At 38.8% G+C, this 288,358-nt stretch overlaps 11 protein-coding genes across 16 annotated transcripts; 4 read left to right on the forward strand and 7 right to left on the reverse strand.

Annotated features, from left to right (window-relative positions):
* The first annotated feature begins 7,176 nt into the window (after positions 1–7,176).
* On the forward strand, positions 7,177–15,307 carry fam89a (family with sequence similarity 89 member A). The gene is made up of 2 exons (XM_084953500.1): positions 7,177–7,605; positions 9,661–15,307. The coding sequence occupies exons 1-2, from the start codon at positions 7,357–7,359 to the stop codon at positions 9,952–9,954; spliced, it is 543 nt and encodes a 180-aa protein (XP_084809626.1). The 5' UTR covers positions 7,177–7,356; the 3' UTR covers positions 9,955–15,307.
* Positions 15,308–23,525: 8,218 nt separating this feature from the next.
* Positions 23,526–28,249, reverse strand: arv1 (ARV1 fatty acid homeostasis modulator). Its single transcript, XM_084954230.1, has 5 exons — positions 28,092–28,249; positions 27,619–27,738; positions 26,554–26,707; positions 25,648–25,872; positions 23,526–24,833 (listed from the first exon to the last, which is right to left on the reverse strand). The coding sequence occupies exons 1-5, from the start codon at positions 28,185–28,187 to the stop codon at positions 24,709–24,711; spliced, it is 720 nt and encodes a 239-aa protein (XP_084810356.1). The 5' UTR covers positions 28,188–28,249; the 3' UTR covers positions 23,526–24,708.
* Positions 28,250–29,937: 1,688 nt separating this feature from the next.
* ttc13 (tetratricopeptide repeat domain 13) lies at positions 29,938–52,286 on the forward strand. Of its 2 annotated transcripts, none has more exons than XM_084953325.1 (23): positions 29,938–30,155; positions 32,488–32,582; positions 34,050–34,125; positions 34,217–34,287; positions 34,430–34,495; positions 36,494–36,586; positions 38,574–38,690; positions 38,774–38,884; positions 41,161–41,243; positions 41,357–41,498; positions 41,649–41,823; positions 42,798–42,954; positions 43,468–43,598; positions 43,685–43,817; positions 44,476–44,568; positions 44,783–44,866; positions 44,990–45,074; positions 45,494–45,603; positions 46,390–46,525; positions 47,596–47,675; positions 47,931–48,009; positions 49,405–49,484; positions 49,566–52,286. In XM_084953325.1, exons 1-23 carry the CDS (start codon positions 29,987–29,989, stop codon positions 49,678–49,680), a joined length of 2,481 nt encoding a protein of 826 aa, XP_084809451.1. In that variant the 5' UTR covers positions 29,938–29,986; the 3' UTR covers positions 49,681–52,286. The 2 variants fall into 2 exon arrangements, with proteins under 2 accessions (XP_084809451.1, XP_084809452.1); XM_084953326.1 differs by having other exon boundaries at positions 45,497–45,603.
* Positions 52,287–54,023: 1,737 nt separating this feature from the next.
* Positions 54,024–60,504, forward strand: selenol (selenoprotein L). Its single transcript, XM_084953908.1, has 9 exons — positions 54,024–54,228; positions 54,823–54,901; positions 54,987–55,040; positions 56,842–56,887; positions 57,071–57,198; positions 57,384–57,498; positions 58,262–58,384; positions 58,874–59,011; positions 60,352–60,504. The coding sequence occupies exons 1-9, from the start codon at positions 54,123–54,125 to the stop codon at positions 60,502–60,504; spliced, it is 942 nt and encodes a 313-aa protein (XP_084810034.1). The 5' UTR covers positions 54,024–54,122.
* Positions 60,505–62,013: 1,509 nt separating this feature from the next.
* Positions 62,014–65,814, reverse strand: clec11a (C-type lectin domain containing 11A). Its single transcript, XM_084953909.1, has 5 exons — positions 65,550–65,814; positions 64,599–64,713; positions 64,040–64,147; positions 63,813–63,896; positions 62,014–62,426 (listed from the first exon to the last, which is right to left on the reverse strand). Exons 1-5 carry the CDS (start codon positions 65,652–65,654, stop codon positions 62,014–62,016), a joined length of 825 nt encoding a protein of 274 aa, XP_084810035.1. The 5' UTR covers positions 65,655–65,814.
* A 6,902-nt stretch (positions 65,815–72,716) lies between these two features.
* On the reverse strand, positions 72,717–77,632 carry c15h1orf198 (chromosome 15 C1orf198 homolog). The gene is made up of 6 exons (XM_084953946.1): positions 77,286–77,632; positions 76,494–76,544; positions 76,286–76,411; positions 75,817–75,984; positions 75,097–75,450; positions 72,717–73,940 (listed from the first exon to the last, which is right to left on the reverse strand). The coding sequence occupies exons 1-6, from the start codon at positions 77,589–77,591 to the stop codon at positions 73,884–73,886; spliced, it is 1,062 nt and encodes a 353-aa protein (XP_084810072.1). The 5' UTR covers positions 77,592–77,632; the 3' UTR covers positions 72,717–73,883.
* Positions 77,633–79,095: 1,463 nt separating this feature from the next.
* Positions 79,096–82,463, reverse strand: LOC146372054 (gap junction Cx32.2 protein-like). The gene is made up of 3 exons (XM_084953869.1): positions 82,374–82,463; positions 81,392–81,525; positions 79,096–80,352 (listed from the first exon to the last, which is right to left on the reverse strand). Exons 2-3 carry the CDS (start codon positions 81,518–81,520, stop codon positions 79,693–79,695), a joined length of 789 nt encoding a protein of 262 aa, XP_084809995.1. The 5' UTR covers positions 81,521–81,525; positions 82,374–82,463; the 3' UTR covers positions 79,096–79,692.
* A 1,272-nt stretch (positions 82,464–83,735) lies between these two features.
* On the reverse strand, positions 83,736–86,008 carry gja13.1 (gap junction protein alpha 13.1). The gene is made up of 2 exons (XM_084953860.1): positions 85,789–86,008; positions 83,736–85,183 (listed from the first exon to the last, which is right to left on the reverse strand). The coding sequence occupies exon 2, from the start codon at positions 85,153–85,155 to the stop codon at positions 84,304–84,306; it is 852 nt and encodes a 283-aa protein (XP_084809986.1). The 5' UTR covers positions 85,156–85,183; positions 85,789–86,008; the 3' UTR covers positions 83,736–84,303.
* Positions 86,009–87,319: 1,311 nt separating this feature from the next.
* On the reverse strand, positions 87,320–91,430 carry LOC146372056 (gap junction Cx32.7 protein-like). 2 transcript variants are annotated; one of them, XM_084953486.1, is made up of 4 exons: positions 91,215–91,430; positions 90,281–90,432; positions 90,081–90,173; positions 87,320–88,317 (listed from the first exon to the last, which is right to left on the reverse strand). In XM_084953486.1, the coding sequence occupies exons 1-4, from the start codon at positions 91,324–91,326 to the stop codon at positions 87,712–87,714; spliced, it is 963 nt and encodes a 320-aa protein (XP_084809612.1). In that variant the 5' UTR covers positions 91,327–91,430; the 3' UTR covers positions 87,320–87,711. The 2 variants fall into 2 exon arrangements, with proteins under 2 accessions (XP_084809612.1, XP_084809611.1); XM_084953485.1 differs by having other exon boundaries at positions 89,988–90,173; positions 91,215–91,424.
* An 890-nt stretch (positions 91,431–92,320) lies between these two features.
* On the reverse strand, positions 92,321–96,768 carry hsdl1 (hydroxysteroid dehydrogenase like 1). The gene is made up of 5 exons (XM_084953487.1): positions 96,316–96,768; positions 95,041–95,486; positions 94,445–94,528; positions 94,083–94,238; positions 92,321–93,897 (listed from the first exon to the last, which is right to left on the reverse strand). The coding sequence occupies exons 1-5, from the start codon at positions 96,533–96,535 to the stop codon at positions 93,826–93,828; spliced, it is 978 nt and encodes a 325-aa protein (XP_084809613.1). The 5' UTR covers positions 96,536–96,768; the 3' UTR covers positions 92,321–93,825.
* A 251-nt stretch (positions 96,769–97,019) lies between these two features.
* tbc1d32 (TBC1 domain family, member 32) lies at positions 97,020–189,217 on the forward strand. Of its 4 annotated transcripts, none has more exons than XM_084952538.1 (34): positions 97,020–97,107; positions 97,719–97,884; positions 98,027–98,191; positions 100,945–101,122; positions 101,362–101,433; positions 101,868–101,993; positions 102,274–102,352; positions 102,749–102,852; positions 102,944–103,005; positions 103,246–103,390; positions 103,556–103,615; positions 105,081–105,174; positions 106,247–106,384; positions 107,884–107,973; positions 109,921–110,069; positions 110,485–110,612; positions 111,209–111,410; positions 114,836–114,915; positions 115,388–115,526; positions 116,916–117,003; positions 118,792–118,910; positions 120,528–120,647; positions 120,910–120,998; positions 132,678–132,800; positions 136,933–137,041; positions 140,116–140,215; positions 140,305–140,430; positions 147,614–147,697; positions 157,886–157,955; positions 162,712–162,827; positions 167,706–167,860; positions 170,738–170,878; positions 177,239–177,427; positions 188,528–189,217. In XM_084952538.1, the coding sequence occupies exons 2-34, from the start codon at positions 97,730–97,732 to the stop codon at positions 188,630–188,632; spliced, it is 3,900 nt and encodes a 1,299-aa protein (XP_084808664.1). In that variant the 5' UTR covers positions 97,020–97,107; positions 97,719–97,729; the 3' UTR covers positions 188,633–189,217. The 4 variants fall into 4 exon arrangements, with proteins under 4 accessions (XP_084808664.1, XP_084808666.1, XP_084808665.1 ...); XM_084952540.1 differs by having other exon boundaries at positions 157,889–157,955; XM_084952539.1 differs by having other exon boundaries at positions 97,023–97,107; positions 97,722–97,884.
* The last annotated feature ends 99,141 nt before the right edge of the window (positions 189,218–288,358 follow it).

Genomic DNA, 288,358 nt, shown 5'->3' on the forward strand with positions numbered 1-288,358 from the left:
AAACAAGAAAAGAAAAGTTTAATCATGTTAAGGTAGCAGAAACATAAACCAAACCTTACAGGCTTCCCCACAGAAACCACTGAAGACCAATTTATGTGTCAACAAGTCAATATTTAATCAAGCATGTCTCTGAGTAAATCATAGATTTAACCTGATAGTGGTTTCTTCAGCCTACATCAGACAAATGTCCTTTTGATCATTATTATATTAAGATCGCCAGCGAAAATGTTTTAGTTTTGTAAGACTAACATTATTTACTTAAATGCAGTTTACTTCAGATCACTTTAACCATCTGATCAAAAGTACTCTGGATAGTTTGGGTTTTTTTAAATAGCACAAACGCTTTAGTCATACTCAAGAGAGAGAATGGGAGACAGACAAGTGGGTGTAGCAGAGCTGGTGGGTAAACAGAAAGACGGAGAAGAGGATGAGGGCAGAGGTCAGGCAGCGTGAGGCCAGCTGCTGATCATGACTACGCCCTCCTGTTCCTGCAGGAAAGACTGGAGCAATGCCAGGGGCGTCAACAAAGCATGTCGACAGCAGCATGTCAATTACCTCAGTCTGCTGCTGCAGCTTTAATTGCCATCTGGCTCCACAGGCACAGAGGAAATACTGTTGGGAAAAAGGCAAGGGTGGATTTTATATTTGATTCTCAAGAAACTACTATGCTTAAATATCTAAAATCTTGTACTTGAATGCACAACAGGTTCTACTGAAAAATACGGTAAACTCTATTCATTGGGGTGAAGTTTGTTATTGCCAAATTACAGCTGACACTAAAAACACCACTGAAGATGCAACTCTATGCTTTTAGCTATGTAAAAATGATCAAGAAAATATACAGTAGTTCAAACCAGACCAACCAACCAGAATCAAGAAGAAAGGAAATTTAAGCGACTTTGAATGTGGTATGGTTTGTTGGTGCCAGACGGTCTGGTCTGAGTAATTCAGAAACTGTTTATTTACTGGGATTTTCCCACACAACCATCTCAAGAGTTTATAGAGAATGGCTAGAAAAAGAGAAAAGTTGCAGTGGCAGAAATGCTTTGTTGATAACAGACATAAAAGGAACATGATTCAAGCTGATGTGAAGGCAAGATTATCTCAAATATGTTGTTTCAACCAAGATATGCAGAAAAGCATCTGTGAACATGCAAGACATCCAACTTTGAGTGGTGACAGTAACAAAAAACCACACTGGGTACCACTCACGTCAGCTAAGACATGAGTCTTAGGTGACATAAGTGGCACAGGTTCACCAACAGAGGACAGGAAAAACATTGCCGGTTCTGATGAGACTTGGTTTCTGCTGTAAGATTCAGATGGTAGGGTCAGAATTTGGCATAGACAACATGAAATCGTGGCTCAATCCTACTTTCAGACTGCTTCTGGTAATGTAAAGGCGTGGGCAAATTCTGGGCGCATGACGCCTATTTCCAGCAGGATAACATCAAATGGCCTGGAATCTGATGTGGCAGAATGGGAGATCTGCAGCATGGACGTACACCTGACAAACCCGGAGCAACTCTGACACTATCGTGTCAATATGGACCAAAACCTCAGAGGAATGTTTCGGGCACCTTGTTGAATCTGTGCCACGAAGAATCAAAGCAGTTCTAAAGACAAAAGAACTAGCAAGGTGTACATAATAAGGTTAAGGTGATCTAATACTTGCTTACAGTCCTTTCAGCACTGTCTTGTTTTCTTCTTAAATCCTTCTTAAATATGATTCTTTGAGTGTTTATATATAATGAAAATCTACTGATATATACAAATATCAGAATCTTTTACATTGAACTCAAAAAAACAGAAGCGTGCAAATGTTACAACCCATAAATGCACGAAACTATACAACAGTTTTAGCTGCTTGTATATACTGCTGGTTTAAAGACACTTTTGGAATTTGGTCTGATTTTTAAGTTTGTTTTATTTTATCCTTAAAAGTGGATTTGCCAACTACAGTGTAGGGGTTATGGAAGATCTGAAAGCAGCACTAATAAGTCATATTAGATTCACTGTTTCCTGTCTTCGTTAGAACAGAAAGAGGCTGTTTAATCACTCTAGCAGCTCCAGAACAGGACGATGTAGTGTAAACAAAGCTCAGCTGTGGTATTATCTGACCAGCCTTTGAGTTTTTCATTGCTATTTATTGCTAATGTGGCTTCCAAACTTTTTATAGTTGTGTGTGTTATGTGTGTGTGTTTAATTTATAATACCACTGTGTAGAATATTGCCACTGCAGTTACTGTAATTCAGTCTGTTTCCATTCCCGTTTGTCACAGGGAGGAAACAGTCACCCCCGTCCACCGCAGAGGGCCTCTGAGCAGAGGAAAAATCCATGACAGCAGTTGTTAGTCCAGGCCAGCCCTCTTTCCTGAACTTCTGTACATTGACACGCTATAGGGAGTTGAATTCCTGCAAACACACCCCGACACACACGCACACTATTTCCTTTCAGGTCTGTTGTTTCTCCCTGACAGTGATGCATTCCAGACAAGCTCCAAGTTCAGTGCAATGTCACTCTGTTGGCTGCTGTTTGTTTAAGAGCTATTGTTTCATGTAGAGGTGCAAGTAATCCCTCTGCAGAAATCAATTTAAACTTACTCTTGAACTGCTGTTTTAACAGCTTTTGCCATTTCATCAACTGTCACTTAGAACTGCTGTGGTTAAAAATATTTCATAATCTCAGCAGTGACAGCTTGTCCAATGTTCTGAAATGTACCTGTTTCCAAGTTAAATACACTCTTTTAATATATTTCTATTCTTCATGATGCTAAATCTTTCTAGTGTAGGGACACATGAGTATCTTAATAAGTTAATTTCTTAATGTTTTCATATATGTCGCATACATTAATATATAATATATATATTGTATTGTATACCTACACTGACTGCTCGGTCTAGCAGGCGCAAAACACCAGCAAAACACCAGGTAGACTGAGCAGTCAGCCAAGACTGCAAGACTAGGCTGACCAAGCTGTGTACTCTAAGTACAAGATCCATAGGGTTCTGGGGTCTATCACACCAGGCAAGACCCCAGGTGCAGGCAGTGTAAAGATGCCCCTGAGACAATTCAGCACATAACAGAAGGGTGCAAAATGATAGCAGCCAGGGCATACATGGAACACCATTACCAAGTGGCCGGCATAGTATACAGGAACATTTGTGCCGAGTGTGGCCTGGAAGTGCCGAGGTCAAAGTGGGCGACACCCCCTAGGGTGGTGGAGAATGACCGAGCTAAGATCCTGTAGGACTTCCAGATATAGAAAGACAAAATGGTAATGGCTATAGTGGTGGTAGAGAAGCGGAGGAAGCTGTAGTAATCGATGTAGTGATACCGAATGACAGCAACATCAGGAAGAAGGAACACAAGAAACTTGAGAAATACCAAGGGCTCAGAAAAGATGTGGAGGGTGAAGGTAACAGTGGTCCCAGTGGTAATCGGAGCACTAGGTGCAGTGACTCCCAAGCCTTGCGAGTGGCTCCAGCAGATCCCAGGAACAACATCACAGATCTCTGTCCAGAAGAGCGCAGTCCTGGGAATGGCTAAGATACTTTGCAGGACCCTCAAGCTCCAGTCCTCACTGCTCAAGCTTGAGGGATAGACGGCCATATGTGTGTGTGTGTGTGTGTGTGTGTGTGTGTGTGTGTGTGTGTGTGTGTGTGTGTGTGTGTGTGTGTGTGTGTGTGTGCATGAAATGTATGTGTTCGTTAAGCTTAACTAATTTCCTCAATAACAGTTGTTTTAGTGATTTATTGCATAATATGTCATATAGACACAGACCGATATACAAAATGCTTAAAATCTACAAAGAAAAATACAACTGAAAATTTTGAGGGGAAAAAAGAACCAGAATAAAGCTCCTTTGGTAGCTTTTGTGCTGCCAGCAGTGAGCTCAACATAAGCTGATATCTTTAGACCATTATTAGCTGGATCCAGTAAATGACGCAAACTCATTGTGCTTTTCGAAAGGCAGATTAACACCACCCTGCTAGGGTTACATGCCTCCCTAGGGGGTTGCAATCATATGCCTAATCCTTTGATCTCAAGAGGTAGTGATGATGATGATGGTGCTGCTGCTGGTGGTGGGAGCTTACAGAAGGACCTCTCTGTTTATAAAAACCCTGGACAAAACAGATTGTCCTTGATTGGCCTAAAAGGCTAAACTGTACAGCTGTGAACGATCAGCTGATGGCTAATTGTTGTAAGAGCAGGGTTTTGACGAGGAGGACAATGAGGACAAGGTTTTCACAAAGACATCCTGTGTTGTCTCAAAGTTATTAAATATGAATATACAAATATGAAGCCTGATTTCATGGCTCTTAGCTTTCTTATAGCCTCAGTTTCCTGTTCCTAGCTGACAGTAGTGGCACCTGGTGTGGTCTTCTGCTACTATAGCTCACCTGCTTCAAAAATTTGACGTTTTGTATGTTCAGAGATGCTCTTCTGCATACTTTGATTGTAAGAAGTAATTAATGGAGTTTGAGTTGCTGCCTTTCTATGAGCTCCGTTCAGCCTATCTATGCTCCTCAGACTTTGACATCAATAAGACAGTTTCACTCAGAGAACTGCAGCTCACTGGACATTTTTTCTTTTTCGGAGATGGTTGTGAGGGAAAATACCAGTAAACAGGCAGTTTCTGAAAAACCCAGACCAGCCTGTCTGACACCAATAACCATTCCACATCCAAAGTTACTTAAATTGCTTTTCTCACACATTATGATGCTTTATTTAGCCAGCTTTAATCTGTCACATTTTTAACAAGGATGTATGAATATTAGAAGGATCTAAAAATTGTGTTTGTTTGCTTATTTGTTCCCATTCTCCTGGTTATTTTTAATGATGTCCTCCATGCAGGGCTTAATATACTGGGAGCAGCGAATTCATATAGGTCTTTCATCTTACCTCGGCTACTAAATGTTATATGTTATAAACTAACATAAGGCTGATATCAGTCATTGTCACAAAACTTGAAGCAGAAAATATTTCTAAAAAATGTTTAATCTAAAGTAACTGCCGGGTCTATCAAAATACTTTCAAATTTAGCATACTTTGAATAGTTTTGAAAGTAAATGTGTAGCAGAACGTTAGAACCTCATATATATTCACTTTCTGTGCTATACAATGTGCCAAGAGAAGCACAAGTTATCATAAAATCAGCATTTTTGGGGGGCCACTTGCAAGCAAGTAAGTTCATGCACAATTAAGACCCTGACTGAGTCTCATAAGGGCATTTAACACTTTTAATGGTTATTATAAGAAGCACATTAGCAGAAGTAGAGAAAAGAATTTTAAGATTTCATTAATTTCAGTACAGCGAATAGGAATACAGGGCTTCAGGCTTCATCCATCTGCCTGTGTGTGTGTGTGTGTGTGTGTGTGTGTGTGTGTGTGTGTGTGTGTGTGTGTGTGTGTGTGTGTGTGTGGCACAGCACATGCTTCTTTCTTTCTTTCCGAGGAGCGTGTGTGATGCTTTTGTGCTGATTTCATGGTTATTGTTGTGTTATTGTTGTGATCGGGCTGCAGGCTGGGGGGTGGAAGTAAGGCCCACCATCTGTCCTTTATTCGCACTATTGTCTTTCACACACACTACTATCACGACCTTCAACCCCTCTGCCTACAATAGGTCACCTGGACACACTCTTCAAATAAACCAACGGGCAGACATTAAAGTTTAATGCTAAAAGAAAATTTGGAGTAGAGATATTTACACACAATGTGTGATTTCTTTTTAAGTGTAGAAGCAATTTTTTACATATGTGAAATTTCTAAGATTTTTTTTCAAATTCAGGGGTAAGCAGTTGTTCAGTATTTTTAATATAATCGCGCAATTTGTTGTATTAGAGTAGATTGTGTACAAGTGTACATTTAAATGCCATCTCATCTCTTGTCTGTTTAAATTGTATTCTTTGTATCTGTTCAAAGATCTGTTCAATAAGATACACGATTTCCTATAAATATATGTGTTTTAAATAAAAGTCTGCATGTTTTATGCATATACGTGTTGGCAGGGAAACGCCCAGCAGCCACTGTGTTAAAGGACAGGAAGCGGATTTTACTCTTCGGCCACGATCCGAGTTTGGACACTTTACAAGAATCACCAAAACATAACCAGAAGTTCTTTTCAAAGTAAAAGCCGGGGGACGTCGTATAGAAGTTTAATAGAATAGAAGAATGGAATCTCCTTCCACTGTCATTGGACATGTACAACGAAATTCTGGTAACGCCACACCAACTGTTCAAGGATTAAAAATATCAATTGTATGACAGCAAGAATAAATAACAGACCAGAGGAGTATATACAAACAAGATGAATATATACAAAACTGGAAGGCATAAAATAGAGAGGCACACATTAGAGGACATGGTTGCAAAGTGCTTGAAAGTAGTGCAATGGAGAAATGGAGAAAATACCCATATGATTGTAATAGGATCTCTAAGAACAGCATTTAAATTTTGATTATTGTTCCATGTTTTTATTTTTTTTTTCAGTGCGTGTGTTCTGTTGAGTTGTATGTTTGTAAAAGAAATACTTGCAGGAGTGATTTTTTTTCTTGAGAATGGTATAAGATGTTATAATTATGATCCTAATTTATAACATAAGGGATACATCGTAATTAAAAAAAAGAGGTGTGAGATGCAAAGCAGCCACCTGTGGGAGAATTCTGCAACAGAAAAAAGGTAGTACAAATATAACTTATAGGAAAAGAAAGGCTTCTATTAATCCTGGTTCGAAGCAGGACAGCATGGTGGTGCAGTGGTAGCACATTTCAGATATGTGGTTGACTCTTAAAGCCAGCTGCGAGTGCTTGCTCTCCTTGTGCCTAGCTTGTATTATCCAAGTGGTCTCCTCCCAAAGCATCAAAACATGCTTTTCATGTTAAATGATGTTTCTAGATCTATCAGCATCTAAAGGTTAAACCCTACAATGGACTGGCGATCTGGGATGAGAACGTGTTGCACCCAGTGACAGCTGGTATGGGTTCCAGCCCTTCTGCAACCCTGAATTGGATAAGTGAGCAAGAAGATGGATGGATATTACAAGGCAAAGTTTTCACGCTTCTCCTTATAATATTACGGGCAGAAAAAAACCAGTATGCTTTAGCAATTCATCACACTTTTTTTTAAGCTGATGTGCTTTTATTTTGACGATCATACCGGAATTCCAGCGGCTTCACTCCGGATAACTGAACGTGGCGTCGTTGGCTGCCCTGGGGTGAGAAAAGCACGGCTGTTGCTCCGTTTGTTCAGTGTGGGAGACTGCTGTGTGATAACAGTGTTTGTGGCGTCTTTGAACTGAAAAAAAACAGGACTTTATAGACACTAGCTCTCCCCGCTTCGTAACACATAAGACGATGAATGGTAAGTCAACGAACGGCACGCTGGGGGGAATGGCCTGCATCGAGGGTCTACCGCCGCTGCCGAAGAGCCTGAGCGGGTTGCTGAACTCAAGCGGCGGCTCCTGGAGAGAAATGGAGAGGATGTACGTGAAGAAAACCATGATCCAGGACGACCTGAGCAGAGGCAGGAACAATGCCGATAACCTGCTGGCCAACAAGCCGGCCAACCTCGATGCAGCACTGGCTCTGCTGCGAAAAGAGATGGTAACATTTTCAGAGTGTTTTCCTTTATTTGTCGACAGGAAAGTGGTCCGTTTACCACTGCTGGTTTAATCCTTGCACGATTTACATTCACAACCATTCAACCAAAATCCCTAAAGAAACTGTAGAAGTTTTCTTTTTTCGGCTTTTGGACAAACTTGTGTGCATTTTAGCTGAGAAATTAAGACTTTTTGAAAACAATAGTCTTTTGATTGATTCGGCATACAAAATTAACCCGTTCTGCATTATATAAATAAATTATGAAGTTAAAAATATTGATTTCGATTTTTGCTATAGTATGTCCTGTCTGTTTGGGATTTTTGTTCAGTGAACATACAAATTATGATCACTGTCCTTTGTTATCACTTCTGTTAAGTGTGTTTTCTCCTTGCTCTGTTTATTAAAGACTCGCTAGTTAATTAACTTAACATGCCACCCAACCACCTAGAAGCACTTGAGGATAAAAACTAGATTTTTTTTAAAATGGACTCTGGTGTTAATAACAGCCTATATAAGAAGAAGGAAAAAAGGGGATCAGGAACAGCTTTGCATTGGATGAGACAAATTAAGCCATTAGGCTTGTGCTGATTTGGATTCTAAGCTCATTTTAATACCTTTTAGCTTCAGTATAAAAGTTTCTATTGTGACATAGAGAAACCAACACAAAATCCTTCAGTGAACTAATACCTGCTATCACATTTGCAGAGATGTAATCAGAGTGAAACTCTTACTACACACTGTTTTACACTCCCTTGCCAGCAGCAAGGATTTTCATACCATGACCAGACCAGATTTCCCAGCAGTCTTGGTTAATGCTTAACAATAGCTTGTTTTCTTATGTGAAGTCACGTAGCTGAAAGAGGTTAAACTGCTGCTGAAACTCTAGGCATTTGGATTTCCCTAAATCTTTCTTTCCTAAATCCCACTGACTCTTTATGTCCTTTAGCCTTGGCAGAGCAGGTTCCTAACGTTAGACTTATTACTTTGCTGCTGTTAATGTATTACTGTGGGGTTGTTGTAGTTAATAAGTTGTCAGTGTCCTATATTTTTAAAGACTCTAAGCTTGTCCCTGTGCAGTTTTAAAGGGCACAGTGTTTGGTGTACGTTTTAGCTGCCTGTGATATGCTTGACCACTGAGTGTGCGGTGACTCTGAGTTCAAAATGCACTGTCAGCTCAGCTGCAAAAATGCCCTTTACACACCATCATCGTGGCCTTGACACACCAATGTCACAGAGTCAGCTGAGGCCACAGGCGAGGATTATTTTTCTTACTTTGTTCTCTTTTTGTTTCTTTGTTAGAGGTTAAATTCAGTGACTGTTTAGGTATTTTAATTGAATAATTCCTTTACAGTCACTCTTTTGTTGCTTATCTTTCTGTTTATGTGCTAAACGGTTGAGAAATAAATCAGATTTTCACTAATGCCAAGTTATTAAGGTGATTTGCCAGACAGATGTTTTTGGAGCTAAAACAATGAATTCATTCATCTATATTTAAAAAAATAAATTGGCTATTATGCCGGTAAAAGCCCCACAGGCCCATTTAATAATAAAATGGGCCTGTGGGAACCCTGGAAGATTTACTTCCTGTAGAAAGATCCTGGTTACTGAAGGCTCAGAAGTATAAGACTGAGCTTTTTTTTGTAGGCAATATTGGCCACTGAAGGATGGTTGGAGGGTTTAAGTGGTGCAACTGGTGTAAACTTGCTAGGCTCCATGTTTGTGTCCTTACACCCAGTTTGTTGTGGCACTACACTATAAGGGCACCTGCTATGCATATGTCCGTGAAGTAATTTAGAAAATGAAAGCAGAGCCGCTTGTTCATGTTTCCTGTAGCTGTTTGTGTTCATGTCAAGCGATTATAATCCCAGGTTATTAGACAAAATGACACGTTTAAAAATTTGTAGAAAGTTATCTCTGGGTTTCTTAATTATTAAACTGTGAACAATTAAAAAGGCAACAAGCTGCTGAAAAGTAATCTAATAAGCTAATGAGTTAGCTGCAGCTGTACTTCCCCGTTTTTTTTTTTTTTAATGCTAATCCCTATACTGCCCCCTGCAGGTGGGTTTGCGTCAGCAGGACATGTCCCTGCTGTGCCAGCTGTGGTCGCTCCACGAGTCCATCCAGGAGTACAAGGGGAGCTGCCAGGACCTTAGCGCAGCCTCCAGCCTCAGCATGATGGAGAATGGCTACTTTGACGAGGATGACGAGTATTACCCGGAGCCTGGTTCCACTCCCACCGGGGAACAGCCGGATGGAGACATTGGAGATGGGATGGCAACAATGGGGGCAGCCAAGAATGGGAGCGGCAGTGGCAAAGGGGACAGCTGGGACTCCTTTCGCGTTAACATCTGAGGCCTCGTTGTCAGCATTTTTCTTAGTGTGGATGCATATTTTTGGGTTGACAGACTGGATTAGGCTGGAGGAGAAACCTTTTTGGCCTCCAGGGAGTGAGTGGCTGGTGAGAGACAACAGACTATGGCGTCTCGTGGAACTGTAAAAATCCAGCTACCTTAAACACCTCCTCAGGTCAAACATCCGCCTGCTTGTGTTGCAGAACGTTGTTTCTGCAGCGTGACCAGGAGCTTCATCAAACTGCAGATCTGAGTGATCAGATATTTTGAGAAGTTACTCTCTTAACAACCTCTGAAACACTCAGGGGTTGGGATCAATTGTATCCAGCGACTCGATATAGTCAAAATCCGGCAATATATATATATATACACACACTTCTTTTTGTAAACAGCTTTATTGCTGCTTCTACGTCCGTTTGTTTTGTTAGACAGTCACTTTCTTTTTGGCTGAACTTTTTTTTTTTATTTTTAATTTACATATACAAAAATATATGAACAAAGTTTTATTATTTATTATATAATATAAATAACAAAATATTTGCTTTCCTGTTACTCTATTGACGTTTTCTACTGCACCGTTCCTCAGCGTTTACAGGTTGGAAAGAATCCCAGAAATCCAGAGCTTTGCAATCAGCATTGGTGCAAAAAGATGACCGACTCTGTGGACATATTAATGGAGACAGTGTGTGTGTTTCTTCTAAGTGGTGAAACAATTAATTTACATCAACCCCTTGGGGTCCAACCAGAAGTAGTAGTATGGAGAAAGAGATGAGGTCCTCATATCCAGTGAGTTTGTGTGCAGGTATGAGGTCTTCACCGTCCTGCCTTTAGGTGGAGCAGATATCTGCTCAGGAAATGTGAAATCTTCAGAATGCTGGAAACAGTTTTAACTGTTTGCAGAGATGAAAAACCCCAAGCCCAGCGTGCTGCGTTGCAGATATAGTGCTTCAGCACTTTACAGGCATATCAGACATGTCTCTGTTCTCAGACTTTGTAGTGTTCAGGACACATCTGCCTGAATTTAACTTTCTGCTTTAATATTAGCTATCTGTAAGATACATTTACTTAAAGATTAAAACAGAACTCAGTTTATTTCTGGATCTTGGTTTCATTGTATTTATCAATTTAAGTGGGGGGTCCGCCCCAATCAAGGGTTGGCTGGTTCAAACACTGAACATTCAGATATTAGTTTCTTGAGGGCAGTATTAACATGAATGGAAATGGAAAGACTACCTAAGTTGAAACAAGAATTATTCTTCAAAATAATAGAATAATAGAATTATTCTATTATGGATGATAATGAGCATTAAAAGAAATTATGAAGCCACATACAAATATGGCCAAGAGCTGAGCTGTGATCTGGTAGCTGGAACATTTTTCATTATGGAAACAAAAAATAAAAAATCTACACGTTTTCTCACTTTTTCATGGTGCAGTTTGTTTATAGACACTTTTTTTTTTTTAAATGGGACCTATTGTGCTGATATCACTTCCATGCTGGCTTTGCATGATTCACAGTTTACAGTAATCTTTCTTTGAGTTTAAAAAACAAACAAAAAAAACCCTTGCCCTTCATGGGGATTTCTTCCTGACCTCCTTTTTTATTGATTGATTTTGTTCCTTTTAGAAACATTTTTGCATAATAGGTCCCTTTTAACTTTCTCTGGTCCCTGTGGCCTTCAAATATCACCCACAGTGTAAATAAACATCTGTAGCTCTAAACCTAGTAGCAACTATCAAATGAACACCCGGTGCTTTATACTCTTATGCATCGAGATCTTAACCAATCTCATTTTAGCGTCATGTGCTCTGTTAAGTGTGACAGATGCCCGTGCAGGATTAAGCTCATTTTTAAGTCATCCTTGAGGAATATAAATCTGATTATATCAGCATTTGGTCATCTTTGCATACGTTATAGGGGCTCTTTAACGATCTCTGCTTCCATTACAATATGACGGTGGTCATTAATTAGATAGTAACAAAAAAAAGTGCTTGTGTTTTTGCTTTGGTTGGTTTTTTTAATCAGAAGAACTTGCCTTCATTGCCTCATCTATAATAAAAAAAAAAAAAACAACTAAGTTAAAATTCCTTCAATCTAAAATCTAAACGAAATCTAAAATCTTGACTGTTTAAGACTTTTGGATGTGAAAATCCTCTTAGTAAACACATGAATGGTCTACTCAGGCTTCCTAAGTATCTAAACTCTGCAGCAAAGGTCTCAGCTAAGCCTGTAGCACACAACACAGCTACAGACACAGCACAGCAGCTGTGCTGTCAATCATAAATTGAGTTTCTGAACTCGCCATCGCTTTGAGAAGATATCGAGGGTTCATCTTTGCACAAATGTGCTCATATTTCGTCACCTGTCTGTACGTCAGTCCGCTATTTGAACACAAACCAAAGAGAGTACGCCACTCAGCATTGTATTTGGTTGACGTTGCTGATGTAGGTGGGATCTGGCTATGTTGAACTTAAAACTTAACATCTGGTGTCTTGACGAATGTCGTTAGGAGTTTTTTGGAGCTGATGAATGAAGGACATTTGGTTCGCTTTTTGAACAGTTGGCCGCCTTCTTCCCAACTCAAAGACCAGCGTTTTCAGTTGACTGAATTAAAATGTCACCGACCAGTGAAAGTCTAGAGGATTGATTTATGACAAGTATGTGAAGAGTCAGATGTGTCGCAATAACACGTGGATATGAAACCATGTTTCCACAAACACAGTAACCCTTGATCTTCTAACTTCTCTCTAAAATCTGTCGACATCGAGAGTTTCTAACTGATTTAACCGGAGTAGTCTGACGTTTTGGGAAAATGTTTCAGTTACATACTTCATCTGTCAAACGTAAGGTCAAACCAGCACAATCACCAGATGGGGAAGTAGCTAGCATTACTATGTCTTACTGCCTCCATTTCCCAGACATGGATTAAGCTGAGATAGACCATAAACTTTTTCCCCTGGAGGTCTTCCTAGGATTTAGTCTGGGAGGAGGTTTAATCCGTGTTGGAGAGTAACAAAATCCACTGGCAAGCACTTTTAAAGTTGCCACTTTGACATAGTTTTGTTATCCATATAACCTGGACCTGGTGTGTAAAGTAATTTTAAACATTACCATCACATGGGGACACAAAGTGAACAATGGTTGATTGTTTATTGAGCAGGATGAAGTTTGGGGTGGAGCAAAGCTAAACTCTGTTGTCACCATAAAAGGATGCAAGTTCTCCTTGAGGTTTATCATATATCTTTTTTTCCTGATCTAAGCTTGGACAAACTTTTTTTTTTTGCCTCTTGCATATGTAACTACTCACTTTTATTGTGAACCTTTCCATAATGCATTTGCAACTTTCTGACTAGTCTTATTATTTAACAGAATCCATTGACTTTGGTTCCAGTGTTCTGATAAGTTGAAATGATTGTTCTCTGTTTCTCTCTGTTGCTTTTTATGATCCACATTTAGTGAAACTTAACTTTGTCTGTGAAGTACACCTGTATGCGACTGCTGCCAACATTTCTAGTCGGATTACACATTTAGGGTCAGGTAAAGCACCTGTTTTACTACTGCAGTCTACTGCTAATCTGAAGCCGAAAGCACGTTTGATTAAACGGTTTTAAACCACCGACGTTTAAGACACGAGTCACATCTTGATCCCAGGTTTTCTATTAGATGTCTACCCAATTAGTGCCTTTTTATAAGATGTTTAAGATGGGAATGAACATATACCATAAGTCATATGAACTGATTGGCCTGTACTTTGGTTTTTAAAGCTGCTACATGTGGAATTTGAAACATAATGACTTTAGCAATCTCACAAAACTCATTCTGAAGCTGTGCCAGAAATAAATGAATGTCATGCTGACATGTCGCTCTCCTCTAACTCCAACGAGTCCCTAATTTGGATCTGTTGTTAATTATACTCTTCTCTGTCAAAAGATTGTTTGGAATTTTATTGGCAGGGATGCAGCTGTTGGGAACGGTGTACTGCTGACACCCACTGAAATTTGAGTTGCTCTAGTAAAAGTGAGACATCTCTCTTCCTGTTTTGGTTGATGCTTTGAAGAAATTGTACACCTAAAAATAAAAGGACCCTAATGTATGGCGGTTACTTCTTCAGAATACAACTTTAAAGTACACGTAGCAGTTTTACCTTCAAGAACTTGTATCAGCCTTACAGTCAGCTGAGGCATTTGCAAACCGAGCTAGGTGGTGCACTCCTCACTTGTTCTTCAAGTCTGTTTTTTGCACTTGTTTGTGCCTGTTGCTGTGTTAAATCCCCAAAACTACGACTACCTGACCCTCTTTGAGTTTGTCACTACTACACAGGTGCATGGTGCTCTTTGTACGCTTACACTATTATAGCTTAACCCAGCACAAGAGAGCTAAGAAGAAGCTTTAAATTGAACACCAGCAAATTGTACTTAATATTGTACCGTTGCCACGTGTGTTGCCTGTTCTGTACACTAAAATATGCCCCTTTTTCACATGATTATTGGATGTGTAACATGGAGATTTCATCTCAGGGTAAACTTAAAAAAAAAATTGTTTTTTTTGGGTGGTTTTGACTCCTGACAAAATAGCATACTTCCCTTAAACAATGGCTCTCGAACTAAAGGTGAACAATGCTATGTCACACCCACTTACAGTGAGTCATAATTATGATTCAATGGTTTGGTGCAAGTCTCATAATCAAAGGGCAAACTTTGCACCAACTTTGAACAATCAGGAGGCGAAGACGCCAAGTGCAAAACAACCACAAACGCTTGACATAGTTTGACTTAAGTGCGGATTGCTGCTGCAATCACAGTCACGCCTGAGCGTTCACACCCATGCTGTAGTGGTTGTGAAAAGCGTTTTGGAAAACCTAGTGAGGGTTGTGGCACTTGAATGGAGAATAACTTGAACATTACTTCCAATGAGGAAAAAAAATAGCTGAAGGTGTGTAATGTGTGTGCGCCTTTTCTGCAGCTGACCAAATCTGACCTGTGTCCAAACCTGGGTTTGAAAACGTGATTGAGCCAAGACAGTTCATTATTTTACAAGTGACATGTTTATCAGTAGGCTTGAGTATGCAGATGTAACCTATTGAGGAAATCAGAGAAGTAAATGCAATTTCATTTGTGTTTGTACTTTATATCTCTCATCGTAATCGTTCATTAACTTGCTTTAGTGAAAAGAAGGATTTTATGTATTGTTTTTTTTGAATAAGTAACATTCGGAGAACATGTGAAGGCTGTGTTGCCGCCATCTATCATTCCTCCTGTTCTCTTATCCATGAATGACCACACTGCTGTTTGTTTGGACAGTACTCTCTCATAGTTATACTGTTATGAATTTAATAAACCGGTTCTGTACTTTTCAGGTTTTTGGAGTGATGTTTCTTATGAGGGAAATATTGATCGTGCCTTCAGACTTCTAAATTAAACTGACATGAATAGCAGATCAACAATTAAAGCACAGTTATGTTTTAGTAGAATTTAATTTGATATTTTGGGGAGATATGGGAGCTATGGGTATATTAATGATTGTACCAGATCCAATGACATCCTCTCCAGGTGTTTCTGAGATAAAGCATTTATAAGGATTGTGAAAGTGAGCTTATAGGAACCACGTCCTTAGTTCCATGACACAAGTGGCTGTAGATATTATGCTCTTGGTTGTGTTTTCTATCGATCTCTATTTTCATCTTATAACTGAAAAACATCTGGAGAGCATTTCATTACATCTGGAATAAACGTTCACTTGGACGCAAAAATCAACAGGTCAGGTTCATCAAAGGTCAAATCTCTCTCATTTTTAAGTTATTTGCCAGGCCCACTTAGAGGGATTTATGTATATTTTTTTAACATCCAGCCCAAAAGTTAATTTGGACTTGGGGCTGAACTGGTTAGATTTTGGTCATCAAATTTTATTATGACCTCACTCCCGAGTGCAACTAGAGACAATTTCAGTACATTTGGAACAAATGATTTTGGAAGTAAAGGTTTGAATATTTCACCTTCTTAATCTACTTACTTACATACTTTCATGTATGTAAAATTTAATGTTCTAATGAGATTTTTGGCTGTTGGTCAAACACATAACTCAGGAACAGAAGGAGGATTGTGACCATATTTCATAATTGGTATAGTTCACTGAATTGGTAGCACCAACCTTCACATTATACATTTCATTTGGACAGACTGGCTGGCAGACACCTGTAATGTGATCATTCTGGTTTGAGCAGAGTAGCCAGCAGCTCTGTGGGGCTGCAGATGCTTTGAGTAATGCAAATGTCAGCATGCTGACAACAGCAATGCTAAATCTCTCTTATCTAGCATAGTATTTTAATACACTATCACTCAGCATAAAGCCCTAAGCACACAGTACAGGTAAAGTTGTTGAGATTGTATTTACAGTAAAATTTAGAGTATGTATTAAATTTTGTAGTGATACCTTTGTTATTTTTATATATTTGTTTTTGCTTCAAAACCTAAATTGTGCTGGTGAAACATTTAATGTGCTTAAATACAGCCTGCATCAGGAGATTTTCTGGATAGCAATTCATTTCAAGCTTGGTGGTCTTGTACTACCATCATCCTAGGCTAGGAAACATCCTGTGGTACCCTCGAACATGTGTTCCAAATACTGCTCTAACCTAAAAACTTTAATCCACTTGTGGCACGACTGGATAAGTAAGTTGCTTCGTCTTTAATTATTATCTCAATCTGTTTTGAAGTTGTTGAGACGTTTTACTTTCGATCAGTGTTACTGGCAACCTGGCAAACTAACAAGTAATCATGTAGGTATGCCACAAACAGGCTAAAAAAATAAAACATTTACATTTGCACTATTTACACCCAAAATCTTAAAAAAAAATCCAACTAATAATCTAGGAGAAACAGCTCTTTCACACCAAACTGCGCTTCCTTGCCATCTCCCTGCTGCCCTACTTATTTCTTGTTCTCAATGCATCTCACTCTGACCTGCATTTAAATGCACCAATCTGCATTTTGGTCTAGAGTAGCTGCCATGCCTGTGCAGTTCCAGTGTAATTGATCATTACTGCAGCAGGATGTGGTGGCTTTGATGTAGCAGCTTCTCCTGCTGGGAGGTTGGGATGAATTACTGATGATGATAACACTGTTTATATTTTCATACTCAGAGTCTCTATGTAAATTCTCACCAACCTCCCTGAGAGACTTAAGAAATGGGTCATGCAACAATATCTCGGTTTCATACAGCATGTGCACCATTTTTTTCCCGTTGCCTGTTATCACAGTTGCTGTGTATTTGCCCAGTGTGGTGTTTATCTAAAAATCACATGATCTGACAAATCTGATGGCTACTTTTTAAACAGCAGACTCTAGATTTTAAGACATTATTTCAAACATGTTAGAATAATACAATTAAAGCACAAAGAAAATAATGATCAAAGTAAATTACTTGATGTGTTCACAAAGGAGTAAAAACAAGCATTTGCTTATTTAATCCTACCCTATCCTGCACTCGGTAATCACTTTACTTCCTGTTTGTATCCTGCTCTATCAAAAATCCTGCATTTATTTAATTTTATAAACCCAGATATATATATTTACAGATATATACAGATGTACACATAAAAAGTAACAGGTCAAAGCCTTTTCCCCCCATTACTTCAAAAAATTGTCATGCTTCAGTTCATCACTCAGTCTGTTTCACAGCTTCACTCCACATAGAGAGATCAAAAACTTTCTATTACATACGAAAACAGAGATGGTTTAAATATAACTTCCCCCTCAAATATTATCCACCATCCCTGTAAAAAAATGTTTTGGATATTGTGAGGAACTAAGTAAGTAGGAAGTAGTTTATTGTTTTATACAGAATTTGTACAGTGTGAAAATGAACCACACTGGTGAATTTTATTGTTTTGGATTTTAAGAGTAGTGTTATAGATAATCCATGATATTTTGTAACCATTATTATGGATTATCCTTCTGGTCCTTTTTTGCAATATAAATAATTATGCTAGTAGTATTTATAAATATTGCTCCAAACCTCTAAACAGTCATCTGAATATGGTGTAACCAGTGTGCAGTAGAGATTGTAGTAGAGTAGTGATTTCTGGATTTCTGTTTTATTTTATGCAGTTTTGAAATGCTTCTCAAAACCTCACTATGTATATATTCTATCTGAGACTTCTGACTTCGCCTATTATCACATCAAGAAACTTATTTTCACGAACTCTTCAGTGTCCATGTTTTATGAATCAAGAATGGTGTATTCCTTTTACAATTCACAAATATCCAAATTTTACTTTTACTTACTTTACTTTTTTTTTTTTTTTTGTGCTGTCAAACCACTTTTGTACTTTGCACATTTTCTTTAAATTTGCCAGGTGTCCCCCAGGTGTCTGTACTGGGGCCAAATCTTTTCATAATTTATGTAAAAGATATTTGTCAGCATCGGCTATATTAAAAGGATTTTTTTCCCCAGATCGTTCTTGTATGTTCTTGGGGAAATTTAAAGGAGCTACTAATAAGTGATAAACTAATTAAACAGTGCATTTGACCAACAAGTGATCATTTGAGGACTCTTGTATTTGCCTCGATGTTTTCCATTTTTATTCTACAAAAAGAAATACTTTACTTTTCTCAACACTGTCCTAAACTAAGCATTTAAGTACATTTTACTCAGTCACCCAGCATTACAAGCAAAATGATTTACATCTGAGTGCATTAAGGAATGATAATCCCATACAATAGAAATCATATTTTAACATTAGTACAAGTTATTTCATACAGTGAGTTACAGTATTATTCATTCTATCCAAACTGAAAGTGCAGTTTATTACTGATACATGCTGGTGATGGTTTAACCTTTGAATTTCTTGATTTTATTAAAAGTACATTTTATTGTCTCTTTCTTGTACTATGCTGTGTTTAAAGTGTCTTATAATTAATTTTGCCAGATCTAATCTCAGTCTACAAAGCATTTGTCATTTAGCAAATCTTTGTGAGATGTTTAGATTGTTTGGCACTTATCCTTTCGTGTCCATGGCCATCGTGTGCATATCTTTGACTACAATTGCTGGAAATTCCTACATGGTAAAAATTTCCTTTATACAGATTCCAATAAAAGGCGGAAAAGCTCAACAATTCCATTTATTGGAAAAACAGACATAACACATGAATATGACCACAGTTCTAACAGAACAGCATTTCTGATATTATTTATTTATTTATTTATTTAACCACCCAATGTAAAGGTAAAAAAACACAACAACAACTGTAACATTTTGGGCTTTAAATACATCGATCCATATAAACCAATGGGCTAAAAAACAATACAATTGCATGCAGGTGACCTGAATAGCAGACTGTGGTGGAACAGACATGATCCAGAGGCTCCATGCCATATCCCCTTGAATCTGTTGCCAGCCTCCTCTTGTCAGACACCTCAAAAGGTCCTGTCTCTCAACTGTGATAGGTCGGAGCTATTGTGCGGCGTGAGGGCCAGCTCATATAATGCCAGGCAGGTGGTTTTAATGTTACTCAAATTGACTTTTACAACTGAAATCAAACATTTTTGTATGTTTCTCTGTGTATTTGAGGACTGCCACATTTACTTTAGTAATGAATTTAGGGGGAAAAAACAGTTTACTTCCACCATTGCATGATCATATTTTGTTGTCATTGTAGCAGCTCCCACAGGTAAATGGTGTAGTTGCACATTTGTGTTAATTAAGTAATGATGAAAGTTTAGTGAGTCATTTCATTATTTTTACAGTGCTATTTGATGTCCTGTTTTTCTGGTGTATTTTCTCTGTGTGAGCATGCTCTGCATACACCGGCCTCAGTCTGTATCGTTCGAAGCTCATGTTGTCTCTCTGTGCTCTGGTCTTGTGCAGGCTGTGTGAGCGTCTGTTAGGAGATTACAGCAGATTAACATAATCCGGACTGAGAGAGCAAATCCAAGGTGCGCATCACTCTCTCTACAGGGAGGGATGAGGCAGATTGCCACATCAGTGGGATCGGCACAAGGCAAACAGCATAACAAACATCGTGAAAGCTGTGTTTATAGTGAATATTGCAAAACTAGTGGTGATGTTTTTGAGTTAAAGTTGCCAGTTGGTATATTTCTGCTTCTAATTCTGTAATTCTGTGTTGTAATATGTGTTTTTCTTTGCGTAACTGACGCCCACAGAGTTTGTTTTTGTTATACTGTGCTCCTGCGCGCTCCTCCTTTCCTTTGTGTTGCTCTTTTCAGTCCACTGATCCCAGTGAGGCCAGTGCATACCACACTTGTTTGTGTTTCTGGCCTTGCTCTGTCTTTTTCAATAAAAAGCAAATGACTGCAGGTTTAATACACAGCCTATTTCCTGGTAATGTTGTATTTCCTCAGTTGAATATGCATAGTGGACCTCATCCAACTGTTCTGCTCCCCACAATTATAATTTCATGCAAACGTTCAAGCTAGATCCTATCCTGGCTTTGGTGATTTCCACTGTGAGGCTAACTTTGTGATCTGCAGTGATTCGACAGATTGCCGTGGAATTTGGCATATTTTCCTCTGGAAGAGAGCTTCAGTGTCTTTCAGCCCCAAACTCTGTCTCATGGACAAATACACACAAACGAATGACACACATATCTGTCTCAGCTCTTTGTGTTGAGTACTAACAATGTAACAAATATGCTAACACAGTTAGCTAAAATAGCAATGGTGACAGGCACTATAGCAGCTAACACAAACGACACACAACCTCAATTCAATAAAAGTCAGGAGCCTGTGAGTAATGTAAATAAACAGAACGTAATGATTTATAAATCCCATAGAAAACATATCAAATGTTTAAACTGAGAAAATGTATCATTTTAAGAACAATAGTTCATTTTGAATATGATGGTAGCAACATGTCTGCAAAAAGTTGGGCCAGGGGCCATGCTTACCACTGTGTAGCCTCTTCTTTTGAAAAGTCTGTAAACATTTGGGAACTGAGAAGACCAGCTGTTGGATTTTTTAGGAGAGGAATATTGTCCTATTCTTGTCTGATGGAGGATTCTCACTGCTCAGCACTCCTGGGTCCTCTTGGTCATATTTTTCATTTTATGATATGCCAAATGTTATCAGTTGGTGAAAGACCTAGGCTAAAATTCAGCACACAGACTCTTCTACAGCCATGCTGCTGTAATACGTGTAGTATGTGGATTAGCATTGTCTTGCTACTTATGCATAGCATTCCCTTAAAAAAAACATGATCACAATTGTAATATATAGTACTCTAAAACTTGTAATAAACCTGTCAGGGTTGATGGTGCTTTTCCAGATGTGCAAGCTACTAATTCCATAGGCACTGATGCACCACTATAGCATCAAAGACAGAGGCAGAGTGTTAATAATAAACCAGATGGTCCCTCTACTCTTTAGTCTGGAGGACTGCATATATTATTTGCCTATATTATATTATATAATATTTTATATTTTATGTAGACTAGAAATTGATGTGAAAAAAATCATGCACCATTCATTTCTTATAAATTTTATATTGTACCAGGCTCTAAACGTGATTTCAGGCATATTAACATGGAAATCGATGGAGATTGACTAACTCCTTGAACGGCATTTTCTTTCACTTTTATTTTGTTTCATTTGTGCAAAAACAAAAAAACAAAAAACACATTTAAAGAAGCACAAAGCCCTCCTAAAACAATAATCTAACATAAGGAGGTTTCCAACTGATCAGCTTAGATATTAAATGTGCCACCTTTTTCATTTATGGATGGAGGAATCCGCTTTAGCCTCAGTTTATACCTTTCAGTGCAGAATTAGTTTTACTTCTCCATATTGTACCTGGCAGGTAAAATGACTTCAGGCTTACTACTGTTACAGTAATCTGATTAGTAAGACTCAGATTAAACCACTGCACACCACAGTAAGAGACCAGCACTTTCCACCATCACACAGTCAGTGGTTTGTTCACAAAGATTTTGTCCAAAAGTCAGTGACAAAGGTGTGTTTGTGTTTATTTAGGATTTTGTCTTCCTATTGAACTTAAATCTAAAGACAGAACAGGTGGATGTGGCATTTTAACAACATGAACAGTGTTGTGTGTTTTGTGACTTTAAGGATTAGAATTTGAGATCAAAACTTGGTCATGAGGTAAAAGCAGAAGCAGGCCCGAGCTTCTGTTTTTATGCAAACAATGTATAGACTACAGGGTGTTTAAGTTCATCTGGCTGACAGGTGACACATTGTGAATGTCTTACATGGCAGACGTAGTGCATAGGGTGCAGCATTCATAAAACACAGATCCACCCTTGGTGAGGACACTTAAAACATTCCACATCAGTGTGCTGTCTTTCCAACTATTCAGAGGCTTGTAACAACAAGCGCCCGCGTGCAGAAGCAACACGTATACAAACAGTGAAAATATCTCATTAAGCTCTGGGTGAAATACAGCATATTTTGTCTTTTTATACCCCAATATGACAAACACTCTAGAGAACATGTAGTACAAAAACAAAGTATCTGCATGATGTTTCCTATGCACAGTCTGGCAAACTCGCTCTGCAAGTTTATTCTACATGATTTATTACAGAAGCAAACTCTGTGTGCCTGACAAATGTTAAAGGGTTTAATGTTGCGGTTGAGCTGGAGATTGTCGCATTTGGCGAAAGGTTGGATAAGCCATGGAAGGGTCGCCACTCTGTCACAGGGGTAACAAAGAGAGACAGACCACCATTCACACCTAATTTAGAGTCATCAGCTAACCTAACCCCACTAACTGCATGTCTGTGGACTGTGAGGGAAAGCCAGGGTACCCACGCAGACGGTGAAAGAACATCAAACCGCCCACAGAACGACTCCACCTGGCCAGTGCATTTAAACCCAGAATAATTACGCATTTTAAATCTCCGCATTCATCATGTGAATTTTGCGCAAGAACTAAATAACTGTTTGAGAGGCAAAGAGAGAAAATACGTCCTCAGTACTTTGAAATAGCTGGAAATGAACAATTATTAATTTATAGGCGCTGAACTGAATTTTAAGACAAAAAGAAGAAACAATTCCCCTTTTGAGGTCAGCACAGGGGTTTGTGCCTTAATACTGACAAACAATAAAAGTTCAAGTTACAAAAAGCTGCTGAATTTTTTAAGTGGAAGAATAAGTTTTATGGCTTGCTGTGGCAAACATTCCATCCACTGTGAATGAAACTCGAATTTTTTTACTAGTACCCAAAATGTTAAAGCTTTAAAATGCACAGTCCAAAAAACCCTGTGGCTATATCCATCGTCTATCTACAGTCTATGATACAGCTTAGAGTTCAGACTCTGTGTCTCCTCTTCTGCTTTCAGTAAAGTAACACAAACAGCACTAAAACAAAAAGGAGAGAAAAGCTATTTTGCAGCTACTAAACTGATTCTATTTGTTTGTGGTAATTGTATCTTTAGACCTTACATCATTGAATATCTGTCACATTATCTGTGACTTTGATAAGGCGGCATCATTCATCTCACACTCACAGATGTATCTCTAAAGAATGCCTGATTGCTTTTCCCAGGTTCAGATCCATGTTTACGCACTGTAGGCAAGTGTGGTGAATAAAGTCCACTCAGTTCACAGGTGCTCCGTCTCATTTCAGAGTTTGTTTTATTGATTTAACAACAGAACACACAATGTGTCTGGAATGTGTCTGTGTTTATTTCCAGACACATTCCAGCGACAGTAGGCGGAGGTTTTGTGGAGCGTTCCAACTGCAGCTGGTCAACATGTTTTTATCATCATTTCACATCACACATGTGACAGCAGTGATCTCCTGCAGCTTGATCTTTGAGGATTTCACATTCTGTGCATCACAGCCACATGATTCAAACATTGTGCATTTAAATTTAATGACACATATTTTAAAATGCAATTTCACCGGCTCTGTCCTCATAAAAGTGTAAGATTCGCTTACTTGGGGACATTGGAGTGTTGATCAGATCACTCACATCATAGTAGGCTCTGAACACATGAAAGGCATTTTCAATATTGTTATTTAAAAAACACCATTAAAAATCTTTGCTATACTAGTCAATTATGACAAAAATCCCAATAACGTCATCAAAACAAAATACTGGATCTTAGTTGGAACTACATGAGCAGTTCTCTCATCAGCAACGCTGCAATAAATACCTGCAAAGTCACCCTGTTCCTGTACACTCCCATATGTGTGTTTAGGTTAATTTTGGCAAACAGTTCACCAATTAGCTCAGGAATGTGAGGACTGCTGCGTGCCCAAACTGAGAAGTAGCTGTTGTCAAATTACAAACTCGGGGTCTGTGTTTGTGTCATTCCTCAAGAGTGGCTCAGGAACTGGAGCATGTTTAACAGGAGCTTGGATCAGGAGATGTCTGAGTGACATTCGTCTCCCTCTGTGACTTTTTTTGCACAACGTACCCCAGGTTATCCATATTAAAACCAAATGAAAACATTTCTCCTGTATGAAAATGTCTCTTTGCCTCTACGGAGAGCACAAATTCTCAGTCTGTCATGTTGTATCACATAAACTCAACACAAATCTGGCCTTTTTTTGACATGCAGTGTCAGTCAGGTTTCTAGCACACAGGAGGAGATGTGTTTCATACCTTTAAATAAACACAAGACACATGGCTGGCATTACTAGCCAGCAAAAGCAAAACAGTTGAAAGGAACTTGAAGAATTCAGCTTTGAACATTTCCCCTCTTGAATCCCATGTGTAGAAAGTCCATGATGTTGGTCACTCATTCCTCCCTGAGGCAGGTGACACTTCCATCTCATTAAAATGTCAACATGTCCTGGACGCTCCACGAAAGCTTCTTACAAGCCTGAGCCACGCAGGTCTCCGACAGCAGGCCTACACAAACGGCCATCAGCGACAGACGTCTCCTGCTGTTCAGGATCACTGGAGAGGAGATCAAATTATTAATGCACACCCTTTTTACATGCTTGCTGTGTTATTGGAGTAATCTGGAGTAACAAAGAGAATGTGCAAACCAAAATAGTGTGAACTTAAATGGTGAGAAGCTGAGAAGGCACCTGTTATGTAAAGAAAGGAAAAACGGCCACACAAGCTGGACGTGATGCGACATTAACCAGTAAGAAAGGTGAATTCAATACTTCGTTCACTGCTCAGAGACTCGCCGCCAAACACGCAGATTTTTGTTTTCACAGATGCTGAAGAAATAATGACATGAAAACCAGAAACATGGACCTAAACCTTTGTGTTATATAATACGTTTATCTTCAAGTGCTGGGTCCTCTGAGGTCAGGATCACAGCAGCAGGGAGTAAGCTGCCAACTGCTGATGCTTTGAAACAAACCTCTTCCATCATTTCTCATAGCTGAATCGAATGTTAACCCTAATTTCTTATGAAATTATGTTTGACCATCAAGTATTCAGCCTAGCCAAAGCATAAATAGTATTTCAGATATATATATGACATATGGCTGTGCTCTTGTCACAAGAAACGTCGCAGCGAGAAACTCCACATGTTTGATTTGGCAGTTTTACACCAGATATCACTCCTGACGCAACCTCAAAGGGGATTGCGACTAATTCTACATTCATTTTATGATTTCAACTTTGGCACGGGGAGTGCGGATTATCACCTTTAGTGGATCTTCGCAATATACTGCATAAACTCAGTTACAGTCATCTCCACCACACTGCTGACAGGGCAGAAGCAAAGCTATTTGATCAACAGCGGATCTCTTACCTCTGATCGCCTGTGAATTTGAGGTGAGCACAAATAGTTTGATGAGGCCCAGGCAGAGCGGGGAGTAATCGTGCTCCCAGATGACAGCGGGGATGAGGAGGACTTTGCCGTAGCACGACAACAGCAGGGCTCTGAGGAGCAGGCAGAGCTCCATGGTCTCACCCTGCAGGCAGCAGACCACCACCCAAAGGAAACACAGCACTCCGCCACAGAACGCTGACAGCTCTGAAGGTCCAACAGAGACACATATATAAGCCAGATCATGTAGCTTATATACTGAAGATACATGAAACGGGAGTCAGTATGAGAAGATGGAACCTGGGTACTCAGGTCAGCCACAATCAATTGGGACAAGTAGGTTACCCATGTGACACAAAAATATTTTCCAGTAAATAATATAATTTTATATGAAATCATTTTGATGACACTAAGTTGGTCTCAGTGATGAATTTCACACAGCTTTTGGTTGTAATCATAGATGTGTATCGTCGTGTCTGGATGTTTTCCATATAACATTAAGTGCTTATAAGCTTATAAAAGTCAAAGAATAATTCTCTTTGCAGTTTTGGAAAATAATAGGCAATCTAAAGATGTCATATCGGGCTCTGTGACATTATGAAGACTTATTCATTATTTCCTGACTAAATAAATGATTTTTAATAATGATTTTTAACTGATATTAGAATAATCTTAGTTGCAAGCTGACCCAGAATAGATTCACAAGTACTCGTATATATGCAGTTGCTCAAAAATATCCTTTCTAAGACAATACAAATCCAATTTAAGTAATAATTTAATACTTTACTCAACTTCCAGACACCGTTAACTCTCACGTGCTCCCATTTCATTGATGTTTCCTTTGCTCTGTGATAACACACTGATAGAAACTGTGTCTTATCATCTTACCAAGAGCAGCCAATCCAAACATGCCGTAGAATTCCCATTCCTTTGTGTATCTGATTATATCAGCAGGGTCACTGCTCTGCTCGGAGCCATGGAGCATGGACCACCTGAGGTAGGCTTCACACAGCAGGGAAAACACACACAGCTTCCAGTGGATCTGCAGAGGTAAAGATTAACATGTAGAAACACGTGCATGCTGGTCAGAAGTCATGATAGCACCTGCACAAACGAATACGTGCAAGCCAAGACACACCAAGCACAAATCTTATCACTCGTGCAATAAAGATAAATCGCATTTCATCTGAAACTATCACATTTCAAGAATTTATTTTTTTTGCTCAACCATCTCTGATTTGCCTAGAATGTTTTTTAAATGTGTGTGTGCAGTTCCTTTTTTAAAGGCCCGTTCACCTACTTTTAAGCCTTTTTCCCCACCTTGTAATCTAAGGCAATGCTTGAACATGTATATCCATTAGACTATTAAAGATACAAGTCACTGGTCTCTCTTACCATCAAAATGAATCAGGATCTGTAATTTAGGACAAATACCTAAAAAGCCAGACTATTAACTAGTTAAAATGTGAAAACAAACAAAAAATAAATAAAAACTGGAGTCTTCCTTTAAAGTTCCACATTTGAACAAACACTAATAAAAAACTTCAAACTACAAAAGACCGCAAGTGATAATTTATTAGACTCTTCTAAGTCTTGAAATGGTAGATACAGCAGGTCTTGACAATGAAAAATCTGAGGTATTGTGAAATTAAATTATATACCATAAAGAAATTGTCACTACTTGTTTTTTGCAATGTGAAGGGTTTTTTTTTTTACCTGTAAAATGAAAATGCTTGATTTTTTTTTTCAATTATTAACCAACATTGAGACATTTTAATGTGTCTGTAATCTGTTTGTTTGTGGTAAGAGTGGTGAGAGAGGCCACTGAATAATATTTTATATATCAAGCTAAAGTTTCCCAAACTTTAGATCATAAAGTTTATATGCAGATCAAAGATGGTCAAGCAGAATGTCCATATTGTTTTGCGATGGAATGACCCATAATTTGCTTACATTTAGTCTTGTGTTGAACAAAATGTGCCTGAAAGCCTGTGTCTTGCACAAAATGGCATCGATGAGGATGATGACTGGGTCATATTCAATGTACTTGTCCACTGGCTTCTGGCAGGACTCCTGGAGAAACACACAAGCAGAGTTTATGTCAAAGTCCTGCTACAATGTCTCTCTTTATATCACCTCCCAGATCTACTTTAAGAAGCACGCAGTCCATGTTTAGAAGCTGGCTCCAACTAAGGCGTGATGGTGATCACTGTAATTAACATCTAAGACATGAAGTTTGCTTGTTTACTTGCTATTCAGTAAAAAAGGCCAGAGATCAGTGCAGTCACCGTTTCACTCATAAACCATTTAGCAGACAAGTTATTTCACTACAAATGTGTCTAGTTGCAACAGGAAAAGGTAGGAAGCTGTATGATATCTGGTAAGTAGCATCCTCATCGCACAAACGGTGTAAATTTTCAACGCACACATATTGTTATCTTCAGGATCCCGTTGCTGTAATCCCTGTGGAGTTCCGCTGCTTTTTCGTTACATTCAATACATCTAAAATCATCTTTTCCCATCTTTCATCTGTACACAGCTACGAGTAGCATGCTAGTACCAGGAAGTAAACCGGTAATAATAATTTCAGTGGATCTCCTTCAAAATAAAAGTATGTCTTTGCCAGGTTCTGAAGGAGTGTCAAACGCCACTGAAATACTGCTAAATGACCCTGCGGCAAAAACAGGAAAGAAAAAAATAGGAATTGTGAACAAGTAAACCTGAAAATAAAAAAGCATCAATGGACACAAACCTATTAATATTATTTGGTAGATTGGTAAAATATATTTGATGAGCTGATTAAGATGTCTCGAGATAAATAAGTGTGGTTTTAGCAATGTATGTTTTTTCACATTTACTCCGTATGCTGTCTTTACATGAGCATTGCAGTTTGAAATCACAGTGGAAAGGCTCAAAACCTTCAAAGATTGTCAAACTTAAAAGAAGACCATTGTTTATGATTCAAACAACTTTTTTAGATTTAAAAATAATTACATTTCCCCCTGTTTAGTAATGCTGGATAAACATGAAAAGTTAGTATTGCATCAACTGAACTCCAGCTGTCTTCAACACTTTGCATCCAACTCATTCGGTGCCCCAACCCATATATACGACACTGCTTTTCCAAGTTAAAGTGCAGCTGACAGTGTGTGTTGGAGTGAACCTGTTTTCACGCATGCAATATTTGTTTGTTTTTGTGTTTTCTTTTGTTTTTATGTAATGATAGTTTTACAGAATATGATTTTACTCTGTCCAGAGGATGAATGTATATGGGTATATTCACTGCAGATACTTTTAAAAGAATATACAAAGAATTTAAGCTCTTTTCTCAATATTTTATGTGGATCAAGCAGAATGGACAGGACTAGAAATTAATACATCAGCTGGACAGCTCAGACTAAGCAGTTTGGAGAAAGATTTAGAGAGGCAAGGCACAGCTTGGACTAGACAGGAGAAGAAAAAGCTGTTTTCTCAACATAACTGACCAAATGTAAAATTAGCTCTACCAACCCTCTACCCCTATTTAAGTACTTAAATACACTACTACTGTGCAGCTGCTCTATTAATAGCTTTTATTCTGATTTGTTTCATTGCACTTTGAGACAGAAGAGAACATTATACTATTGCCTACGATGTCAGAATTGGTTTATGAAGACAGACTGCATACTCATACTGTTGCGAGTTGCGACTAACCTCAAACCACAGATTCAGCCCATCACAATGTCATACGATTACTAGTTATTGCATAAAGCTGTGGATCATGTGAAAAGACTGACGTCTTCATTTCATGCGACATTGCTGTCTGAAATAGTAGAAGTTGAGAGCTATATACGTGACACTAGACCACAAGGGGTGATGGGGTGTAAATTCCTCATACCAGCTCTAAATTGGACTGGGAAGACTGGATTCCACCCTTTACAAAGGCATGGCACGCAGGTCAACTGGTCAAGAAGTGGAGTACATACATAATTTTAAAATTTCAAAACCAAATTTTGAAAAATGTAAAAAAAAATAATTCGAGTTGTCTAAACTTAAACATTTATAAGTTATAACAAAACATCTCCTTTTGATAAACAAATTATCCTAGAAAATTGCCTATACTTTTATATTGAATCTCATAACGGAAAACCGTGATTTCTGGCTTGACGCTCGCGGAACCGGTTTGACAGCCGCAGAGGGTGTTGGGAAATGTGGTTTAATAGCTCCCTCCGTTTTGCGGGCTTCTTGTTCGCGTCCCGCAGATTCGCGCGTGAGGGGGGCGTGCCCGTTTGGGTCGAACTGCAGCAGCTTCCGCCCTGTGGCGTCACACATGTAGCACAACATGGCCCCTGCCAGCCGGGCTGTTGTTGTGGTAGCGCTCTCACTCTTGTACCTGTGCCGGGCGATTTTCTCCACCGAGTTCTTCTCCACTCTCACTTTATTCAACAACGACCTCCACAAACAGGGATGCAGCTCGCTGTCTGAATGGGAGGACTACGCTGCTGACTGCGGTAAAGTCTGCCTTTTCGCTGTTACTTTGCCACGTCCTCCCTGATACAACTGTCACTTGGACCCGGCTAGCCCAACCGTTTAAAGGCTAACGTTAATACGCCAATAACAGCAAGCGGTGACAGCTCGAAGGGATCATTAAGAGTAGCCTTTCCTGCCTCAAAAATAGTCTTTTTTTCCGCCAAATATGAAAGAAAACAGAGTTCAAACACAGGAAGTGGAGTTCAAGTGTAAATAACTGTAAAGAAACTTAAAAGTGCTTATCGAAAAGCTCACTTCAGTCAGCAAGCTGTATGTTTTACCTTAAACAAAGAGAAGTAAACCATACTCCAGCCAAAGAACGCGCAATTTAATGTCGTCTTCTGCAGCAGTAAAATAAACATTTAAAGAGGAAAACTGAAAAGTTTTTTATAATTACAATGTCCTTTCGCTGCATTCGGCATGTCAGTAACTCACCCACTTCTATAGTTAGACTGACCAAAGCTTGTTGCAGTAACTATAACTGAGCTAAAAACCTATACAACGTGTGACAAAGACATTTTAGTTCATTGAAATATTAATTAAAACTAGAATTTTGAACAAAAAGACAACCAACTGTAAATGTGTTACTTTCACTTGCTTAAAAACAAAAATAAAAAGGAACTGACGTAAATTTAGTTACATTTGTCATTAAAGTGTTTTGTGTGCAATCGACTCTTAGTTGTTTTTTGTTTTTTTCCTACAGTCTTTAGTTTACCAATACAAGCCTTTCATCTCATAGCCTGTTTAGATAGTTAAATGTAAGGAAAAGCAATGCGTCACCTGACTGGTTTGTTTTGCATGATGGCACATCTGACTTTAGAAGAAGCTAAGATAAAATCTGTCTGTATGTAAATGAAATGCTTGTTTACTTTAACGCAGCCTTTAAATTTGGCAGGTTTCTTGTAAATGTTGCTGCAGGCTCACAGTAGCCACCTCATCTCTCTCTAGCAGCAACACCTGCAATATGCAGGGGCGAGTCCTAAACATGAGCCCAGCATGTACTCCACTAAGCTTCAGTTACTCATTATTTTTACATATAGTATAATAAAAAAATTATATCTACTGATAACATGTGAACATTGATAATAGAAAAATGTAGCACGTTACATTACATGTGAACTCAATGTGCTTAACATGGAATATAAGGGCCATTAAAAATATACAAGGGACCACTAAGAGCCTGATCTGCTGGCTGCTGGGGGAAAATGTTATGTTTGATGCCAGTTAAGAGTCGCAACAGCTGAATACAGGCGTGTAGAGATGGGGATTTTCTTGCCTACAAACCAAACCAAAGAAGCTTTGCTATACTGCTGAAGGAAATTTAGCAGAATTGTAGCAAAAATATTGTTTAGTGCTTTTAAAAAATGTGTCTTGTTTTCTCAAGCATAAAAATATTGTTTTTCTTCATCTAGTGTCCATATTTAACTGAAAATTAAGGTAATGGAGACTGATATGCTGAACAATGCTTACATACGTTTTCATACATCCACGAAAAAGCCTATACACAGACCATTAAAAAAACAACTTTAAATGCTAAACTCTTTACCTGCATAGTTTGTGTGTGTGTTTCTTAAGTTAGATTCACTAAAATGTCAGAATGCCTTTTTGTATTTGGAACGTGTACCAAACAAACATACTCTTTGCCCACGTTTAGTTTGTTGGAATTATTACGGACACCTCTTGTTTTCCCTGTGTCACTGCATAGATAATATAGTTGTACAAGTTGAAATAAACAGATTCTTAATGATTTGTGAAATACGAACCACGACATTGTTTCTTAACTTTTCACAGTGTTTTGCTTGCTTCTGATTCAATCAGAAGGTTCAGTTCTTCTCACCGAAGGGCTCAATGTGGTGGTTGCTGTTACTGTGAAAATTACACCTAAAATGTACAAAACAAAGTAAAATAACACAGTGGCTTTACACCCCTACGTTTACAATGAACCATGCTGCATGCTCTTTTTATGTGATGGACAAAAATGGTTGTGGTTAGTATTCATTTTGTACATTTGCAGCACTTAAAGACTGTCACATGCACATCATCGATCATCGTCTTATGATTTAAAGCTTTTGCCTTTTGGTCTGAGGGGCTCCGAAAATGTCCTTGAGAGCACTTTGTAACAGGCTTCATGAGTTTGGATTTCAGTGTGTGTCAGGTCAGGCCTGCTTAACTTCTCAGATATTTTTCTTTCTTTGAAACTTTACAATGTTTAATACGATTTAAAAGACATAGTAGCTTAATGGTCTGAAATACCCTGCCATTATGAACCGTTTTGTTTCCAGTGATAAATACTTTGAATCTTTGTCTTTTCAGAGTCTTCAATTTTACAGTTGGAAGACCCAGACTGTGAGGAGGGAAGCAACCCGCCCTGCGAGTCTGTGTTCTCACTTAATGCAGAGAAGATCTTGGTGAGATTTCAAACACTAGTCTAGATCTAGAGCAGTCATGGCCTGTAACGGTTTCCTTTAGAGTTAAAAAAAAAAAAAAAAAGTATATATAGTCAAGGTTAAACCACAAAACACAGGTGTGTGTAAGCAGTTTATAAACCTTTTGAAATCTGTGTTCTAATGTTTTTTATGTTTTTTCCAAAGCAAGACACTCTGGTTATGTTTTAGTTTTACACATATTTTGTCTTCAGCGAGAAATAAAAAGTCTTAAGTTTCAGTGTTGATCAGATACTTAAGCTCACAGTGATGGGTGTGGTTGCTTTTGGTGCTTACACATGTAACCACACCCTAAGGTGCTGTTGGAGTGTGATACTGACACCCTATAATTCACCTCTATATCACTGCACACTGCAGGGCTTCAACTTACCATTTAAAAAAGCCCAAATTTAATGACTTGTATTCACTCTTGGTGAATTTTGTAATAGAATGGCATTCACTGATTGTAGTGATCATATTGGATCTATGTACTTAACCCCCCCCCCCCCCCCCCCCCCCCAAAAAAAAAAATATGCAGTTCCTATGCATGAAAAAAAAAACCCAGAAGAGTACGGCACAGCTCATGGTTGGTGCTCTTCACCACAAGCTGCAAGATAGCTTTTTGGGGTTGGTGAAAGTGGTTAGTGAGTTGATAGACGCAACGTCGGTGCTAAAGACGTTGTGACACACACACACAAAATTGCAGGTGGCGTGCTAGGTGCAGAAGCAACTGAAGACAAACCTGATCTAAGGGATCTGTGATGAAGGCTGCAAGATGTTTAGAATCAAGATTTCTTTTTTAGGGCGTGGGGTGGGAGTAGTGCAGTCCCACAGTTTTATGTTAGGTGAGATTTGATAAGGATCCCCAATAAAAGGAATGGGGCAAGTGCATGCCTTGTCAGTTGCCTTGTAAAATGCTGCCGCAGCAACATTTCCATGCTGTCCAATTTGGATACAGTAATTCCACTGCAGTGCTGCCGTTTGGGTTAACATAGCAAATACAAGATGGAAAAAAAGAAGCATTGTTGTTATTGCAGTAGTTTATTTTGCACATCGAGTCTGTGGTTGGAATTCCTGTATGTGCTAAATTTCCAGTTACAGGTCTACCTTGAAATCTTTATGCCTGCATTTGGAATTTGAAATAAAAAGTTGCTCAGAGTAACCCTGAGATATTCAGCAGGGCACTTAAAATTGCTCGTAAAAATATCCTTAAAAAAGCTGTTAACAGTTATATTGAAAATGTCATTTTACGCAAGTTGTCAACACGTTCTAAAGCTCTCCAATGAACTGAAAACACAGGTGTCGACAGCATTTAAGTGTTGTCTTTTATGTTTTTTCTCCACTCAATCGTTGCCTTCACACAGGAAGGAAATGATTATTTTGTGCCTCTCTTGACATTTCTAATTTCTCCTTCTTGTCTTTTTTTTTTCTTCTTGTCGCCATCTCTTACAGAATCAGGCCAAATTGTTTATAGAACAGAAAAAAATACCTTTTCCTGTAGATAACCAAAACACAAATGAAGAGCTTGGTAAGTCAGCATGTTGTTCAAATGCTGTTCAAACACCTGATTGATGCAGCTAAAATTCAGCTTTTCATTGTCACTTTTTCTGTCATTGCAGCTATAGGTTATGTTCTCATAGGCAATGGACTTTATGATGAAGCCATTAAACACTTTTCACTCTTACTGCAGGTATGTGTGTGCATACATGTTACCCTATACGGCTCTGCAAAAATTACCTTTCAGTTAACCTTTGAGAGATGTAGAAATTCTTTTGATGCCAAACAAAACACCTTTCTTTGCGTATTCTGAACATTTGTTCTCTTTGATACAGGGTGACCCAGAGCTGGTCAGTGCCATCTACGGGAGAGGGATAGCTTATGGGAAGAAAAGTCTGCAGGTAAGTGGCAGCTGTAGAATTCAGCACCAGTGTAAGACTTTATCACCCACAAATATGAGTCAAACATGTTGCTGGTTTTAAGCGAGCCTGTTGTCTATAAATTAAGCGATTGAATGGATCTTCTACATATTGAACCTTTTTATATGATGTTTTTGTTGTCTGGATTTCTACCTGCCCAAGAACAAATGATGCAAATTAGCATGTGGCTAACTGGTTGAAGTGTGTCTTTCCTGCAACCCAAAAAACTACAAAGCAAATGTTTCTTTCCCAGGATTTATTTTCCTTTTATACCATCTCACATTTTTATGTATTATTTTGTTGCACTTTGAAAGGTGCTGTAATAATACAATTTACTTATTTATTTACTAGCCATTAAAATGCATTTAAAGTGGGCCACTGGTTATAAGCAACCTTACTGGCGACCTGATATCCAAGTGGTGAAAGCAGAGAGCACGTTAAACTCACAGGTAAATCTCTCTTTGTGTGCATGTGCATCTTTACTGTCGCTTTCCACTAAAAGAAACAATGCCACAAAGTGAGCTTAAAAAGCAACTTTTCTTGTATTGTGGGATACAAGTCTCAGTAGCAGAGGTTTCAGATGTAACCGCTCTTGTTATTTCCACAAAGAGATGAGGAGTCTGTGAACGCATCTGAGGAATACTGCTTTCAGAAAGAGGGAGGACTGTTTTACACTCGATGTGAGATCTTCCTTCTATCCTCGAAAAATTCCCAGAGTCCCTTAGGCAATAGTCACACAGGCCTAGAGACCTGTTGGCAACCATCTGGTCAGGAGAACTTACATGAGGAAGGCATAATTTCCCTAGAGGTTGCCAGGAAATATGTAAATGATTATGCATGAAAGATATTGAATTAAAATGTAAGTAAATAATGTTTTACACCTAGTTTACTAGGATGCCCGTCAAAACTCCCAGCCTCTGAAATGTTTAAAGAGCTCCAGCAACAAAGTAAAACCCAAATCCTGTAACCAGAGCAGATTTTTTTTAAAATTCTTTCACTATAATTTTTGGGAAACAACTGTCTGCAATGACTAAATAGGTGAATCAAAACAAACACTACTAATATTCTGCTTTCAGTGTTATGCAAAATGGTTTTTAATGCAAGCTAATCTGTGATTGAAGCATAATTTAATGTTGCAAGAAGGGAAATAAACCAATAATATAGTGTTTTCATTACTGAAGCAGTTATCCATCTGCATATCATCTTAGTCATAATATATTTCTGAACTGTCGTAAAAGATCATTAAAGGCTGTGGCTTAGGAGATAGAATGAGTCCTCTACTAATAGGAAGGTCAGTAGCTCTCTGCATGTGTAGAATAAGTCCTGTGTGAATGTAGACTTTATAAATACAATCCACGTATTATATTTACTTGGGAGAGAATATTGCTGGTATTTTATCAATGTGTCAGAAACACTATTCACTACTGTGCTGTGAAGGACTTGAGCTTAAACTTCAAGCCCGATGACTCATACTTCAGACTGTGCACACACACTTTGTTTAATGGACAGCCTTTATTTGCATTTGTCAGATGTTGAAATATATTTATTCATATTCTCGTTTTATGTTCTGCCAAGTTGTTCTCAAAATCAGATTTAAAACAATTCTGACCTCCGCTGAGTTCGGGCTGCACAGAGAGTTGCTGTGTGGATGTGTTTTGTTGGACACCTTTGGGGAGGTTTGTGGGTTTTGTTTTGGTTTATTTGTCCTCAAATAAAAAGAATCCTGTATTTTGTTGACAACAGCAGTTTCAGGTAAATGCAGAGTGATTCAGTGTGACATTCAGTGAATGCCAATTCAGTCTGCCAGGATGCTGCGGTTATGGTAGTCTGCCCTCCAGAATAGGGGGGAGAAGAAAACTGCTTAGAGTAGTTTTTGTGTTTGGTGTTGTTTGTGGCTTTGTTCCAAGTTTTGTGCGCAATATGTTAACGTTTATGTCAACAAAATGTAAGTGCCTCTCTCCTCTTGTGTGTCCATGCCAGGATATAAAGAATGCTGATTTGGCATTGTACGAGCTCAACAGAGTCATCACCCTCGAGCCCAGCTGGCCAGAGGTCTACGAGCAGAGAGCAGAGGTGAGAGGTGACTCTGTGCCAAATGTGATCTATTATTAGTGTTCCTCAGCACTGATATATTTTATGGCTTTCAAGTACTGCAACAAGCTAAGACAACAACTGTTGGTAGCAGTATAATTGAGCTGATTACATGTAGTTGCCTTCCTCCTGTTTTGTAGCTAATTTCTCTGCTTCTAATTGTCAAGTTTCGGATTAATTTTGAGCTTTAATGTCTAATCAAGACCAATCTAATCAAGCAGTCAGAAGTTGTACTAAAGAGAATTCGTGTTCCATGAACTTTTTAGGTTCAGTTTTGAAGTGGATTTGGTGACTTTTAAAATGCATTGAGCTGTGTTGTTTTGGTTTTTCAGACTAGAAAATACATCACAGCCAAATGAAAAAGATCTGCAGTCAGTGAGTCATCAGCCAGACAGAAAATGTGAATGAGCTACAAATGTGCTCCAAGCAATCAGTCACCTCTCTCCAAGTCTGATGAGCTCCTCCTGCTTTGATTTTCTCCCAAATGATTTATCTTGACTATTGAAGTTGGATCAGTTTGGAAAGCACAGAGTTTTTTAATCATAAAACATAATTTGCATTATTCACGAATAACTCCCCCAAACAGGTTTTGTAGAGTTCATCTGCTTTCACACACACTGCATCCTGGAACCTTTCTAGGCATTACCCAGCAAGATATACTTGATAATGCAAATTAGCCTGGCAGCTTCCTACTGCAAAGTCTCTGTGATATCCGATTATTTTGATGTAAGACTAGAGGATGTTGAATTCGCAGCTAGCGAGCTGCTTTGCCTCCTGGACATTTTACTCAGCCTGCACCTAAACCGCACTGAGTTTTTTCAGAAGTGAGAACGTGCCAGGCACAGACTACATCCTGTTGTGCACAACATATGAGAAATGGTGTCTTTATACGAGTCTGATTCTCTTAACATGTTCAGAAACAGCTTGAAACACATCCTCAATAAATGTTAGCAACTTTTCATATAATCATGGTTACTGATGAAGGTGATCTCTTTATATTTGGACAACACATATAGAAGTAGTGAATGTCATCGGTCACATTTGGAGCAGCTGCCTTTTACTACAAATAATCGACAATGCATTGTCATTTTGAAAGAGGCAAAATATAAATTTTAAAGTGAATTCAAATAAGTTTTAAGCTACAGTATAGCAAATAATATTAGGCAACAGCAATATTCAATAACAGTTGGGCACATAAACAGTCACCAGACATGGTTAGAGTTGTGGCAACTCTCACAAGATTAAAGAAAAGAATTCCCCCACTGCAGGTTTCACTCTGCTGTTTTATTTACCATTTCCTCTTTGTGACTTTTATACCATTTGAATTTAAACACTACGCAGTGAAAAATGTAAATAAAAACAGAATTAAATGCTTTGCAAATCTCAAAACCCATAAACCATATTTTATTACCAGTAGAGCATAGAAAACCTATCAAATGTTTAAACTGAGAATAAGATTAGTTTACTTTGTGTTTGATGGCAGCAACATCCCATGTCTCTAAAAAAGCTGGGAAAATGTCATGTTTATTGTTGTGTAGCATTCCTCCTTCTTTTAACAAGAGGCTGTAATCCTCTGGGAACAGAAGCAGTCCCGAGTCTTCTTTGGCATCATTTTCATTTCAGATGTGTCAAATGTTTTCAGTTGGTGAAAGGTGTGGGCTGCATGCCAGTTCAGGACCTGGACTCTTTTTACTATGAAGCCATGCTGTTGTATAATCTGCACTGTGTGGTTTAACATTACCTTGCAGAAATATGCAAAGCCTGTCCTGAAAATGATGTCATCTTTTGAGCACTGCAGTGACTGAATCATGCCTGTTTTTCATGAAATAAAAACAACAAACTTATCTTTATTCCCCCAAAATGTTCTTTCGATGTAGTGTAAAAGCAAAGAAAATAATTTGGTTCAGCAGTATTTTACAACAATAAAATTAAAAAGATGAAACGTGCAATTCGGTGCTTGTGTGTTTAGATCCTGTCTCCTCTGGGTCGCATCAGTGAGGCTCTGAGTGACCTGACAAAAGCCATCCAGCTACAGCCCTCAGCTCGTCTCTACAGGCACAGGGGAACGCTGCTCTTCATTTCAGAGGTTTGACAGTCAGATGCAGCATGAACGTACATATATGCCTGTATGTTTCCATGTGATGACTCTGTGCTTTGCTCTCTGTTCAGGACTATGTGGCCGCTATGGAGGACTTCCAGCAGTCTTTAGAGCTTAAGAAGAATCAGCCTATTGCCATGCTGTATAAAGGCCTGACCTTTTTCCACAGAGGCATGCTCAAGGTGAGCTGTTCACCGTCTCATATTCCCAGTATGGCCTTGTCCATATCAAAGATAAATAAACAGTGTGATATCACTCACTGGTTAATGAATTACTGTTTGGAAGACTCGTGGCCTCCACCATCACATTTTATTGTAGCCAGATGTGACCACAGATAATGACATAGTGCACTGATTAGCTGGTTTTGTTAGCAAAGTGTATCTCTAATTCTTGTTATAAGGAGTATGGATTCCACTGTATGTTATAGCATTATCAAACTTGACAGTCTGGAGTTTTGCTCTTGTTTTTTTCTACAATCAGATATATCAGAATTTCACTAACAGAGTTTTTGTTGCACAAACATCCTGTTAGTGCATGATTACACCTCATTTGTGTATCCTGTCTATATTTATCTTTTCACTTTTAATTACCAAAATATTATTTGAGTCAACAACATCAAAGAGGATTTAATTTAATGCAAACTAACAGGGTCGTTCTCAGCTCGCTGCTGGAAACAGTCACAGAAATGCATTCAAATGTCAGCTGACTGTTTGGGGTTTTTTTTTTTTTGGGGGGGGGTGTTTAAATATTATATTTGCGACTTACAGTGTCAGGAGATGAAGGGAAGGAGATGAATAGCTTAATACAAGCTCAAGCTTATTGGGTTTCATGCATATTGTGTTCTAAGTTTGTCTAAATTTCTGCAGATTTAACTTATTTACATATATGCAGCTGTGAAGCAGATGGAACCACATGCTTTGGTAAAGTTATTCAATTTGCTTTAACAAAAGTCAACTTTGTTAAAGCTGACTTTTTTTTTCATTTTCTTCCTGGCCTCTCTGACGGATGAGATTGTTGCTGTGTCATACCAGAGTTTTCTGCTAGCTGTTTGTTGTGCTTGGTGATGTTTAGCACGGTCATGTAATTAGTATGTTATTTTAAAGTCTGCCCAAGCCAAGTGCATTTTTATTTCCCACACACTGACTAATGTGTGCAGAGCAGCACTTGAATCTGCAGGTATTCATCTACAAGACATGTAGATGCTAAACATAAAGGATTTCCTGGGGGAATCCCAGCTGCAGCTCCTGCAGGCAGCTGACAGTTAACTGCAAACAACAACATTAGTGCTTTTAATGATAGTTGCGAATGTCATTGTAGAAATAATTGCTTACTCTAGATGAGAGAGTTGTGCCCATGCTTTTTATTTGCATGCTATGCACTAAGGTTGGGCGATATGTACATTTTTTGACATGTACTGTTTTTGACATTGACTGACATTCATCAGTCCCATATATGACGATAGGCGATATATCTGCACAGGCAACTTTTTGATGGGCGGAGCAATGTAATCATGCACGGACTGTTTTGCACGTTTAGAACACAGAAGAAGTCCAAACTTGGAGGAACTAGTTGTCCAAAAAAATTGAAAGTCAGCAATTTCGGATTTCTTTGGCTTTAAACTGGATTAAAGAGCCAAACCTGAGGATGTAACTACAACCACCGCTTGTGCAGATGTATATTTAAATAAAATGTTTTGTTTTCTATTTCTGAACATAGGCTGCTGCCTTTCTTTCTTTCTGTTATGAGTTTGAGTAAATAAATCACTCCATTTGGGGGCAGTCTGAGGAGGGTGCATTTGCTCCCAGCTGGAAGAGGGTGACGTTAAAACAGCCCTTTTTTTTTTTCTCCATTGACTGCTTCTTTTAGCTTCAACTGACATTATTAGCAAACCTACTCATGGGCAAATAAATAAATAAAACGACCAGTGAAAGGCTCAACCTATCGTCGATGGTTGATAAATTCGTCCAACTGTCCAACCTTACTATGCAAAGAGTGGCTGGACCAGGCTGAAATATCTGAACAGTTCTTAGTTGGTTTTCTATGGCACTTGGTGTGAATAGTCACACATGGTGTCTGATGATCCCCTGTCTCAGTCTCTCTGTTGCATCACTATGATACTGATTTCATGCTTTCTTTCTTAAATATCTCAGTTGGATATATTTTGTAATAACGTTGTGCTAAACACCTAAAACTATCAGCATTACTGTCACCTTTGCTTGTAAAGCTAGGACTGTAATTATAGTAAACAGTTTAACTGTTAAACTAAGTGTTAAACAGTTACTGCTAAACTCCAGCATTTAGCCATGTCCACACTGGGGTTACATAAGACAAAATCTGAATGTGTTAAAGTTCTGAACCACCTGCTGACTCAGAATTTCTGGTCTGCCGTGTTCCTTAATGCATTTCCTCTCAACTGTGTTGTCAATGTATGTGAAAGGTTGCTTTTTTTCTTTATCAGGAAGCCATTGAGACCTTTAAAGAAGCACTGAAACTGAAGTCTGACTTTATAGATGCCTATAAGAGCCTCGGACAGGCCTACAGGTACAGGCACTCTGCAGCATGCTTTCTTACTCCATGCATAAATGCAGGATGTCACTTTGACATAGGGTATTTAGCCAAATATCAACAGTTGCTTTTCCTCTTCCTTCTCCCAGAGAGCTGGGTGACTTTGAATCAGCCATGGAGAGCTTCCAGAAAGCCCTCATGCTGAATCAGAACCACATCCAGTCTCTCCAGCTCCGTGGCATGATGCTGTACCACCATGGCTCTCTGCAGGAGGCCATAGGCAACTTCAAGGTAGAATTATCCACAACGAAGTAAAACAGGCTGTCCTTACACCCCTCTCTGCAATTTTAGGAATTTTTAATTTACACAGGGTTTGCTAGCAGCACAAGGAAAGAAGTGGTAATGGATTCATATGCAATGTAATTCTCTTGTTTTCCTCAGAGGTGTCTTCAGTTGGAGCCTTACAACGAGGTGTGTCAGTACATGAAGGGGCTGAGTCACGTGGCCATGGGGCAGTTTTACGAAGGCATCAAAGCTCAGACTAAAGTCATGTTGAACGACCCTCTGCTGGGGCAAAAAGCCAGCTCTGAATACCTCAAAGTTAAATACCTCAGAGGTGGGTTTATATACGCACACATGCATACACATTATGACTGATCGCAGATAAAGAGAAGAATGCTGATTCAAGATCAGTCTTATTTTACAGGGTAAATAAAAAGTCTGCTCTCCAAGTCAGAGCTCTGCCAACAGGATAAACTGGCAGATGAACAAACCTCAGAAACCAGTGACTGGGGTGATTTATGGCAGCTACAACTGTCAGCTTATAAGACTGCCGCTAACATGCTTAGGATACCACGTGACACCTGGAGACTTCCTATAGAGTCCATTCAAGACATGTTTTCAAAGAACCTAGAGCACAAGAGTTGTTCAGGCATAGGTGTGCAGTCTATTACAGAATCTGTACTGAATGCATTATTACTAATTGTTTTAACAAAAAAGGAAACGAACAGTTATATTTTAGATTCTCCAAAACGTCACAGTGCTTGTTTTTTCATGTATTTTTCATATTTTCAAATGTTCAGAGTTTCTTTGAACATTGGAGACTTTCATTAAAACAATTGTTAAAGTACAAAGTTGAGGAAACAAGGGGGGAGTGAAATGCAGCACAGCTGAGGTCAAGGCCACCAGATGTGACATACAGAGGAGTATTTCCAGTGTATTACTTTTGCATTAAAGAATAGCATTTTCTTCTGATTTAATTTTCAGGAGAACTATTGCATTGTTAAAAAATCCAGGAATGTTAGAATTTGATGGGCTTTTTAAAAAACAAACCAAAGAAAAACCAGGAAATTAAGGCTTCTGAAAGTCCCCCTGGTTCATCAGAAGAAAGCATTCATTCATTCAGTCTCATTTGTGCTTGTGCCCTTTTTTGTATTATTTGGCCATGATAGACTCTTCTGTATACCTTAACCATGCCTTTTCTTTATTTTTAGCTTCAGTATCCTTTGACCTAAACCACCACCTCATAATGCACCACCTCTGGTCTTTTTACTTGTCACATAAAGGTCCTGTTTACTTGATTTCTTCCAGAGTACTCTCGTTACCTGCACTCCCACCTGGATATCCCAGTAGCAGAGTACAACGTGGACCAGGACTTACCGGGAAACTTTAAGAACCACTGGGCCAAGAACCTGCCTTTTTTAATAGAGGACTATGAAGAACAGCCTGGCCTGCAGCCACATATCAAGTGGGTTTGTGGGACTGTTAACTCTGACCATAACGATCAACTGTAATGATGCTGCGATGATGAAGTGATTAATCTAGCTATTCTTTATATAAATGTCAAGCTTTTTCTGAGGCTTAAGCAGAAATTATTGTGACAGATTACATTTATTTTCACATTTCAATCTGAATTTAATTTAGGATGCCCTACACTTCACCTTAAGTCTGTCATCATAAGAAAATCTAGGAAAATCAGGACCATCATAACTGTGGTTTCCTGAGCTTCAGTTTGTAGCAGTTTTCATGAGCTAAAACACGAGGCAGCGTTTTGTGGTTGAAAACCAACACCTGTCATGTTTTCCATATGCCACGAAAGCTCCTGTGTTCATCAAGTAGATGTTTTTATGCATGCATGTCAGCAGGCTCAAACTACTTCATCTGTTTTGTGATATTGTAGAAGGTTGACAGCCAGTGTCTAGGAAAAAAATGTGCGTTCGTTTCATGAAAGCCTTATTCTCCACGTCTTTCTGGTTGGCAGAGACGTGCTGCCACAGAACTTCGACAGCTACAGCAATGAAGTTCAGAAGCTGATCTGCACGGCCGACCATCTGGGGGCACTCATGCAGTACGACACTCCTGGTTTCCTACCCAACAGAAGAATACACAGAGGTACCACCGAGACAATGCCACAGTTTGAAAAGATCATCAAGTGTTAACAAAAGCCTAAAAATAAAGAGCTGTCTGTGCTTCTTCAGCCATGGGATTAGCAACCTTAGAGGTAATGCAGGCCATGCATCGGACATGGAGCAACTCCAAAGTGCGAGTCAACGGCAAAACCAGGCAAATGCAGTGGAGAGACATGTTTGACATAGCAGTCAAATGGAGGAGGTGAGAAACATGGTGCAAGTTTCACAAAATAAAAAGGACTTTGTACCAAATTTATATGAGATCACTCAGGTCAAATTTATGGAGGCACCATTATATGTTTGACATCTACAGGATTGCATTGCTGTATTTCCATTGGAAAAGAGTGGCATAATGAATGAGTGGCATAATGCAGAGACTGCAGGGAATTAATTTTGGCATCACTCTTTTTTTAGCGCATGTTTAGCTTGGACAGACGTTAATGAGTAAAACACCTAGAAAAATGTTTCTTTCTCATTCCACAAGAAATTGGGTGTTGTGAAGAGGAACTATGGGATCTTAATTATCTCCAGGAAATGACTCTAAAACTGAAAACTGAAGGAATAGGAAGGAGACAGATGCTGACATATGATGTTTCAACTGTCCTGCATTGCAAAATGAAGTCTAGACTGAAGCTGACACGTGGCTTAAGTTTCTGAGGTTTTTACCGTGTGAGCACTAGAAAGAACTCAGCAGTCAGGTCGTTTGTCACATTTCACTGTGGTTTACTTATCCTGGTAACTAGCCTGTTCTCACCAATTCTGTCCAAATTCAACAAGTCACTTTCCCACTAGAGTGTTTGATGTGTGGTTAATTAGATTGCAGTGTTGAAACACTAAACGGGCCTTTCCTGTACTCGTAGGATCGCCGATCCAGACCAGCCAGTTTTGTGGTTAGACCAGATGCCTGCCAGGAGTCTCAGTCGAGGCTTCAACAATCACATCAACCTCATCAGGTAACAACTTGGCCTCGAAGACGGCGTCAAACACTCTCATGGGTTACAGGATTGAATTTCCATATGGCCTCACCTTGTAGTGCAGAAACATTTATTTCAATTTCTTGGAATATGATGTATCTCTATCATTCTGTTCCCTGTGAGAGCCTCATTCTGAGAAGCTCCTTGAAAAGTAGTATATTGAGGTCTGTTTTTTCCCTCTTTATTTGTCCAGGGGGCAAATTATCAACATCAGATACCTTGCCTACTTTGGCAACATACTTGACTTCATCAAAGACAGAATACTGGTCTACCACGGGTAAAACCTGAATCACAACTCCAATGACTTTGCAGAATTCCTTGAAGCATCATCTATGGCTTAATTGTTCTTGCAGTGTTCTTGCTGTTTCTGTAACCAACATGTTCTTATTGTCTGTCTCAGGGCATACAACCCCAGAGGCCTCCTGGAAGTCCGCCAAGCTCTAGAAAATGTGAATAAAGTAGAAGATTTGCTTCCTATAATGAAGGTAAGAAGGATATGAGAGAATCTAGTTCAGGTTGCACTCAAGGATTCAAGTGGATATTAGTTTTAGTCTACTAGTAACACTAGTGATATTCATTACTTCCCAGTTTTGTGTGTGAACTTATATCTATAGCCTAGATCTGGAGCCTAGATCTATATGCTGTTGATCCAAAAAATCACATCAAACATGACTGACAGAAACCGAATGAGAAAAAAACATAAAAGTTTAAGCACATGTATTACATTTTTCTATATTAAATTTAATCAATATTTGGTTGTCATGTAATTTAAAATATATTTTAATATTGATGAATGTTTGCCCATAAGAGACCTTTTTAAGCAGCACAACATCCTGTTTTGTTTTGTTTTTTTGGATGGGTGTTTTCTTTTTGTTTTTTTGTTTGCCGTGTTTCTTTCCTGAAGCAGTTCAACAGTAAAACCAGAGATGGCTTCACAGTCAACTCGAAGGTGCCGAGCCTGAAGGACCCTGGGAAAGAGTACGATGGCTTCACCATTACCATCACTGGAGACAGGTGCAATCTGCCGTTCTCTGTGTTCAATATTCTAAAACAACACTTTCTTCAACACTAACATTTCATATAAAAATTAAATATAAATATTTGAACAGGGGAATAATAATCACAAGGGTCTCCTAGAAGGTATATTTCATGAACAGTAAAGTATTTACATACGTAGGTATGTATACAACACAAAGTTCAATCAAAAGGTGCTAGGAATATTCTTCTTGTGCACAGATAAGGAGCAGTAACTGTCAGAATTTCACATGTTTTACAATCAGCATTGGGAGCGCTGGATTTTTTTAATCATGCTGTGCAGCATCAGTTTGTCTCAAGTTCTGTTGTAATATCTTGAGGACTCCAAGCCAGACCATTTGCCAGAAATGAACTGAATTAGAATTATTCAGGTCATTATAATAATAATTATTATTATTATTGTTATTAGCCATACCTGCACAGTTGTCTCTTTTCACTGGTACTATTCATCATTTGTAGCTCCCCGTGACTTTGTCCTTTCACTTTGACTGAAATCAAATTTTAAAAATGGCAGAAACAATGGGAATTTTCTATCTCTGAAAAAAGTGACTACTTAAAAAAGGAGGGCAGTTGAAATTTAATGTTTTCATTTAATATGTGCAGACTCATTACTGCAAAAACCAGTAACACCTGTTTTTTAACATGTGCTCCACAGTTGTTAGGTAGATGCTTTACACGTCTACACACATAACCAGATATTTCCAAGTTTTACCCTCTGAAGTGTTTTTTTCTTTTCTTTTTTTTGTAAATTTTGTTTTATGTCAGGGTGGGAAACATGTTATTCTCTGTAGAAACGCAGACAACTGAAGAGCGGACGCAGCAGTACCAGTCAGAGATAGAGTCCATCTACAAAGACCTCACTGCCAAAGGAAAGGCATTGATGTTATCAACCGAACTTGGGGTAAGATTCCTGCTGGTAATAGAAAGCAGATGGTGGTACAATGTGAAATATCCATTTCTGGACAGCTTTAAGTAGATGACATCTTAAGTTAACAAAGGATGTTCCTTTCTCTAAAGCAATACCTGCAAATAAAATGTTGTTTTTGTGTTCCAGCTTTGGTTCTAGTTTTTTTTCTTGCGGTTTCATATCTCTGATATTGTCTCTAGTGTCTGGGGTTTGGACATTTGGCAAAAAGATTTTTTTTTTAAATATATTTTCTGAAGAATAAATAGAAAATATTTACAAGTTGAATTCTGTTTTAAGCAGTATCTAGCAAAAAGGTTTTGTATCGAGCTAGAAACAGTCACAGCTGCAGGAGAACAGATGGAGCTGTCAATATAAACATAAAAACACATTAAGTTGTATTTATTATTTATTAGAGTAGCAAGGCTGTTTACAATCTCTTTACATAAGAGATAAAGCTCACTTTAGAAAAGACAAGGCAGTGTTCAAAAGCAAAACAAAACATAAGCCTCATGTCTGTTTTTTCCTCAGCGTCTTCCTCTCCCCTCTTATTCCCACTCTGGTCCTCTCTACTGGAATCACATATTTTACTTGTCTAGACAAGCAAACTATGAGTAGAACTGATTAATTATCTGTCACTGTTGGATTTAGCTGAGTTTATTTGCTGCCATTCATTTCTGTTGATGGTTTTCTGTCAAACTGCCGGAATAAACAGAACAAACCATTCAAGCAGTTTGTCTTGATTAAAAAACCTGTGCCGGCAGCCTACCGTGACTTGTCTGCTAATTTATACAGACAGCACAACAGTGGTCCTGACTAAACAACTAACAAACAAGAACTAAACAGGATGTTCTCACTCCTCTGTAACAGAGACCTGGAACAATGTGAACATCCCTCCTGGCTTTCGCTCTTTGTTCTGTTTTATTATGTCTGCAGCCTTCTCTGCTTTCACCCCGTTAAGATAAACCGTAACTGAAGACAGCACACAGTGCAGCAGAGGTCACGACTACATTAACCCTTTGTTCACAACTGTACAGCTGATTCTGTGATGATCTTTGTTCTTTCAGGATGCAGATGCAGTGTGTAACCTGATCCTCTCCTTGGTTTATTACTTCTGCAACCTCATGCCTCTTTCCAGAGGATCCAGGTAATTTCAAAGTCAAATAAGCCCACAGGTGCAATGTGAAGCATTTCTACATTTGAATGATAAATGGGAGAGAGAGTTTCTTTGTAGCTGTCATCTTAGTTTGGAAAAAATCCCAGAAACAATGGCCTAGTAAGACTGAAAGATAAATGCAGGATAATAATATTAATGTTATTTTAGTCTGTGGTCTTGAAACTTGAAACTCTTGAAACATGTCAGAGGAAGTATTCAGCTAATGAAGCATCACTTTCTCCTCAGTGTGGTGGCTTACTCAGTGGTGATGGGGGCACTGATGGCCAGTGGGAAAGAGGTCATTGGTAGGATCCCGAAAGGAAAGGTAAATTAATGTGAATCTTACTTCAGTAGAAGAATATATAGCAAGTTTTTATTGACTTAACACTAATTCTGTATGACATTTGTTATATATGGAAGTAATGCATAGGACCAAAATGCAATTTTTTTTAGCAGATAATTAAACATTTTAAATGTATTTTTTTTAAAATGGGTAACAAAAATTTGAAAGTTGTCCATTGTCATTTACACTGGTGCTTATTCTACCCTATGTTATGTAAGATTACATTGCTTATACGGTCTAGAATGTGTTTCTAGGTCTCAAGTCGTGTTTAAATGAGCACTATGTACATGTAGGTGCTGATTTACCTGGTACAGAAGGACTGCAGACATCATGATTTCCTCTTGCAGGAGTGGTGCAACATTCAGAGATTCATTTTTTTTGTGATTTGTGGTCACTTCATCTTCTGTACAATTTTGGACCATCATCACTTCAGCCAAAGTCCAGATGGTTTCAGTGGTCCAGAGTGGCAGCAGAGCAAAAGTTCAGTCTTCAAAATAACATATAATCAGACTGGAAAACTTTTTCCTCATAAGAAGGAATAATCATTAGTTCTGCACCAACCTCCCTTGATGACATATTTGATAACAGTCCAGGAATAATCAGTTTAAATCCGTTTAGTTCTTTTTGCCTGATTAGTGATGACATCAGTGTCTGCTGCCTTCACCTGCTTCTCATATGTTAACTAATAAACATGTTTAATTAAACTTCAGGTCATAGTTTTCTTCAACTTTGCAGTGCTTTTTTGGTACTTACTTTAATAATTAGAGATTACAAGTGCTGGGATGTATCCGCTGAATTGAAAGTGGGCCAGGGGTCAGTCCTTGTGGTCTTTCGTCTATGATACATCCTGGTATCGCTGATCTCTGTCTCCTGCCGTTTACTGCACGTAAGAGAGGATTGTTCGCGTTCCTTGTTCGTGTTCAAGTCGAGAGTGAAAGCAGGTGTCTCACAGATGGTATGAACAGTTGGCAGCCATGCTGTGTTTTTCATCATATTGTTGCTTTTTAAGGAATTTTCCAAAACCCTTCATGATTTAGTCTGACCACATTGGAAAGAAAGCGGGCTTCTCATTTTTGCTACACAGCGTTTAACTTCTATAAAGTTATCTGTCAGTTTTTAGAAAAGCTTTCTTTTTTTGTAAATCTGCACTGCAAAGAAAGAGCAGGAACTGTGGCTTGTTTAACTTCAAGTGTGTCTTGGAAAGCATGGTGCTCAAGTTTATTTACACGTGTCTTTATTTATGGAAATGTGGCCTTCGCTTCAACTACTGTACCTATCCTTTAAGCTGGTTGTGGTTATGTGGGAGTTTGGGGGGGTTGTTTGTTTGTTTTTGCTTGATTTAAATATATATATATATATATATATATATCTTTTCAGCTGGTAGATTTTGAAGCCATGACCACACCCAGTCCAGATAGCTTCAGTAAAACAGCAAAGAGCTGGATGAATCTCAAGAGGTACAAAGAGTAATTATTTCTCTGGTGTGTTATTTGTCTGCTTCAGAGGCACATCATCTGACATTTTCTCTTCCTCTCTAGTTTACCAAGTTGGTACCAGAGTCTTCCATCTGTAGCAGAGTCCTTCCCGACAACCAGAACAATGATTGAGGTCCTCAACACAGACTCATCTTCACATTGTCCAAAAAAGTCTTAACACGACTTGTGCACTGCAGAGAGGTCTGTTTAGGAAAGTCTTAATAATAAAGCTTCTGCACTGGGTAGAACCTAAGGGACCGTCATCTTCTACATCCCAGTCAACACTGGACTGAGATTGGCAAAAAACATCTCGGCACAATTAATTAGGAATTAATTATTTAAAATGTAATAAGGGTTTTGGCAAAGTAGTAGTGTGAGCTCTTTTTGAACCTTGAAGGAAATGAAAGGCTTTTAATGCAAATTCATGGGATTGCTTTACTCTTTAAAGAGGTGACCCCTGTTTTAATTTACCAAAAGTTGATCTTACTGTTTTATCCAAATCTTTGTTGTCTGTTGTTTCTCCTTAAATCCATGTAAAAAATCAGCTTCTACTTAAGAAACATGGTTTGAAGGGTTTTCAGAAATCTTAGGTTGACGTGCTAAGTCACCTCTGTGCCACCTGTTTTAAGTTGCCTGTTGTCAGGCAATTCAACATTTTTCTTTTCTACTTCTTATAGCATAATTTCAACTCAAAGAACTCTAAGGATAAATTTAGGTGCTTTTGTTATTACTGGCCGATGTTAATTTCTTAGATCCACACTCTGTGTTTGTGGAAACGATACTGGATGGTGAAAGCAGGATGGTTCAGTTTGTTTGGGATGCAGAAGAGATTCTGTCCACCTTTGCTCTTTCTCTGCTTTATAGGCCTCGTGCCTCAGACACCCAAAGCACAACCAACGGCATCTGTCCATCAGTCGGTATGAACAAGCTTTCTTTGCAGAGTCTCTACAAATCTCTTACTTTAGGTTACCAAGAATGTGAAATGGCACTTTCTGGTTTTATTTAACATTAAAGATTGCAATTGGCACTTTAAACATTTTCTGTTAAACCACTGCTGTGGAATCCAACCTTTCAGCAGAGAATGAGTCTGGGGGGTTTTAAAAATATGGAACAAAATTTTCAGGGCTATTGTTTGTCAGCACTTGAGCAAGTGTGATTTCTTTTATTATTTTCTTTTTTTTATGACGAATAACAGCAGTCAGAGATTTTAGAGAGCTTTCAGAGCCATTTGGTGCTTTTTGAGTAAAATATCAAACATTCACCAAATCTGCAGGTATCTTGTCGTTATCAGTTTTGAATCTACCAAAATTACAAAAAGTCAAAAAGTTTCTTGACTTTTTCTCTGATCTTTTATAAGTTCAATCATTTTGGGGGTTTTTTTCATTACAAATGTATTAGACCATCTGTCATTAAAAACAAAAAAACTCTTAGAAATCTCCCCTGAACTTGTTTAAAACAAAAAATTAAATACACAAAGTTTAACCTGGCCCAATCAAGCATAACATTCAACCACTAAAACATTTTTCTTCCATGGAGCAACAATGGTAAATGATTGCAATTTGGTGTTATAATCAAAAAATAATTGCTTTACTATTTTATTGCTTGTTTTTGTAAACCTACATTTACAAATTGATGGATAATGATAATTATTTATATTATTTTGCATTAAAAATATTGATTAAGCTCTTGATTAGAGAGCTTTTGCATTCTGGCGATCTAATAAATATGTTAAGCACATGTAGCTCTAAATGGCTAACATAAAACAATTTCACCATAAATAAAACCACAAAGAAATCAAACTAGCTTAATGAGAAGAAGCTTCTCTATAGTTTAAATCATTAGCTCTTAAACACTACATTTAAATTTTAAAGTTTATGAATGTAATCTGACTTACCTGACCAGAAGCTCCAGATGATCGTCCTCTAACATCTGTGACTGTTGTGCCTTTAAAGATTCATTATGGATGGAGGAAAGCACACCGCATTTATTTCCTTCCTGTCTTCCCTCGAACTTGCATCAGCTGCCTCTCTTACATCGGATATTAGCTCATAGATTCAGTTTTCTTCCTCATCACACCTGAGAGCAATATCTTTGGGATGTGTACCTCCACATGTCTTAAAGATTAAAATATTGTCTTTGATTATTTTAACCCCCCTTGATTATTACATATGTAACAAGTTCTTGTTTGAGTTTTTGATATCTGGAGAAAATCTGGTCTGAATTGGAATGTACTTCAGTTTAAATAATAAGACTGATGGTGTGGTCTTTTTTTTTGTTTGTTGGTTTGTTTGTTTCAGAAAATCTGGGTGAATCCTGCAGGATTTTTTTTCACTTAGGTAAAATGTAAACATGCAGTAACCTATGGAAATAAAATTCTTTTAGAAAAGAAAATTTAAGCACAATGATGAACAAAATGAGAAGGTGTGACTCACCTGGACTAATCTATCATATTCTGTGGCCTTTAATGCTTAAAGACACACCATTAATAGTCATATCAATACTGCAGTAGTTCTTTTTTTGAATGTCCAGAACAAAGCAGTCTCTCCAGTGTTTAATTGGTTTTCTCACTTCACCAAAACGTCAGGTCCTTCGGGTTTTTTTCTTATCGATGGTTATACTAACTGGTTGTTATTTTCTTTTCTGTGCTGGGTGTCCCAGTCATTTATTTCTGCAATGGGCTTTAGAGTGAGGAGTGCACAACTTATCTAATGTCTTCAGACTTGAAGGAGGGACTTTTTATGAAATGAATGTTCAGCAGTTAATAAAAGTGTTTGACAGTTTTAACAGTTTGTGGTGATTTTTTTTTTTTTTCCTCACAAGAAGTTCACAAACAATTTGGTCAAGAAGAAAGAAAAATGCATTCATGTTTTGGTGTGGCAGACCGTCAGTTCTGTCCTTACAACGTATATATATTTAAATTACATGTACCAAATGAAAGTGAAGTCAATAAAGAAGTGTGCGTCTTCCTTTGGCTGATCGCTCTAGTGGTCACCACAGCAGATCTGGTTTTCCTCTTTACCTCCTGCCTGGCAGCTCCATCTTCAAAATCCTTTGTCCAGTATATTCACCATCCCTCCTCTGCACGTGTCCAAACTATTGAACATTCACATCTCACAACTTTGTCTTCAAACTGCTCAACCTGAGCCGTCCCTCTGATGTGCATTTTGGTCACTCCCAGTGAAAATCTTAACATCTGCATCTCGGCCTCCTCTGGCTCCACTTTGTGACTTTTTGTCAGCGTCACTGTCTCCGAATACATCATACCTACCGTCATTGTTTTAATTCTTGGTACTGTCCATCTGTCACAAATCAGCTCTGACATCCACCCACTCTACCTTGAAAATACTCTTCTTCACCGTCTCTTATGTTCGCATGCTCATTTTCTACATTTATCAGCTCTTCACAGGACTCTCCCACCTTCTCAGCACACTCTGACTTGTTAGCACATTTCTATCTCTCTCTTTGATCACCCTAACCTTCCGTTCTTTCTCTCGCTGATTTTGAATTATGACTGTAAAATATCTGATCTGCTAGTTTAAGTTTACTATTATTACAATTATTTAAACAAATACAGTTAAAATGTAGAAATCACTCCACTTTCCCTTGAGAAAAGTATGTCATTATTGTATTATCTGGACTAAGAAGTATTTTCTTTACTGCAGTTCAATTTCATTCACTTAAATTTGTTTTTGGTAGCGTATGTGGGCTTCCATATAGGGTGGACAGGTCATGCTTTATAGGCTCAGTTTCCTAGACACGGATTAAGCCTAGACCCAGGATAAAAGAAACATTCAGGGAAGCTCTCCAATGGAAAAAGGCTAAATCCATGTCTGGGAAACCAAGCCTGAGAGATTTGCATTCAGATTTAATGAATGCAAATCTCTGTTTTTGCACTGAGGCTCCTGCAGTGTTGTGCATTAAGAGTCATTTCACACCTTCATCATTGTCAAAATCTCTGATCATGTCAACAATCCTGGTCGACAAGCCAAGTCTATCGAGCATGTTAGGTCCATCATGTCTGTTTACCTTCAGTCACATTTGAACCATCTAAACTAGTAAGATTACTGTTTACCTTTTGCCATGTTGCCCCCTAAAAAGCTGCTTATTAACTAAGCCGGTGTCATCTAAGGATTTCATCACTATCACCGACTGTCAGCTGCAAATATCAGAACCTCAAAGGTCTTACAGTAAACACTCTTTACTGTATGCCCATCACAGACAGCATTCATAATTGATGCTGAAAGTGCTCAACTGAATACACCTCCACTGACTGTTGGAGCTTAATGTGGCTGATTGACTGGCTGATAAGAAGCAAGATGTTTGTAAGAACAACAAACGAGCCGGTGATTAAGTATGTTTGTGTATAGAACTGAAGAGCAGCTCAAATTCATCTGCAGTTAATGTTTAGTTTTGTTGCACAGCTGAGTAGAAAAGCTTCTTTCAGAAATTACTTTCTCTTGCAAGTCTCCCTGCTCACCACTAGGTGCTGCATAAAGGTTTTCAGAGTCAGACCCACGTGATTTTGTCACATGGAAGATGTAGTTTGCATAGCATCGCTGCACTATAGTGCAGGTGACTACAGATTAGTTGTCAGAGTGGCTGTGGGCTGATGTGGTGATCATGGCTGAGGATGTGGCCGTGTCAGAGGAGATCTTAACAGATGGTCTCACTCTGCTGGTGAACATGAGCAAAGTTCTCCTACAGAACGCCAAGGAGGAGGCAGCAGGTAGGGCTGATCCTAGTCGCAAACCCTGTTGAAAACTTTTCACACTTTAATGTGTGTTGCTACCAGAATATCTAAAAACTTCCTAGAAATGTATTTTTATGCTTTGTTAAAGTTTTGTTCTGCCTCTTTTGTAATTCGGTATATAAAATATGCAAATTATCATTTAACTTTTTTTTTTAAATGGAAACTTTATTACTGGGTAATAACCCTGTGTGTGTGTTATGGCTGTTTTACAAAGAAGTAAAACCACACACAAAAAAACAAAAACGGAACAATAATTATGTCTATGTTTGTCTGCCGAATTGAAGAAAAGATATTTTTATAATAAGCTGATGCTTTATCTTCGTTGACTAACTGCTTTATAACAGTCCCTAACCTTAAGAGTATAAAAATGCAAGAAATTTGAATGTCTGGGTTTCCTATTGAATATTTTATAACTTGGCTTCTGGAGCTTTGTTAAAGCCTTGTTACTGGATTAAAGGGGCCTGCTGGCATGAAGGTGGTGTAATGTAATCCCCGTCATGCCTATTGCCAACACAATGATATTGCACAATCAGCTTGACCCTGTAACTGTGGCCCTTTGTTCTCATGCAGACTCTTTGGAGAATTTTGTCCCACATAAAATCACCACTTTATTCGGCCTGATCACAGCTGGAGCTAGATTCTACAGCAGGTAGGATTTGGCCATAGACGCTTAAAGAAGCACATTTCTCTGTGTCCTTATGAGAAAAATAATAACCGTTCAATCTGTTGAGCAGCATTGAAGTTAAAAAGAAATGTGAAGCGGAGGCTGTTTGGCAGAAGTCTTATCAGTAAGTATGTTTAAATAGCAAGCTGAAATAAAATGCCATTTATATTTTGTGTGGGTGATATAAGATTTTTCTATCCTTATTCCTTCTAGCATTTGAATTCAATGACACCATTATGCCATATTAAATCAATTTAATGAAATGATGTTTATTGAGGCAAACGTATGAGGGAGACCGTGATAATCCCAATACACTGTGGAACAACTGAGAGAAAACACAGATGATGAAACTCTTCTTTTGTCCCACTTGTAACTGAAAACTTTGCCAAAAACATCCTCAAATTTTTAAGACTTCTCTTTTTTATTATTAAGTCAGCTTCTACTTCACAAACCGCAAATGACGAAAGGCTCTTCACAGCTATGGTTGCCAAATAAATCTTTAACAGCATTTAGCCACATACCAAGCTGAAGTTATTGCTTTATTAGTTTACAACATTTACATCATGTAACATAAATCACCTACAAGTGATCTCGAATAAAAACAGCTGGAGAAAAGAATAGCTCTTATTTACTTTAAGATAAATCCATCTGCAGACCCAAGACGTGTCAGTAAGTGTATGTTGCTTCATTTTTGTTAATGCTGAAAAGTCTGGCCCTTTGGGAAACTGCTGTATTCTGCAACCTACAGTCTTGAGCAACCCCTCATGTTTATATTCTGCTGTAACCTCCTAGGACAGGGGTCCCCAATCCCAGTCCACGAGGGCCGGTGTCCCTGCAGGTTTTAGATGTGTCCTTGATCCATCACAGCTGATTTAAATGGATAAATTACCTTCTCAACATGTCTTGAAGTTCTTCAGAGGCCTGATAATGAACTAATCATGTGATTAAGGTGTGCTGATCCAGGGTGAGATCTAAAACCTGCAGGGACACCGGCCCTCGTGGACTGGGATTGGGGACCCTTGTCCCAGGACCTGGCGTCCACATATGTGGACATCACATTTTGGGTTATTTAGACCAAAATTTTGCTCTACAAGGGCCTGATATCCACTTATAAGGACATTACACTGCTACTGTTCTATCGAATTTTTAAACGAATATCCTCATATGTGGCTCTCATTTTTCTTAGAAACAAAAAATCAGGTAAAAAAATAAAATCTGGTAATTCTTTGTTTTTACATTCATCGGGCCCCAATATGCCCAAATATCAAAGAGAAATTAAAAATGCACGCCGTGGAAGAGTTCAGGTCTTAGGAGGTTAAAGCAGCCAGACTCTCCTGTAATGTTTTTTCTTTAGACATTTTCTTCTTCATTTTCTCTCATTTTTAGTCCAGTTGTTGCATCTGACCAGTTTCAGAAGTATGTTTAATCATAAAAGGGTACATAACAGATGAACCATTGTTGTGTCTACACACAGTAGAGAACTTAAAATAAATAACTAAATAGTATCTTTAGGCACTTTGTTACATCTTTATAGGAATCTGAAAAATGCCCAAAATAACACAGCTTAAAGAAATTCCAAGAACGCTGCCTAAGAGAATTCAGGCTGTGTGAAGAAAAAAGATGATCATATCACAGATCGACTTTCAAGCTAATTAAAATTGTAAAAACTCTGTTTTTGCTCATACATTTGCTTATATTTCAATAGACTGATGCACCCTTTTAGACATTTTCCTAGCAAAATATGAAAAAATTAGGAGCGATTTAAGACTTTTGCACTGAATTGTAACTCCTTAGCGCATCATGTATAAAACACGCAGTATTGGCTCAGCTGCACTCAGTGCTGTTATGATGCTGACTGATAGATCTTGGATGAACGACAGTGGTGCTGACTGAAGCTCTATCACCAAACTTGTGTGTTTTTCCAGCCATGCAGCAGTGAGAGAGCAGGTGCGGGAGCTTCAGCAGCTGGAGGTCTGTACAAGTGCAACTTGCAAATTTCTTCTTATTGTTATATCATCCTTATTTATTTATTTTTGAGCTACACAAACTTAAAATTAAGCTTATCTGGTTGAAATGAGTTTAAACTAAACCCATGACCAGTTCCTTTTGAACACTTTAAACTGTCTATTTCTTTGTGTGTGTTTGTGCTTGCAGAAAGAGTGGGACTCTTTCCTGGAGAGTGTGGACAAAGATCTGCAGACAACAGATGTGCAGCTGTCTGGAGGAAAGACGGCCGACAGTCTGAGCCCAGAAACTCTATTCACCGATGGAAGAAGTGGAAAGTAAGTTTGCAAACCAGGCCTGAATGTAGTGCACCAGCAAAAACCAGTTCAGAGCATCAGCTGGTTTGAGGTGATGTGTGTTGTTTCTTAACTGACCAACCTGGGAAGACCATGTAGGTTTTTTTGTTCCATGAAAACCAGAGATTGGTTTCATTAAGATGTGTTGTCTTGTGTTGTATTTAAAGGAGTGTGACTCTCAGTCAGTACCTGGGTCAGGGTCAGAACCTGCTGCTGGTTCTCCTCAGACATTTTGGATGACTGCCGTGACGAGACCACGTGACCGAGCTGAAGGCCAATCAGGTCAGCGTACCTTTATTCTTATTCCACTAGAAAAAACCATCGCCATACTGAATGAACTCCAACACTGAAAAACCACAGGCACACAAAAAACAAAAACACACTGTTACTTTTTTATGAAGACAGAATTGGAAATTGAATTACTAATTTAGTCATTTAGTAATCCACAAATTAATTGTTAGGATCAGAACAGAGAAAGCCAAGATTAAGGTTTAAATTCATGAAGGCCAGTTTGTGATGTTAATAGTGGGTTTAAGGTGTATCGGGGGTTAAAAAAAGTCACAGAAAAACAACAGTCAGCTCAAGGTCTTTTTTATTGTAAGGTAGAGACCCTAAAATAATAATACAGAGAAAACCCCAGTAATCAGAGGATTACTCTGATTACCCCCGCCCCCGCCCTGTGAGCAAGCACATGGCGACAGTGGGAAGGAAAAACACCCACGACCCAAGTTCGCTCATAATATTTTACGTCTTTTTATTTCTGCATCTTTTTTATAAGCACTTAGTTTACAAGGAAGAAATTTTTGCTGCAAGCACTGAGATCCCAATGAAGCCACAAACTTCTATCTTTTCTTAGCAAGACAGCTCATAACATTGTGCTGAAATACCCCTTTTACCTCTTTGAGGCTTCATTCTGTCTACAAAAGATTCTAAGATGTTTTTCCATAGTGACTGTCTTCACTTAATCTTGCATCCAAAACTGGTTTAAAACTGTTTAAATGTGTAAACAGTGTTTATCAGTAATTAACATTGTGCCATCCCGCAGGCTCTGCTGGAGGCTCGGTCAGTGCGGGTCTTGGTAGTTTCTTTTGGCAGCGTCGAGGGCGCTCAGCTGTGGTTGGAGCAGACTGGATGTACCTTTGACATTCTCTTGGATCCACAGAGAAAGGTTAAGAATTTTTTTTCCCCCCGCTCTGATCATCTGATTCAAAAACTGTAACTTTAATTATTTGACGATGGAATCTTCTGCTTTAAAACAAATTCAAATAAAAACAGTCAGTCCGTCTGCATATTTTACTACATTTTATATTTATATTCAGCGCTGGTCGGGAGGTGCATAAAATCTAAATAGGCCACTGTAATTTATAGAAAGTAGATTTGGCTGTGACTCAGTACAAACAAACCGAGGGACCCGGAGGATTTAGCAGCTGTTTGATGATGTGTCATAAAAGCCCAGCGACCTCAGCCTCCAAACCATTTATTCTGAAAAGTCAACCACCAGATGTTAGCTGGAGTCAAGTGGAAACAACCAAATATGAAAACAGAACATTTTCCACATGCCACACAAGCAATCCTCAGTCGCAAAAAATGTGACGCTGATGCATGCTACTGACTGTATAAACCGCATGTGTTCTTAAATGTCTCTTTTCTGGCACAGATGTACAGAAGTTTTGGCCTTGGCTCATCCTACGCCAAGGTGATGAAGTTTGGTTGCCTGCTACAATACTCAGACTACGTAGTTGCAAACATAGACTTCCCAGATTTCCCCCATCGTCTGCTGGAAGACATCTACCAGGTAAGAATGCACAAGTCTGTGAAAACCTTTGACGAGACTCTTGTGATGACACATTGAAGAAATCCTAGAAATCTATCCAAGGATGGATTTACATGCACGAGTATCTTGCATCCTTCTTCTATCCCTTGGATATTAGCAAAATGAAAATCCAAGTTGAGTCCCTGAAGTCCTGTGAGATTAATATTTTTTATCTTGTATGCATAAGATCAATGTTGAACATTATAATTAACAGTGTGCATAGAAATAAAATGAAAAAATGCCCTAACACCCTCAGATGCACTTAGCCACCTTATATGGAGACAGCTTGTGATTAAACTGAACAAAAGCACTGTAGATGTCTCTTTGGTTGAAGTCTATCTAACTGCTTTGGTAGATAAATGTGCTCTTTCCAGCTTCTTCTATTCAAACCTGAGGACACTTTACTTTAAAAGTGAAAATTAAAACGATGACAGAGGTGAGGCGGTGAGAGTGTCAGTTTGTAGAAGTCAGGATATGGATCAGATTCTTTTCTAACAATAACTTTAGAGATAAACATCCAGTGCCATCATTAAGTCCTTCTCTGCTTCAGGTCATTTTCATGTTCTTGGTTTTGTATGTGGCCCTAATTACAGGCTCATGTCTATATCTGTCTGTGTAGCTGCATCAGCCTTTTAGAGAACACGAAACCTCCGTGATCAGGGTTGGGAGGCAGCGAAAAGTCCTGTCTTGCAGAACACCAGAATAATATTTTCTGTTTCTTAAAGCACTTTTCACAAACTATATAAGAGCAACTACTACTATTTAGTCGTCGGTTATAACCAGAAGCGCTTGGGAGGTCTTTTGGTCAGTTAAATGCATCAAATGCATCAGGTGAGACATGCAGACAGAATAAATGCAGGTCATAATTTGCATAGAAAACAATAACATATTTATTGTGTTTTGTCCTTTGGAAGAAGAGGGCATGTATAGTACAAACTATAATGTTTAAGCTGAAACAGTCGGGGTTCCTTTAAAGGAAAAAGTAATTTGGGGCTATTTATGGGAGTCCACAGGGTTCAGTTTAAAACTGCAATACGTTTTTATACCACTTGGGGGCAGTGACACATTCATATTGTCCTTTTAATGCAACTTTACTGATTAAACAGTTATTTATTTATATAGGTGGCATGTTATGGAGCAACATGTTCATTATTTTTTACATTATTGCTACTTTAAATCCCCGGGTGACTCTTTCCTTTTAAAAAATTAATTTTAAATACTCCATAACAGACAGGACTGTAAAAAGTCATACTGACCTTCAAATTGTACAGATTTAACCTCAAGAGTGGTGATAATTGAATAATGTGTGTTTGTCTTTTCAGCTAGGAGGTGACTTTTTGCTGGACAGTGCAGGGAAGGTACTTCTCTCTCATCCATCTAAAAACCCTCTGGACAGGCTGACCGTGGAAGACGTCTTGCAGACCGTGGACTCCGCAGGACAGTCCACTAACTCTGCTCACAAGCAGAAGCTGTGAAATTCATTCAAACACAGCCTCAGGGGTACAAGTCGCTAAACGCATCGCTGACTCCTCACAGCAAGCGCAGCTCTTTGGCTCGCGTTCATGACGTCACACCTTACACTCATGACATCATGAAGGGGTGCGACTGATGTTCCAGTGCGAGGCAGAGACATCTGCTCTTCTGTGTTGCGTCAGCGTGGCGATGCAGCATTTCAAATAAAGTAGTGGATTTAATTAAAACAGAATTTGACAATATATTTGTATTATTTAAATTTAACAAAGACTGAAGATTTGTTTCAGAAATATTACCTTTTAAAGGTGCATTTAACAGGTTTGGATTTTAGTGACCTCAAGTGACAGTGAACGGTAACACAGTTTGAATTACATCATTACCCACAAATCAGACAGTGATATGACACTACTGCAAAAACATTTTTATAACATATAATCTATGGGATCATAGTAGTTTGATGATAAAATCACTACCCAGATAAGGCTGAGCACTAAAAATATGATGAAAAAATATACTGACATATTAATTTATGGTCAAGTATGTACCCTTGCTTTATATTTTAAAAATGTGACATTTATATACAAAGTTTCTCCACATATGTGAGAATTTAGGCAAAATTTAACAAGAACTATGACTTATTTTGTAGCATAAAAAAGGAATTTACCTCTATATTTCTAAACAGTTGTGATATTACAAAGGTTTTGTCTTGGTATGAAAATTAAAACTCATTTTAGTCCACTGATTTAGTAGTACTATTTAAAAAAAATGAAAAGTACCACGCCTTATGAGTGAAGCAAATCTCCCTTTTACCTGTTGAACATGTTGAACAAACTATAATCAACCTTTAGTAAAGATTTTTTAAAAAAACATCCAGGCTTTTATCTACATATCTACTTTTATCTATCTTTATGCATGGACTCTGGTTCAGGATACATTTGCACACAGTGATGTGTCATTTTAAGGAAGTAAAAGAGGGTTCGGGGTGGGACTGCAATAACAGAAGTCACACCCAGCACTAGACTTTGTTAAAACATCTTCAGCATGAAACATAGAAATGCTGCTTAATTCCACTTTAGCCAGAGTACACACTGATTCATCCCTTCAAGTTCAGTATGTGCTGATCCTGAAAGGAAAAAAATAACTCCAGCGTTCCATTTTTCTCTTTTTTGGAAACTTGACAAATATTTAGAATTCCATGAATGAAATCACAGCAGAGTCCAGACTGGCTTTAACTCATATTACTGCTGCTGCATGAATAATGTAATATTCATAAGTCTGATAAAGCCTTATTCAATCAGTACACATCTTGTATAGAAATAAAGGATTTCTGAGACATCGCTGTAAAACACTTTAAATACTATAAAGTATTTCCATTCAGCAAGAATCTACTTAAACAAAGCTACAAAGTTTTAAATGAAAATAAATTATTAGAAAATTGAAATGGGCTTTGTTTTCTAATGAGCTGCTGGTGTTTAATGTCATAAAGAGAGGCTGTTTGGAAAAGGTTCCTTTTAAAGAGCCACCCTGTCATCAAATTCGCACATATAGTTCATGGTTCGATCGCAGTAGTGGTCCCACCAGTCGCCATCATCTGACGACATCGCCACGCAGTTCTCTCGCCTCCCTCCATCTGGCTGGCTGGACAGGAAGTGCTTACGCCACTGGAAGTACGTGACCCGAGTTCCATCGTCAAAGAGGTACAAGCCCTCAGAGCGGAGGTCGTTGACTCCCAGCCAGACCGGCCAGTTTCCAGGGTGGAAGAAGTTCTTTACGTAGTCAGCCAGGGCCTCTTGCTCCTTTCGATCACGGGGCATTGCCATGCGTCCTCCACGTTCTATGCACTTCCTGGATGCTCCGGCATAATCTTCCAGGCTGTTGTACACCAGGTAACACTTGTATCCAATCCGTTGTCCCTTCTCGCAACCTTTGAAGCAGAGAAAAAACAAGACTGGTGCGTTTTCAGACATTTACCACAAGTTTCTGAATTGGCCACTTGAAGCGGACTCCAATAGAAATAAACATGTAACATGCATGGTTTTGGTCTCTATGGCTAATCTTCCCCTTCATTGTAACTGCATGGAAGACTAAGTTTATTCATTTATTAATTTTTTAAAATTGTGGTATATCTTGAACTTATGGACTATTAAGTGCATGGCTGCTTTGAGTGGTTGTGAGTAAATAAACTAAACCTCTTGGCTGTTTGTGGAACTTTTTAGAGCATTTTTAAAACAGCTATCCACAATCTAAAGATGCAGCTTGCTAACATTAGCTGCTAATGTAGCATGCTATCGTGTTGTCAAAATATGATCACTTCTGGTTGAGGAAACAAAACAGAAAAAAAAAACACATACAAAAACATGCTTTCTTTTGAAAGCAGTCAAACAATTTGTTACCATTTCGTAACCTTACAAAGTCATTGTTGAAAACATGTTAGCCAGGAGAAATTAGCATGGCTCTGTTATCTCCATTTTTAGCTGAATTTTGGTCTCTACCGTCTCTTAAGGGAATCTGTGTTTGCTGAATTTTTCAGCTTTATGCAAATGTTTTTGTCTGCTGGTTGGTCTGAACAGGGAGAATATGTGGGTTTATTTTCCAATGAAAATGGTTACCATGCAACCAGAAGAGTGAATCAAAATAGATTCATAGCCTGAATAAAAACATGCTAAAACAAGCCAGAGGAGTGCGGGAAATAGTGGTGACTGTTCTCTCTTTGAAACGCTGGTTTGATTTCAGGCTTGAGAACTGATTGATCTTCCTCTTTTGTATCAAGTCCCAAAACCAAACCAAACCAATGTCACGCCTCTTGTTATTACAGCTACTTGGTTGATGCCTGAAGTGCTGAGCCATCAGCACGATTTTTAGTTTAAATGCATGAGTGCACCTCACGTACCCTTTAATTTTGCTCAGAGTTGACAGAAATGCTGTAAAATTTCAACACACCTTGTTGATACAAACATAGGCTTATTTGCATAATACTGAACAGTTGATATGTTAGTTCCTGCATGTTGCATCATGTGTCCATGTTGCCATTCAACCTTCCCTTTTTTGCACATATCCACTGTCCTTCTCTGGCCTTCAGATTTTATTACCCCTGTTAATTAGTATTTATCCTCCAATGAAATTTTTAGGTGTATTTTATATATGTTTTTCTCACTATTTTCTCATTACTGATAGTTTAACAAATAATTTAACGCTACAAAACATAAAATAGAAATCTATATTTATACTATATTTAGTCTGCTATTTTAAAATGCCACAGTGCAGGATGGGATGCTTGAAGTAGATCTAAGGAAAAATGATACACATGTACCTTCGAGTCTTCCGATCTCCTTGCGGTTATCCTTGCTGTGTTGGTAGACCTCCTGGATGCTGTCCTCCAGCTCACCGACTTTAGCTGCCATTTGAGTGATGAGGAGCAAGAGAAAGAGGGGAACATAAAAGTAGGTCCCATTAGATCTAAATCAAAAATAAAAGCTCCCGTGGTACAGCATTAATACCCCTACTCTTCAGTTTCATCATCACCATCACCAGTCTTACCATCCATCCTGGAGAGACGATCCATCAACTGGCTGACTTTAACATCCAGAGTGTAGTGACCGACATTCAGCTTGTGGATGGCTAGGTCCATACTGGCCAGTCTGGATACTGTGGGCCAGAGTAGATTGGAAGTGAGAGCACAGTATGATATTTTATTTTTTTAAGAAAGAGAACACACAAAGGAAGGCTACCGGCATACAGATATGTGACTTTCCAAAATCTGGACACTTCTTACTCCAGAAACAAAACCGAAAAGCCCTTAATCAGCCTGTCAAGAATGTCCAATGATACGGCCATCAGTCTGTGGATGCACCCTACCAGCCAACGTTGATAGCATAACTTATCTCTGTACTCTTTTTATTTTCTATTTTCTATTTGGGTTCCCTACCCACCCCTAGAGTTTCTTTTATTTTTATCTCTTTTTTCTCTCTATCAACTCTTGAGGGAGATACCTTGCTGAGATGAGGCTTAAAGTTATCATGATGGTGAGTGACATCACAGATTTCTGACTCGTATGACCAAAACAAACACAAATTTCAACATTTCTAAAATAACGTACAGACATAGTTGTATGAGTTCTCAAAGTCCGATACTGGGCTGGTTGGCTCTGCTTCAGGTTCCGGTAGAATATCGGGAACATCGCCTCTTGTCCTCTTCACCTCTGGTTCATACGCCTGATGGAACACACACACACATAAAACTCCCAATCCATCACATGTAAGTGTGTTTAGTGTCTTGGCTTTAGTGGTTAAAGTAAAACCAAACCCAACTTCATTTTCTTCCCAAAACAAACTTATTAGGGTTGTATCCAAATTCCAGTTTAGACACATCTGGAGCTGTTTTACATTCATATTTTCCTTATAGCAGAAAGCAGGAGCATTCAATATCAAGTCAGGCCAAGAATTCCTATTACACTTATAGAACACAGAGGAGCTCAACCAAGTTTATCACTTTATATTTAGATTTAAGAGCTCAGTGGATAAAAATGTTACCGTTTAAAAGTTGAATATCTTAGCTGGAATTCACATGGTGTAGACTTTGATCGACAACAGCAATATATTTACAAGTATCAGCACGTTCCTTCAGTGGCTTATGGCATGGTGGAGGGAGAGGGGTGCTTTATTTTGAAGTCAAACACACATACAGACAAGTCCAATGAAAGAAAAACCTGTCGGGTTGATCTGCTTCTCTGGGTGTGTCATCATCAGTTCTTCACATGTCCTTTCCATTACATCATAACTTACAGTAGATAAATCAACACAGATTACATCATGTTTTCCACTTTATTCTTACATAAAGATAAAGAAAGAAAACAACAAAATCTGCCTCAGTGTGTCTTAATTGCCTCATTCACTGAAACACTCACAGTCACTCATATACATTTACTACATATGAAAGGGATCAGAGTCTCAACCTAACAAACAGGCATGGCAGATCACAGTTAAGAAAATGCACGACAGTGAGAGCAGCCTCTAATAGAAAGAGCACATACAGCATATGAAGTCCTGACCTGTGCTGGTGCAGCGCTGCCTGTCCCCATAGGAACACACACTCCCAGAGAACATAAACACAGCAGAGCGAGCGAGGTTGCAGCCGGTCCCATTTTCTGCTTCATAGTAACTCTGCTTTTCCTTCAGCAGCAAAAACTCCCTCTGTACCTCCTAGTCTCTCTGTCTCTCTCCTTCCACTGTCTGGGTTTCTCTCTCTCTCCTTCACTCCTCTTTCACTGGAAGAGCAGTAGGAAGGCAGTAGGAATCTCCCTTTAGATGTGTGAATGGGAGCTGGTGTACAGCCCTCTTTAAAAGGGGGGGGGGGGGGGGAATCACAGGTATAAAACAGGAAAGTCAAAATAAAGCCCCTGTTGCCTGCCTGCTGCCCGCTCTTCTGTCCTCCTTCAGAACAAGAACCTCTTTCAAACAAAGGAAAGCTCTTTGTTTTTCCTACTACCTCCCATTTCCACTCTTTGTGTGCACACTGTGGATTTACAGGTCTCTGTCCGGTGGAAAACATGTACAGTATGTCTAAAACGTAAACAGTTCACGAACCGAGAAAAACAGCTTTGTTACCAGCTTTGCATTAATGTATTTGAGGATTTACCAGGGCTTTTATAACATACTCAAACTAACAACAAATATATGGGATCATCCAAAGTTTATGATTGAATTAGGTTAAAATAAAAGCTTCATTCTTCCTGTCTTTTCAGTAACTGCTTCTTTCTGATTTTCCTGTCCTTGAGTTAGTGTGCAAGAAATGTTTGATTGGCCAGCAAAAAAATGGGCATTTTATTTCAGTCCTTGAAAATGTAAATAAAAACAGAATGCAATCATTTGAAAACCAAATTTTTTAAATCTACAAACACAAATAACACATTTGTGAAATGAAAGTTAGGATGGGGATGAAAGTACACTGTAAAACCAAACATCTGGTGGATTATCTCACATATAAAAAGAGAGATGGGTGTAGGGCAGAAACCGAAACTGAATGTTCATGATGTTCAGGCTCTCGTGCAAAGCTGCATCAAAACCAGAAATGATTCTGGAGTAGAAATCTTTGGCACGGGAACATTTCTGAAAACCACTTGTCTTTGGACTGAAGATGAGGCGCACAGTTTGAAATCGAGCATTTGTGATGCTGTCGGCATGCTCGCGTCACCGGAGATCTGCATCTGTTCAGAAGTTCCATTAATGCAGAAAATGAAATATGCAGGTTTTCAAGCAACATATATCGTGATCGTTAGCTTTCAGGAAAGATCATGAAAACTGTTATGTCTGCTGTCCAAACTTGTGACGCACTGAAAGCATTTGGAGCATAAAGAAACACAAATAGAGCCCCAAAACTGTTGAGTGACTGAAATTCCATATTAACGGAAGAAACTGGTTGCAGACTATACTAATAATTGAGCTACCAACTACCCAAATGCTGCATTTCCTTCCTTGAGATGCTCTGCTAGGACTTTACTGCAGCCACCTTCAGCTGCTGCTCATTTGTGGGTCTTTCTGTATTTCGCAACTGAACTGTGCTTTATGGGGTTGAGATCAGGTGACTTGACTCGGTAATTGATGAATACCCCTTTTCTTTGACTTAAACTCCTGGGTTGCTTTTGCAAGATGCTTTTGGTCAGTTTTGCAGCATTTTTTGAATCAGAGCAGCGTATCGGCCCAAACACTTATAGTCCCAGCTGCCCTGTGTGTACCCCAGGTTTTCCCCATATGACAGCTGGGATAACCTCCAAGGCCCCCCCTGAGCTGGATGGATGAATGGATGTACGGACGGATGGACAGACGAACTTCAAGCAGTCACCTACAAACACTAGTGATCTGGTTCCACTGGCAGTCATGTTTGAACATGACATAACGCCACCTCCACCATATTTGACAGATAATGCGGTATGCTTCAGATCCTGACCTGTTGCTTTTCTGTTATCATTCTGGTACAACTTTTTCTTCGTTTCATTGATCCAAAGACATTTTCCACACCTATGCAGCCTCTGTTAGATGTTTTCTGACAAAGTTTAACCTGGCCTTCTTGTTCTTGAGTTTTGTCGACAGATTACACCTTGTTGTAAATTTGTATTTTTATTCTCGAAGGCATCCATTCATTGTAGACTTAGACAATAATATTCTGAGCTCATCCAAAAGTGTTCCTGACTTGGTTAGATAATGTGAAGGGAATTTCTTGACTAAGCAAAGAATTCTTTAATTGTCTTCTGTGGTCTTTCAGGCCTTTTGGTGTTGCTGAGCTGGCCACTGCATTCCTTCTTTTTAAGGACGTATCAGACTGTTGATTAGGCCACTCCTAAAGTTCCTGCTATGCCCTCATTGGGTTTATTTGGGTTTGTGAGCCTAATGATGGCCTCCTTCACGTACTTCAATATCTCTTTGGACCTCAAATGCAGTGGTCCATTGGGAAGCCACCACATGCTAGATCAGCACTTGGAATAAACTTCAGATCTTTTATCTCCTTAATTTTTTTAATTAAAAATAATGAGAGAACAGACATCACCTCACAGTCGACTGCCAATTAATTTTGAGCTTCTGAAAATAGGGGACTATGCATAAAAATGGTTGCAACTATTAAACAGCTGATGGACGATTTTTGCCAAACATCTTGAATTAAAGCTGAAAATCTTACATAACGTCTTGAGTGCTTGATTTGAGACCTGTTTTCATGATTTAGTGATATCATGGCATCACATTTAAAATTCTTATGGACTTAACTATTTTTAGCTAAGGGTTTTACAGTTTGCAAGTCATACTATATATCATATCTACACAAACAGCCCTTTTATGAATTTGGCTAAATGTGTATAATATAAAAGTTGGACAGTTTTCTAGTATAGTTAAATACATTGGTGGTAATAGAAATATAATTTTGTGAATTTATTTAGGAAATTGTGATATAATGACGAACCTGCCACTGAAGAGAAACCTTATGTAAGTGGCCATGTGTGTGTCCATGTGTGTTTGGGCCTGCAGCAGGAGGTATGCCAGTTAAAATGCCACAAGAATCCAGCAGAATTTCCAGGGAAGCAAATGAGGAAAGGCTCTGCGATGTGGAGACTGGGTGGAGCTCAGACGGGGACTGTGAGGGACAGTCGGGTCTGAGTCGGCAGGACAGCTGCACATGCACAGCTGTTTCAGTAACACAACTGATTCCAGACATGTTTCCAGACCTCAGTTTTGAGTGGAGCAATGGTCTGGAAAAATAAATGAGAGCAAGAAAATCCTTGCTTTGACCTAATGGTTCCTTATCGCTGGTTTATAGAAACAGTGAATAAAACACAATGTATTCAAATGCATCATTAGAAAAATGTCTTCCTTTTTGCCTCATGGAAGATTTTGAAGCACACACTTGGGCTTGAGGAAATTGTCACTAAAACGTTTTTACTATATTCTCAAAGACCAAACAAAAACACCAAAATAATCCTCTGTAGTAACAGTTCTGCAGAATAGGACTGAAATGCAAACATTGCTCACTTATCATGGAGTATATCAGCAGTAAAATATCTGGATGACTCAGTCAAATTTCCACCTAACCCTGTCATGTCTGACCTGGGAGGGAAAAAACATCAGTCAGGAACAACACTAACAGTTACTAGATTATTTCTTTTGGCTCTGCAGAGATGACCTTTGGTTGTATTTTTACTGAATAACGTCCGTAGAGCTGGCTGCTTCATTAGTCTGCGAGACATAAGGTAACAAACTGTTACACAACAAGAGTCCTGTTTCTGTTTTTGTTGTAACTTTAATACCATTCAATGATTTTCATTCACCCAGATTTTTGATGAAAAAATACATCTTCACCCAAACATTTCCTGTACACAAAGCAGCCATTCAGGGTCTGGAAGCACTGGGTGGTGCTTCAGTGAGGCAGCCGGACTGGACAGAGGTGCCTCAGTCCAGAGTGTCCACAAGCACTCATAATACATAATGTGATAAATGGGCAATATAAGATAGTTATGAGTCGACTCTGACCATTTAATATTAATTAGTTCTTCAGTCATGCATTGTAGTCTAATTATGGATAACATAAAAGTGCAGATTGAAATCTGCTAACAAGTCTGAGGGAGTAGCCGACTACTGCTTATACAGCTTTTTTATGACTGCACAGGGAGCTGTGCAAAGACTGAAAGTGCCTCAAGTGATTTCACCTGACTCAGTGGGACTGAATGTTCCCCAGTTTTGCTCAACTCTGCTAGATGCTGAGCTGCATTCTGGGTAATTCTGGTGCCAAATTTTGACTAGGAGGACGAAGCAAAAGCAAAATATCTCTGGCTCTGCACATGTGGTAGAGAGTGTTATCTACCATTTGGAAGATTGGTGGTTTGATCCCTGACTTCTCCTGTTTAGAGTCACCAATCAATCAAACATGCCTGGCTTTGGATCATGGGAGAAATTTCTGAGTTCTCAGACAGAACCCACACAGGCACATGACAACATGCAGACTCCACAAAAAGGTCCCAGCCGACTGGTGGATTCAAACCACCAGTTTGTTGTGGTTTGGTCTGACAGTTCAAAGTTTCAGATACTATTTTTGGATAGTAGTATATTTCAGATACTATTCAACAACTGAGGTCGTTCAGGCATCTCACTAGGATGCCTCCTGGAAGCCTCCAAGGCAAGATGTTTTGGACATGTCCTACCAGTAAGCAGACCCAGGACTGGAGAGATCATATCTCTCAGCTGAGAGGAGAGGTGGCTGGAGTGAGGGAAATCTGGGCCTCTGTGTTCATGTGGCTTTTCCCATGACTCAAAGCTGGATAATGAGTAGAAGGTGGGTGGATGGATTTTATCAGCTTTCTTGCAAAATTGTTATAGTTCTGTATTTTCTAACTATTTTTTTTTAAATTATTGTTTAATTGAGTTAAGTTTAGTTTCAATTCATATCCAGAGTGGTTTTGCTTGTTTCTGTTTAGTTTTTATTTTATTTTATTTATTTACTTTTTGGTCTGTCCTGTCTGGCACTGTTAGCAATCAGAATTATTGCCTGAAAGCCAAGAAAAATGCCCAACAGATTTATTTTCAAAGTAGATTGTACGGCTTTTGCTATACTGGTCCACTTGATTGTCATATTTTATTCTACCTTCATCATTAACATTATTATTATTTATTTATTTCATGAGTTATTGCAGTCAGAATGGACAGGACCGGAGGACAGGAAAGAGAACGAAAGGCTGGGAAGATTGTGAAGGTCGTGGGGGGAAACAGAGGAGAAGAGGAATATAGAGAGCAAAGACTGAAAATCTGCTTGATCACCTGCTGAGAGACAGAAAAAAACAACAACACAACTTTGTATTTTTGACAAAGTTGTATTTTTACTCAGTTGTATTAAGCATTTGTATTCTGTTTTTATCCTATTGTACATTTTATTCTATTTATTCTACTGTATATAGTATTTTATTTTATTCTATTCTGTACAGTTGTGTACAGTATTTTATTCTTATTGTATTCTAATTTTTGCTATATAACTTTTGCACTGTCCTGCTGTGACAAAACAAATTTCCCACATGTGGGACTAATAAAGGTTATCTTATCTTATCTTAAAAAAAAAACCAACGGATTTCTTCCAGCAACAAGGGACTTCTTCCAGGAGAATAAGATAGCTCTTCTGGAACATGCTGCGTATTCCCCTGATCTAAATCCAATTAGGAACCTTTGGATGGATGGCAGGGGAAGTTCACAAAAATGGACAACAGTTGCAGACAGTAGATGCCCTTTGTGCAGCCGTCTTCACCAGTTGGTGAAATGTTTCCACTCACCTTATGGAAATGCTTGCATCAGCAGTAACAGTGGAGCTACTTGTTACTGAGTTCATGTTCAGAACTTTTGATCAGCTGTAAAACAGCCTGTTTCAGTTTAAGTGTTGTTTTCAATAAATTGCATGCTCAACAAAAATCTTTTGTCTCACTCCCATTTCTTTTTGTTGCATGTTGAAGCTCTACTTGGAACCTTGTTAAGATCCAATCATGCAAAACATAATTTCTTAAACTTTTGATTAGGATTGTATGTTTAGAGGCAGCAGCCAACCAAGATAATGTGTGTCTGTAAGTACCTGTTTGTACACCTGTGTGTGAGCGCAGTTATGTTCATAAAGTTTCTCCATGTAAGTATTTAATTGTGGGTATGGGGAGCCATAGCCCTGCCTTCCAGGTCATGAAGTAGGCATGGTGGAGACATGGGCCCAAGATATTCAGAGGCCCCGCAGAGCACAAGAGCCCAAGGAGGACCACCGCAGGGGCAATCGTGCCACCTACCTAGAAAAGGGCTGAAGAGTGTCCCGGATGGGGGTCACCTAGCAGCCACTGTGCAGAAGCCACAAGGGGCTGCAACAACGAGCCCGCAGGCTCCACCAGCAGCTGGCTACGCCAGGGCAGACCGAGCCCCAGGCCCAAAGACCCGAGGGCCCTCCATGCACCGGAGGAGGCCCAACAGAGCCAGGGGGACCAGGGGCTTTTTGTCATCTAATATTAGTTTAAGTAAACTATAATAACCATGCTTTTTTGCCTGGACACAATAAAATTGCTAACAGCCTGTTCACTTAATATAAAGATTTTTGAAATCTATACAAATATGCCTTAATGAAGCTTTAGATGACCATTGGACTAAAACAGGAAAGCAGCTTTACATTTGCTGTACAGACTTTACTTAAGTTAAAAAAAAACAATTTAGGTCCATCAAACCCTAGCAACACTGACAAATGTTACTTTACCTCAGTGCGAGAGAGCTGAGTAGCTATGCCTACACCAGCCCTTCACAACATACATAATGCATGAAACAGAATATTGCTCTTGCTTTCCTAAAATACACGCTGCATTGTGGTTGCTTTGCACCCCGGAGGGAGATGGTAGATTTAGGTCTAATGATTCTGAACGGGGCTGATGAGATGTTTTATCAGAGCAGCACAAAACTTCCTTCAACTGCAGCATCCTTCTCTCTCCTCCCTAATGACATGATGGATTAGGAATCATAGATGGAGAAACACCGAGTTCTTTTTCACCACTTTTTCTGTTGTAGGTTTTTACTACCATAAGCTACTGCAGTGACTCCTTCCTTTTCCTCCACATGGAAACTTTCATCATCATGGTCTTTACTATTTGAGGAAAATATTATTTTTGGGTGTCATGGAGCCATTAGAAAGGAATGTGGTTCGTGATAGAATGAAAAAGATAAGAGCCAGGTTTAAGTACAATTTGTTTATTTCCTTCCAAACTGTGACCCCAAAATGCATGAATGTGATGCACGTGTGTAACAGAAGATACAATGAGCAGATAAATATAGAAAACCATGTACTAAGCATTACATGTAGATCTGACACAAGTGCCACCAAACACTATAAGCCTGCCCATTTACCTACGACACAATAGTTGAGTGTGAATCATTTCACACTATGCACACTAGTTTTGTTCAGCATTATTTTGAGGTCAAAGGTGAAAGTTAGGAGGTGTGAAAGTGTTGCCAAGTAGCTGAATCCATGCAGGACATCTGTAACTGGTTCCCATAGCAGCCCGGACATACAGCCCATGACTTTTCCATGACTAAGTCTGAGCACTTCCCAGTTCTTCCCTCCTGTGTGTTTTTTTCCAAATACCAAACAGAACAATGCTGTGGTTTCTATTTAGCTACATTTAAACCAACCATCTATTTCTATGTACGTATAAAAGCTTTAAATACATTCTGCAGTAATAAGAGATGTAACGGTAAAATCCCAAGATTTTTACTGTAGTAATTGCACTGTGTGGGTCAAGACTGCAACATCACGCGCTACTCTAAATTTCTTAGGTTTACAGGAATATATAAGCATAAATAAAAAGAACATGAGCAATAAAGAATAACAAAAAATATTAACTTAAACCTGGATATGGGTTTAGTGTTTTGTTCCATGTTGACGAATAAAACTGTTCATTTGATAGACTCGTGTCTAGGAGCTACGTGTGAAATCAACTGTGCATTCACAACACATGTACACAACAGAATCATCAGGTTACTGCAGCAGGATTATGTGACCAGCGTGTACATCAGATCGATAAACTTATTGATTTCAATTTTTCTCTGAGTGGATTTCCAACAGACTTCATATCAAGTGGAAAATGTGGAAGTGTTTGGCAATTCTATGGACTTGATCCTATTCTAAGAAAGGAGAGGGGGAAAATCCACCAGGAAAGGGGCAGTGAGATAATGTCTTAACTACCCACTGAAGATGATTACAAGAACATAATGTGGTTATTTTTAAAAAATGGTGTCTCCTAAATCTAGACGTGGATGTCTGTGGTCATGGTAGTGTGGTCCTTCTTTAAAGTTATGATGAGGATGACTCATTCAGAGCAGTGACTGGGTCCTGCTGTGGTTTACCAGTTGTCTAGGAAGTCGAATCCGGTCTTCAGGATGTTGCTGCTTGTATTAAACTGAAAGGAGAGAAACAGAGAGATCCTGATAAATAGCAGTGAGGTAGACTGCGTTTGAGCTATTATTGGGCTACCAACGAAGAAGTCATAAAAGACAAAGACCTTGCTTGGTAATGCCCCTCCCACTGTCCTACTCTCGCTAAAGACTGGCTGACACGGGAGGCTTGTCAGGTGACATGGACCTCACATGGGCTATTAAAGCTTGGGACTCTTTCTTTAATTGCACATGGCATCAGCCCTCTTTAGGGTTTGTGTTTGCCTCATGTAATTAAGCCAGTTTGTGACAGTTTGTCTATCATATTTTTTTAATCATCTCTGTCCTGTTCAAGCCATTCAGTATTCTACCTGCACGCTTCATTACTGTCACTGGGCTTTGTATTTTTGGCTTTTTTGCAAACTGCATTGTCATGCAGCTAAAGTCCTATGTGATTAGGTTCCAACACAAGACCATAAATAACATATTAGTCTTCTGTTACAAAGGAAACAAAGGTGGTCGTGTTGGAGAAAGGCCAGGTTTGAAAGACCAGTGATGTCTCTTGGCAGAATAAGTCGTACACTGTCATTATGTGGCATCTGCGTCGATCCTGTAACACATCAGTCTGAAGCCTTAATACAGAAACATGGGTCAGTAATAGACTTTAGCCACTATGTCCAACACCAACAAAATGAAAATGTAGCAACTACATGTTAATTCTCAGCTCCAACGTTATGACACAAAATGTCAAGGTTTGCTGTTAATATCCAATATCAGGTTTCATCCTTATCAATAACACTGAGTCCTCCCTTTAATGGAAAACTTATGTTTGTGTCAGTACAAACAATAATGAAGCAAAACTAAAAACATAACCATTTTCTGAAATTAAGTTTTTTTAAAAAAAAAAAAAAAGTTTTCTAAACTATACATGTAAACCCGATCTTTAGAAAGCCTGGATCAGGTCAAGAACCAATATTATCACGGGCCTGTAAATACTGGGATAAACAGATACGGTATGACCTTTTTAAAGCATATCTCATGCCCGGTCACCTTAAAATCAAGCAGCAGGTACTTCAAAGAGCTGGGCCTTTTAGTTTTAACTTTAGCTAGTGTTTAATAAAATCCAAAGCAAATGCTTAATTCAAATGTACTTAGTACTTGCAGTCTCTAAACGGAACTTACCTGGGTAAAGGTGGGGCTGACGTCAATATTGGCTGAGCCCTCTTCCTCCTTCTCTTTCTCCTTCGTGACATTTGAAGGCTTGGACACCAGGTTGGAGGCGAACATTTCATCGACCGTGTTGCTGACGGATGGCAGGGTGCTCTGAGATCTCTCCCAGCCTGCATTTGTAGATGGGACGCTGATAGGTGGGGGCGGGTTTGGAGAAATGGAGATGGATGCCGGGGTTGCGCTGACAGCGGTGGGGATAGGAGGTGGTGGCGCAGGAGGCTTGGGTGCTCTATGCTTGGTGGACCTAGTGGGAGCTGGAGCGTGGTGCTCGGCAGTTTCAGGCTCCTTGGGGCTGACAGAGCTATCCTGTGGGAAAATGTAAAGAAAGCAGCATTGAAGGATAATGTTCAGAAACAAACCTGGCATCAATTTTACATTTTCTTTTCTTTCCTTTTTAAACTGTAGCTTGTTTACATTTGCCATCTGCTTCTACTCGTGGAGGCGTCACTGATGCCAGATATTGCAGTTTCAGGCTAGATTCTATTTTAAGACACAGTCTGATAACACATGTTAAGGCTGGAACTTTCCATCTGTTATTTATCAGAAACGTTACAGATCATAACAAATGTTTTTGCCTGAGAATTCGGCATCATCCATAACCTTTTTTGAAGAAGTTCCAACCTTCAGATTGTAATCAGTAAATGGGATGTGATGGTATTTTTACGTGCGTACCTGTCGGAGGTAGGATGGGAGGGGTTTCTCTCCTTTCTCTATAGACTTGATCTGGCTGGGGGTCAGGGACTGGAAGTCAGCTTGCTCACCCTCCAGCCTGGACCTCTCAGCACTGATCTTCCAGAAAGATGACTCCTCTTCTGGTCTCCGGCCCTCGCTGACCGACACCTTCCCAACCACACAGAAACAGTTATGCACACAGTCCTGCATTCTTAAGATACTGTGAAGACCTATTTTAGGTGTTCTACTTAGCTCTTGTTAAAAATGTAAGCAAAGGTGAAGGTTTTTCAGAAAGAAATGTATCTGAAAACTTTTTTTGTACACAAAATTAAACAAACATCGCCACATCCACTTTATGCTCGACTATTGCAAAATTTTCACTCATTTTACAGTCCTATTACAACACCAAACACTTCCCTTCCAAATGTGCATGCTGAATCTCTGCTTCAAACATGAGGCCCCATCATACCTTTGTTCCTGCTGCACTCTTGCCAATCTGACCGGAATGAGTAACCTTCGCCGCTTTTGAGTCAGACTGGGAGGATGAGATCCCCTGGTCTACAGGGCCTGATGTCAAGCTGAAATCCATCTGACTCTGAAAGATGCGAATGACATGTAAGGGAGGATATACTTTATGTATCCAGAAAACATAGACATTCCTGTTAATTTATTTTTACCTTTGTTTCCCATGAAAAAGGTGCAGAATGCTCATCCTGCCAGGTGATATCCTAAACACAGAAACACATGCTGTGATTAGTTTCAGCTTACACAGTCATTGTGCTCACTGCCCCCATTTAAGGGTATTTATACTAGGTTAGCTGGCTAAAGTAACATATGATGTGTGTATTTTCTATAATCTAGCGCCAACAAATACCTTGCCTATTGTAAGACTTCCTTTTGATACACTGGTTTATCAGTTAAAAGGCAACAACTGATACTTCCTACCTGCCAGTTTTTCTTTATAGGAGTTAAACACTTGTCAAAATCTGCTCATAGCAGCCTTGATATCATTTAAAAAAAAAAAGTGTTGCTGTTAACTGATGTGTATGTTTTGATGCTTACTATTATAAAACAGTAAATATGTTATTAGTTACAAGTATTTAAGGCCCATAAAAGGCGAACTGTCTTTGCAAACTCTACTTTTTTTCTGCATTTATCTTTTACAAATCAACGATTACATTAATAATGAAACTCGCATAAATACAGTGGCTCTTACCATATATAAAAATAAAGCCAATGTCATTTTAAACCCTTTAAAATATACAATGTTTCACTGTTAAATATTTCTATTCATTATACAATGACACAACACCATATTTGTCGCCAGCCGTCTCGCCACAGTGACGTTTACCAACATATTTTCGAGGCTACGTGGCTCTCGTTAGCAGGCTTTTCTTGTTAGCGGGCTATCCTCGCCCTAAAACACACCTTAAACACACAAAATCCAAACTCTAATGTCTTTTAAGTACCTCTTCTCCGAAGTGAACTATCTTCTGACCCGTTTGAATGAGCATTTTAGGGTAACAGACCACTTCTTCACGCTCAACTCTGTGCATAGCGTATCGGGCTCGGATATGAGGATCCATCATCCAGTTGTCGATGGCGTTGTCCTGCTCTTGCGGCGTCATTTTCTCCCAGGACGAGCCGTGCTTGGCTTTGATTTTCTCCCTCTCCTGCATTATTTTCTTTGCCATGGAGTTGATGGAGGAGAAGTACTCCAACTTCTTTTCCTCCATCCTGTGGGCATCGAGCCCCGCCACGGTTGCGGCGGCCATCTTTAACTGGGGCCAGCTGTTGTTATTGTGAGAAAGAGGAAGCCGGTACTCGTCGCTGAGTGGGCGTCACCATAAAATCCATACGGCACCACTGGTCAGATTTAAGGGCTAATAGCGCCATCTAGTGTTCTAGTGTACGTGTATTTGTGACCGGCTAATCTCTCTCTCTCTCTCTCTCTCTCACCGTGTATATATATATATATATATATATATATATATATATATATATATATATATATATATATATATATGGCAACCTAATACATATATATGTATTAGGTTACATATATATGTATTAGGTTGCCAGCCATACATAAAGGGCCAATACATAAGAGCTTTGTACATGTACATTACTAGATATATTAAAATGATCAACAGGGATTAGCATAACATAGCATAAAGGCACAAGTTGCACTGGATAACATAAAGAGGAAGATATAAAGAACATTAGTGGACAGGGTAGTCAACTTACCTCATTGTGAAAAATGTTTATTTCTTATAAAACAAGCTGTATGGTGATTTTAATTGAGGATTGCCTAAGTAACACAATGATATTTTTCACCCGTGGTTCTCTTTTATGTGGCTCATATAAAATAACACAGTAAGAACACACAGCATGACTTATCTAAGTAGTGCTTTTTCTAGTCCACCTCTTTTCAACACAGTAGGCCCACAGCAACAACTCTCATTATTAAGAAGGCCTGTGTAAGTATAGTTGGATTCTTTGAGCACTTTTCTTTTCCTGCATCCTTATGAATTCTGCTTCATGTCTTTCCTCAACCTCATGAAGTTGTTTTGGGGGCTATTCAAACGCTTCATGTGTCCATTAAACCTGTTGTGTGTTGTTGACCACTTGGGGGCAGTGGGAACAAGCTTTAAAAGCTGGGCTTTATAAGTTGTGGCCAAATTTTTTTTTCTTTTTTAAATTTCCTTTATCTATTTACCCATCTTATTTTCCACATACTGCTTATTGTTACACTTATTTGCCTTGTATGTCTACTGTACAAACTAAACTGGAATGACTGACTGTTAACTTTCATAATTTCAAATAAAGTAAATAATAACCATTTTTAAAAAAAGTTGTGGCAAAAACGTCGGCAAACTGCTGTTTCTTTACTCCTTTAGCTGCTATGCATTGATTTTAAGAACTGCAAAGTTAAATCATGTGCATGCTTTATTCATCTAATCCATATGGACGACAAATAAAGAACCCCAGAGCTGCAACAGTCATTTGCATCCTCTTTGTAAAGTTACAGAACTTCATAATCACATACTACTTTTAATTTGATCTAATAGTCTACATCTGAGTATTGGTATTTATTTCTCCTCACAGATCTGAAATTTGTCCTTGATGTTTTACTTCTTCTCAGTGAGTCATTTATAATAAATCAAATGAAAGAGTTTCCAAGACAAAGATAATTAAACATAAACAGAATTTTAAAACAAAATTCAAAACATAAAAAATATTTTTTCTCAATAATATTTATTAAGATTACAGGTACAAAGACAAGCTACATGAAGTCACATATATTAATATATAAACATCAAAGCAAACCATTTTAAATGACATAAATGTACATTTCCAAAACATCCATGTCTGTAAAATCATCAGTACATCAGAGAAACAAAGAAAAAAGACATTTATAAAGCAAAGTAGTGCTAACAGTCATACCTTCTTAGCGCTACAAAATGGCTTTTAGTAAATGCAAACTGCAGCAGTTAAAAGATATCAGCAGTGGGTTCAGAAATCTAGTCTTTAAATATTTAGCCCATGTAGTCAAAGGCCACACATCAGACTTTTCAACTAATACCAAAACATGCACCTGTAATATTATGTACAAAACCAAAAGTAAGTTAAAAAGAGACAAAAACAATTTACTCCAGTGACAATATACCAAACATCAGATTGTTTTAGATGTTTCAGATGTGTGAGTTTATTGCATGAATTTTAAGCATTTAAAATAAATAGCTGTGAAAGATGTTTGTTTTCCTTTTTTACAAATGTGTGCAAAAGCTTCTTGCAATGTATCCCTATTAGCCTCTTTGTTATTTGCCCTAGTTAACTGTTCAAATACTGCACATTGGATCAAAGCCGCACTTCTCAGGCTGTGCTGTGACTGACATCATTGAGGCTAAGTTTCTGATTTTTCAACATGGTGTCACTGGTGAAACGGGGGTGAAGGGGAATGGCGGTCATCGGCACTGTTTTGGCCTTTCGTCTGGATGAGCGACAACACAGCAGGTAGAAGATCTCAACCACGTTGAGCACAAGGGACAGGCAGGATGCTACCATCATGAACATGATGAAGATGGTCTTCTCAGTGGGTCGAGACATGTAGCACTCAACAGTGTAGGGACATGGGGCTCGGGAGCATTCAATTAGTGGGTCCATGACGAACCCATACAGATAATACTGCCCCACAATAAATGCTATCTCCAGGAGGATCCTGAACACTATGGAGACCATGTAGTTTCCCAGCAGATTACCTTTAATCTGCACCTTTCCTTTCTCGTTTGTATACTTTGGAGCTTTTGTTATTTCACTGCTAGAGTGGGTCTGTATGTATTCTCTCAGCTTTTTCTCTTTGTGGATGACATGCATGACATGACCGAGGTAGATCAGTGTCGGTGTCGAGACGAAGATGATCTGCAGGACCCAGAATCGTATATGTGAGATTGGGAAGGCGTGGTCATAGCACACGTTCTTGCAACCAGGCTGTTTGGTGTTACAAACCATCTTGGACTGTTCATCACCCCAAACCTGCAATGTTCAGATGACAATGTTTATTATTATTAAAAAAAATTTTTTAAATTAAGGTAGTACATTTAGTCACACAGCAGCACAAATCCTATACACTGAAGTGCAAAATCAATGTCCTAACATATAGTAAGCAAGCTGATTTTACTTAACTTTCATACTAGTTTTATAAATGAACTCGTTTTACAGAGTTATCTGTGCTTTTTTAATTGAATAACTGGTACACTTGATTTGCCTGAGTATGAACAGTGCAGACTGGTAGATGGAAAGAGTCACAGACCTGGTACAACTTAGGTTAAAATAATTGATTTGGAAATTTTCTTAGCTTAACCAAATTTTCTAAGTGCATTTAACTTGTTCAGTATGCATATGATCCATATGTACATATAAAGACTATAATATATATAACAATTATGAAGTTAATTTGAATTATTCTCATCTTAACTATTGAAATAATCAAATTATTACAGACCACTGCATTGCGTTTACACTTTTAAAACAACAAACCAAAAATATATTGTATATTTTACATATTTTGTAAAGTATTACTCTGTACAATGACCAGGCTATAAAATAGAATTAGGCTATATATCTAGAGCAAGATCAACTTTAATAATAAAACTTCAATGTACCAAACCAGTGTTTTTTCACTGTCAGTGCAACCTAGCAAATTTATATTCAGAAAAACGTGTAATTCTCATCTATCTATCTATCTATCTATCTATCTATCTATCTATCTATCTATCTATCTATCTATCTATCTATCTATCTATCTATCTATCTATCTATATAGATATATATATATATATCCACTGTAATCCACTGGTTGTGAAGAAAATTTACTGCTATCAAAGCATTATTTGAATTTTAGTTTCAACGCTGTTTTTATGCGGACTTTTGTTATACCCACCAGAGGGCGTTTGTTTGTTTGTTTGTTTGTTTGTTTGTTTTTAATCTGAAAGGCCAAAACTCACAAAAGTACCTAAGGCATGTGAGTTATGTATAATTCTTTCCCCCAAAAGATGAAAAAGTAAAAGTGGACCTTCTCTGCTCCAGCTCCAAGGATCATGATCCTGAAGATGAAAAGCACGCTGAGCCAGACCTTCCCGATGACCGTGGAGTGGGACTGGACCTTATTCAGCAGCGAAGACAGAAATCCCCACTCACCCATGGTTTCTGAAAACAAATAAAGATCCTTAATGACTGATAAGATGTGAATAAATTTGAAGTTTCATCAAATCTAGCCTTCGGCAGACCATTTAGAAAATAAATGTTTTGCTGAGGAGATCATAGTTTGTTTATTTAGTTGTTGCATATGCAGTACACTATATTCAAATTATATCTAACTGAGACAAAACCCTGAATTAAACTGAAATTTTAGAGTCAAATGACTAAACTGGCCTCAAATTTTGAGTCTTTCAAACTTATAGATTGAAGTATTTTATTATTTAAATTATTAACTTGTAGTTTGTTATAATCAATCAGTGGAAATGGTTAAACATCACCAGTAGCAGCAGAAAGTCTGCCCTGCTTCTAAGACAATCACATGTACTACTATCCCCAGTAACTGTTTAGAGGTTAAAGTAGGAGCTGTGGAATAAATATATTTGATTGGATTTTAAACAAGAATGTACAAGCAATGGATGTTTGTATATGGCTTTCACTATATTTTTATCATATGAAAGAAAAGCCCTTTAGTGCATTAACAGCATAATAACTGCATATCACTGATTTATCCAATCTGAGAAAATACAGAAAAATGTAGTTAATCAGATGTTTACTGTCACAGATTATGTATAGTGTGTCATTTTGTCTCACTAACATACACTCCCTAATAATAATCAGTGCTCATCAGTCAACACATGACAAGATGCATCTTAAGATACCTTAATAATGAGATCATGACATTGTTTGAATCTTATTCCAATATATTTATTAAAAGTTTAGCCTGTTTACAGTTTATAATTAAAAATAAATGCCTTGTAAATGAGGAGGATTTTTAAATAAGTCATTCTGTAGCTTACCTTTGAGTGTAACAGCTCTTCTTGCAGACAAGCGAATCAGTCACCAGTTGTAGAGCTGAATGGCAGCGAGCGTACCAAACCAGACTTGTCTATGATACCTTGAACTTTAGATTAGATGGAGTTGTGCAAGCGTGTGAGCTGTCACGTTGTCATGACATCTGGAAATGAGAAATCTCATGTAGACAAAATTGGGCTGAACATGGAAAATGTTAATGATTGCCAAACCTTTAACCGCTTGTACTTGATTTTTTTCCCCCTCTGTATTGGTTTCATAAGATGATACAGTGGTAGTTATCACTGTATGATAAGCTTCTTTAACATTTCGAATTCAACGACATTTGTCAGTTATGCATTTTTAGTCAAACAGTAACAGAGTCAACGACTAAACGGTGCAAAGAGATTACAATGAACATGAACGTTCAGTCAAGCAGTGACGCTGCTGCATTTTGTGAGGACTCATGTTCGTTTTGTCATTAAAAAATGCTGAAAGTCCGAACAAACTGAGTAAGTTTAGTATTATAAGCTTCACAAAGACTGAGATATTGAACTGAAATATGCTGAGCTGATATATTTGATCTATAATGTTCCACTTTCTTTCATTTTTTTCATTATATTTTTATTTTATGTAGATGTTCTCATTGTCTTTAGATAAACTTTGAAAGAATAGCCGGATCGATTACCAGTCAACCTAACAGCCGCACCCCATTCTGAAGAAATACCAGATTATAGATGAAAAAATTAGTCAGTCGCCACATGATTCATATGTAACATCCTTGTATTAAACAATTATTTACATAAGTTTAGCCAAATGTAAAATTATTGCATTTCAAAATATGTTAAACAAAACTATCAGCTATTATCACTATTATCAGCTCTGGGAGGCTTTGACTGTCGTTATTTGCCAGTTTCTACACACTGTCACTTCAACTAACGCCACTTAAATGGTCATTGCACTAGTTTTGCACAAACTGTAAATACTACTTGTCTTAAATTCTCTAAATATCGAATACTTTTTTCTCTTTTTTTCTCTTTATCATTATTATTACCGCTATTTTCTGTTATTTTCTTCTTAATTTAACTGCACACTTCTATATGCTCATGTAAAGCTGAGGAGCACGAGCCAAAGAACTTCATGGGTAAATGTGGCTACACTGTTTATCTGTACATGACAATAAAACTTGAAACTTGAAACTAGAAAAACTAAAACTAAAAAACTAATGAATAATGAAAGTAATTATTAGTTGTAGATATGAAGTCACACAAAATGTGTGTAAATCATGGTTTTTCAAAATAAGGGCTTATGAACTGAAAAGTGTGAACATCTAAAGACAAGAGATTGATAGAAGCAACGTTTCTTCAAGTTCAAGTCATTTATTTCAAACAAATAAGCATACAAAAAAGCTGCTTACACATAACAAACAACATCATTTTTATCTTTCAGTAGGTAAATCAACTCATAGAAAATGAACAAGACAATAACTTAGAGAACATGACTGGGCATACAGACAGTTTTTCTCATTAAACTGTTACAATTTTTTTCATGTTGTCAGCAGAATACTGATGGCAGGATTACTAGTAGTTTACTGTTTATTTGACAGTTTTCCTGCTATAATCTACTTTACAGTAAATTGCTGTATTTGTTGATTTGCAGTATAGAACTGGCAGCTAAAGTTTGCTTGTATAATATAAATATGTTAGTATTGCACCTTTTTGTAATAGATTTTCAGGCATATACAAAGGAATGGAAGAAAATACTAGAAGAATATATAAGTAAAAATACAACAATGTATTCTGTGAAGACTTTTCTAAGCACATACTAACATATTAATGCAGAACGACAAAGCTTTTCTATTGTCTTTCAGTCCCTTGGATGTATCTGAATGCAGACACCGAGCAAGATAATACATTTTAATTGTCACAGACGTGGTTTTTAATGACCGCTCAGGAGCCGTTTCTCATCCTTGGCCCCATCCAAGCTCCCTGCAACACTGTGGCTGGCTTCAAGATCTGCATTCATCCTGTTCTGCTTGAGGGCTTCCTCTGCAGTTGGCCACCTTGGACCTGAGAGGCTAGCAGGATATTCTGGAGAGGTAAACTTATGAGGGCGACGTCTACACCTGACCCTTTTGCAAATCAGGTAGAACATCTCAATGACGTTCAGAACCAGAGAAACACAGGCCACCACCAGCATGAAAATAATGAAGATGGTTTTCTCTGTGGGTCGAGACATGTAGCACTCAACAGTGAAGGGGCAGGGCTTTCTAGAACAGGGGAACATGGGGACCATGACGAAGCCGTACAAATAGTATTGTCCCACAATGAAGCCGGCCTCAATAACTATCTTGACCGCAAGCTGGGTCAGATAGCTCCCCAGTAGATTCCCCTTGATTTGCACCTTCCCCCTTTCATCTGTGTATTTGGGCCTTTTGCACTGGGTGCCACCAGGGCTGGAGAGCAGCTCCCTCAGCTTGTTCTCCTTGTGGATGATGTGCATGGCGTGGCCCAGATAGATGAGTGTTGGCGTGGAGACAAAGATGATTTGGAGCACCCAGAAACGAATGTGCGAGATGGGGAAAGTATGGTCGTAGCACACATTCTCACAACCAGGTTGCTGAGTGTTGCAGACGAAATCTGACTGCTCATCACCCCAGACGCTTTCAGCACCTGCACCCAAAACCATGATTCTGAACAGGAAGAGGACGCTCATCCAGATCTTGCCAATCACAGTGGAGTGGGACTGGACTTTTTCCAGCAAGGTTGACAGAAACCCCCAGTCTCCCATCTTTAATGACAGTGTTTAGCCTCTATTTCTGAAAAAAGAAGGCAAACGTTGTAAAGATATAACACCACACCTTATTTCCGAAACATTAACTACAACTTATTCTTTAATCAATAAACTGCTGGTGAATGAAAAGAGCTTACAGCTCTTTAGATAGATCATTTTATCTCCTAAAACCTGAGAAGGAAGAAGAAATTACAGTATTCTGACCCTTGAGCTTTTGGATCAATATTTTCCACACATAATCATTAATCATTAGAAAACGGAAGAACAAGAGACTCAGTGTCATCAGACAAATGAGTAAAAGTGAAAAAAAAAACCTTAAAAAATGTTTTTTTAAAATAGGTACATGCAAATTTTTATGCATACAGAAAATTAAGCTATAATATGATTAAAACTATACCATAAATAAAATTAACAAAGAAATCTGATGCTGTTAATGTAGTCAAAAAAAAATAGTAATTATAACTGAAAACTAAATTAACAACCAGCGATGTACTTACGATAAAGTAAGAAATGAATCTTTAGTGTCCTGTTTAATGTCTTTCTCGAAAAATTCCAATATAATAACAATTTTCTCTAATTGATAAAATGATCGGTTATCTGAAGCAGAGGAGAGAAACTGTTACATCTTACCTGTTGATCTGCTCAGAGAGGACTGAGTCTCGTTGAGAAAGATCACCAACTATAGTTGGACCTTGGATTTCTGTCCTCTGATCAGCGGCTGAGTTATGCAACACACATCTGTGAGCTAACAAGAGCAGGAAAAGTTTAAGAAACACCAGACCAAGAGGGCAGCGGGTGTAATAATTGACAAGTGTTCAGTTCAGTTGTGTCAGTGAACCGCCACTAAAGTTTGAAAATAAATAAAATAGGAATGTGTGTATGTGTGTCTGTGTGTGTGTTTTCATGTATTTACATTTTTTGTGTGTGTTATATACAAATGAGGAAGAGGAGGAGTAGCATGATGAGTAACTGTATTAGTCTGAATTGGGAGGTTAGTTTGAAATTTGCACTCTATGTGAAACCATTAATCATAAATGTGTCAGAAGAGAAGAAGGTCTTCTTTCAGCTGCACAGTCGGCGAGCAAGAGATGCCACTTTAAAATAGCACTGGAAGTTGAAAATAAGGTGCATGTGTTCAAAATATATGTATTTATCAATTTCATTTATTTGTGTATTTCACACACAAATGAGAACTATGCACATGGATGATGAAGTACTGTGTAATTCCCAGTTGGGAGGCTAGATTGGAATTTGCGCACCTTGCTAAAACATTTGTTGATTTAGTCAGAATTGTGTCTGATGAGACTGTAGATAAGGTTCAAGTAGATGAACTGGTAAGTTTAGTGACTCACAGTAACATTCATAACCAGCTGTTTCCTGCCAGAATCATCAAAACATCACACCCTGCAACCAGGAAATTAGTCATAATCTGTGGGATTAGAAAAATTGTTTACTGTCACTTTTCTTATGCAGGTCAAAAGCTAAGCTAAAGCTAAGTGGTAGTAAATTAAGTTTTGTTAAGTTTAGGCAGAGATAGTTTAGCTCTAATCTTTTTTCTGTTTCTTATAATTGTACATTTTTCTGATGCTACTAACAACAAATGTGGCTGCTGTGGCTCAGGCAGTAAAGGAAACTGCCTATTAATCGCAGAACTGATAGTTCAGATGTGCAAATAAAAACACTGAACTAACTACCAAATACAAAAGGAATTGTCCATTACATTTTAAAGAATAAATTGCATATATTTTTTTCATTAGATTCAATAAACACTAAGTTTTCAAAAAAATTGAATTTTCCAGCTTTACAGGGTTAATATATTTTAGGTCATTATCCAGATCCAGATTTCATCAGTTTTGTAAGCATTACACAACTGCTACTCCATATACACAATTATACATTAACGGTCCAGTTTTAATTTAAAAAAAAAATTAACTAAAAAAAAAAAAAAAAAACAACAAAAAAGCAAATGTTAATATTGTGTTTATGTATCTTTGTAAGAACTGGCAACCTCTCCAGAGTGCAACACCACCTCTTATCTCATGACAGTGTGAATAAACGCCAGCTACCCATGATGCTAAGCTAGATAAGTGATTGAGAAAATTGATGAATGGAGGTTTTGTTCATTTTAAATTGAGGAAATTATTGTACGGGACACTGCACATAAAAATTATTTGAACATTTATTATGTTTGTTCCATTACTTTTACATACAGGGTGGTTCATAGTATAAGAACAGGACAGTTACATTTCAGTCACATCTGAGTCTTTATTGAAGGTTTATTGAATCAGTATTAAACATTATTAAAGGTATCAAAAGTGGAAAGCAGTTCACTGTAATCATGTAATGTATTAACAGTAAACTCCAGTTGACTATTGTGAAAAAAATGTCATTTTCTGCAGCCCTTTGCATGTGACTGAGTCTTGTTTGCAGAAGCTGGCCATTTCCCTCCCACCTGCTCTATTTAGTGCACACACAAACACACGTCTCCAAAGCCTCCAGAGCATACAAATACTGCCAGGAACCGCATATACAACCTATTGCTGGGCTTATACGTCAGATGTGGATCTCCCCCATGTTGTTGTTCTCAGGTGATCCATTTCTAGGAGCCTCACTGACTCCACTTGTGATGCCGTTCACCCCTAACTTTCGTCCTTGCAGCTCCAGCTCCAGGTTGACATAATTCTGAATCATCTCGTCCCGGTTTTTAAAAGCCTTCCTTTCTGAGGGTGGAGGAGTCACTGGGGTCACAGTGTAGTCCTGTCTCCGCGCCATGCATTCCTTCACAGCTTTCACACACAGATAGAACAGCTCCACCAGGCTGAGGACGAGGGAGACACAAGCCGCCACCAGCATGAACCAGATGATGACCGACTTCTCTGTGGGCCTGGACAGGAAACAGTCCACCTTGTGCGGGCAGGGGAAGCGGGTGCAGACATAGCGTGTCTGTAGGGAGAAACCATAGAGAAGGTACTGACCCACGATAAACAGAACCTCGAGGGCAATCTTGGCCAGGAGATGGAGGACGTAACTGCGCAGGAGGCGGCCACGGATGCTGATCTTGCCACTGTTTTTGGTGTACTTGGGAACTTTATAGGCCCTCCTAAGGAGCAGATTGGTTTGGTCATCCAGCTCTTCCTGCTTCTTCATCCTTTCCTTCATCTTGGATTAGAAAAGCAAGAACACAGAGTTAGACATTTTCCAGGAAACAGATAAACCTTAATTCTGGCAGTGTGAACAAACTCTCACAGTTCCAAAATGTTCTGCCAAAATATGGCTGAACAGTTACTCCAAACTGCCACACTGTTCCAAGCTGTGTTTTCATTAACATTTTGGCTAAATGTATGAACACAATATAAAATATCAGAGCAATGTTAGCATATGGTGGAACAGCTAATAATGTGCGTTGGAGAAGCACTGAGAAGCTTTTTTGTTTCTTTAAACTAGCACTAGAGATTTGTCCTGCTAAGAAAACTCCTTCTTAAGCCATCAAGAAATGGTTTGACTATCAATCCATTGTCTTTCGCTTCCAGTTCAGGGTTGCGGGGGTGGGGGCCTGGAGCTTGCCCCAGGTGTCCACCCGGGACAGGTCGCCAGGCTAACATATAGAGACAGAAAGCTATTCACACCTATAGGCAATTTGGAATCACCAATTAACCTAACCCCACTAAGTACATGTCTTTGGACTGTGGGAGGAAGCCAGAACTCATGCAAAAACAGGGAGAACATGCAACCTCACACGGCACAGGCCTGGCCTGATGCTGGAACTGAACTCAGGACCTTTGTGCTTTCAGGCAACACTGCGCCGTCATGCTGCCCCATCCAGAGTGCACCCCACCTCTCATCCTAAGGTAGCTGGGATAGACTCTATTCCAGCTACCTTTCATGGGACTGCCACCCAGTCCCATGAATGTTTGGCCACCAAGGTGAAGAAAACATGAAATCAAATGTTGTGTTTACACTGGATCATTTCCAGCAGGGCTTGTAATATAAGCCCTTTGCAGGTTCCTTTTTTCAGCCAAAACAAAAGCTTTGGAGACTTAAGTCTACTAGCTGCACATTACCAGCAAATGTTACATTGTAAGTTTGGTTTATGTTTGACTTGGTTAGCCTGCAAAAGTGTCCAGGTCTTTATTAGCAAGTTATTTACTCTAATGGAAACCGGAAATATGGACAAAAGCACTGGACCACACCTCTTAATGTTTGAATTTTCACTCCAAATGCCACAGGTGTATAAATTCAACCACCCAGCCATGTAGTCTGCCTTTACAAACCTTTGTCATTCTAAAGAGATCACTGAATTCAAGTGTAACTGTAACAGTAAACTACTGTTGCAACAAGCCAGTTGGTGAAACGTCTTCCCTTTCCGTATTCTTGCAAAATAGAAACAGACTCAGCAATAAGTCACCAACACTCTCACTTACTCGATAACTACAGAGCTTCAAACCTGGAGCTGTTCAAACCTCTGGCATTAATATTGCAAAAACTGTGTGCCAGGAGCTTCATGGCATGGAGCAGCTCCTGTAGTCAAAATGTGTTGATGTCCCAGGGCTTTATTCCAAATATTGTTGCCATGTTAAAGCACACATAAAAAGACATACTCATAAGGTGGAAAGAATAAAAGCTGTTATGTCTGGGATGAAAAATAATGACGCCGTCTTAAGCTTCCTCTTTAAGTGATAAACATTAATGCTAACGATGACGCAAATTAACTTCCCATAAAGGGTGCTAAAAGGATCTTCTCTTCCATGCATTTGCCACTCCCTTATAGGTGTGGCATGCATGACAAAAAGCAGTGATACAATTGTACTGCACGTACTGCAGCGACACACCTTCTTTTCAACGTGGATAACATGAAGGACGTGACCAAGATATAACAGCTTTGGAGTCGCTATTGCAATAATCTGAAGAAACCAAAAGCGCACGTGAGAGATGGGGAAGGCCAGGTCATAGCAAACGTTCTCACAGCCGGGTTGCTGAGTGTTGCACACAAAGTCAGACTGTTCGTCTCCCCAAACCTGAATGAGATCAGAGGAAAATTAAAAATGTTATTTAAAAAAAAAAACACCATAAAGCTATAATCCTGGTTTTCACTCAGATATGTCCTATAAAAACAGCACCAAACCTTCTCAGCACCAGTTTGCAGGACCATGATGCGGAAGATAAAGAGCACCGTGAGCCACACTTTGCCGATCACGGTGGAGTGGCTCTGCACTTTATCCAGCAAGTGGCCCAGTAGATCCCATTCACCCATTTCAATCACCAGCTGTCCTGCTTCTGTTAAAGAAGGTACAGATGAAATAAACACGGAGGCAGATAGACACAGCAGTCGAAGGCAGTCATTTCTGAAGGGATACGTGGGTGATCTCAGACGTGTATATATTATTACAGAGAGTATTTTGTAACCTGACTTGCAGTTGTTAAGGTCAGAACAGACAGCCTCACTCACAAGGCCAACTTTTTATCACTTCTTGCAGCCTTGTGACTGTGCAGATAGAGGCCACGGCTGCTGATTTCAAGTCTCCAAAACATACTTATCTGCTGAACACTGAAACCTTAGCCTTGGTTACCGCCAACCGCCGCCAAGCATAATTCAAAGAATTCCAGAAACTGAGCTTAAACTGTTCATAAAGAAAGTTTTTGCAGATTTCATTTTAGATGATGATTTTAAAGCTGATACTGTTTCACGCAATATTCGGTGACGCTTCTGTGGCTTTTCTAGCCCACATTGCATTATCTTTGGATTTTAAATTACTCTAAATACATGATTTTTTGCAGCTGGCTTGAAGTTTTGCCTTTGCCAGCTCTGATCCACATTTGCATGCTTACTTACACTCAGTGTCTCATAACAACAACCATTAAATAAAATTCAATGATGAAACGCAGTTATCCTTGCATAATGGTACAAATAAAACCCAAGTCATAACAGAGACATACTCCAACATCAGTCCATTAACTATTATTTTTCTACAACATGTGCATCATTATCACTGATTTTCTTTCTTTCTTGAATGGTGAAATCAGAGATAGACTGCATCTGTATATAAAAATCAACTTACCAGCTGACCAAACTGAAAAATTGAGAAGAAAAGGTGTCTGAAGAGAGCAGTACCTCAAGAAGATGAGGAGAAGAGAAAGTGAAGAAGAAGCTGTCCTTGTTTTATTGTTCATTCAGCGACTTATCTGGAAGGACACCATCCTAACCACAACAGCAACTCCTTGTCTTAACAACAATTCAGACGTTCTGCTGAAGTGTAACCAGTCATTGGTTTATAATATAATTTCATTTTTGTTGCATTTCAGCTTTGTTGGACAGTGAAAAGAGAACGTGATCGTCTGCTGTACGTTTTCTAATTCTTTTTAATATTGGGAAATAAAGGAAGATTCAGGAGATGAACTAATGCAGAAGCTCGTAAGCATGACTGACACTTCAGGGAAACGGTGTGAAAAATGCGGTTAGCTGAAAACCAAAATTAAGAATTGAATCATATGTAAAAGTCCCTTAAATGAATCTTTCAGAGCTTCCTACGCAAGTGAAACATTTTCTCAAAATCAACAGTGTTTAAATTTTGTTAGCTTTCCTGTCAGTATTTCACTAATGTCCATAATCCATGTGGTCTTTTTCAAATTATTGCCCCAACTGTGAAAAATTGCACACGAGAAACTGGGAAAAAAACTCGATAACCTCTCTGAAGGAATGACCTTTTACCTAGACTTAGCTGTATGAGTTTTTTTTGCTGTTGCTTATAGTATTTTTGCTCAAGCAAATGTTCGTCTTTTCACCAGCACAGTATTCAGACTCTGGCGTCATATTTAAATCCTACCAAAGAAGGGTTTGCACAGCACCGTGTCTGTTTACTACAAACCACCACACTGCGGGTTCATGAGGTTTACAAGTTTCCTCTAAGGTTTACTCTGACCCAGGTCATCTGTGGGGGTTACAGACTGAACTCTGGAAGCCTGCATCGTCTCTGCTCTGTAAATAATTTACTCCGTACTTACACTTTAAAGAGAAAAACAAAGCCTAGCCTTCACCTTATTGATCAGTCATTGTATCAGAGAAGACAAACATGCACAAGTAAGGCAGAGGGCTCAGGTTTTATAAAAATATGGTTCAACATAAAAGACAAAAGTTACAGTACACATATGAAAACAACGTCACAAGTAATGTTGGAATGGAGGAGTTTTATTGGTCTGATTATGTGCTACAATAACACACATATTTCACATTCCAGCAATCAATTAACATAATTAATCTCAATGTGTTCAAATATCACACAAATGATTAACTAAAGCAGACCTATTATATTTTTCCACATTCGTTTTCTCATATATGTGCTGTAATAGTTTAGGTTATTCATTCCAACCCACCTGCTGTTCAAATCTTGTGTTTGTGAGGGACAGCCAATTAGTTGGCTTGAAAGGAGGAGTAAAAGTGGTTGAATCAGTAACGAGATGGAAATTAGCATAACAGGTCCACTTTAAGCAAAATGCTCTCATATCAAATGTCTTAAATATTGTTTCTTAATAAAATAAAATACCATAAACTTTGGTACACCTTTAAATTGGAGATGCTTGAATATCACACTTCATTCACTCGTCACACACTTATCTGTATGTAAACACTTATATATATATATATATATATATATATTTTTTTTTTTTTTTGCAACAGATAAACACCACACTGTATTGTAGAAAGCTTGACATTTAAACTCTTTGTTTGATTAGACCAACAAATCAAAAAAGCCGAGGATACAATCTCGGAGCAAGAACGAGTTGAAATATAAACTATTTTTTTTTACTTTCAACAAACATGTTTGTAGCATCTGGATGAGGTTTCCCATACAGCTTTTTTACACAAACACATCGATGAAAAGGCCATCACATATTATTAGCCTGTTATCTTTGTTTTTGGCTCTGTGTATGTGTCAGATGGGCGTGGTCAGAGCAAAAAGTTTTTGGTTAGAATGAAGTCACATGGATGTAGATTAATAGCAGATAAAAGCAAACCTTATCACAGTGCAAGTCAAAATACTTTCTTAAACGTATTCTTACATCTAAATCAAGCCTAACTTCTTAAATTTAGACTTGTGTATTTAGTGAATTTGTTTATACTCGTTTCACTTCGGCTGTGTTTGTTTTATATTGCTCTTATTTGTCTCACATTTAAGGTGAGGCTTTTGACATTGTCTGCACTTATACACAATGTTCTCTTCCACTGAAGTGTTTCTGAAGATACACAGGAGGTAAAATGAGTTTCACTGCAAACTGAATGGAGACTCGTATAAAATGGTTTCTGTGCACAAGACCAAACAAAGTCTTATTGTTAGGCTCCAATAATAATTGACAAGCTTGTAAATCTAACCCAAACACAGGTCTGGAAATAATTAAGGTTGTCTGGCTTCAAAGTAAATGCTGGATGTCACAGATTCATCAGAACCTAATCTAGTAATGCAGGAGCAATGTTGAAAAAATGTTTGTACTTTTACTCATCATTTTAGATGAATTCCACTGCAGGTTCTTTATTAACTAATACCCAATCAATAGAAAGAAAACGGTAGTGTCAGCCTCATCAGAGCATCAAAGTTCAACAGATTTAATAGCAGAAGAAGCTGGAATGCAACAAGATTCGTGTAACAACAAGACCCAGTGCGTCAGATTAAGCTCTTAGCTTGAGCTAATGAGCACTCGTGATCCGAGAACCCAGATCCACTCTGGAATGCATCTCATCAATCCGTACTGTGAAGACAAAAAGAGAAGAGAACAGGATATGGAAAAAGTATTTAATGTTTTCAATTCTGGTTTCACAAAAGCTTTAACAGTATCAGAGATCATCTCACTCAGAGTAATATACTTCACATTTTTTACATTTTCTGTGATGCTGTCAAAATAAAAACTGATGACATGATTTCATTTCAACTGACCTGCAGGGTATGAGGCCAATATCCTGTGGTCCTGTTTGAGACTCCCAGAGTGGAGATGGCATGGCGAGCATAAACTTCTGGCTTTGGTACAAACCAGCCTTCTCTTCGTGATGGTGATGAAGATGATGATGATGGCTGCTGCTCACTTGAGGCTATCTAAATGGACATGGACAAAGATGAAGTTAAGCAGCTTGATTTCATCGATCTCCCTAGTTTGATAGCCAATTTCATACATGACGTGCAAACACGACAAGCCATACATTAGCAACTATCAGAGTAATAGCAGTGGGGATTGTGGATCCAGCCAGACTTTTGCTGCCAGATTTCAGGTCTTACAGAACAGCTACTGTTAAGATATTTACCTGGAAGGGGATCAGACTCTGAACGAATATGCCTTTGCTGCTGTACTCAAGGTGAAGAGCTCTTGACAAATGATCCAGGTATCCCTGAATTGTCAGAAGAAAGGTTGCTGTTGTCAGGAAAAAATAATGTTGTTGTGACTGGGACTATAGCCAGCACACAGAAGAAATGGAGATGACAGTTCAAAAACCTACATAATTTACTTTAAAGAGTGGCTCACTCTGCTGATTCTCAAACCTTTTTCTGGCCGACACTACTTTACATACTAAAAAAAGTTACATTTTTAATCAATCATTAACAAACAATCAAGGTTCAAAACTGAAAACAGAAGACTAAAACTTATTTTGCATAAATCCTGTTTGTTCAGCTTAGTTTTACAACATATTTTTCTGCAGGTCATCCACACCCACCAGCAGTGGATCTACTTGCCACAAATCAAGAACTAATACTTTAAGGGGATAGTAGTAACAACAGATCTTCAAATCGATCAGAGACATCAATGTGCTCTTCATCATATTACAAAGGATCTATACAGGCTATAGATATGTTTTACTGGCACGTCTCCATGCCTGCAGACTGTAACAGTGATTTGTCTCACAGTTGAGGCGGTGAGCGTCACTCTTCCAAGAAGAGGTCTGCAGCAGGCACCCGATGATATATTGACCACGGCACCTCTGCTGCGATCCACCATCCCTGGCAGAACCAATCGGGTCATCAGAGTAGTGACTGCAATGTTCCTATTCACCAAATCCAAGAGGTGCTGTTCGGGCACTTCAATCAGGCTCTGGGGTGAAGCCAAAGATTCATCGACACAGTTTACCAGGAAGCCAATATCTTTACCCCTCAATGCTTCTTTGATGGGCTTGCAGGCCACTTGGTCCAGGGAGAAGTCAGCTGAGACCACAAGAGTTTCCACTCCATAATTCTGGGAGAGGTATGCACTCATGTCTCTAACAGAGGAGGGATCCCGAGTGACAAAGATGATGCTGATGGCATGCCTGGCCAGCTCCTCTGCGTATGCTTTGGCTACAGGCTCCGATGCACCTGACAGAAGAGATGACAAAGTCATGCCAGAGAGAACAAAGTTTGCAGCAACATTATAGACATTGAACCAGTTACAGTGCTGTGAAAAAGGATTCGTCCCCTTCCTGATTACTAAGCTTTTTGCATATGTTGTCACATTTAAATGTTTCATCATCATCATCAAACAAATTTTAATATTAGAGAAAGATAACCAAAGTAAATTTAAAATGCAGCCTTTAAAAGATGATTTAGGACATTCTGCTTACTGTATTATGTTCTCTACCAGAAAATCTTGAAGTAAAATATCTGGTCATCAGTTCGTACCCTGAAGCTCAAGCACACTTGGGTTATACAGCAGAACAATGATCCAAAACACCAGCAAGTCCACCCCATAAAGGTTTTGAAAGGGCCTAGTCAAAGTCCGGATTTAAATGCTTTGGAGTGACCTTAAACAGGCCGCTCATGCTGGAAAACTCTCCACTGTGGCTGAATTAATACAATTCTGCAACGACAAGTGACCCAAAATTCCTCCAAAGTGATGTGAAAGACTCATTGCCAGTTATCACTGATAGATGGTACTTCTTGCTGTTAAGGGGGGCACAACCAGTTATTGGGTTTAAGGGCCAATTTTCTTTTTCACAAAACGCAAGGTAGGTTTGGATAGCTTGTCTCCCATTCACACATGCAACCATGATTTAAAAACTGCATTCTTTATATACTCCTGTTGACTTTGGCTATTGTTAATGAAATAGATTCATGAAATATGAATGTGAAAATATGAATTTAATGAAATAGGGTTTGCTTCAATTATGATATAACTGAAATTAACTCTGCTGCGGCCCATCCTTACCATAAACGACAGCCCAGTCACCATATCTCTGGGTCAGCTTCTTACTTGGGATCAATCTGGGCAGAAAATGCACCCTAACCAACGTGCAGCAGTCGCTCAGCAGGATCACTGCCCTGTTGGCCGTGTACAGAGCACCGACCAGCGCCAGGGTTTCAAAGTAAGAGTTGCACGTACGAGAAATTTCTCTGTACAAAAACTGAAAGCTGTCAACCGCCGCCATAGCCCACGCTGGTGTTGCTGAGATAATTTGCTAACTAAAGCTTATTCGGTGATATAACGCTGGGACCTGTACGTGATTAGGTTAACGAATACTTCAGACGTGTAAATGGAAGCTACAACTAACCCTACATAGTAAAATTACTAATAAAAGCTGTAAGAATTCTCGTTTAAGAAGCAGGTATGTCTCCTCTGCAACACCCGGTGAAAGCAGCAAAACATTGGGTCACGTGACAGTGTAGAACAGCAGTGCTGCATTCAAAACCGTAACAAAAAAATCCGTCTAAATACTTTCACCTCATGTTGAATGATTTTTAAACATATTCAATAAGGTTGAAATATTCTTTAATTATCACATGACAAACAATAAAAGCAAGTATAAACTCTAAAATTAACCCAAAGACAGTCTAAATATCCAGATTTTTATTATGAAAGCCAAATTCCGATTATCGTGGAGATACCATATGGGGGTCTCCCACAATGCACCACAGTTAACACTGGACGTTTCCATAGAGATACAGTTGTGGATGGCAAAGCGCTAGCTCGATGAAGCTCTTTTATATGCACAAAGACAAGGTGACTGATTTAAAAAGCTCTGTGCGTGATGGATTTCGTTTGCCTTCGTTGCTTTTTAGTCCAGCTTCCGTTTTAGTTTAATTTTGGCACTTTTGTTTTTCAGCTAGCAGTGTTTCAATAATAGCAGCGTCAAGCTAACAAGAGAAGGGACATATTCATTGTTGTTAGCAGCAGAATTAAACCTTTGGATTGCAGGACAAAATCAAATTGATTGTACCGTTATTTTACATTCAATCACACATTTACGTGGTGTACACTGTCATCATTGCTGTGATCGCCTGTTTTTCCAGATAGGTAGCCAATTTTCAAACCTGTTGGTGATGAAATTTTTTCCTCTTCACTAAATGAAACCGAGAAGGGGATAATGATAAAGGATGTACGTTTTAGTAACGTGCTGGAGGTAGAAATATACACATGAGCACGTTTTGGTTCGTCTGTTGTTAAGTAACTTAATCTGTTACCTTACAGAGTATTAGTTTATATAGTTTCCTGTTATTTTCGCCATTGGATGAGCAAATGTGTATTTTATGCTTTAGTGAATGGAAAGAAAAATGCCTCCTTTAGTCTCTTCAAAATCCCTCTGAATTAAAACCTTTTTGTTTTTGACACAGCAGTAGCAGAGATGTCTGAGTTGTTTGCTGAGGATGAGGTGGAGTTGCAGTCCTTGGTTAAGCAGTTTCTGAGAAGCATCAGTGACAAGATCTCTAGTGCTCCTTCACCTGAATGTGCTGAAGAGATCCTTCTTCACCTAGAGGAGACTGACAAGAACTTTCACAAGTGAGTCCATCATCAAACACCATAGCATTAAATTTAATGATCGGATCTAATAAAATAGGCTTTGTTATGTTTCTATGGGTTTGTGTTGTTTTTAGTATATATTTACAGTATAGGTGTGACTTGGTTACTTCTCTTCTTTCAGTTATGAGTTTGTGAAGTACCTCCGTCAATATGTGGAGAACGCTTTAGGATCTGTGGTTGAAGAGGAAACAAACAACTTGACCAGAGAAGATGGACAACATGCAATTGGCTCGGGACACGACACTCTGATTCACGCAGTGACACAAAGGACTAGATACTCAGCTGAGTGAGTGTCTCTGAATATCTTTAGCATCTTTTTCTATTGGCCCGTATTCATCATGTTTATTGTGTTTCAAACCTACTTCATTGACCCTCCATACTTACTTTCAGATATGCTGGAAAACTCCAGAACTCAACCTTCTTACTAAAAAGAATTTCAAATTCAAAACTTTGTTTTTTCTTTTAGCTGCACCTTTTAGGGTCATCACAGAAAACCTGCCTCCATCTCACCGTATCACTTCCCTGATACCAGCCATCTATATATCCTCCCTTACTGCCATGAAATTCCTCTTAAAATAGAATTGCATTGACTGTCTTCTCCATCTTCAACATCACTTTCCCAATAAATTCACTATCCCACTGGGTAAATGGTCTGGTACTTCTATACTGCTTTTCTGCTTTGTATTTATTTTTTAAATTCATTTTTGCCCCTGCATCCTGTCCAGCAGTGAGGCAATCAGAATTGTTGTCTGAAGGTCAAAGAATGCCCAACAAATTTACTTTCCCAACTGGACCATTACAGCATTTGCTATAATGGTCCACTTTACTTGATAGTCATATTTTATTAGGATTTTATTAGGATATTTTATTTTGATTTATTACAGTCATAACGAAGAAGACCGGTGGACGGAAAAGGAAAAGTCGAAAGAAGTTGAGGAGAAAGTTATGGAGAAGGATAGGGAGAGAAAAAATGAGGAGAAGAAGAGGGATAGAGAGAGAAAAAACACTGAGAATCTGCTTCAAGACCTGGTGAGGGAAAAAAATAACACAGCAGAGAAACCACAGCAACAGCTAACATATGCATAAATAACAGTAAATAATGAATAATACATTTTACTGAACAGCACGCAGTACCAATAATACAAGATATTTTTAGAGGCAGCAGCCAACTACAATAGTGTGTCTGAGTATCTGTTTGTACACCTGTGTGCGTGAGCACGCTTGTGTTCAAAAGGTGTCTTCGTGGAAATGTCTAGTGTTTGTGTGGGACACCACAGCCCTGCCCCCCAAGAATCACCAATGCATCAGTGGGTGGGGGCACCAGCCACTGGCAGGGCATGTGGCAGGGCAAAATAGGCCCCCACACCTGACCTGATACACAAACAAACAGGCACACACAGACACAAGCATGCATTCCCACCCTCATGCACACATGTAAAAATACTCACACACTCACTAACATGGAGACAGTACACACACTCCCCATACACACTTTATACTCTCAGGTCCAGGCACCAATGCCTAAAGAGGGGCGATCAGCCCCTAAACCCAGGAGATGGTCCCTTTCACTCTTTTCTGCTTTAACTGAGCACTTTTTAATCGTAATCACACACACTCAGAAATCTTTCTAACATTTGCACACACACTCTGATGGAAGCGTATAGGCAGGCGATCAAGCTAGCAGCCTCCAGATTTGCATGTGACTCACTTTACCTCCTGAGCCACACACACATGCGCTCAGCTCCATCTCAGCTGTCCAGCCTCAGCTGTCCTGTCGATGACCTTCACTCTGTCACCTCTAGCGCCACCTCCTGACTTTTCTCTTAGCTACCCTTTCTAATCTGAGCAACATAAGTGGTCTTACTGCCATCTCATACTCTAAACCTACCTTTTTATTAAGGCTGCTACCTTAATTCTCTTCTCCACCTACTCCACCTTACCTGCACACTCTCTCCTTACCTTCTTTTGTGCACTCCCCATTGATTTGGATCATAACTCCACCTCTAGTACCTCTATTCCTTGCATCACCATTCACCTTTCCATTTGCCTCACTCGCTCACACATTTTTTTTCTGTCTTGATACCGCTGACTTTCATTCCTCTTCTTTCTACTGCACATCTCCGTCTCTGTAGGCTCTCCTCTACCTGCTCTCCACTCTCAATACAGATCACAATGTTGTCTGCGAGCAACATAGTCCACAGAGACTCCTGCCCAACCTCATCTGTAAACCTGTCCATCACCACAAACAAGAAGAGGCTCTAGTACAAATCTGTGTCCTACATTTTCATATAAAGCTGCCACCGGTGTTCTTGTACACAGGGGGCATTTTGGCACTTCAAAAGAGGTTTTAGTGAGATTCAAAAGATAAATGTTAAGAACTGAAAGTGGAAAATGGGACTTAAGAACCTCTGCACATGTCCTTAATAGTAATTTGTCAAATTTGTACAAGCAAATACTTGACTTTCTGCTCTTAGCTCATTTCTCATCCACAGTCTCTATTTTTTACACTGAATAAGCCAACTAAACTCCACTGTTTTGAACCTGTCAGTGCCATCTTGGGTTTACTGTTTAGAGCCTGGGTGTACCGAACTCTCATGGTGACTTTAAGTAGCAGTTGGATTTAGTTAGTTGTATTTAATTTCAGTTTTAAGAGGATTTATTATTCTTACTGTCACGTGTAGCCATCTCCCATAATCCCATTCTTAGCCAAAACCCTGGATTAATGTTCTTTAATAAGAAGCTATCCAAGGCCATCAAATGTATTTGTGGTATTAAAGTTAAGTTGTCAGTTGTTTGGCGGTTATTTTAAAAAGTGGATAAATCTCATTTGTATTTACAGTATATTTCTTTCTTTTTTTCCATATTGGATAACTGCACCATCCAATCTCAGCGCTGAATTTCCCTGCTTTCAGCTATAAATTGATGCAGTAATTACCTTTCACTTGAGTTTCACATAAAGCAATGTTTAGGCTTGCTGTGACTCATGCAATCATATGGGTTGACCTGGTTTAGCTCATTCACTTTCTCTCTTTATGACAGGTACCAGCAGATGATACACACCTTAAAAAACACCATGATAACAGTTGTGGAGTCTTTAAAAAACAAGTCTGAGGAGGACCAGCTGAGAAAGGAGGAGACGCACCAAGAGAAGCAGCATAGGCAGTCCAACATCCAGTTCACTGACAACTGCTCTGACAGTGGCTCGTCCTTCAGTCGGGTTAGAGAAAACTGCTTACAAATGATGCCGATAAACTCTTGTTTTATTAATTTATTGCCTTTATGTTGTATTCTGGCCCCAATTTCTGGATGACATTAATTGCACAAGTTTCTTTCTTTCCATGATACATGGAACGGAGGTAAAAATCAATCTTTAGACATAGAGTGAAGCTGTTTTTTGCTTTTTGGTGGGTAATGACACTTTTTTTTTTCCATTTCCTGTCTTTTTTTCATTCCCAGAGTTATGGATTCTTTAGACAAGAGCAGCTGCAAATTTTGGCTGAAAAGCTTGACTCCAGCAAACCCAAAGAGGTAAACAACTTAGACATATCTTTTGGTTTCTTTTAGGTCACTGGAGGATTCTGTAGCACAAATCCATCTTTCCCAGTTAGATGATCAGGTCTCTTCAAAGAGTTGCAGGCAAGAGCGAGAACTATGTCCCTTTTATCTTTCCGTAGATTTCTAATCAGGGTTTTTTTCTTTGTCTTAATCTTTTACCTTGACATTATCTTCACATTTATCCATGTTGGAAAAACTGGAGATGGTCTCTTTTAATTTTTCACTCAAACTGATTTTGAATCAGTTTGAGTGAAACGGTTGCTGTTTATTGGCACAGTTAGCACTTGCAAGTAGGGTTGCAAGTAGACATTGGTTTTTGTAAAGGGTTAACCAGCTAAAAGGTTACGAACCACTCCTCAGCATAATTGGCAGTGTAGTCCAGGTGCTTGATGTGAGTCTGTGTGTAGGTGCGTTGGGAGGCTCTGAAGGTCCTCTGCCGTGCTCCTACATCTGATGTGCTTAGCTGTGAGAGCTGGAGCAGCCTGCGTCTGAACCTCTGCGTAGCTCTGAGCGAGCCGGATCCCGACCTCAGCGTGAGTCCTGAGCAGCCTCATCTGCACACTGCAGTAAAATAAGTAGCATTAATCGTTTATTCATTAATAAATGAATCAATAATAACCATGTTGTTGTTATTAACGATTTTATGCTTTATAATTGAACATAGCAAAAAACCTGTTCCTCATTTCACGGATCCTTAATCTTCTTTCTGTTCTTCTCACTGAATTTTCTTATCATTTAAAACGTAGGTATCATTGATTGATTATATAAATGGCTGTGAATGTACGTTCACGCGTGTCATCTCACCTCTGTCAGGATAATGCGCTGCGATTCTTTGCTAAAAGCCTCTCATCCTCTCCTCTGAATGTGACACGAGAAATTTACACAAGCCTGGGTAGGTAACTCTCAATGGAGCATTCTGGGTTTTAATGTACCGTGCTGGACTGTTGTGTTTGAATTAAACAAAGATGTTTTTTAAAAAGTAAAATAAAAAAAAAAGTATATCTTAAAGGGTCACTTGTTTATTTACAGAGCAAATGAAAAGCAGCCTGTTATTCAGTGACACATGGGAAGTAGTTTTGGTTTTATGTTTAGATGGAAGGAGATGTTTGGTTTGTGGATTTTATGGGACGAGGTTACTTTCAGGAAATTTCCAAGCAGAAAATGCAACTGTACTAATGTGATCCATGTTACTTACTGTATCTTTGAGTGGTTGTAGCTCACTGCTGTATATCCAAAATCCATATTATCTTGTGTGGCTTGTAATAAGAATTTGCCTTTTAATGTGCAGCTAAATCTGTGGAGTCAAGCTTTCTGTCCCATAAGCTGAGCTTTCCAAGCGGCTCAGCTACCATTGACATTAACAGGCCTGAGATCAGTCGTCTCCTCAAGCAGGTACAGCAACTTTTCTACAAGAGCTTCTTAACTATATCATGGTAAAAATAAAGTGCACACACTGTTTTTCTCTCTGTGTGTCTTGTTTCAGATTCGACTGATGAATGATTTTCAAAAGGAGGTGACTAACTTCTGGATACGTCATCCAGAGAAGTGAGTTGTTTTTATCTTGTTTCTTGATTGTGTGCCCAACCATCACGGACTATCCAGATGCTACTTTTCAAATCTGATGTATAAAAAAAGAACACTTAGTACGTTTTTAAATGATTCATTTTAAGAGGGTATGAAATTTGACCCACAAATACATATCACATAATATACGTAATTATTTATAGAATGATGGAACGGACTGTGAACTTATTTTGTGTTTTTGTTTCTCTACCTTGCTTATAGATACATGGAAGAAGTTATAGAAAACACCTTTTCCCTGCTGTCCTTCCATCACGAACATGGCTCACCAGGAACTGAGAGAGTCCTGGAACCAGTTCACTTACTGGCTTTACTGGATGTAAAAGCCACTTGGTTTAAAAAGTGGATGGTGTGTATGCCCACAGTTTCAGATTTACACAGACTGAATTTTTGTATGAACCGCTGTGTTCGTGTGTTGCATTTTAATGTTTTGATCTCCATCCTCTCTTGTTTATATTGCACTCTGTAACGTATATTTTTTCTGGTTTTCTCCTGGCCTCTGCCTCCCTCTCAGCATGGCTACTACAGCAGGGCTGTGATTCTCAGACTCCTGGAGAGAAAATACAAGTCTGTGGTGAGTGGTTTACTCAATAATAAGGATCTTTCACTGCTTTGTACTTCTGAAAGGTCTGAGACAAGAGGGGAGCAAATAAACATCAAAAGGATTAACCCGAGTCAATACTGGATATTTGAGGACAGTACAGATAGATATTATTAGGGATTTAAAAAAAAAAAGTCAATATCAAGATATTCTCTCTCACATGCTCTCTGTCCATATATATGCATATAGTCAGAGCTAAATTAAAAGGGAATATATTACCATCTGCTAAGCTGTGATACTACTCTCTGTGCTTCAAATGATACTGAGTGTTCTGTAAACACTGCTGGACAAAATATGTCTTTACAACATTTCTAACAACATTTCACATATTTCTTTGCTTTGTGGTTGAATAAAATACATTTTTTTTTCTGTTGGTGCATATTTGACAACAAAAATCCTGAAATTATTATATCTGTGAGATAGTGGCTGATAGTATCAGGCAAACATTATATTGGCCTGGTTCTTGGGTCATCCAAAAGGCATCAAAACTTGCATCTAAAACAGACATTGTGCTCATGAGAAAGCAAAGCTGTGATTGGACCAGAGGAAACTGGTGAACTGATGACAATCTTGGTTTTTCCCAAACAAATCCATTTACCTGCAGAGCCCAAGGGTGACCTGTTTCCATATTGAAATGCTGTAGTCAGCCTCCAAAAGTTGATTCTGTTCATCTGGACGTAGCGTTTTCAGTGGGAGAAACGTTTCGCCACTCATCCAAGTGACTTGCTCATTCTCAGCTGACTGCAGGTTTTCCCAATCTTATAAACAGTACATTTGCATAATGACAGAAAATGCTACAGTCAGCATTTTCTGGTTTGGTTTTTGGGCCTTATTGAGAACCTTTACTACCTTTACTAAGATGTAAACTTGTTGAAAAGCTAAAGAGATTGTCCAAAAGACTGGCTGTATCTAACTGCTTCTGACACCTCCTATGAAAATGGTCCTGTTTGTGTCATTTTGTGGGGTGCAGGTGTAAATCACAGCCAAACAGTTCAGTGTACTGGTCTTTTAGACAAAAGGGCACAGAACAGGAGTGGCACTTTGACATTCAAGAATTGATTTTTTTTTTTTTTGAGCTCAAACCTCCCTTTTAACTGTTACAGTGACTTTAGAAGAGTTACTGTGGAATCGCCGCTGAAACTTTCTCTAAAGAAACTGCCAATATCTCTCTGAAACTCTTGCATCGCAGGGCATTAAAATTCCCCACAGTGCTTGGATTTAGATTAAAAGCATGGCTTCTAGTTTTAAATCTCTTGATTGGATAAGAGGAGGTTGCACTGAGATTCTGACTGAATTTTTAAGTAATTGTTCAGTTTTTGGCCTGTTTATAACAGCAGTCTACAAATTTGGCTATGCACATTAGCCGTCGTCATTTTATTCAGCTAATTTAACATGCTTAGCATCTGAAGCAACATGCATTATATCTTTTCTTTCACAGGCCGTAGCAGCTCTTCAGCAGTGCATCAAGTACAATGAGTCCTGTGAACGTTTCACAAATGAGACAACTGAGTCAGGGGAGCAGCGGAGCATTGGCAAGTTAAAAAAAACACTCCCTAATCTCATTATTTCTTCATCAGGTTTGTGTACTCTCTCAGGCATATTCAAATACCAGACTTCACTCTGGGCCTCTCCCTGTGTGCTAAGCATCAGCACATTTGCAGTAATGCTGATTTAATGTGTCTTGTGAAACAAACCAAAAAATAAAACTCTCAGAGTGAACTACTGTGAAAGTCTAATGAGAAAGTAATGCTTCATTTGAAGCCGTACCTAGACTTTGCCATCATTTATTCAGCTTCTTTTATGCACAGACATTAAAACATAGGTGGACAGAGGAAAAATGGTGGAAAGGACAAGTTATAACACTGACAAATTGGCATAGCAACACTTCAGGAATACATTACATATTACATGACGCAGTCCAGTTTTGAATGACGTTCTCAACAATGTGTACAAACAAGAGGCAATACTGGAGATTATCGACAGCCCTTTGCATCACCATTAAGTGTTTTTTTTCTCAAATTTTAGGAAACATTTTTTAATGAATTCCTTCTAAGTTTTTTATGAAATTATCTGTTTGTGTCAAGTATTTGATCCAATTAAAAATAACATGGTAATTATAGAGTAACATGGACATGGTGCATATCCATTTGCAAAGCTACGTGCTAAAATGGAATAAACCAGAATGAATACAGGTGCAGATGGGGCACAAGGGAATGCAAGTGGAGCCTGTTATCTCCTGTAAGCCAGCTGGCTCCTTGAGACTGAACATTGTGACCTTGTCTTGGATAAGTTGCGATATGCCAGTTCCCTCGCCACTGATATAGTCCCCATAAAAGACAGTTTTTTTCCGAGCTGTGCCTCTTTTGGCTTTTTGCTCTCTAGAGACACTGCAAGCCTGACACATTTTTTCACCTGTCAGTCTCATTGTAATTCTGAGGCCTTTGATATGAACAGTGTGAAAACTGTGTCCATCTCAATGCTGCCACATTTTTTTTCACATTGTTTTCTTCTCTTTTTCTCATTTTAGTTCCTTAAATCATCTGTTACAATATCAGTAATATATTGTAACAATGTATCACTTTGATTTTTCTCTTAACGTTTCAGGTTTGGTACAGAGGAGTGTTTATTCTGGAAAAGAGCTCGAGTATTGCTGCTTTGTTCACTCTCTGTGTGTCCTAGGGAAGCTCATCATCTACACCAATGGAAAAAAGCTCTTTCCCATCAAAATAAGGAAATACAAAGGTTTGATGGTGCAGGATTATGTTACATAACTCAACGTGTCGTTTGTTGTATCATCTTGACACTGATCTTGAGAGTTTATTGCCATGTACAGATCGTCATATCTCCCTTAGTAGATGTAATATAGTGCAGTGTTTATAGTGCAGAACTGTGTCTGATCAGCATGTACTAATCCTCCCTCGATTCCTAGGAACAGAGATTTCAGCCCTCCACCCCACTGTAATTACTAATAAAGTTACATAATAGTTACATTTCACTTAGTCAGTTGATTAAAGCAGACTCATCATCTGACTTTCCTGCACTGTAATTGATTTACTCATTAATAACTCCTCTCAGGACATTCGTGTACAGTCAAATTACCCCTGTTTTGTAATTTTATCCAACATAGGTTACACAACTAGGGTGTTGACCAGCAACTCATGGATAATGACCACATCTTCAAGTGTTGACATGGATACCCTATCTGTTTGTGTGTCATAGTTTATCACCTCCTAAAGCTTTCACTGCAGTTTTTTAAAAACATGTAATATGACATTTTAAAATCTAAGTGCGGTATTCTACCAGGATTTTTTATTTTTGTATTTTTGTGAGAGCACCACTGACGCCAGGTGTTCACATATGTAGCTGTCTGGAGTCTGGAGTTCAATCAGTTCAGCATAACTTCAATTCACTATCCTGCCACACAGTCGCAGTCTGTTCTGCCTTCAGATTTTTAGCAGTATATTCAGTGTCTAGTGTTTTCAGTTTAACATTTTCTTGTTATAGTTATAGTTTTATTTAATATAATGTATATATAGTTATACCATGGCGCTTTATGTACTCATGCTAGGACTATACAACACTATAATAATAATGAGAAACCAAGCAATACATTGATTCCTTATGAGGAAGAATTCGGTGACTGTGGGGAAACAAGAGAATCCCCTTTTTTAAGAGTTCTTCAGGTTGTCTCACAGGTTACAGGGGGAGACAAAGATGTAGAGAGAAGGGATGAACATAGAAAGAAAGGACACAGTGTTTGAACTGTAGACCATCTGCGCCTATAGGATGATACTGGGAGATGAATCATTCAAGGTTAATGGCATGAAACAGATGTGCAGTGAGAAAAGGAGAGATCTGAATATCTTTTTCTTAGTTTTCGTAAATGTTTTTAATTTTCTTTTTTTTATTCAGAACAAAGTCCTACTCCCAAATATTTTCTTTTATTTAAAGTTTTAGAAAAGCAGAAGCTCTCTTTATTGTAGTACCTGCAACCAGGAACTGTTGGTGATATTTAGGCTTGTAATGAAATGTCATATTAAGACACTTTTAAAAGTCTGTGGATACTAAAACCCACTGTGCACATAATATGTTAAGTGAACTACACACAAGGGGCTGATCCTTGTCTCTAAGGTTACCTTAACTTTTGATATGGACTATTTCCTTACCCACCTAATATTTTTAGTCGCTGTCTAGACACGGTGACTATCAACTGATTGATTGATTTATTATGTCTATTTCAGATCCTGTTACCCTGACAGACCTCGTTGTCATCCTGCTTAACATAATGTATAAACACCCTAGACCTCTGGACAGGGATTGCTCACACACAGGTAGGGCATGCATACGCACACGCAGGTATATAGTAGAATTTCAGCTTCCTTACTGGTCTCTGTTCAGATAGGAGAATTTCAAATCAACTGCTGAGGTAGGTTAGTGACCCAACATATGAGATGGAAAAAGAACTCCTCGGGCCATATCTTTTTATCTCTTAACCTTGTACTGAGTCGTGTAGTACTTAATTTGTCTCCTTGAAGACTTTATTGCCCCATTCATTCTCATGAATTACGTTAGAGAAATGTTGCTCCAGTGATCAATATTGTTCCCCACCTTGACTTTGTCAGAGGGTAATCTCCTTTGGCTGAGACAGAGAGTCATGCTGACTAAGACAGATATTTATATTAATATTTTACCTGCTGTCTGATGAAGATCACATGAAGCATTCTTGAGATTGTATTTTGAGCAGCAATATGATACAGCACAGTGCACTCTGCGAGAGATTTAGTCTCGAATGGAGGGCAAGATGTTTGAATTTAAAGCCCCATTAGGCTAAGTTTCCAGCTATAACACAAACATGACTTGTAAATCTTCACTTTTGTAATTTTCTCTTGTTACACAACATTGAACTCTAGTTATACGTGGCTTTTAATAGTCTTAGAGTTATGTGCATGTAGTATTAAAAGCAACAACATTCTTATAAAGATTGGTCCCAGATATTCATTTATGATCCTCATAGACATCAGTGGAGATCTGTGTTCTCTGTATCATTGGGCATGTATTGGCATATATCAGAAATAAAGTACTTCTCAAAAGTATTTACAGCGCTTTACTTGTTCCACAGTTTGTCATGTTAGAGCCTTAGTCCAAAATGGATTCAATTAATTTTTCACCTCAAAATCCTACACATAGTACTCCTTAATGACGAAGTGAAAAAGTTTGCTTAGAGTTCTTTTGTTTATTAAAAATATAATAACAAGAATATACCACGTATTTAAGTATCCACAGTCTTTGCTCGTCACTTTGTTAAAGCGCCTATGGCAGCAGTTACAGCCTGAAGTCTCTTTGGGTATGATGCTACAAGCTTGGCACATCTATTTTTTTTGCAGTTGCTCCCATTCTTCTTACCACAACCTCTCAAGCTCCATCTGGCTGGTTGCATTAGTACACAGCCATTTCACAATAGTTCACTCAAGGACATTCACACAGTGGTCCAGAAACCACTCCTTTGTTATCTTGTCGTCCTGCTGAAAAATGAACCTTAGACCCAGTCTGTGTTCAGAGCCTTTTGGAGTACGTTATCATTAACTATGTCTGAACTTTTCTTCGTTCATCTTTCCCAGTTCCTGCTAACAAAAAGCATCCACACCACCATGCTCCAGTGTAGGGATGTTAATGGCCAGGTGATGAGTGGCACCTGGTTTCCTCTAGACATGGCGCTTAGCATTCAGGCCAAAAACTTTTGTTTCATCAGACCAGATAATTTAGTTTCTCCGGGTCTGAGAGTCCTCCAGGTGCATTTTGGGAAAAAACTCCAGGTTGGGTGTCATGTGTCTTTTACTGACTGGCTACTGTCTGGCTACTATATAGGCCTGATTGGTGGACTGCTGTAGAAATAGTTGTTCTCTTGTAAGGTTCTTCTCTCTCCATAGAGGAATGCTGAAACTGTGTCTGTTTGAGGTGAAAAATGAATTTAAGCCATTGTGGAATAAGGCTGTGATATGAGAAAAAGTCGGTGGATATATGCATATCTCAAAATAGTGGAAATACAAGTTCATTGGCCACTTTGTTTGGTACAACTTGCTAGTATTGGCTTGAATCATCTTACTGACATGAAAGCACCACAAAATGGTCATTGATTGTATATTTAGGTGATCTAAAAGTGTAAACCTAGTGGGCAGATATAATCCTAGTGGGTATTAATGTAATTAGATGATTTCATATCCATTTAATTCAGCTAATTAATGTCGTTAAATGCATATTAATTTATTTACTTTCGGTAGGTTCAGACGTCCTGTCGCCCAGCACCCTTGTGATGGAGGTGCTTTGGATGCTATGTGAACAGACAGAATGCGCTACAGAGTGTCTCTATCAGACTCCAGTTATAGAGAAGCTACTAACTCCTGTTATAGCGCTGCTCAATGGACAGAAGGTCACAAGCATACCTACACGCACCCACACACACACACACACACACACCATTTGCAGATTACAAAAAAGGTTTTTGATTCATACAGTTTCAAGTGTAAAGTGTCCAACCATGACTTTCTACTCATAGTAAATAAGCATGTAAACTACTTTCCTTTTACATTTTTAGTGCAATCATTTTCAAATGTAGACTCCTCATCTTAAGGGTAACATAGCTGTCCTCTGCGTAAGGACTTGTCATCGTTCAGCCTTCCAGAAAATGGAATTACAGAAGCTTTGGTTATGAAATGTAGTAGTTTTTTCTTCAGTTCCATTATTGTGAAAGATAAAAGTGTTATTTCAATGTTGAGTATCTGTTCAGGTGCCAATTTTCCTGAAGCAGTTGGTAATTTTGTGTGTTTATTTTCTGTGCTTTGCAGGCTGAGTTAAAGTCTCCTGCAGCAACCCTGAGTCTCATTGCAGATATTCTGGCTCGTATTGCAAACACAGACAGAGGATTAGCGCTCTTCTTATTTGAGAAGAATCTCGTCGCAGCCCACAGTGAGAGGTGAGATGTTGTGATTAAATTCGCAGCGTCGTTTTGTCGTTCTTGATAGTAATGAATAAATTACATTTTCCTAACTTAGCTGGAAGATTTTAATACAGAGTTAAATTTGCATAGCAAATCCTGCTTATTCTGCACCGAGAGCAGATTGGAACATGAGGGTGCTGCTGGTTTGTGAGCAGCTGGGGTTATATTATACTGCGTTATATTCTGTTGCCTGACAGTGACTATTCTGCACTGTAGTTTCCTTCAGTCTGTCCAGAAACACATTCTATTGTTGTGAATGACCAAGAATGTATTTACCAACCACCTATGGCTTCACTTCTGTATGCTGGCTCATTAAAAATGTGAGTGTATGAAAGTGCTTTGGAGACCCCAAATAATTTTTGTTGCTCAAGGAATTGATGTAGATGTAACCTGGTTCTGAAAAGTACCAGGTTGTGACTTTATTCGTTTTATCAGTTGCTAGTTTCAGGTCTTATTAAAGACCTCCAGTGTAGGCATGTAAAGCCACAAATTGAGATTGCTATACTTACAATCTAAAAATCTCATGCTGTGGATCTATAATAAACATTGTCTTTTTTCACCCTTGTCTGCAGAACCTTTGCTGCTCATATCATCGTACAGTTCACCCAGAGGCTGCTCGACAAGGAATTGCCATCGTTGTGTGAATCTGATATGCCCCATTCATTATGTGGAGCCTTTATTTTAGTTTGTCGGCAGATGTACAACACCTGCGAGGGTCTGCAGGTTCTACGACCCTACGGCCTGCACAAAGCTTTAGCTGCTGCGTGGAAAAAGGTACATGTAACTCATTTGTGTTATTTGCAGAGACTTTATTATCTGACATGGAGCTATTATCAATTCAAAGATTCAGGATTCAAGATTCAAAGTGTCTATTGTCATGTGTCCAAAAAAAAAAAAAAGGCATTTCTTTGTGCAATGAAATTCTTTCTTTGCGGTCCACCCACAGATGCCGATTAATATATACAATAGAAATAGACCAGACAAAATACAAATAGTACAAATAAATAAATGAAGACAGAAAAGGAGACAAAATATTGAAGTGTGAAACAGAGATGTGTGCAAAAGAGCTATAGCTTAATAATTAATACAGGTTAATTATTATTACTGTTCAAAAATAGGTCAGCTGTTCAAGAGTCTGACAGCAGTGGGGAAGAGGGAGTTGTTGAGTCGGGATGTTCTGGATTTCACACTTCTAAACCTTCGTCCCGATGGCAGAAGTGTGAACAGTCCGTGTTGGGGGTGTGTGGGGTCTTTGAGGATGGAGGCAGCTCTCCTCTGGAGTCTGTGATGGTAGATGCTCTGCAGAGAGGGCAGCAGAGTCCTGATGATCTTCTCTGCAGTTGTTATCACTCTCTGCAGGCGTTTGCGGTCCATAGCAGTAGTGCTGCCGTACCATGCAGTGATGCAGCTGGTCAGTGTGCTCTCCACAATGCAGCTGTAGAACTTGCTGAGGATCTCGAATGTAGGCCAGCACCACTCTCTCTAAGCACTTTGCAGTGATTGGAGTGAGTACAACTGGTCTATAGTCATTCAGGCAGGTGGCATGGCTTTTCTTGGGGAGAGGGATGATGGTTGTGGTCTTGAAGCATGTGAGGACAGTGTTCTGGCTGAGGGAGAGGTTGAAGATGGAGGTAAGAACCTCTGCCAGCTCATTGGCACATGCTTTAAGGGCCCGTCCCGGGATGTTGTCTGGTCCTGCTACCTTACGGGGGTCGATCCTCCTCGGGGCTTTGTGCACCTGGTCTATTGAGACCACTGGCGGGGGGTGGGGGTAGGGGTTGGGTGGTCTGGGGGTTCTGGCAGGTCCAGGTGATCTGGGGGGTCTAGAGGGTCTGGGGGGGTCTGGGAGGTCTCAAAGCGGGTGTAGAATGCATTGAGATCATCCAGCAGACCGCCTACAGAGCTGATGGTGCTGGTGCTGGTGGTGGCCCTATACTCTGTGATGTGCTGCAGGCCTTGCTACATCAGGCCTTGCCAACCACCTTCTCTCTGTACTGCCTCTTAGCCGCTGTGATGGCTTTCCTCAGTCATACTTCGCAGCTTTGTACTCCGTCTCATTTCCTGATCTAAATGCGAGAGACCGAGTACGCAGCATGTGTCGTACCTGACTGTTGATCCAGATCTATATATTATTATAGAATAATATATGTAAGATTACAGTAGTGGATGCTCATATTATGGGCAACCAGTCAGAAGAATGTAGGATTAAAAGGAGGATGAATAGCTCTGTAGAGCTGTAGGGGTGCACCAAGGCCCAGTATAAGACAAATGAAGATTAATTTGAACTTTGAATCATGTGAAACTGTTCTGCCCAAACACAAAACCATGTGTGTTTGGAAATAAACCAAACTCTACACCAGCTTTTCTTTAATAAATCTTGCTTTGGTAAAGGGAACAGTTTATAAACACAGTGCAGTGGGGGTTTTTTTTGGATCACAAATAATACAGCAGTGCTTTACTGTATGAAAAGTGCACTCAAGAATTTCACATCCTGCTGTTTTGCTGACTTGAAACAGTTTAAAGAAATCCCTTTTATTTCATCAAACATTTATTTTTTTTATTATTTTGTACTTTTTTATTTGACTGGGTGTTCCATAAAGACCAAATCTCTTTTATAAGAGAGACTTGACCCAGATAGCAGATAAGCTACATGTCATAAATGCAACACATAAAACATAAAGTGTAAAGGGCACAACATGTTGAATTATATACAAATTATTATACAAATACCCACAACAAAAAACAGTAGTGTTGTATAAGGAAACCAATCACGTCTTGGAGACATTTGCTTGACTAACTGAGCCATGACTGGATAAGAGATGATGGCCCAACTCAGTTTCTGAATCTTTTATCTAAATATGTAAAGGAGCGGTGTCTGTATGTAATGATCAGATCCCTGGCTAGAATATTTATGCTGTATTTCATTTACTTGATGAATGCCACGTTCTCGCTTTATTCAGTCAACACAGCTTGAAAAGCACCATCATTTCATGCAAATGGTGGGAATTAACTAACCTTTGTAATGTGCTTCATTTAGTTCTTGGAATAGTGTTTCTGACTCGACACAGCATCAGTTATCTTTAATCTGCAGTTTGTGTTTCAAAGCTAAACCAGAAAATATCGAAACAAAAATGAAGCTCTGCTGCAGTTCATTTACAGGGGCGTCATAGAGAAGGTTTCAGTGGCGCTGTTAGCATCCCTGGGTTTTTGTCCCAGTATGTTGAGTTTTTGGTTGCTTTGTGTATTTTCCGGGTTTTTCTTTATGTATTGATAGTCTAGAGTTTTGTTACCTAATTCTGCTCTGTGCTTTGCTTGTATTCTACTTCAGTTTTGCCCCCTTGTCTCCTGTCCAAGACTCACCTCCGTAAAGCCCCTGTAAATCAGTATTATCTCCATGTTTGGTTACTTTTCTGACTCTGTGTCAGTCTGTGTTTCTGTGTTCCTTTGTTTGTCTAGTTTTTGTGTCCTGTCTCCCCAGTCTGTCACATCTCATATGTAACCAGTAAATGATCGAATCCAGTTAAGTCTGAGTTTCTGTTTTTTCTATTTCGGTTCCCGAGCTCCAGCAGTAAAGCTGTCTGAGTTGAATTCGTGTCTCCACGTCTGCATTTTTGATCTGGAAGCTATCAGCCACACCTTGACGCATAACAGGCAATCCTTCTGCCAAGCTGGGGACGTCAGTACTGCCCAGTGACTGGTAGTGCCTCAGTAGCTGTGAAAGCAGTTCCGCCCCACAACCTACCTGTTTATTTTCAAAACATCTGGTATAAAAATTAACGTGTATGAGACATTGTTTTATTACTTTATTACTGTCACAAAATGGATCGTGTTCCTTTGAAAGTCTCAAACGCATGCCCATATTTGTTCATTGGAGAAACAAAACGCAGGTTTAATCCTGACTGACAGTGGGATCAGCTGATGCTCGATGTTTACTCACCTTCTTGTTTCATGTTAAGCAAATGCGATCCTGGTGTTTAGAGCACTTATTCAGTCTGTCAAGAACCAAGTAAACAAATGAACACATTCTTTGGGATTTTGGATTGCTTAATTATTTATTTATTCATTGTAATTTAAGGATGTAAATGTGGTCTAATATTTCAGGTGATCCTCATGTTCACAAACTCAATTTAATGTAGAGTAATTAAAGAGTAAATAAAGTATATTGTGTAATAATACTTTTTTTAAAACTTTATTTCTAGACCAGCTCGCTGTCAGAACGGGTTCAGACTCCAGTACCTGGAGCTGGCGCTGGATCATCTACCCAAGAGCTGCAGAACATGTGAGGCCGCACATCGTAAAATCCAACTTTAAATAATTTTATAAAATGTCTATATTTATCACAGCAATGAATGAGGACACCATCCAGTAAAATACAAGAGTATTGGAGTCCAGCAGTATTTAATCATGTCTTTTTTTCAGTGTATCTTCAACATGAAGCAATCTAAATAAAATACTAGAACACCATGTAAAATCTAATTGTAATACAATAAAGTGACTCTATAAAATGAAATTGCCCCATAAGTTTAATAAAGCAATATGAAACAAACTAAAAATGGATAACTAAAAGTAGAATAAAAACAACATACACAGAAAATGTCAGATGATATTAAATGGCTCACAGTAAAGTACAGTGGTATCTAAAAAAATGTCTTTATGTGTAAGGAATTGACTCCTAGTGATTTTAATATTGTGTTTCTTGCAGTGGGAGTACAAAGCACCATCATTTTTCTGTCTTTCTTGTTTGTGAACAGGCTCATTTGGGAGGAGACATTATTGGACAGTCTGTTGAATTTTGGTGCCACTCCAAAAGGCCTTCTGCTGCTCCAGCAGACAGGAGCCATTAATGAATGTGTCTCCTACATGTTCTCTCGCTTTACCAAAAAACTTCAGGTAATAATATACTTAACTGTTGGTTGTTAATTTGTGATAATTGTCCTGCTTGTGTTTCCATCATACTAATTATGTACAGTAATGTATCTCCAGTTTGCCAGTGAGGTCTGCGCGCATTTTGATTGTGTTAAGCTTGAGGTTTCCTGAGCCAAATGCTCTGTAACAGCAGCACTCTGCTGCACATTAACACAACTACAGTATATGAGAGTAGCCACGTGGATGCTGCCAAATTCAAATGTAGTCACTGAGAGGCCAAAGTGTAGCAGTGACGAGATCAAGTGGGCTGTTGGGGAGTGGCATTATGAATTCACTTGCTCCATGAGATTCAAATTCCTCCAATCAAAACGGTGCCAGCAATGCAACGTCAGATTTAAAATAGCATTCTTTAAAAATTGCACGTGGTCACAAAACGAGTCATTGGGTTATAAAGGCACTGGTAGTAGTTCGAGGTTATCGTCCTGCTTTCATCAGGGTGGGTTTTCAGGTCCTGATAAGCACTGCTGATGACATAGTTACATTAATGTTTTATTGCATTTTATGGAAATCCTTTGGCAGTCCTTATTGATCCTATCAAAGTGCCAAAGTAATTGCATGCCTCTCAGAATCTTGCGGGTCATGCTGACTTGAGTTAGAGAGATACAAAATGAATAATCACTGATGAGACAAAAAAGAGGAAAGAGTGATTATTGCAGTGCGTACAAATATTTGTGCAGAAACTATGGATGCACATTGTATTAAGGATTTATGTTGTATTATTCCCTATGCAGCAGACATAATCTTTGTCAGCTTTATTCATTCTGCTGGCTCATGTTATCAATATCATAATTCATTCTTCACAAGATGTGGTAATTTGTTGATCCTGCTCCTCCTCAAGGCCACAATCATAATTCCCGAGGACTCCTTAGTATTCACAGCACCCTGCTCGACACTGAAACACACTTTCTAAGATTCAAATTGTAAACACACATACACTCAGGCTTGCTGCAAACCTTAGCTGATCCCCTGTGGGCTTAATTTACTGCCATTGTTTACGCACTATTGTAATTGCTTCTCTAGTTTAGCATTTCAGTTTAATTATGGAATGTAATTATATTTTGTCTATTTTTAGTTGTGGCATTGTGTTGTAATTAATGAAGGGCCTGCACACTCCAAAATCAATTTACAATTTGATTTCTCCACAGCATGTTTAGCTACATTATGTTGTGCCTTTCCAGAATCCCAGATTTACTTACACATCTCCCTTTATGATACATTAGTACTACATTTGACCTAAACTTTTTCCATCCTTTTTCTAAACACTCATTCATTTTTTACCTGATGAGCAAAAACTACAATAGTGAAAGGCTGAAAGATTTCTAGGGGTATGAGATTTCTGTGTGTTTTCTGTAGGTGAGCAGCTGCGAGAAGTTTGGCTACGGGGTGATGGTGACACAGGTGGCAGCAACTGCTCCGGGAGTTGTGGCTCTGCACAGTTCAGGTACTAATGCAGTTACTTGGACACAACAAACACTTGTCAGCTGTGATGCTCAAGGCTTATATTATAAGTTGTTGTTGTTTTTGTGTTGTCGGTATAAAGGAGACTTCAGGCAGCTTAGGGAGAAATGTATTTGTCAAACTGTTTTTGTCTGGGTAAGAAAGAGTAAGAAGAGGTGTGCTCTTTTTTTTTTTTGGAAGGATTAAGATGGTGTGTGATGTGAGCATCATTCAGGCAAGAGAAAATGTGATTTTATTTTCAGCAACACATTTACAAGTAGCATGGTGAATCATAGTTAAATGGATTCACATATCAGTTGTATACTGATACTAGGTGTATCCATATGTAAAAGGCTCCAGGAAATACCGTACTCGTGTCAAAAGAGGTCAAAAAATGAAGCCAGTGAACAAATATTTTAATCCTGCATTCTTTCTATGGGCCAGAAGGGGTGACTCAACTGGTTATGGAAAAAAAAAGTCTGATTTCTTATCAGCCCTTCGCATATAACAGCACCGCTGCGCTCTGAAACCTATTCTCTTCTATGACTTTAGCCACGCAAGAACAGTTCCCTGCTGTGTTGAGCAGCGCTGGCTGTGGAGCACTCATGTGTTCCATGATGTGACATACCTTTGTGCCATCGATAAAAAGGCTGACTGACAGAAAGAAGGATGACCTCGAAAAGTGATATAGTCCAGGCAGAGCTTACAAATTATGGGCCGTTTGCTAAGCCTTGAAGTCAGTGCAGCGCACACTGCTTTCTATGTGAGAGAACCATTCTGTGAGAAAAAGACTCTACTGCTGACTTGATCTATGACCTCTGAAAAACAGTTTATGATTTCCATAACTATTCAATCATAAAATTTTTTGTAACATTACCTTTTTGTAAATAATGTTAACCTTACAGTCAAAAACAATACTTTAAGGAAGGCCTGCAGTGTCATTTAGAAGTCTACATTCACCCCCAGCTTGTCACCAAGGCCAAAAGCATCTGCTTGAGGTTTCAGAACTGGACTTCGCTAATCAATGGGTGCTGTTAGGGGGCTATGTCCTTGTTTTATATACAATAGAGTACATTCTCCGGGTTATACAGCACTGATATGCAAAGATTAATTGTATATCTGTAACTCTAGAAGTGCAGTATTTGCAGTTTTCATAGTTTAAATTTGTCAGTGTACTCTGTTTTCATATTCTTCTTCTAAGTATAAAATCCCTTTTGTTATATTTGTCTTGTTAATTTAACTGAAATACACTGAAAATTGCTCACAAATTAATCCCGTGATGCACTGACTATTTCTTCTTCCATGATACTAATGTTATGTCTTTACTTCATCATTTATGTGCTGTAGTGTATCCCCAGTTTTCCAGCGAGGGCTGCATACATTTTGGTTGCATTAATGTTTTTATCCAGCCGTTACATGCAAGCTTGAGGTTGCTGAGTCCAATGTTCTTCAACAGCAGCACTCTGCAGCACATTTTAAACAACTACAGTGTAAAAATATAGCCAATCAGAAGCTGCAAAAATGTAGTTACTGACAGGCCAAAGTGCAACAGAGAAGAGATCAAATGGGATCAAAGTGAGTGGCATTATAAATTTACTTCCTCCCTGAGATTCAAATCCTCCAATCAAAACGGTGCCAGCAATGCAACGACAGATTTAAAATGCCATTCTTTAAAAGATCGCACACAATAACAAAGTCAGTCGTTTATTTATTAAAGCACTGTTAATAATTTTAGTTGCTGCTATTTAAAATAAAATGTTGGTACAAAAAAATTCTCCATGTTCTGTCTCAGGCTTTATACGGGCCCTGGTACTAGAGCTGTGGTCTGTTCTTGAGTGCAGCAGTGACGACGTCAGAGTGGTCCGTCCCAAACCAACTCCCATTGACCCCATAGATAGGAGCTGCCTTAAGGTATTGTGCGTGTGTGTGTGAGAGAGAGAGAGAGAGTGAGAAGGAGAAACTTCCTGGAGCCCAAAATGCCCCAATTTTTAGATATCGACATGATAGTACAGACACAGATTTCTTAGAAGTTTTGCTTTTCCATCATGTTTTTAGCTCATTGGTTACAGTGGCACGGTGGTTAGCACTGTTGCCGCACAGCAAGAAGGTCCTGAGTTCAATTCCACCATCAGGCCGGGGTCTTTCTGTGTGGAGTTTGCATGTTCTCCCCGTGTTTGCGTGGGTTCCCTCCGGGTACTCCGGCTTCCTCCCACCGTCCAAAGACATGCAGCTTGTGGGGATAGGTTAATTGGATAATCCAAATTACCACCAGGTGTGAATGTGCGAGTGAGTGTGAATGGTTGTCTGTCCCTGTGTGTTGGCCCTGCGACAGACCTGTCCAGGGTGTACCCCGCCTCTCGCCCTATGACAGCTGGGATAGGCTCCAGCGCCCCCCGCGACCCTGAAAAGGATACGCGGAAGCGAATGGATGGATGGTTACAAAGGTGTTTAAATTGATTCCAATTATTATTAACCCAGGACTCAGAATAGTGGTCCATGTGTTGCTGTGATACCAGCAGCCATGTAGAAAACTGACTTGTAAATATTCATATTTAAGAAACTGGCAATAGTGATTTTGTTAACAAGAAAGGCTTTTTTGCTCAGAACTGATTGGTTTATGGGTGTCTGGGCAAATAAGCCTCACTTTCATAAGACTGCATTTTTAGTTATGTTTTTGGCAGAATTTCTCTCAGGAAAGCTTCAACATTTCATTTGAAGCTCCAGTGTGCGCCTGTCTGTGTGTGTCTGATGCTTGGCCTCTGACAGCAGCCAAGTCATCTCTCTCAGAGAGACTAGCCAAGTGAATACGGACAGCCAGTGATGTGTAAACTGTGTCCTGCCACAGGCGACTTTAAAGCCTGCCTTATCAGTGGGTTATACATATATACTGAGCTCAAAGGAAAACTAAATATACACACACCAGCATTTTGGTGAATTAACTCGAGTCTTTGCTTTAATCTGTGCTAAGTACAGTAGGAGGTTTGGTAGTACATATGAAGATAAGGAAGTACACACATGCACAGAAGCATCAGAAGACACATGAAAGTATAGAAATTTTTATTTTAGAAAAAAAAATCCATCGTATGTTGTTTTTTTCTTTACGTTTCTTTGAAGCTGTTTAATATAATCTAAGTTGTAGCTCGTTTGTGCAAATGTCTGTTTTTTTTTTTCCTTTGATGCTTTTGATGATATGTTTTCCCTCTTCCACCAGACCCAGTGAAAAGCGCAGGGAGCTTTCCTGTAGTTTAATATTCTTCAGGCTGCAATAGGTTTCTGCTCAACCACTCTGCTCAGAATTGTGTATATATGTCTTATTCAGTTTTGAGAGTGTGGTAAACCATGTTTTATCTTTGCAATCATAAATTCTTTTTACATTTTGTTTTGCTTTGAATACTACAGATAGTATTTGTCATATTATCTGTAGTGTTTGTAGTTGAATAGTGTTATATTATTATTATGTGTCTTTAAAAGCAAATCCATTTTTTCTCTCTAACAGCTTCTGTATCTGTTTTACTTTCCTCTTTTCAGTCCTTCCTGTACTTGGTCAACCTCCTCTCTTCTTCCCAGTCGGTGTGGGAGCTGCTGGGCCGGCAGCCTTTGGCCAACAAAAGCGAATACACCCTGAGGGAGATGCCAACCTCCATACCTGTAAGCGTTTTTTTTTTTCTTCTTTTTTTTCCCCACACACTGCAGTTCTTTTTTCATCCATCTGAGGGCATGTTTGCACTTTTTATTTGGCCTCCAAACACCACCCACACATTTGTTTTACTTCAAACGCATTCAAATAAACCCCCCTCACACTGAGACTGATATATGTTCTCCACCTTACACATTGTAAATTTCCACACTGTTTTCGTTTTGCACCCTAACCGCTGCATTCTTGTTCAAAGCTTCTTATTTTACTCCACAGGATTTGATTGACAGACTGATTGCCGTGAATTCGGATGTGAAGATTCATTCTCTCTTCCGCTACGAAGAGAGTCACACATTCGGCCTGAGGTGGGATTGATTTTTTTTTTTTTCATATTACTTAACATCAGTGGGGAAGCACACGATATCGGATTATCACCTGGTGACTGCACACACACTTCAGCCTCTGGCAATAGGAGACTGGCATGGTTCTTTATACTTTGATTACCCAGCATTGAAAGGCTGATGAAAGGATTTCTCTGGATAAGAGAGAAATAAGCTGGGCTGTGTGTGAGTGAGTGAGTGAGTGTGTGTGTGTGTGTGTGTGTGTGTGTGTGTGTGTGTGTGTGTGTGTATTTCTATGAGAGCAGTGTGAGAAGGGTGGTGAAGGAGTTGAAGAAATTCCTATAAAACGAAAAGGTGTTTCAGATTTGATTTGAGTTTTAAGGTTCAAAGTAGAGATTGGCTTGCAGTAAAGGCTGAAGTTAATACTGAAATACTGAGCTGAGAGGATTTAATAATGCCAGAGAAAATCTGCATTTTGTATCTTATGGGCTAGGTATGCATTACAACAAAGATGTGTTGTAAATGTGTGTGAGGAGAAATAAAGCAGTGTGTCTGAGCTAAAGAATGCTTTGGTCGTTACATACCCTGGTACATGCGTGTCTTTGCACAGTCCTCCGATGGCAGCTGTGCGTCCCTTTTCCTTTTTAAAAGCTTTGTGAATCACAATAGCTTCAGCTTGTTTGGAGTTTTGCTGACTCACTCTGTCTGTGCCTGTCACTCAGCCCACTCCTGCTAACATCCTGAAGCAAACTGAAAGGAACAAGATGCTCTGTTCATTTACCACCTAGACTGATGGAGTAACTGACAAACTCTGTGCTCTTCAGTGGCTTGCTAAATTTGGTAAATATAGCACTTTGCCTATAATCTGCCATGCTATTATTTAGTTACTAGAGTACTTGCTTTAAATCAGTGACTCTCAAACGTTTTCTGGTCTGCCCTACTGCAGAAGCTAAAAAAATTCAAGGCTTTTAATCAGTGAGCCAAAAAATACATGTAAATGGTAAATAGTCTGGTTCTTATATGGTCCTTTTCTACTCTACTCTACAACTCATTCACCCATTCATGCAAACAGTTCTATACTTTCTATGCATTGCAACTTGGAGTTAGTATCTCGCCCAAGAATATTTTTGCCTGGAAAGTGGAGCAGCCAGGGTTTGAACCATTAACCTTCCAATTAGTAGATTAACTGCTCTCCCTCCTGCAATAAAGCCAGCCATGTAGTAATATGTGTAGTATTGAAGTTTAATTTAAGTAAAATAATATCCAGGATTATAGTCATTCAAGCTGCTTTCACTTCAAATTTCTGCTCTGCTCCACTTTTGGGGCCTGCCCCACAGTTTGAGAACCACTGCCTTAACCAAGCAACATCTGGAAAAATGTCCTATGTTATTTTGTGCGCCTAAAGAGAGCAAGCTCAGTGTTCTTTGAAGTTATGCTCATTAATTGTTAATGAATTGTAAATGTTTGCTTGAGAAATTTGGACAGTAAAAAAAATAGATTCAATCATCAAAATATCTCTAATATAGGAAGTAAAGGCATCTTAGGTAGTAAAGGTTTAAAATATACACACACACACACGCACACACAAACAATTGAACCCAGAAGGCTCATTACTAACACATCATCACCCACAATGTGACTGTTTCTGTTTTCATTCGATCTTCTGATTATCCTTTGCCTGAAGGGATATGACAGCGTGGTACATGAATTGTGCTTTATTGATCCCAGAGGGGAAAATTGCATCACTAAAGCAGCATTTACACAGGAGGACACTCCTCTGATTAATAAAAAAAAGTGTATAAAAGACAGAAAAAAGTAAGAATAAGAAGCATAAAAAGTGGCAGATGAGTGTAAAAATGGGCCAAATTTTTAAAAGTTTTATTATATTGTTAGGGAAAAATATATTTAATACAGATATAGTGCAGTATACACATTATTTATGTATAAAATACACGTGAAAATGTCAGCAAAAGCATGTGAGAGGTATTTGAGATAAACAGAATAAAACCATGTGTGAATAAGGGAGAGAGTGAGCTTTTGATAGTCATTATGTAAATGCAGTCTTTTTAGAATTTCCATTTAACAGAAGAATACATATATTATATAAAGTGTTTTCGAATGTCTTCTGGTTATGTCATTGCAATGGCTGATTTTCTTACATCATTAAGTTCTGATCAGTAAAGAAGCAGAAATGACAGCTCAAGTTTTATGTGATATCATGTAGTGTGGTTTGGTCAGATTTAACTGATACTGGCTTAGCAGCAGTTAATCTACAGCTACGACTGCATGAGATCACAAACTGACACCTGTTTGCTTCAAAGCTGCTGGAAAAAAACATTTATCTCATTAAAATGGGTTCATATAGGAATTTTGTTAGTTACAGTAGGAATCTGATGTATCTGTGTTTGCTCACCTAGTTTCATATTAATGGAGAGAAAGATGATATCAACAAAAAAATTTAAATAAAAATGTTATTATCATTGAGAGAAATCAATATTTGATCCCCAAGCAAAACATGATTTAGTACTTGGTGAAGATACCCTTGTTGGCAAGCACAGCAGTAAGATGTTTTCTTATATTTGGTCAACAGGTTTGCACACATCTCAGTGGGGATTTTGGCCCACTTCTCTTTACAGAAACTGTGTAAATCCTTTAGGTTTCTTTGCCACTCCATGACCTTAATGACTTTGTTTTTGAACCCCTTTCTTGCCTTGGCGGTATATTTTGGGTCATTGTCATGCTTCTAGACCAATTAATGACCCATCTTCAGTGTTCAGGCTGGGAGAATGAGGTTCTCATCCATGATTTTTCAGTACATGGCCCAGCCAACTGGCTTCTCAATGCAGTGAAGTAGTTCTGTGCTCTTAACACAAAGCAGTCCTATAGCATAATGTTTCCACCTCCGTGCTTGACTTTGGGGATGGTGTTCTTTGGGTCACAATCAGCATTTCTCTTTCAACTCCACGGATCGAGTTGATGCCAGAGAGCTCAATTATGTTTTCATCTGACTGCAGCACATCCTCCCAAGCCTTCTCTGAATCATTTAGATGTTCACTGACAAACTTAAGGCAGACCTGTACACATGCTTCCTTGATCAGGAGCACATAGTCAGTGTTGCAAGATTTAGTGTATTACAAATGGAGCTACAGACCAAGAGTGATCGATAGTTGATTTACGTTTTTTTCCATTTTCAAATAATCACACCAACAGTTGTCACCGTCTCACATGCTGTAGGTCTTGTAGCCCATTCCAGCCTTATACAGGCCTTGTCCCTGATGTTTTTTTGAACCGCTCTTTGGTCTTGGTGGAGACGTTGGCATGGAAGAAATTGATTCTGTCGAGTTAAGAAGAGAGTTAAGATCAGGAGTATCTGTGATTGATTGGTTGTAATTCATGTGCTACATGGCCACACAGCCAGTCTGGAGCCAGAATTCTGTCTGGGTTGTAGGGGATCAAACATATATCTAATTCAGTGACATGCTCAATCAATTTGTAACTTTCATGTAATGTGTTTTTTCTAGCTTTTTGTTGATATTCTGTTTCGATCTATTAAAATGAAACTACCATACAAATTATATCATTCCTTTGTAGGTGAGCAAACGTACAAATTCATCAGAGGATTACATAAATACTCACTGTCACTGTACATAAAGGTAAATAAACATGGGCTATAAGCACCAGAATCCAGCAAGCTGAGTCAGGCTGATGCCACTACAACAGGATTGTGGGTGTGTAGAGCTGATGGCAGCTGGAAGGGAAGGGCTCCTGTTATAGTCACTGCTACAACGCAGAAAGAGCAACCTTTTGTTGCTGTAGAGAGGAGATATAGACCATACTGCAGCTGTTTAGAACACACATCTGTCACAGAAACTAGGGGCAGGCGCCAGTGCATCATGCGGGTATCTGAAAGTTGTCCTTATATATATATTGGCTTACATTGTTACTGACACACTAAGTCTAGGGTGACAAACCCATATTATTTTATAGGCACCATGCAGCTCAGGTGTGCTGGATGAATAAAATCACTGCAAACCATAATAAAAGGTTTAATTTATTTTGCTATTAGCAGATAATAAAAACACATTCTGAAAATATTCCAATTTAATGAACCATGCATTTACAAATCATGTTCAAGCCCAGGCAGAAATATATCTTATTAAAGGGGTTCATAAAATAAACAAAAGCAAAATAGAACATATTTATGATAAAAAAAAAACCATATTTTTTAAAAAATGTGTTTCTATATGTTCATATTAGACGTTCTCAAACCTTTAGTGTTTAGCATGGAGTTGATTACTTGCCCAATTACTGTGTGGTGGACAACAACGCCCCCTGCAGTGTAAAGATAATTAAGCTCTGCAGGCTATTCTGAAAAATAAAAAAACTAGTGACAAGAATGTCTGACATGTACATTAATTCACAACACGATTAATTAGCATATTATGCACATTGTTTATGCACTTGTGAATCTCCCTAATTGTGTATTTCCCATTAGCTGCAGGTTATATAATTACTGGTTTTGCCACCTTTATCTTTTTTCTGTGACTCTTTGCAAGAAAGCTATTAGATTCCCTCCAGATATCCAAGGCAAATTTCTTGTTAAAATTTTAATCCTTAAAAGCCTTTGTTGTCATGGCTGGATTATTAAAAAACAAGACTAACCCTCGGTCTAACATTCATACACGATGTGCACTGGTTGTGTTTTTAATAATGTAGCTGCAATAATAGAGTTTTTTCTTTTCTTCAAACCACACAGCAACTTTATGGGTTCTTCATTGTGGATAGTATTAGCTTTTCTATGCATCAGGTGCACCTGATGGTGTTTTATCTGCTCCAGGTAGCTTTTCTTGCATAAATAGAGTTACAAAATACAGCAATAAAAAGTTATGGACGACTGTCTAAAGCTCAAACTAGACATTTAGATGTTTTGTTTTTTCAATTTTGAGACACACAGTTTTATTTTTTTTCTCTCAATTAAAGAAAAACAGACGACCGGGCAAACAACTGGCTGTCTGATTTAAAAAAAAAAAAAAAGTTAAATAGATATCCCGAAAGAACATTTACTTAATTTTGTTCTGAGCTCGTTATCAATAGCAGAGAGTGATTATCCTCAGCAGCACCTTTCGCCTTCTGCCTTGTATTCATGAGGTTTATTCATGAGTTTCTTGTCATGCAAACCTTATGTAAACCTTCCGATGAGAAATAGAAACTCTGCTTCACCTGAGGTCAAACGCAGACATATTACCACCTTGTGTGATTATGTGGCCACAGTAGATGAGAAAGTGAGGGGAGCAAGCCTTATTAATGTGCTCAGGTGTTGATATATCACGTATGCCACATAATGAATAATAGATAACACCTTCAGGTGGTTCTTCTATTTTTTTCCAGTCTCTTCTGGATATCCATTCACTTGAAAGGAACAAATAAAAAGTTGTTTGAGTTTTGTTTAACATTATTATGAGATGTTGAGAAATGTGCTCATTGTGGTATATTTTATGGAGGTTCTCTATTTTTAGAAGCAGCATATTTGTTTCCTGCTATTCTCTGTTTACTGTGGTGTTCTTCTACTTTTTATATTGTTAACAAATCTCTCAATACTTTTGAGCTTTAATACCCTGACTCAGTCCAAGCAAAGCAATATTTATACTGAACCCATAATTTTTTCTAAAAAGATATGATAATGTTACTGTGGAAATGTTAGAGAAATGTTATGTTTCACTGCTATTGTGAGCTTCAGGTGTGCACACTGAATAATTATAAAAACATTATAATATTTGGAATTGAGCAAAAATAAGAAAACTTTTTATGGCCACTGTGATGATAGAGTATTACAAACACGACAGAGTTTTTAGATAATATTAGTATAGAATATTTTGTTATATAATTTATAATAAATGTACACCCTTCTATTCTATATTAAAGTATAGAATAATAGAGGTATACTGAGCTCCTTAAAGAAACTCTCAGAATCAAATCTTAGGAGCTTATTGGAACTATTACAGCTTATATTCTCGTGCGCTAACAGTTTTAAATCAGCCTCCAGGAGTACAACACAACTTTCGGTTCTTAACAGACTTTAAATCTTTTTTTTCTATCACATTCAGTGCAGGTCTGATCACTGGCACTGCTGTCAAGCAAGCCAAAAAAAAGAAAGAAAGAAAGAAAGAAAGAAAGAAAGAAAGAAAGAAAGAAAGAAAGAAAGAAAGAAAGAAAGAAACCACAATTCCCACCCCTCTTGATCTTCACAAGCTAATGAGAGCTAAAATCCCCCAACCCTTTCCCTTGTTGCTAAAAGCCTCTTTGTTGTCATGGCAACTGGCTCTCATCCCTCTGTTTTTTTTCTCTCTCTGTCTGAATTGTTTGGATGCCTTTATTCCAGTCTCTCCTATTCAAGGCTCTAAACATGCTGCTGTGGAGCTTCACACATTTCAACTGATGTGATTATATTTTAGTATTAGTGTGAATGTGATCTTAAAACTTAAAAAAAAAATGCCAGCAGTGAAAGAAACGGTTATTGGTGTCTTGTAAACTTGCATCACTGACTGTATATATACTTTGGGGACACCACAAAGCTGTTGCTGTCTTTACTGTATCTTGAAAGACTACTAAATAAAGACTGATACATGGGAATCAGAGGTGCAGATTCTCCTAATCACCATCATTTTTAGAATTAACGTTATATTTTATTCAGTTTTACTTTTTAAATTTATTATTAGTAGTTTATTGATTTAGTTAAAAAATCTCATTGAGATTAAAAATCTCATTTCCAAGAGAGACCTGGCATCATGGCAGCAAAAGTCTAAAATACATGTACCACATAAGTACATAACAATTAAACAAATACAATATCCCGTACAAACATGTTAAAAATATACAAAAAACAATCAATTAAGAGCGACATTAAAAACAATCACACTGACTAAAATAATTATTTTCTCATCAGTTGACCCTATAAACTAATAAGGAACCTGCTTACTGAGTTCACAGACTCAGTGAGCATGGGGCATTTTCCTGTGGACTGCTATATAAACGCAGTTGTTTTTGCAACTTCCAGTTAATGCTAAAACTTGCTTTCTTTCTATTGGCCTGCAGAGGGCAACTCCTACTGACTAAAAACTTTCGCAGTGTCAATCAATAGTTTGTTTTTGTAGTTTCCTATTAAATCCAAGCTGATCTTGATTTTGTAAATTATAATTCCATCCAACATCAGGTGTCTCTTAGGGTGGGCTACCTTGCTTTGCTTGCGACATCTGGGTTGCTATCAAACAGGAACCCATGAAAAGAATCACTAACTGAGATAAATGACCCAAAATTATCTGTTTGGAAGCTGCAATAAGAACTGGTTCATTCCTAAGGAAGGCTGGTTGAGTGCTTCCTGTTATCATCACCTTTAGCAGAAAGGAATGAAAGGAAACCTGTCTCATAATTAATAGCAACACACAATCAGATCGTTCATGAAATAATATCATCAACATGGCCCACAAGTGACACAGATTATATAAATGTCACGTTTTCCATTTCATGCCATAACCTGCTGATGTGTTTTGAATATTCAGGTAATGTTAAACTCAAAATGCTCTCTAAACCAACATTATGAGCTCTATTACTATACATACTATCATATATTACTATGTACTTCCCCATTAAAATGATCAAAGTGAATTGGTGGATCACTATAGCTCAGTTTGCATTAGTTAAACATTGCTGCTTTTTAGCCTTTAAGATTTTCTTTAATTAGCCTTCACAGAGTCAGGAGTTATACTGGATGGTCTCTTCAGCATGAATGAAAAATAAGAGTGGACAGGATGAGAAACTAATCTCAATTTATCAAACCTTTCATTTCACTTTTAAGGTTATGTACTCCCTTATACTTAAAGATTTTAGCCTTGTTAATGAAGTGATATTTTTCACTTGTGGTTCTTTTTAAAAAGACCACCACGTTAGCAACTCATGTGACTTCTCCATTGACCTCAAGGATACAAGGATGGAGTTCTATAGCCATTATTTCATGTACAGTCTATGGATAAATCCAAAGGAAAACCTTTTAGAGTGTTCTTACCAGAGTTTAAGAACAAAAAGGAATAAGACATTTAATTGTTTTTGTACAGTTGGCATAAAAAGAGTCCTAAGGTGGAAAATGCAGTAGAGATTGCTTTGTTTTAATGATGGATTAGCAGCTTATGTCATGTTGTTACTGTGACTCGTTTGCGGTGCTAAGGGCCAAATGAAGCTGCTAACTGATATTTGCAGGTGTTCAGCCTGTGGGGCTTTCAGAGTGCGGCTCTAATATATGCAGCTCATTAACACGTGTTTTGACTTGTGGAGAATGGGTTAGATACTAATTTTCTCTCAACTTTTCACTGTATGTGCGCAGAAGTGGAAAACTTTGTTTCTGGGACGAGCTAGTTGTTGGTCTACACCAGTCTCTAAGTCTTGTTGGCCACATCTCAGGAGATTTTCTTTGTTTGCTGATTCTTTTGATTGAAAATGTATGAATTCGTTTAACATTTCATTTGGCAGCAGCATATAAATATTGATGTCTTAGATTGTTTGATTTCTCCCTCTGACTTCAAATGATAGAAATCTCCCAAATAGCACACCCATAAAGTTGACCATTTGCATCTTACCTAATGCATGACTAATCGATCCGTAGGACGCTCATCAGTCATGCTGTCAGGCAGATTACTCCTGGCTTGCTGTAATTGGTTTATACATAAGTCTTGTGATGCATGTAGGTGTGTGGGCACATCATCAAGTAAGCAATCATCTGTCACAAGTGGGTGTTTTTACCGCTCGCATGTCTTTCAACATTAAATGAAGTGTGCCGCAGACGTGGTCACCATGAATGACAATAAGACTGAGGCGTGAGGTGAGATGAATTACAGCGTTTGAAGTGAACAGATGCCTCGCTTCAAAAAGGGGCATAACAAGTCTGAAATAATGTGGAATAATCACATTTTGAGTGTGGCCATTAGCTTACTCTCCTGATCTTTTTTTTTAATTGCAAATTGCAATTAACACCAAATTACTAGTGCTGTCCCACTGCTTCACTTTGTGCCACTAAATAGCCATTTATACATTTCTGTCCTAATTACATGGTTTGGGTTCCTGTGAAGTTAACTATGCTACTTTAATTGTGGCACGTGCCATTTAAACTGTTCAGTAATGTAATAGCGACCTCCATAGTATAGTGGTTTGCAGGTTCATCTGACAAGTAATAGATTCCCGGTTTGATCCTGGGAGGAGGCAGCAATCCCTTTGGGGTTGTGTCAGGAAAAATCATCCAAATCAAACATGCAGAGCTACCTGCTGTGGCAACCCCTAGGGAATAAGTGAGCAGCTGACCACATGTTACGATTAACTAACACAACATAAATTCACTGTCATTATAAATGGCTGGCAAGGGCTTTGTTATGCCTTGTGTTTCCTTAGCTTTAAAGTTTAGAATTTATGTAGTTAACTTTTTCTTTTGTGCATCCTTAAGTTCACTCGCTTTACTCACTTTCCTTTAGAACTGCCTTAATTGTTCATGGCATAGATTCAGAAAGGTGATGGAAACATTCCTAAGGGTTTGGTCCATATTGACATGGTAGCATCACGCAGTTTCTGCTCATCCATAATGCAAATGTAAACGGTTTAAACTTCTTCTGTCTACATGCCTAAATGCAATGAGTTGCTGCCATGTCATTGGCTAATTATGTGTGTACAGGCTCTACTTTAAGGTTATAGTTCCTGTGAAGTATCTACACTGCAGTTAGTAGGGCTGAAGTAACTAGATATATTTATTTTGCGGAAACACAAAATCTTCATGAAGCGGTCTCCCTTAATGAATTTAAGATAAATTTGAATGACCTGGAGGCACTTTTAAGTTGATAGTCTCTGATGTTTCTCTATTTCACATGTTTTTCACTGTGTGGATATTGTTTGTATAACTGTTGTGTAACCACTGCTGATTGGCCTGCTGCCTATCTTGGCCGGGACAAAAGAGACTGAAATGTCAAGAGTCATGTTTTCCTGATTAAATAAAGGTTAAATAAGTAAAAAATACATTTTGTAGAATTACATTTAGCTGCTGTTGAAGACAGTTTATAAATGATTTATTAGAAAATATTTAGCAACCGTTGAAAAAAACTACTATATAAATAGTGCCTCGGATTGCTTTCTGTGATAGTATACTGATGTTATTCATCCAGAAGCATGCAGTTAAAAAGACTAATGCGACACCTGGTCTTCAACACACTTCAAAGTGGAATATCAAGTAGACAAACTGAAAGTAGGTTTTGTCCTCCATTTATTTCTTTCAAACTGAGACGAGGTCACAAGGCCCAGTAGACTCTCAGCCTCTTGCTGTGCTGCTGTCTGAAAGAGTGAGTAGAGCTGTCAGTCACACAGGAGTCCAAGAAACTGTCCAGCTGCTAAAAAGGTGGCGTTTCTCACAAGTTCTACGACACTCAAGAGAGACTCAATATGCCGAGTAATGTCCACAGATACCTGTCGTCTCTGAGCACATAAACACACAAATGCATTTTCAAAATTGAAATGACATTTTGTGAAAAGTGAGAGCCAGACAATTTTAAAAGTCCTTTTTAAATGTTTGAAAATAATTTTGACATTTCTGTAATTTAGTGTTTTTGATGGCTTATTTTATAAACCTGGTTCACTAAAAGCTCTAGCACTGAAGAAGAAATTCTGCAGTGCAGACTGGGATTATTAGCTAATTAAAACAGTTTCATAAAAACACACTGACATCACTTTTCTTTTCTTGCATATCCTAAATTGCTGCAGAAAACATCAAAATGAAGGTCGGAGACCTTGTTATTTTATATATGATTAAGATCTTAAAGGGCATCCACTGTTGGCAGTGAAAACGGCATCCTCTCTGGCACTTCACCTCATTATACCGTGTTACGGTTTTTGGCATCCTCTGGCTTTCTGCCTGTTATACCTTGCTATCTTGTGAAGTCTCTGCGTAGTGTAGTCCTCTCAGTTGTGCCAGTATGCTTAAGCATTTCAGTTCGCTACTCAGGTATATAGCATGGAAAATCTCATTTTGAAAAAACCAATTAGCGGGAAATTTAATATGAGGGACCAATTTTGGCAGAATTACAGTAAACATTAACTAGATTGTTATGATTATTGGTGCGTATCCTTGATGTACATATGGGAAAACTCTAATACGCTCTTAAATCCAGTATAATGCAAAATCAGCTTTGGTACTGAAGGGATAAAGTGGTGAGGGAGTGAAATTTGGTATTGGTATTGTTTTTTTTCTCATTTTCTCTACTGGTCATGAACCTTGGCCTTAAACACAGAGTTTTCTTTGGCTTCTGCTTCTTTACTTTCTCAAAAAGCTCCTGGATTTGAGCAGCCTGTAGGAGTCTGGCTTCATTACCAGCAACTGAAAATCAACCATGAAACCTTTCCTAAGGGTTGCTACTTAACAAAGCTTACAATTGGCTACAGCAAGCTGATGGGGGAAAAATTATGTTGGGCAACCTAGTACTTGCAGACATAAAAGGCCGGGGGAATTAGACAACAAAAAGAATAAATGGGGTCTTTGCCTGCACGATTTTACCCTGCTGTATAGTGTGGTAGAAATTACAGTTTGTTTTTCTCTGTGCTGCTGTTCTGCTACAATATCTCAGACTGCCAGGCCTCTCTGTATTTTGATGTCTCTGTTTTTGTTTGTGTGTGTTGCTGCAGACTACTTAACGTGCTCTGCTGTAATCTGGACTCCTTTCTGCTGTTGGAGAGCCAATATAACATCTGCTCCATGTTGCTGCAGAGTCAAATGCGGAACGTCACTGACCCAGACTCCAGTGAGGGGTATGGACTCATAAACACATGCTTAAAAATTTCTGGCAAGTTATTTAAGAGTTTAGTCCATTAATATTTGGATGATAACACAATTTTTGTAATTTTGCTTTTGTACATCAACATCAACAATCAAGAAAGCCAATCATTTTCGGAGGCTCAGTTTACTCAACTCAACCATGAGAGGTCTGTCCATTGTTATTCCAAGACAAATTAAGCAAAATAAAGGCTCTTTAGTCAGGTAGCTGTTGACTTGAATCAATCAATCAAGTCAGTATGAGGTCCCGTGATGTGTTGATTCACATCACTGATTCACCATTGGGCTAGAAATCCAAAGTGAATCTAACAGAGACACAGCGAGTAAGAACTTTAGGATTGGAAAAATTGACATATTGTTAAAATTAAGGAATTTCACAATACAAATAGATAATGATCCAGAGCGCACTGTAAAAAAAACCCCACCAAAAAAGAAGGCATAAAAATGGGATGCCCTTCAATGGTCAGTTTAGTCACCTCCTGTCAATCCAAGCATGCTTTTCAGTTATTAAATACAAAACTCAAAGCAGAAAGACCCACAAACCAGCAACCACTTAAGGTGGTGCTGAATTTGTGGGTCTAGTGTCATGGAAATGGTTAAAAGAGTCTTTATATTTAAAATTGTTACTTTTGAGCATCTGAAAATTTGGGACAGTGTTAAAAAATGGCTAAAATTTCTAAACTGTCAACTCCAAACTAAGTCTGTACTTAAATCACATCTTGATTGTTTGACTTACAAGACACTGTGGTGGTGTAGAACATTATAAGGATTGTGTCATTGTCTCAATATTTATGGACCTAACTGTTTCATTTTTTTTATTGTTCATAATTGTTGATAATTCTCTTCAGTCTTTTTATCAGGTGTTTGTTTAGCTTTTGTTAAACTGAAGTACTAGTTTGTATTTAAGTTAGTAATGATAGAATATATGATTAAATTACTAATATTATTACTTATTGCAGTTCATATACTATGTTGTTGTTTATTTTTTTTCTGTGCTTGAAATCTGAGTCAAAAGTATAAACAATTCAGTATTTAAAAAACTAAAACCAACTGTTGAGTTAGCTTCTAGTGAGTTAATGAGGCTAGCTCGCCTTTTAAAGGGCGAACACTTTCTCATTCAGAGGTGTAATATAATGTGATTTTTTTTTTCAGTTACCACCCACATCTCCTTGTTACATAGAATAGAATAGAATAGCCTTTTATTGTCATTGTATATGTACAATGAAATTCTGGGCGCTCTACCCCAACTGTGCATGGAAAAAAAATATACATAGTAGGATGGCAAGAATAATAACAGACAAGATGAGTATATACAAAGAAGAAGAATATATACAAATCAGGAAGAAGGCACACAAAAGGGAGGGACATCTTTCAGTGTTGGTGACACACATTTACTAGGTCCTGAGAAATAATGGTCCTGTTTTAGAGATCTAAAATGTCTACGTTGTGATGCTGGAAAGGTGACTTTACATCTCATTTGACTCTTTGTGTTTACTTTTGTATGCATTCACTGGTTACATTCATGCGTTAAACACAACTTGGTAAGGTTTAGACTGTTTGGTTAGGTTAAGAAAGAAGTTGTGATTTAGGATTAGAGCATGCACCTAATCACTAATGGGCAGGGTACAGGTGAAAAAGGACACTGTGTTCATAAATGACTTATCCCAGTGGACAAAGCAATGCTTACTGGCACCCCAGGACTTGGGTATGGAAGCCCGTTTCCGCCACTAAATAAAAACAAAAAAGCTAGTATCCATAACTCGAAATTTCGAGTTATTTTCTCGAAATTTCGACTTATTAACTCGAAATTTCGAGAAAAGTAACTCGAAATTTCGAGAAATATAACTCAAAATTTCGAGTTACTTTTCTCAAAATTTCGAGTTAGCTCTGCCAATCAAAAATATACGTGAATGAGGTCGCTTTCTTGTTACCCGGAAGCATATGGCGCAGGGGAACGCGCACTCAAAAACGGATCCCAACAAATTGGCGCTTTCGCGAGTACGTTTGCTGATAGTAACACCATGTGATTCAACTAATAACACAGGGATTTCATCATTTGTGAAGCCAGGCTGAAAACACTCAGCAATCTGTGCATTCACGACTGGATGTAATACCGGTAGCTTAGCTGTAGCATTTGTAGCTGAGGGCTTCAGCTTCCGGGTAACAAGGAAATGACGTCATTCACGTAGATTACTGATTGGCAGCGCTAACTCGAAATTTCGAGTTACTTTTCTCAAAATTTTGAGTTAATAAATCGAAATTTCGAGTTAATATGTCAAAATTTCGAGAAAGTAACTCGAAATTTTGAGAAAATAACTTGGAATTTTGAGAAAATAACTCGGAATTTCGAGAAAATAATTCGAAATTTTGAGTTATGGATCCTTTTTTTTTTTTTAGTGGCAGAAACGGGCTTCCATACTTGGGAGACGTCACCTCTGGAATAAAAAAATTGCCCTAACCTAAATTCTTTCTTATGGCAAGCAGAGGGTGACTGCTGTGCCATTCAAAACCAAATAAATCTACAAGAAAATTGCATCGTTGCTTTAATATGACCTTAGCAGACATTTTCCCAATGAGCTTACATTCTCAGTCGCTACTTGAAAGCCATGTTTAATGAGCCCAGAATTGAGTAAAATAGATGATAAAACAGTCAGCCAGGGCTCCAAAACAGGACTTTACAAATCACTGAGTGGTGTCACAGTGGTTATAGTGGCCATCATTTATCTACAGTCTATGAGCTTACTGTAAAATTCAAACATACGATGTAAAATAATTTCAGGAAAAGCATGTTTACTTGAAATCTGAAGAACTCCAACAACAAAAAGCGCTAATTTCAGCGGAAGCTGTTTCATAATCTCTCTATGCCCACTCGGCTGTCACAGTCACTCTCATATTTGAAGGTTTTGTTTCTCTGTGAATCACTTCGATATGACAGAACACTTTTGAAATTAATCAGTGCTCAGGATGAGAAATTGTTCGTTTGCCTTGTGACAAATAAAATAAAGCAGAAAGAAAGGGAAAAGGCCCTTTCCGAGAGTTTATATTCAAGAGCCCTTTTCTGTTGTTAATTTCTGGCAGAGTCATTGCTGTTGGTTTGAATGGGAATGGCCCTGAAATGCCAGCTCGCATGGCATGTCTGAGTGCTAGCTCAATTTTTGAGAGTGATGAGTCGTTAATTCATCCTTCCATCTCCTGATCTCTTTTCCTCTCTTTTTCTCATTGTTATTATGAGCGTACTATTTCTTTTCTATCTTATTCTCATCCCTTTCCTTCTTCTCCATTCAGTGTCATCTAAACGTAACACATTTTTGGCATTTCATGACTGACTTTTTCTGTTGTAGTTCTTTTGCCCGTCTCTTTATTCATATTTTGCTTCTGACCTTTTCAATATGAATAACACCAGGATTTATCAATCATTTTCTTTTACTACACTTCTTTTAGCCACGAGGGTGTATATATTTTTTTTTTCGTGCTTAAAAATGTATGCAAATTCCCTTTTGTGCCAAGCAGGCACGCAAAAAGAGCACCATATAAGAGAACAGTCCTTTTTATTACTCATTTCAAGTCCAAATTGCTGCAGCTGATAGAACTATCCAGCATGGCTGACACCCTTCAATCCGGAAGTGCCTTTATAATTGGAATATTCTCTGATCTAATCTGAATTTCTAACTTGAAAACCCTGCTATCTTTTCTAACTTGCCTCACAGCAGTGTACAGTTTAAGTTATTGAGAGGCTTCAAACTCTGTGTAAAGTACTTCACAGGACTTGAATATTAAAAACGCATAGAGTGACTTCCAGTGTGGTTCCATTTTCATTTGAAGGGTAATCTTGCCTTGGAATGTTATTTCAGTAATTGCACATGCCATGTAGGCATAATTGGCCAAAAGTTCCTTTTATATTTATATATGTTTTCTCTTTAAGTCATAACTAGAAATACCTATGCTATACAAACTACTGAAGATGCATGACATCAAGGCTGATTTCCATGTTCATTGCTGAGCTCTTCTTTAACCTCCCTTCAAAGAGGGTTTGCTAAACGTCCGGAAACTTAACTTGATTTAATAAATGTCAGTAAAATAACCTCCAGTCTTCTCTGTTCTTCTCAGGACTATCATCATAGACAGTCTGTCAGTGGAGAGGAACCATGTGCTGGTTCGTGTTAGTGTCGTTGGAGGACCATCTGAGAGGAGGCTCCCTCCTCGAGACTTGCAAGAGGTGAGCTTTCCTTTGAATTGCATGGAATTAGTCATACCTTTCTACATGCTGATTTGACTGTTGCTGCCACTTAAAATTGGTTTTTTGTTTTGTTTTTTGTTTTGTACAAAACTGGCCCACTGGCCCTGGCTAACCCTTCTCACCAGTTTTTGTAGTCAGCTTCTGATTGCAGAGTGAAGTCAACAGGGAAAAAAGTTACAGTGGATTCAGGGAAAGAGAGGACCTACTGGGCCAGTAACACTGCTGTTGTTTTTTTTGTTGTTTCATAGGATCATCTTGTCCTTTTTTTTGTTTCACAGCCAGTAAACATGGACACCGCAGGACTCAAATACACAACCTGCAGCTAGGAGGTTACAGTTCAAAAAAGGCACACTTTAGTGGGCAACAAAGGTTTAGGTACATAGCAGATCAGACAGGGGAAAAAACAGAGACAGGACCCAGGGAGAGCAGGCACAGTAACACTAAATGGCCCGGCAGCTTTGAGTATAAAAAACCATACGAATAATAACAAAGGGACAACATAAGCTGAGACTTGACTTGTTTTTATTTTTCCCTTCACCATTCCTCAAACTCAGTATTCCCTCTGGTCACAATCCGTGCAAAAACCCATCCCTCCACTTCTGTTCTGCACTTCTGCTACTCACAGTTTATTACAGATGAAGTGTCCTACTGATTACCATCAGAGCTTCAGTTGTTTGAAGCCTGCAGGTTTATTTGCTTATTTACTCAGCATATTTTGGGATAGAAATAAATTATTTAGGTGTTGTTTATGCAGAACTGCAAACAGGAACTAATTTATGCTGAGGTCAAGGAGAGGATATGAAATATAATTTGGAAGAGGGGGAAGGTGTAAATTGTTTCCGTCATGTTTCACAGGTCTCTCTTATGCCCTTCCCCTGTTACTTGTAGAGAATATAAGAAATAGAAAGCTGTTAAATAAGTTCTTAATTTGTGTGAAGTCTTCAAAACAAATAAAACAAGTTTTTTAGAGGCATGAAATGAAGTGATTCACTGTAAATGGTACAAGTCTATTACTCCAAATGTTTAGAGCTGAGCCGTATATATTTTGTGTTCCGCTTCTTTAATGTAACAGCAGAGCTAGACGTGTTATGTTGGGATGATGCCTAAAAACAGACACATACTGGCAGCAAAGTTACTTTATAAAATGAGCAGAGAGGTTTACAGTCAGACATCAGTATAAAAGCAAAACACTGAGCACAAAAGCCTCTGTGCAACTTTACTCAGCTGTGCACACATGCAGAGATCTGCAACATCAAACATCAACTATTTTCTTTTGTATCTAGTATCGTATTACATAGCATAATGTTACATTCATTACAATGCAATGTAATTTAGGATTTTAAAGAAACTGTTTAATGCTGTGAGTGAAATTCCCAAAAAATCCCAAAAAAGCAATAACGAACAAACGAAAAATACAGTTGTATTGTGACAGCCCTCTGCCCTGCCTGCTGTGTGTGTCCATCTGTATTGTTTTGCTTGTTCCTTTAGTTTGAGTTAATTAGCACAACTGGGAGCACCCGGTCAGTCTCCTTGGGGCATTTAAAAGCTGGCTTTTGCTCTCTGTCCATCCACCCAGCACCGTGCTATCTTTTTGGTTGGCTTTAGTCTGATTATTTTAGGTTTCACACTCACAACACCACACACCTACCATCCAAACACTCATCCATCTGTTGACACACTGATAAAACTGACTAGACACCTTATAAAGTTAACTGTGATTGTTTATTTTTGGTTGATAAATTGTGCAGTTTTTAATGTGCCTCTCCCATTACTTATCATGGCTCATGAGCCGAACCATGACAGACACTCTGAGGAACCCTGTCTTATACTTTTTAAAAAAGTGACTAGAGGTGCACTCAAATTGAATGTCCATGAATTTAATGAAACCCAGCTTGGTAGTTTTTGTGTAACCTTGCTGGCCAACAAACAGGATTGAAAACTTACCTCTCCATCAGCTTGCTAATAATGTAAGGACACAGAAATTTAAAGGCTCGTTTTGTTACCTACAGTAACAGCAAGGTCTTGTGGGGTTTGTCTCTGTGCCTTCAAGTGCTCCTGTTTCCTGTCATATACCCCCACCCCCCAAAAAAACCAAAAAACAAAAACAAACAAACAAACAAACAAACACACAAACAAAAAAATGTCATTTAGCACTTCAGGTTTGGCTGTAGCGGCAACTGTGATCCTGAATAGTTGTCTGTCTCTGTAATTGACTAGCCTGCCAATAGTGTAGCCAGTTCCAATATCATGCTGCTCACATATTCATTACAAGTTCTCAAGCTGCATACAGATTGTGTGCCATTCCAATTTTTTCCAACATCTTCAGACAAGCACATCATTGAGTGGTAGACTCAAATACCAACAGGGATTATCATGAGTGTAGGGCACAGACAATTGGATAAAGAGGCCTGCTTTCTAAACTTCATTAACATTTAGAGCATATTATTTTGGCAAGTCACATGCTGAGTTATGACCCAAAAGTTATGGTTCTTCAGAAATAAGTAATGAGAAAAATAATGAATGCGGCACTAAATGGCAGTGGGTTATACAAATAAAGAAATAAATGAAGGAGGAAAAGAGGGGAGAAAAAAACAAAGAGAGGGGGAAATAAGTGATGGCACATAAATATAAACAACCATTTTATGAACTGCTACCAGCTCAGAGCAAAACAATTGCTCAGTAATGAATTCATCAACACTGTTTAACTGCACTACGCTATTCATAATTTTCCGTGTTTCAGAAATACTGTCACCATACATTATCATCAGAAAGATAAAGTATATTCCATTGAATTACAAACAAATCCTAGCAGCCCTGCATAATAATGTGTCAAAAATTCAGAAAAACAGCCATAAAATAGTCAGAGTAAGACAAAGAGAATAAATGGAAATAACGTGACTCATGCAAGTCTGCAAGGACTTGCAGTGCTAATCACCACATCTTAATATGTTTTTGTTATCATGACATTGTAACCGTGTGGATTTAAGCATAACGTATTAAACATTGTAATAAGTGGGCATCAGGTTTTGTTTTTTTTAATCTGCATGCTCTAGGGAGAAGGAGAACATCCTTACCCCTGGCCCTGGTTTTCATGCTATCCCGTACCTCGCTGCTACACTTTGGATCCACCAGACATCCTACATACCTCACCGGGTAGGAGGAACATTGATGAACTCACTAATAATATCTTAGTGTTATTGTGATTTTTTTTTTTTCACCTCTAGTCCTTTGTCTGTCTTCAGACTCCGAGATCAGTGCGTTTCTGTCTTCATGGAAAGATCCAAAGAATGACGGAAGCTGGATGGAAGCCTGCCGAACGTTGTACTGTAAAGTCATGGCGTCAAAACCCAACGTGTTAAGTGGAAAGGGTAAGCTGCTGGCTCTCTGGGTTTCTGTTTCTCTCACATCTAGTTAAACGCATCACATTTCTAATACACTACATTCCCCCCTGTGTTGATTGTAGAAGAGATGCTCTCGCAGCAGTTGAAAAAAGTGCAAATTATCTTTTTACACTAAAAATGTTTCTCTTAAAGTGTGAGAGAATTTTTTATTTTTAAAAAGTATAGAAAAGCTAACTGAAGGGTCATGAAGAGTAGTTCACAAACTGTGCTGGGTATGACTGAGCGTTACTTCTTGAGGATTGGTGATAATGTATTTCATGCTATTTCATTTCAAACAACAGTACCAGAAAGGAGACTAACTTGTGGATTTTAGAAAGAAATGGCTAGTGGTAACAGTCACACCAATTAGAACATGTAACACCGATTTCAGAAAAACCTGTGAAGAAGCTCGTCGAATTAATGTCATTTTTGAACTATTTTGTACCTACAGCTTAATTCACCTTCAGTGTACCTGCTCCATTTGCTTTAGCTATTTTTCTTTGCCTCCAGGAATGTGGAGAATGATGACAGATCTCAGTATAATTTCTGTGTAAATTTGGCTGCCACATCAGATTTGCAATTTAAAGAATCTTTTTAAAAAAAATGACTGTTGTTGTTTCTTAGTTTCTCCTTAAGGAAAATATTATTTGACCAAAAAGATGAAAAATGCAGGGTTTGAATTAAAGGAGTCAAACAGTAAGACAAAGGCATATATTAACACTGTGCACCCCATGGAGGATTTCTCTTTTTGTTTGAGAGCACCAGAGTAGTTTATATCTAGGAACACAAGGAAGAAAAGAGTGTGAAAAGCTGGTGGAGTGGATGGTTTGATTGTGAGTGTTTTGTGGATCAGGGATGAGGGGACACATTTAAATTGTAGATGGGAATACCAAGGAGCTTACTGGCTGAAAAAGTTAACTTTAAGTTTGTTCTCAGTGGTTCAACTGTAATGATGTAAAAAATAGACAAAAGCAGAAAAAAACTGCTCCGCAATGCTTCGGTACCGAAGAAGAAGGTTGGAGAAGCAGGTAACTGTGCGTCTCTGTTAACAGACAACGCTTCGAAGTGTCACTGGTATGTCTACGATTTCAGTATTTGAAATGTTAAGATGGAGAAAGTAAGACACAGAATACTAGGGGAGAAAGACTTTCTCCCCTTTCTCTGCTGTTACTGACAAGTGCAAGAATGCGCGTGTTTTCCCCGTGTTTTAAGCCAAGAGTAGTTGTAATTTATCGTTTGTAGTGAGAAATGGAGTACATAGCCCTGTGGGAGTGAGAATAATGGTGGGTGACAGTGAATTGTCAACTTTAACTGCTTGTGCTCTGCTGGAGAGGAAGTTATGGACCCAGCGGTGCTGCAGTTAGTTGATTACTTAATGGCATGGATTGATGGTAGGAGTAAAGTTTATGTATGCATCTTGAAAGGTGAGCACTTACACCTTCTAATCACATTGAAATAAGCTCTATTGGCTTTCACATAAGCCATGTTGTCACAAATATTTATGTTTCGTTAATGCCAAGGATAGTTTGGGCAAGAACATTTTAAGCCTCCTGAAAGCCTTCATAGATAAATCGAATTTAACTAAGACTAAAGAAGTGACTAGATTTGGTGTTTGCTGTTTTATAGTAACAGATTTGCTTGACTGACAGAGTGATTAAGTGACTGTAAATAACACATAAAGTGTGAGTGTAAAATAGTTGTTTAGTAACACCACCAAGAGACCACCACCCTGATCTAAGGAATTATTTAAATAAAATAAAAGTATTATTCTCTTTCCACTGTTCTGCATCTGTGTGATGCAGTTATTCTGAATTCAGTACCTATATAAATGGGAAAGCTAAAACTAATTTCACTGGTCACTGGGACACGACTGAAGCTTCATGTATAGAATCAAGAGTCAAATCTAATAAAAAAATACTTCAAAGGTTTGGTGACTTTGCCCAAAATAAGGTTTAAAGGGACTTTTTCCCTGTAGATTGTGCTTGTACATGTTTATAGCTTCATTATCAGAGTATTTTCGGAGCAGGGGCAGGACAGCATCTTTAGTGTTTAAGAATTCTTCTTTAGTCGTTTTTTTTTAAGGATTCTTTGACTCTCTATAATAAAAAACACCTTTATTTATCTCCCTCGGATTGACATTAGAGGTTTTGTCACATGATGTCTTTAGAAGGAAAAGAGTTAAATGTACATCCACTAGCAAGGAGCTCAACCCCCAATGGAAATGAAAAATGTTGATTGATAATGAAGCACTGAGCTAAGCCAGAGGTGGCAGTTTGGAGAAACTGCTGTAAGGATTGGCGGTGAGCTTCGCATATCCCTTGATATCGTAGCGAGAGGATGAAAAATTAAGAAACAAAGGAAAGGGATGATGGTAAATGGAAGCAAAAGCAAACAAGTATGAACAAACAGTTTAACTGTGTTAATTTGCCAGACTAGCACAGTTAAATTACTTTAAAATCATTTTTATCCTTTGTTTTTTCTTACTGGTGTGTTTCATTTCATCAACTTTTTTACAGGACTCTTCAGCAATCTGACACTGTTAATCAGATTTCACTTGATTAGCTGATTATCAACAAGTCTAAACACCTCACTAAAAGCAGAAATTTGTGCAGTTTACTGCTACACTCTAGAAATGTGGTCTGAACAATGCTCAGAAAAACTCCAAAGCTTGATTCTCTTCATCTGGACGTAGCGTTTTCAGTGGGAGAAACGTTTCATCACTCATCCAAGTGACTTCTTCAGTCTCAGCTGACTGCAGGTTTCCCCAATATTATAAACAGTACATTTGCATAATGACTGAAACCAGCCCACTGAACGAACAAAGGCCTGGGAGGCCAGTTTCTTCATTATAATTATGCAAATTCTCATGACCGTTGATCAACAACCACTGACCAAAACCCACTGATCAAAGACCACAGATCAATGGCCATGAGTACCATTCACAGAGAGCTGGGGAATGGCTGCAATCACAGCATTGTAAGATGGCGAAAGATGTACCCTTAGGCCCCCTCCTCGATTCAGAGATGGTCTTTCCCTTTTCACGTAAATGGCCTCCTTGACTCCGCGCTCAAACCAGCGTTCCTCCCTGTCCAGGATGTGTACATCCTCATCATTGAAAGAGTGTCCACTGGCCTGTAGGTGTAAATAGACTGCAGAGTCCTCGCCCGACGAGGTAGCTCTTCTGTGTTGTGCCATCCGCTTCGCCAGAAGTTGTTTGGTTTCCCCGATGTATAAATCCTGGCAATCCTCCTGGCACTTAACAGCGTGCACTATGTTACTCTGTTGATGTCGGGGGACCCGATCCTTGGGGTGACCAATTTTTGGCGTAGCGTGTTTTGGGGTTTAAAAGCCACAGAGACGTGGTGTTTAGAAAAAATGCGTCTCAACTGTTCCGATACTCCTGACTTGTACGGGATCACTACAGGGATCACTACAGGGATCACTACAAAATGCTCAGAAAAAAGAAAAAAGAGTGAGAGGGACATCTAAGAACCTACAGGCCTCATTTACTGTAGCAGGATCATGAATATTAAAGTTCGTGACAGTACAACTGGAAAAAGAACAAGTATGGCTTATTTAGAACGGTTGCCTCTTCCCTCTAAAAAGACCTTGACAGTACGACTTAGTGTTGCGAGTTATATTTGAGCAAACCACAAGGCTTCTGTAACAATGTCCTTTGGACAGTTAACACCAGAGTAGAGATGTTTTGTTGCATATCAGCACAAACTTATCATACCACCTGGTGGTGGAGGGGCAATGATTTAGGCTTATTTTGCTGCCACACGACTTGGGAAACTTGCAGTCATTGAATCGACCATAAACTCAGTGTATCAGAGTATTCTGGAGTCAAATCTTAGGCGCTTTCTTCAACAGCTGAAACTGAGTCATGCAATTGGATAATCATCCCAAGCACAGCAACAAATCTACAACAGAGTGGCCAAAAAAGAAAAGAAGCAAGGTATTGCACGGGCCAAGTCAAAGTCCAGATCTTAACCTTATGGAAATGCTGTGGATTGATCTCTTCACATTAAAGAATGCCTGTAAACCTCAATGAAGTGGAGCAAAGCTGTAAGAAACACTGGCTCAAAGTTCCTCCACAATAATGTCCATGTGACTGATAAAGTCACACAGAAAACAATTATTTCATGTTATTGCTGCTAAAGGTTTTTTTACAAGCTGGTGAATCATGGGGTGGACTTAGTTTTTCACAGGACTGCAGTCCTATGAAAATATGACTACATAAACATTGATGATCCAGATTCAGGAGGGAGACCACCTCTGTGTGTTGGATGCACAAGGTCAAATAAATAATCTTTCTATTGACTTGATGGGTGTAATATATGCTAAATATATTAATAGTGAAAAGAACAAAAAATCCAGATGACACAATCTGAAGGTTTTCAGGGTTTTTTTTTTTTATTTAGCCTCCTTTTCTCCTGATTGCTTTTATTGAAATTCAGGTGCACTTCACACTTTTCCTCACCAAGATTACATAAACCTGATGTCCATGAACCTTTTAAGACTCATCATCAATGTCGTTGACAGCCACTGTGAAATTGCACCTACGCCTACTTTTCCTATGTAGGAGCAAATAGCTGTGATTCAACGAAGACAAAAATATATTCAAATGAAGGAGGGCTGACAATCTTGTCATTAATGCATGTACTGCACAGTGATTGCCTCCTTTCATCAGTACACTGTTGAAGCCTGTAAAAGCAACTACTCCACAGCTCATTTGAGGCTTTTCACTGGAAGACCACGATCAAGATTTATTATCATTTAGGCTTCTCTTTGCTGTCGAAGTGCTATTTCATGTGTCACATCATTAACCACGTACAACCTGGTATTTCACTTCTCGAGAAACATTCAGTGAAGGAAATGTTTTATCTTTTATGAACTGACTACTAAATGAAACTGATTTCCTGGGAAGTTTATTCAACAGTTACTTGCGTCTATTTCTGAATATGAAGACACTGTGATTATCACTTGTCTTTGACAAGCTTCTATTCAGCTGGATGATGATATTGATTATGCTATCTCTTGGTTGAAACACTTACAATTAGAACTGTTTCATGTTCAATACCTTACTATCTTGTCAGCTTATCGATTCCCTAATTGGTTTTCCTCAGCAGCATATCAATGAAATGCATTCACTTGTGCTCAGAGTTACTGAGCTGCGGAGTGAATAGGTTTGATCAGCCCTTTTAGTCTTCTCTGAATTGGCAGCTTGTGAAATGATTGGAAGGCTGTGCCACTGTGTTTACAAAACACCTTACACTTAGTTCACATATTTAGTAGTATAACAAAAACATGCTTCAAAAAAGGTAAATAAAAGTATTTTATACCAGGACACAAACAGGAAAAGAATGGACGGTAGGTGGAAAAATGTTAATCAAAGGTAGCTAGTGTGAAATATGAGCCATCCAATCAAACAAACTTCACACAGCAGCAGACAACAGCCCAAGGGACTAGAATCCATCCAGGAATTTCAAGGAAGCTATAATACCTACTTTTCCCAAATCCATTGAATCCAGAAACAAAAATAGTGGCAGCTGCCAGTGCTACCCCTCAGCTGCTATTAGATACACGTATACATGTCGACTTGTTTTCAAGTTATCTTATTCACAGAATTTTTTTAGAACACTTGACCTCTGACCTTGAGGTTTTGAGATTTCAACTCCTCCAATATTTTAAGTAATTGCACCTATGGTATCAATATGGAAAATCCTACATCGCCTCATTGTCGAGTTATCACATTCATTAGATTTTCAGAAAACTTGAACTCTGACCTTGTGGTCAAAGAGACTGGAGTTTGAACTCGTCCAAGACTTTAAGTAGATATACCTATGGTATGAATGTAAAAATTCTAGGTGACTGTGTTCTCAAGTTATCACATTCACAAGATTTTCAGAAAACTTGACCTCTGACCTTGACCTTGAGGTTGAGATCACTGAGATAACAAGTTCATTATTGTTAACATTAAAAGTTTGTGAACGTTCTCATATTCATAAACTTGCTTGTCCACACCGCCCACCTGCCCAACTGCCTTTTATGGCTGAGGTGTAAAAAACTCTATTTGATTCGAATTCGGTCAACATCCTCTATAAGGTTATGGTCCTGTGCACCCCTGGATGACTTCCTGTGCTTTAGCCCAATCTCACTTTGACTGCTTGCATTTCTGCACATGCACGTTCACCTCGGATGGCAAACCTACGCAGAGCATCAGCTTTCAAACTGACTTGACTTCATGGCAAGGGTCATGACTGGTGGTGAGTTTTGGGTCGAACGGGAGTTTACAATGTCAAAGTTGGCACATCAGATCAGCAATGTGGTGCATACTAATGTTTGACTTTCACAAGGTTGTGCACCATGCATTTGTCCCTCTGGCTCAGCCTGTAAATGCAGACTTCTACTGTAACATCCTGAGGCATCTGAGGCTGAGCATTTGGCAGAAAACGCCTGAACTGTGATGTGTGCTGTGGTGTGCCAGCACAAAGCGCATTGAAAAGACAGGAGTTCTTTGGCCACAAAACAGACTAAAACAAACCAGTCTATTCATTTGGCCTACTATGAGTTAAAACAATAGGTTAAACTCTTTGGCCTGTAGAAGGTTGGTTTTGTATCGTCTTTATTTACTGTTTCTTCCTACCTCACCACGCTCTTCCTCTCTTATTTCCACAATTAGATCTTCAGTGACTGTGGGTGGTTCTTTGCGCAGATGTGTGAAGTGACACTAAAAGCCATGCTGACACAGTTTACTGAGTGACAGTCGGGGCCAGTGAATCCACAGTTGATACAAGATGTACATTTTTTGTGTTGTATTACAGTGCATGTAATTTTTTCGCTGAGCTATAATTTACTTTGTCAGAGACATCCTTATCCTAGAAGTGAAGCAGGTTTGTTTTTAAACTTCTATTATATATTATCTTTTATTAGTATTTATAATGCTAATGACTTTATGCCAGCTGAGCACACTGTACGTCTTACATGGAAAGTATCTGTCCAATCCACTTACAGTTGCTTAATAGCGTAGAAAACAGGATGGAACCAACAATCTAAAAATAGTTGAAAGCTGACATTTGACTGTTTACATTGGATTTCCTTTGAACGCAATATTTAATGCAGACCTGCTATCTTGTGATTTTTTTATGTGCCTGCTTTTTCTCCTCAGTGCTGGCTGACCTTCTGGAGAAAGTTGTAGCCCATCTATCCAATTCTGCTTCAGAGTGCTTCTTCTCTCCAGCTCGGTACAAAGGTCAGTAAGAAGAGCAACCCCCCCCCCCTCCATTCTTACAATTTAGTCAAGGAAAATAACTAAAGGGCACTTTGTGGATCAGTGAAGACAGACATACGGTACAGGGACGCAAAACGAACCTCTGTGCTCTGCTCTGTTTACTTTATTTCTGGGTTATGAAAATTATGTAAAGGTAAATTATGGTTATACTCCAAAGCATATACAGTACACACTGTGTATAAATGTTTTAACACCTAATTAACACCTTTAGTGCAGTGTATTTCATGTAAGTTTGAACTTGACACTTTGTTTTCTGTTGTGGGTTGTTATAGCCTTCTACTCCAGTCGCTACTGAAAGGGCCTGTTGGCTCAGTCAGCTGAACTGAAGCCTGCTCGCGCTTCAATGTGGAGATCTGGTTTGTTAATAGTCCTGGTGAACTGAACCGTGGCGATTAAACTAGCCCTGAGGATAGGAACCAAAGCTGGTGATAACAACTGTGTTCTGTGCTCTGTCTTGGTTGTTGAGTTAACTAATGTGGAAATAAAATTTATCCAGCAGTAAACCTGAGTTTGCGGTGAGGGAAGCATCTTGTGCAGTACAGCACTTTCCAGCAGGAACTTCGATAGAATGTAAAATAAAACATTTTGTGTATTTTAAAATGACCTTCAGTGTGTTTTTGTTGTTGCCGCACTAATCAACCACTTACTACTAACTGCAATGGTAGTTTATTGGATTGGAAAGTGTGGCGATGCTCGCCACCTGGTCTCCCTTCTTGCTTGTTGGTGTGGGCAGGTCTCATTTGTAGGTGCTGGAGAGCTGCTGTGGCTCATTTCCATCAGTGGCACTGGCAATACCTGGGCTCATTCTGTCAGTGCACTATAAAGGCCCTCAGAACCCAACTGTGTAGTGGCTCTCCTCCCTGAGACACATTCTGGATTTTAGTTTGGGTTTTTGCACTAAACAGCATTGTGTACACAGTCTCTTCAAGCATGCACTCACTTAAGCCACTAATTATACTGACTATACACATGGTTAGTTTAGGTTTTTCTCTTGTTTTTTTAATTTAAAATAAATAGTCTTTTTAATTGGCATTTGTCTGTGCATCTCCTGTTTTGTCATGGTTGTATGTCCCGGTTCGTGACAGGCTGCATGAGCTCATCTGGTGGGAGTGTAGTACTGTAGTATGTCAGGCATAAAAACGTGGTTTTCATGATGGGAGGAGTGTAGAGTAAGTGTAAATAAAACAGTTTAGAGATGGAATATTTCCAGACAACAGACTAAATATTATATTTTAAGAAACTCCAAATTTTGCACTTGTCACAGGGTCTGAGTTGGAAGATTTTGGTAAAGCTTTGTCCCTGAGGTAGTTGAAAAACCCCAGTTGGCTAAAGCGTTGGGTTTTTTTGTTAACAGACATGCTTATCTATTTAGTTGGTGTTATTTTTTCATCTCATTTTTAGTGCAATTAGCACTTTCAGTAGTAATCCATAGCAATGTGTTGTATTTTTCACATTGTCTGTGTGTAAAATACATATGTAAGCATGGATTACACAAAAGATCCTGCACCCCAAGCTGGAAGGCAGGATAAAAATAGAAATCCCTGGAAACAATTCTTTCTGCCATTAAGAGCAGCTTTTTCCACCACATGCTAAAATGTGTTATGTTTCTCAAATCGAATGAGTGAATGATTTTAGCAGGTTGGAGTATTTAGTAGCCAGTAGGCTAAACAAGCTGACTGATAGCAGTCAAAAAGGCATAATGCTAATAACTAAATGCCGCATCTTTCTACCTAGAAAGTCCCTAAAGGTAATGTGCAATAAGTATCCAATTAGCATATTTATTTGTTCCAGTTTACATGTTTTTTATAAAATCAAGTTAAGTCAAATCATAGGTCATTCATGACCTTCACCTCAAAGACACATTGCAAAGTTGTACTTTAACATCATATTTAACATACTAATTGGTGGAAGGATAACAGTTTGAATTTCATCAGTGACTGTATGGCTCTGCTGAAATAATGCAATCATCTGGCACTTAGTAAACATTGATATAATTATAATAGTGTGTCATTTGTTCAAGCACTCGAAACAAGTGCAGAGAAAGACTCAGAAAGACTCCAAGACTCAGCAATTTAAAATTAAACAGAGGTCCAGTTCTATAGAAATTAGGGTGTGGGGAAAAAGCATGAATGGCTCACACACTCAATATAAATTAAAAACAAGCAGCTGTTCATTACGGAAGCAGATTTACCACATTTCTGGTTTGCATTGTTCAGCATTGTTGTTTATGTGTTTTGGTTTTTTTTAAACTCACTCGGCCATTGTTTTGCACGGGTTAGAGGTTTTAATTAAGATGCAATTAGTTCAGACAGGCCACTAAGTCAGTGATTCCCAGCAGATCAGCTGATGGTTTTGCTGATACCCTTTGTTGAATATTCGGCCAAGTGTGCCATAGGGTGCACTATTTAAGCTGCTTTAGTCAACCCACAGTTGTTGTGCATCTACAAGCCAGCCTGCAGTGCACCTCCATGTCTGCTCCTCCTTTTTATTCTCTGCATGACCCTGTCATTGCTATTGTCTGTGCTGGCTCTCGCTGCTGCTCCCCTGCCGTATTCCTTGCCTGTACATGAATGGAAGGGTGGGGAGGTACTATATGAATTGTTGTGGAGACATTTTGGCCCATTCTTCTTTACGACATTGCTTTAGGTTGATTGAGGTTAACAGCTACATGTTTTTATGCAGAACTAACAAAGCATTTCAGTGGGTTTGGGGTCTGGACGTTGACCGGTCTATTGCATAACCTTAATTCTTTTCTTTTTCAGTCATTGTAGATTTACTGTTGCTGTGCTTGGATCATTGTTGCTGTTACACAACCAAATTTCAGACATCTGATGGATAAATGGGCTTTTCCACCACCGTGCTTGAGAGCATGTCTTTTTTTGACCTTTGAACTTTTTTTTAACATTTAACATGCTAACTGAGGCCTGTAGAGTCTCTTGGATTTTGTTTTTGGCATCCACTCCCAAGAAAATCATAGCACTGTGTTAACACAGCTGAACGCTCTAGACCAACAAACTGTCAAAACATTTGCTTTACAGAGGTGTTCACACTTAATCAAGTGCATTTGATTAGCAGCAACTGGCTGCTGCTTGCACTCCTAATTCCAATGAAAGCAGTAACAATGAACAGGAGTTCATCGAGTTCTTTGAAAACTTTCGTTTTCTGTAGGTTGAACTTAGTGGTTGCAGTCTCTTGTCCTGGAAATCATCTTGGACATTTCATGGACAATATAGTCTGGCAAATGCTTGGTGGTATCAAAATGCTATTTGTTGTGAATGCAGGTGTGTGTGCTCCTTGTTGTTCCTTTCTGATGCCACATGAATTACAGAATAGGGGAGTGCAGGTGGGGAGAGCTGTGTCTGTAAAGATCAAATGGTAAAACTGTTTTCTTCAATAATCTGCTCAGTCAAACGAGGCTTGTATTTCTCTGTGGGAGACTTCTGTCCATAGGTCTCGCAATAATAACACAAACACACAGGCCTGCCACCCATTATTGCGTTACTCAAACACATTTGACTTTCTTCCGCAGCCAAATTGATTTTTATGCATATGCTTTGTTTATGGCAATAGCCAGTTTCCCATATGATGACAGCATGCACTATAACCTCTGTAATACATGTATTATATTATGTGCAGGCAACTGTTAATACGCATTGTAATTTTTTTTATTGCTAAAGCTGAAAAATATTATCAGAGGCAGGTCAGAATATTTTGGATGCTTTATTTTTGGCAGGTTTAACAAAAGCGTACAGTTTGGCTTTCCATACTGAATGCATACTCCATTAATCATAGTTGTATTTTAACCACAGTCATTGTTTAACAGTAAATTTAATTTCCCTCTACTTAGCTAAATGTGGCTCAATTATATTCAGCAAGGGCACTTAAGCTATTAAAAGAAGTGGGTGTGAAATACTGAAATAACATTAACAGTGCATTAGCTATTAATCTGCACTCCAGAAAATTTCTGACAAGTGCTGATTATTTTTACAGTAAAGAGATTTTCTGAATCATTGTTTGAAATTTTCTGTGGCTCCGAACACCTGTAAAAACACAAGATTTCATTGTAGAACAACATTTTGAACTTACAATATTCTGATGTCTGACACTGACATGTTTATTATGATTTCATTTTTTATTTGTTTTTCTAAGGACATAATATCAATAATCTTTCTTTCATACACATTTTCTAGAAGTAATTTTCCCACCTCTTTGTCAATACACAAACAATGCGCAATTTGTCTGTTCATAATTACCAGAAGATGTGATGACATAAGAGCTTTTTGGAGTATTTGGATACACCCACAACCCAGGTGTTGCCAAAAGTATCCTTTGAATTTTAGTCTTGAATGGCTAAATCTAAATTACTGGGAGGTGATCAGCAGCACACTGCTGCTAAAATGTGAATGAAAACCATTTCACTGTGGTCTTCTCTAATGATTACTCAACATATAAAACCAAGATTTGTTTCACTTGTTGGAGTTGGTAGATAGGGCTAAGTTTATGTTGCTTATTTCAAGTGCTTTTCAAGGGACATAAAAAAAGATATAAGGACACACAGGTGGTATAAAACAATACAGGATTTAAAAAAGAAGATAAACAGAAGATATATAAAATAAAATTGATTAAATGGAAGAATATAAAGGTACAAGACTTGTCTTGAAGACACTGCACTATTTGAATAAATAGCTTCATATTTTACCTGGTGACAGTAAGGTTTTAAGCTGCAGTTTAGAAGATATGACTTGGTAGAAGCTTGAGGTTTTCCAGGAGTGAGAATCATGTGAAAAAGAAAGTTTTCATAGGACTCTATGCTCTATACCAGTAGTTCTCAAACTTCTCACAATGAGTACCACCTCATAAAATATATGGCTCTTGAAGTACCACCCTTATGACTGACATTAAGTTACAGTAGTATAGGCGTATTTAACACCATATACAGTTTACACTAGACAATTTTATTTCTTATATGAATGTTATTTATTGTAACTGTCATAAACAGGATGTGACAAGTGACAATAATAACAACTGTACTGCATTAAAACATTCACAGCAGATGGGATATCCAGTCTTTAAGTAATGACGTATGAACCCTGTTTCCGGGTCCGAACTAATCGTTTATTAAGGTTGTTGTGTTTTTAACATGTTTTAATGCTTTGTATCTTGTTCTGTTTAATCTGTACAAGCTCCTAAAAAAGTCAGTGATCACTGTCGGCCTCTCTCAGTTTTTATTACCACTGTTAAAGCTCAGTTTTTAAAACCTTACGATGTAGCTACAGCCCAGCCCATGCAGCAGTAAATTAATGACTAACCTCGTATTGTGGATGGATTATCTCAGTTGTTCTCCTGACTGAAGTTTGGTCCGTCTGCAGGATCCTGCCATGCAACTGCATTTGTCTCTAACCATTGAGTGGAAAAAAGTTGGCGTTCATCTTCCAGCTTCAGTGTGTTTATATTATGCTAACTATAGCTGTGTAGCTAGCCAATGCGTAGCACATCATTATATACGAGCTAGCCCAACTTCAGTAACCCTGTAAACGTCACTACTGTTTAGTTTTCTGTCTTCAAGTGATAGCAGAGCTGAACGTTTACATTTTTCCCGCGTACCACTAGAGGGAGCCCACGTACCACCAGTGGTACGCGTACCACAGTTTGAGAATGACTGCTCTATACTCTATGAAGTAAAACCCATGATTCCCTATGATTTAGTAGCTTGTATGATCTTTGAAATACTTATTTTCTGTATGACTTCATCAGTCTCTCACATGGTTATGGAGAATTTTTAACTCATTCTTCTTTACAATGTTGCTTCTGTTCATTGAGGTTTGAAAGCATTCATTCATGCACAGTTCTCTTAAGGTCATACATGCACTTGCTTTTTGCACAGGGTATGAATGTTTCCAAGCACGTTATCAAACACGTGCCATTTTTTTCGGAGCTAAAGCTCTTGAGCTTTTTTTCTCAGAGCATAGTTTGGCCTTGGGTGAAAATTCTGGGACATCCACTTCTGGCATTGCATTACCTGAACGCTCCAGACCATCAACAAGTTAAAACTTTGCTTTTACAGAGGTGCTCACACTTGCTGATGATCAGTGAATCAATTACATTTAATCAGCAGCACCTGGCTGCCGCTTACCCTCTAAATTCCTGTTGAAGCAGTAAGGGTGTTTGTACTAAATTAAAATAATTTAGAGTGTGGTTAAGCCTACAGTATAGATTTGGGCGGTTTGACTTGTACAGTTTGGAATTTAACTGTAATTGCCATAAGAATGAACATTCTTCATGCGCGTGGTGTGTCATGCAATAAAAAGTTTTGAAACCGTGTTCAAATTTGACAGACTTTATAAGTAACATCATCCTGAATATGTCTGAGCTTCTAAAGAAAAGCTGTCAAGATAATTCATGAGAGTAAAAGCATTCACTTGGATCTATGAATTAGTAGACAGTCATTTGTGGCAGGGAGACAGCTAATAAAAGGCAGCATCTGTCTGTAGTGCTGTGTCTGTCAGCAAAAAGGCCTCACTTCTCTGGAGACTGATGAAAAACCTTAATTCTGGGTGTTTGTTTTGATGATTTATTTATCTAAATTCACAAACACACATCAGAGTTGTTTGCACTTCCGCTTTCTTTCTTTCATATTGCCTCACATTTTTGTAATACTTCATTTTTAGGATCAGTCACAATCTTATTTGCATAATTTTTTTAACACAGAGCTGTTGTGGAAAATAGTCCACCTACATTTTACACGTCAGATTGTTGATGCTAATATTTTTAAGTCCTTTTCTTTTGGAGAGATTGCAGGCTTGAACTTTGTGATGTTTTTGACACACTTCGACCATATATGATGTACTGGAATTCACATCTGTCAGAGTTACATTATAAGAGAGAGGCATAGATTTCTGTTCAGGATTTTTATATATACATACATACTATGGGTGAATTCAGTAACAGCAACAGCTTTCAGGGTAAAAATAATTTTAAATCCGTATTTTTGGGCAAATATTTTCTCACTGGTGATACTGTAGATACAGTTTTTGTGTACCTATGACAAATTAAATTTCAGTTAATTTATGTAATGCTTCAAATTAATTGGACAGATAAGAGCCTGAAGATATTTTAAGATGGGTTCTGCATTGTAAGGCTTGGTTCTGTATAAACATTGACTAAATACACACTAATTTTGTTGCTAAAAGCTAGATTTATGTCCACACAGTGTAAGTGACACAAGTACACAGAAACAGAGCTTTTGCCATTTTGACCTGTGGTCTGCTTCAGTTACAACAGCCCATAAAGGAGACCAGATAGCAGTCAGGACTCTTGTTGAATTCTGCAATCTGCCGGTTACATTTGTGTGTAATTGTCTGCATGTGACATGGAAAAATGCCCAGTGGTGTTTAGCATTGACTAGTCAAAGCCAATCTGCCCAGCTTGACGCTCCCATTGTATGGAGAGAGCAGGCTCGTTTGCCAAGTGTTAACTGCTTTCAGTTCACCGTTCAGAGTTGTATCTCATCACCTGCCATGGCCCTGACTCCTGAAGGCAGCTGTCCAGCAATCTCATTTATCTCAGCTTCCTGTTGAAATTGGGTTACTACATCCCATGAGGAGCATCTTTTTATGTTCCAGAGATCTATGCTTGCTCAGATAAAATAATAATTTAAAAGGATTTTTTTAATCCACATCCTCAAACTTTTTTAAGTCTCTGCTTTTAAGTATTGCATAAAAAACATCAAAATTGCATTCCCTTTCCCCCATTCTGAGATGCTGCAAGTTGCTGTAAATGGAGGTTAGTTAGAAGAAATTGTTTTTATTATTGTTATTAATCTCATGATGCATTTCCCTCTTCTGGCAGTGTTTTAGGTAGATGTCACGGCAGAAACCTCCCAGCAAGTGCAGCAGGGTTTGAATGACCTGCTGCAGCACTTGTTGGGTTTAAGGTTCATATTAGAGTTACAAGGTGCTTAAAGGTGCTCCTTGTAGGCGGTCTGACATTTGCTGGCTGTCACAACCAATGTGCTGCTGCCATCCCCAAACTTGATGAGTGTTTGAGTGGTTGTCAGACAGTTAGTTATAGGAGATATAGGCTCCCTGTACTTAGTTTCTAGCACTAAAATATAGGAGGTGCTTTTGAAACATGAGGTTCTTCAAGTCTTTTTCACGTGTGAACTTAGAGTTTCAGAAAAATCAGGTTGTGAAATTTTCCATTTCTCTGTCCTCACATCTATCATGGCAAATAGCCTGCTTCAGACAGGTTCACACAAGTGCAAATACTGGTTTAGGTGAGCCCACTGCCTGGATGGAGTGGGCAGGAAGCAGCGCGCTTGCTATTGCTGAATGTACACCGTTAGCTGTGTTGTTCTCACACTGGTGCGATCTGAAATCTCGCGGACATGGCAGGTTAAACGTTTGATACCGTTGTGTCGGACTTTTGCATTCTCTGTCTAATGATGTCTAGAAAAGTTAGAAAAGCAGAAAACTTTCTGAGCATGTTAGCGTGAGTTCAGTGATTCATTTTTTATTTTCTATTTTTTTTATTTTTTAGTTCACGGTTAATCAAAATTTCCTTGCTTTTTTTAAATTGAGCTTTTTAATTTGGTCCTGCCTTTATTTTTACAGCTGAAGACATTCTTGGATATATTGTCGTAAATGATGTATGCTCATATCTCTAAATGGGTTTCATAACTACCTCTCACTCCGTTAAGTCCTAACACTTTCAGGCTTCTTTATTTTTAATATTGCTTTTGTTTTAATTTCTCTGAAGCACAGAGTCTGGGAACTAAATCAACTCAGAGCTCCAGATTCATGATATTACTCTTCATAAGCTTCACAACTACACCTAAACAAAGTACAAATTGTCATAACTAATCTCAGAGATAAATCAGATGTGCCACCTTTCATAGTGTATCTTGTTAAATGATTGTGATTATAGTTATTAAAAACTGCAAAATACACTCTGGTGGCTTAATGCTGAGGAGAGAGAAATGGGCAGGGAGGGAATAAATACAACGAGAAGAGGATTCATCTCCATTAGACAGTAATTGCCATCAGCTAGAGGTTTTCACAGATTTTAATATATAGGGAGAGAAGAGTGAGAGAAATGACAGAACCAGCTATCCCGGCATAGATTCGTGCCCTCATCAAAAGCCATTTTTTCTCAATTAATCCAAGATTTGATGGCCTGTGTTTAATCCACATTGGTCAGCTTTGATATTTGGATGGCAACAATGTTGAATTATAACTCTGATATGTAGATTACAGCTACTGTTATCATCATTTCCCTTGCATTTTTCTGCACCATTAGCCTGTAAATTGAATTGGAGGTTTTTCCTGCCACTGATGGTGTCTGGATAATACTCATCATATTAATTGTTCAAATGTTCTCATCATCCTCCCATAAACTGTCTGAAGCTGGGGATCCATTTGCACAGATGTAATAATATCGGTATTCCCCAAAGCCAGGAAGCAGTGGAAACATTTTCCAAAACAAAATGTTAGTCCTCCCACTGTTATTACTTCATTTGTCGTTCTATCCGCACAGTGACAACTGCAACTCCAAAGACGAATATATTTTTAATGATTTTGGAACAAATACTGGCACTAAGTAAGAGCCCATGAGAGCTGATTGCATGCGAGCTGTTTTTGTTTTCACGACTCTAAAACTGGCCTGTATTTTCAGTTGCTGTAGCTTCACCATGTGACTCACAGAGAAAGAAAAGGTCTTGAGATAAAGAGCGTTCTCACTTCAGTTTTCACTTCTTTTTTTCAAAAACCCTGCCACAGCCCTAAACTCCTGAGTTATTGCTCTGCTGCTCTACACTGTCAAAATGCTGCTGTTAAATTACCCATGGCTGACTTTTACTGATATTACCCAAGTCACCTTGATGTCACAATAGCTCGCAAACATCACAATTAAAGCCAAACGACTGTTGTAAAACTGCCAGTTACAAAGTTACCTAGACACAACATTACATCTCTGGTGTCTTAAAAAGTAGCAATTCATGATATGCTGTCATGTTTTTCCATTTCCCATTGCAATAATATAAGCTGTTAGGAATGTATAGGTAGTTTTCCACCCAAACCTTCTTTTATATACCCTCTCAGTGAAATGCATTGCTTGGTAACAACCACATCTTTTTTTCATCCTGTTTTATAGCAGAGGAGAAGACTGTGAAGAATGCTGTATTATCATCTGTGGAACAGCTGGGAATCAACACCTGTCTGAAGTATGTAAAGGGATTTTCTTTAGCTCATAAACCCTTATTTAATTAGGCTTCTTACAGCAGAAGGAGAGCCTGCTGCGTATAAACTATTTCAGTAAAGTCTTAGAATTACTCAACTGTGAGCTTCATGGAAGTAACTACCCTAAAGTATCTCTTAAAAAGAGTCTAAATCACTGCGATGGGACTAACGTGCATGTACCTTAATTTTTATTTTGTAGTGTCTGCATTCACAATGAATGTGAGGAGAAAGTTACATTTCATATTGGATGGGGAAAGCATAGTTAAAGACTAGAAGCTGTGTCTCACTCAGTTTGAATCTTTTTGCAGTTACTTTTGCTTCAATAATTAGGCGCTGATGAATGTTGACACGGTCTTAATCAATTGTTTCAATAACCGCGTCTTCACCACTGGGCTCCACGTGAAAACACGCATCACCACTTTTAACGCAGTGGTGTGTTTTTCTGCTCAACAATGACATCTTTGACTTACAATGATAATAGCATGCTGATGTTCAGCAGGCATAAAGTTTACTGTGTTCAGCATCTCAGTTAAGCATGTAAGCATGCGGACGTTGGAGAAATAGCACGAGAAAGTAGAGCTGATGTTGAAGATGGAAGTTGGTTTGGTTTTAACAGAATAGCAAGGCTCCGTCATTAAAGTGGCCGTCGGAAAGTTAATTGCATAATCTTACCACCCTGAACCTCCTATGACCTGGCATCAACAAATGTGGGCATCACATTTTGGGTTGTGCACAATACTAAACTCTATAAGGGCCTGATATCTGTTACGAGGACATTATACTGCCACTGTTCTATCGAAATGTAAAACAAATGTCCTCAGATGTGGATTTCCAGCCATTGTAGAGCAAAATCAGGTAAAAAGATAATTGTTTGTTTTTACATTCATCAGGTCCCAATCAGCCCAAATAGCAAAGAGAAATTAAAAATTCATGCCATGAAAGAGTTCGGTTCATAGGAGGTTAAAAAAGAACGATCCCACTCCCTCAAGTCTAAACATTTCCTACTGACAGTGCTTAAATTGAGTCTCCAATTGATTTGTGATTTTTTTTAAGAAAACGATGTCTTACTTTTTTTTTTTCTTTTTTCAGTTTAATATGGGTATAGGGATACGATGCAAAATATCCATGTTTTTCCTTTCTTGCTCTACAAACGCCTTCTAAAGATTTTCAGATCCACATCAGAATTGACTCCAAAAGTTAATCACTCCTAACATGAGCCAAACTGGTAAAAATTTTCATGCCAAACCTTCAATTACTTTTTGAGTAATCCTGCTGACAAACAGGCAAACAGAACCAATCTACATATAAGCCGCTTGGCAGTGAAAATAATGGCTTTATCTGCCTTTAGTTTTCTTCGCTATGGGACTCCATCACTATGCAGTTCTGTTTGCCACTGCAAAGTAAAAGGAAAATAAAGTCTTTCATTTTTCAAAACATCAAACCAATCCTTTGCTCTACACTTCCTAAAGAATTTGTCTGCTTTTATATCTCCATTATAGACCAAATGAATACACTCATACATGTTTTCTTTTGCTCACCCCAGCTCAAACCTCTGTAGCTACTCGTTTGTGAATAAGCAATATGCAAGTTTATAGCTCATCTGGTCGAAGGACTTAAGTTTTTTTTGTTTCTCAGTTCAGCAGCTGGAGACACTTTTGTTAGCTGACATTAGGAAAATTGTCAGAGCTGACTGATGTGAGATATATAAGTTGAGTCAGTTTTTATTTTTTACCTCACATTAATACACCCTTAGCTGACCGAAGTGCAGTACATGCTATACTATAATTAACACTCACTAAATCAACAATAAATTTGCACTAAAATACAGAACAAAAACATAAAACATCCTCAAATTAAACAAGAATAAATGAAAACACAACCGTGCTTGCACAATAAAAACTAGGAAATCATGCTCAACTGAAAGCTGGAGAAAATGAAAAGGTTTATAATTGTGTTTTATAATGACTGAGTGACTGGGCAGGTTGCCCCTAAATATGCCCCACAAACAGCTGAGACGTGGTTTGCGATACATGTAGCAAAAAGTGAGGTGTTGTGGCCTTACTTGCCAACCTTGAGACCTCAGAATTAGGGAGACATTCAAAAAGGCTGTTGGGGGGGTTGATAAATAAATTTTACAGTGTTTATTTATCGGATAAAATACGTTAAATGTCACCGTTATTATTGGCCGGCCCGGAAACAGCGGGGGTGTCCAAATTCAGAGGCTGCTTCCACCTGAGGACCCGGCCTTCGTGGTCAAAAGAAAGCCGGGTAGTACGTCACAGGCTCCCTCGGTGGAGTGAAACTCAGTCGTCTGCTCCTTGCTATCTAAAATATAACCGGGCACTGGCGTAAACTCTCGACCGTCTCACACTTTGTTTAATTAGTTTTCTGTTTAACGTTTATTCAGCTGTGTGAAAACCCCGCAGGAACCCTCCCGAGGGATTAATAAAGTTAAATTTAATTTAATCTAATCTAATAACTTTAATCTCAGCCAAACCGATTTACTCATGAACAAATAAAACACTGAAAAAGCCAAACAATAACACTTTTAAATTATCAAAGTGACTTATATATATCATGTTTAACCCGAGTAGTGAAAGACCGCGGGGGTTTGAAGATGATGTGTCGGTCGGCTCAGATATTTGAAGTTTACACAGCTACATTCTCACCTGAAAATATGTTAAAAGTTTTTTTGCGACCCAGAAAGAGAAATAAGAGTAATATTAAAACCAAGTAGCTGCCCCCATTGTTGGAAACTGGAATTGGCTGGACCGCGCTATGAATTCTGCGATATGGTTTTTCAATTTTGTTGCCCGGGTGGAAAATCGGGAGAAATTCGGGAGAATGGTGGCTCCGGGAGATTTTCGGGAGGGACACTGAAATTCGGGATTCTCCCGGAAAAATCAGGAGGGTTGGCATGTATGGTTGTGGCAACATCACTAACCTTGTCAAACACCTCAGAGTAAATCATATCACAGAATATGACGAGCGTATGTTGAGACGAACTGAAGAGGAGGACAGGGACAGGTGACGTCTCTCACGGAGTCCTTTAGTGATGCAGGCAGGCAAGGTGTTCAAATAGCGCACAACTTCAGTTTTTTTATTTCTATATGATGAACTCTGCATTATTAAGTGATAAGAACAAGTAATCTGATGTCCTGTAATCATTATGACGCTATAATTTGAGATACAATAAATAAAATAAGTTTTTGTACAAAGTATCGGTATCGGATCAGTATCGTCGATACCACCCTGAATATTACTTGGTATCGGATTGGAAAGGAAATCAGTGGTATCGCACATCACCAACCTCCAAAGAATTACAAAAGTCTAATTAAGAGGTAACAAAGTTTCGAATTACTCTCTCAAAGTCATGTGGACGAGGTGGGCCCTAATTTTACTGAGGAGCTTTAAGTAAAAATAACCTTATCTTAACACCAGAGATAGGTGAGTTTAAAAATGCACTTTGTTGAAACAAACATGTTGCAGAATAGAAAGGAATTACATGATATTGCTGCCCTGTACTTGTGCAACTACTTGTTCTGTTCTTTATTTTTCCCACAATAGACCCTCTGACTTGTGTTACTGTTCTCACACTGCTTGTTTCTGCCTTTAACGACACCCCGCTGCTACATTACACAGTGAATATAACTCTTTCTGAGCACCTACTCCGAAGGGGGCTCTGCAGCTGAAAAGTTTCTGTGCCTGTCCAGGAGAACAGAGTGCCACATTTTTTATTCTGGTATCAACACAGAGTGCAAACATTACCCGCAGAGTGGTGGGTGTTATAGGATTAAAGGTTGTTGAACATGAAATTATAATTAATCTTTTACTTGCGACACTGGACTTCTTGGATAAAGTTTTGAGGACTCCTCTGGGGTATTTGCTTTAGACTTCAATGTTGCTTTATCTCTGAGTTTGATATAAAGTATCCCATTGGGCAATGTGACTTTCATGAGTGATTCTGGGAACTGAAAGAAAAATGTTCATGCTGAGAAATGATCTTTTTTTTTTTTTTTATTAATATTTTCACAGTACATTTTATAGGATTCATTTCAGTAATTTAAAATGATGGGGGAATAAAAGAAGAGATATGAAAGAGATGAAAAGTAATAAAGAAGTAAAGTAGTAAAACAGAGCTATTATTCCAACATGATTTTATTCTTGAAATCTAGCAGCATAGCTTTGCATGTTTCACAGTTCCAGATAATTCTTGTTAAAATTTAACTCTGCATTCATTAAACCAGTTTTCTTCCAATTGGTTGCTTCTTACAAACAGAAGGTTTGAACAGCACAGATGTGGCGGCTGTACCTGAGTACACTATATTAAGGATATCCCTTCTCACTGACATAATATAGAGCCAATAATAGAAAAAAAACTGAAACAAGGTGCGGTTGAAGCTTTAACTCACAAGCATCATGTTACAGACCTCGTTATTTGATGCTTTGGCCATGTTCACTATAAGAATTAACAATGCAGGAACCCCAGCGACACTTAAAAGTATTAAGAATTATACAGGAGCTGATCAGAAATGGAAACCCGTGCCATGAAGCTCTCGGTGTGCAGTGTTTGAGCTGGTGTTAAGGTCAGAGGATGTGTGGAGCATTTAGTGCGACTTTGACAGCACTTGGAAATGTGACCAACTTACTCGACATGCTTTTAAAAAACAAAGGAAGACTGATCTATAAAGGGTTTGCACTTGAAGATGTGTGTTTCATACATTTCATTTACATTCACAGGTATGGGATTTACCTTAGGCTGCTGAAAGAAGAAGCTGCAAATGACCTAGCTCTGCTAATGAAGCATGTGAAGATCTTCTTGTCCATGCAGAGAGTTAAAACTTCATCAGAACTCAGTATCCTTTACAGAGTCCATGCAATAAGAATTCACAGTAAATGGACACACTGTGGCTGTAAATGTTAGTCACCCATCTGACAAATGTTCTTGTGTCATAACATTTTATTTTTGCATTTGGTCAGTTCAAAACCCGAATTTGGAAAATAAGAATGTTTTTTTTAGTTATTTGTGTCTGTTTTGTGTCAGTGTATCACCGAACCTCTGCTTACCTTTGGTTGGTGAAATGATGGCCTTGCCCCTCCATGATGTTCCTGACATCATGCGGTGATTGCTGAAATTAGGTTTCAATGTTTCTTCTTCAGACATAACGTTCTACACTGTATATGAATATTTTTGTAGAGAGCAGCAGTTTCCCCCTTCTTATTCAGGGTGTTTCTTATAATGAACATATGAACAAAGATTGTAGCAAGTTTTATAGGTTTCACAGCGATGGTCTTTGTAGGACATCTACTGTTCAGGAGAGCAGTCGTCCTGAATTTCCTCCATCTGTCGTTGAGCATAATTCATACCCATCAGTATTTCTTGAGCATAACCTTTTTCTAAGCTGACTTTGTATGCCTTTATTTATATGGATGAGCACCATTGCAACCCACGCATTCAGATTACTGCAGAGTAATTACTGCAGAGTAATTACTGCAGAGGTTCACTGTATGTATATAATGCACTATTATTTTAAATAAGCAAAACAGAAGTTTTGCCAACTCTAAAGATTTCACAAACTTTTTCTTTGTGCCACTCTGGCTACTGAGGCAACAGTATATGTGTGTGACTGTAGTAGCAGCTATCTAGTGTCTAGTGTGAGAACGCCACAAGTCGCCCTTTTAAAAGAAAGAAAAAGAAACCGAGAGTGTCACGTCTCACGCTCTGATCAACACAATATAGATTATCTTGCTCCATCTGCTCCTCAGTGAGTAGTTCAACCTTCTTTTGTCCCAAATACCAACTGACAGGCGTCCTTTTTCCTTCAGATAGCTTCCTTTGTAAGCAGACAATTGAAACATGAAAACACAGACAGAAGATAAAGAGCCCTCACAAATATAAAATGCTGACATTTTGTTTGTAAAGAAGCTACAGTACTAGACCAGACTGACATTTGAGTTGACAGCACGAAGCTCGTTTTTGATTATCTTTGTGTTCAGATGGCAGCTGTAAACAGATTTATGCTAATGTTTCTGACACAAAACACAGTGTACCTATTTAAGCTAAAAGAATTAAAAAGGGAATATACTTAAAAATTTGCAAAAACTTTGGTCTAAAGTTTACCCAAAGAACTGAAGTACTTTTTCAGGTAAACGGAAATAATTTTAAATCTAAGGTATAGACGTTGATTGAGTTAGTATTTTATTTCGAGGATTTTCGGTTTCGTTGATGGTGATTAGGTAATCGCAGATGAAAATGTTATTCCTGTCTTTGGGGTAACTGATTTATTTATAGCTGTCCGTTTAAAAATGATATCTTTACAGAATCCATTACAAATGCATGAGGTCTGTCTGTCAATCACTATCAAAGAGCATGCATTTGTCATTGAGGGTTGAGCCAGTGGTTAAGCTAACCAGCTCACACTGTTGCATTATAATTGTATTTAAGTATTCACACTGTAGTTTAAGCTTTCAACCGCTGTCATAAATTTATGAATATAAAACAGAGGCAATATATAGTTCTTTTGCTTAAGCAATTCAGTGCCGAGCAGAGATGATCAGGAGGATCTGCATAGGTTCAAAGTGAGCATTAGAATGGGGGGAAAAAGGGGCTTTACTGTAAGTGACTTTGAATGTGGTTGCTGATGCCAGATGGGCTGGACTGAGTATTTTCAGACACTGTTGATCTACTGGGATTTTGCTACACAACCATCTCCCGAGTCTACAGAGAATGGTCCAAAAAAGCAAAAAAAAAAAAAAAAAAAATTGTCTTAATAATGCCACAGGTCAGAGGAGAATGGCCAGACTGCTTTAGGCATAAACAACATGAAAGCCTTGTATCAGTGGTTCAGCCTGCTGGTGTGGCGTATTGATGTGTTTAAATGCAACAGTATTTCTGCTGTCCGTCCCTACATGAGCACAGTGTGCTCATCTTCTGATGAGTGTTTTCAGATTGATAATGGCACTAATGTCAGTAAGCTTAGATCATTGGAAACTGGTTTCTTCTATGCGACTATTCTATGAGTTGGCTGTTGTCAAATAGCCTCCACAGTCACCAGACCTCAATCCCATAGAACACCTTTGGGATGAGGTGGAATGGGAAATTAACATCACGGAAGCGCAGCTGACAGATCTGCAGCAACTGTGCCATGCTCTTATGTCAGTATGGCCCAAAAATCTGAGAAATGTTTGTTAATTCTGTGCTACAAAGAATTAAGGCGGCTCGAGGTGTAATAATACAGTGGTGATTGTGTGACCTCCAAATATTCTTTAAATAATGAAGTTCTAACCAAGGTTGTCCAGACATTTCCATTAACAGGATAAGGCAAAATTGGGACAGACTGTACCCGTTTGACCACATTTCAAAGTGAAATCCTCACACTTTCACTGTCACCAATAACATGCCTTGCTGACTTTAAAACAGGCTACAAATAAATGCCAAACCACTCCACACATCTAAGCCGAAAAAAGACGTTTCTTCCCATCATGCACTCGCTGACATCCTTAACTGATAATCAAAGCCGATGGAACTATCAGCATGCATAGTTAGTGTCAAGTTTCTGTGGATTTGGTCCTCATTATTGAGCTTTAATGCAGACAGCCATCCTCCAGTTCTTTTAACTGGGTATCCACAAAGGAGTCCCGTCTTTGCCTTTTCTTAACAATGATATAAAAATCTCAAATGCTTGTCATTCAGATGCAAATCTAAGGCAATTTCCTCAGTCTGTTACAGGATCCAGGCAAAACATGGCAAAACACGAATATGTTTCTGTATTAACAATTTTGAAATTGGTCGAAAAAGTAAGAACTTTGGGTTCTTACAAAACAGACACTTTGGGTTTCGGTTGTTTGTCCCTGTCTGCTCACTGAACAGAGTTTGCTCAGGATAATGCATTACTGGGTTTTTTGGGGTTTTTTTTTAACAGCTTTATGACTTCTTATCTGCGTTGGTTCAAAGGTTAAGCATTAAATATAAATTTAGTTATTTAAAGAGGTGCTTTATGGTTATTTTGAGCTTCACGTTTATATTCTTGGACTCTGTTAGAGTAGATTTACATGATACATTAAAAAAAGCAATTAGAAAGCTGTTGGAGTCATTCAGGTTATGATCTGTCACAAAAAAACATTTTAGCTCCTCAGCAGTGAAGCCACCTGTCTTCTGATTGGCTTCCCTTTGCAAACAGCATTGAACAGCAGGAGGGAGGGGCTTCTACGGTCATAGACCAAGCCGAGCGCCTGAGATGACCAAGCATTATGGCAAAATCCCCAGTTTTGCCACGATACAGAGCCAAGACCAGAAAAAACCCCTGTCTGAAATGGAGCATTTAGAGCCATCCGAAGCCTGAGCTTTTGGCTCAGTGGGAATATTTGTACACTGACCTCATTATTTGAAGCTTTGGCTGTGTTCAAAGTGACCGTTCACCACAGTAACAGTGTATATCTGACAAAAAATAAGGAAAACGATCATAAGTACCCTTTAAAACTATTACTAAGAAATGAGAATGTAGATTCTTAAAGCAGATCAAGGCTGCTGTTGTCTTTTTTCTGGCATTGGTGTGAAGAATTAACATCATTTTACAAGATTAATTCGTTTAAAATTAACATGCTGGGAAGGTACATGCTTTTTTCCGTAGAGTTCACAGGAAATGAACTAAAAGTAATAAATTTCAATGTAATAAATGAAGAAATTTGCTCATTTAGTCTTTTTTCTCATTAAAACTTTCTCCTGTGATATCTTTGTGGCAGAAATGTAGAGAATCTTTCGGTGGGAAGATGTAAATAAATCTCTCTGTGTACATTTTAACCTAAAGAAAAATTTAACGGTGACAGTGTTCAAAGGGAGCAACTCAGCAGAAAGACATAAAAAAGCAGCAAGTGTTGATAGGCCTGGGGTTGTTTTCTGGAGACGAGCCAGTTTGTGTTCTCACTCCCGATTAATCGGCCCACAGTTCTCCTGGAACAGGACAGAGACTCGCATATCAGCGCAGTTATTTGCTGCCAGCAGGGTTTGAATGAAATTATCAAACGTCTAAATGACCTGAATTTAATGAGTAATACTGCAGAGCCTGAATAAACCGCTCGAGACGTACTTGATGAAAGGAAGCTTTAACCTTGGAGCCTGATTGCAAATCCTGTTTGCTGTTTTTCTTTTTTTAAAGTATGCTGCTCAGTGTCCGTGCAATGTTGCGTTCACAATGTAAAGCAGCCACTCCTGCTTATTAAGACAAAAATCACAAGAATTATATGTTTGTATCAGTTTGCCAGTGGCTGTGGGTTAAGATTTTTTCATGTAATACCTTCAGAATCTGACACTAGACAGAACTGGGTCTTCACAGTCTGTTTTTTCAGCTGTGACAAAGCTGATGGTGTATTGTGGTTAATTGATTGTTACTCACTCTGTAGATAACACTCACTGGCATCAGTGTCAGCTGACATCAAACTGGTATTAGCTTTGCGCTTTATTCAACCCATTATGAGCGCTCGTGTCTTCTGACACAGAGACAATATTTATGGATCCTTTAAAACACAAACAAAATCTCTTAATTTAAGCTTTACAAGTGGTTAATAAAATGCACATCTAGTTAGTTATTTGTATTTTTGTTTATTTCTGATTAAAAAATAATTTGCGTTTGTCAAAAATACTCATGTTACCACAATGTTTGCTGAACATGTCTAAGACTTTGAAATCTGTGTATATTTTTTACTAGCCATTTTTGGATCTTTAACTTTGAAACCAGTAACTCACCAGGAAGGTTATCCAGGTCATGACTGGCTAGCCTGTACAGTGTTCCTCATCATGGCCGGAAACATGGAAAAGTCTTTATGTTTGTTAGTCAGTCTCTCCTCTCTGCTCACCTCTGCCTTCATCTGGCCAGCCAGGATACGTGCATCGGTGAGTACAACTACGGTAAAGTGAGTACAATTACATATTTAATAGTATTTAAATGTAAATAATTAGGTTACCCTGCAGTGGTGCCTATAGACCGTGCATAAATATGGAAACATTTCCCAGATCTGACAAACATCAAACATCTACCTTATAACTGACAAACTGTTACAATATGAGCATGTAGTGCCCTTCACTTTTTTGCTCTTAGCCACCCCTCACTTGGTAAATCGGGACTTAGTCTTTCATAATACCACTAATTGTATCTAAAATGTAGTCAATCTGGTTGAAAAGCAGTGACAAAACATTTTTGGTCCTGATTTTAAGAAAAAAAGATAAGTATAAATAAGTTAAAAAGCATAAATCTGTACAATTTAGGAAACTAAATGTAGACACTAACAGGCAAGACAACTGAGCTTTTAATACAAATGTAAAAAATATGTATAAAAAAAATAAAATATGCAACAAAAAAACAAAAAACCCACAACATTACAAGGTAACGGAGAGTTATTTCAAAATCCAACTGATGTGCCACGGCAAATTATAGAAGCATGGCAGTAGTGGCTTTCTTAGCAGGTCAACTAGATGGAGCAGTTAATCAGGAAGTCAGACACAAAGAGCAACTAGTGAATTTCCTAACTGAAACACCTCTTTCCCACTTAATACTTCAGTTCTGAAACACTAACATTGCGATTTGTAGCCAGAATTGAGCAAAACCGCACTGCAGATGGATTATCACAGACCAGCACCTGGTGTATTCCCAGGATAAGATGAACGGACTGTCACCTAAAAGCAGCTGGTTATGTAAGTGGTCATTTTTGGAATTTAGGTAGAGAAAGGTATTCAGAAAGGTTGCAGCAGGTTATCAGTGTGTGGAGTAATGGTAAGGATGTATTGACGAATATGATGATGGATGGATCCATTTAAGATTGGATTGGTTTGCTGGAGTGGTCAGAAATGTGTGTGTGGACAAAGAATAGCCTCGTACCAGTCAACAACACAGGTCTGAGTTGTGTTTGCTAAATTTAGGACAGATAAGTAAGGGTAGGGAAGGGTGAGGCCACAGCTGTATGCCTTCAGAACTACAATTTACATTATGACTGTCTGTAAGCACTGCAGTCAAATTGAACAGCCAGTTAGCTTCAGACAGCTTGTTTAAACAACCCGACACAAGAAAATTTGCCTGATCACTGTCTGGCTTCCTGCATTCTTCCAATACATGCCCTCCACTTTGACATAAATGTCTACATGTAGGGAGGTTTATTCCTCTTATCATCTCTGAGCCTATCTATGCTTGAATCTCTGTGTAGATTCTGTAGCGCGCTTTACATTTAGGTCATTTAGCTACAGACACTGGAACGCCTATTAGCTGAAACATGTTTGTGGCTAACAATTCCTAACACAGACTTGTTAGCCTAGATCTTTTTAATTGATAGAACATGTTTTAGATCTGTGTTAACTGCTGCAAACTTTACATTTTGACTTTCTTGGTATACATTTTTCAAGAATTCACATGCCTGTGACTTCTTTGACATGGTATCAAGAAGTTTTGGGGCCGCTTTTGGAGTAAATGTAAAACAGGCATTATAGTCTTTTTCTCCCACTTCCAAAAAAGAGGAAAATCACTTACACTATGATTAAAAATATTTACATTTTGGCAAGAACTGAGAGGAAAATGACTTCTGTTAAGTAAGAAAGGACAAACTCTTTTTTGTTGTTCTTTTATTCCCTCAGCAACCCCTGCATCTGGGCATTCATTTGTCTGTGGCTTAATTGGGTGACCCGTATGCTAAAAGGCTACTTTAGGTTGCCTTTGAGCCTGGGTTCAGTTCTGTCCAAGGCCATTTCCTGCTTTCGGTCCCTTCGCTCCTGCCTGCGCTGTTATCTTATCATAAAAATAATACAGGACCAAAATAAATCTTTGGAAAAAAAAAACTTCTACAGAAGTGAAGTTCAAACATTACAGAATCATATTTTTGTCTACAGTGATCCCTGTGGTGAATTTTCATCTAAAACATTGACATGTTTGGCTTTACTGGACATAGCGCTCCATGCTGTCCCTGCCCCTCAGTCCTACATACTCTGGATGAGCTGTGTACAAGACACTGCTCCTTCAAATTTCAAACAGCTTGAAAGGCTGTCTCTGTGTTGTCCTCATTTAATCCCAACAACAAAAGAAAAAACAAACTTGGAAATGAAAACACGAATAAAAGGAGATAAATCATCTTTTTCATGACTTTCAGGTTTAGGCTGCGAGACAGCAGGAAAGAAAAACAGGAAAACAGGATATGAAATAAAAAGGTTGTGTAAGTATAAATGAGGGAGAGTTCAGCTGAGGGGAAGAAGTTTACAATGAAGTCTAGTTTCAATCATTCGAAATTGCAGAGGAGAGCTGAGGTGCTGAGATTAACTTTGCTATCATTATAGCCTCTATCATCTCATCTTATGCCGTCAAAGTCAATTACGGCACAATGGGATTAGACCGAACGTGTGTTTTTTTGCTCTCGGTGCATTTGATGTAGATACAACTGCTGAATATCTCACGCAGCGGTTGGCCTTCACAAAGTGGTCGATTTCATCGATATCACGGAAATTTAAAAGGGTACAAATAATTAAGAGGCAGAGACAAATGGAGGAAATGTGGGCATGAATGCACACTGTTAACACGCACGCCGGCACATGGCTGTGCACACTGCATGCTGTTTCTGATTGTTAAGAAGACTTTTTCTGCATAGCAGCATTGAATACAAAAATTAGAGCTTGCAAATACTGTTTTTGCTTCTTTTTTTTTTTATATTTCTCAGTTGTGTTAGTATGATCTAACATTATTTCGAAATCATTACCAAGAAAAGTCATGACATCAAGATCTTTTTGTTATGACAGATCCATTTTCCTAAGGAAGTGGCTGAATCAGGAATCCCTCCTGTCTACTGGTGCACAGCTCACTACGTGGAGATGCTGCTGAAAGCTGAAGTTCCTCTAGTCCACTCTGCCTTCAAGATGTCTGGTTTCACCCCATCACAGGTATTATCTGTAACACTGGCTACATTAACAGATTTCAAAATTCCCAGTTTGATCCAGCACATTTGTAAATCAGCATGTTTTCAGTTTCTTGATTTTAATTTTTATTAAAACTAAATGTCATAGTTTTATGACATTTAGCAAATTCACACATAATACCTGATTAAAATTTGTCCAATTTCCCCATAAAGATAATCTCCTTGTGCACCTTATTATTTTTAGAGTGATATAAAAGTAGAGTGCCATAGGATCACAAGCAGAATTGCTCCTCATAGAGGTAGAAAGGGACATTTATCTACTATTTATCTGCCATCTACAGATTTCACTATTGGCTTACTCTGCAGGCTTATGTCTGCCAATTCTGCTTTAGGGCCTTCAGAGCCTCTGAAACACACAAACCAGACTGGTCATTAACCAGAATGACTTTGCAAACTTTGCAGCTTAAAGGTTTAACTGATATATTTGAGGGGAAAACTAAAACCATTGCTAGTATAATTTCAGTCTTTTGTTTTAAAACACAATGCATATGTAATGTTTCAGTGGCAAAAAAAAGATCAGTTTCCACTGGATTCTTAATAAGACAGCTCAATCATTGTTGGTGAAGTATGAATTTTAAATTATGCTCTCTACTCATTTTCTGCTGTATTATGGGTAAATGTTAAAGATTAAATATTCTTAAACTAGGAACAAAATCTTGCACACTCTCCCTGTGACTTGCTCTCACTTTATTAACAGTATTATGCATTCTGCTAAGACCTGAAGTCCATATAATTTAAATGTACTGTAGCAGTGGCATGTTAGGCATTCCAAAACTAGTTTAGGTGTTTATTGTGTTCACCTCTGTTGGTTTTTATTCTGTCCCCTAACAGCTATTTAACTGTATTAGTTTTTACAGTCTGAGCTGTGCACTGCACACTTGCGTGATTTCCTATCAAGCAAACCTGTTGGGAAGGAAAAAAATATGTAACTATCGAAAATCCACAATGATATCAGATACACACTGAGAATTGTTAAGGTCATACAAACCCAACAAACACAACTGATTTCTGTCATAAAAATCAAGCAGCAAAGTAGAGAAGGTTTGCTTAAAAACTGCTGCTGAAACCAAATACACTATGTAATCAACTGAAGTGATAATGTGAACACAGACTCACATCATTAGGAGTCACAGAAAGTTAAAGTCAGGCTAATGAAGTCTGTGAAGATAATATTTACTTGGCTGCAGTCTTTTAGTTTTCAAATAAGGAATACTTTGGTATCTTGGAGTAATAACCTCGGTTTTCTTAGATCAACAAAGGATAATCATGAATATTAATGGAAGGAATAAAAGAAACTGAATTTGGAACAGAAATGTTCAGTTTCAGCTAGACTGCAACTATTTACAGCAAGACGGACAACAGTCTGTTAAGTTTTTTGGATGCTGTATATATTTAATAAATCAGGTCCCAAAACCTTTCATAACCATACTTGTTCATGCCCTGTAATTGACCTCCCTTTTCATTTTGCTTTGACTTAAGTCGAATTTAAAATACCACAATACAGCTTTGACATTGAAACCTTTTCCTTTTGTTTTTAAATACCAAAGCAGTTGAAAAGTTAGAACTCTTCTCCTCCATGCTTTTTTTCTCTAACGCAAACAACGAGGTACGAAAAGCATTTTCACCTTGAACGCTCTCATGTTTGATCTCGTCTTCCGCGTGTCTCCAGTTGACAGTGAAGGCGGCTCACACAATGAACGCGTGCTTATGAGAGTCGCCACATTTGCATCAAAGATCTGAACCCGTCGTCTCCGGGATGGAGTAATGCGTTAACATTCAGCTGGTCTCTTTGCTGTTCAAGGCGATAATGGGCTCCTAATCTTCAGTGAAAAATGGAAAACTCTATTTCAAAAGTTTGAACTTTAAAATCCTGACAAAGCAGCAGTGGCAAATGAAGCATTAAAAGCCTTTGACGATCATACAGTAAAGGGTGTATTCAAATGTCTGTGTGTGAACGTGGACACAGAAGTCATTCGAAATCCATCTGCAGAAGGTTTTAACGTTTGAATCGGGAGTGTTTGTGACAGGTATCATGAAATAAAGCATTAGTAAGTGTCTTAAATTTTAAAAATGAAAAATAAAAAACATCTTCTAAGGTCATTCTGCAGAGTGAAAATCATGTGCAGCAAAACTACAGAAAGTTGTGACATGGATCTGAAGCTCTCCTCAGTTTCACAGAACTTTATAACTATAAGGCAGAAAACAGGCACAGTTATCCACACCCTGGTGAACAGAATGGAGCTTGCTCCTCCAGGTATCACCTCTGGAGTTAGTTGACACCCAAAAATTGAGCTAAAGGTAGAATTATTCCCCCAAACACTTACAGAAACATGACCCCAAATACTTAACAATGTTGCCCCATAAAGGCTAGAGGTTTTAGAAGACAAGTTAGCTGAAACACTCCACTGTAGATGGAGTGCAGAAAAAAGAAGCCATAAACACAACATTGACATAAAATGTTAGGTGAATGTAAGACACAGAGCCAGATTAATTGGATCACATTCCTGTTTCCCTCAAGAATTTGAAGTAGTTGTTCTCATCTCTCTGTTTCTTGGTTTTGGTATCTACCAGTTTGCGAGGCGGATACAATGTTGACATTTTACCTGCTACTTTAAAAATCTCGTTGTAACAATAAAATTAAACAACAAATTCATGAAAACGCATTCAGAGCAGTGATGTTAAGGGCATTCAAACCAAAACATTGAGCCTAAAGACGGTAAAACAGAATTGCAACACTATTCAAGGTCTTCTGTGCATCACTGAATGGAGATCCCTGTTAGCGGATATTTGCAATGCTTACTTTTGGTTGGGGTGTTTCTGACCCCGCTGTGGCCTCACTTGTAGTTGTCAGTTCAGATATTTGTTTTTGTTTTTTTGTTTTTTTGTTGTTGTCCCATTTGGATCTTTAGCCATCAGAATTGTTGTCTTAAGGCCAAGAAAGATGCCAAGTGGATTTATTTTACCAAGTGGATCATTATGGCCTTGCCATATTGGTCCATTTGATTGACCTTTATTATAATTATGAATTTATTTTATTTTCGGTTGCTACAAACAGGACAGACATGACTGGGGGATAGGACAGGGAGAAAGAATGAAAGAAAGAGAGGGAGAGAAAGAAAACCAGAGGGGAGAAGAGACGGTAAGAAAGGGGGGAAGAAAGAAAGAAAAACAAACAAAACACCTGGATCACCTGTATGGAGAAAAAAAAAAAACAGAAGAGAAAGCAAACAAAAAAAGAGCAACATAATAAAAACAGCACCATCACAATAAACTAGCTAGCAGTAGATAACAGTAGATACTAAATATTAAACGATATTGTGCAGCACGCAAGATAGACAGCACACAATGTGCTTTGAGGCAGCAGCCAAGAAAGGTGTAGTCCGCGTCTGTGAACACCCGTGTGTACACCTGTGTGCACACCTGTGTGGATCAGCATGCTTGTATTCCAAAGGTTTCTCCATGTAACGATCTGCTAGGGAGTGTGGGGAGCCAAAAGGGGGGGAACTGTGCCACCCTCCTGGGAAGAGCTGAGTAGAGCCCCAAAGGAGAGGTCACCCAGTCAGTTCAGATATTTGGGAGAAGAAATGTTAAAATAAATGAATAAATAAATAGATTTACATTCACCTTATGTTTGGGCTAAAAGGAAATAAGATGCACTTGGAAAACCTTGGGTAGATTTACAGTCGCAGTAAGAACACTGTATTTGTCTGTTTACTTGTTTTCCACACGAGCGTGTAAGGACAGCATGGAGCCAATCATTCCCTGTTGTTATTACAACACACAAATTAGAGTGTCAGTGTTTTGATTACAGTTTAGTGGAGGAGGGAACAATGGTAATCTGGTTTATGGGGCATAGGTTATGCATTTCTATACGCTTGAGCAGAGTTATGTTGTTTGTGAACATAGTGGCTAATTATTGCACAGTTTGTGAAGCTGGATACACAGTGAGGATGTCTAGTTCAGTAAGGCTAAAGGCTGCTAACAATATCCCAGTTGTATTCAAGCACAGCAGAGCTGAGATTAAGGTTTATGAGTTGAGGATATGTAAAGTCATGTGGACTGTTTGTAGTCATGTGAAAAACTAACTACACCCCATGATTCAGTAGCTTGCAGAACCACCTTTACTGGCAAAGACCTGAAGGAATCCTGACTTTACATCATTGCAGAGGTATATTGTCATGTTCAGGATTTGCAGGCATAAAGTTTAATATTCTTCAAGTTAACTGAGGCCTGCAAAGTCAGTTTCTTTTTTTGCATTGCATGAGCATTGCACTAATTGCATGGGTGAATTTGCTCGAACATCTAATCCTGGGAAAAATAGCAATTGTTTCACCTGTTTTCCCACTTGAATTTTAAAAAGTTAGCAAAAACTACCAGACAGGCCCGTTATTAGTGATTAGGTAATAATGAAAATAATAATTATTATTTGCTTTTTTTTCCCTACATGGTTCTGCAATTTGATTTTTAATATAAATCCAGTGCACTGCTCTTCTTTACAGCTGTGTGTCTTTGCTTCATCCAAAAAGTTCAAATGATGATAGACAGATGATAGACAGAGCAAGTACTGAATGGAACAGAGGTGCTATTTGTTTAATTTCTTACATTTTCTGTGTCTGGGGGTTTATCCCATGTCAACACATCTGTGGCTACTTTCCAAGTTCTCCCATGGTGGGGAAAAGCTTATTCAATTTTCAGTTGAATTACATTTAAATTTCCCAATTCCTTTTTTTCCTCCTTTTAAATAGATGCATGATTTGTTTTCCCTCAAAACTGACAAAAATAGTGATTAGCATAATTGAGTAACCGCTATTCCATAATGCCTCAGTTTTTCAATTTTAGTAGTTATAATGTTACAATATTTATATTCAGGTTTCACAGAGACTTTGGTGATTGATTTGATAAAACAGGTCTGGGTCTTGGGGCTGGAGCCTATCCCAGAGCGGTGAGAGGGGGGGCACACCCTGGATAGGTTGCCAGTCTGTCACAGGGCTAACACAGACAACCATTTGCACTCACATTCAATCAGCACAGATAGGCCCTGGACAAATGCTGGATTCGTACCCAGAACCTTCTTGCTGTGAAGCAACAATGCTAACCACAGCACCACTGTGCTGCTGTTGTTCAGTATATATTTACTGAATTTAGGGACTCTGTTATGATTTGGAAAAATACACTGCTGTAAATATATCTAGCTTTTTAAAATTAACATTCGGCCTATGTCATCAGTTGGTAAACACGCTCTTTTCTAAAGATGATGTAGAACTCTGTGTTCTTTTCACTGAGATCAGGTGGGAATCCCATCATGAACCACTGCATTAAGGTCACTAATTTTAACTCAGTCATCAACTGGAGAAGTAAACATTAGCATGCATCTCCATGTCTCTTTGTCCCATAATGCAACCTCAATATTAATGTCTGCTGAGAGTTTGTGAATATTTTTTCACTCTGAAAGTAAACATGTTTCCTGGAAGACTCAGAAAGCTGAGCAAATGAAATACATTTAGACACTTGCACAAGAAATGTAAACTCATTGTCCATAAACCCAACCATGCAAATGCGTATTTTAAGTGATTATCAACCATTTTTTTTCACTTTGTGTGTAAATAGAAATTTAAGCAGGTTTTCAGCTTTATAGTAAATGCAGTAGAAGCTGTTGTTTATTAGACATGGATGTGCTGAATTGCTTAGCACAAGTGCCTTTTGTAGTTATTGAGCTACATCTTGTATCCATGTATTTATATTAGCATACCTTTTGTTTCATTGCAAGGCAAAAAGAGAGAAATAACCTACAATACGAACAGACTGGTTAGTTCCCAATGATGATATTCAGATCTCACAAACGCACATATATAGTATGAAACAGATATCTTTAGATAACTGTAGTAGATGGGTGCCTTTCAGATAAACATGACTTAATATTTATCATTTCTGCTTCCATGGTTTTGTAACTACATGTAAATATTTTCTGTGTTTGCTTATCATTTATGTTCTCCTTATTTACATTTAATTGTCTGGTGGATTTATACCAGTTTAATTAAATGCTTGAACAAGCTCGGTTCAGAAATGAGATACTGTGCAAAGTTATGTGTTAAGTTGGTTTGTTTTTAAATATTTGATTGACGAAACTAATTAAAGAAAAGCTGAAAAGATATTAAGGATGAGATGTTTGAGTAACATATTTCTTTTTTTATGTAGTTACGATAGCTGCCAAACTCATCATAGTTTGCTGTTGTTGTAGAGCAGAGCACTTTTAATTACATGTGGCGATTTGTCAGCTTGAAATCCTAATAACGTTTGTTTTTTCTCTTTTTTTTTTCCACTACAGATGTGCCTCCATTGGCTGACTCAGTGTTTCTGGAACTACCTGGACTGGACAGAGATCTGCCACTATATTTGCACCTGTGTGGTGATGGGTCCTGACTACCAGGTTTACGTGTGTGTGGCCATATTTAAGCACTTGCAACCAGACATCCTGCAGCACACACAGTCCCAGGAGCTACAGGTCTTTCTCAAAGTAAGATGGAGTCAGAACTACAATATACATGCAATATTTTACTAACAGAACATACTCAGATTCACCTTAAATCTCTATGGTAGCCTTGTTAATTACTATATGTAGGTATGTCAAAGAGGAACAAGTATCCAGTTTTCTGTAGTTTTCCCTCAAAAATCTGTGTTCTGTGAAACCTCGAACACTTCTGCAGGTAAATACACTTACCTGCCACTTTGTTCCATCTAATCAGAAAAATCAAGTACATTTGAATTTATGTAGGAAATTCTTTTTGCTTTGATAAAGACTTTCTTTTCACTTTCGGTATTCTCTCACTCTGCTTCATATGTATATTAATATTTATAAAGAATGATTTATTCTTTGGTCTGATCTTTCTTGGTCTTGTGTTTCTTAGCTTAAACACTTTGATTCTTGTTGGTCTCTTTCACTAGTATTGGTTTATTTGTAGCAGTTTGAGGGCCACATTCTTCTTCCAAAACGTAATGATGAGATGTGTTTGCTATTTGAACTCTGGGAATCATTGATGTGGGCTCTAATCTGATGTGCTGTTAATTGGCGATTTCTGAGGTTGGGTAACTCTAATGAACTGAAGCTCACTTTCCTAGGAACGTTCCTCGCGAGAGATAGATTCATCACAGTGTACTAATGCAGAACCGTTTCTCTTAGATGAGCAGTACCTGTCACAAACCTGTCATGCTATACTTTATTATGGAAGGTTAAAAGTACTAGGATCACTTCAGTGCAAAGCAGGCACTGGTTTTAAACACATTATTGAAAACTATTTGAGGTAAAGAAGGTTTTTAAGAATGCAAAGTTATCTTTTCACTTTTTTCAGCAAACATAATAAAGAGCTTTGACAGGTCCCTGGTTTGTTTTTGTAATCATACCATCAGATCTGTGGCCATATGTCTCAGGTGAAGAGAAGAGCAGAGCTGCTAATCCCCTGGTGGTAGGGAAGGTTGCTGGACAGGTTTCGTGTATCCAAATATATAGTGAGATTGCACTTGGAATGACCTCCACAGGCCCCAGTCTGTAAAGATCTTTAATGTCCACCCCCAACAGAGCTGGGCTCATCAAGTCCAACATTAAGTCACAGACTTCAGCACTTGGTTTCCATGGCAAAGTCTATGTCCGGGTTATGGAGAGATGATTCCACCCATCAGTCAAACTTCAGATCCAGGAGGAAGAATGCTGTGGGCAATTTGGGATCTATAGCTCGCTGTGGTCCCTCCAGCGCCGTAGTGAGCGCTTTGTCCGTATTTCCATCAGTAAATCAGACCCATTCCAGACCTTTGGGAATTAGGCAACTCTGCCGGGGCTGACCAGTGATCTGACCAGTGATGGATCCACTGATGGATGGATCAATCCATTAATCGTGATTGATAGTGACGGTATAGCCTGATGTGCACTTTGCCATAAATGTAACTATACATCACAGCTAACCGTGCCACACCACCTATGACTGGAAGATATTGATTTTTGTAAAGGTAATGCTTCTTTGAAAGAAACTGCAATATATAATGAGGCGCAAATGTATCTGGCTTGCCCCTAATTCATACCGAATAGGCAGGACTGCCAGCATAGCAACATGCCGTTTTCTCATTTTCGTAACTCTACCCAATCCGGTCTTTACTTGATTGGTTCTGACATATTCTCTTTTTTTTTCAGTGTTGCAACAATTTCACTAAAAGTAACTGTTGTTAAACATTTATAAACTCAAACTCCAACCCGGTCAGCTCAGTTTCATTCTCTATTGTTTGAAGTAGACATCAAACTCAACACCGTGGAATAGAAACTCCCCTACCAGCCACTGTAGACAAACATAAACTATAAATGCTTACAATGACGTCAGCCACCTGCGTAGGCTACCGCATATATTTCAACACAGGAATACAAATGTAAGTTTATACATTTGTCATTGTGAATCTGGTACAGTGTTATATAGGTTGTCCATCAAATGTAATCATTCATTCCCGATTCACATATAATAAATAATTCATTTAAAAAAACTTCACTTTAGAACATGTTCACACATCCTCCCACTGTGCTGTATTTCACTAAAACAAAGTCTGTTCATTAAAATGCATTCTGCATGGTGGATTGGATGAACTTTATATTGCAGAGCTTTCACAAAAGGTCTAACGTCACGGTCTCAGAGATACTTCTAATATCCAAAGCAACATGGGCACTGACATGAAGTACTCATTGTCATTACTCATTAAGCATTTTGATCCGTCTTGTCTCTGCCTTATAGCTCTGATGTTAACACCGGCATGAGCTGCCGCTGACAGTTTTTCTGAATAAAAGATCAGTTATGGAAGCTTTATCTGAGGAAGTTCCTCTAATGAGCTGTAGCATCAGATACTGCTGCAAAAGGCGAGCTTTGAGACAGTCTGTGTGTTTGTGTCTCTGCATGTTTGTGTATGTGTGTGTGTGTGTGTAAGAGAGAAATTTACTATTCCTGTCCTGAGCTGAACTGTTAAAAATTTTAGACATGCTGGTTTGCATCCAACGGCTTTATCTTTCTTCTTCTCCTCTGACTCTCTCTGTGGGAACAATGTAAAGGGAGTATTTCACCCAGACAGATGCGGTATTAGAGGATTTTTAAAACATTCACACACACACTTGCTCTCCTCTACACTCATCCTGTCTCACTAGGGGGTGTATCTTTATTTCATCTAAATTAAAATTTGAAGAGGCAAATGACTTGTTACAAACACTCTGTCTGGCTAGAGTTAAACTGCAGTGATGCTGAAGTGGTGAGTGGAAAAGCAGACAGAAAAAGAAAGACTGTTTGCCAGAGACCACATGACTCTGAGACCACATGAAACCGCCCATTCATATGTGTGGTATTTGGGGAAATATGTTTCTGCCAGCTGACATCTATTGGTGATATCAGTCTTACTTTGGTGCAGACCACAGTAGTATTTTCATGTCGCCTACCCATGAACCTGCTTCTCCTACATTTTAGGTTGCCCTCCTGTTTTATTATGCATTTGCATTTATTTTATACTGTATACAATTTCAAGACACCTGTCAATGCAAAGAGTGAAGACCTCACTCGAGGTCAGGGACAAATTGCGTCCCAAGTAAATTTTTAAGTATCCTGACTGAGCTTAAAATGAGCTTCTCTAAAGGCTGGCTGGCTTCTCCTTCAGAGATGAGGTGAGGGGTTTGGTCATTCAGGTGGTTGAGCATCAGACTGGCATGCCTTCTAGGTGCCTCCTGGGTAAGTTGTCCTACCAGTAGGAGGCCCTGGGATAACCTGGACACGTTGGAAAGATATGTCTTTCAGCTGCCTTGGGAACCCCTCGGTGTTCCCTCAGATGAGCTGGAAGAGGGGGTTGGGTAGAAGATGAGCTGGGCTTCTCTGCTTAGACTGGTGAAGAGACAAGAGAAAAGAAGAGAGGAAATATAGATGGATATGTTTATATGCAACCTGACAACCCAAAGCCTAGATTTCGGGGTGTGTGTGCAGCTGCTCTCTAGAGCAGCGGTCCCCAACCTTTTTTGCGCCACGGACCGGTTTATGCCCGACAATATTTTCACGGACTGGCCTTTAAGGTGTCACGGATAAATACAACAAAATAAAACTAGTACCGGTACCGAAAAAAAGAAGATTTATCCATAACACACGTGAAAAGACCCAGGAAAACCGAGTAAACGATAAAAACGATAACAAAATAACGCTGAAAACTGATAAAAACCCTGAAAACTATACATTTCACACCTGAGCCTCAACTCTCGCGGCCCGGTACCAAACGACTCACGGACCGGTACCGGTCCGAGGCCCGGGGGTTGGGGACCGCTGCTCTAGAGAGGCAGTCTGTTCAGAATAGTCAAAGTAGTCCACAAATACATGCAACAGGTACTTCCAGTTCAAATCTAGAACCATGTGTAGGTTTTTGTGTTCTTTGCTACCAGATAGCTTATGTAGTACTACAGCACTCTGAAAGTACTGCAAACATCTGCTTATTAGAAGCTGTAATGTCTGTCACAAATCTGTGCAGCTGCCAGAAAACAGTCAAAAACATGTCCAGACACTTTGCAGCATAGGTTTGATTTCCACCTGGATAAATTGAAGCAATGTATCCCACCCAATTTTAAACAAGTGCAGTTTATCTCAGAGGAAGCCCTATCTTCAAAGGAATAGGGAGCAAAAACAAAACTGTCAAGTTAAAAATTGACTTTCAAGTTTTTTTGCACCAGAGTTAAGTTAATAAATCAATCAATCAATCTTTATTTATAAAGCACTTTTCATACAGAAATGTAGCACAAAGTGCTGTACATGGTTAAAAGCAGCCCACCCCATCCCGCCCTCCAATTCACTCCCCACACTCTCATTAACATAAACGGTCATAGATACATACACACACATCCCCCCCCCCCCACCACCACCACACACACACACACACACACACACACACACACACACACACACACACGCACACACACATTCACACACACTTAAAAAGTAAAATTGGGCAAAATTGGGCTGGGCACACATGAGCCAGGTGAGGGAACACTATCACACAGAGCCGTCTGCACCAGGAGCTGGTCACAGACCACAGCCTCCAGGCCGGGCACACAGCTGGAGGGTGGCAAAGAAGCCCCCCAGCCAGGCTGAGAAGACCCACAGAGCCACAGCAGCCACGGTCGATCACAACTCCGGTGCAGAGAGCCCCCTCCGAGGAAACACTGGAGATATGACCTAATAAGAGTATATACAGAATAAAAAGATAAACTACAATGAATATTATGTAGGGCCTAATTTAATAATATAAATAGAATAACAGGATGACATAGAATAAATAAACGTTAAGTAAAAGCTAAATTAAAAAGGTGGGTCTTGAGCCTATTCTTTAAAACATGTACGTTCTCTGCGGCCCTGAGCTCCTCCGGCAGGCTGTTCCACATACGAGGACCATACCACTGAAAAGCTGCCTCTCCGTGAGCATGTGTCCTGACTTTAGGAACAATCAAAAGGCCAGTACCAGAGGACCCAGGGTCCGCGAGGGTTCATGTATGGTAGAAGCAGATCTGAAAGATAAGAAGGCCCAAGACCATTAAGACATTTAAAAACCAATAAAAGAACTTTAAAATCGATCCTAAAAACACACGGGGAGCCAGTGCAGCAATTCTACAACCGTTAAGTTTATAGTTATAAGTTAAGTTATAATGTTGGAGCTTTTGAATATTTCCTCTACATCAGTATGTGTTGGGTCAATATTAACCACTACCTTAAGCACATTAACATGGATCCGCTCAACCACCTCTTCAATCTGTTGATTGTACATCCCATGGTACATCTGTCTCTAGCAACACATCTTATTGGGCAATCATCCTGAAATATTCATGGTTTCCCCTCCTTTTTGCTCTGACACTCACTAATTCTCAGCTCTCGCTTTCCAACCCTCAGGGTGCTAGACTTTGGGTGGAAACCTTTGTGCATTGAGAGTTGTTTTCATGTCTCGACCTCAGTGTCTGTCTCCCCCTGTGGCCAGGTTATTATTCCAACCAGTAGGGCTTATGTTTTATTCATACAGTTAACTGGATTCTCAGCACCCGTCTTACCTACTGAATATGTTTGGCTGTGAGGGGACCTTCTTGCATCTTCACCATGATTCCCTTTGGACTGTGGGACACTTAGACACTTGTAGTTGTTTTGTATTTTCGATAACTCCACCTATTTAGTCTTGATCAGCTTGATAGCTTTACTACCATTCAACCACAAATATTCAGTCCTCTTCCTGAAAAAAGTTATTGGGCCACTTCATATATTTCCAAGCACTTCAGTTTGTCTTGTGGGGATCCTTCCTGATCAGGATTATTCTGGCTCGTGTTAGCTAGTCTTGTTGTTAAACAAGTAGGTAGCAGCCTGCTAAATTAAGTAGCTGTATGTAGCTTCTTCAGCCAGCAGGTGTTTGATGTTGTTTGGATCCATTTCTTTTTTAAAATGATTTTTTTCTCAGCAGGACTATTTTTCTTTCAGTTCTCACAATTCCTTATGAAATCCCATCACTCAGTAGGGTATTTTATATTAAAGTTTGGGGGTAAAAGCAACACTAAAATCCAGAGAAAATACCCAGAAGAACTTGTCAAAAGCATCTATTTGCGATGGCCAATCAGAAATAAAATGAGCTACAATGAATCTCACAGAGATGTGACTGTGTCACAGAATAAAAGACCCTTAAAGAGTAAACACGTCATTTGATACCGCCCTCCAATCAAAACTACATCAGCCTTACTTTGAGAGCAACCAGCTGAAATGCTTCTATTTTTTAAACTAAGCAATAAAACTGTGTATGCACTGCAATGCATTCCTGTTAATTTCACCTTCTGTGCATATCCAAACTCACATTGAATATTAACATCAATTCATCATGTCAGTGCAAGATTAAGAAAATATCGAAATCTTTGTAATTATTACATTAATTATCCTACCTAATGATCTCATAAGTGCAAACGGTTAATAAACCATTAAGATTATGTGGAACATTAAGCAGCTCATATTGCCTGTTAATCATGAAAGTATCCACTTAACAGCTCTGAACACTGGCATAGCAACTATATTCTGTACAACCCTTTTTAGTCAAAATAGAAAGGGAGCATCAACAAACTATTTACCTTGTTCTTTATTAACTGTTCTTAAAATATCAAAACACAAATACTGCTGTGTCAGTGGTTGTTTGTCATTACAATAAATGAACAAGCCAAATAGCTTCAGTTTAGATGATTCTTTAGGATTCATTTCACTGTTTACTGTTGAAAACCATATACCTGCTGTCTGTGTGCATCCACAGTAACAAAACATGGATATGGTAAATGGTCTGTATTTGTATAGCCCTTTACTTGGTCTTAAGGACCCCAAAGCGCTTTACACCATACACAATCATCCACCCATTCACACACTGGTGATGGCAAGCTACAGGGTAGCCACAGCTGCCCTGGGGCACACTGACAGAGACGAGGCTGCCGGACACTGGCGCCACCGGGCCCTCTGACCACCACCAGTAGGCAACGGGTGAAGTGTCTTGCCCAAGGACACAACGACCGAGACTGTCTGAGCCGGGGCTCGAACCGGCAACCTTCCGATTACAAGACGAACGCCCAACTCTTGAGCCACGATCGCCCCATAGATTTAAATAGATTTAAAATAATATAGCTGGTACTGCAGACTTATCATTTATGTCTTGTTTTGTGACCTGTAAATCTAAAGAAGATGTAATCACAGCAAGCCTTTATTGTTCTTTTAAAGCTTTCTCATACAGAAATGCAATGCTTCCTGGAATAATCACAGAAGCAGGGTCCTTCATCAGACCGAAAACTCATTTCTTCCTTGCGGTACTTACTCCCCTCTGAACAGTCACTCCTCTGAAGTCACTTTATTTTCTCCTTTTAAATTATAGAAATGTATCGCTCCATTTGTTCTTAATCTCTTTCTCTTCTTTGCACTTCAGTACTCGGTGGCATTTCTACAGTCACAATAATATTACTTCATAAAAGACATCGGAGCCTAAATGTTATACAGGCTGTTTTAGTGGATGGTTATTAAGGGTTACAACATGACTCTGAAGAAGCCTGAGGTGAGCCCAAGGTGATTTGCAGAGTAGTAGATGATGGATACAAAAGAAAATAACTTTGGTTACGTAAAAATTATGCTGCTCTTTTCCTCCTATTGTTAACCGCTACACAATAAAGCAATAAACACAAACACCTGACAGAGGGTGACAGTCAAACCAGGGTCCTTTTAGAAGCAAGTCTTTAAAGTCATCATCTTAAATTGCATATAAGCACTTATTAGCACACTTATTCTAAAGTATTATCTAAATGAACTTTGAATGCCACATCCAGCTCTTGGCCAAAAATTTGTATTGGAACATCTCAAGCAATGGCACATTATAACATTATTAAATTTACTCTCTTAAATTGCAGTACTACTTAGCTCACTATAGAGACAGTGGTGAGTATATACAGTTCTCTGTAAACACAGAGAAGATTGGAGAAAGTTTGTTTACATCCTCATCAGTATGATAAATAAATGATTGAGAATTAGTCTGCAGTCTTAATCCATGTTTGCAGTCATTGAATGTGTGAACCTACAAAAATAAGAGAGAATTAAGAGAGTGCTGAGCAGTTGCAGAAGTCATTTAAAAGTGCTTTTTTTCTTTTTAAGTTCCCAGCCTGGATACTGAAAGGTTGGGAACTTAGACTTTTGCTCTTTGTGTGTGTTATTCTGAATGCAGATTGTCTTCTGGGTGCAGGTTTCCTCAGGCTGCTAATTGATGATGCCACTCACAGCCACAGTTGCAGTGTTTGCATTGCCCATGGGGCCGGGTGTTGCCATCACAGATGCATACTTAAGCTCAGGCAGCAATTATAGCAGCTGAAATTAAAATCCTGACTGAACAAATGAGCCAAATAAATGTTCTGTTGTCTGGTCTAATACACGTCTCTCTAGTTAAGATATTGCAGCTTGTTAATTTACATTCTGGTGTGTGTGTGTGTGTGTGTGTGTGTGTGTGTGTGTGTGTGTGTGTGTGTGTGTGGTGGGGATGGTTGTAGTTATTAAGATATCTATGCAACCCTGTTTGTTTCGCTTTTCCAACACGTAAAACCTCATTACCTGAACACCGAGCAAGCATGTTGTTTACTGGCGCGGTGCAGCATTCGATTGCCAGAGATTTGATTTCCGCTGACTTTGAAACAGATTGAATGTAAAACATTTTAATGAAAAGGTTATATCAAATTATCCACACCTCATGTCCTAACAAAGTGAATGACGATAAAGCAAACAACCTTCTGCCTCCATCCCCAAACACTGTCTAACTGCACATCTTAGGACACAGACTTTTGTGTCTTTAAAGCAATATTAACTGCAGTTTTTTTTTTTTAAACAAGTCAACTGATGGCAATTATAAGACAACAGTCTGCTCTTTAGAAAGTACTTTAAAACTTTTGATTGCCTCGTTTGTACTTTAAAGTGGTACTCTGGCGATATATTCCACTAGCAAGAGACAAAGGCCGTCTGAAGATTGCTTTCTCATTCGTTCGTTAACTACTGCCTATATAATAGTCAGTTAACTCTAATGAGCAATTAAGTGTGATTTTTGGACACTTTTAAATCTGTCCATAACCTGCAATAGAGCGCACATTTCATGTTGAGGGTGTCAGACAACACACAGTAAATGTACAGTACAATGAGCAGTCAAAAAGATCAACCATTCCACTCATAAAAGTACATCTTAAATTAATTGTCCTGCTGTCCCTCCCAAGGTCTTGTCTTTGTTCTTCTCAGATTCCTCCTTCATTGGGATCACTGTCTGACCACTCGCTTGTATACATTTGCAAGCACAAGCATAAAACCCTATGTCAGATTGATCGAAAAAACATTTTATCAGAGGAAGATTCTGCAGTTTCCAAGCTATAAGAAGCCGTAACAGGTCAGGAATGTGACCTGACCTGCTGCATGCTGGTCCATCCCTCCATCGTTCATTGCTGTGAGCACTCACCACCCATGAATCCCCCAGGGTCACTGTCAATGCCAAGTCAGAAACCTCGTCAACATTCTTGGACAGTGACACTACTTTACCCCAGTATAAAAGTCACTTTGTTAGCTTTCAGGTTTATATATAGAATTAGTTTTAAAATCGTTCTATTAGTTTATAAAGATCTCAGTGGTTTGCTCCCTCACAGTACATCTCTGACCTGTTTGGTATCTTTAACCTAAGATGACCCCTCAGGTCATCAAGTAGTTGTGCCCACACATGTGTGTAATAACTAGAGATGGCAGGATACCACTTTTTTATGTCCGATACCAATACCAATATCATAAATTTGTATATCTGCAGATACTGATATGAATCCGATATAGTCTATTTTTATAATCTAAAAAAATTTTTTTTTAAATATCTTGCTGCATTTTGAAAAGTTCATACTGCAATTTTAAAAAGCAAAACACTAAAGCCATCCTATTACACTAGTATGCAAAAAATACACTGCAACCAAAATATTTCGCAGTTCAGCAATACTGATCTTTTTTATTTAGATTTAAAGTTCTGCTAAAAGTTTAAGTATTTAAAGTAATATTCCAAAAGTAGTTTGAAATGCAATTTTATGAAGATTTCAAAAAGTCTTTGGTTCTGAAAAAAGAAGGGCATTATCAGCACAAAACAACTAAAAAAAAAACAGGTTGTAGAACGGACCCTTTTATACTTAAAGCTTAACATAAATAGACATCCAGAGTGGAAAGCAGTGTAAATAAATGCAAACATGGTTTCACAACACTTTTATAAAGATGGATGTCAGTGTAAGCTGTTTCTATCACATTTAACCTGAGACTGAATTTTGTGTCATTTCTATACAAGACTTAACACAAGTATGAAAAAAAGTGTTTTTCATAGTTTTTTTTTTTTCTTCGAACCACGAAACTGTTTAGATTATCGGTATCCCCGACATAATTCTTCCCCCCTGCGTACACGCTAGGCTCTCTGAATCACAGACAAACAGCATCCCACATTCTTGATTTTTAGTTCAGCAACACTTCTTATAACGACTAGCTACTCCTGAAACGTTGGAGGTTTTAGCTCTTTATATAGTGAAGTTACAGGAGGATAAAAATACTTATCAGGCAAAATGTCCTTTGTTTGTTCAAATAATCCCGTCCGATACCACTTGAGAACAATAAATATATAATATTCTGTTGTAACCCTCAAACTGAATGGTAATGTTACACACTCATTTTTACCTTTTTCACAAAACTAAAACATCACTACTTCCACATCTAATTGTCTGTAATGGAGGCGGAGTAAACTGGATCTGCACTCTGTGCCCAACAAATGCTCTCGGTGCAGGGGGAACAAACTTTTCGGAGATGCCTACCTTGGCACAACACCTGGTTTAGCAGCACGTAGCAAGGCTCCAAATGCTTTCAGTGTGAACTCTACACCGCTGACAGGTCTCGCACACAATTATCACGTGACGCATACTGCTCCTAAGGTCGTGCTAAGGTCACCACCTGGGTGCCTTGATCAAGGACCCATCAACCAGGATAAATGCTCAAAGATTGACTCTAACTCTAAATTTCTTCTTTTCTACCTGCAGGAAGAGCCAATCCAGGGCTTCAGTTTTACCAACCACCTGGAGTTTATGGGTGTCCTGGAGCACAAATACAGGGACATTGTTCTGGCTGACATGAAAATGATTTGAAGTTGATTTGAAGGCAAGGAAAAATTATTTGATTGTTATCAAAACCCAGCATAGATCAACTGTTAAAAGTATATTACTGTCAAAACATCACAAAAAACCCACTAAAAGTCAGGCGTGTTCAGTAAAATTAGATTATAAGGCAGGTCTTACTGTCACTAAATCTCATGAAAGTCAAAAACCACCAATAAATGTTTCATGGCAGTGTCATTTACATTGACTCAGTGCCTCATACGGCATCCTGGTAACAAAGAAATTCACTAGCACACCAAATGTGTGACAGTCTGCTGCTGAAAATAGTCCAGCAGATGATTGATTGCTTGATTGATTGATACAGAAAGCTACAGCAACCACAACAAAACAGGTTTTTCTGCAGGTTGCAATTGTATAATATATTTTTGTTTATGAAGTAAATAATGTAAACAGCTGTTGGAAGATTCAGTAATTGCATTTAGGAAATGTTTGATGCTTTTTGGTTATTTATTGTTTTTCCAACACTATAAATATATCTGAGTATTTAAGATTGTTTGTATTTGTTCAGCAAGAATCTCTTCTTCTGGGTTATTAAAGGTATCTCATGTCACAATGGCAGCTTTGTTTCTGTTTTTATTTATATAGTCTAGTATAAATTGTGTTCTCTCAGATACACTTGAAAAAAAAACTGGGGGATAAGGAAAGAGGAATTGTCTGTGGCCACCAGCTGGAAAAATCTTTCCCTTTTTGGGGGTTGTCTTGTTGTTGACCCTCCAGGGCACCTATTGTCACTTTTATTTGCTCTAAAGCAGTTTGTTTAGAGTTACAATGGTTTTAGTATTATTATTAGTAGTATTATCAATCTTTGGCTCTTGTCCACAGCTTGTGTTTTTTGTTTTGTTTTGGGGTTTTTCCTGCCTTCCTCCCCTCACAATCAACCAGTCATGACAGATGGCTGCCTCACCCCAAGCCTCGTTCTACTAAAGTTCCTTCCTGTTAAACAGAGTTTTTACTTTCCGCTATCACCAAGCGCTTGCTCATAGAGCCCCTTTTGCATTAGTACCTACTCGGATCGACTAGCCACAGTTTTCTAGGTTTTCCATTAGATCATAGTACCTGCTTGGCCAGGGTTCCAGGCGATCTTAGCAGGTATTAAAATGCAACGTTGTTAGACTGCATGCCACCGATTGGCTGGTCAGTGTAGTCACTCAGTGAGCCAGCTTATCATTCATGAAAATCAAAACTGCGCTTTTTGAAACCCGGCAATGAGTGAAATGGCTTTTTAAAAAAACAACAACGCTGTGGTCCCCAAGTATGACAAAAAGCCACAGAACGAGCAGCAGGTATATCGTCGTCTCAATGTCCACCTTTGTTTATTTCACATATTAATTGCGTCATAGAATGCTCGGCCGTGTTACTATGACGACCACGCACATTAGGTGGTACTTGATTGTAATGGAAAACCAGTCAGTCCGAGTCGAGTTTATCCAATTGAGTACTAATGGAAAAGGGGCTATAAAGCACTTTGAATGTTGTTGTCATTTGGGGCGCCATAAATAAAGCTGAATTGAATTGAACTGAACTGACTTGATTTGAATAATGCTTCCTAACTGGAAAGATCACTTAAGTTTAATTGAATGTTTTACTGTGATGATCAAGTGTTCTCTTAATTTTTTGAGCAGTTGTGGTATCAACATGGAGTTTATGACTGTTACTTTCTGACAAACTGACAATGTACTTTTAATATGCACTAAACACAGTCCATCTGTCCATCATCTTTTCCACTTATCAGTACACACGAAGTGCTCGAGTGTATCCCAGCTATAACAGAGTACAGTAACAGGTGGAGTATAACAAAGGCTTAACAGAGAGAGACGCAGCCACATTCATGCTTAGTTTGACATCTGCAGCCAAATTAGAATCACCAGTTATACTAACACAGACTGTGGGAGGAATCTGGAGTACCCAGAGAGAACCCACACAGACACGGAGAGAACATGCAGCCCCACACAGGAAACCCCCAAGCAGCCTGTGGATTGGAACCCAGAGGAGACACTTGAAACCTGACTAGAGCACATGGCTATCATGCATAGCATTAGTATGTTGGGTATCAGGTAAGGCTCTCTATTCACATTCTGTTTAGCAGGTATTTTAAATCAAAGCGTATGGAACTCCTCCACCTGCTCACTCGGTTGAGCAGGTGACCCTTATGCTGTAAGGTTATTACCAGGACTGCACACAAGTGGTCCGCATGTGCGAAGCTCCAGAATATGTGGCATATTCTGCACCACATCTCTGTGCGTTCATCATTTGTTTGAAGCCAGCTCGCCTCCTGCAACCACTTTTCCGAGAATACGCGCTTTTTTGCGGTTCGGACTCCTTCTGACATTTCTTTGGAGATGGAGGAACACCAAAAAAATTGCTTAAAGGAGCTTGCTTCTTCGACATCTTAAAGAGTTCTAAACAAATGTCTGTCCTCCTCCAGAAAATCTTATGTACGCAAACGCGCGTTACAACTTCTTAACTGGTTCGCGTCTTTTGCTTTGACAGCGCAAGCGCACCTGCTAACCACTTATGTGCAGCCCTGGTTATTACAGAGGCCTGGGTTTGAATCTGGCCAAATTGAGTTAACTGATGCTCATTCCCTACTCTTTCTTCTCTGTACTGTCCTTTCAATAAAAGGTAAAAAGCCCAAACCAAAGTCTTTTAAAATTGAAATGTATAAGGAACACTGACTTCCCTAAAAGAAAGCTATTACAACTTTCCTTTGTTTGTACAATTAATAACAGTAAACTGAAAATTGTACCTGCTACTTGTGTTTACTGGTGAATGACCTTCCCGACCTTCATCTGAGCAATGTAAATCAGGTCGGGCAGGTACACCCTGCTAATGTACCTCTTTTGCGTCCAAGCCTAATATCTACCAAATTACGACTTATATTCAAAATGACCAACAACGCTTTGATCAGTGAGAGTGAGCAACAGCAACTACTTTAAGTGATGTGGCTGTGGGTACAGACAGCACTGGTTTAAACCTGTCTGACACCTGGAACCACAGAGAGCAACAGGAACGTGGAGTCCAGCACTCCTGTGGATATGACACACATCATTTATGCACAGACATCGATGAATGCATCGCGCAGCCTCTCGTGATGTGTACTTCTGCAGGCCTTTGTATGAAAGATGCATGAGGAAGGTTGAATCATTGTGATAAACCCTCATTAGTAACCACAGCCTTATCTGTCTCTCCCTGCACTGCGGTCCTGTTGTCCCTCTTCAGACACACTGAGGCCTGAATAATAAATGAGCTCATCACATCCATCCATCTCTCCCACAACAATTGTGTTTACCAGGGGAATGTGCTGGGCACAGCAGAGGTGGTGTCTGGCTCACGGTGAGGAGGAACTGATCAAATGTTTACCTCGTAAAAAGACGGCACTTCACACAGAGAATTTCACCACTGAGTCTGTTCACAATACATTGAACCCCAAATTGAACTTTAAAGCTGCAGCAATCAATTTTTGGCCACTTTGGGGCCAAACTCCACAACAAGATAAAACACCACAAACATGTTTTCAATATTTAAGCCTGTTAGAGTTCATAGGATTAATTTGTCAGTAAAACAATTGGCTAATTTACCTACAGCAAACTTTATAGATGAGTCCAAACAGTGAAAAATGTAGCCATTATGGATGTATCAGAGGGTCCAATTTTTTAAATGGCCACTTGAGGCTGACTATAGGGGAGTCAAGCTATATACACTATCTTGCCAAAAGTATTCGTTTGTCTGCCTTCACACGCATATGAACTTGAGTCGCATACCATGCTTAATCCATAGGGTTTAATATGATGTTGGACCACGCTTTGCAGCTAAAATTCAATTCTTCTGGGAAGGCTTTCCAAAAGGTTCAGGAGTTTGTTCATGCGAGTTTTTGACCATTCTTCCAGAAGCAAATTTGTATGGTCAAACAGTCTCTGCTTCACTCGGCCCCAAAGGTGATCTGTTAGGTTGAGGAAAGGACTCTGTGCAGGCCAGTCAAGTTCTTCCATACATACCTTGCTCATCCATGTCTTTATAGACCTTACTTTGTACAAAATCATGTTGGAACAGAAAGGGGCCATCCCCAAACTGTTTCCACAAAGTTGTGAGTATGAAATAGTCTAAAATATCTTAATTTACTGAAACATTGAGAGCTCTTTTCACAGGAACTAATGAGCCGAGCCCAGCTGCTGAAAAACAACCCCCCACCATAATCTCCCAAACTTTACACTTGGCATAACGCAACCACCAAACCCAGACTCGTTCATCATCGATTGTCAGATGGAGAAGTATTATTTGTCACTCCAAAGAACACGTCTCCACTGCTCTACAGTACAGTGGTGGTGTGCTTTACACTCCTTCTTCCAATGCTTTGCATCATACTTGGCGCAGCTGTCTTTTTAAGCTTTGGATGCAGTTGCAGAGCCATGAAAGTCTGGTTGATTTCATTCTTGATTTTACCTGTGTCCATGGAAGTGAATGAACACCTGAAACAATCGATTTGGATGGGTGAGTGAATATGTTTGGCAATATAGTGTAGATTCCTACAGTAAAATTTCAAGGTTGTGCATCAGATGGTGAAAGTGCATTGCAGCTAGTTTATGAGCACGCATAGTCTGGTCATTTAGGGTTTTACAAATGCCAATGACCGTATTCTCCAACACCTTTTCTTGCCAGGTCTAAAAGCTGATTTTGCTAAATTATGTACAAACAGGTGGAACCACCCATTCCTCTCAAACCCATCCCCGCAGTTAGTAGGCCTTTTGACCATGTGATTGTTGATTAGGCGAGCCCACTGCTAAAAACAAATTATGGTCATCAGATCCCATTCATCCAGCCCATCCCTTCCCACAGTTCATAACAACCACAGTCACGAGTTGCACTAGAGAGGTAGCGTTAAAAAAAGAATGACATCATGTTCAAATACACAAAGCAACAATCTCTTGGCTTTAGGTTTGCTAAACTGGTGTTTAGACATAGTGTGTGAGGGTCACTTCGCCACCTCAAACGAACAGCTTTGATTTCGACAGTTCTGGGAACATTTATACTGTGCTTGTTGCTTAGCCAAAAAGACCCATTTCTCTTCCCAGGGGCACATAAAAAAGGTATATGATAGAAAAGTTGTTCGGTATTTTTCAAACCTGATGACAAGGAGTTAGTTTCGACCCACTCAGCTCAGTTTGGAGGCCCATATGTAGTTAAAAGCTGGGTGAATGAACCTGACACCATTATCAACACTCCTGAGCAGAGGTCCCAGACATATCTGTTTCACTCCAGGGAAGAGGACCTTAAAGACTCACATCAAAAGAAGAAACTCCCTGAGCCCACTCCTACTGCCTCAGTTTATCTGGGATCTGTCTCAGCAGACCATGGTGGTGGTTTGAAACTATGTAACACCTAACAATGTGGTATTCTGCCCAGTTAGTCAATGCTCAACAGTCTGTAGAACTACCTCTCGCATGGCCAGAAAGAGGATTTGAAAAAGCTGATAAAGTTCAGTAAGAGTGGGAGATTTTGTTTGTTGCTTTGGCCTTGGAGACTTGCTCCCTTACTTGATTTCTCCCTACTTAAATGTTGTAAAATATCTGTACATAAGTGCTTTGTTGCTTGTTCAGCAATCTTGTTTGAAGTTGGCAACTCCATTGCAACCTTCTGTTCATAAAAAAAAGTGCATTCCCTGAGCAGTTGCTGGAAGTTTCTGCCTGTCACTTGATGAAATTGGTTGCAAAGCAGGTGCTGCACTATATATCGCCCTGCGATTGCTTTGGCTGCAAACACTAACTATCGAGTCGTAGTGAAACCTAAAAGTGCAACACAAACCAGAAGCAGAGAACATTCAACTTCAAAGTAAAACTGGCACTGAAACCAACACTTTTCAAAAGGTGTGCCTTTTACCTTGAAAGAAAACTGTTTCCAGTTTGCGTTTCCAGAAAGGTTTTCCATGCAAATTGCGGAAAACTATGGCAACCAACCATTGCTAGCAACCGAACTGACTGGAAGAACATTTCTGGCTCTTACCAGGAGCTCACTGACTTGTCTCTAAGCCTATGACTGGGGCTTTAACAAGTGATTTCACAGAAACTGCTAGCAACCATGGTTTAATGGTGCTTTTCAACTTTATCTGATCACTCAAAGTGCTTTGCACAACTTGCCTCATTCACTCATTCAAGCACTTTTTTTTCTATGCTCTTTTTGAGCTTTCTATCAAACGTTCACATGCATTCATACTCTGATGAATGCATCGGAGAGCAATTTGGGGTTAGTATCTTGTCCAAGGATATTTGGCATGCAGACTGGAGCAGATCGAACCACCAACCCTCCGACTAGTATTAGACCTGCTCTACCTCCTGAGCTACAGCAGCCCCAATGTACAGCTCTTTATTACACCAACTTTAGTAGTCAGTGCAAAATTAATGAAACAATAGAAAAATGTTGTCCAATGTCATGGGTACATGTCAGGTTATTTGCCAATAGTCTGCTGGCAGCAGACAACACCAATATCAACTGATACCAGTGTTTGGCCAATCAGCCTTTCTCTAGAAGCATTAGTCAACAGTAATTTTTTTTGTTTGTTTGTAAAGACAAATCAATGAGCAGAAAGCTGCCAACAATGCAACTTATATTTTCTCTGTGTATTAATTAGTATAAGCTTATGCTAAAACTGAGTCATTTGACTTATTAGTTCCTACAGCTTTCATCCATTTTAACCATATATCAAACAGCTTCTCTCCACAGTCTTTGTAGTCTCTTGATATGTTGCAGTTGTCATGATAGCCATCTGTCAATACATTTTCTTCCACTTATCCAACTGGAGGACTGAAGCCTATCCCCCCCATAGGAGGACAGGCAGGGTACACCTTGACAGATTGCCAGTCTGTTGCTAACACATAGAGACAGTCACTGACTGCTGTGTTGACACCTATGGCCAGTTTAGAATCAGCGATTAATTTAACCCCATACTCATCTTTGGATCACAGCATTATCATTCCCAATGCGTAACATACCACCAATTTGTCATACCCCTCGGCGTCTCATAGTAAAGCAAAAGGTACCCTTCCGCGTCCTTATGAAACGCTCTGGGTTCTCAAGGGAATCCAATAGAACGCCACTCGCGTTCTATTGCTTAGAACAGAGGCTACAGCCATCTATTCCGGCCCTAACTATAACCTTAACCCTAACCTTAACCATTTTGAGTCTTTTAAGTGGGCTTTCCAAGTATCTGAAAGTAGTCTCAGAGACAGAGAGTGCTTGAGCTGCTGTGCTCAGGAAGAGATCTATAGATAATCTATTGCATATTTTCACACATTAATTAAGGTGGATAAGATTAAATAACTGGGGTTAACCACCAAAACAACGGAAAGTACACAAAAGAGACGAAGAAGAGAGTGCAGGCAGGAAGAAGTGGGTGGAGATGAGTGTCAGGGGTTGGTTTATGACAGAATGATAGCAGCATAAGTGAAAGGGAAGGTTTACAAGATGGTAGTGAGACCTGCTATGATTAATGGTTTAGAGATGGTGACACTGACAAAAAGACAGGAGACAGGGCCAGAGGTGGCAGAGTTGAAGATTTCTATTGGGATTGACCAAGATGGACTGCATTAGAAATGAGGAGAGCTCAGACTGAGATGTTTGGACATGTGCAGAGGAGGGATAGTGGATATACTGGGCAAAGGATGTTGAATATGGAGCTGCCAGGTAGGAGGAAAAGATGCTAAGAACAGGGTGAGATGGAAGCAGATGATTCATTTTGTGAACCCCTAAGCAGTGCAGGTGAAAGAAAAAGAAGAATATATATTCAGACTTTTTGTAATTTAGCACAGAAACTGACATGGGCATCACCAGGCAGGTAAACACTTGTAAAACAGCAATTTGGGGGCAATGTTGTTACACAGAATCAGATTTTTAAAGCCAGGAAAATGTAGTAGGAATTCTAGATTTGTTTATAACTGTGTATGGAACTGAGCTAGAGTAGAGTTAAGGTGAGTTTATCTTTAGCTATAAAGTGACAGGATGATGTTTAAAAATTTCTTCTTTTTCATAGAGGCATGAAACTACTCTGCAAAGTTCAAAAGTTGAAACTGAAGCCTGCAGCGTATACAAAGTGACAGCAGAGAAAGTTTTCTTGAAATTTAATAGAAATGATTACATTTTAGAGTTAGCCATTATTAGTGATTCTGGAGGAACACGGTCTTGCTGATGTCGAGGATTTATGGTCTCCGCTTTAAGTTTCTCACAACAACAATAAAATTTAATTACAACATAAAGTCTGTTGCATTTTTTTTATGTGAAGCTAGCGTAAGTGCTGATGCTCTTTGCTGTTGCATGACAATTAAGGGCCATAAAACAGGTGATTTTCACATCACTCTTGTTTTCAGTGTGAAGTGTCAACATCCTCCTTTAAAACAATCCTTCTTTTCTTGTATCGCCACACTAATTTTTATTTTTTTTGTCAAAAACTGAAACAAAGAGTGGTATACTGAGATCTGTCCTAAAGGCTGAATGTTTCTCTTACAGTTTTGGCTGTAGATATAAAACGTCTCATAAGAAATGAGGATATCGGATAAACATGCAGATGCCAGGCAGCTAACACAAGTAAAACGAGGCTTAAATTTGATTCACAGGCCGACTGAGAGGCAGAACACATAACTGTAGTTCATTTGTGCTCTCGCTTTAACAGGCAAAGAAATGAAACCCCTGGAGGTAAACAAATAACACCGGCCTGTCAGCTTAAAGGAAATAAAGTGCATTTGTGTATCATGTATCATCATTGGCTTTTCTGTGTTTTGATGAAGTTGCAGACATGAAGTGAAACCATTACTGAATTACACGCGAGCACCTCAGCCTCTCTGGAATAAACTGTCGACAGTGCATTTTTAATTCATCACTTGTTTTAATAATTGGACGGTGAAATCTCAGATGCTTTATGTCCTTTAGGTTTGATCGATTTTTATTCCAGTTGTGCCGCAGCACTTGTCAGTCTGCTTTATGGAAAATTTAATGTCAAGCTGTTACTGTTTGCTTGTGAGTTTGAGTGGAGAAGATGCCAGAAGTGGGAGCACGAATCTCACTGTCATTGCTGGTGGGAGTATGATAGGGCCCATATTAGAAATGTCTGTCAGCGGAGCACAGTGTTTTCATCAGCTGAATCCATGTGGATGCTGCTTCAATTGAACAGGGGTTGTAAGAGAGCAAGAGTGGTGGGCTGTACTCTGTCAAAGCTGCGGGGATCTAGAAGGTTTAATTTAATTTAATTTTTTTTTCTTTAGGACGACGTGAGAGCTTGACTTTGCTGAGAGCAACTGATGTTCCTAGCTGTTGGATGGGTAGCAGTCTTGGCTCACTTTGCAGTTTATGAAACTAACTGAACAAACTTCTGTGGAGTTGGGGGGGGACATCTGACCCCATTTTTATAAACTTGGACAGGCCTGGCAGTGTACCAGCCAACACAGGCTGAGGGGACAGCTAACCTTTTAAAGAAAAGGGAGATAAAGAAGTAGAAGTGTCATCTAGAAAGCACTACTGGAGCATTTTTTGTACATAGCAGGATCAGCAGAGAAAAGCGGGATGACAATAGAGAAAAGACGGTTCAGTATAAAAAATAAATAAATTCGAGAAGACATAAATAAGAAAAAAAATTATTATTGCAATTTAAAGAATGTAATAAAGTTGATACTGGTTTACTTTGGGGTAAACTCTGGAGACACTTGTGTGCAGTCTGACTGGGGCGATCATGGCTCAAGAGTTGGGCGTTTGTCTTGTAATCGGAAGGTTGCCGGTTCGAGCCCCGGCTCTGACAGTCGACACAACGACAGTCTCAGTCGTTGTGTCCTTGGACAAAACACTTCACCCGTTGCCTACTGGTGGTGGTCAGAGGGCCTGGTAGCGCCAGTGTCCGTCAGCCTCGCCTCTGTCAGTGCGCCCCAGGGTGGCTGTGACTACACTGTAGCTTGCCATCACCAGTGTGTGAATGGGTGGATGATTGTGTATAGTGTAAAGTGCTTTGGGGTCCTTAGGACCAAGTAAAGTGCTATACAAATACAGACCATTTACCATTTGAATTGCTGCTTGTTTGTGGGTCTTTCTGCATTCAATTTTGTCTTCAGAAACCGAAAAGCATTGAAAAGCATTGAAGAAGATCACATTTCTTTACCTTGAGAAACTCTTGGTTGCTTTTCCAGTATGCTTTGGGTCATATATCTGTACTGTGGAGATGTGTATGCTGTTTGGCTGAATGTGAGACACTAATAAAGCCCAGTCAACTCCACACTTCATCCTGCTGCTTCTATCATCATATTAGCATGCTGCATTAGCATTCTCAGTACAGTTTCAATGAGCACTAGCATAGCTCATTTCTTAAGCAATTCTTTACAAATTTCTACTGTTTGTAATTCCTTACAAACAATAAAATTTTCAAAGATATGGGAGGATGGTCACCTCCAGCTCTTAACATAATTAATGCTTCAACAGACTGTCACCTTCAAATCATTGGGCATCAATTTTCTATGTGCTGGGTTAATTTTGTGATGTTGTAAACAAGCAAGGCGGAAACCAAATCTTTCATGGTGCTGCATTTTTGCATAGCTTGTTTTTCACTAAGCACACAGAAGGATTATGGGAATTCATCCAACCCAGAGGCAAGCGAGACACACTTGCATGCAATCCTCCAAAGATTTAAGTGGTCTGATTGTTTTTATCACTTGGTTTCCCTTGACTAAAATGAAGCTATTTTCATGATTTCATGATTTCTCTGCCTAAACAACATGTAGATGTTAGTCTGCAAAACTCTGTACCTGCCACAAAGGATGTTTCTACTACAGAATTTGAACTATGTCCCCGGCTAGTGTTAACTTTAGCTTTTCCTCATGAATTCCATTTCATAATCAGTTTGAATTTGGAAACATAGAGAAAGACAGTGGAGCAATAGCTTAATGTGATTGATTAAAACGTGTGATGTTGCCAGTAAAAATGCATTTAATCCCACCACTGCTGACAGTCCAGTCTATACCTTTTTAGTGTAGTCTATATTTTTATACTGGACTGGATTTTGGATTGTGTGATGATGTAGGATGGCAGCTGGATTTGGCTCCAATAGTGAGTTTCACTTTAGATTCGACTGATTGTTAATTGGTAACAGTATAAATGGATTAGCTAAGATCCCAAGCTAAATCATGATACTTTTATTTTTAGAAATATGCAAAACATTAAGATAGCTGTCTCCTCTTTTTAAGATAATTAACTGTAACAAATTAATGTTAATGCCTGAGGTTAGTTGTCACAAGGCCAGAATGAAACTTGGCTGGTTAATGACCTCTTCGCAAATTGGTATCTGGACACAGCCAAAGATCCCCTCTGCTGTCTCACTCTATGGCCTGTTTTCAGACATGCACTGCAGCCCTGGGCTTCGCAAGACATTACCTGATGGAGCTGTATTTGAGAATGCAAATACTAAATGCAGAGAGATCAGAAATCAGAATCTTTCGTTTTAAAACAATATTAAATTAGACACAACTATACCCGTGCACCTTTCATGGTGATGGTCAGAAAACACATTTACTTTTGGCTGATGTAAAACACTATGTATATTACAAGCTGTCCTGTTATTCTATTGTGGAAGTGATAAGCAAGTGGTTACTGGAGGTTGCTGGGTGAAATCAAAGAGGTTGGTGTACCACAAACCCCCCTGTGATTACTTTGGTCACTAGCAGATCACCACTGTCACCTGTATTTTCCATGGAAGATGGAGACTGGTCTGCAACCACTTGCGAGCTACTCCCAGAGGAATAAGTTAAGTTTTTGAAAATGTTTTAAAAGTTTTTCAGTGTTGAAACATATATCTTTTCCACCAAATTTCACCTAGGGACTGCCAGGAACAAACCTCCAGCAATCACTCAGCAACTGGTTGGAAAATATACAATTTTCTCTAGCAACATGTGGTTACCAGGGAGTCACTGACCAATAGAACTGTGATACTGAGGACTTAAGTCTTAGAAGGGTCTTTAAAAGTGTTAAATGCTGTAATCGGCTTACCGATGTTCTACACATTAACTTTCGAAAAGCTCATTCTACCAAAACAGCTCTTCTCAGTCTCCAGTAACATCTTGATGCATAGTAACACAGGAGAATGTTATGTTTTGCTGATGATGGATATGACCTCTGATAGCTCTGATACTGTTGACCATCTCATTAAGGCTGAAAAAGCGGATCGGTGCACTGGGGTCTGCTTTAGAGTTACTCTCTATGTCTGTCTTAACTATGCTTTTTTTTGCCTAAGGTGTGCCACAGGGTTCTATTTAAAGGCCCTTATTGTTTGTTATATTTGCTGCTTTTTCAGCACACTTTAAGCACTTTTTAAGGATATTTTATATCACTGCTACGCAGATGACATTCAGTTATAAATCTCTTTCAAGCCCTACAATGTTTCTACGCTACAGATTCTGCCGAGGTGCTTTGTTTCTATTAACAGTTGGATGGCTAAAAATGTGTGTGCTAATTCAGTTGCAGTGGTTCTCCATTAACTTTAGAGTCCATTTATATTTTTTGTTTTTTGGACTTTTTAGAGCACCGGTATACCTCAGTCAACTTTTACATCCTTATGTGCCCAGCAGGTCCCTAAGGTCATGTGATCAAGGCCCGCTGTGCATCATAAAGGGTGAGAAATAAAAGAGACTTAGCTTGTACAACAAGTATTCCCCAGAACTCTGGAACTCCCTCTGCACAGGAGATCTTTTATAAAGCAGCTGAAAACTCATCCTTTAAAATCTGCTTTTCGGTAACTTTTTGTTTTAATGTTTTAGCATTTTTGCTGTTAAGCACTTTATGATATTTAAATTCAAAGTGCTACATAAAAAATGTTTTTGCAGAGGTATTGCCTAATCTGCCAGTTCTCAAAATAACATTCAGTGTTCAATTGCATCCATGTGGGTTCAATTTACAGTGAGCTAATTATTTCCTCTTGTGTGCAACATCTAAAAAAAGGGCGACTACAACAACACTGACTTAATGTTCCCAGCATTTTTCGGATTCCATGTGTGAATGGCTCATAATCATTAGGCAAGTGTGTTTTTAGAGCTGAAGAAAGTGCCAAGTGCTAGTGCAAACCATCTGGTGGCATTAAGACTGCCAGTCAAACATGTGTTAATGAAGTTAAATTATATGAAATTAACAAAATAGCCTTGAATTGTTTGGCTTACTTGCATCCAAAGGTAACCACCTGTTATCCTGGTCTGCATGATGCATAACCAACATTTCACACAGTCTGTTTGTAGCTACGAACTGAAAAAATAATTAGGCTCTCACTCAAAACTTTAAAAAACAAAAAAGAAAATCACAAATTAATTTTGTCCATTTTTTTTTAAATTTTTTCTTAAATGACATGGTATCCAGAGCATTTAGTTCTGATAATTAAGTATGACTAACACAAAGGATTGAATTATATTCTGTACATATGATAACAAACCTGAATCCAAATTTCAAGCTTATAAAAACTTCAGAAAGAACAATTTACCTCCTACGCCATGTACAGAAGCATCCTGCTTTAACTGTAATCATACAGTAAAAATCTGTAATCTTCTGTTTTGGCCAGATCAAGGAAAACAAATGTGAACATGGCCTCACTCAGCAGTAAGCAGCATGTATTGATGTTTTGTGACGTATCTTCAGAGCTCAGCTAAATTAGACTCTCTGATATGCTGTTTGCAAAGTGGTCTCCTGCTGTGCCTCTGAGAGTTAGCACAGTAAAATGTAAAATCGTGTCCTGTGGGACATCACTGCTGCCTACTGAGTGATGAGGAGCTTAATGCAAGACTGTAATATTTTGTATTACACTGGTTTGTTCCCTTTCTAATTTCTTAGTTTTTTTTGTTTTTTTGCATATCTGTCACACTTAAATGTTGCAGATCAAACTAATTTTGATGCAAAATGCAGTGATTCATGATATGAGTACCTTACATCTAAAAAAAAAGCTGGATAATGACATCAAGGACAAGCTCAAAGGAAATGATCACTACCAGCTACTCAAGGCATTTCATATGCCTAAACTCAGTCACAACATCATCTATATTTACACATACAGTACATCAATGAACATTCAGGAACATTACATGCAGGAAACTACCCACTGTAGGTCAAAAACATGCAACAAAACCAACAAAACTCAGACTGTCCTGGTTTGCATAGTAGCTGCTCTCCATCTCCCAATGAGGGGTACTAATTAGGATTTTCCATCAAGTAGTAAGTACATCACTGCAATTACATGTATATTGGTGCTGGACATCAGAAAATGTTTGTAAGAACTCCTATAAAGCCACAAAAAAGCACAAGAAAACACTGACAATTTCCATAAAACCTGGTTTACTTGGAAAAACAGACAGGATTGAATTCAAGAGATCAAGATGACATTATTATGAGTGGGCACACTGAAGTAGTTTCCTCCTGCATGACATTTGAAATGATGCAGATGCTGTTACAGGAGAAAAGAGGAGGCCGAACTGTGTGAACAAAAGTATTTTTAGCTCATCTTGCTGGTTGATATAGAGGCTTGAAATCACAACGCATTGCTAAAGTGTGATTCATCTGATGCACATGATGTAACTGGTGTTTGCATGTTTTACTCCATTTGCTACACATTAGTACCACTTGCGTATTATTGCGTAATCCTCTCTAGGACCGCCAAAACAGCTGTGACCCACTGAGGCATAAACACAGGTCCTCTTGGGTGTCCTGTGGCGTCTGGCACTGGAATGTTGGCAGTGGAGTCTTTGGGCTACAGCCGGGGCAGGTGCCAGCACCCTCTTGCTCTCCATGATGGAAATCAATAGCACTTAAATACATGCAATATTCCTACTCCCAACATTGACCCAGCACGGTCAATGTTGGGTGTAAATCCATCTTATTAAGAGAGAGGCCAGATGCATTCTTCCAGATCAAAAAAAAAAAAGATCTCAGACTCAGATGAAAATAGCTTACCTTTGAACAAGTTAAAAAGGTTCAAAAGACAGTAACAATTTGAATTTTAAATCTAAAAACTCGCAGACACGGTTACACTTTTCTACCTCTCTGTCCCACTTCATGTAGCTGTTTCGCTTGTCTGATCATTGGCTCTTTAGTTTGACCTGCACTTTTATCGTATGGAGCCAATCAACTCCTTAAATTTGACATAATTGGCTGTTTATTTCAATTAGCTTGGAAAACCTCATTAGCGGGAGCTGACTCGACCTCAGAAGGAGAAGTGGTTTAGAGATGATGACTGTAATGGCAGTATAATACAGTATAATGATCTGTTGTGCTGTTGATCTTGATTATGGACTTTTCAAACTGACAGCAAGCAATTTGAAGGAGATAATTGGTGATAATGAGGCTGATTAGGCATCAGCGAGGACACACCTTGCTCAGCTCGGAGCCTGAAGGTGTCTGCAAACCTTTTCCTGTTATCAGCTGCGCCTTGTTATCTTTGTTGCTCATTCTCATTTGTAAGTGTCACTGATTCCTTGATTATACAGAACTATTTTCATCCCCCTTCTGCGATTTTAATCTTTAACTTTCACATTTACTATAAAGGCCTTATTTTCCTCTTATCAGCTTCTTATCTATTTTTTTTTTAATCTTATGGACCCATATTCAGTTTTGGCTACCGTCGCTGCTCCTTATTCTTTGCGGCCCCTGTAATGCTTTTGTTTGCAGATTTTCTACAGCAGCCCAATTTCAGCGGCCAGAGATGTCATATTTTGATCATTGTGTATGCACACGCTGCTGTGTAGGAACAGCTCTGTGCTTAAGGGAGTATTGCATTAGCATTTCCATTTGCTATAGTCAATATTTTCCACAATGGAGTGAATTGTTCATTGTGTGCATGCAAATCAGATGACTTTGGGGATTTGGAGCACAATGATACAGACTGTAATTCAAAGTGTATTGATAAATACTCAATGCAGAAAAGGTCATCGGCATGTTTAATAAGGATGCCATCAGACCTTTGCATTTCCTTTTACTGCCTGTTTTTAATGAGCACACAAACTCCGAATTATTTATTGATCCCAAAACTGCAATGAGTGATGATGGAAGCGCTCCACCTCCTCTTTGTTTTCCTCCGTCTCTCACAGTGCTCTGCTGGGTCTTACTTTAATTTAAAGTGTGGCCTGGTCTTGTTTGGAATGCATGCTACAAGCCTTCCCTGAGTCCCTCTGCCCAAACCCTGCTGCTATCAACTCTGCTGCATGTCAGACAGTCTGAGACGGTGGAGAGACGCAGAGAATTATAATTCCCATTCACACTCCTCATTGCTTAGGCACAAAGCACTGCAGAGACTCAACTTTAACTTCTCCCTTCTATGCATCCATTCCTCGGATTTGTGGAGCAAAATCAAGAGTTGGTTTCCTAATCCTCATAAGTCCAATCATATCCGGAGTCTACTGGTACATGAAGTTGCCTCCTGTCCACAAACAAGGGATCGGTTCAATGTGGAAATTACTGTGGCTCGGATAAGTCTTAAGTCTCTGCCTTATGAAGAAAATTGGCTTCAAGGATCGACTTTGCCAAAGCCTTGAAAGTAATCAGTACAGTCTGCAAATTACCTCCAAAACTATGGGCAGCCAGTTTAATTTCATACCAACAGGGACACATTCATTAAGTTTCCATCCAAGACCTCAACATAACCAGGAGCCATGCCTCATTAGGTCGGACAGTATGCCAATATTATATACCAAGGTCCTGGCAATAGCTGTAAAAATCAGCGATTTAATTAACATTCTCTTTTCCAATATTTTAAACTGTGTCTGCTGCTGCTGCTCCTCACAGCCTGTCTAACTGTGAAGCAACACCGAGAGGGAAAGGTGATAGAAATGTTTGATTCTAGTCAGACGAAACCAGAAAAATGATGTGGACCAAGTTATAAACAAATATAGCACAGGAATATTTGGACACGGAGCAGAGGTGGAAATATCACACACAGTTCTTTCCACTGATGCAGAGACTCATAAACAAATACGGGTGAAAATAAGTCTGCAGCAGTGCATCAGAATGACAACTGAGGGAACAAACAAAACCCAGACTGAACCTGATTTAGTCTGTAACAGTGCTGAAGCTTCTAAACATTTTGTTTTTCGTTCTCTGGTCTCCTTAAAAATCTGCAGACTGAAAATGGCAGATTGCATAGAAAGCCTGTAAACAAAGCGTCTGTCATGGTCGACCCAGTGAGTTGACCCAGTGTTTTGCGTTGGGCTTGTTCCGTTTATCATTTGTTATGTTAAGTTTGATTCTTAGTTTTCTAACTGTTTAGATATTCAGTACCTTTGTGTATTTCCTTTTTACTTATCCCCAATACAGGTCTTGATTGTTTTGTACTTTTAAATTGCTTATTCCATAAGTTTTATAGTTCTAGTTCTCTGCTGCCCCCGTGTTCCTTTGTACCTTGTCTGGCCGTCATCTCTGTTAGATGCTTTCGCTTTATTAGTCTTTTCGCCCTCGTGTTTTGTATTTAGTTTATATCCCCTGTCTCATTCTTTCTGTTTAGTTTCAGCTATATTTTTTCCCAGTGAGATGCTACATCAGAACTTCCTATTTCCCAGATTATGATATTTCCTTGGCTTTTTTGGAACTGATTCCTTTGACATTCACCAAGAAAAAAAAGCGTGCCCTGTTGGGGAAAAATTCCAGCTTGCTGTGATAAAGGCATATTTTTTTGAAGTCCCAGTATAAAGAACCTGGAATAAAGCTTTAAATAAAGTAAAAAAAAAATGCAGGCTGACTGCAGTCCAATCCAATCAGCAGTTTAAAATCTTAAGGAATACGGCAAAAACAACGCAGTGCCACTTTACAGCTTCACTGTATCTTCACCTCTTAGTGGCCTATCAACCTACTGTCAAAGGTATTATACCTAATCTCTGTTAATCCGCTTTGCAGCTAAGCTGCCATTTAGAGGGCCGACGACCAGAGACATTTAGTCAGGGAGCTCTGGAGAGTTCAGTGTTTTCACTGCTTGATTACACACTTAACAAGATTAATGTACCAACAATGTTCATTATTACCGCAGACACATTCGATTAGGTCTTGAGAACTTGTTTGTACAATTGATTTAATTGCATTGATCACTTATGCCTTACTGTTTGGATTATAATTCAATCCAGCAACAACTCTATTAAGTTCAAAATTCTTTGCGTTATCACCTCTACTTCTGCTTACCAAGGAGGTTATGGGTTCAGTTCAGGTTTCCCCGTCAGACAGGAAAACTCAAAAACTTGTACATAAAGACTTTACCAGAGGTGAGGCCTAGCCCACCTAATGCGATGTGGCATGATTAACTTGTGGAGATGATTTAGATCTGGATCTTTCTCATATGAAGTAAAAAAACAAATAAATTGAACTATAAAAATGGTAGACACTAACTAATCTGGATCCAGGGACTTTTGTCAAGGGAGGAACTGTCAGAATTGGCCTGTGGCATTATAATTACAGCTGCATTTGTTTCAATCAATTCACCCAATTTGTCATATTTTTGGAATACAAGATCATATATTTCCTTCACAGTACTAACTGATGGATACATTATTCCACACTGAAACTTCAGCATGGAATGAATAGTAAGCTACTGCAAGCTAATGGCAGACTTCAGCACATACAAACAGGAGATTCAGCTGTCTTATGTCTAAAACAGAAACCTCACACTCAACCATTTATACTGTCTGTCATAATACACATAATGACAGGCTCTTTTAAACAATTTACTTTCTTTTAAATGGTATCAAGAACAAATCAAATGCCATCCATTAGTGACACAGGAACCGACCTCCAGCACACTAAAGAATAAGTCTAATGCTAAAATCCCATTAAGATGTGTTAAATGGACCCAGGATGAAATATCCAGCAGAGGGAAGAAGTAAAAGAAGTTTTAGCTTAAATGTATCTCAAAAAGATGAGTTATGACCCAAAACGCAGAACATGAAGTCAGTTAGCTAATTTATCATGGCCTTTGCATGGCGGAGTCAGTTAAATGTTATTTATATAGGGCAAAATCAGAACAACTGTCATCTCAAGGCCCTTCATATTGTAAGATAAAGACTTTTCTATTCTTTTGAAAATGGAGCAAATGGGTGGGGTTAAATGTTGTTTATACAAATATTGTGTGTGCATTTAAAATACATTTGAAAATACTTTCAACCCAACCAGTTGGCATGAAGGTTATCCCAACAGTAGCATAATTGTTTTTTGCTTTTAGACAACAGATGCACTTGTGTGTCTGTAGTTTGTATGTTAAGTGCGTCTCTTCAGAGGGCCGCCCCTCCCTGAACCTGGTTCTGCCTGAGGTTTCAGCCTGTTAAAAGGGAGTTTTACCTTCCCATGGTCACCATGTGCTTGCTCACAGGAAGTCGTCTGATTGTTTGGGTTTTCTCTCTATTGTTGTAGGGCAGGGGTCCCCAATCCCAGTCCACGAGGGCCGGTGTCCTGCAGGTTTTAGATCTCACCCTGGGTCAACACACCTGAATCACATGATTAGTTTATTACCAGGACTCTGGAGAACTTCAAGACATGTTGAGAAGGTAATTTATCTATTTAAATCAGCTGTGATGGGTCAAGGACACATCTAAAACCTGCAGGACACTGGCCCTCATGGACTGGGATTGGGGACCCCTGTTGTAGGATCTTTACCTTATAGTACAAAACACCTTGAGACAACTGCTGTTGTGATTTGATGCTATATATGGTGAACTAAACACAATTGAACTGAATTGAACTGAATTTCAGTCCACACAAAACAAACACTATCATCCCTTATGTCATGCAATGTCTGCCAGGTATTTTTTCTAAAGGTGGACATACAATGTGTAATTTAAAGGAAACAAAACTGAATAAAAGATTAATGAAAATAATGCATATTATTGGTTATAGCACCATAACTTTCAAAGTTAGCTGCTGTAATGATCTTGTGCCCAAACCCAGCCAGTGACAAAACTCAGAAATTTCACAAATTTAGGTTAATCGTTTAGAAATTTGAATGCAGCTTTGATCAAAATTCTTCAAAAACCACACCAAAAAAAAAAAAAAGGGCAAAATAAAAGCACATAAATGGAATACCTGGCAGTAAAACATGCAAATTAAAATATCTTGGGATTCCAACAAGCTTGTTTGTATGATAGGTACTGATGATCCTGCCAAGGAGAGCATAACACTGAAAGAAACATCGGATCCAATTCAATTAGTATTATCACTGTGAACATTGAAAAATGTGGATATTGTGGATGCCTGAAGAGGCTGCTAATGCTGTATTTTAAGCCAAACCATGATCCTTTAAGTTGCATAAACTGAACCAAACTATGGCTGAAACCTAAAATTAATATAGTAGAAACATTTTTTTGTCATAGAGCCCGACTAGAAATGTGCACCACGTAACCTAAAATAATGCAAGTGAAAGTATTTTCTGGCAAAATGAAAACTGGCAGAGAATCTGTACCTGAAAGGTGGTTGAACATATTTTCCAGCAGCAGCAGCATTGTTTTGAGACAGTGTCATGTCTGGGGACAGAGTTGCGATCATCCCTGACATTCCCCTGGTGGCCTTCCTAGCCTCTATGTCTCAGCCCACTGGAGGAGGGAAATGAAAAGGTGCAGAGGTAAAAATGGCATAGAGCAGCAGCCGCTGCAGTAGTTAATCCACAATAAAGATTTCTCTAAAATCTTCTGTTTAGAGCTTTTTTTTCTAGTCGTGGACAATATTACGGATGGATGTGATTTGCTTTGTGAGTAAAAATAATTTCAAAACAAAACGTGGGCAGATAAGTGGAACAAGCACTGTTTTTTTGCTTTTGTTTTTACTGTTTTCACTCTCCTCTCTCTTTCTGCTGCTATGAGCCAGAAGAGTTATTTTCTTAATAAAGTGCAACAACTGTTTACAGCCAAATGTCTGAGCAGATCCAAATGCAATTACTGTTTGGCTCCATTAATTGAACCTTGCTGAGTAACAGTATGCATTACAAGTAGATTTTCTATTTGGATTCCCTGGAAATGAATTTATGTGATGTGTTACGGGGTCTCAAAGTAATGCTGGATACATCGTGCCACACAAAATCCTCACTTATAAAATGTGCAGTCTGTCGCACATTTTAGAAATGAGTATGAGGATTTTATTATTTGCTTCCCTTTGTAATTATAAACTTAGCCAAGTACAACACATTTTTAATAAGAAATTCAAACATGCTCAAATAGTGTTATGTTTAATGCCTCAGTGCCACGTGCCACATGTTCCCTCTAAATATTTGGGTTTCTTGCCACATTGTAAGCAAGTGAAAAAGAAGGGAACAAGAAGAAGAAGACTATTGATCGCGTTGTCATAATGCAATATTCTTAAGTTGAGGCATTCACGTATTACATAAACAATGTTGCAGACCAATAACCAGAGTGAGAACGCACTGATATACTCTTGCGTAGCCATGTAAGCAAACTAAGCTTTCAAAATTGATGCAAATTATTCCAACATGTGTTCTAACATTTTGTTAAATACATGCAAACTGTCTGCATTTACAAAGGAGGCGCTGCAATAACCTTTGTTACTATAACCTCTAATGGATTTTTAAGATAACACTATGGAAAACAGTATTGTATACTGCAATACTGCAGAATGATGAGAAAAGGGTGAGTCATAGTAGCAGACTGTGGTGATTTTTAATCTTTTTCTTTTAGTGTTAGTTGCCCAGTTTTGGAGATATGACATATTAAAACGTCTGTCATCACTTGAATATAATGAAAGTAAATTGCACTACATGTGAAAAGTCAGGGTTCTTTTGTGGAATTTCTTGCCTTCTTAATGAGGTTGGGACCATCAGTCGTGTTGTGCAGAAGTCAGGTTGTTACACAGCTGACAGCTCTGTTTGACAACTGTTAGAATTCATGTTATGGCAGGAACCAATCAGCTAAGTAAAGAGACACGGCAGTCCATCATTACTTTGAGAACTGAAGGTCAGTCAGTCCGGAAAACTGCTCAAACTTTGAAAGTGTCCCCAAGTGCAGTCGCAGAAACCATCAAGCACTACGAGGAAACTGGCTCACATGAGGACCGCCCCAAGACAGGAAGATCAACAGTCACCTCTGCTGCTGAGGATAAATTCATCCGAGTCACCAGCCTCAGATATCGCAAGTTAACAGCACCTGAGATTAGAGGCTGGATAAATGCCACACAGAGTTCCAGTAGCAGACACATCTCTACATCAACTGGAGACTTTGCAAATCAGGCCTTTATGTTCAAATAGCTGCTAAGAAACCACTTCTAAGGAAAAGCAGCAAGCAGAAGAGATTTGTTTGGGCCAAGAAACGCAACAAATGGAAATTAGAGCAGTGGAAATCCGTGCTTTGGTCTGATGAGTCCAAATTTAAGAACTTTGCTTCCACCCGCCTTGTGTATGTGCGACGCAGAAAAGGTGAAAGGATGGTCTATACATGCATGGTTCCCATCGTGAAGCATGGAGGAGGAGGTGTGATTTGCTGCTGACACTGTTGGGAATTTATTCAAAATTAAAAGCGCACTGAACCAGCATGGCTACCACTTCATCCTGCAGTGACATGCATCCTATCTGGTTTGACCATCATTTATTTTTCAACAGGACAATGACCCCAAACACACCTCCAGGCTGTGTAAGGGCTATTTGACCAAGAAGAAGAGTGATGGAATGCTGCGCCAGATGGCCTGGTCTTCAGAGTCACCTGACCTAAACCCAGTCGAGATGAGATGGAGCTAGAGTGAAGGCAAAAGGGCCAACAAGTGCAAGACTGTTGGACAAACCACTTCAGGTGACTCTCTCATATATTTGTGGATTTTTATCTTTAGAAGCACATGTCTGACACATATTTGTTCCTTTTAAGACATATTTACTCTTTTAAGGCATAAATATGTCATGAAAAGTTAGTGGACTGTTGCTGATAAATATGTGAATGAGTTGCATTAGGTAACTGGTTGCATGGTTATAGAAAACCATTGCAGAGACTGATATGGCAGCACAGCACTGTTCACACATCATCTGGTCCTTAATTCTGCAATGAGAAAGGTCAGCGAGAGGAGAAGCATCATTAGCTGAGCCCTGACTTCACCTCCCTACTGACGTGAATAAACTCGGAGACAATGACAGAGGCATGGTGAGAAGATGATGGATGGAGGAAGATGAGAATATAATAACCACAGTGTGACATTGGAGCCCTTTACTCAGGTTTTTCATTGTGTGTTTGAACAGTCTCCTCTCTCTGCATTGATTTTCTTTTTGAGAGTGTCCATTTTGTCGGCGAGAGCTTATCAAACACCAAAATGATTCATTTCCCTCTAATGAATAGTTGCCTGCTTGCCTTAACTTTAGGTACCAATGTGCCGTGTGAGCGCTGTATAAAATGTCAGACTTTGCTTTTTTGCACTAGTGGCTTACTATTCTGTCCTTGTTGCAAAAATTAACATTTGTTTGAACTGTTTTGGCGATTTTAATAATTTGTTTCATACTGGAAAAAAAATAAGTTGACAGATTTTTTTGAAAGACTCCCCCAAAATGTGTCTAACTTTCTATAGAGCTTGTTCAGATTGCAATTCCTTAAGCTCAAAGATTGGGACGAATTAGATTTTTGATCCTATCATTTTAAAACTGCACATAAACACACCATCACGGCTGGAAATGAACCTGATAAAGTGAAGAAGAGATTTTCAGATAAGAAATTTTAAAAGACCTTTTCAGCCCTAACAATTAAAATACTGTAGTTGTTGAGACATCTATGAAGAGGGGCCTTTACTAATTAGCATTTGCCCTCTCAAACAAAGACTGCTGCTGCTTCCAAAAAGCTACAATAACTTAATGTACATAAACCAAAACGAGCACATTTCTTCTTTAAATACTAATGCAGACTCATGCTATACTATTTAATTTGCATGTATTACTCTGGGCTTAACTAAAAGACTTTACTAAAAGCAGTGCATGTACTTCTGGGCTATACAATTAAACGACCATCAACATTTTAGCACTGATTAAAGTGACATTTACCTACACTGCTATTTAAGTACTCTACTAATGGAAGGATTTCCACTTAATTAATATGATAATTAGTTGGAACAAGCCATTGGCTAACCTTGAGGGCAAATCGTAAGAAACACATGCACAGATAATGTGTGACATGAATAATCCTCGTTGTTGAATTGTTTCAGTTTTTCATAAATTACATGTTACTAATTTCTATCCAGTCTGAGAGTGTAAAATCTGGTCTTATCCGTGTCTCCCCCACATGCTATCAAAACCTTTACATAATTATGCAGAAATCAACTTTGTAAGGTGCCAGAGGGTTGAAGCTACATAGTCAGGAATGTATGAGTGTGTGAGTGGTTTATAAATAAATGTTCTGGAAGTGGTCAAGTTTGTAGTAACAGTCCCTTCATTCAACATTTGTATCCAGCAAAACAGATAAAGATCCTAAATAACAAAGTATATGTTGGTCTACTTTGTATTTACACCAGATCCGCTGCTAACAGAACTGATCACAGCAGGTGAAAGTATTAAAGCTCCTTGACATTTTGAAAGGCTGGTACTGACTCTCCTATTAAAGTTGAACATTTGTACTTCAATTTAAAAAATTACCTGTGCAATAACCCTCGTAGAGCTGCCCCCACTGCAGCACCACAAATGTACAAATGCATAATTTACATAGAAGACATAAATAATGTCATCCCATGAATATTTACAAAAACTCTGAACGTCAACTAATGTTGTCAGAACAATTTTGGTGAAAACTAGTAATACCCAGCTAAAGGGGACTGAACTAGAGTTTAACTGATCTCTGGGTTAAAAGTACACTATATTTAGTCCTCACGCTCCCTTTAAAGCTACCTGTTGTGTAGCCCTAGAGATTAATATAATTAACGATTAAACGCAAAGTGGTGTATAAACACAAATTGAATAAAAAAGGCAAGTGAAGAAGAAACACTGATGGTGAAAACTAGTAACGATGGGAAGACCCCAGCAGCCTAGATTTTGCAACGTAACTAAGGGAGGATTCAGGATTACCTGATCCATTGCTAATGATATGCTTTGTCAAAAAGAAAAGTTTTAAGCCTAATCTTAAAAGTAGAGAGGGTATTTGTCTCCTGAATTTAAATTATGAGCTGGTTCCACAGAAGAAGGCCTTGAAAGCTGAAGGCTCTGCCTCCCATTCTACATTTAAATAGTCTAGGAACCACAAGTAAACAAGTGCAAGTCCTCTATAAGGTAGTATTGCACTATAAGGTCTTTAAGATAAGATGAGGCCTGACTATTCAAGACCTTGTATGTGAGGAGATAGATTTTGAATTCCATTCTGGTAGCCAATGAAGAGCAGTCATTATATGGGAAATATGCTCTTTCTTTCTAGTTCCTGTCAGTATTCTTGCTACAGCAGTTTGAATCAACTGGAGGCTTTTCATGTAGTTTTTAGGACAGCCCAATAACAAGTTAAAATAGTCCAGCCTCAAGTATAAGATGCATTAACTAGTTTTTCAGCATCACTCTGAGGCATGAGGTTTGTGATTTTAGAGGCATTGTGCACATGCAGCAAAACAGTCCTATATATTTGCTTAATATGCACATTGAAGGTCATCCAGGTCTTTATGTTTTTAAGATATTCCTGCATTTTAACTGAATTGTGTGTGTTATCTGGCATCATGGATAGATGGCTCTACGGATCATTTGCATAGCAATGAAAATGTATGCTATGCCTAAAAATGATACTGCCTAATGGAAGCATGCATAATGAAAACAAAATTGGTCCTAGCATGGAACCCTGTGGAACTCCATAATTAAAGAAGAAATCCCCATTGGAGTTGGGATAATGTTTAGAAACCAATATTTACATTAACACAGTTCATTTGAATAAAATAACTGAAAGAAACATATGCCAAGAGAGAACTATGGCACTTTAAGTTCAGTTTGTTTATCTAAAAGTTCCACTCAGATGCATGAGGTATGAATGGTTATTTATTTAGCAGAAATGGGGAATTTCCCTTTACAACCAGCCAACACTCTACCAGTGTACCTGCTTAGTTTTCTACTTTCAGAAAGTTCAAGAAAACACCTTGTAGAACTGTGCTATCTATCAGTGTCACAAGTTTATAACTTTTGGTGTCTTTACCATTTTTATCATTTATGAACACCTGTGCATTCCTCTTTGTATTTGTACCTATATGTCTTTGTATGTATGTACTGTAACAGAAGAAATGTATCTTCATTCCTCTATATTCTCAATAATAATGCTAACAGGACATTGAATTGTACCCTGACCTTGACAATGCTGGCTTCCTCTTTAAAAAGTAAATAAATAAATAAATGATCTTTTAGCGTTGCAAAGTTTCTTCCAGACATCATATAAAACTTCACTGGATAAGCTGAATTCCTCACAGCAAGTTAGCGAAACTTGATGAGTTGAACTGGTGGGGAATCTTTTTAAATGAAATAAGATGTGTTTTGCAGCCTTTAACCATTTTGGTCACTGCTAAAAATTAAAGCTAAAAATTATCTTTGCAGGGGGCACATGTGATGCATTTTTAAGCTTCACTCAATTTTTAACAGCTTCCGGTCAGAGACAGAGGCTAATTTCAAGTCCGGCTGCAATCTCTGGCCTCAAATCCTCCCACTGTTAACTACTTCCTGAAATTCCTTCCAATCCACAGCACTCAAACCTGTTCAAAGATTGACTCTCCAACCTTGGCTGCCTGCTCAGTGTATCTAAGCTTCTTCCTCCATCTACCACATCATCTCCTCATGGCACATAGAGCTATGCAAAGTTTAATGGTCTACAGAGTACTGGACCATCAAGTCAGCTCCTGAGTTGAGAGGGGGTTCGGTATCTTTGTCGACCATGACTGCTCACACTCTTCTGAGCCTGAAGTCAATCCCCGAGACAAGGAACTCTGCTCTGGGAGAAGGAAAGGCTAACTTTGCCTCCTGGCTGAAGATTTAGAAGAGCTGGAGTGTGTCAGACTTGATGTTGGACTCAGTTTTAATTATTTAAATCTGTTACACGAGATACATATGTTGTTATAAATCTTTAGTAGTCAGAAAAATGAACTTCCCTTAGACTTTAATAAATTTCTTAATAATTTGTAAATTGACAGGTATTTATTTCTGCTCTATTCTAGTGCTCAAAGCATTGCAAACCCACCTATACAAACAAACACATATTGTTATAGTGTAGTTGTAGAGTAGTTATAGTGTAATATTATAGTGTACAACAGGAACTGTATTAACAATACTATAAAACATAGTATTGTTATTAGCATTAGCTGTTGATCCATAGGCAACAGCTAATGCTAATTTCAATTTGTACACACAGTTGAAAGATCTGTCTGCACTCCCTCCAGAATAAGAGAACTTATACCAAATATTTCTTCCAAGAGTAATACTTCCACCCACAAAGAGGCAACTGAATACTCCTGGACATTTTGTATGGTATTTATGTTTTGTACGGTCCCCTGTGCTTGCATACATGCCTGACAACATCGGGGCATGCTCCTAATGAGACAATGAATGGTGTCCTGGGAGATCTCCTCCCAGTTTGGACCAGGGTATCACTGAACTCCTCAAAAGTTTGAGGTGCAACAAGGTGCTGTCAAGTGGACCGAAACATAATTTCCCTGAGGTGTTCTGTTGGATTTAGGTCAGTTGAGCGTAGGGGCCAGTCAATGTTATCAATTATTTCATCCTCCAGAAAATGCCTGCATACTCTCACCACATGAGGCCGGGTATTGTCCTGCATTAGAATGAACCCAGCACCAACTGCACCAATCAATGTAGGATCTGACATTGGAGCAAAGGATTTAATCGAGAACTTATGGTAGTCAAACTCTATTGCCTAGCCTGGAGAGATCTGTGCGTTATTCCTCCCCAGTCTATCTCTGACCCAACACCAAACCGGTTGTGCTGAACGATGTTACAGGCAGCATAATATTTCCACGGCTTCTCCAGACCCTTTCACGTCTGTCACATGTGCTCAGGGTGAACCTGCTCTCATCTGTGAGAAGCACAGGGCACCAGTGGTGGATCTGTCAATTCTGGTATTCTATGGCAAATGCCAATCTGGCTTCATGGTGTCCTCTAAGAACCAGATGACCTGATTTTTTCTTAGATGTTTATTTCTTAACCAAGCACGCTTTCACCCTAAAACTATGACTTTGACTGTCTCTTATAAATATTTGATGCTACAAGAAATATGTATATTGAAACCAGTTTCCTATAAGCTCAGCTCAATGTGAAAAATTATAATCACTACTCTTTATTTATAAGGTAATAACAAGAAAACTGAGAATATACACACAAAGCATAGCTTAAAAGCTGTTTGTCTGAATTACTGCTGAATTTATTATGTTTTAATGTCTATTCTGCAGTTAGATAGACTGAGCCAATTAGAGCTTTGTACAATGAACTGCTGAGCACCATGTCTGTGCCAAGATAGCTCGCTACCTGGCAACATTCATGAACAACAGCGTGAAAAATGGCAGTGCAATGGCGATGGAAGAAATGCAGTGGTTACACATGCATATTACATCTTTAGATATTTTCAGAAAACCACTAAATATTCAGCTTGAAGAATTGATTTATTAGAGATTTGTTGAGGTCAAACAAAACAATCCGTTCACCAGCCTCCAACAGGAAACAAACATGACCGTGATGAAAAATGTCGACCAAAGCAAACATTAAAGGAGCGCATGTACAATTTCGGCAGCTTATCACCCAGAGGCAAAGACGTTAAAGTATAAAGTTAAGAGAAAGGTTGACTGAGTTCTTGTGTAGAGGAGAAGCTTGGGTAAAAAAAATCTACTCAGGAGGGCATAATCTCTCAACTGTATTGATGTCTAAAAATATCTAAAAGTGTAACTTTATATGTTTTGTTATGTTTAAAAAAACGTTCTTAACTTTAAACTAAGCCCAGGTTGTTTCTTATATCTAATATCTTGTTGTTATAACCAAATTGAAATGCTAATCAAAAAAAGGAATGCAATAAAATCTATTGAAAACATGGACTTTCATTTCTTTAACTTCTAGTGGAAAAAAATGAAAAGTAAGGTTTATTTGGCTTTAAAAATAAAGAGTTAAAATTATTAGTTTAATGTGACTGCATATTTTTTTAAAGTCATTATGGCTATTCTGTGCACTGCCAGATCCTTTTGTTAAAAAGATGTAAAACATTATTTATTTGCATATCATCACTTGCTCAGATGCTGCTGTATAGATACTGTATAGGAGTCCAACAGCAATGAATGGCTTTATGCACTTCTTTACTAGATCCAAAGCTACTAGTGCATTGCAGAATCTTTTTTCTCTGAATCTGGGTGGCTGACAGTAACTCTGAAATCTCACAAACACACACACACACACAGTCACATACACAGAGGCTAAGCAGGGAAGCAGTAGGAGCCAGCAGGAGGGAAATGTCAGCACAATGTCAGGGTGCTAGCTTGGCAAGGCATGGCAGGGCTTGCCTCTGAATGTTTCTGAATGTCACCACTCTGGAGGCCAGTGGAGCAAACACACACACACTTAGATCTCAAACAGAGAGAAGAGCAAAGAGAAGAGGGAAATCTGTATTGCCCCGAGGCAGCGGTCACACCAGGGGAAAATGACCGACAATAAAACGTATCTCACTCCTTTTATAAGGTCATATCTGAATGCCACTCAGTGATTATTAAAAACAATGCAGCAACTTGGGTCATTTCAGTGTGCATGAGCAGATGTGACGTCTGCTACTGAGGTTGTGGAGACACGTGACGTTAACTTGTCAGTAGTTTGGACGTCTGATAATCAATATGGGATCAAATGAATGGGTTCCCTGTGCATAGGTCTGGAGACAGCTGGCTAAAACCTCCTTGTGACTGCCTTGGTTGTAGCATGCTGCTGCAGTCATACTTCAAATGGAAGTGAAGGACTTGTCTACAAACACTGTCCAGCTACTCTCTGAGGTAAAGTAAAATGGAGAATGTTTGCGTTCAGCATAAAGGTTGCTTTAAAACATATTTACTGCAGGTTCAGGGACAGCTTTTACTTTGAAAACAAAACTTCTCACTTCCTAGTTTGTGTCACACTAGTTGTACTACCAGTAGGCTAGTAGTTCATCAGTATTTGGAGACAAATATCAAAAGCTGCAGGAAATCTGCTAACAACTAAAAGCAATTAGTAGGTTTTGGTTCAGGAACCAGTCATGAAATACACATTTTCAATCAAAAAGTGGTTGTACCAGGTCCATCATGGTAAAACAACTCCCACGCAATATGCACACTACTCTGCTAACACTGTAAAAATAAAAAGGCTAAAATAAAACAAAAGAGAGAAGTCAGTCGTCTCTGACTCAGAGATCTGTTTAGTAATTCAAATAGCTGCAGTGTTGTGTCCTTTAATATCTCCAAAAAGTGGATTATGTTCATCTAGATTTAACATTTTCAGTGGGAGAAATGTTTCGTCACTTTGACTTCTTCAGTCTCAGCTGACTGCAAGTTTCCCCAACCTTATAAACAGCACATTTGCATAATGACAGAAACTAGCACCACTAACGAACACTGGGCTGTGAGGTCTGAAGAAGTCACTTGGATGAGTAACTAAATGTTTCTCCCACTGAAAACGTTACATCCAGATGAACACAATCAATTTTTTGGGATTTCTTTACTCGGATGATTGAGCATGCACCAAGACTCCTTTAAAGTCTGTTTCCTGCTGTGGTCAAAATTTCATTCAAACACGTTTTAGCAGATAGATTTCAAATAGAAACTTTGTTTTCATCCATAATGGTCAAATTAGCTTCAAACAAGTCACATCATAGCTGTACTTGATATTCAAGTAAGAAAAATGCACAAATCACTCACAATATTAAAACCACAAGTGCCTAAATTATGTAGGACCCAGTGTGCTTTCAAATCACATTTAGTGGCTTATTGGTGTGTGCCACTGGCTACTGCTCAGATATAGACCAAGACAAACTAAAACTGCCAGTCTCAAGATCGACTTCATTAAATGAAGTGAAAGAATGTGACACTTCAGTGTCTTATCAGTGTGTTAATTGGCCATTTTGTCAGATGCCACCTGCGTCTTCATCATCCTACACCAGTTATGTCTCAAGCCTTTGAGTGATGGTGAACTGTTTTAGATACTTGGAGTATCTTTAGGACATTCAGTGACCTAGGAGCCAGGAGTCCACGGTTTGTGCCCTCCTGGGACATTTTTGTTTGTTGCTTTGTATGCTTTTTTATTTGCTAATTTGTTTTTGTTTTGTTTTTTACTTGCTGGTTTGATTTTAAAAATCACTTAAGTAGGGTTAGAGTAGATACAAAAAACTACGTGGTTAGGTTTAGGAAAAGGTTTCGGGTCAAATAGCTGAGAAACAATGAGCTGGGTGTGGCAGACCTGTCTCCTTAATGCCACAACCAGGAGCATCAGGTTTGCCATCAAAGTGCGTGTTGCATTTTAAAAGAACCACACAAGACTTTGAATAGAGGCTTGCTAAATTAAATGAAATAAAAATGCATGCAAAAGTTGCTGGTGAGGTACTGATATTCCAAAGATAAGACTTTCTGGTATATGCATACCGAGCCATCAAACCCACAGTCAATACAAAAGTAGTCCCTTAAATAATTAGTTGCAGGTTAAAAATGAATTCAACAAAAAATAAATCTTTTTCCCTCAACCTATCAATCTTTCAGGTGTTTATCTTGAATCAAAGTCAGAAACAAGGGGTGTTCAGTATTAAAAAGAGATACCTGTGTGACGCAGTAGCTGATGGGTTTCTTTGTTCCCTGAGACAGTGGTAGTTTATTAAGTTGTCAGCCAGCTAAATCATTCATGAAAACAAAGAAAAAGTTGCAGTGACTTATGACTTATCTATCTCAGAGCTGAGCAAAAAAATAAATAAACACCGTCCTTTGCTCCCTCTCACACACCTACGTCTACAGGCCGGCATTGTGGGAACCACAAGAAGATGTTGTGAGAGATAAATGAGGAAGATAGGCTTGTGTTTGGCTCTGCTGTAGTTGGAAGCTATTCAAAAGGGCAAAACTAAGAGGGCAGATCTTCATTGATCACAATGACCCCCCAGAGACTAAAGAGACAATAACTCTTCAACGCACGCACGCACGCACACACACACACACACACACACACACACACACACACACACACACACACACACACACACACACACACACACACACACTTCTAAAGGTGGTTAAGACAGTAGCACTACAAAAGAACTGCATTCAGTGCAGTTTCTAAGTTGCACATAAAAAAAACCCCAGATGGTGTAATCTCCATTCCTCAAGTCTATTTACTACACTTGTGAGAACCCTCATCAACAAAAGGTATATTCAAATGTAGTTGATACCTTTTTCAGCCATTTAACACCCAGCTCTTTGAAGAATCACAGACCAGAAAACAATTTTTCTAGCTGGTTACCAAGATTACATGAAGTACCCTCAGAAGGTCTGCTAGATGATGTTAATGCAGCACTACGGACGATACCTACAGCCACGATTACCGACACTAACAGCTGATCTACAATGTGGCAGCAGTGATCAGTGAGATGCTTGGCTACAAGTTGAACAGCCACAAGGGGCAGTACCCTCCATGGAGAAGGAGGCTAGAGGCTAAGATCAATGTAGCACGGAGGGAGGTTAGCCAACTATCGGAGTTGCAGAAAGGCGCGATGAGGAAGGTGCCTAAGAAGTACAGGAAGCTGTCCATACCTGAGGCCTTGGAAACTGCCAAGCAACGACTCACAGCCTTGGCCAGCCGCTTGAGGAGGTACACCAGAGAGCTAGAAGGCAAGAGAATAAACCAGCTGTTCTCCACGGAACCAATATGAGAACAGCACCACCAAGGCTGGAGGCAGAACAATACTGGAAGAGCATATGGGAGAAGGATGCAACCCATAACGGCAATGCTCAGTGGCTAGTGGATCTGAGGGCAGACCATCACAGTGGCAGATATCCAAGAAAGTATGAAGAGTTGGACAGCACCTGGTTCTTGCCTACTGGCTGAAGAAGCTGACTGCACTCCACGAGCGCCTGGCAGCACAAATGAACCAGTTGCTAGTTGACGAGAGACACCCGGAATGGCTAACCGAAGGCCGGACAGTCCTGATCCTCAAGGACCCCCAGAAGGGACCGGTCCCCTCCAACTACCGACCAATAACCTGCCTCAGCACCACGTGGAAGCTCCTGTCAGGCATCATAGCGGCTAAGATGAACAGGCACATGGGTCAACACATGAGCGGGGCACAGAAAGGGGTGGGCAAGAATACCAGAGGCGCAAAACACCAGCTACTGGCAGACCAAGCAGTCAGCCGAGACTGCAGGACCAGACTGACCAACCTGTGCACTGCCTGGATTGATTACAAGAAGGCCTATGACTCAATGCCCCACACCTGGATCCTGGAATGCCTAGAACTATATAAGATCAACAGGACCCTGAGAGCCTTCATCAGGAACTCAATGGGGATGTGGGATGTGTACATGGATGACATCAAGCTGTATGCCAAGAGTGAACGAGACAGCGATTCACTGATCCACACTACCAGGCTATACAGCAATGACATCGGAATGTCGTTTGGGCTGGAGAAGTGTAGTCGGATGGTAACAAAGAGAGGGAAGGTAGTCAGAACGGAGGGGATCAAACTACCAGAAGGCAACATTGCAGACATAGAGGACAGTTACAAGCACCTGGGGATCCCGCAGGCGAATGGGAACCATGAAGAGGCCGCTAGGAAAGCTGCAACCACCAAGTACCTGCAGAGGGTCTGGCAAGTCCTGAGGAGTCAGCTGAACGGTAAGAACAAGATCCGGGCTATCAACACCTACGCCCTGCTTATGATCAGGTACCCTGCTGGGGTAATAGGCTGGCCAAAGGAGAAGAAAGAAGCCACTGACATCAAGACAAGAAAGCTCCTTACCATGCATAGTGGGTTTCACCCCAAGTCCAGCACCCTGAGGCTGTACGCTAAGCGGAAGGAAGGGGGCCGGGGACTGGTGACTGTCAGCACCACAGTCCAGGATGAGACAACAAACATCCAAGAATACATTGGGAAGATGGCCCCAACTGACAGCGTGCTCAGTGAATACCTCAGGCAGCAAAAACCCAAGAAAGTGGAGGAAGGCGAGGAACCATCATGGAAGGACAGGCCCCTGCACGGTATGTACCACCGGCAGATAGAGAAGGTGGCTGATATCCAGAAATCCTACCAGTGGCTGGACAAAGCTGGACTGAAAGACAGCACAGAAGCACTAATCATGGCAGCACAGGAACAAGCACTAAGCACAAGATCCATTGAGGCTGGGGACTATCACACCAGGCAAGACCCCAGGTGTAGGCTGTGTAAAGATGCTCCAGAGACAATCCAGCACATAACAGCAGGGTGTAAGATGCTAGCAGGCAAGGCATACATGGAACGCCATAACCAAATGGCCGGCATAGTGTACAGGAACATCTGTGCCGAGTATAACCTGGAAGTCCCGAGGTCAAAATGGGAGACGCCCCCAAGGGTGGTGGAGAATGACCGAGCTAAGATCCTGTGGGACTTCCAGATACAGACGGACAAAATGGTGGTGGCTAACCAACCGGACATAGTGGTGGTAGACAAACATGAGAAGACGGCCGTAGTGATCAATGTAGCAGTTCCGAATGACAGCAACATAAGGAGAAATACCAAGGGCTCAGAGAAGAGCTCGAGAGGATGTGGAGGGTGAAGGTGACGGTGGTCCCAGTGGTAATCGGAGCACTAGGTGCAGTGACTCCCAAGCTAGGCGAGTGGCTCCAGCAGATCCTGGGAACAACAGCGGAGATCTCTGTCCAAAAGAGCGCAGTCCTAGGAACAGCTAAGATACTGCGCAGGACCCTCAGGCTCCCAGGCCTCTGGTAGAGGACCCGAGCTTGAAGGATTGACCGCCCACAGGAGCGAGTGGGGAATTTTTATATATGTATATATATATATATATATATATATATATATATATATATATATAAAATATAGGACACCCTGCAGGACCCGGTTGTCAACATGCAGACATGTTGGACCATACACCCTCAAGTATTGAAAAAGTAGCTTAGCAACTGCAGGACCTGAAATCTTGCTTTGCATATTTATTTAGACCCAAACCCAAGCTAGTTACTTGCTCAGTTAATTTCTGGTTCAATAATATTCTGCAAGATAGCATATGGTGTGAGCTGTGAGATGGAAAAAAATGATTTAGGAGAATTAATTTCCCATTAAATGGCTCTCTAAATTCCAGGAAAAGTCTATTGTACAAATTATTTAAAAAATTTATAATTGTCTCAAAAGCCTGAAGAAGAAAAGACATACTATTAGCATTTCCTTTTCTAATATACATAGTCACTGTGATTTATGAATGTTGGAGCAGACAATGAAGTTTAAATCTATGGTTTTTCTTCTCTAGTCTCAGACTTTCTTCTTTTGTTTGAAAACTAAATATCCATCAACCTGCTTATGCTTCTATGATTTATTCAGTCTTATTCAGTCTTTTCGGGTGTAGTTGTAGTTGGCTGACCTAATTATAAAACATTTTTGTTCATTAATCATGAGACTACTTCAACCTAAATCCTCAAAAAGGTAGACTCGCATGGCTTTTTACCCGAGGAAAGCATCTTTGACCTCTAAGACTAGAGCAAAATCATAATGAGCACACTGAGCACACTCTCATTCAGACATAAAAATTTCCATCTAAGAGATGCAAACTCACACAATCTGTTGTATTACACAAATGTGCACAGACAAACACACATGCACACAAGGAGAGCACTGAAACAAGTGGCCAGTGATGCAGGCCTTCCACGGAGATCAGTCTGATAATGGAGCACGGCTGTTAAGTCTGGAGATGAGATGATGATTGCCAGACAGCCCAAAAACAAATTAAAGCATTAAAGCCCCAAGCTCATTTCTTTATTAATGCAGCTAAGATGAGATTTTACATTAATAGATGAATGATTAGCCACTCCAGGGTTTCTTAAAATTCACCCAAACCTGACTGGAGCAGAGATTTCAAGGGTTGTTAGATCTGAAAACAGATGCTTAAAATTGTGTTTCAACACATTGTGCTCAGCTCAATTTAACTTTAGAGACACTTAACTGTTCGGAAGACTGCATAAAGACGGTAGGTTATATACCCAGAGTCTGGTTAAATTGAATGCTGTTTTATCAGCTTATACTGGGAGGATTTTAAGTAGCATTTATTTCTTTTCTTTCCATATATGTGATTTTAAAAATAGCGCACTCTTTGAGTTGCATTTATTCATTTAGTGGTTATTATTAGTACAACAGAAGTGCATGGATGCAGGCTGACTTAAAAACCACATAGTTTAGCCAAGTAAGCAAAACTTTAGTTCAGTGGCATTCTATCGCAACAAACAAGGCAAGCAGTGCCTGCTTTGTCTCATTAAAACATGCCAAAGTAAAGCGATCGCCCTCCTTTCATCTCAAGCAGCCCCTTGCTTGTTTGCATCCATCTTTTCCATTATTGCCATCTTGTGGCTGCAGTTGACTATTGTTGCTGGAAGTGCCGCTTGTTTTATAGTTATAGAAAACTGTAGCTCATTCCATTTTCAAGTTGTGGCTATCTCCTATTAACATTGACTGAAGATGGGAAAGAAAATATTCACAAACAAGCTGTGTTATTGATTTTAATTAGAAATTAGTCAGCAGACAGCCTGCTGGAGGCATTTCTCAACCAGGTAAAACCTAGTGGTGCATTTTATTACATTTCTTTTAAGAGTGTTTTCTTGCATGTAAAAACAATTCTACTATTGAATTAAATTCTACTATATTGGACAACTATTAGAATCTTTCACACGGACAATGATTTTTTTTTTGTTACCTTTCTTTGCTGTAAATAACACTGACATTGCAATCTGATTTCTGTGGGTTTTTTTGTTGTTGTTGTTTTTTTAATCTTTTATCACTCTCTTTTTAAAATTTTGGTTGCAAAACGAAATGGTAATTTGAAAAAAAAAGAAAAAAAAGAAAAAGCTACTCTTTAAGTTAGGGCTGCCACGATTAGTCGACTAGTCACGATTACGTCGACGATTTTGATAGTCGACGCGTCGTTTGAAGCTTTGTAAGATCCCAAAAGACACAGGAATAAGTAGTAGGATTTAAGAGTGTAATAACGGACTGAAACAGAAGATGGCAGCACTGCATGTATAAGGATGCCAGCTGCCGTTAAACCCCGAAGAAGAAGAAGTAGCTTTGTCTCAGAATTCATAGCGCAGCCCTGCTCAGTTCCCAACAATGGCGGCATCTAGTTAGTTTTAATAGAATAGAATAGAATAGAATTCAACTTTATTGTCATTGCACATGCACAGGTACAGGGCAACGAAATGCAGTTTGCATCCATCCAGAAGTGCTTTAGTGATATAGATATATTACAATATATATTAGCAATAATATAGATATGTAAGTATATTACAGAAATGGGTCTATTATGGTATGTTATAATGTACACGGTATGAAGTATGTTGTGAATATTCTATAACTATAGGTATGTACAGGCTGTAGTGAGTACAAGCTATGTACAGGCTATGAACAGGATATAAATATGAAAAACTATACAGAATATGAAATAAATAACTTTACAGAAATCTGAGATATACAGTTATACAGAAATGGGAACTATGCAAGTTGTAAACAGTTGTAGGGTTAAAAATTATCGTATGTACAGAATGATTATTTACAGAGCTATACAGTAGTGCAGTTAAGATAAATTAGATATGTGGATAATTTCTACAGTATCTATATAAAGTGCTAGTGGTTGTGAGTGGTGGTTCAGTCCATGTTATTATTGTGTGTTTGAGGGTACAGTTGTCCATTGTGGGTGTGTGTATGTTCAGTCCATGTGTTAACATGGGTCAGATGTCAGGAGGCACAGTTCAGGAGTCTGACAGCTGTGGGGAAGAAGCTGTTCCGGTACCTGGTGGTCTTAGTCCGGAGGCTCCTGTAGCGCCTCCCAGAGGGCAGGAGGGTGAAGAGTCCATGTGATGGGTGACTGGGGTCTCTGATGATTTTCCCAGCCCTTTTCAGACACCGCTTCCTGTAGATGTCTTTTATGGCAGGAAGTGGTGCTCCGGCGATGCGCTGGGCAGTTTTCACGACCCTCTGCAACGCCTTCCGGTCCGAGGCAGAGCAGTTCCCGTGCCAGACTGTTATACAGTTGGTCAGGATGCTCTCGATGCTCTAATATTACTCTTAGTATTCTTTCTGAGTCACAAAATAAACGTTTAACATATTTTCAGGCGAGAATGTAACTGTGTAAACCTCAAATATCTGCTCAGTTTATCAAGACACCACATATTTTCAAAAGCGCTCCGACGTTTTCGGAGACGTCTGTTACCCACTAGCTCGATAGCTAGCCGTGGGCAAGGCTCACTAGAGCCCGTGAGAACACCGGACACCCGGCAAATTGTTTTCAAACCCACCGCCGTCTTTCGCTACTCAGGTTAAACATATATGAGTCACTTAGATAACTTAAAAATGTTATTGTTTGGCTTTTTTTGTATTTTATTTGTTCCTGAGTAAATCGGTTTGGCTGAGATTAAAGTTATAGTTTTTGCACAGCTGAATAAACGTCAAGCAGACAACTGATTATCAGAAGTGTGAGATGCTCGAGAATATACTCCGGTGTCCTGTTATATTTTAGATAGCAAGGAGTTTATTAAACTTCACCGAAACAATCTGCAAATTTCATTAAAATTTAATAAACTATCATCTCGTCTTTATTTTTAGTTAGCACATACCTTAAACACTTAAAGCTGTAAGCTAATGATAGTTATATAAGAGCAGATGCATGCTGGTGCAATAAGCTGTACGCTGTACGTCCAATGGATGCATGATCTGATTAGTCGACTAATCGCAAAAATAATCGGTGACTAGTCGACTATCAAAATAATCGTTTGTGGCAGCCCTACTTTAAGTCAGGGGTGTCCAACTCCAGGCCTCGAGGTGCCGGTGTCCTGCAGGTTTTAGATGTGTCCTCGATCCAACACAGCTGATTTAAATGGCTAAATTACCTCCTCAACATGTTTTGAAATTCTCCAGAGGCCTGGAAATGAACTAATCATTGGATTCAGGTGTGTTGACCCAGGGTGAGATCTAAAACTTGCAGGACACTGGCACATGTGTCACCCCTGCTTTAAGTCATGTTGTAAATGAATGAATGTCACAGAAAAAGGTAAACTTATGTCCATTTACTCACACATAACAAAAGAAAATATTTCATGGCTATTTCTTGTTTTGCCATGAGACTAGGCTGTTTTGTAATTATAAAATAAATGCTCACACGAAAGCTGCATATATATCATTTGGCAGTAATCCCAAGATTATTATGAGACTGATCAGCTTCCAGACAGCAGATGTGACGCTATGGCCGTATCAAGCAGAACAAAAAACATCTGAATGCAAGCTGCAAATGAGGTCTTAGTCAGTGTATGTATAATCGAGTGTTCAGCCTCTGCTTACAAATTGATGATGAGCACATTGTGATCACATATTTTTGTCAGTAAACAAGGGAGTCAACTGCCTAAACCCGGAGCTACAACAGTATCCCTGCATTTAACACCATCATCATTATTCCCACGTCTTTCCAGCCTGAATACACAGTGTACTAGAATATCTCTCTGCAACCCATCAGCTTAGACGTGTATGGTTTTCAGCACTGTTACTTTAGATATAAACTAATAAACTATTTATATGAGTGGCATGAAACTAAAGATCCACTCTGTATATTTCTCCCAGTGGTTAATTCACTCTTTACATAATTTATTCACCCACTGACTGCATTTTGGTCCCACAATCTATTTGTCCATTAATATTAAAAACATTTGTCCATAGCAGAGTAGTATGGTCTGTGAGAATGTCAGTAGCATATAATATCTGTACTTTTGTACTTTCAAGCATGCACACATTAATGTGATAAATCCATGTGTCCGAGCTTCTTTGTGGTGTACCAATGTATTCATTGAAACACATGGGTGAAAATGCAATAAAATAAATGTATGGGTGCATACCGTATTGTCTGCTATACATTATTTAGATGAGATGGCTACACGCACTCAGCCCTCCCATCGTCAGTGATTTCCCTTTGAAACAGTCTACCCTGCAATTAACTACCCCTGGAAAGTTCACCCTCCTCCCACTGCTATTGATCTAGTGGTCAGTTAACTAGGCAGAGGAAAAGGATGGTGTGCATTCAAGTTTATTTGTGTGTGCTCCAGCAGAGCAATGTGCAAGCTAAGACTAAACTTTTGACTGTAATTGTATTTCATCTAATTTCATCAGTTAATTTGTTTAATTAGCGCAGTTTTTCTTCTAGTCTAAAGATACATTAGGATATATAACTAAAAGACTAAGTAACCTGAATCTGAACTTAAACATTGACTAAAAGGAACTAACACTAAAAATATGAACTGAACTTTGTTTTTGCATCACGCTATATAAAGAACTGAACAAAAAAAATACAAATATATATTTTGTATACTATGAAAGTCTTGAGCCCCTCCTCATTTGTTTATATTTTGCTTCCAAGAAGCCGGGCTTTTTTGTCATTATTAAAGTAGTCTCGAGTAATAGTTCTCCAGGCTTTCTCAAGGTCTTTCAGAGTTGTTTCTTAAGAATGAGTTCCTTTTTTAACTAATTTTCAGTCAAGTCATTGTACCTGACCATTTTCAGAGAGAAAAAGAAGAAGTCAAAGTGTCTTTAGGGACTTTGTTATTATTAGCCTGTCACAAAAACACATCACTTGTTCCCATTTTTAGCTGAAACTATGAAAAACGCTAAAGATAACACAGCTTGAGAGGCATAAAGGAGCACAGTGTGTCTTTAAGTTGGAGAAACTGGAGGACGAAACAAGGTGCGACAGGCTTAAAAAACAATCTATAGCAGATGAACAGTATATGAAAGTCATGTACTTAAGAAATAGCAACAAAAATCCAGCAAAGATCTGACACCAAGCCTGAGAGATGCATTTGGCCTCATCAGAAATGGTCTCAGTGAAAGTGTAGCTGTTAAGAAGCCATTATTAAGAAAGGAAAACAGAGAAAAGGCTGAAGTACGACAAAATACACACTAAAAATCAGTGAAAACCAGTCTTAAGGAGTGATGAATACAAATTTGAAATTTTTGGTTCAAATCATTGTCAGAACTTACAAAAGGGGTCTGGAAAGTGGTACAATAGTGTCTACAGGAAAATCACACACAGCACAGACTGCAACATTATTGAAGCAGTGTGGGATCATCTTGACAGAGGACGGAACAAAAGGCATCCAACATCCAAAGAGAGGCGTTGAATGATACTGTTCGAGAAGCCTGGGAAATTAATCCTGAAGGCTACTTCACAGAAAAGTCCCATATTGAAGGGAGTTAAGGAGACGCTGAAGAATAAAGGTGATCATACCAAATATTTTTTGGTATTGTCTTTGAAGCTCAAATTTTGAGCTCAATCGAATTGTACAAATTGTGTTTATTTCTCATATATTGTATTTTCATGTATATTTGCACATGTTTCAAGAAATCACTCTAAAAGAAGTAAAGGGTGTCTAAAGACATCTAAGTGACTCGGTTGCTCAATCCATTTTTGAGGTCATGTTTGAGCTCATGGTACTCCGTGTAGGATTTTGGGAAAAGGACACCAGGATAATAACAAAAGTTAGTATACCCCCCAAAAATTGGCAATACATCTGATATTTATACCATTCTTCTCATTATTCTTTGTACACCAACAACAAAATGTTCTGTTCCACCAGTGACCACAACATCTCCCATGAGGTTACAGCAAATTACAAATTGCACAGTCCTCAATGTGACTGAGTTGTATTCTCCTCCAAAGATATGTGTTGGCATATAGAGCGAAACTACAACAGCTATTTGTTGTGAAAAAGTGGAATTATACTTTCTGGAGACATGCTTTTCGTTATAGGGTGAGAGATCAATAGCGAAGACATTTATTAAGTGTCAGTACTTTACACTAAGCCAGTGTGCTGAACCACTCTTTTCTGGCAATAAATTCGCAGCAGTACTGTGATATTGTTTTCAGGATGCTGCTGCTTCATCATTCTCTCTGCAGTATGTGCAAACTCAAAGAATCTCAGCTCCAAGATGTCTGCTAAGAGTTTAGGTCTCAACAACAAGCACAAGTTCGTATTTTTTCAGTGAATAATGACTTTCCACCTACACATCATTGCATGTTGGATCTGAAGTGGTTTAACATTACCAAGATGCAATAACTGAAGATTTGTGGAGATACGCTTATCAGCACCCTATAATAAATAAATGTGATTTGACCTGACAGGTTGCTTTGCTCGCAGGGTTTCTTTCTCATGCAGCAGAAGAGCAAAGTAGTATGTAGAGAGCAAAAGGAAATTAACCTGGAAATAAAGGCCCTGGAGAATGCATTCAGCAGAGCTGAACATAATGCAGGTGGAGGTTGGGGTGGAGAGGATTCTTGGAAATGTCTGAAGCAGTGACAGCAGCAAGCAGATGAGGAGACTATAAGAACACAGACCTTTAAACAGGGTAGTGGATTACTGCTGTGCAGACACTGATGGTGACTATATGTACAGTGTGTGTCAGCTGGTGTAAGAGACCCAGCCTCATTTAGGTAAAGAATCCCCGGATAGTGTCAGATGAAGCATAAACACAAGTTATTAACTTCAAACATCCCTACAAAATCCTTATAAACAAAAATTGCTCCATACCTGACACCTCTATGCGCTAACACCTCTGTTATACTGGTTTCTTTACATATCTGTGCTATGTGCATTAGTTATTTATTGTTGCTATATGTGAGCAGCTGAGAAGCTGTAACTCTTCTGTTGACTTTATTTCTAATTGTTTTTAATATTTTTAAAACATCCTATCCAGTCGTTAAGTGATGACGTGACGAATCCTACTTCCGGGCCTAAAGTAGTCTGCGTTTAATATGGCTTTGGTGTTGTTAACATGTTTAATGTTTTGTATTTTCTTCTATTTAATCTCAAAAAGCTCCTAAAACAGTTAGTGATCACTGTTGACCTCCCTCGGCTTTTATTACCGCTAATCATTTATTTAAGCTCAGTTTTTAAAACCTTAGGATGTAACTACAGCCCAGCCCATGCAGCAGTATATGAATGACTAACCTCGTATTGTGGATGGATTATCTCAGTTGTTCTCCTGGCTGAAGTTTGGTACTTTTACAGCATCCTGCCATGCGATTACATTTGTTCCTGACCACCGAGAACACTCACGTTAACTTTTATCGAGTGGAAAAAAAGTTAGCTTGTTTATATTATGATAACATAGCTGTGTCGCTAGCGGTCACGTAGCACATCATTATATACCAGCTAGCCAAACTTCAGTAACCCTACAAACGTCACTGCTGTTTAGTTTTCTGTCTTCATTTATGTTGGAAGTGATAACAGAGCTGTACGTTTTAATTTGTTTCTAAAACCCCGCAGTCAGGACATGCTATATTGTATTTAGATAGAAGCTAGCGAGCTAACTTCCTGCTAACTTCTAACGCCGTTAAATGTCATAAATTCCGTTTTCATGGATGCCTGGATGTTAAACTCAATTGTTACACCTGGTAGAGCAGAACGCTGATCATTTTAATTTTATTAAAGATGAAAGACTTTAGACAGTTTTTCAACTCTCAGTAATACCATAGTGATCGTTTGATATATGGACCTGCAGCAGAGTTTAGGCCCAGACACGGCTAGTGACGTCAGACTTAACGAACGGATAGGCTCTACTTCCTCTGTTGCATAGAGCTTATTATCTATTAGTGATTAAAGACAAATCACTAAGCTGCATTGTCAGTCTTGGGTAACACATTTCTTAATTACTATTAAAGTAGAAGTAAACAATCATCTGAACAAACTATATTACATTATATTACAACACTAAGGGTGAAAAACCCCCATTATCATTCTGTTTAAGAAGAACTTATGTCTGATTATAATCGTTGCTATCTTGCATAATTATTTATTTGCAGTGGAGTAAAATGAAATTTGTTGTGTTACTTACCAAAAGAACCAATAATCGCTTATACATTTGAGAAGAAATAATTAGTATAATAAATAAGTGTGGTACAGCATATTTTCAGGTGAGAATCAATAACAGCATTGATTGACTTTAGTAATGATAACAGTATTGACAGAACTCTTGACATGTCCATGCCTGCTGTTATAGAAAATGGAGACATCAATACAGTCTGACTGGATGTTATGGTTAATCTCTCCTCTGTATGGACTTCATCTATTGATTCTTTTCAGCAAGAAATACACAAAACATATAAAACTAATAAAATCAATAAACAAATACAATACAAAATGAAACAAAGAGAATCGGAGAGGACAAACTCTTGATATAAATAACGTTTTAAAATTTTCACAAAATACACAAGATCATGAAATTAGATCAAATAATAAAGTGGATAATTTAAAAATGCAGCATATGTAGGCATGTGTGAAGATGTCTGGGACCCCAAGCTTTTGGGTTTCCGTTCGATTGCTGTCAACTGATGGCATTTGAGCAGGCTTTGCTTGCATGCAGGTAAACAGTTGATGTAAAGAGTAAATGATGGGTTCAGATACTTTTAAACCTGCATTTGTAAACGATGAATGGTGGACGTCACAGAAAGACTCGGAGTGGATATCTACTGGCTACTCTGGTGTTTGGTGTGTGTATAAGGTTATATATAAAAAGCGCTGTTTCTTTAGTAAGTCTGAGTATACTGAATACATCTGAAAATAACAAATCTAAAAATAAATTTCTAATAGGCTTTTATTGCATTTTACTGCAGTGTGCACTATAGATGAGCTATCTCCACAGCAGTAATGAAGGTGCAGTATTGGTGCAGTATTTATGCCTCTCGGTTTTTGAGAGACTGTTTGAATATTCAACAGCCGCTGCGAAATAGAAAACCCCTCATTTTGCACTCGAAGATATGGACACAGCTAGTAATTTGGCAGAATTAATTAGATGCAAAGAGGAAGAGGGGTTGCGCGTGCATGTGTGAGAACATGCCCACGTTTGTTTGAGAGAAATAGTCCAGCAGTTGCAGTAAGTTCAGCATGACTCACATATTAGCTTGTCTTTAATTAACGATACTGGTCTGGAGCTGTCACACTGACACATCAAATAACCAATGATGGTGAGCTAAATACAGAAACAAAGAAAATCATGAATGCCAGACTGTTTTTAATCTTTCCCTTCATCTCTTTTACCTCATGAAAAATCTATTTTCCATGAGTGAAAAACTATAAAACCTCTATTATTAAATAGAGACATACTTATATAACATATAATAGGTAAGCATAGACACGTATTCTCAAGCGTGGCTCTGAAACAGATTGTAGAATATACACAAATAACTTTTGTGTTGTGCATCTTTTCAAATAGCTTTGGAAAATGTTTGGGAACCGATGCATCTAAATATGTTTTCCATCCTCCTTTCCTTCGTCTTATCGTCGTCCTCTCCCTGAGTGTCTAAGCATAATTGAACTCAGGCTTGCAGAAGGTTATTTCCTCCACCCACACTGAACCAAATGCAACACTTTTTTTCTCCTCCTTCTTACTCAAACCCCGTTTTGTAAGAATGGAAGGCAGGTTGCAAATGCATCACTTAATGTGTCAACCACTACATACAGATTACACATTCTTCAGACTCTCTGACTGGCAAGCAGCACAATATCAGTAATTAGTGGTGGGGTGGATGAAATAGAGGGATTTCAACAAACAGAGGAAGGCAGACTTCAAGGCAGCTATCCGTCTTGACTAACAAGAACCAGCTACAGATGTTTCACATGTAAAAAACCTTTTGTCTTATCCTCATGTCATAATTCTAGTGCTAGTGTCAAAAAATATTTCTGCTTTCATTTTAACTTTCTATTATGTTTAAATTTACTGTCTTCTTGACAGCTTAAGATTTGGTTATGGTTATGAAAATAATGGTTATTAAGTTTAGTTCTTTATATGTGCTCTGTTTGATCATTAACATATCGTTTCCATACTGAAATAGAAATAAATCAAGCTCATAGACTGTCTACAAAAGATGGCTGTAGCCCCTGTGACAACACCCACTGTTTTTTAGACTCAACATACCATTTCTGCCTTTGTCATTTTGCTTTCTGACCTCTCCATATTTTGACATAGGCCGGAGCACTATGTTATAATACCAATATTAAGCTTGGTTAGCAAGTTGCATTCAGGAGGCAAGTTGCTGTATTGCTGTAAATATTTATATTTTAGCATGGGTGTCTATGGGGACTGGGTCAATATGGAGCTAACCTTTAGTGGTTAATAGAATAACACAAGTTTTTGCCACTTTTGACTGTTTTAGACAGAACCACAGCACTGAAACTGCTCTGACCAAAGTGTTTAATGACACATGTCTGAATACAGACAGTGGAAAAATGTCAGTTTTAGTTTTACTGGATCTCAGTGCAGCATTTGATACAGTTGACCACAACATATTACTCAAACAACTGGAGAACTGGGCAGGTCTTTCAGGAACTGTACTAAACTGGTTCAAACATACTTAGAAAACAGGAAATACTTTGTATCAATAGGTAACTTCACATCTGAGCAGACAAGTATCACATGTGGAGTTCCCCAAGGTTCCATCTTGGGACCTCGTCTGTTTAACATTTACATGCTCCCACTGGCACAGATTATAAAGAACAACAAAATAAACTATCACAGCTATGCAGATGACACACAAATATATATCACAATGTCACCAGGAGACCGAGGCCCTGTACAGGTTCTTGGTAAATGCATTGAGGGAATTAATGACTGGTTGTGCCACAATTTTCTCCAGCTAAACAAAAACAAAACTGAAGTAATAGTCTTTGGTGCCAAAGAAAAACAATTACAGGTCACCAGAGAACTTCAATCTATACACCTAAAAACCACAAACCAGGCGAGAAATTTGGGTGTAGTGATGGATGCAGATCTAAACTTAGAAAAACACATTAAGACAATAACAAAATCAGCTTACTATCACCTCAAGAATATATCAAGGATAAAAGATCTGATGTCTCAACAGGACCTGGAAAACCTCGTCCATGCATTCATCTTTAGTAGGCTTGATTACTGTAACAGCATCTTTACAGGTCTACCTAAAAAATAAGTCAGACTACTACAGCTCATTCAGAACTCTGCTGCTAAGACCAAAAAAGTGGACCACATCAGTCCAGCTCTGAGGTCTTTACACTGGCTGCCTGTCCGTCGGAGGATAGACTTTAAAGTTCTGATGCTGGTCTATAAAGCTCTGAATGGTTTAGCACCAAAATACATCAGTGACCTCCTGACCCAGTATGAACCTTCCAGATCCCTCAGGTCATCTGGATCCATTTTTTTTTTTTATCAGTTCCCAGAGTCAGAACCAGACACGGAGAAGCTGCATATGCTCCATATATCTGGAACAAACTCCCAGAAAGCCTCAGATCAGCTGAAACACTCAGTTTATTTAAATCCAGGTTGAAGACTCACCTGTTCTCAGCTGCATTTGAATAAAACACCAAATCCACACTTTTAAGCTTAAATTTCAAAACTTACATTTTAACTACTGATTTTATCTACTGTTCCTTTCTTTTTTTTCCATTTTAAATCATGCTTTTTATTTGTTTTTGTTTTTTAATGTCTCTTTAAAACACTTTAAATCACCTTGCTGTTGAATTGTGCTATGTAAATAAACTGGCCTTGCCTTGCCTTGCTTGATCAAGATAGTTCTTCTTACACCAATAGACTGCAGATACCGGTGGGTGAAATGAGCTTCCTCTGTAAGGTGTCTGAGCTAATCTTTAGGAAAGTTCATGGTAGCATTGTTATGTCAGTTTCTGGGAATGCAGCCTTTGCAGATTTGCATGCAAAAGTCCTCCAAAAACCCAAAATATCAAAAAACAATGTACCATAGCTTGGCTTGGGAATTCACTGGGGCTGCCAAACAACTTTGAGGTGGTTTTCCACAGACAAGGAGGTCTGCTGCCCCCACAACCCAGACAAGCAGTGGATGTGGAGCATCAGAAAACTCCACATAAATCATGCACATTCATCCCAGTTTGATTGCATAACTTTACCCTGGATCTCCACACTCCTTAATCCCCTTAACTTTTAGTGGGCCTGTGGTTTGAAACTCAAAGGCTTAATCCCTTCAGTCCAGGAGAGCTGAATCCACTGAGGCAAAGTGAACAAACATTTAGACCACAGATGAAATGTGGTATTAATTTTCCCTGGAGAGTTATAACCTTTAAGCCCCACCAGAGAAGGCAATGTTGGCACAAACAAGCAGATTTCAACCATAAGTTTATTCAACAACCCTCAAAGGCTAAAGCATTTTGCTTTGTTGTCGTACCAACCTTCCTTTTTTTTTATTTCCTTTTCTTTCATATTTCTCCTTGTCATGTGCACACTCTCATAGTCTTCCTGTTACACCCTGAAAGTTTGGTAGGATCTCACTGTTACAAAGTTTCCACAGCCATTTGTTTTATGGACTGACACAGACACACTCCCACAGAGTTTTATTAGGGACTCAGCAGACTATCTCCATTACAGACATTTATCTGACTGACAGTAATGCACCAATAAAAAAAAGGACAGGAAGAGGGCACAGACCAGCAGATGACCACTACGCACACTCAAACACACACTACACACATTTTTCTCTCAGACAAATGTAATCAGTGTATAACGTGTTCTGTGTTCCAGGAAATATTCAGTGATGAAGTGTTGCAATAAACTGTTTTGCTAGTGATTTCATATATTTCCCAGAATGCTTCTGTCATGCCACAGTAGGGTTGTGTAGCTTGAGTTAAGGCAACAGCCTCGCCTTCAGAACAACAGTTTGCAATAACAAATACTGTATCAAACTTGGCTTAGTTACAAAAGAACAAATAAGGAAGGAATAGAAAACAATCTGATAGCTGATAAGTGAGACTCTAATAAGCTCTTGGAAAAAGTGGTCTCAGTAGAGTCACTTTCGCTGTGTATTTATTAAGTTTAACTGACAGTGAGTTTGCAGTTACTGTAGAACTTGTGGATTTGGAACACAGCTCATGTTGTTCTTAATGTGCTAGCATTGTCTAATTAGCCCTAAACACAAATTACATTTGAGGCTGATATAAATGTCATTAGTTTTGCTGGTATTTGGGTCATTAACTAAAGAACGACACATTAAATTTTTAAACTAATGATGGGGCAAGATTAAAAAGGGGGAAAAAGCAAATGGATATTACTGTTATGAGGAACATGAATGTCTCTGTCAAGTCTCGATTTCTACTTAATGATAAAAAAAAATAAAACAGGCTCTTGCTGTGTGATTCTCAGCGAATGACACAAGACCTGAAACTTTATCATCTCCGAGTCTCAGCAGGATTGTTCAGGCTTGAAGCATTTTTCGATGTTGTCTCATTAAGTTTGTCTGTTCTTAGAATATGCTTCAACACACACAGAAACTGACCTTGCACAGGCGATGCAACACAGCTGCTGGTATAAATGCTACTTTAGGGAATAACTTCACATCTCACAACTCTCTGTTCTATCTATCAGGCATGAGTGAGAGATAGAACAGGTTCCTTTTTCAGGGAGCTTATTGATAGAAATCCGGTGAACAAGAGGAAAAACAAACTTGAGCTCTTTTCAAACATATATTTGGGGTTTTAAAGGGACCTAAGTCTAAAGCACGAAATCCAAAAAAATTTTATGCAAGAGACAAAAACTGTCACAACATTTTTATCCTATTGACTGGAATAATAGTAATATAATCCAAAACAAGATAGCAGAATGAAACAATGCACACCATAGATCAGTAAAAAAGAAGAAGAAGAAGAAGAAAATGGTGAGTTTAAAAATGGTGAGTTCCATTGACCAGTTGCACGTCTTACTGTGTACGACACAATGCTCATTTCGTAAATGTTGGTCCCCCTTAGACTCAAAAAGGAGGCCAGAGTAGAGGATACATTACATTACATTATATTATACATTACTACATTAGAGCAGGCCTATTGCATGACTCTGAAGCCACTAGCCAATAAGCGTTCTTCATAGTCAGATCTGCCCCATACCAAGTAAATCAATTTCAATCAATTTTAATTATACAGTGGTCCCTTGCTATAATGCAGTTCACCTTTCGTGGCCTCGCAGTTTTGCAGATATTTTTTGTGCAAATATTATGGGTTTTTTGTTTGCTTTTTTTTTTTTGCAGCGCATGGTGTTCTGCGTCCTGATTGGCTGTAGACCATTGTCAATTAATCTCCTCACTGCCGTGTGTCCTCTACAGTACAGAATTCGTTCAGCTAGTCAAATTTACATAAATCTTCGATTGCTAGCAGTGTGACTCTGAAGTGCTGTATGCTTGTAAGTATTCTCCCCAACAAATGCAACAATGTTGACGAAATGTTTTGCACCTGCGGAGGCTCCCAGAAGGCAGAGGAAGATGCTAACCATCGCACAAACAGTTGGACTTCTGGACATGCTAAAGGAATGTAGAAGTTACCGTATTTTTCGGATTATAAGGGGCATTAAGCAAAACAAAACAGTCAGTTAAGTCAAACTTTACTCAACTCATTCTTCTTGCTTCCTCTACTTCCGTACCATTGATTCATTAATGTTGAATTCTCTCGCAGCTTCCCACGTTCTGGACCTGAAAACAAGGTTTGATCTTTGGTTTCATTCTATAATACTGGACTTATTTTTCTACAAAGGTTTGAACTTTGAGAGTGTTTAAACAAGAGAGAAAAGTGTGAAAATGAGAAAAGTGAATAAAGTGTGTAGTGAGGGGTTTTACAGCCTTAAAACATCTATAATAACTGTAAAAAAATAAAGTTGGCTACTTCCCGGATTTCACCTATTGCGGTTTATTTTTAGAACGTAAGTCCCGGGATAACCGAGATTTTATGCTGTATAGCATAAAATCACTATGATACTTGCCCCAATGTGCTATATGTGCTATATATCGTAAGGTAGCGAAAATATAATAATACACAGAAAACCCCAACAATCAAATGAACCGCTCTGAGCAAGGACGGCAACAGTGGGAAGGAAAAACCCTGTTCTGCCATTCTACCATTGTCTCTAAACCCTAGAGATGGTTGTGTGGGAAAATCCCAGTAGATCAGCAGTTTTTTTAAAAACTCAGATAAGTTCTTCTGGTACCAACAAAATGTTGATAAGATGTTCAAAGTCACTTAAATCACCTTTTTTCTTCTGTGTGCACTTTCAGCTTCACCAAGTCATCGTGTCATGCATGCATTTAGTTGCTGCTTTGTGATTGGCTGATTAAATATTTGCAAGAGCATTTGAACAGATGTTCAACACTGGCAATTAATGATGAAGTGGCCGATAAGTACAGTGGCGTTGTAGGTGAACACCCGTGGTCGCTGGCAGTGAAGCTGACACCACAGCTTCAGTGCCAGTGACCATAACATAAAAGTGGTAGCCTCACTCAACCAGACAATGGTTTAGGTGGTCAGTTTCTTCTCCATTAGGCTGTTGTAGAAACAACTGAATCAGTTGTCAGCGTTAAGTGGTGAATGAACATAGCCATTTTTTGATAAATGTGCTGACAGCTGCTGCCATTACAGCTTCATCTATCATGGTAGACTGGTGTGCTCTCGCAAGGTCCATTACTTGCTGTAAGGCACGCACACACACATATGGAAGAAATGGGTGAAAGCTTCAGAAATGCTCAACAGTCTGGAGAGGAAAGGACAAGCCGTCTTGTGATTTAATGGCATGAAACGCTTTATTCTGAAAGACTGAACAAGAAAGAGTGATACTTTTATGTTGTGTGTGTGCGTGTTCATGTTCAGCACTCTTTTCCCCTTCAGTAACACCCCCATCCCACCCCACCCCCCTTCACTTCAGCATTTCCTTCCCTCTGCTCACCCAAGAAGTGGAAATTTTGACAACCCAGGCTGCATAGCTAAAACAAACGTCAAACGTCACCAGCCAGCAGTAGCAGTCGGAGCATCACTGCTGTCTGCTCACTCTGTATGTGTGTGTATAAATGTTTGTATCATACAGTTTGTCTGTCGCTTGTATGCTTTTCCTTTGGTTGATATTTCTTTAACACACTCAAGATGTGACTGTAACGAGCAGAAGAGTGAAACTACACAGACATCTGCTGTCCTCTCACAAATGTGTCGGATTCTTTACAAGCAAATAAAAAATGTTCTCATTTATGAGCCTGGTGGTTGTAAAGAGTCTTAGTAATCATTCTCATTTAGCTTCTGAAACTTTCATGAGAGGCTCCAAGATCTACATCACTGTGATATCCTCTCTCTTTCTCTCTCTATAAATACATAGATCTCATTAACATTCTTTGAGTGGCATAAAGTCAAATGCCAGCAGTCATGGTCAGACTTATAATAATGAACACAGGCTCTTTGTCAAGTAATTCAACCTTCGCTAATACAAATTAGGTTTATATGCAAATATCATGAAATACAGATTTCAACTCTGTGTCAAAGATCAGTACTACTCTATTGTAAGAAGTTTGTATAATTAAGTAAATGGTCTGTGATACTATTACTGAGGATGAAATAATGCATGTGAAACTTGTGCAAATTGCCTTTGTTATAGGAATTTTTCTAGGCTGATATTGAAGAATGAGAACTGCAGGAAAAAAGACAACTGGGCACCCTTTATCTGCTGAAGATTTCATGTGATTTATAGCTTAAGAACAACAACTGCCAGTCCTTTGGGTGTGATTGTTCTGCCAACCATTACTTAGGTTGTGTTGCTCCTCATCCAAAACCATAGATGCAAAAACTCTAGTGTGCAAGTTATCACGTAAGTCACTGTTTTAAATGATTAACCAACAAGGGCCATGGGGAGGTATATTCTATCCCAGCTGTGGCAGTCAGTCTATCACAGGGCTAACACCCAGAGACAGCCAATCATTCATGCTCACGTCCACACATATGACCAATTTAGAATTACAAATGACATAAACTAAGAAAACTGGAGCAGCAATCCCCTGCTGGAACAGATGAGAAGGTTCTAGGAAAATGCTGCCGATGAAGGATTTTCTGACAATTAGAATCCATACGATTACAGCGCTGTTTGAGTTGGAACCTCTGCACAATCTAGTGCTTAAGGCAACTGTGTGGTTATAGTACAGGTCCTAGATTTGTAGATAAAATGAATGCAACTGCAGCAATGGAAAAGATAATGCACAGCTTTTAGAGTTAACTTTAACTTTCAATATGTATTAGTAATATAAAACATGTGAACGCAAAAAAACCCTTTAATAGTTTCCAACAGTGTCATTCACTGTTAATACTTAAAATGTAAATATACAGTATATTCCTTTCTATAAACCCAAGAGAATCACCACTGTTGTATTAAAAAAGGTCTTGATATCCAATCACAAAAGACAACTTAAACTTAAATAATTAGAAATACACAAGTCTGCTAACCTTTACTGAACTGAGTGATTATGCTTTATGAATGGCCATGCTCCCAAAAGCATAGATTAAGACAGAAAAAACCCCAAATTCCTGCATGCTACTGTTTGTCATCGCTCTCTTTGACAGGCATGTGTTGTTTTCTGCTCGTTATTAAGGTTTTTAATATATTTATCCATATGTATCAAACAGAACAATAGTTCTGGCAGGTCACAAAGCAAAACTCATCTCAGTGCTTCTGCACATATATTGGCTCAGATAAGGCATGTGATGTACTTAATCCTGCCCTCAAGTGCTGTCTTATCTGCGTGCCACTTTGCAACCCACCTCTACCACAGCTCCTCCTTTCATGCTGTATCTGACTTAATCAATGCATGGAAGAATGAGGCCTGAACAAGGCCATGCTGACAACTATAAATTAATAGAGTTTAGATTAGAGATGGACCGATCCGATATTACGTATCGGTATCGGTCCGATACTGACCTAAATTACTGGATCGGATATCGGAGAAAAATAAAAAATGTAATCCGATCCATTAAATATCACGAAAGCACCTCACAAAACTTGCAACACGCTGTAACTCGCCTCAGAACGTTAGCACGTCGGAGCAGTATGCATCACGTGATAGAGCGGCTGTGGCATGCGGGACCTGTCGGTGGTCTGGATAGCATTTGGAGCTTCGCTAGCAACCCGGCATTTCATCTCCGACAAAGTTATCCCCGAGAGAAGTAAAGCAAGTGTGTAAGTCCATCTCTGAATGTTTGTAAAGCATTCCTGCATTAAGCTTAACAAACGATATATGGAGCGACTGCCTCTTCTTGCTGCTACTTCAATCATGAAACTGCTTAATGATCAGCTGATCGGCTTTTCTGTCGCGAGTCCGTCTCTCTTGTTTGTTTTTGGCCCACTTTGCACCAGAAAGAGGAAACCAGTGGATAAACAACAGCAGCACGTTTAAGCTTGATAAGCTGTTGTTAGAATTTATTTAATATTACTTTCTACACCAGGATCTTTTTCTACATAGCTGACGCTGGTAACTGTGCAGGGGCGGATCTAGCAAAGTTTAGCCAGGGGGGCCGATAGGGCATTAACAGGGAAAAGGGTGCACAAAGACATACTTTTCTTTCTTATTCTCATTTAAAATGTCTAGCTTTTAATAAATAATTATCTGACACCCAAAGTTTTAATTTGATGTAAAATGAATAGAAGTCCATTACTGTATATAGTAACTATTAAGTCTAATATATATACCCTAGTAAGCTATAGTACTTTTTCCTTTGGGAAGGTACCATCTGTGCAGTCTGCAATTTTGTTAAAGAAAGATGTTGAATCTATTTAATATTTCTTGAAAAATAATTGATTTCTGTGCATTTTTTTTCACACTGCATCAAATTAAGGTTGATTACGTCGATTAAGCATCATGAGGTGGAGCGTGAGGGGTGGTTCCCTATTTTTTATTTATTTATTTTTGTTGTTGCTGGGAGTTGGAACCCTATTTGTTAGGTTGCTTAATATTTACGCTAAGTACTCTTTAAAATACCAGAATAGGGAGGATGGAGTAGGTTTAAGTTTATTAGATTGATCAGTATTGCTGAACTATGAAATATTTTTTTTTGCATACAGGTATAACAGAATAGCTTTAGTGTAGTTGTTGTTTTAAACTTGAGTATGAACTTATACAAAATGCAGCAAGATATTAAAAAAAACAGTTTTGTTGATTAAAAAACACTATATCGGATTCATATCGGTATCGGCAGATATCCAAATTTATGATATCGGTATCGGTATCGGACATAAAAAAGTGGTATCGTGCCATCTCTAGTTTAGATTGTACATGCAGAAGTCCAGGGACCCTGAAAGCCTAGAGTTGCAGGTTGCTGTGATGGGATTTATCCTAGTGTTAACCAGGCGACTAGAGACCGCTAGAGGCAATCTGTATCATCTATGGAGTGCATTTAGTTGTCGTTTAGAGTTATGTAGGTTTAGTAAACTGACTATATGTAAACATGAAGCAGTAAGCATAATTTAGACATGGTGACTTTGAAAGTTTTCTTTTGATGTTGGGATTTTCTGTACTGATGCTCTTTAAAAAAAAAAACCCAACAACAACAACAAAAAACAGCCCCCTGTCATCACGACATGACAACACTCCAGCTGTGAAGACCAAATGTAAAAATGCCAAATGCAAATGACAGATGGCAAGTATCCTACAACATTATGAAGGACATGAAGTGGAAATAACAGAGAGCGCTGTAATGATGTAAGAGTCTGTAATCTTATCTCCACCAAACACTACAACTCTAGGGTGCTTTTCAGTGTTATTTATTCAGTTGTCATCCATCCTCTTTTTCTTTAAGTATCATCTGTACAGCTAAATATCACCCCCTGTCCCTCTTTATTCAAATATTTTATTTACTGAAAATATTCAAGGATTAAAAAAATCCTTCTGAGGATAAAGACACAAGAATAAACATCCCCTATTAGCCTTTGGTTGAAGCTGTTTGTGAAGCCATTTCTTTCTTTTCCTGGAGGCTCTCATGATGTCCTCTACCTGTCATCCAGATATTGTTTCTTAATGAGCTCTGCAGTTTAGTCTGTGGCAGCATTTTCATTAGCTCTTTGACCACGAGCGTCTTTTCAGTGAGTCTTAAATTTCCTCCCGTCCTGACATCTGAGCTCCTGAAAACTTGGTGTCTTTAACTGCCAGTACTCCTGCCTGCTCTGATTTTTGATGTTTTTGGGTGTCATAACCCAGTTAATATCTTTTATGAGTCAACATAATATCTGAGAAATTCCAATCTGGTTTTAGGGCCCCTCAGAGCAGAGAGACTGTTCTCCTGAGAGAGATTGATGACCTTCTTTTTAATGGCTGATGCTGGAGAAAGCTCCATTTAAATTCTTTTAAATCTCACTGCCGCCTTGAATATTGGAGTGAAAATAATTTTATACCAGCGCTTGAAGGCCCATGTTCAGAGGACTTTATAGGCAGCGCGTCTCTTGGAAAGACACCTTGAAAGTGCAAGACATTGAACTCAAGATTTGTGACTGCAATTCTACCATTTTTAACTGGACTTGAACCCTATTTGTTTAAATCAGACATTTTAATCAACTACGTATATGGTCTTCTTCCAAGTCTCAGGTCTTCATTATTGAGGGCTGATTTTATTACAAAATCAAGAAAGGTTGAAAGTTGCCACCATGACATCAAACACTTTTTGGTTCCTGATTTCTCAACTTTAGCTCGATGGCTGTGGCCATCTCCATTCTTTAAAGCCAGAAGTGACGGTATTTAGATGAAGGCCCGTGCATTAAGTGAACCTTGCTTAGCAAGCTGGTTCTATAAACCGTGTTTGTTACTCAGTACTAAGTAATGTACAAATAAAATGCTTTTCATTTATCAAAACTGATGATGTTTTACTTGTCATTTTATACCACTGAAACAAAACAACTTGACAATTCTTAAAACGTCAACCCTCTGATGATCAGTAACGTGTACATGTTCACTTCATATGGGTAAAATTGGCATACATTCACAGAGGTGCCATGTTCATGCAGTTTCTGGTAAGCAAAAATGTTCAAAAAAACCCTATACTTTTTTATGTGAAGTAAATATTTTAGTTAATCGCCATATAATCTTGGTACCCTAGATATAGGCAAAGGTTTTGTCAAGATTCAACCAGTTGGGTTCAAGATTTTGTAGCAAACATATCAGTATAATACACATATCATGTTGATGAGGATGTGATTATTTTGCCTAGTGTCCCAACAGACTCCAGAATCGCCACTGATCAATGTTTTTATATGTGTGTGTGTGTTTGTGTGTGTGTGTCTTACAATGACAAATAGACCCTCCAAGAGCACACAAGTCTAAAATGATAGATGAACCTTTAATGGAAAAAAAAGATAGAAACATGCTAGTAACAACAACGCCCCTAATTTTAAGCCTGCATACAGTTGTTTCAAAGGGGTAAATTACCTAGAGACAAAAAAGATTTTTTTGCCAGGCTATAAAAATGATTGATTCTGCTCAATACTCATGCATTTTACCATTAAAGTCAATGGGTATTGATTCACTTAAGTGAACCGCTTGGTTTTTCAGTCTCAGAAGTTGCTTCTTAATGAAGATTCAGTAATTTTGGGTCCTTATTAGGAATTAGAAACAGCAGGAATTTGCCTCATATATTCCTCTTATATTCCTAGTATTCCCAATAAACTCCCACACAGCCTCTGTAAAACAGATTTTGCCATTTTAGGTTTTTCAAATGATATTAGATTTATTTTCCTTTTTCCCAAAATCATTTTTAAAAAACTGTAAACTCATCAAATGAATTAAAATTAGCTTAGCGTCACTGAGAACCTGTGGGATGTGCTGGAGAAGACTTTAGCAGTCCAACTCTCCCATAATCAGTACAAGATCTCAAACTGAACATAACCTTGTAACTCTTGGGGTTTAACTTGGGACCAGTTTTTGAGGTCCTGACTAATAGGTGGAAAACGACTGATGGTTTTACAGATTTTTTGACAAAGAGCAAAATGGGAATAAAAGGTAGCATAGATTGATGTGAAATGTCCTGAAAGTTTGTTAAACCACATATTTTTTTAGGTTTCTAGTATGAGACTGCATACTAAATCTGGGTGGAACACACATGTTGTAGCATCTTTATATTGTGGCTCCTAGGTGGCTTCAAATCAGATCAGTCCAGAAATTACAGGCCTACCTAGGACCATAAAAGCTGATCTCAGATCAGGGGAGACCAAGATCCTGTCTGAGTTGATGCGCTCTAATATTTTCCCCTTTAAAAGTCTTTCCCATGGGGTTTATAATGGCCTAATCTGTCCTCACTCTGGCCCTCTTCCCCCTCACTCCCCTTATCTAATAAAATGAAATATGAATACAGGAAGGGGCCAGGCCATATGAATACTGATTCTCCCAATGGCAGGTGAGTGAATGAGCATAGTCGCACATTCGAATGGAAATGCATGCAAAAAGCCATTTCACACCAAGTGCCATTTCAAGCTGTTGCTAGGAGTAACAAGTGCATCCATATTTCTCCTGGGTAGGTGTGATTATGTAGCATTTGTCATAGGCCCTCTGCCATGAAATGGGGGCAGTGCAAGGAAAAAAAATAGCTCAGATGAACTCTTTATTGAAATGGAAAAGCGTGCTGATAATGGTTTCCAATAGATTTCCCATCACGACTCACTAAAGGCCCTGTGGATCTGCTGCCAACTGTCACAGGGGGCTGTGCGTCTGCACTCTCATGCTCCCACCCACTCAGACACTTTATACCTGATCAGAGTGGCCGTTTCTGCAGAGTGAAAACTCTCAGAGTATCCTGACTGAATAAGGAGCTGAGTCCAGAATTTTTTTTATCATTTAAAAGGCTTCATTAAAGCTGCATTAAGCAATACTGGGTCTAAGGTAAAGCCTGCTGGCACAGGTGTGGACTTGAGAAACAAATTTCATAACATCAGACTTGACTTGATAAAACTGAACATATGGAACTCTGGCCACGTGACACTGGATTAAAATCATACCCCCCTATGTTAAAACTTTAAAAAGCATGTTATAAAAGTGTTCTGTGAATCAGCTGACAGTGGATAAAAGCAGCCGACAGACACGCAGCAGATAATCACATTGTATGCAGGCAAGGAGAATTCTGTTTCTGGGCACGAGCAACTAGCTGACTGCTAATGCTCGATATCTTTGACAACAGCCTGAACAAGAAGCCAGAAACACCTTTTAACGCAAAGCTCTTCTGTCTTTTTGCTTCTCCTCAACACAACATGCACGAACAAAAGCAAATCTTTAAACCTCTGCCTCAGAGGCTCAAAGAAGCTGCTTAAAATACATAGCTGTAGCCTACCAAGGAAAACAGAACGGCGACATCTGGCTGACAGTCTTTAAACCTACTGATAAAGCCTAAAGATAACACCGTATGTCTTGATGTGGGAGGCAGAGGTATTAATAAAGGCTCAGTAGCTCCCTAAAATGTAATTGCTGCCAGATGCAAAAACTCAAAATTTATAAATGATATTAACAAAGAAAATAATCCCCAGATCTTCACCACATGGTTGAAAAATCTGTCACTGCTGTAACGCTCAAGTATTTTACTTTAGAACAAGACACAACCAAAACTTCAAACCACTGAGATGAGATGAGGAGCTGCAGTCGGATACATGGTGCAGAAAAAAAGCAATCTGGCTTCAACATGGCTGCTGATTACAACCACTCAAGACGAGGCTGACGAGGAGGGCTTTTCAGAAGTGTGTCAGGAGCTGACCTCTGCTCAGTGTCGCATGAAACAGTGTTAAAATAGTGGACGATTTTTTCTTTTCTTTCATGGAAGCCGCATGAAATTGCACAGAGCAGGTGAGGACTGCAGGAAGTCAAACACAAAAACAGCAGAGCAAATCTGGTCAAATTTCAAAATAAAAGACCGTGTAGCAAATATGATGCTTCTGAAATAAACTTGGTGTATTTGCACTGAGTTCAAGCTGCAATGTAAAGGGCACACACCAAGTATATTCCCAGGGTATGCTCATGACAAAATGAGACACACATTAGCAAAACACTTGTCACATCTACTGTGGGCAGGTAAAGAAGAGCTGAAAATAGGTTCATTCAAATTCAGAATTTTTCAAAATTTGATATCATTATTGATATTTTTCCCAACAAAGTGGTTTTCTAGCTAAATTTAGTTCCCTGCATCCTGTCAGTCCACCGGTTGGCATACTACACCATCTTGTTGAGCTTGAAAAAGCTCATTTGCTGACTAAGACATGCATACTGGTTGGCTTTTGCAGACTCATATTCATCCCATTCACTTCATTCACCATCAAATAGTTCCCCCAAAGCCACAGGCAACACGCTGATACACATGAGGTGTCCTATGGCATCGGTGCAGTGATGCACAAGATTATAATGAGGTGGATCTTCCAAAATCATCACATATGGATAATTGCATCCTCTTAACACACAGGACCCCTGAGCATCACAATTCAATGGACTTGATGAGAGTTATTTTTAACTTGCACATTCTTTCTCTACGCCTTCCCTCTAGTATTTTTTGGTACTTCAATCTAACAACGTAATTTTTGGTAGACAAACCTAACTAGCAAGTGAAAGCAAAAATAAAAAGTGAGCATAAACTAAACTAATGAGAAAGTAAAAACATACTAAAAAATGTCCCCAATGGTACACAAGCCAGAATCCTAGCAGGCAAACTTGTGAGTTACTCCACCACCACCCCTAGAACCCCTAAATGTGGAGTTTTTCACTTTAAAACAGAACAGATATCCCTTAGCAGCCAGTATTGCTGCGGCTGGTACATCTAGGCACCAGTGCCAAAGGACATCTTGTGCACATCTCTGCATCCAGCTACATCAGACAGAACAGCCCTGCCAAGTCAGATAAATATGATTTAGACATACTAAAACTATACTAAAATGTTATAACTTGCAGTTAGAATGCAGACATAAACTCAGGTTTCAATCTATGCGATTGCAGTTACTCAAGTATAACAAGAACACCAGTGTAGTTCCTGCTACTGAGGATGGAAAAAGAAAAAAAATGTTGTAGTCACTATCTAACCATAACCAATATAAAATATAGCTGCACAACCATTAAAAAAACAGCCTGTCTTACACACCAAGTGAGATGTGTTTTTCAAATATTGCTGTGTTTTTGTTGAGCAGGTAAAATAATTTCGCCTTCCCTGAAGACCAAGGGCTCTGAGCCGTTTTTCAACACTCAATCAACAACTCAGGAAGAAGTGTCTTGATCTTTTAGTGAAGAAAGTTCTCTCTTTCTCAAAGCTTTGAGTCAGTATCCCTCCGGTCGTCTGTGTAGCCCCGGGTGATGGTAGGAGGACGGGGCTTGAAAAGCATCAAACGGCAACCCTGTGGAATTAATCAATGCAAGAGAGCAAGAGAGAGGCTGTGTCAGGGAAAAGAAGAAAGGGAGGGACAGAGAGATCAGAAGAAGTGAAGAGTGTCAGGGCACAGATAAGAGGGAAAGAAGAACTGAGTGTCTATGTTGTGTATATATGTTTTAAGACTGTGCAGATATTGTCCAGTCACCCCGATGTGGATTTTTTTTTAGTTTAATTTTATTTTTATAACTTGAACGTTTACACTGTGAAATTTGGCAATATCAGCTTGTTGTCTGTGGACAGCGCTGAGCCTGTTGGAAGTTTTAATTTACGCAACAGGAACATTTAGCATTTCTTCACTGAATTGCTTCATATCATATTTAGGCAGTGGATCAATCCCTGACTCCTCTATGCCGTGTGCCCAAGTGTCCTCGGGCAACATACTGAACCCTGCATTTCTCCCAGTGTATCTGCTGGAATGTTTGAACGTTGTTATTGTGTGTGGAAGTGCTAAGGCCGAGAAAAGTGCTGTGTGTGATTGGTTTAATAAGATTTGCGGTAGAAGCACTTTGAGTGATCAAACGAGATGAAAGCAGGTGTATACAGCACTGAGAGAAAATATTTGCCCCTTTCTGATTTTTTTTTTTTTTTTTTTACATTTTTGCATATTTGTCACACTTCTATTTTTCAGATCATCAAATAATTGTAAATTTATCCCCATTAGTTTAAACAAAGATAACCTGAGTAAATCAAAAATGTGTTATTGGATGTAGATATTAGTTATTAGATATAGGGGCCAATGTGTCCCCTATATCTAATAATTGCAGTCAAGTGTGAGTTTTTCAGATCACTGTGAGAATTTTGGCCCGCTCTCTTTCTTTTTTTCTTTTTTGCAGAATTGTTTTAATTTAGCCACATAAGGTCATGCCAAAGCATCTTAACTGGATTTAGATCCAGACTTTGACCAGGTCACTCTAAAACCATCACACTACCACGACCCTGGTTGACTGTTGGTATGAGGTTCTTTTTATGAAATGCTGTTCGCTTTATGCCACATATAATCTGACCCTTCTCAAAAGTTTGACCTTGGTCCCATCGGTCCACAGAATATTTTCCCAAAAGTCTTCAAGATGTGTTTTGGAAAATGTGAGATGAGCACATTCACAATCATAAACACTGACCTTAAATGAGCCTTTACATTCTTTAGATGTTGTTCTGGGTTCTTTTGTCACCTACTCAATGAGTTGCTGTTGTGCTCTTGGAGTAATTTTTTTTGATTCAACCCAAGCTTGAAGCCAGCTTCAAGCTTGGGTTTGGCTGATAATTTCATGTTTTTAAATGAAATCATCATTTCAAAACTGCATTTTGTATTTATTTGGGTTATCTCTGTGTCTAATATTAAAATTTGTTTGATGATCTGAAGCGCATAGGTTTGACATACATGCAAAAAAAGAATGAAATGTTAAATGTTGATAAAACGTGTTTGACAGAGCAAGATTATTTAAACTTCATATCAAGAACAAAAAAATCAACAACTCGCATAATGCACATCACAATTGCAAAAAAAAACCCTGAACTTTTACACATATCTGTGTCATCTTAAATCACATCCAGCTTGTTACAAGTCCCATTAAAATGTGTAATTACTCGGGGAAAAGGAAAAATCAGATGTGAACTAGGAAGTAATAGAGAGCTATGTAGGAGTATAATTATGAATTCTTTTGATTCCATGCGAGGCTGATGGTTTAAATAGCTTTTCATCATGCCAAGTTGTTTTATTCAAGTGTGGGAAATTTTCTCTGTTTAGGGACCATGGCCTTTGTTTCTACCTCGGCTCACTTATTTTGCAGTTGTGCAGCTTTTTCCCCTCCTTGATAGCAAAGGAACCTCCTGATGTCAGATTACGCTTGGCTCATTAACCACCAGGGAGAAAAGAAACATCTGGCATGACTTGAAAAGAGTGGATACAACAGTGTAAAATTTCTCAGTATTTTCACAGTATTTGTTGTCACAGTCACAGGAAGTGCTATATTCCTTTGTACGTGGTCTTTTAAAGCGACTGAACAGAGTTAAACTACAAGTACATGAGACAAAAACTTTTGTGGGTCTTTAATGAACAGTGAAGGGGATTCATGTACGACCATATTGCAAAAGAAGTCATAATTATTCAAAGCAGTGCTGTTGTGTTTACTGTACTGCAACAGCTTGAACTGTAAGTATTTCCCCATTGTATTGTGAAGTCAACAAACAAATCCAAATATTTAAATTAAAGATCTGACAGCAGCTTTCTACTGTCATTTTTTAAAATGCCCTTTGTGTTTCACAATTGTTTTATCTTTGCATTAAAGTGTTTATTTACTGCAGCACTTTTTGAGTCTGCAGACAAGTTTTTATGAGTTTCCCAGTAAGAACACTGCATCAGGACTAATGTATAAACATCTATTTCTCCAATATTTGCTAAGATAAAAACCTCCTGGTCTCCTGCAGACAGTGATGATGTCAGTTTAGGTGATTCCTCTGAATTTGTTTACCGATTTGTGCAAGAAAAAAGAAGATAAACATCAGTAACATTTTCTATTTTTATTAATAACATAAATTAATTAATTATTTGGTGTCCCAGACAGTACAAAACTGAAGAAATGCTGATTTATCATATAAATCACAATTATGACTGAGGCATCATTGATTTTTAGTTAATCAATAAATGACACTGAATGGACTGCAATGTTCATTAGTGTTCATTGCATTATCAGATAGTGAGTTCATTTTTACAGTGTAAAATTCAAATTTCTCCCCTTGTTATAGCACCATAGAGTTTCCTGTGTTGCACATCTTGGTGGTGTCTTTGTTTTTCCTGCTGATTGCTGGTTCAGATGCAAAAGGTCCACAACAATGTTCCAACAAAGCAAGGGTGTGTCCAGATTGGTGCCGTGGGTTTAAACATAGATGTCCTTGATGATATTTATTTGGAGGTGGGGAGAACAAATGTGTACTTTAAAGTTGAGGAGGAGCTAGAAGAGCAAGGCCAGACCGTGAACAACACACAAGGGGACAGCTTTCGGGGAGCTTTATGGGACACGGAAGCCACAAGAGCTGCTGATTTACACCTTCAGTGCACTTTGGGAAGTGCAGTGCAGACACAAAATGACAGAGACAAACACACAGATGAATGCAGCACATGCAGGGAAAGACACAAAGAAGGGAAAAACATAAATTTACCGCTTTTAATGCTTGTAGAAGAATGAAGAATCGGCAGCATGTTGAAGAACCTTAGTGAGGACAACAGTTTAGATGCAAACACACACACACACACAGTGGCCCTGCACACCATCTCAGCTTTCTGGCTCAATATGTACGCCCAACAATTGGTGTCAGCAGTAATAAACAGCAAAGAAATGATTATATACCATTGAACTCACAGCGGGAGAGCAGTGCTTGTTTAGATTCTCTCTTTTACCTTCCTGTTGGGATAGCTCTCCTAAAAGAGAGGGAGTGTGGCAAAAACCATTACTGCCTTCTCTCACTGCCAGGGTTTTATTATATGATAGGTCATCTTATAGCATTGCAAAGCCTTTTCTTACTTCCACTGGTACTATACTGCCTGTGGCTTGTAAATGCCATATATTCCATCTAGTTATTGGCCCACTGATTAGACACACAAACAAATCTCACACAGATTTACAGGAATAAAAATAGTCAGTTTTCCTGTGATGTGTAGAGAAAAGATTTGCTGTGTCAAATCAAGAGAATTCACATACTTTTGCACCAAAATAACTCAAAGACTTATAACAGAATTGTAAAAGGCCTCGACTTTTGCAAGTTAAGAAACCAGGCTTGAGCCTTGACATATTCATTTTTATGTTTCTTTTCGGACAAGCTGGGTTCAAGTAAAAAAACCTGCTAGTAAAGAATATAAAATGCAGAATGATTCAGTTCTTTTGGGATTTGCATTCAGTAGTTTATTTTATAGGTCATTTGTCTGTGGTGTTATTTCTTTCGTGTTACCTTTTTTTTTTTATCTTTAGCTTTCATGCTTACTGTGCTATGATTTCAAATGGGAAATTATATTCGGTGGCATAATGATGACAATTCTTTGCAGATGTAAAATGTATTTTCATATACCCATTGAGGGCTAAGCAACACATGGTCGTATGGTGGTTAGTGCTGTTGCCTCACAGCATGAAGGTCCTGGGCTCAAATCCACCAGCTGGCTGGGGTTGTCTGTGTGGTGCTTGTACTTTCCCCCTGTGCCTGTATGGGTTCTCTTCAGGCCCTCTGGCTTCCTCCCACATTCATGGATGTTAGGTTAATTGGTGTTTTTGAATTGGCTGTAGGTATGAGTGCAGCGTAAACCCCACCTCTTGCCTCATGACACCTGGGATAAGCGCCAGGCGCCTTACGACCCCGAACTGCATAAGCTGAAGAAAAAAAAAAAAACATGAATGATACTGAATTAAAATGCATTAATTTATTTGACCATAATGCAAAAAAACCCACTGTTCTTTGTAAGGCAGTCACACTGAATGATACATTTTATTTTCACAGATAAGAAAAATGATAAGTACACTTATCATAAAGCATGTGGATTACTCAAAAAACGATAAAATCAGGAAGGGGGCAAAAATCTTTTCATGGTACTGTAAGCTTTTTAACTTCCCCTTCCTTTGTGAGTCTCTCTTAATGAAAGTACTAACCAGGCCAGACCCTGCTTAGCCTACAAGATCAGATGTGTTCAGGTGTACTCAGGGTGGTATCACCACTGCTGGCTGGCCGGCAGTCTGTAACAATCAATATATTGCTTTTATTTAGCAGTGTGTTGCAAAGTGTTTGGCAGTATAACAAAGAAATGTTTCAGGCCTTTTTGATGAACATGTTTGGTACCAAAAGTTTTTAGAGCTTAAAAAAAAGTTGAACTGGTCTGCAAAAAAAAAAAAAAAAGAAAAAGAAAAGGAAAAGGATTATGCCAATTTCATGTGCAGATTAAAATACCCCCACCCCTACTGCAACTCAGCCCACATCCTTGCTTCATTACAGCTATTATCTGTTATAACAGTTGTTAATGTAGGGAAGGAGCCCACCAAAGAAATCCTACTGTGCGTAGAAAATTCTCCCACGTTTAGTTTTGCACAGTGGAAAAAGCCGTTTGTGGTTTACAGATAACCAAGAACAGAAGAACATAATAATTACTTTAAGGCGCCTAAAAGATTGAGAAAGAAAAGTTTTTAAACAATGTTTCACTGATGTGGGTCCTCTATTAATGTGGACATAAAACATATTGTCAAAAAATATTATTCTTTTTAGTCATGCTCAATATTCAGGAGTAAATGCACTGATAAATTTATTAAACTGAGCTGCTTCTATGGCTAAAATAAAAAAAAATAAAAATGTAACAACATCGTTTTTATGATGAAATATCTTCCCCGTATTGTAACAAAAACACTGGAATAACTCAGATCTCTATATGGCCATCTGTTCTTTGCCTAGGTCAAAAACGGTGCATCCCACTTGCTTCAAACTTTGTTTGTGGATGTTTGTGCCCACAGTAAGCCCAGCACTGAGACTGAGGTTATTTGGGTGAAAAATTCTCATATTTTGGCTAAATATTGTTTTTTGTTACCAGTGTTTCCCTCAAGGTTTGAGGGTTGGGCAATACAGCCTGAAAATTCTATCACAAAACGTAAAGAAAATTGATATTTAAAATTATATTTATGATGTATTTATGATCTAGGGAAAAATTACTGGACATTTTATCAGTAAATGTGGCTTGCACGCAGCAGCATATATTAGTGCAAAGAAAACTAACATTTTCCATCTTTCATTTCCATGATGACACACTGCTTTTCCCTGGAAATTGAAAGTAAAAATGTAACATATACTCTTTAACACTTTAGTTAGTAAAATTCACATCATCTCAATCATTTCTGAATACACTTCACGGATAGTTAGAGCTATAGAGCTGCACAATTTCCAAGATAAACCATCATTCATTGAGCACACATTGCAAAAACTAAGTAACACTTTTATTTTGAAAACGATAAATACATAAAACAGTGAAAAAGACTGACTGCTGACTTGTTAATCTGTCACTCTGGTCTAAAACTAACCATTTCTGAGTAAACTTTGAATTATTTTTGTCTTTGATTTTCTGTAATAAATGACATAAATAATTTGTCACCCACACACTGCTTGAATGAGCGATTCTGTTCTGCACAGCCGTGCTTTGAACAGACAATCTCAGGCCTGCATTCAGTGAGTGTATCCTGAAACAGTATCTTTCTGATTGCTTACTTACAACACAACTCTGGATAAATGTAGCCTGGGTTCCACTCTCACGAACTAGCTCTGCACTAGTATCTCAAATCGGATAAAACCCATAACAAAACATCTGGCATGCAAGATCATGCTCCCATTCACACAGTGGCATTTATGTCTTTATATAAAATAGAAAGCAGAAAAAGGGGGTTTTTCTTTTTTAAACAAAAGATGCATTCACTGACATCCAAATAATAATTAACTTTTAATTAAAAAAAACAATCATCTGACATCGTATATATTCTCAGTAGGTTGTCTGAGTAAAATCCCTGGGTCTAATGTGCTGCTGTGACCTTTTACATTATTTCAAACTGATAGCTCCTGGGATACTTGAGGCAAAGTTTTTTTTATTGATGGAACAAAGATGATCATTCCACAGAGAGGAGCTGGATAATTGGTAGAAAATACAGCTTGCTATATGGTATGAGAGAGAATGAGGGGCAAGGGAGCTTGTTGTGTACGCAGGGCCGGTGGTGTCTAATACTGTATATGCTCTCCCCATTTTAATTCAGTGTTTTACATTCTAGTCGGGGAATGAGCCCAGCATCACATTAATTACAGAAAACACAGCCATCTACTCTATTTCTTTATGTGTGTGTGTGTGTATGTGTGTGTGCACTTGTAACTGCATTTAGAGAATTTGACAAAATAATGTGCAACTCTGCAACATCTCTAAGCTAATTAGTGCAGGGATTTCTGTTGAAAACGCTGACCGCAGCAGACAAGTACTTGTTTATGAAATCAACTTTTTACGATAAATGCTGAGGAATACTATCTGTGTTCCTGCTCTGCCTGTACAGCTTTGATCCTGATTATATAGTGCACCAGCATGAATGCTCTGCCATGGCTCTCTGATGAAACCCAGCAAGACAAAATCTTGTTCCTTTTTCTCAGTTAGAACAGGGGTCGACCTCGGCTGCAGGCAGTAAGACCTGAATAAATCTACTGTGCCTGCACAGGCATCATAACTACTAAAACTAATGTTCCTGCAACTAATGACTCATGATTTTGTTGAATCTTGGTTGAATCATTCAAGCTCCTCTAAGAATTTAACTCATCACTGGCTACTGGTCCATAATGGCGTAATAGAGTATCTATATATTTATATGCCTTTTTCCCATCATTTTTCAAATGACCAAAATCTCATATCCTGATATAAGAGATCTATCGTCCGATAACGATATAAATCACAAAAATTTAACATTTTCTGTAAATTCTGTGAATCTCGGGCAGCTCGACTTGCGTGAAGTGTTTCCAGCTGCGCGTCATGTAGCTGGAGTCGAGTGTTTTAACCGATGCATGAAACGATACATTTTTAGACATAAGTTGTAACAGCCGCCGTTTTCTTTGTGAGTATTTATTACACAGCATGCTGCGGGCAAAAAGCCTGTTCTAACGTTTGAGTCTAAGGTTTATTTTTTAGCACCTGACGGCTCTTTGTTGCTTTTCATCCACAAACACTCTGCATCCTCTTTCACATGATTCAGTTTATTTTGAAAAGTCTCAACAGGATCTTGAGCTTTATTGCGAAAGGTTTATGTAGAAAATAAACAAGCGGACACGCGATGGTTTTACCGTCGTTGTTGCTAACGACAATGCATAAAAACAGGCGCTTGTCCGGCTGTAGTGTGGTTATATTAAAAATAAGAGAAAGAGAGAACTTTAAGAAATTAATATAGCCACTACAGTGACCATCAAAATGATGAAAAAATATTGCCGTAAACATTTTATTTTGCGACACCACGAAACAAACAACAGCGTAAAATGAAACGGTAGACGTTTTTATATCGTCATCCGATACATATCGTTATATCGAACAGCCCTACCCCTTAACCTAGTGTATAAAATTAACCTAAATTAACCTAAGTACTTTGCTGATACTTAGCGTGACAGCAAAGTATCGTACTATAACGATACTTTGCTGTCACGCTGAAACTTAGTATAGTAAAATCCTTAAAGATTAATATGAAGCATTTTGAGGCCAAGCACCTTAGAAGGGAGAAAAGCCGTTAAGGAAGGAAGGACCCCATTATTTTCTGTACTCCCATTAAGCTTGTGCATGTTACCATTTGTTACCCTTAGATTTCATTAAAACCACAGTAGTTGTATTCTGAAACTGTTACAGACACTGGTATAATAGTATGTATGATGTAATGGTAAATGAACAGTTTTTATAAGCCACATTTACACATTTCATCGAGCCAATTTGGGGTCTTGCCCAGGGACACTCCAGTATGAAGAGCCAAAATATAACATGAGTGAAAGGAGACTTGTCCTAGTCAAGGAGATGAACTTTTTAATAGCTGTGCACTGTTTTATAATTCATAGCAAATCATTCTGGAGACTCGTTAGCAATGGGTCATGGGGTCTCCAGAAACACTCAAAATGACTAAATTGGGCTAAAGCTGGTGTAACTGAGCTCAGAATAGACACATTTAAACATGTTGCTGGGATTTTATTTGTAATCTTGCCTGAAGACATATACCAACACATCCATCCTCACAAAGAAAATGACACCAGGTTGTTCCTTCTGGCAAATTATTGTAACCTGTTTTCATAGTTTTTAATCACATAAGCATTAGAGGTTTTGTAAGACAGTAATTTAATTAAACATCTCACAAAAAATACATTTTTGTATTAATTAAGCACTTTAGAAAAACAAAGTTGCAAGTGTTTATGTCTAATGTTCACATCTAATGTGAATCTAAATGCAATAATCATTACAGGAGCAATGTGATATAGTTACCCACACAACACGACTATAGATATTTATCATGGTTATTCCTTTATGCTCTAGATATGTTTTTTTAATCACTTCTACTTTCGTATTGTTATGGACCCAAATAAATGACTTTTACTCATACCCATCAACAACCAAACTCATTTTCAAACATGCACTGCACTTCTAAACTCTTTAAACCACGACCTAGCAGAGATGCGTGACAGAGCTAACACCTGGCCTTTAACACATCATTTTCCTATTACAAAGTCTGCATGATGTCACATTGTGCCAGGGTGTGAATAGCACAAAACCTTCACTGTTAGCAAGTATGCATCAAATCTGTTGCTTCCTGCACACTCTGTGCAGATAGCTCCCTCACCTAAATCTCATGGCCTCAAGCCAGAAGTGTGAATCTGTCTGAGGTGTCTGGACTATCAACTCCTGCATGCAAAATGCAATGTCATGCAAAATAAGTTGCTTAAATAATAACATTATAATAATTATAATAATAATGCACTATGTTACTCATTTTCTCCCCCTAGGAAGTAGACTGTGACAGTACTCATACCATTACTTTTGTGTTAGAAAAGGATGATGTGAATGGTTACATAATTGACAATGCAGTTAACAATATAAACCACAGGCTATATGCCGACTCACTGACACAAATCCTCATATGCTTTCAATTTTATTTGTTATCTAATTTTTTTCATATCTTTTTCATATCTACCTTGGACATATGATTTGGAGTCATTTGTTGACTCTTCTTTGACAGATAATATGAAATGACTTCAAATCCTGTTTCTCAGGGTTTGCTGTGGTGGTTTGTATAAATAAGTGTACCAGCCCAGAGAGTGAGTCTGTGAAGGTAAGCTGACTCTGAACCACTGAAAAGGCATTTATAGTGTACCGCAGAGAGAGCTAACGGCAGGTGCCAGCTGCCTGAGGTCTCTTCTTGTTATAAGAGAGTTTTTCCTTTCCACTGTTGCCAGAAGTACTTGCGGATAAGGGATCATCTGATTATTGGGGCTTTCTCTGTTTTCTCTGTATTATTGTAGCGTCTTCTTACAATATAAAGTGCCTAGCGGAAGCTGTTGTTGTGATTTGGCACTATATAAATGAAAGTGAATTGAAATTTATACTGGTTCGAAAGCAGATGGGAGAGGACGACAAACAGTGAAGATTTTATTATTTACATGTGGGTGTCAAACTGAGACAAAAGGTTACAGCATTAAGGGTCTGAAAGACAACTGTGGGGTGACAAGATCAAGACTAAGACATAAATAAGTAACCCAGGGATAATAAGCTTCTAAAGGCAAAGCAAAGCAAAAGATTTGGAGAGGTGGGTCTTTCTCAATATTCTCCATCACAACTCCTATGGGTTCTCTCAGAAGCACCAGGAAATATGAACACACTACGGAAGAACCGTTGAACTCTTAAAAGACTAATAAATGCTCACCGATTTCTCTTGTTTCTCTTTGTTTGTGAGAAAAGTAAAACCTGAGCATGTTTGCCAAGATTTCATTTGAAAGATTTCTGAAAAAGTGGCTTCCTTACTCGAGCCCACTGAGAATTTCATGTTAGTGAAGTCTATGAATTCAGCAGAGGAATGCATTTTGACTGAAAATGGGAGTGACACTGTGGCATGAGAGTTATTCCACCACATGGATACCCATGTATTGCTAAATGGATTATCTATGACTACTGCAACATGTACTGTACTACAGCTTCCAGGGATGGAAAATTAAAGCATGTTTGTGTGTCTGTTCACACATATCCTTAAATAAAAAGAGTTTTCATGCATTAGGGTCTTAATCTGAAAGTTTAATTCATGGATGTTTCTATAAAAACAAAATAACAAAAGCATACAGAATGGAAAAAGAAAGTGTTCATCATCCCCTAAGCTAAACCATTCAAACATCTTTCAGATTATGCATACTGGGGCCAAATTTCATGATTAACAAAGGTGATTAGTAACACATAATGTGCAGAAAGAGCTGAAAACTCTTAAATGACAAGTCTTTAAGGGGAAGTAAGGCAAAGCCCAACCAGTGTAATGTTAGTATCTCTTAAAAAGAAATCTTGATTAATGCATGAATATAAGCCATATTTTCAGACAATTTGAGTTCTAAATGTCTTTTTTAATTGAACTTAGCTTAAGAGGCCACAGCCCACTTTTAATGTCAAAACGGCACAGATACAAATACATGTACTCGCAGAGGGAACAAATGTCCATTGTAGAGCTCCTGTAATTTCAAATATAGTGGGTTATCTTATATTTGATAGGTTGTGTTTTGAAGAAACACAGGTATAAATAATCTTAGATTTAATCTGAAGTGGTTCTTTGGGGAAAAAAGGCAAATTAATAGCTGTTAAAGAAGGTGCTTTTGCTTTTCTTCCCACGTGTGTTATTCAGCAATAATGAGTCATCTACAGCCCAGTTTTCACAGAAATTGGAATGCTGTGTAAACATTTTAAAGCTAAAACTTTTAAAAAACAAAATCATTCTGAATTGGATCCCACTGTATCAAATAAGGGGCATGTTTACCACTGTGCTGCATTACCTCTTTATCTAACAACACTAATTGTTGTAGTTTTAAAAGTGAAATGTTTTCTTCCTGGATACGGGATTTCATTTATTCAGCAGTTCAGGGTCCACATTGATTTATTTTTTCCATTTCAAAATATCTATATTTAGTACTCAGATGCTTTTTTATTATGGAAACAGGCTGTTCTACTGTTGGAATATATGCCAAATGTGAGTTCCAGTTATCTTAGTCTGCACACGGTCATGTAGAATGGAAGCACTGTCCTGCTGCATGACCCAATTTTGGGGATGCTTTCGCTGTTGGACATTTCACTCTAGAGTATTTTGGTATACAGACGAGTTAATGGTTGAGTCAAAGTACCCCCATTCCTGTGGCTGGAAAACAAGACAAAATCATCATCCTTCCACCACCATACTGACCAGTTGGTATGTGTTTGTGCTGTTACGCTCACCACACATGGTATTGCTCATTATGGCCGTACATTCCCAAAGAACTTTGTTCCAGAAGTCATTCTGCCATTTTTTCCCCTGGCAACCATTCCAAACAACTTATACCTGTTCAGTCTTTTTTCCAATTGTACTGTCATAAACAGTAATATTTAGCATACTAACTGAGGCCTGTACAGTCTGCAATGGAGTGCTTTTATTATTACAATTTTGCAATTTCTTTGAGCATCACACGGTCTGATTTTGGGATTAATTTGCTGTAACGTTTACTCCAGGGAAGACTGTGGCATTCAAACCAGCAGACTGCCAGACCTTCTGCTTTTATAGTGGCTTTTATAGCCATGCATACTTACAGGCAGCATTTATTACTGTAAAGAGGGACTGTTCCTGACACTAAGTTGATGACTTCAAAATACTTACAAAACATAGTCCCCTGTTTTTACAGAAACCTATAGCAACTCAGAGATTGGGAAGAGGATAAAACAAATTCTATTGAAATTCATGTCATGTGTTTGACTTTTTAGAAGATTCACTCTGTAGACTTTTGAGTCTCGAGAAAAATTGGCTCCACACTGAAGACCTTATCAGAAAGGACACGGAAACCTACACCTGCCAATCATCATGTCGGGAAATTTGCTTGTGTGTGGCTCTGCGGTCCTGCTGGCTGATGCATGGAGACAAAGCACTGACAGAAATGCATCTTATCAAGTCAAGTCATGTTGCTTTAAGTAAATGTACATGGTGATTGTATTGTCTATTTTTTTTTTTTACTGCTTATGCAAAAAAGGGGGAGAAACAAACTTGGAAAGAAAACAGTGCATAGTGTTACAGCAGCATGGTGCTTAGATAATGTTTTTTAATATTAAACTGTTTCAATACAACTGACTATACAGTTTGTGTTATAAATTAACTATGTTACACTCTGATAATTATCACACAAAAAGTGCTCATAATGACATCTGACTAATAAGCTGCCATCCTAATTGGCTTCATATAATTTTTTTAAAAGTCTTATGCAGCACGTGATATTTTCATCAAGGTGCCGTTTTTCAATGCAGTTGTCTGATTGGTTTGATCTGCATTTGTAATTAAAAGTCAATTATGAAGTAATTTACATAATAATTGCTCATCTCACGTCTATATCATCAGCTTCTATAAAAGACTCCCCTATATAATTAAATTCCAGTGTCCCCATGCTGAATTAGATATGTTTTAAAATACATTTTCTCAGATTTCTGTAGGTAGTTTTGTTAGGAGAAAAAACAGCTGAAAACAACGGAAGGTAAAGTCTTAAAATGTAAAACTTGGACTGTAACATAGGTGGTGTGTGTGAATGGCTGCCTTAAAAACAGTGCATTTCTTGTGTGTAAAAGCCTTTACTCTTTGGTTAGTCATTTCTTTAGCGCAAAACTTTATTGAATGCAGGAATCATTGTAGTCAGGGTGGCACAGGGAGCGCAGTCCACTGCAACAGAAAGAGATGAGTTATATAATAAAAAGATGCCGAAAGCAATGGTGAGTATATTTTTCAGTGAGGAGTGGCTTGCTTACTTAGAGGAAGTGGTGAGTTGAGGTTCCAGAGGGGAAAGCTTTGCCAGGTGAGTGTCAGAGAGCATGACAGAGCAGAAAAAACAAGACCTCTGACTTTTCCTTTCTCTTCCAGGATCAGGAGGGCAGGAGCTGCAGGGCAGGCACGTGAGATATCTGACCTCTTTGTTTGTTTATTTTTACAAAGCCGAGGAAGGGTGGGCAGGGGAAACCAGTGAGTGTATTGAAAGGTAGAGAAGACCAGCGTCAGTGAAACCAAGAGTGACTGGAGAGTGTGAATGGTGATCCAAGGTACAGATCTCTGGAGACACAAGGTGCCCAAGGTTTACACAAGAAGTATTAAGATGCAGGAGTACAAGAACACGGGATGGACGTGGGGAACTGGAACTTTGCCCAAAGCTGAAAAACAGAACTTCAGGAGCAAGACAGGAAAAATACACCAAACTCTGGCACTCAGCCCAGATCATGACAATGTAAGGCATAAAGTCACATGAACACTTTAGTAGGATTCATGGATGTACTGAAGGAGGACATGCAGAGGGTTGGTGTGACAGAGGAGGATGCTGGGAATAGGGTGAGATTGACACAGATCATTCCCCGTGGCAACTCCTAACAGAAGCAGCAGAAAGAAAAAGAAAAATTTGAGATGATTTAAGCTTTGTGACATGGTTCGTTATCCTGCCGGAAGCAGTCATCAGAAGATGCAACAATATTCAGGTAGGCTGTTGTGTTTAAATCAAAATCAGAATCAGAATACTTTATTGATCCCTGGGGGAAATTATTTTTTTGTTACAGTGCTCCATTATAAACCAACATAAACCAACATTAAGACAAGACAGACAATACGCTAACTAAGAATAGTACAATATATACATATATATATATATATATATATATATATATATATATATATATATATATATATATATATATATATATACATAAGTCACTCATAAATAAATAGCTGGAAAAGAAACGTGTAGTTGTAGCAGTAATCAGTGTGTTAAGTGGATGCGTTGTACAGGGAGATGGCCACAGGCAGGAAAGATTTCCTGTGTCGTTCAGTGGTGCTTTTCGGTAATCACAGTCTCTCACTGAACGTGCTCCTGTGACTGACCAGCATGTCATGGAGTGGGTGGGAGGTGTTATCCAACATTGTCTTTATCTTGGACAGCATCCGCCTCTCCGACACCACCTTGAGGGAGTCCAGCTCCATCCCCACAACATTACTGGCCTTACGGATTAGTTTATTAAGTCTGTTGGCATCTGCGACCCTCAGCCTGCTCCCCCAGCATGCAACAGCATAGAGGATCGCACTGGCCACAACAGACTCATAGAAAATCCTGAGCATTTTCTGGCAGATGTTGAAGGACCTCAGTCGCCTCAAAAAATAGAGATGACTCTGGCCCTTCCTGTAAAGTGCTGTGGTGTTTTTAGCCCAGTCCAGTTTATTGTCAATGTGTACTCCAAGGTATTTATAGTCCTCCACAATGTCAACACTGACCCCCTGGATTGAAACAGGGGTCAAGTGTTTCCTGGTCTTCCTGAAGTCCACGATCAGTTCCTTGGTCTTTGCCACGTTGAGCTGCAGATGATTCTGCTCACACCACGTGACAAAGGAGTCTGTGGTGTAGAGGGTGAAGAGGAAGGGGGAGAGGACAGTCCCCTGTGGTGCCCCTGTGTTGCTGATCACCTTGTCAGACAGACACTGTGGGAGACGTACATATTGTGGTCTTCCTGTCAGGTAATCAACAATCCAGGACACCAGAGAAGCATCCACCTGCATCGCTGCTAACTTATCACCCAGGAGGGTCGGCCTGATGGTATTGAAAGCACTAGAAAAGTCAAAAAACATGACCCTCACAGTGCTCGCCGGCTGGTCCAGATGGGTGTAGACACGATTGAGCAGGTAGATGATGGCGTCCTCTGTTCCTAGACGAGGCTGATAAGCGAACTGAAGGGGATCCAGATGTGGTCTTACTATGGGTCGCAGCTGGTCCAGGATGAGTCTTTCCAGGGTCTTTATGATGTGGGAGGTCAGTGCCACGGGCCTGTAATCCTGGTGCCACTGGGACGTGGCGTCTTTGGTACAGGGACGAGGCATGATGTCTTCCACATCACTGGGACCCTCTGCAGACTCAGACTCAGCATAAACAGTTTATGAAAGACTCCACACAGCTGGGGGGCACAGGTCTTGAGGACGAGGGGACTCACTCCGTCTGGTCCAGCAGACTTGCCTGAGTGAAGTCTCCTAATTTGCATCTCAACCTGGTATTGAGTGAAGGTGATGGGTGGGGGAGGGGTGTCAGGAATCTCACAGGAGGCAACAGCGCCATGTGAAGAGAGAGGCTGGCACAGTGGTGTGGCTCTGGATTCCAGGCTGACTACAGGTGAGGTTGTGGGGGTGGGAGCAGACACTGTGGTGTCGAATCTATTGAAAAACAGATTCAACTCGTTAGCTCTATTCTCACCTCCCTCAGCTCCCCTGCTGTTGGTTGGCCTGAATCCAGTGATGGTCTTCATGCCCCTCCACATCTCTCTCATGCTGTTCTGCTGGAGTTTCCACTCCAGCTTCCTCCTGTAATTGTCCTTAGCCTCTCTGATCTTGTCCTTTAGTAACACCTGGACCTTCCTCACCTCCTCTTTATTGCCCCCTCTGAAAATTGCCCCCCTCTTCTTGTTGTTGAGGAGGGCTTTAATGTCCTTAGTCACCTTAGCTTGTTATTTGGGTAACAATGAACAGTCTGAGCTGGAACAATGGAGTTGGTGCAGAAAGTTATGTGGTCTGTGATACACTCAGTAAGCCCATTGATGTCCTCGGCGTGAGGCTCACAGAGTGTTTCCCAGTTGGTCACCTCGAAACAGCCCTGTAGTTCCGCTATTGCCTCCTCTGACCACCTCCTAACAGTCCTGGTGGTCACAGGTTCCCTCCTCACAATTGGCACATAGCGGGGGGTGAGGTGAATCAGGTTATGATCTGACCTACCAAGTGGGGGGAGGGAGGAGGAGCTGTATGCATCCTTGACATTAGCATACGCTACAGTAAGTCTAAAATTTTCTCTCCCCTGGTGGGACAGTCCACATATTGTTTGAATGTTGTTAGTGTATTGTCCAGTGATACATGGTTGAAGTCACCCGAGATCACAATAAAGGCACTCGGGTGCTGAGTCTGTAACCGGGCTATGGCAGAGTGGCTATGGCAAACAATGTTCATTTGGTATTAAGGAGTCCAAAGTGTGCCAAGAAAATGTCTCCCACACCATTACGTCACCAGCAGCTTGATCTATTGACACAAAGCAGGATGGATACATGCTTTCATGTTGTTTATGCCAAATTCTTTCCCTACCATCTGAATGTTTCATGAGAAATCAGGACTCATCAGATCACACATTCTTCCAATCTGTCAAATATTGGTAAGCCTCTGTGAATTGTAGCCTGCAGTTTCTTGTTGATAAGTGTGGCACCCACTGTCATCATCTGATACTGCAGACCATCTGCTTCAAGGCTTCATCTGCTGTGAATTCAGAGATGCTCGTCTGCATAACGGACAGTTATTTGAACTACTGGTGCCTTTCTATCAGCTTAAAGCAGTGTGCCCAGTCTAGTCTCTCACCTCTAACATCAACCAGGCATTTTCACCCACAGAACTGCTGCTCACTGGATATTTTCTTTTATTTAGAACATTCTCTGCAAACCTTAGAGGTGGTTGTGCTGGAAAATCCCACGAGATCAACAGATTCTGACCAGTCGGTCTGGCAAAGTCAAGCAATGTCCCATTCACAGTCGCTTAAATCACCTGTCTTCCCCATTCTGATGCCTGATTTGAACTGTAGCAGGTTGTCTTGACCAGAGATGGGCAGTAAGTTACTGTAATCCAATTACTTTTTTCAAGTAATAGGTAAAGTTAGGGGCAAAGTAAGAGATACTATTGAAAAAAAAGTAAATACTGTTACTTTCTCATAAGCATGCCACATTACTGTGTTACTAAACCATGATTTTATTTGTGAGAGTGTCTCATGACAATGACGTACGAGCGTGTGACGTCGGTGGCAGCAGCAGACGTGTGTAGATCAACAATGGATAATAGGGAGTGCGAGAGAGAGAACGAGTGCGTGGAAGTACTGACATTACTTTGAGTTTGATTCCGTAAAAAGTGACAAAAACATTAGTGTCTGCTGTACACTCTGCGTGGGAAGAAAACTTTCTACAGTGAAAAATTAAACTTCAAATCTGAGCAAGCACCGAGCACGGTGCCACGGGAATGTGAAATTCACAGAGAAATCCCTGGATCCCCCCACTGACATGACCGCTGCAGCACTGGCAAACCTCCACCGACCCCACTCCTGCTAAACAGGTAAAAAATAGATTTAAGAGCGACAGGATTTAGTGCTACTGATTTATTATTTATTTATTTTCTGCTGTGTTTTACTCGCATCTATTTCAAAGAATGAAACACAAAACATTATTTTATTTTACATGCTGGATTTTGAGGAAAATAGGTTTAAATGTTAGACAAATTTCTTCAAGTCAAAGATTGTCGCATATAATTTAATTTTTGCTTAATGCAATGTGTATAAAGTTAAAAGATTAAAACTAATAAAACAATTTTTAAAAAGAGACTTGGCCGATGTGTAAAAATAACTCAGTTGTTTGGTGGTGGCTATGGCGGAGCTTCCACAGATTCAGTAACATTAGCAAGTGGTGGAGGCCTGCAGGTGGATGAGGGAAAGGGGAGGCAGGAGGAGCAAAGACCTGAGGCAGCCGCCGGTCCGAGTGTCAGGTGAACTGAACTTCAGGTAAGAAGTTATGACCTGCACTCTATCTGGGTCAGATATAAACCAAGTTTAGGTGTAGTTTATTTTCGTTATGCTGACTTTTTACAGTCAGTTACAATAACTCGTACTGCGTACTAGCTAGCATGACGGGATGCTATGATGTTACTGATAGTGAACTTTAGTTTATTCAGAAGGTTAGTTAGTAGAGTTGCCAACGGAATCGGACCGTATTCAGAGAAATTGATTTCGTATTGAGCTGAAAATGAAAGCAGTTTGTCCCGTACTTCAGCTAGAATGGAAAAAGACAAAGCTGGAGTTATTCTGTGTCTTTACGCTGTCAGCTGTCTCTTCTTCTCTCATTCTCTCCCCCTCCCTCTCCTGTTGCTACTTCAATCACGAAACTGATCGATGATCAGCTGATCGGCTTTTCTCTCTTGTTTGTTTATCGCCCACTTTGCGCCAGAAAGAGGAAACCGGCGGGTGTCGAGCTAAACAACAGCAGCACATTTAAGCTTGATCAGCTGTTGTTAGAATTTATTTAATGTTACTTTCTAGTATCAGCTGATGTTTGCTGGAGGGAACCATGAAGATGAAACCAGGAGATGTCCTTACTGAATCATCAGAGCTGTGATGGAGAAACAGGTTTACCTTTAGGTGACATGAATGAGTTGAAGGGAAGTTATGAACTGTTTCTGAGAGACAAATAACACCAGGATCCTTAGGACCTGACAAGTGGTAACTGTGCAGGGGCGGGTCTAACAAAGTTTTGCCAGGGGCCCAGGTAGGGTATTAATAGGGAGAGGGGAGCACAAAGAAGTACTTTTCTTTCTTATTCTCATTTAAAATGTATTGCTTTTATTAGATAATTATCTGAATCTTACAACCAAAGTTTTCTTCTGATGTAAAATGTATAGAAATCATTATTGTACATAGTAATTTTCTTTCAGGGTCCCATCAAAATTTCTTCAGAAGTAAGTGTTGTATATGATGCCAGTATTTTCCCACATTTTCTAGATTCTGCACCAGTACTGTCTAAAATACCATCAACAAGTCAATTAAGTTTTATTCTTTCTCACCTTTCTTTCTGGCTCCTTTCACTTTTTAAAGATTGCCATGTTAGAAAAATATTTTGTGCTGTCATCCTGTTAATTGATGTGGTAAATAAATAGTTTATGAAAATATCACTAAATCTATCATTTATTTATTTTAATATTATCATATCTCCCAGTCCAGCCCTGTTAGTAACTAATTACTATTTTCAAGTAATAGTAATTACTGGTCTTGACCAGTGCCTAAATGCCTTCAGTGTTTACCAAGTGCTGAATAGAGATATGCATTAATAAGCAGCTCAGCAGTTATACCTAATGAAATGACCAATAAGCGTATAATAGTATAACTGTGTATAACAGTGATCTTTTTCTGCGCACACAAAAAAGGCTGATATGTTTTTACTTTTCTTGGTATCTCATAAGCACCACTCAGGAGCTCCTCTTATGCCTGGTGTTTTTAATACAATCTGGAAGAATTTAGTGGAAGCATAGTTTTGTATCTGCTCTCGAAATTGTCCACACAGCAGACACACAGTCAGAGGTAGGGATACTAGATATCAATTGAATCGTAATGGCTGAAAGCTTAAAAGATTTGGATCTAAGGACTGAAGTTGAAATCACAGAGAAAAGCAGATGACATGTAAGCACTGAAGTCAACTGAAACATCAAAGATGTAACTGAAGATTTAGAGATAAAAGAAAGTGAAACAAACACACCTCTGTGATACAACAGTGGTGCTGACACTTGTGTTCCACAATCAGCTGCTTGTTATAAAAACAATGCAGAGAAAGCTTTCTGAAAGCTTTTGTCTGAACAGCATCCACACTTCAGCTGTAAAATTGTATTTGCTAAAATGGACAACAAAGAAAAGGAGTTGAGTATCACACACAGACATGCTAGAACTACCAAATGTTTGAACTACATGATATTATACACTGCGGTTTTGTGGACTGCAGTTTTAACACCTCAAGTATTTTGACGGTCAAAATATTTTGTTGTTATTTTTTATTTTTTGAAACCTATGGTTTCTTTCAACGAGATCCAGTTAACGAGGGATGACTCTCACTTGGACTCTGACAGCTGTACGTAGTCACACCCTAATCCATACAGTATGATGCTTTATTACTACCATTCTAAACAAAATCTGACTCATTAAATCAACAAATGCTATATAAAATAATTCTTGAAATTAGGGACTAAAACCAAAACCCAACTGGGAGAGGATTTACCGAGGTCTCAAAACAAGAAGTGAGAAATGAGAAGTACTTTCATTTTCTCAAAGCCTTTTATACATCTTTTTGCTACAGCTGAGTCACCCCCCTGCTGGCCCTCAGAAAGAAGTTTCCAGATTGGCTTTACAAATACACCTGGAGCCAATGTTCATCTTTTATCTACAGTTTATGCTTCCAAAAGACATGACTGTGTACTTACCCCTCCTGCCCAGTGACACACCTCCATATGTCAGAGGAGGAGGAATAATCTCACTGATCACACTCATGACCCATTCATGTCAGAATCACCATGGCTACCAAGTGGGGATAGAGACAAACAGAAAGAAGTGGGAGCCTTGGGAGAATGGAAAGCAGTTCTATTTTCTAATTGAATAGTGATTCAGTCCTCAAACTCAGTGAGCTGAACTGCAAAGCAATTAGCCGATTAATGGTGACTGGCCTGGATGGTGAGGAGATGGGGGAAGGGCTATTTAGTGTGTGTGTGTGTGCGCGCGCGCGAGTGTTCTTTTATCCCGGCCACATCAATCACCATCAATCATTTAATTGCTCTCACTGTACAGAGACACATACGCACAGTTTAAGTGCAGAGGGACCCCTGGTGTGACTGTGAAATTCCCTTGGCAGCAAATAATTCAGAGTATAGGCATGAAGTCACAGCGTGAAATCCCAGTAGTGCGTGGTGGATTACTGCTACTCAATTCTCGCTGCCTCTTTGAGAGACAAGCAGAGCCTGTCAGTCAGCCCACCTCGCTCGGCTCCACGTAATTGTGAAACAGATTCTCTCTTCTACTGTGACATACGCATAAACCACGGGCATGTATGCACTACACAAACTACATGTATCAAGGAAAAAATATATTAGAGAATTCTGGAAATCAAATCAAGGTGGTGACTCAAGGAGAGCTGAAGGTATATTAGCACGACAACCACGTCCCAAAAAAAATAGGAGGGAAAGCTGCTGGAAAATAGGAGGAGAGGCTACATATACAATAATACCTTTTCATTTTAAAACTAAAATGATCTCCATCCAGACAAACCTGACATAGGCTGTATTTATAGATACAGTGTTTGGTAAACTACATTATGGAGCATTGATTTTAACGTGTTTTTTTTTGTCAACAGCTTAATGTTTTAGCTATACATAACCACTTGTGGAGGAAAAGGTGGATTGCTTGTGGGAGGTGATTAGCAAGGTATATCCATAAGTGCCTCTATTGCTCTGAAAATATATGTAATGAAATAAGAGTACAATTTTATGCACTAAAACAACCCCCCCCCCCCCCCCCCCCCCCCCCAAAAAAAAAAAAAAAAAAAAATCTGTCAGTACAGACTGTTGTCCACACAACAAGCTAATTTCAGAAAATGGCCTGTCACTGAGGGAATGAAACTTGTAATAAGAAAGCACTTTAAGTGTTTAAATAAAGTATAAAATCGCTTCCGCTTTAGCATTTACTGCATTGGCAAAATGCCGACAGTTAGCTTCAGCCACCTCTGTCAGCAGTCACCTATTACTCCATGTGGTCCGTGGTCTTTTATTTAATTTCTATTATTTATCTATTTTCTGTGAATTTTTAAGTTGATGTCAGATTGCATCGTTTTTTTAAAATAGCAGTTGGGGTTTAGGAACACTACAAACACATATTCACTTGCAGCACCTTTGTAAATGATTAAACATCTGACAGAAGCTCCACTTGGTTTACAAGAAATCAATGATCAATCACAGTCCACACAGCTTTATTGCCATAGGCGAACTCAGACAAGTTGCAGTCCAGTTGTTCTTGATTGCATCACTACTTGGTTGTTTTTGTGAGTTTTTGGCTGGCTTTATCTGCACTGCGTCACACATTGTAAGATATCAGACAGCAAAGTACTCCTGTTTTATCCTCACTTCACTGGCTGCCTGTGCAATTTAGAGTCTATTTTAACATTTTCTTTTATTTGTTTTTAAGTGCTTAAATGGATTTGCCCCACCCTACCTCTCTGCTCCAGTTGCACTCCCCTTCCTGGTCTCTTAGATCAGCTAAACAGCTGCTCCTGGATGTTTCGAGGACAGAGCGCAGGCTCAGAGGGTACAGGCCTTTGACCATAAAAAAAAAATCCATTCTTAAGACCCATCTCTTCTGCTTGGCGTTCCACCCAAATGTATTTATTTGCTACTGTTTTACTCATGTTTAATTCCACCTTGTATTGTATTGATGCTTTAATGTTGTGTTGTGTATTTATATTTTTATTTTTATTAAAAATGTATTCTAACATATTTTTATTGCTATGTTTAACACTTTGTCAGTGGTTTTTAAATAAAGTTGTCTTGGCTTGGCTTAACATGGAGTTCTGTGAGTTGGGGTTTATATGAGGTAATGCAGTTTTTGGCATGTTTGCACACTGGCTTATTATTTCCGGCTCAAGAGGTTGCTGCTGGTTTAGGAATAGAAAAAACCCCACTCCCAATGAAAAAACAAAATCCATGTCGCACGTGTCCTCGTTTCTAAAGGTCTCCTATGCACATCAATCAGTTCTGCAGAGTTTTCATCATTTGCACCTCAGAAAACCTTTTCAGCTTTCAGTTACCTACAATTGACCTGGTATTTAAACATATACAATTTCACTATAAATAATAAGTTAATGCACCTGTCAGTACAGATGTTTGCAAGCTTTAACACTGAATGGATGAATGGCCGAATCCTCAAACTCCAGCTTGGATATTATAATGAAATCTCCTGGGCAGAATCCCTGCAGTATGTTCTTGTTCTTTCTGCAATTTACTCAAGTGTGATTTGGGTAAAAGCCATTTGGCTTCTGGAAAAAATGTCAAACCACTCCAAATACAAGTGTAAGGAGCAACAGAGGCAAAGAAAACAACAAAAACAAGTTAATAAAAAAAGATGGGCCTTGCCTGTCTCAAATGATATACTAGCTAAATACACTCCATCAATTATAAACGTATGAGCGTGTAGCGTGAAGCATAGCCGCACAATGACATTAAACAGGGAAATGCTCCAACGGGGGCCGCGAGCAGCAGGCAGTCATTTCTCACTCATCGTCACGATACTTAATTTTTTTGTGGAAAGAAGCAGAAACAGCTTTAACATTTCCATCCACGTATTAGCTAGCTGTCCTCATTTATTTAGGTCAGGCTCCTTAATAATTGTGTGAAAGTGCTTTACTCAAATCCCATGTTTCTCCGGCTGCAAAATGAGCTGGAAAAGAGTTTTGCACGCATGTAATTATATGAGCGCTAAGGCGTCTTGATCCTTGAGTTATCTGAGTAGCTGCAATTGTGTGCATGCATCAATGTGAATTAAGGCTGGACTATTACATTGAGATGTGAGAGTGTGGGTTTCTCTTAAAGGGAAATGCAGAGTCATGCAACTTACATCTAATTTTTTCATTACATTTTTTATTGGTACTGTGTTGACTGACTGCCTGCTATACCCCTGATTAATAGAAGCTGTTGATTCTAGGATAACAATACAATAACTCTGTGACAGGTGAACACACCTATCAGGCATGAGATTCCACATACATATGTCTGTAGCACAATCATTTTCTCTTGCGGTAAAATCAGTAAAAGGCTCTTTCTGCTCGTCTATCTATTAGCTATTGTTGCATTACTTCCTAAGCAAGATACATTTTATTTGCCAAGAGTATTATTACAGTGGACTGTAAGATTGTCCAAGAAGGACTTTTAAAGTGGATATCGAAAAACATTTGTTGAAATTATCATCATAAAACGCACTAAATTCAGACAAGACTGAGATGATCATATTTGGGCCTAAGAAACCTCAGAAACATGGCACCTAACCAGACACTTGGTCTAGATGGCATTACCTGGCCTCGAGCAGCGCTGTGAGGAATACTGCAGTCATTTTTGAACAGGATACGCTTTCAGCCATCTGTGTAATACCTCTAAAATTAGAAATGTCCAGACTCAGAGTAATTCTGAAAAGCTAGTTTATCCATTTCTTACTTCTAAGCTATTATAAAGACCTCACAGTATCACATTATCCTAACAGAGCACTTTGCTTATTGTGATACTTGAAACTTACCAAAGTAGAATGGGAGGCAGAGCCTTCAGCTATCAGGCAAGTCTTTTGTGGAACTTAGTTTTACGACCGGACTTAAGATTAGTTGACTTCTTTTGTAAATACGTCAGTGATGATGTCTGAGCGCTTGTTGGCAAAGCTGGAACCACATCTAAGGAGGTAGAGACAATTTCAGAGAGCCAACTGACCTGGAGCAGCAGGTAACTATATAATTGTATAATTTTATATTCTGTATCGATGCACATTTTGAGCTACAAGTGCACTTCTTGTCACATGCACTGATCTAAATGAGCAGATCTGTTTATTCACATGTGAAAAAAAAAAAAAAAGTCAAGCTTGATGAGTAACAGTAAGGGACGCAGGATGTAATTGTGAATGGCTCTTTAGCCTCAATCCTTTAGCAGCATACAGGAAATTATACATAGCACACAGGATTATGTGCTATGCAAGACACGAGAAACATTTTTTCTCATGAACAAACTCAAAAGGATTTTAGGTAATGAATGATTTTCTCAAAAGCTGGATGTCACACACTGTTAAGAAGGTTTTCACATAGGAATTGGAATCTTCTATAATTTTCTTTAAAGTAAAATTCTGATCATAGGTAAGTAACTTGTAATCTGAACAGGTAAATTTTCTGGAACTTTCTCAAGGCTGAAAGCTCACGAGAGCAATTTTTTACTTTGCTCTCTGTCCTCCTTACTCTACACAAGGTCAGCTCTGGGCCTCCAAGTCTGCAAAAACAAGTATGTTTTCCATGGGGAGCAGGAAAACATACCTCTTTGGCAGATACACAAGTTCGTATTCCAGCAGGCACCACAAAGAGGACTCACTTTGAGGAGGAAGTATGAGCATGAGTACAAGATTAAAAGACAAGTAAGCAAATCGTAAATCATAAATCCGACCTATAAACAGCCCAAGCAATATTCCCACATGGAGCACATTAATAGCCTGGCAATGGGCAGTGATGAGAGCTGTTTTTAAATACTGAAAGTGGTTGAAGATGGGAAACAGGTGTGCTTGCTTGGCTCTTTCCTGGACCACACCCACTAATGGAAGAAAATGGTTAGTTTCACTGATGTTCAGAGGTGGGTCGAGTATCCAAAAATTGTACTCAAGTAAGAGTAGCATTACTTTAAAATATTATTACTCAAGTAAAAGTGAAAAGTAGTCGTCAAATTTTTTTTAGTATTTTCAAAAGGAATATATGTAAAAACATCAACAAAATAAGGCACAACAATTCTAATTTCCAGATTTCAGTTTTTCACAACATAAGCTTTTTTCACTAATACCTACAGTAAATAATATAAATATATAAACAGTGCAAACAATTCCCAGTGACAAGACATGCTGTAAACTTTATATTCATTTTTGCTCCAAATGGCACAGCAGCCTCAGAGAAACATTAGAATGAGGCATCTTCAACATATGTACATACAAGGGAGCTCAGTTTACCATAAATTGTATAAGTGTGCATTTATTCCTGCATATTTAGCAAAAATGTGCCATTTCTTGACTCAGTGAGGTGATGGTTAAGCTTCAGCAGCAGTTTGCTCTCGAGGTTCTTTCTGTGAAGCTGTAACTGTTCAGCAGTGAACAGGAGTCCCGCATGACTAAGAAGTCCTTCACAAGCTCCAGATGCAGGAAGAGCTGTATTGATTTTGATTGACAGTTTCTTGATGTGGGGAAAGCCATGCAATAGAGCCACACCTCCAGTGAATGGACATGAAAGGTACCTCTCCAGCTCCCCTGCCCCTGGCTTTCCTGACCCCATGGATCCATTATCTTCGTCGGTTAGGCTGCTGTTTGTGCTGGCCTCATCCAGCTCTGAGTCTAGGTGATGTCTGATGAAGTTGAGACCTGTGGAAAGATGTATGGTCTTCAAAAGAATTAGGTCTGGTCATTATAGTGCTGTATACACTGCCAAGCTGCGGATGTTTGTTTGGAGCCAGCCTCCAAAAGCCGGGCATACACTGTGCGATTTTTGGCCCATTTTGAGCCAATTTTTCAGTCGCGCAACCGTTTTGGGGATCGGCCCGAGTTTTGCCTTAATCATGTGTTGTGCATCGTGTCGTATACAAGGGGTAACAAAAAGCAGTTAACACCTCACGACCAGCTCCCGATCATCAATCATATGGTTGCAAGATAATCAAACCTGTTTGAAATCCTGTCGCCCCTCAACGCAGCCTCTCACAATGCGCACGCACAACACAGAAATGAAAAGTGAAAAGGTGGAGCAGCACGGCAGTGCAGCGTGTGATCTGGACACAAGAGATGGAGGCACAACTTGTAGAACTTTGGCAAGCTCATCCGAGTATGTAAGCGTAGAGCTGCCACCCAGGCAAAAGAAAAATAGAGCTATATCACGTTATAACGTGAAAAGTTTATTGTCATAACAATATACTTTTCATGTTCGTGCAATATACCTTTCATGTTTGAACAATATAATATTTATATTTACATATTCACATTTACAGTTTCACAGTTACTGGTCATGTGACTGCATAGCCACATCTGATTGGTAAAAAAAGTTACCGGAAACCCCACTGGCGGCATGTTATCTGATGTGTTAAACTAATTATTTTTTAAAAAGTAACGAGTCGAATTTTGCAAATGTAGCGGAGTAAAAGTACCGTTTCTTCTTCACAAATGTACTCAAGTAAAAGTAAAAAGTATCGTACAAAAAAGGTACTTTAAAAGTACATTTTTTTCAAAAACTTACTCAAGTAAATGTAACGGAGTAAATGTAACTTGTTACTACCCACCTCTGCTGATGTTCCAGGTCCAGGTCCACATGCAGGGGAGACAAAGATACAGTCACATAGATATTAAAGTCAAAACTGACACAAGGTTTTATTTAAATTAAGAGATTTTCAAAGTTACAAAGTAGGACTGGGTGATATATCGAGTTTTTAAATATATCAATATATTTTTATATGAGATATGAGATGTGACAATATCGTTTATATTGATATAGTCTATGTTACATTATAATTATACTTGTGGAGCCACTAGTTTGCCTCTCTTTCATCCACTTGTCTCTATGCAACGTTACTCTGCCTCGCCTCTCCTTCACTGAACACAACTCCCCCTCCCCCATCGCTTCATCTGCAGGCAACGAAAAGATGGACACGGCACCTATCAAAGAGGAGCTGGTCGGTAAAAAGAGCAGCAACTATTTTAGTACTGTTAGCGTTAATCTCGTTAAAATGACGTTAACGCCATAACGCAGCAAATCTCTGTTAACGAGTTACCGCGGATCGGGCCCCACGCACGGGGGCTGCACGGCCTAAAATCATTTCATTTTCTCATAAATTGACAGTGCGCCTTATGTATGAATTCTGGTTGTGCTTACTGACCGCAAACCGATTTTATGTGGTACACGGCGCTCAGCAATCTGTCAAAAAAATGTTTTGGTACGACTTTAGTTAGCTACGAAGCTGCACCGCTTGATGGATTGTCGGAGCATTACGGCTACCGAGAAGCCTCGCGGAGTGATACGTACTGTGCTTCAACGTAATATTACCGTAATGTGTGTGTATAAGGACCACAAATGGCACCTGTTAAGAGACTCAAATTCAAGGCTGCCAGTCACACAGTAGAAGTTGGGAACAGAGCAGCTGTGAAATCTCAGCGTCTTTTAGTTTACATTTTGACTGCACAATTGTGAGCTCTTTGTTATGCACATAAACAACATTGTTTTATTTTATTTCTGGATCATTATTTTAATAAATGCTGATAATTTATTTCTGAGTAATTATTTTATGTCCATCTACGCTGTATGTTAATAAAAGTGCCTGTGTGACATCTGGGACACTTTGACTAAGAACTCTCTTTTTGTTCTTACTTCATGGCTTTAAAAAAATAGATATATATCGTATATCACCATCCAACTAAAGCATATCAAGATATGAATTTTGGGCCATATCGCCCAGCCCTATTACAAAGTAAAGGAAAAGTGTAAGAAACACATACAGCTGGGAGAGCGCAATGCCCTACCCAAGCCACTGTGGGTGTGCCTAAATACACGAAATAATGAGCTTGCTTTAATGTGCGTTTTGAATTTCAGCGACTAATCAGTAACTCTCCATTGGTACAGCACTACATTACAACACTAGACAGGAGAAGTGGTGTGTTCACATACTGATACAAAGAAAGGGGTCCAAAAATATGTATATAGCATTGAAATGTCAGCCTTCAGAAACCACTGGCAGGCTGACCCTAATGTGAAAGCAGCAAATGTTTATAGTCCGTCCTTCACTGTTAAGCATGCAGCGCTGGGATAAACAGACATGCTTTAGTGGGTGTTTGCTGCCAACCTTGGGGTTATTTATGAGCTTGCTACATACAGCCTTTGCTTCTCAGCCAAACACCCTGACTGGTTTATGCTTTGTTGCTTCTAGCTCAACAGTCACTGTAAACAGCAGACTCAGCACTGAATATCTTGCTCAAATTTTGTGGAAGGGAAGAGGATTTGGAGGGAAGTGGGGGAGTATGAGGGCAGGAGGGGGGTGCTGGTAAATGAGGATGGGAATAAATACAAATTTCCATTTGCTCTTTCTTTAATGGTAAGATTGCATGTGTCTGACAACTCCCTAAATATAATTAAAAATATTAAAACAATTGACTTAAAAACTATTAAAACTATTCCTTTATTGGTTTTGATTAGTAAGCTGTCCAGTCAAAGATTCACTGAAAATAATCCTGATCACTTTTTTTCCCCCTTCTACAGAGAGTCAATTATTAAGTTCACTGCAAGGCTTTCGAAAAAACCTGGACTGCTGATTGTAGCTTTGATTTGTACCTTTTCTTGTCCTTGGTGCACCTTCAGTGCACAGGACAAATATCCATGCAGGCACAATAAAATTTATCTTAATCTCAAACTGCGCAGACCTGAGTTTGTGTATAGTGTCTCCTCCATCAGAGTGAGTGAATGAGGTGTTATCATAGTGTGCTCACACACTGCAAGAACAAATTGCTCTGGAGAAGTGCAGGTATACAGATAGCACTGAAATATGTGACAGATATGGTTGATAAATCATGAAGCTATCTCAGGTTTCTGTATCCATGCACTTAAGAGAAAGCATCAGTGGCTGCTGTAACTTTATGGTGGGATTTCAGGTGACACAAAAACATGCTTGGATATCAGTGATGTTATATACATCCACTTTCTAGCATTATATATAGCACAACAGAGTAAGAGGTCTGCACTGGTAGGTGCAAGTAACACTCAAAAATGAAATACCACCTTTCTTCCATAAAACTGGAACATGTGACCTGAAGACTAAAACACCTCTTGCAGGTGAAAGATAACCACTATAATCTTCTCATCACTAAGCTTGTAGAAAGAGTTGTTCTGGTCCTGTATTGCTTGTAACAGAAGCATAGGTAGTTGGTTAACATCACTGACACTATGTGCCATTGTGTTATGCTCACAGAAAGGCTCCAGTACCAATGAAGGTAAAAAGAAAATCAATATTTCTTTAATATATGAATCTACATTGATAACTAATTTACTGTCCCTTTGAGGATAGCATTCACAAGATTTTCAGAAGACTTCTGACTGAAATTTAAGCCCATGTAAGATTTTTAGTTGATAAACGTTTGGTATCAATTTCAAAATCCTATGTTGGCATTCACAAGTTACCTGCATTCACAAACCCGCCCGCCCAACAGGGTGAAAACGATACCCCATCAGCCTTTTACAGCTAACACTGTTTGTAGCTTTACTGGTTAATGACACACAAATTCAATAAAGTGACCTTTCCAAAGTGGACTTTGGAATCACTATGCAAATCCCTAAGTATTTCCATACAAAGTGAAGTTAAACTACTACTTCACTGCATCACAACTGTGGGTATTATCAAGCTGATAAATCTCCAGTTGGTCTGCGTAATAGAACCGAGAGTGGGTGGTAAACAGCAAAACTTTAGTAGCTGAATTAGCAGGCGCCACAAGCTCTGCTTTCTACTAAAGGGAACTGACTGTTGTAGAAAATTGCAGGGCGCTCTGAACTGCCATTTCCATTGATTTGGCTTTGTGTTACCCATTTCTCTTTTCTCTTCAGAGACTTCAAGACCTGGTGCCAAAACTTGATTTAATGACAAGAGAGGCTATCCAGGAACACTCCAAACTTTTCTATTGCATTTTAAACCCAAGATTTCTAAGATTTCTGCTGCCGTCACCTTTTATGTGGGGAATTCTAAAGTGGTTGTGTTGCAGTTTAATCAATTTTAATACACTTTCAGATAATATGTCAGATGTAGAGACACTTAGCACCATTTGATTAGTCTTCTTACTTGAACCCAAGATCAGAATCACAACACAAATGTACACGTCTCATATCAAGGTTCATCCTCCCATAATGTGATCCAACCTCACCAGATACCATGCCACTATTATTGATCTCTCAATGCATTAATTACTGAGTTAAGAGAGATAAGATAAGATAAGATAAGACTTTATTGATCCCACAACGGGGAGATTTTTGCGTCACCTCAGCTCAGGTACAGATATATGAAGGAAATACAAAAATACAAATAAGTACAATCAATGAAAAAAAGTTGGATTAGTTATTGACCCCCATGGCAGAGAAATGAAGGGATTGGTTCATGGCTGTAGCTAGTTTCATGATAACTACAGGTAGAGTCACGTGAAAAAGAAAGTATACACTTACTGCTTCCATAGGAATTAAGAAGGTAAGAAATGCGAGAGAATCTATATAGGCAGAAGGCTTTGCAGTATGCAGGTCTGAAGGATTCAGGTGTGCGCTGATACAACGCCACATTCTTCCCTGGAGCAAATGTCCCAGCAAATTCATCCAAAGATCAGACCGTGCAATGCTCAGAGAAATTGTAAAATTTTTATTGTAAAAGAGCTCCATCTCAGACTCTGAAGACCTCAGTTGGTATGTTAACAATTAACGTTTATGACAGTGCAATTAGAAAAAGACTGAACAAATTTGGCTTGTTTGGAAGGAGGCCTCTTTTCCCTAAAAGGAACATGGCAACACGGCTTAGGTTTGCAAAGTTGTAATTGAACAGAATACAAGACTTTATGAACAATGTCCTTTGGATAGATACGTTAGAGGGGCAGAGGTTTGGCCATAATTTATCAGAAACCAAACAAAGCATGTCTGCACAAACATCACGTACCAGATCTCTGCATGGTGTTGGACAGATGACGACCTTGGCACCTTGAGTCAACCTTAAACTCATCTGTATAGCAATGTATTCCCACTAAAGGTGGTAACACAAGCTATTGAGTCATGGGATGCATTTAGTTTTTAAGATGACTGCACAGAGTCCCGTGAAAACTCTCCTTTTCACATGACTGTATATAAACCGAGCTTTGCATGAAACGTGTAATTGAGATGAGAATCAGTCTAACCATTTTTATTAAAAGTACATTTTCTGTTAGTGTAATAAACTGTGAATGGACTTAACTAGAATTTATATAGTGACCACACAAAGAGCTTTTGACTATACGCCCCATTTAACCATGCAGTCATATAGTACTGTATATCCTATACTGTTTAAGCACGTTTTTGGCTTCTGGTTCATGTGCAATTTTAGAATCACCATTTAAGTAATGATGCACTGAGAAATACCTTTGGTAATATAGATAATGTAATATTGTCATGTGCACATTAACTTAACTTGCTGCCTAAAATTGGTCTTAAATTTGATTCCAATGGACTTGCTACGGTCCACTTTAGGAACCAGCTGATGTGGTTGTTTTGCTTTTTTGGACGTCCTTTTGGGAATTAACCTGTAGAGGTGTACCAGACAGGCTTGAAGTAGAACCTGAAGCAGACCCAGTATAAGTTTGTGGTGTAAATCCTCATACTTGGCCTAAGCTCCTTAGGGGAGCTGTCAGGGAAAAAATAACTTTTTGTATGCTCTGCTCACCCTGAGACTGACTGGAAAGCAGACAGATGAAAATATTTTGAATTTCACTCCTTGAAACATGAAAATCTGTAACAACAGTGACCTCGAAAGTCACCTCTCCCCAGGATTTTCTTTTCTCCATTACACCGCTTCCTTCTCATTTCCCTGATAGTGCTGCTCACTGAATCCAACTCCTCACTGACGCATCTGTGTCACTTTCATCAATACAGCAAAGTTGTTTGTTTGCGGCAGATGGCCTGAATGTTTCCAGCTCCCTGTGAAGTTAGAAAGGAATTTGCCTTGTTTTCCTTTTTGGTTATTTTTTCCCTCCTCACTCCTCGTTCTGTCACAACTTATCTTCTTCAGGTTGCTGATGAGCCTAAGCAGCTGTGCTCAGAGCAATGAGATAATTGTCACTGTTTGTGTGTGTGTGTGTGTGTGTGTGTGTGTGTGTGTGTGTGTGTGTGTGTGTGTGTGTGTGTGTGTGTGTGTGTGTGTGTGTGCGTTTTTTTTTTTTCATGTACTAGGAATCTGTAGGCCTTGTGGCAATCTTCTTTTCATTGTTTTAGTCTGCCATAATTAGCAGACTTCTCGGAAAAATGGTCCAACATACACCCTGACATGCAGAACCTGAGCCAGCTGTGCAGATGGGAGAACATAAAATGACCTCATGTTGCCGATGTAGTTTTCTCAGATCTCGAAGCAACACACCGGTCAATAAGGAGGTGTCACTTAGAATGAGAAAGCATGGAGGGGAGGCTTGCAGTTGGCATTTGTAAGTCAGCAAAACATTTATCTTCTAGCACAGTACTATTTATTTCTGTCCCTGTAGTTGCTCATCATTCAATATCTATAAATTCTCCTTTTTTTGTGCTGAGGGGACACCTCACAGCTGCACCTCCCTGTATTGTGATAGGTTTGGTAACAACCATAGCAGTGTTTATATTCAAGGTCATGACAAACAATATTTTGATTCAGATTTTATCGTGAACAAAGACATTTATTTTCACTGGGGGGAAAGATAACAAAAATAGATATAGGAACTGTGATTTTCAATAAGAAATACAATAAAACTCACATTACTGCAGCTAAAGTGCAGAAACAGGTAGCAGGATAAAAGAAAATAATAAAAGAGAAAAGAAATGTAGACACTGCAATGTAGAAGATGCCTTCATAGAAATTACTCATTTGTCTCTTAAATAACAACTTTGTAATTTATGTTTATTTTAAGCATAAATTAAAAGGTTCAGTTTTAAGGACTGATTAATCTGGCCATTACATACCTGGGTGGTGCCACTGAACTATTGGTGATTGAGTGGGTCCATTACTAGTTAGTTAAATTGGGTAATATTGTTTGTTTGATTTTGCTAATTTACAGTATAAACATATCACTCAACTGCAGGTGTCACAATATACCTGTAACAACGATAACTGTGGCATTGACACCAGTGTAGCCACAGTTAGAGACTCACTTTATCTGAGCTCTCTTCCCTCTCAGTAACTACTCTAGTGGAGTCTCAGCTTATCTACTGCAGGTGGGGTAAATACAGCTAATGGTATACACTTTTCTGTGGCTGCTATGGCTGCTGTCACACACAAGACTGAATCACTAATATAGATCCTGTTAGACTGTTGCTACATTGTTGTGAGAATCCATGAATACAGGTGAAATGTTGAGAACTCAGTTCTAAATTCTCCTTTTATGCTACTCCTAGCTGCACCATTAAAATGCACAGCTGTGCTTTGCACCCAGACTTATAGCTGTGGCTGAAGGTTGGGGTTGGCCTGATTGAATAAATACTTTTTCTTTCTTTTTTTTTTTAGATATTTTGGACCAGATTTACTAAGTGCCACAATTACGAAACGTGTCGAAGGAACACGGTTATAATTTATTTTAAAAATATTCAGCAAGTCATTTTAATAATGCCAAATGGCTGAAAGGCATCAAAAATTAGCTGGTCTAATATGATGAGGCAGCAAGCGATATACTAACCAAACTATGTGTGTGACAGCTGGTCTCTGGATAAAACAGACAATTCAGAAAAGAGCTACTCAGCACTTTCTCAAGTTCTCAAATATAGTAGAAAAGTGCTACATCAAGTCCATCAAGTCAAATCCATTTATTGTGAATAAATCTGTAACAGCTGACCTGCATAATGTTAACAACAACAAACACTTATCTTATCTTAACAATCCTAACCCATCCAATGAAGCTAATGAATTGAGCTAATACTAATGAAGCTACTCCTACTCTGCCACATGCATAAATTCATACAGAAAGGCATGCAGAAGCCTTTGTTTGATGTGTAGTTTTCACCCTTTTCTGTGTGTTTCTGTGTAAGTAACTTGACTCCCTATAATGTCAACCAGTCCCTTACTATAGTTATTGTAGTTTTTTAACACATAAGACAAAGAAAAGCAACAAAGCCTCATAATTAATGGTGGTTTCACGGCTATAAATTCATTCATTTCCAGATGAACATGTTTATTAACTTTCCTGTGGTTTGGTTTATGTTCAAATACAGAAATCTCCATGTGAATTCCAAGGGAACCAAAATGCACTAGAAACCACAGCAGAAGGTTCAGACTTCTTACAAACCTGAAACAAAAACTAAATATTGGAAGAAGGTGGTCTGGACTAGTGGATAACATGGATAATTCACTTGATTTTACAGCTACTTAATAGACTTAGTAGACTCAGGCACATCAGTGATAATGGGAAGGCTGAAGGTGCTAAGCTAAAACTTCCAGAGGACATCTGGTAGTTGGGTCTGGATTAAGATTGGATCCAGTTCTCGCAATAAACTGTTTTGTAGCTGATTTGGAACAAGAGCACTTCCACCAAAGGGTCCGTTATGGTCTGCACTTGAGTGTGATTACCGTGTCCACATGTGCAAAATGAACCATGAAGCCAAGCAACAAAAGGGAAAACAAAACAGGGTTCAATTTGAATGAATGAATACTGGTATGAATACAGCCCAAGAAGCCAGAAAACCTAATATATATATATATATATATATATATATATATATATATATATATATATATATATATATATATATATATATATATATATATATGTTGTTGTTTTGTTAACAAAAATGAATAAATGCTGTGGCTTTTGTGTGTGTGTGTGTGTGTGTGTGTGTGTGTGTGTGTGTGTGAATTGACTTATCAGTTCAGCTCAAGCAGGAACCAAGGCTGAAGACTGAGTATAATGGTAAAGTGCATTGTGTTGGAAAAGCACAATCTAATTGCACCAAATCAAATTATCTCATGCTGTTATGACTGCAAACTCAACAAACACCAGTGGCTAGCAAGTATCGGGAACAAGCGGAAATAAACTGCTAATTACTGCCTCACACTTTTGTTGTTATTTGTTTTTGTTTAATGGGAAAGAACTATTAAGGGTTTGTGGGATGAAAGTGTAGAAAAGTAGTGCTGTACATCAGGGTACTGGAAAACAAATGCATTAATACATGCCATTAAACCTAATGTAATACTCTCAGTTGCACACTGCCTGTTGAGAAGTACTGTATATTGAGATGATTAATATAGACCCAGTTATCAGGCATTGCTGCCGATTAATTGATGGTTACTGGAAATCACGTGAATGGAAACGGAAAACAACTTATGTCCTTTATTCAGCACAAGAGTCCCCTTTAGGAGTGTAGTGTGATATATGTATAATTAGGTCTCATTCTCCACTGAGAAATATATAAAGTAAAAGACCTGAATGTACATCTATAAAGGTGTTTCACATTTTCCATGCACGCTGCTCTTTGTAATTAAATTTTTCATATTTGAGAAATAGTGGAAGCACATTGACCCTGCGGTGCCATACATTGGATTTATTCTGTATCGGCCCTGAAAGGAAATTTCATAAAGAAATATGTTCTATACACATGGACACACACACTAAATAAACTTTATTTCCCTTGATATTTTTTTCTTTATCTGTTTTTTTTTTAATTTGATCTCCCCTCCCTGCCTGCTTTTTGTTACTCTGTCCAATAACTGTAAAAATAATCAAATGGAGGCGAAGAAAGTGTTCACTCTTAGCATACTTATGTCATCTATGTGTGTTAGAGTTGTCTTGTTTTGTCTACATCTTTGTCTCTGTGTGGCTGGTTATTGAGGTTTCATGTGGAGTTCAGCAGAGTGCATCTGTGTTTGGAGATATTGATTGATCTGACGTTGGGGGCCAGCTGGCGAGGGGAAGTGGTGGCTTGTGACAGAAAAATCTCTGCTGCCTACAAAGGCGAAGAACCAGAGCTGCTCCAAGGCTTAAAGTGACACTAACCAAGATTTTATGTACAAATAAAAATGTATTACCAGCTTAAATCACAAAGTGGGGCCCACAGTGCTCAGTGTGGCATTTATCTGGCACAAGAATGCTGAACTCATCCTCAAAATAAAGTTTTGTTTATGTGTTCGGGTTGTTCTCCGCCTATACAGAAAGTAATTAATCATTAAATAAGACTGAATCCCCAACTTTCCTTTTTCATCTCTCAAGCAATCTTTATTTAGAAATTGCTTGCAAGATGAACAACAGACATTACCATGAACATTTGAGAGAGTGTCACATGCTGTCGTTTTCAACCAGCACATGCAGACTCCAGGTTCATCTTTCTTTAATGCTCAGCTTGCTTCAGGTTTACACAGAATGTCTTAGAACTGCCCTTGCTAGAATTTGCTTTTGTTTCAGCATCCAAGAATTTAATTTTCATTCTTTGTTCTATGTCCTATGTCTTCCCCTCCACTACAGCGGCGACATACAGTAGACGAGGCAGCGTTCAGTAATTAGAAAGAGATAAGATGCAGGCCTACTTAGCTTGGAACGAGAAGCAGAGACAAAAGCTTCTGCAGCGGTCAGCAAAAAAGAAAGAAAATATAGTAGATGGTGCTTTGGATCAAAGAAAGGTTGGAGGAAAGGAAATGAGAATAGAGACAGAAGGAAGAGGAGAAAGACACATCCAGATAAATGATTTCTGGTTTCAAAGAACGGATGATAGCAGACAGGAAGGAACCATGCGAGTTAAAATCAAGCAATTAGTAGAGCCTGGAGAAGATGAAGGGCAAAAGATCAGAAGTTAAAAAGTGCAAGGACCTGAGATTTTTCATTGTGTTTTACTCTTTTTTAAAAAGAAGACATGAAGACCGGTTTATTCTGTGGATCAGTCATGGATGTGTATCACTGAGTCCTCCATTTACCATTTAGATCTATTGGTTTTTACCAGAATCATCTGCAAGCCCAGCACGCAAATGCACTCTCCGTAAGGTCTGGTGCTCTCTCTGACATTATCCATTAGTTCCAATAGATCGTTTAAAAGGCTCCAACCCTCCCTTCCTGCCTGCCTGAGTCATTCCTTTCTCATCCTCTCTCTCCTTTCTTATACTCTGCTCCTGTCATTACCTCCCTCCCCTCTTTTTCCCCCCTCTTCAATTCACTCTCATCAGCTCAAGTGACAAAAAAGTAACACTTGGTGTCTAATATTTCATAGAGCTGCAATCAGAGTCATCTCAAAGGACCTGACTGTGGCTAATGATTCTCAGAAATACAGCTCAGACCCCCAGGCCAACTCATACATGAAAGGAAACTTGGAGAGAGGAAAGGTAAGGCACTAACTTGCTTCACAGGGCCTGCTGTGCTAATTATTCACAGTACACTTAATTATTTGGCACATCGATCCATGGTCTGCATAAGACCTGACAGCTGGCCGCTGAGAATACGCTTTCAGGCTACGGCTACAACAAGGACATCATGTGTAATCTGAAGACACCAGAACATTGAAATTGTACTTTCATATCACTCTAGTGGTAGCAATAAATAATTACAATGTAGTGTTGATTTTTTTGAAGAGCGGAAAAAAGCTC

Source organism: Perissodus microlepis, chromosome 15 (genome assembly GCF_051167445.1).
Source record: "Perissodus microlepis isolate ML-2025 ecotype Zambia chromosome 15, ASM5116744v1, whole genome shotgun sequence".
In the NCBI taxonomy this organism is placed as follows: domain Eukaryota; kingdom Metazoa; phylum Chordata; class Actinopteri; order Cichliformes; family Cichlidae; genus Perissodus; species Perissodus microlepis.

What these genes read in the sequence shown, in the direction of transcription:
- fam89a (XM_084953500.1), top strand. Translation starts at nt 7,357, where the DNA reads ATGAATGGTAAGTCAACGAACGGCACGCTGGGGGGAATGGCCTGCATC. An exon ending in CTCTGCTGCGAAAAGAGATG is followed by an intron (nt 7,606 to 9,660) that starts GTAACATTTTCA and finishes TGCCCCCTGCAG; the next exon opens with GTGGGTTTGCGTCAGCAGGA.
- arv1 (XM_084954230.1), bottom strand. Translation starts at nt 28,187, where the DNA reads ATGGGAAAAGATGATTTTAGATGTATTGAATGTAACGAAAAAGCAGCG. An exon ending in TGTTCAACACAAGACTAAAT is followed by an intron (nt 26,708 to 27,618) that starts GTAAGCAAATTA and finishes TTACCTCTGCAG; the next exon opens with ATCCACTGGAAGCTGTGTGT. An exon ending in GTTTGGATTGGCTGCTCTTG is followed by an intron (nt 25,873 to 26,553) that starts GTAAGATGATAA and finishes TTGGACCTTCAG; the next exon opens with AGCTGTCAGCGTTCTGTGGC.
- ttc13 (XM_084953325.1), top strand. Translation starts at nt 29,987, where the DNA reads ATGGCCCCTGCCAGCCGGGCTGTTGTTGTGGTAGCGCTCTCACTCTTG. An exon ending in CGCTGCTCTTCATTTCAGAG is followed by an intron (nt 38,691 to 38,773) that starts GTTTGACAGTCA and finishes CTCTCTGTTCAG; the next exon opens with GACTATGTGGCCGCTATGGA. An exon ending in CAACAGAAGAATACACAGAG is followed by an intron (nt 43,599 to 43,684) that starts GTACCACCGAGA and finishes GTGCTTCTTCAG; the next exon opens with CCATGGGATTAGCAACCTTA.
- clec11a (XM_084953909.1), bottom strand. Translation starts at nt 65,654, where the DNA reads ATGAAGCAGAAAATGGGACCGGCTGCAACCTCGCTCGCTCTGCTGTGT. An exon ending in GCAGCGCTGCACCAGCACAG is followed by an intron (nt 64,714 to 65,549) that starts GTCAGGACTTCA and finishes GTGTTCCATCAG; the next exon opens with GCGTATGAACCAGAGGTGAA. An exon ending in GGAGATCGGAAGACTCGAAG is followed by an intron (nt 62,427 to 63,812) that starts GTACATGTGTAT and finishes TCTGCTTCAAAG; the next exon opens with GTTGCGAGAAGGGACAACGG.
- c15h1orf198 (XM_084953946.1), bottom strand. Translation starts at nt 77,591, where the DNA reads ATGGCCGCCGCAACCGTGGCGGGGCTCGATGCCCACAGGATGGAGGAA. An exon ending in AGAGTGCAGCAGGAACAAAG is followed by an intron (nt 75,985 to 76,285) that starts GTATGATGGGGC and finishes GTGGTTGGGAAG; the next exon opens with GTGTCGGTCAGCGAGGGCCG. An exon ending in TCAGCCCCACCTTTACCCAG is followed by an intron (nt 73,941 to 75,096) that starts GTAAGTTCCGTT and finishes CTCTCCTTTCAG; the next exon opens with TTTAATACAAGCAGCAACAT.
- LOC146372054 (XM_084953869.1), bottom strand. Translation starts at nt 81,520, where the DNA reads ATGGGTGAGTGGGGATTTCTGTCTTCGCTGCTGAATAAGGTCCAGTCC. An exon ending in TTGGAGCTGGAGCAGAGAAG is followed by an intron (nt 80,353 to 81,391) that starts GTCCACTTTTAC and finishes TGAACATTGCAG; the next exon opens with GTTTGGGGTGATGAACAGTC.
- gja13.1 (XM_084953860.1), bottom strand. Translation starts at nt 85,155, where the DNA reads ATGGGAGACTGGGGGTTTCTGTCAACCTTGCTGGAAAAAGTCCAGTCC.
- LOC146372056 (XM_084953485.1), bottom strand. Translation starts at nt 91,326, where the DNA reads ATGAACAATAAAACAAGGACAGCTTCTTCTTCACTTTCTCTTCTCCTC. An exon ending in TTTTTCAGTTTGGTCAGCTG is followed by an intron (nt 90,433 to 91,214) that starts GTAAGTTGATTT and finishes CTTCTTTAACAG; the next exon opens with AAGCAGGACAGCTGGTGATT. An exon ending in TGCAAACTGGTGCTGAGAAG is followed by an intron (nt 90,174 to 90,280) that starts GTTTGGTGCTGT and finishes GATCTCATTCAG; the next exon opens with GTTTGGGGAGACGAACAGTC.
- hsdl1 (XM_084953487.1), bottom strand. Translation starts at nt 96,535, where the DNA reads ATGGCGGCGGTTGACAGCTTTCAGTTTTTGTACAGAGAAATTTCTCGT. An exon ending in TGACTGGGCTGTCGTTTATG is followed by an intron (nt 95,487 to 96,315) that starts GTAAGGATGGGC and finishes CTCTTCTGTCAG; the next exon opens with GTGCATCGGAGCCTGTAGCC. An exon ending in AGAGTCTGATCCCCTTCCAG is followed by an intron (nt 94,239 to 94,444) that starts GTAAATATCTTA and finishes ATGTCCATTTAG; the next exon opens with ATAGCCTCAAGTGAGCAGCA.
- tbc1d32 (XM_084952538.1), top strand. Translation starts at nt 97,730, where the DNA reads ATGTCTGAGTTGTTTGCTGAGGATGAGGTGGAGTTGCAGTCCTTGGTT. An exon ending in TCAGTCGTCTCCTCAAGCAG is followed by an intron (nt 102,853 to 102,943) that starts GTACAGCAACTT and finishes GTCTTGTTTCAG; the next exon opens with ATTCGACTGATGAATGATTT. An exon ending in AGCTACAGGTCTTTCTCAAA is followed by an intron (nt 177,428 to 188,527) that starts GTAAGATGGAGT and finishes TTCTACCTGCAG; the next exon opens with GAAGAGCCAATCCAGGGCTT.